Genomic DNA, 288,358 nt, shown 5'->3' with positions numbered 1-288,358 from the left:
CCTCATTGGGACATGCAATCTCTCCGCCATAAGGTAAACTTGGTGTTCAGCACGAATGGGGGTATATTTGCCAATTGCCCATCGGGCCCTGTATATTTTATGATGATCTTTGATTGTTTCGCAAATTGCGTGCCCCCTACACCTAAAACCTTGCAGTCCATGTCCTGCAGTTCCCATTGTGATGGCCATTTGTGCGGTGGAATGACCGTCACATCTGCCCCGGTGTCTATTATCCCTTGAAGTTGGACATTGTGCCCCTCACTTTTAAGGCTGCACCATATGAGGGGCTTCTCCTCTCCTACTACTTCAGTATAATAAACTGAAAGGTCCAGGTCATCCCATAAACACTGTGGCACTGGAATGGCCTGGGCGATGACCTGGCCCTTTGGTAGGAAGAGAGGGGGATGGACACAGCATGCCATGAGAACAAGACACTCCATGATATGTGGTAGAAGTCCCGGTGCAATCTCGATCTCACAGGATGTATGCTTTGTGTCCCCTATGGCAAGGTACGCACATCCCCGCCCATAGCGAGACTAGACCCATTTGCAGAATGTGATTTCCAGCTCTGGGTCCACGTAAAGTACTTTCCAGCTAGAGTCGGTAAACATCACAGATTGGGTAAGGTGTAGCCTAAAAGGCTCAGTCACGTCCTGTGTAAAAAACAAGCCAAAGGGGCTATTAATATGATATGGTGCACAATCATCATCATCATCCTCGCGCCCTGCCCCATTTATTTCATTGCGTGGAGCAGAATCGCGCTCACGCGCTAGGTTTTTTGCTGTCTATTTTCATCATGCTCCCTTCCATACTCCCTTCTTGGTAGAATCAGGGGGGTTCTCCCCAGATAGGGACAGTCCCTTATAAAACGTCCTTTCTGCCTGCAGTGAAAGCAGGGATATAGTTTTGACACCTGTGGTGAGATGGAAGGTAGTTGAATGTTGGTGACTTTTTTGGTGCTTCTACTTGAGGGAGTCTCGCCTTCCTGGTGCATTTTTCTATGATTAAGGCAAGTGATGGTGGTGGTGATGAGGGAAGACTGAGGATGACTCTTTAGCAGTCTTCATGGGCACCTTTGGTTAGGAGGTCTATGATGACGTCATCATAGGCATCTGATCTAGGGATTCCCCTTCCTATCACTTCTCAGACTCTGTCTAAAAAATCTAGAAACGCCTCATCAGGTCTCTGTTTTAAGGAGACCAGACTGGGCAAAGGATCTTTAGTGGGTAGGAGGTTAAAAGCTTTTTCTGCCTCTATTTTAATTATTTCTACAACTGCTTGAGGGATTTTTTTCAGCCTGAGCTGTGGGTTGCTCCCACTCACCCTCCCTCCCACGATGTTCTATATAAAAGGGTTTGTCACCTTCGTCATTTGCTGTTTCTTCATTGTCCCATAAAGTCGGAAGGAGGTTGGTAAGTCAATCCTGCCAGGCTTTCATCCATAGCGTATATTCTGATGGACCACATAGGCTGAATAATATTTCTTTCTGGTCCCCGAGAACTAGGACATTTGCCAAAAGGGTGGTCCTTAGAAAGCCTTTAAAATATTCACTTGACCGACCAACCTCCTTCTGGATTTTAAATAATTCTTTAATGTTGTTGTAGGGAAAAGGTGCCCACTTGGGATGCTTTCCCCTATGTCCTGATTTAGGGCAAATTTGGTAGAGGATCTCCAAAGAAGGGCCCCTCCAGAAAGCAAACCCACACAGCCCCTCCCCCCAACCAGTTCGGGAAGAATTCCTCAGAGAGAAGTGGAAAGAACCTGTTTATTTGACTGGCACAGCACCCCCCAGCACACAAAATGAACAATACCAGATGACACCGCTCTGAAAAAGGTGACAAAATCAGAAAGTCTCTTTCGGGAGTGGTTGCTCTGTTAGTCCCTCCGGCGCTGGGGCAGCTGCTGCAGGCCAAACAGTGCAAACCCTCGGTGTTTCCAGGTCCCAGTCCGGAGCAGGTTCGAGATGGTCGAAGAAAAAGGAGAGGAGAAACAGTCCAGGAAGGAATTTGGACTGTTTAGCTAAACTAGCTAATAAGCAGAAGCAAAAGCAAGCAGAAGCGAGAGCAGAGAGAGCGAGCAAAGCAGAAAGCCAAAAACAAAAAGTGAAAACAGCCCTATGTACTGCCTGTCTCTGTGTCCCTGATAAGAGAAACCCAAACAAAACTTTGACTCTTCAGAGACAGTCTTAAAGGCACAGAACATATGAATGGGGATACAAGCATCATAACGTCATCCCAGGACATTCCACCCCTTATCCCCATATCATCAACATACTACCACACATCATGCATTATTCATACAAAATTTCCATCTGTTCCCCCAAAGTTTACAAGCAATACCCATCATGCCTTCATCACATCCCCACACTGGACCACTGAATCCAGGCCCTATATTACAGAGCTGCAGGATTCCCCCTTTTCACTTTACTCACTTAAAGCTCCATCTATCATTTGCTCAGACCTTCAACACTTACACATTTCCTTCTATCTCATGTCTGTATGGTTTAATGTACAGACAATGGCAGTAACATCCAATGAACAGTGATATTTGCATATCATTCTTACCCCACAATCAGATCTCCCTGAGGTACACATCGCGTCATTCCATCTCTTTGCATTATCCACCATGTGCAACCTGGTCCCTGAGCAAAGACAACCCCACGAATGGGTTTGTCTGTACTCGAGGCAGAATTGATCCACACAGTCTTCCCTAACAAACCTCTGATACGTACCATTGGGACTTTGTCTTCTTCTATTATATTCAGGGACTTAGACTGGGCAGGACCTGTTCGGTTGGTGGAACCTCGGGTGTTAACTAACCAGGTGGCCTTTGCTAAATGCTGCTCCCAATTTTTGAAAGATCCCCCACCCAAAGCTTTCAACTGGGTTTTTAGTAGTCCATTGTACCTCTCCACTTTTCCTGCAGCTGGTGCATGGTAGGGGATATGGTACACCCACTCAATACCATGTTCCCTAGCCCAGGTGTTGATAAGGCTGTTCTTGAAATGAGTCCCGTTGTCTGACTCGATCCTCTCAGGGGTGCCATGTCTCCACAGGACTTGCTTTTCAAGGCCCAGGATGGTGTTCCGGGCCGTAGGATGAGACACAGTGTAGGTCTCCAGCCATCCAGTGGTGGCTTCCACCATGGTCAGCACGTAGTGCTTGCCCTGGCGTGTCTGGGGCAGTGTGATGTAGTCGATCTGCCAGGCCTCCCCATACTTGTACTTGGACCACCGCCCACCGTACCACAGGGGCTTCACTCACTTGGCCTGCTCGATGGCAGCACATGTCTCACAGTCATGGATAACCTGAGAAATACTGTCCATGGTTAGATCCACCTCTCGGTCTTGTGCCCACTTATAGGTGGCAACCCTGCCCTGATGGCCTGAGGCATCATGGGCCCATCGAGCTAGGAATAACTCTCCCTTGTGTTCCCAATCTAGGTCTATTTTGGACACCACTATCTTTGCAGCTTGGTCTACCTGCTCATTGTTTTGGTGCTCCTCATTGGCTCTACTCTTGGGTACATGGGCGGACTTTCACAGGTAGCCTCCCTACCCTGGTAGCAATGTCTTTCCACTCATCAGCAGCCCAAATTGGTTTTCCTCTACGTTGCCAGTTAGCCTTTTTCCACCTCTCCAGCCATCCCCACAGAGCATTGGCTACCATCCATGAATCAGTGCAGAGGTAGAGCTTTGGCCACTTCTCTCTCTCAGCAATGTCCAGGGCCAGTTGAACAGCGTTGAGTTCAGCAAGTTGGCTTGATCCACCTTCTCCTTTGGTAGCTTGTGAAACCTGTCTTGTGGGGCTCCATATGGCTGCTTTCCACTTCCGGTTCATCCCTATGATGCGACAGGAACTGTCAGTGAAAAGAGCGTAGCCTGTTTCCTCTGGTGGCAGTTGGTTATAGGGAGGAGCCTCTTCAGCACGTGTCACTGGTTCTTGTTCCTCTTCATTTGTGACACCAAAATTCTCACCTTCGGGCCAATTTGCAATTGCCTCCAAAATCCCAGGGCGATTCAGTTTACCTATACGGGCGCGCTGAGTGATAAGAGCAATCCACTTGCTCCATGTAGCACTGGTTGTATAGTGAGTGGAAGGAACCTTGCCTTTGAACATCCACCCCAGCAATGGTAGTCGGGGTGCCAGGAGGAGTTGTGCTTCAGTGCCTATTACCTCCGAGGCAGCCTGGACTCCTTCATAGGCAGCCAAGATTTCCTTCTCTGTTGGAGTGTAGTTGGCTTCAGACCCTCTGTAGCTTCGACTCCAAAATCCCAGTGGTCGACCCTGAGTCTCCCCAGGCACCTTCTGCCAAAGGCTCCAGGACAAGCCATGGTTCCCGGCTGCAGAGTAGAGCACATTCTTCACCTCTGGTCCTGTCCTGACTGGGCCAAGGGCTACTGCATGAGCAATCTCCTGCTTGATCTGGACAAAGGCTTGTTGCTGCTCAGGGCCCCACTGGAAATTGTTCTTCTTGCGGGTGACCAGGTAAAGAGGGCTCATGATCTGACTGTACTCAGGAATATGCATCCTCCAAAAACCTATGGCACCTACGAAAGCTTGTGTCTCCTTCTTATTGGTGGGTGGAGACATTGCTGTGATCTTGTTGATGATATCTGTAGGAATCTGACGCCGTCCATCTTGCCACTTCACTCCCAGGAATTGAATCTCACGACCTGGTCCCTTTACTTTCCTCTTTTTAATGGCAAAACCAGCTACCAGGAGGATCTGGATGATTTCCTTCCCTTTCTCAAACACTTCCACAGCTGTGTTCCCTCACACAATGATGTAATCAATATACTGCAGATGTTCTGGAGCCTCACCTCTTTCTAGTGCAGTCTGGATCAGTCCATGGTAGATGGTGGGGCTGTGCTTCCACCCCTGGGGCAGTCGGTTCCAGGTGTACTGCACTCCCCTCCATGTGAAAGCAAACTGAGGCCTGCATTCTGCTGCCAGAGGAATGGAGAAAAATGCATTGGCAATGTCTATAGTGGCATACCACCTTGCTGCCTTGGACTCAAGCTAGTACTGGAGCTCTAATATGTCTGGCACAGCAGCACTCAGTGGTGGAGTCACTTCATTCAATGCACGGTAGTCCACACTCAATCTCCATTCTCCTTCAGATTTTCGCACAGGCCAAATGGGGCTGTTGAAGGGTGAGTGGGTCTTGCTGACCACCCCTTGGCTCTCCAGCTCTCGGATCATCTTATGGATGGGGATCACAGCATCTCGAGTGGTCCTATACTGCCGTCGATGCACTATGGAAGTGGCAATTGGCACTCGTTGCTCTTCTCCCTTCAGGCATCCTACTGCAGATGGATTCTCAGACAACCCAGGCAAGGTGTTCAATTGCTGGATACCCTCTGTCTCTACAGCAGCTATTCCAAATGCCCATCTGAGTCCCTTTGTGTCTTTGAAATACCCACTTCGAAGGTAGTCTATGCCCAAAATACATGGGGCCTCTGGGCCAGTCACAATAGGATGCTTCTTCCACTCATTTCCCGTTAGGCTCACATCAGCTTCCACCAAAGTGAAATCCTGGGATCCCCCTGTCACACCAGCAATAGAAAAGGACTCTGTCTCCACATGTCTTGATGGGATTAATGTGCATTGCGCACCAGTATCAACCAAAGCTTTATACTCTTGTGGTTCTGATGTGCCAGGCCAATGAATCCACACAGACCAGAAAACACGATTTTCCCTAGCCTCTACCTGGCTATAGGCAGGGCCCCTCTAAGCCTGGTTATCCTTCTTTCCCTGGGCATATGTTTTGGACGTTCCTTCAAGGGGATCAGGCATGTCATCATCATGATACCTGGCCGTTCGGCTACGGGCAACTGGAGCTGCTTTCCTTCTGGTGGCTTCCTTCAGTTCATGCGCCCGTTGTGCCAGAACAGCAGTAGGTTTTCTATCCCACCTTCTCATGTTTTCCCCACAATCACGCAGGTAGAACTACAGCTCAGCTCGTGGGGTGTACCTTCTCTCACCATCTGGGAAACTTCTGCCTTGCATACCAGAACCTCTGATCTGTACTGCTGAAATTTGGAGAAGGTCTTCTTTAATCTCCTCTCTAAGCTTCTTATGATTCTCCTCGATCTTATCTTCCAAGTTCTGCAAACGTGTTTCTACCGCTGCGATTCTGGCATGTGTCGGGCCATGTACAGCATCTGCATATGCTCGGAGCTTCCTTGCCATGTCAAGCACAGTCTCACTCCTCTCATCCGTCTTCATGATGGCTAAAGCAGGAGCATATTCATGTGGCCCAAGTCGTACAAGTTTTCGCCGCATCACAGACGTGCATGGTACTAAGTCTGGGTTCCTAGTTGTTACATCATCTGAGAAGATAATCTCTGCCACTGCCATTTCTCTCAGGCGTTGGATCCCCTGCTCTATGGTCTTCCACTGAGTTTGTTGCATATAGAGATCATCTGCACACAGGTATCTTCGTGCAACACTGTCCAAGACCCGTGCCCAGAGGCTGTGTGGATTAGCCCCCCTCATCATTTCTTGGTCGATGACAGGAGCCTGTGACAGGGATCCCAAATGCCTCACTTCAGTGCCATCCAGAATTGTAGCCTCGCCTGCAGCATCCCAGAGACGGACCAGCCAACTAATTATGGATTCATCAGACCTTCGAGTGTATTCCTTCCGTAGGCCACGAAGGTCCTTCAGGGAAAAGGACTCAATATTCGCTTCTGATCTTGCACCTGCTGCTTTGACTCCTGATTTTATGTCAGGAGGCATTGAGGTTCCTTCTCCTTCATCATCATCATCATCATCCACTCGTCGATTGGTCTTGTCCGTGCATTTCCCACTTCTAGTGCTGGTAGCGACAGCCATTGGTTTAGCTGCTGGCTTAGGCTCACTATCTGGTTTGGCTGCTGGCTCTGAGCCTGGGGTGTTGGCTGCAGCCTGAGTCACCGGGATAGTTGCTGAATCACCTCCCTGCCTCCCTGCCTCTGTCTGCTGCCCGACAGTATCTAGCAGTGTGCGATAAGCATATGCCAGGGCCCAGCTCACTGCAATGACCTTCCTCTCCTTAGGCTCATCCTGGTACTTCTCTTTCAGATATTTCCCCACCTCAGCTGGGTTCTGAATTTGTTAATGGGGAAAATCTCAGACTATAGGGTCAGAGAATTCCTTCAGGATTTGGCCCATATCCTCCCATTTCCCACACCATTTAGGATTTTCCACACCGGGGTCTGCTCTTGAGTCAGGGGTCTCATCAGCCCGTCTAGAAATCTCAGCCCTCATTCTAGAGAAGCAGTAGGCTGTATAGAGGAAGGTTACCAGATTGAATACCAGAAAGATGGTTTCTTTAACATTGAGGGGAAACTAAACATCCTTCACTAGTGATGCAACTGATTCATAGGAGAAGAAGGAAAGCAGAGGCTGAAAAACCTCATTCCCTGCTGCTCCTCCTCTAACAAACTGGATGCATAACCATAGCCATGAACCATTCATACCTGGAGCAGACCCCAGCATGTTTATAAACTTCTTGCAAATCATTGCCACCAAGCCCAGCAGAATAGCTATTCTGGTCACTGCCCCTCTGATATAAAAACTGTGTATTAGGGACAATACTAAAGCTATTTCTGGATAAGAAAATAAACCTAGGGACCATAGAGGTATTAAAATCTCAAAAAACCCTAGGGACCAGAAATGCATGCAAACCTTCACCCCAATAGACATTATGAATTCAAAAAGCATGGCTATTAGCTGATTTAACCGAACACAGAGTAATAGCAACGAAAACGCAGTCAAAACAGGGTTTTTCCACTCTCTCGAGCCCCCACGTTGGGAGCCAAGATTTTGTTGTGGTTTAGGGCAAATTTGGTAGAGAATCTCCAAAGGAGGGCCCTTCCAGAAAGCAAACCCACATGGCCCCTGCCCCAACCGGTTCGGGAAGAATTCGTTGGAGAGAAGTGGAAAGAACCTGCTTATATAACAGGCACAGCACCCCCCAGCACACAAAATGAACAATACCAGATGACACCGCTCTGAAAAAGGTGACAAAATCAGAACGTCTCTTTCGGGAGTGGTTGCTCTGTTAGTCCCTCCGGCGCTGGGGCAGCTGCTGCAGGCCAAACAGTGCAAACCCTCGGTGTTTCCAGGTCCCAGTCCGGAGCAGGTTCGAGATGGTCGAAGAAAAAGGAGAGGAGAAACAGTCCAGGAAGGAATTTGGACTGTTTAGCTAAACTAGCTAATAAGCAGAAGCAAAAGCAAGCAGAAGCGAGAGCAGAGAGAGCAAGCAAAGCAGAAAGCCAAAAACAAAAAGCGAAAACAGCCCTATGTACTGCCTGTCTCTGTGTCCCTGATAAGAGAAACCCAAACAAAACTTTGACTCTTCAGAGACAGTCTTAAAAGCACAGAACATATGAATGGGGATACAAGCATCATAACGTCACCCCAGGACACTGTAAGAAACGGGCACTGCAAAGATGACTGCATTGCTGTCGTCTGACATCTGGTCTTCTACTTCATCCTTCCTTTTACCCACAGTACTGTGGGAACTGGAAGGAGGAGCATGGGAAACTGGAGGTGGGAGGGACGGTGCCGAAGGGTGAGGGGCAGAGCTAAGGCAGGGAACGGAAGCACCGAGAAGGGCAGTGGCTTGATCAGGGGGTGGAGCAGAGGCAGATACAGGGGGCAAAGCTAGGGTATTATGAGGATGGGTACCAGAGGAGAAGCTAGAGCACAATTGAGGGTTTTAAAACAGGGTAAGGGGGCAAGGGAGGAAGGGATTACGGGAAGTAGAAGGAGGGCCACAAGATGGGGACAAAGCCATGTGGTGTCCACTGAAATAAACAGGGCCAGGAGACTTCTTCTCCTGTGTAATGCCTTTATTAAAAAGTGATCAGCTCAGGATTGGGCGGCTCGACGGTCTGCAGCGTCCGTCGTCTCTCCCAAGGCGACTCAGAGGAGGAAGATATGCGCAGCTCTGTCCACTAGGGGCAGAGCTGGGGATCAGATCCTCTTGGGAGCCTTCAGGGCTTGATCCCATAAGATGTTACCCCTCTCACTCTGTCAACTTGCTCTCACCGCCGGGGTCACCTGTCATGGTCAGGGCGAGAGGGTCCGAAGGTGTTCCGCGTCTCTGCAGGCTCAGTACTTGGTTCTTCACGTTCAGACATCACTCTAGTCTCTCAACTCTTAGGCGGCTCGTTGTTTTTGGGGTTTCTCCATGAGTTTGGAGATGGGGGTCCCACAAGGCATTCTGGTTTTGCGAGTCACTTTGCATAACCCTCCCCACCTTCTCAGGTGTCTTCCCTATTCTGAGAAAGGTAAAACTTAGCTTCGGGCAAGGTCCCCACCCAGGAGAGGGGCCATTACCTCGCCTCAGCCAGGGCTTTTACTAATACAAAAACAACTATTAACGACAACGACTCGTGATTGCAATAACAAAACACACAGAACTTGGGCAGGGCCAGTGGTCTGGCTGCCTTTTTGAAACTTTTTCTCATAAAAAAAATATTAACCGAGTTTTTGTTCATAACAGTCCCCCCTCTTTTTCTTTGATCGAGCTTAAACTCTAAGCTCGCATCAACTCTTAATTTTTGTTTTGAATCTAATATAAATCTCTTGTGCACTTTGGTAGTCATGGTTACTTAACCTTGTTACTTTCTTTGGTTTCTTCAGGTTGGTCTGCACGGCCAGTACTATTTTACTAAAACAGATAAACAAGCATAGTAAAAAGAGCAATCTTTCAAGTATACACACACTGAGAAAAACTACCTTCTCTCATACATCCTTTTTGAAAATCTTTAGGTTCTCTCACCCACTGGGATCAAGTGTAGGAGTTTGATCTTTATTATTTACACATGCTAACCTTTTTATTTTGTTTGAAATGCTCTTAATAATTGAATTCTTAATTTTTAATACTGCTTGGAGCCGGATAACTTTGTTTAACATAGATATTGGGATCTGAATTTGGCTTTTACAATTTTGGATTTTCTCAATTTCTATTTCACTGTGCTTGTTCTGTTTAATTTTTCTTAAATTATTATATATAGGAACTCCTAAACTTGATCCAGTTTTTTTGGGTAATAAGAAAATTGGTTTTATCACTCTAGCGGTGCAGCTGCTAGACAAGATCAAATCTCGGGGTTTAAGGCTCCCCTGAAATGTGTTCCTAAAGGGGTTTATCTCTTTTCTAGTACACTCATATAAATACTTGTAACAAACAATTTTTCTTACCATTTTCATCATTTCTTTGCTTTTTACTAGATCTGCTGAGCTTGTTTCAGCAGCATCTCATTCAAAGCACAACCAGGCTTCCCCTATAGGGCACTCTCCTAGGAGTGGCTGCTTAAAAGTGGCAGTATTGTATACTATCCAATACACTCTGTTATTTTTTTGATAAAAGACTAATTGGGAGAGGTTAACACAATCAGGGTTAGAAGTGATGTGGACTCTCGACAAGGAGCTCACTTCCTCCTCACAGATGGGTTGGTAGCATTCATTGCACGGCTCAGCTGGGCTCCCCTGAGCACTACTAGCAATCAGAGCTACTATTACTACTCTTCCCAAGAGTCCGGTATGGGTCATCTCACACAGCCTGCCCACCCGGCCTTGCTTCTTGGGGAACTTTACTGAGGAAAAGCTTCCAAGCTCTTTAGAGTCCCTTCTACTTGTTTCTCTGGTTAAACTTCTCTTGGTCTGTTCTTTACTAATTTTGGTTTCCCCTCTCAGGGGAGTGTTCTGTAGAGGATTAACTTGGAGTCTTTAGAAATAAATTGGGGAACTTAACTAGAATTACTTATTTATAGTCTTAAACTTTTTACTAACATAGTTTACACAGAACAGTCTTAAAACATTTTAAGCAATATTAGAACTCTTAACAAACAATTTTTTTCACACAGTTCAGTCTTTTTGACTCTTCTTTCTGAGAGTCAACTTTAAATCTTTTGGTCTTTTTACTACAGTGTACTCAGGTGATTTAGCTTGTGAAGCAGATGAATCTCGTCTAGCGCCGGGGGGTGAGAGTGGTGTAGACTCTGGTCTAATGCCAGAGGGGGAAGCTGATGTTGGATCCAGTCCCATACCTGGGGGTGAGACTGGCCCTTTTATTCTTGTGATATGAGTCCAACCTTTTTCTTTGGCCTGCACAGCTGAATTTGTGATCAGGAGCACCTGGAAGGGGCCTTCAAATTTAGGCATTAATGTTCTCGTAGTCCATGATTTTATCAAAACCCAATCTCTTGGACTAATGTTGTGAACTTTTGTGTTGAGAGGGGAAGTTTGAGGAAGGTATCTTTTCTTTCTAAGTCTTTCTAGAGTTCTTCCAATTATTTCTAAATACTTTCTGGTAGCTTCTTCTCCTTCTAGATAGTCTCCTGTGCTATAAGGTGTTAACAAGAATGGCAGCCCAAACATCATTTCATAAGGTGAAATTCTTATGTCACCTCGAGGTCTTGTTCTGATGCGCAATAGCGCTAGGGGCAAACACTTCAGCCAATTCATCTTTGTTTCTTCAATCAATTTAGTTAATACATTTGAGAGTTTTGTTCATTCGCTCCACCCTCCCAGAACTCTGGGGGTGCCACGGTGTATGCAACCTCCATTTCATTCCTAAAGCCTCAATTATATTTTGTAATGTTTGGGACACAAAATGTGGACTTCGGTCTGAGTCTATGGTGTTCACAATACTATATCTGGGGATAAAATTCTCTAGGATTGCTTTTGCTACGACTTGAGCTGTTTCCCTCCTGGTCGGGAAGGCTTCTACTCAGTGTGTGAGATGATCAACTATAACTAGTAAATATCTGTATCTTTGCACTGGGGGCATTTCAGTGAAATCTATCTGTATGCTTTGGAAGGGTCTCAAGGCTAATTCCCTTCCTCCAGGTGCTACTTTTTTCATAACTTTCTGGTTCACTTTTTGACAAATGATACACTCTCTAGTAACAGCTTTAGCCAGGCTATATACTCCGATGCATAGGTTATTTCTTAGGAAATAATCACATAGTCCTTGGACTCTCTAGTGAGTTAATTTATGTAGTTCTGTTAGCACTGTCCGAGCCAGTGCTTTATTCAAAAACACCTGTCCATCTGAGGTTAACTACTCTCCCTGTTGTCCTTGATGTAACTTTAAATCTTTTATTGCTTCTAATTCTTCTTCACTAAATATAGGTTCCTCCCCTTTTTCAGGTGTCATTTTTGTCTTCAAAATTTTTACTGGATCTCCTGGTTCTAGAGCTGCTTCTTTGGCTATCTGATCAGCCAGTCGGTTTCCTTTAACTTCTAAACTGTCTCTTCTTTGGTGCTCCTTTATATGGACCACTGCTATTTCTATAGGTTTTTGTAGGGCTTCTAGTACTGATCGGACTAGGTTCTCATGGGCTAAGCTCTTTCTCTTTGAACTTAGATACTTACGTTCTTCTCATATTTTCCCAAATGTATGAACTGTCCCATATGCATATTGGGAGTCTGTATAAATGGTTCCTCGGTCCCCTTCCAGTAAGTCCAGTCCCCTTTTTAGGGCATATATTTCACAACTTTGGGCTGACCAGCTTGGGGATAGTTTCCCTTTTTCTGCAATTTGTAATGTTTCTCCATCTATAATGTCATAACTTGAAGCTCTTTTTCTATTTACTACTCTCGAAGAGCCATCTATGAATAAGCTTCTTCTAGTTGCTAGAGGCTGATCTTCTAAATCTTCTCTTACTTTTGTTTGGAGATAAACTAATTCTAGACAATTATGTTCTAAATTCTCTATAGGCTCTCCCATTAGGAATTGTGCTGGATTGAGGGCATTTGATGTGATAAATTCTAAGTCTTCTGTATTCATTAGTATTATCTCATATTTTAATATTCTAGCATCGGTTAACTACTGCGGAGCTCTGTCTCAGTACTGCTTTAGATTATGAGGAGTATGCACTCTAATTCTCTGTAAGGACAATTTTTGAGTCTCTTCTATCAGGATTGCAGTTGCTGCTACTGCCTGTATACAAACTGGCCAGCCTCTAGCCACTGGTTTTAACAATTTGGATATGTAAGCTACGGGTTTCCTGCACCCTCCCCACTCTTGAGTAAATACTCTATAGGCTATACTTCTTTCTGCACTCACAAACAGATCAAAGCTCTTCCTGAGGTCTGGTAAGCTTAGGACCGGGGCAGAAGACAATTTGTTTTTTAAGTTTTCCAATTGTTGATCTTCTTCAGCTGTCCAAATTAGGGGTTCTGGATCTACTAGTTTATTATACAGAAATTTCGCACTCTGTGTGTATTGATCTAACCATAACTTACAATACTCGAACAAGCTCAGGAGTTTTCTCACATCTCTTTTCGTTTTTGGGGCCAGGAGAGCTAAAATACTTGAAATCTTGTCAGGGCTTAGTTTCTTACACCCTCCCCCTATTATGTGCTCTAAGTATGTTACTTCTGATTGCACAAATTGTAGTTTCCCTTGGGAAACTTTTAGTCCTTTCTCCCCCAGAAAATTCAAAAGTTTAATACTAGTTTGTCTGACCTGATCTTTTTCCTTTCCTGATACCATCAGGTCATCAACATACTGCAAGATCTGCACTTCTTGTTCAGGGACAAATTGTTCCAACAAACTCTCTAAAGCTTGTCCAAAGAGATTGGGGGATTCAGTGAACCCCTGTGGTAATCGGGTCCACCTTAGCTGTTGTCTCTTTTTCGTACTCGGGTCCTCCCATTTAAAGGCAAACCAATCCTTACATTCTGTTGCCAGAGGACACGCCCAGAAAGCATCCTTCAAATCTATGACAGTGAACTAAGCATGTTCTCTTGGAATTCTGCTTAGGAGACTATATGGGTTGGGCACAACTGGATGTCTGGCAATGGTTCTTTTGTTGACTTCCCTCAAATCTTGTACCAGTCTATATTTCCCTTCAGCCTTTTTAACTGCCAGTAGAGGGGTATTATGTGGTGACATGCAGGGTTCTAAAATTCCCTCCTGCAACAGTTGCTCGATGACTATAGCAAGCCCCTTCTTTCCTTCTAGGGAAATCGGATACTGTTTAACCCGTATGGGTGAGGTATCATCCTGCATTTTTATTGTTATCGGTGGAATGTCTAATAAACTTCTCTTTCCCCCCTCAGCCCATACCTCAGGGTTTATTTCTGCAACATCTCCCTGAGACAGCTTCATCACTTGTACTACCATCTTCCCTTCCCTTGGAACAATCTCAACCCCCAAATGGACTTGCAGATCTCTTCCTAACAAACTTTTTTCTAAGTTAGGCAGATAAAGAAAATTAGCTTTATATTGCCTTTAGTTTCTAATTATTTTTACTTCTTCAATCACCGATGCTCTAAATGGTCTCTCCTCTGCACCCAATACTTCACAAAATTGTCTCCTAATTTCCATACCTTGTGGTATTTTGTTGAGACAGGACTTATCTGCCCCTGTATCAACCAAAAATTCAAATTCTTCATTTAGGGGTCTCACTTCAAAATTTACTAAGGGCTCTTCTAGATGTTTCATCGGGTCTCCTATAGTAAAAAGCCCTGGACACCCTTAGTCCTCCCCCTTAAGAATCCTTCCTAAATTGTCCTGTTCCTTGGCTATTGCTTCATCGAGACTGAGCTTTTTACAAAACCTCCTGGTGTGTCTTGCCTCCCCACAGTAATAACACTGTCGACCTCTCAAAGGGACTTCTTGAGGTCTCCCAACTCTTCGTGCCCCAGTCAGTACTGGCCTTCTTCTGCCTCCCCCTGATGGTGGGCCCGCCTCTCCTGCACTTTCTCTAGCTACTGCAACCATGATCTTAGCCTTGGCCTTTGCTTTATCTTCTTCTCTCTTTAAATACACCTTCAATGCCTTTTTTAATAACTCATTAATGTCTTTCTCTTGCTAATCTTCCATCTTTTCCAGTTTTCTCCGTATATCAGGCCAAGATTTGGTAACAAATTGGACTTTTAGTAGCATTTGACCTTCCGGGGTGTCTGGGTCTATTCTAGAGTACAACTGGAAATTCCGCCTTAGGCGATTAAGCCAGGCAGCAGGAGCTTCATCTTTCTCTTGTGCACCCTCAAATGCCAATTGGGTATTAGTTCCTTTGGGAACTGACTCTTTAATCCCCCGTATTATCAAAGACCTATATTCCTTCATGGCCTTCCTCCCCTCCTCCTGATTAGGGTTCCAGTTGTGCTCCGTTAGTGGCAATTTCTGTTCACCTGATGGCACCTGGGGTCCTGGACTGTTATCTTTCTCCCAAATTTTTATGCCAGCTGCCCTTATCATCTGGACCTTTTCTGGGGAAAATAATATACTCAGGATGGAATTCATCTCCCCCCAAGTGTAGATATTTGGACTTAGAAATTGATCCACTTGGTTGGCTATGCCCACTGGGTTTTCAACGAAATGCCCCAACTTTTTCTTGAATCCTCTCACCTCAGAAGCAGTTAGGGGAGCATTCACAAAGCCAACACCTCCCGCTACTCCTCTCATAGGGACTTCTCTGAGGGGAAAGAGTCTCTCTGCCTTGGAGGTCTTGGATCTGGTGCTACAGTATGGCCCATCTTCAGATGCTAAACTACTTTGAGGGTTTTCTGGGTTACCCTGAATGTTCTGCCCATCAGCAGGTGTATTTGCTGATAGTTGTCTATCGGGCGAGGAGGCATTTGTGTCCCAGGTAGAAGGAGGTAAAGGGACAGCAATAGGAGGGGGAGAAGAGCCTGAGTAGATATTAGGCGGAGCTGGAGAAGGGGTGTAGAATGCAGCAGGTGGAGTAGGCACTTGTGGTGGTGCAGAAGGAACTGGAGGAGATACTGGGTTTATCATAGCAGAAGCTGAAGAGGTGGAAGGAGGAGTTTGAGCAGGTGGTAATGAGATGGCAGCCGGGGGAGGAACCGGACCTGCCATTTGAGGTGCTTGAAGAAGAGGATTATAAGGTGGAGGGGCAGAAGGAGGCAAATAATCCAGGGGGTCTCATCTTTTACTAGTTCTATCATCCCCTCCTTCATTCCCCTCTTTCTTCCTCTGTACCTTACAAATTCGCACCCCTTCATCCCCAACAGCACTCTTTAACTAGCAAGCCACATACAATAATTGCTCAGGATCAGTATCCCCTCGAGCTGTCAGATAATTATTTAATTGTTGGCACATCCACTTATCCTTTGTCCCACACCAAGGCCATCCTCCTTGCAACTCTAATTCTGGCCACGCTTCTATACAATAATGGATCATTTTCACTTTATCTAATCCTTCCATGGCCTCTATAGAATCCCATTTTACTAACAGTTCTCCGAAGGGACTACTAGGAGGTATATCCCTCAGTCTCTTGCCAGTCTTTTTACTACTACAACATCTTATTTTTCAAGTCTCAATAAAAAAATCCCGAAGGTGCCTCTACTGACCGGGAATTTAAAAAAAAACTTTCCTTGAGGAGCTCCAGCTTCCTCCACTGAACTTCAAATTTACTGCCTGATGCTCAGGACTTTATACTGAAACAACTGCCCGATCTCTTGATTGCCCAACTTCCCAGCGTCAGGTCTTACATCTATCGGGACTTAAACACACGAAGCTACGGCCAAGAATCCGGGTCGTGCCTGACACCCTCAGTCAGGAAAAACAACTGCCTGATTTTTAGTTTGCCTAACCTGCCAATTTTTAGGCTTCACCGTATCAGGACTTAAAAGCAAACCGCAGCCTCCTTCACTGGGGTTTGTGCCTGACTCCTTTGTCAGGACTTACTTTGCCTGCAGGGCTTATGAAACACCCGAATCCTTCTCGGGACTGACAAATCTTACTCGAATCCTTCTCGAGAATTACAAAAGTGCCTGACCTCCCTTTGTCAGGACTTTGGGGTGCGTGCCACTCATACACAGTAATTCACTCCGCACGCCCGGAGTGGGGGGGCCCTTTATTCCCCCTTGGGAGACGACTTCGCTCACGCTAATTCCACTCGCGTCCCCCTGTTCCTGGCCGCTTTTCTCGCGAAAAGACGGAACCGCAGTACTGAGGGGTCCACTCTCGCTTCGAAGGTCCGGCTGCCGGCCCTCGTCTCACTCACACACACATGCGCACGTCTCCCACTCCCGCCACCGAGTTTCTCACCAGTCCGGTGCTCCGGTGCTCCTCTGCGTCGCTGTCCTGAGCTGGTCCCTCTGGTCCTTGTAGCCAGCTGTCCTCTGAAGATCCAAGATGGCCAGTCCTGAGTCCTCTTGCGGGATGGCTATTCCGGACGAGCACCCCCAGCTGAAATAAACAGGGCCAGGAGACTTCTTCTTCTGTGTAATGCCTTTATTAAAAAGTGATCAGCTCAGGATTGGGCGGCTCGACGGTCTGCAGCGTCCGTCGTCTCTCCCAAGGCGACTCAGAGGAGGAGGATAGGCGCAGCTTTGTCCACCAGGGGCAGAGCTGGGGATCAGATCCTCTTGGGAGCCTTCAGGGCTTGATCCCATAAGATGTTACCCCTCCCACTCTGTCAACTTGCTCTCACCGCCGGGGTCACCTCCCATGGTCAGGGCGAGAGGGTCCGAAGGTGTTCCGCGTCCCTGCAGGCTCAGCACTTGGTTCTTCACGTCCAGACATCACTCCAGTCTCTCAACTCTTAGGTGGCTCGTTGTTTTTGGGGTTTCTCCATGAGTTTGGAGATGGGGGTCCCACAAAGCATTCTGGTTTTGCGAGTCACTTTGCATAACCCCCCCCACCTTCTCAGGTGTCTTCCCTATTCTGAGAAAGGTAAAACTTAGCTTCGGGCAAGGTCCCCACCCAGGAGAGGGGCCATTACCTCACCCCAGCCAGGGCTTTTACTAATACAAAAACAACCATTAACGACAACGACCCGTGATTACAATAACAAAACACACAGAACTTGGGCAGGTCCAGTGGTCTGGCTGCCTTTTTGAAACTTTTTCTCATAAAAAAAATTTTAACCGAGTTTTTGTTCATAACATCCACCATTTTATGACTCTTGGTAAGGGGGAAGTGAGCAAGGGAGAAAGGGATTATGGGGAGAAGAACCACAAAATGGAGGCAAAGCTATGTGGCATCCTCTGTTCTGTGACTCTGGGTGAGGTGAGGAATCTGGGGGACGAGCTACAGGTTTTTCTACAGGTAAAAGGGGTGAGGTATTAGGGTCCTGGGAAGGAGCTCTGGCAGGGTAGCTAGTCCTGCTAGAGCCAGAGGGGTACCGGGGAAGATGTGGGGAGCTAGGGAGACCCACAATGTGGGGGCAGCAGTGCACTTGCTGCAGGTGGTTTGCTCCCCCAAGCTCACTTGGTTCGGGATGCTGGGGTTTAGGAACAAGGGCTACTGGAGCAGGGGTTTCAGGAGGAAATGGGGAATATTTATTTATATTTTCTTTCACTTTCTTTTCAATTTCTAATGTGAGAGTTTTCAATTTTATAAAGAGAGGATAAAAATTGAAATAAACAAAAAGGGCCAGGAGACTTCTTCTCCTTTTTAATGCCTTTATTAAAAGTGATCAGCTCAGGATTGGGTAGCTCGGCGGGTCTGCAGCATCCGTCGTCTCTCCCAAGGCGACTCAGAGGAGGAGGATATGCACAGCTCTGTCCACCAGGGGCAGAGCTGGGGATCAGATCCTCTTGGGAGCCTTTAGGGCCTCCTGATCCCATAAGATGGTGCCACTCCCACTCTGTCAGCTTGGTCCCACCGCCGGGGTCAACTCCCTTGGTCAGGGCGAGAGGGTCCGAAGGTGTTCCGCATCTCTGCAGGCTCAGCACTCGGTTCCTCACGTCCAGACATCACTCCAGTCTCTCAGCTCTTAGGTGGCTCGTTGTTTTTGGGGTTTCTCCATGAGTTTGGAGATGGGGGTCCCACAAAGCATTCTGGTCTTGCGAGTCACTTTGCATAACCCCCCCCACCTTCTCAGGTGTCTTCCCTATTCTGAGAAAGGTAAAACTTAGCTTCGGGCAAGGTCCCCACCCAGGAGAAGGGCCATTACCTCGCCCCAGCCAGGGCTTTTACTAATACAAAGACAACCATTAACGACAACCACCCGTGATTACAATAACAAAGGCCGCAGCCCAGCAGTAGTGGTAACTTTTTAAAACAAAAAAATATTAACCAAATTTTTGTTCATAACAGTCCCCCCTCTTTTTCTTTGATCGAGCTTAAATTTTAAGCTCGCATCAACTCCCAATTTTTTGTTTTGAATCTACTATAAATCCCTTGTGCACTTTGGTAATCATGGTTACTTAACCTTGTTACTTTCCTTGGTTTCTTCAGGTTGGTCTGCACTGCCAGTACTATTTTACTAAAACAGATAAACAAACATAGTAAAAAGAGCAATCCTCCAAGTATACACACACTGAGAAAAACTACCTTCTCCCATACATCCTTTTTGAAAATCTTTAGGTTCTCCCACCCACTGGGATCAAGTGTAGGAGTTTGATCATCATTATTTACACATGCTAACCTTTTTATTTTGTATGAAATGTTCCTAATAATTGAACTCTTAATTTTTAATACTGCCTGGAGCCGAATAACTTTTGAAATAAACAAAAAAAAGGGCCAGGAGACTTCTTCTCCTTTTATAATGCCTTTATTAAAAGTGATCAGCTCAGGATTGGGTGGCTCGACGGGTCTGCAGCGTCCGTCGTCTCTCCCAAGGTGACTCAGAGGAGGAGGATATGCACAGCTCTGTCCACCAGGGGCAGAGCTGGGGATCAGATCCTCTTGGGAGCCTTTAGGGTCTCCTGATCCCATAAGATGGTACCGCGGTCCGGGTCTCCCAGACCTCCCAGACCTGTCCCGGGGGATCTCCAGGACAGGGTGAGGAGTGATTAAGGTTTCCCGCATCTCTGCAGGCCTAGTGCTCTGCTCTTCACATCCAGACATCACTCCAGTCTCTCAACTCTTATTTGGCTCGTTGTTTTTGGGGTCTTCTCAGTACAGTGGAGGACCATGCTGCATTGGTCTTAGAGTCACTTTGCATAACCCCCCCCCACCTTCACAGGTGTCTTCACTATGAGAAAGGTACAACTTAGCCTCGGGCAAGGCTCTGCTGATACAAAAGGAGCAATTAGCCTCAACGACCCGTGATTACAATAACAAAACACACAGAACTTGGGCAGGGCCAGTGATCTGGCTGCCTTTTTGAAACTTTTTCTCATAAAAGATATTAGCCGAATTTTTGTTCATAACAACTTTGTTTAACATAGATATTGGGATCCGAATTTGGCTTTTACAATTTTGGATTTTCTCAATTTCTATTTCACTGTGCCTGTTCTGTTTAATTTCTCCCAAATCATTATATATAGGAACTCCCAAACTTGATCCAGTTTCTTTGGGTAATAAGAAAATTGGTTTTATCACTCCAGCGGTGCAGCTGCCAGACGAGATCAAATCTAGGGGTTTAAGGCTCCCCTGAAATGTGTTCCAAAGGGGTTTATCTCTTTTCCAGTACACTCATATAAATACTTGTAACAAACAATTTTTCTTACCATTTTCACCATTTCTTTGCTTTTTACTAGATGTGCTGAGCTTGTTTCAGCAGCATCCCATTCAAAGCACAACCAGGCTTCCCCTATAGGGCACTCTCCTAGGAGTGGCTGCCTAAAAGTGGCAGTATTGTATACTATCCAATATGAAATAAACAAAAAGAGGGCCAGGAGACTTCTTCTCCTGTGTAATGCCTTTATTAAAAAGTGATCAGCTCAGGATTGGGCGGCTCGACGGGTCTGCAGCATCCGTCGTCTCCCAGGGCGACTCAGAGGAGGAGGATATGCGCAGCTTTGTCCACCAGGGGCAGAGCTGGGGATCAGATCCTCTTGGGAGCCTTCAGGGCTTGATTAGGTACCCCTCCCACTCTGTCAACTTGCTCTCACCGCCGGGGTCACCTCCCATGGTCAGGGCGAGAGGGTCCGAAGGTGTTCCGCGTCTCTGCAGGCTCAGCACTTGGTTCCTCACGTCCAGACATCACTCCAGTCTCTCAACTCTTAGGTGGCTCGTTGTTTTTGGGGTTTCTCCATGAGTTTGGAGATGGGGGTCCCACAAAGCATTCTGGTCTTGCGAGTCACTTTGCATAACCCCCCCCACCTTCTCAGGTGTCTTCCCTATTCTGAGAAAGGTAAAACTTAGCTTCGGGCAAGGTCCCCACCCAGGAGAAGGGCCATTACCTCGCCCCAACCAGGGCTTTTACTAATACAAAAACAACCATTAACGACAACGACCCGTGAGTACAATAACAAAGGCCGCAGCCCAGCAGTAGTGGTAACTTTTTAAAACAAAAAAATATTAACCAAATTTTTGTTCGTAACAGTGACCATAACTATACCAAAGGGGAGAGTGCTTAATAGACGAGAGAAGGCTGCTGTTGGGTTTCTGGTTTTGTTTGTTGTTGCTGCTGTTATGTGTTATAAACAAAAATCTGCCATTTTTTTTTGTGAGAAAAAGGTTTCCACTGTTGCTGCTGGGGTGCCGCTTGTGTTATGGTAATTACGGGTCGTTGTCGTTAATAGTTGTTTTTGTATCAGTAAAAGCCCTAGATGGGGCCGAGTTAACGGCTCTTCTCTCGGACAGTGAAGGGTGGGGACCTCCCCAAACAGTGAGGAGAAGAGACTTAGGAGGGGGGGAGACATGCAAAATAACCCCAAGACCAGCATGCCATGAGAAGCTACTGCTTCTAGCTGGCTAAAAAGACCCCCAAAAAAACGAGCCAACATAGAGTTGAGAGATTGGAACGATGTCTGGAAGTTAGGAACGGAGTGCTGAGCCGCTAGAGATGCTGAACACCTTCGTAGTCCCTCTCACCCTGAGCGCAGGGGTTGTCCCGACGCATGGACCGGGAAGGGGGGGCGAGGCTGCGGAGTGAAGACCAGGGGTCACGACGCCCTAAAGGCTCCCATGAGGACTAGACCCCCAGCTCTGCCCCTAGTGGACAAAGCTGCGCATATCCTCCTCCTCCTCGTCGCCCTGGGAGGGACAACAGAGACTGCAGACCTGTTGAGCTGCCCAATCCTGAGCTGATCACTTTTAATAAAGGCATTAAAAGGACAAAAAGTCTCCTACCCTGTTTATTTCATTATGGTTGCTTGTTTGTCTTGTTATGTAGGAAGAGATGGGATGGAGTTGAGCTGTGGGCTGTGCCTGCATGTCCAGGTTTAGAGCAAATTTGGGGAAGAATCCCCCAAAGGAGCTCCAGTGGGAAAAGCAGATCCAATCGGCCCCTCCCCCCAACTGGTCCGAGAGGAAAAAATACCTCCTTGGAGAAAGGTGGAAAAAAACTGTTTATTAAACAATAAGACCAAAACAATATCAAAACAATGAGACCCCTTGCCACTCTAAAAGAGATGACAAACTGAGAAAACCCTGGGTTCAAGCAGCAGCTCACTCAGTCTCTGATCAGTCCCTCTGGTGTTGGAATTGTCGCAGGCCAGGCCTGGCCCAGTGGGCCACAGCTGCAGCTGCTGGTGCTCTCCTGGGTGTTCAGTCCAGAGCAGTTTCTAGAGGTCCAAAGAAAAAGGAAAAAAAAACAGTCCAGGGAACTTCTTTGCCTCAGCTAGCTAACACTAACTAAAAAGCAAAAGAAGAGCTCTCTGCCCCGCTGTCTGTCCGCAGACAACACAGTCAGGAGCAGGAATGTGGAGGGGTGAGTGCAGTGTCTGAAAACAAACCGCGCGCTTCTTCTCTCCCCCCCTTCACTCTCTGTAACACTCTTAAAGGTACAAAACTTATTATTATTCAACATAAACAGAATGAGACGATTGGGGATAAGAGCATCATATAGTCAACCCAGGACACTGCAGAAGCACATCGCAGCACAAAGAAGCTTGTCCCCTCCAGACCCTGGGGGGAGGTGGTGTCACGACAGACCTCTGCTGCAGAGGAAGCTGCTAGAAGCTGACAGACAGGTGAACAGCACATGATCACTGAAATAAACAGGGCAGGAGCCTTTCTCTCCTTTTGATGCCTTTATTAAAAAATGATCAGCTCAGGATTGGGCAGCTCGAACGAGGCCGCAGCTTCCCGTCGTCTCTCCCAGGGCGACAAGGAGGAGGAGGATATGTGCAGCTTTGTCCACTAGAGGCAGAGCTGGGGGTCTGATCCTCGTGGGAGGCTTTAGGGCATCGTGACCCCTTCCAAGGTTACTGTTTGCCGCCTCGCTCTGTCTCCTCACGGTTTCGGGACGACTCCCTGCTCAGGATGAGAGGGACTACGAAGGTGTTCAGCATCTCTGCAGGCTCAGCACTCCGTTCCTGACGTCCAGACATCACTCCAATCTCTCAACTCTTAGGTGGCTCGTTGTTTTTCGGGTCTTTTTTAGTAAGCTAGAAGCAGTAGCTTCTCATGGCATGCTGGTCCTGGAGTTATTTTGCATATCCTTCCCCTCAAGTCTCTTCTCCTCACTGTTCGGGATGTCTCCACCCTTCACTGTCTCAGAGAACGGCCATTAACTCGCCCCAGCTAGGGCTTTTACTGATACAAAAACAACTATTAACGACAACGACCCGTAATTACCATAACACAAGCAGCACCCCAGCAGCAACAGTGGTAACCTTTTTCTCACAGAAAAAAATTGGCAGAATTTTTGTTCATAACAATCACCCCACAGAAGGACATTTAGAACGCGTGTTGCTGACGTGATAATGTGGGATAGGTCATGTAATGAGAATTACCATATAAGGAAATACTGTGCCTTGAAAAATTGTATAAAACCAGCTAGTTTCTTTTCAATAAACGATTCAGATTCCCTGCCAGTCTGGGTCCGTGTCATGGTCACTCACATTGTTATACAGATATATGTACTAGTAAAAAACTGTTGTTTCTTTTCCCATATCTGCCTGAAAGCCGCCACCATGCCATGCCACACCACACCATGCCAAAGAGTATAGAATTCAGTGGATTAATAAACAATTCGGGCCCAGTGGGAACACCCAGGTGCCTCCCTTGCAGGGGCCCAGTTTAACACTATCCCTTGCAACACTGTGGATCTGTTGCATCATGCTGCAGTGCTCTGGTGCAGGGTCTGGGGACCTTTTTGAGTCAAGGCTTTTGATGGGCCATGACACCCCCTTCTGCTGTGGATAAGCTTTTTCCCCAGATGAAGGGGCCCCTCAGCTGGGCTTCTCTGCATAGTGGAGGATGGGTGTTCACTGGGCTTCTTACCAGAGGCCCTTCCAACACACACCCAAAGCCTCTCTCCCCCGATCCTTTGGTGCAAGGATCTGTGCAAACCTGGCAGCTGATAGCCCTGGGGCTGTGGTCTCCTCCCTGAAGGTATTAGGCTTGTGCTTTGTGAATGTCCCCAGCCCTGAGTTGTTATTTTATCTTATCCTAATCAGTGAACAATGTAGGGCCTCTTAGAGCCCCATTCAGGGTGTGGTGGTCTTCTCTGCAACATTGTAATACAGTTTTGAAAGTCTTTCATGAAAATGTTTAAGTCATAAACTATAATATTTCGGTTTCTGACAATCCACCCCCTGACTTAAACATTGGAATGAATTTTCTTCTGATGTTTCTTCAGTTTATGGGTTGCCCACGGCAGGCGATATGTATAGAGAAAAGTGGTTAGTAAGAGAAAAGATAGAAGAAGATATAATAATGTGAGTAATACAATAGTTATTCCAATACCCAAAAATGTAAATTCAATTGCAATCATTAATCCAGTGCTTATTAGTAAGTACTTCCCACACTGAGAACGCAAAGATCAGCTTTCTTTATTGGGTAGTGGGTGTGCAGGATTCCCCAATACTGTATTTCTTGGATGTTGACTTAATATGTTTTGAAGTTTGGTCATAGAGTTACACAGTGTGTTTCAATTTTTAAATTCATGTAGGGGGAGTATCCCCACTATTACCATGTGTCAATCAGCTGAGTTTCAAGGAGACCCTCAGGTCCTGTAATATAATTGCACCCTGGAACAAATGTGAATAGGTTTGTTGAAGATGTGTGCTTACATACTTCAAAAGCTGTAAAATAGGATTTTTTCTTGACTACATTTACATATAGTTGGAAGAATTTAATTGGTAATGTCAGGAAAATTAATCCACAAACATCAGAGGCTTATGTCCAAAAAGGAGACAGAGGAGTCCTTTTACTTTATTTGAATAAAGGGAGAAGCCATGGGGCATTCCCCTGAGGTCTCTCAAATTTTTAGAGGAAGCAGCCTCCTTTTTATCCTAATTTCCTGGCCACATTTCCCTTTTCTCTTTCCCTATTGGCTGAGGTACTTAAGAGGTACAGACTTCCCAGAATGCCTGATACTCAAGATTTCCCTCTAATGTATAATCCTCCTTTTAAAATGTTTAATTCTTATGGAATTTAGGGGTTTTCCCCATTGTTTCTTTCATCTTTCAATATCTAATTTCATTTATCAGCAAACCTACAGTTTGTAAAGGTAAATATCTTTGTCCATTCATCAGTCAGTGGAATCCTTCCCATTGTTTCTTTTATCTCTCAGTGCTAGTTTTATCTACCAGCTGACCCACAGTTCCTTTGTAAAGACAAATCCGTCATTCCTCTCAGTAGTGTTCCTGTTCCACTGGGTAAGTGTGGGAAAGACATTCTGTGCTGTCCTTGTGAGCTAGCAGGGCCTCCTGAAGATAAGGAGAAGCCCTATATCTCTCCTGAAGGAACGCCAAGGTCGTTACCATGGAGACCAGAGGAAGGAGAGAAAGTTGGGAGATCTGGATTCTTGCTGGCTCAAGAGTGACGTGGCTCTCTGGGTGCCTACTGAGAACTTTGTTTCTCTTTTATGGCCAATGGGCACTGTATATGTGTTAGATGGGTGTCAATATTTGGAGGAAGTATAAAAGCTACACTGGTTTAATAAAATCCCTCTTTCACCCTTCTGATGGAGTTGTGTATTATTGTACTGTGTTGCACTCTATAGCGACAGGTAAGTCTATAAAAAATTAACTTTTATTATATCAAATTCACAAAATATAAAAACATTTTCATACAAAATGAGAACAACAGAAGAGAAAAAAAAGAAATTGCACTAAGAACCCTTTTTTTTTCTTTTGAGTTTTAATGAGTAAATTGTCTTTATCACACTCTGCACCCTGAGAAGCATGCTTGGAATAGAGTGTGTTGGGGTTACCATATTGATTAGCAAAATTAAAAGAAGTGAGGTAAAATTAAAATGTTCTTCTAGGACATAGGAAACTCAACAGCACATCAAAGATGTTTAGGTTGATTTGAGAGTTGGTAGGAGTTTTTTGTATTTTATTTATATTCTGTTAGGATTCTTTAGTTCACTAAATAATAACTCTTAAAAAATTTAGCCAAATTGTAATGATTCCAAAATCTTCCAAGGTAAAATTAGGAAAGTCAATGCATATATGTATGATTTCATAAATGTATAAATTCTTGTACCAACTTCCAATGTAAAATCAATTGAAACAAATTATACTTTTTAAAGACTTTTTGCCATACTATTTTCCCTTGTAAAAAGATAAAAACAAGTTTGGCAAAAGAACTCAAACGTAGCCATATTGTCATGGTTTGACACTGGCGCAATGCCAGTGCCCCCATGAAAATACACTCTCCCTGGTGTCTGCTATGAGATGTGACCAGGAATAAGCAAAGCAGGCCCCCACTTAGAAATAAGGAAAGAAAACTTTATTAACTAAACTACAACTATATGTTAAAAGAAACACACAGAAAAATGAAAACCTTCCAAAAACATTTCTCCTCCCCCCACCAAATTTCCAATACATCCATCCCTCAGATCACCAACTCTTGGTCCATCACCACCCCTCAGATAATCAATTCTCAGTTCATAAAGAAGAGAGGAGTCCTTGTGCCATAGGCTTCCCCAGGAAACACAATTGAAACCTCGTGTGTTTCCATGTCACTTGTGGCACCGCCCGGAGATCATTTGCCATCATGACATCTTCCATGCCCAGTGCTCTCACCACTGCACATGGACCAGAGCTGCTTCTGGGGTTTTCCTTTCAAGGGTGCTTAGTCCAGTTCCAAAAAAGAGCACAGTCTCTCACTTTCGGGACACCAGTCCCCCCCAAATTTCAGCCCCTGGGGGTGAGGGGTCTCAGGAACAGAGATCTTCTCTGAAGATGGAGGGCACCAACCACCATCCTCCTCATCCATTGTCTCTGTTCATGCACTCCCATAACATCACTGCACTCTCTTGGCTCCAAGCCATTGACTCCCCCTAAATGCAGTCTCTGTGTCACAGGAAAAAAAAATGGTTCTGCCAATGCCTATACAAGAAAAGTCCAGCCAAAGGCCACTCCATCACCTCCCCCTACCTAAGATTCTTCTCCACTTCTCTCGTGGCCCATTTCCTATTATTTCATCTCTATCTCTCTTCTCATTCAATTCTCCAGGAGGTTCAGCATTTGTAAGGTTTCCATCATCCAAGAAAATGGTTAAAATCTCAGTCTCTGCCTGTCCAGAACTCCCACAGCTGCCCTGCTGGGCACCTTCTCGCTGCACCCCCCCCTTCTCCTTCTCGGCCGGTCTGCTATCAAATTTCAAGGTGGCACAGGCACAGACACTGGCTCTCCCTCTCTCTCTCCTGGAGGGGGGGGGGGGGGTGGCTGCCCGATGCCTCTCAGTGCTCCTCCACCCTTCCATCCTGCAGGGGCCTTCACCTCCCTTCTCTGTCCAAGGCCCAGCCTACCTCACCTGGCTGCATGGCTTTCCCTCCCCTGCCCAGCCCGCAGCTGAGCAGGGGAGGTCTGACCTCTTTCATGGACAGAACCCAAGAGAGCTTCCCCCTGGGCGTTCTCTGCTTTTAACCCCCTGTGTTCTCAGAGGCGTATCCATGTCCTCAGTGGCCACACCAGGTGCTAATATTCAAATCTGAGCACCTATTGTTTTGACCACCAAACTCCCAAAAAACTCACTTCCTTTTCAAACCAGGACACCAGGGCCCAGGGAATATTTCTCTGTCTGCTCTAGGGTGCCCTGACCCCCGGGGAGCACTGACTTTGACCCTCATTCATGGAGAAAGTTTCCTAGACTTCAAGATAGATTAGAATCCACAAAAGTGTGGAATAGATTATAGAGAGTAGTGTAGGTGTATCACTTGGTGAGAAATTAGGGTTTGGGGATTTTTAGTATGTTGTGGATGGAAGAAATATGGAGGGCACAGGGTGTCATCCCAAGTTTTTTCTTCTTCATGGGTTTGGGTGGCATTCTGTAAGGGTCCTGATCAAGCCAATTCAGAACCTGAGATCTTAAAGCTTATGTGTGGAGAATCACATCTGATACCTTGCACCTGGGGGTCTGTGTGTGAGGAAAAACTGAGAAAAGACACTGTGAGACGGGTGGAAACAAGATAGTATAAGGAGAAGAAGATAATGAGAACTAACCAGAGTAAAGAGGTTCCTGAACTATCCCCTTTAGGAGGGGCTCACTAGGAGAAGGCTGCCAGTAGGGGCGGCTCAGAAAATTAAAAGATTTATAATACCCTATTGCAGTTAATGCTGTTTTTAAATGGGAAGGTAAATGGGATAAGGACCCATATGCTGATGTGTTTTTTGCTTTAAGAAATCACCCATAATGGCAGTGTATCTGTGGGTTCAGAGCTCCCTCTGACCTACCGGTGTTAGCTCTTGAAAAAGAAAACAAAGCAAAGAGAAGGCAAATCAAATGTGTTGTTCAGCATGCAGCATAAGATAACAATGTATGAAGTCAGACAAAGTTTATCATGCTGAAAGGCAAACAGATTACAACTCGCAAAGTGAGTACATATGATTTGTTAAAGGCTCCTCCTAAAGTAAGGGAGGAAAAGGAGGATCTCAAAAGGCAAGCGGACTCAGGCTCGAAAGGTATACCCATTTGCACCCATCCCCCTCCTGGCAGTCCAATTTCATTCAGAACTAGGAGGTAACAGACCCCTCTGCAAGAGGCAGTGAGACCAGAAGAAAAGGGTGGAATTTTAGTTGATACAGGGGCTGGCCATATATATTAAGTTTTAAATTAAATTTTAGTACCTGTGGAGGATGATTATGCTGTAGTGTGGGGAACAACTGGCCAGTCTTAGAAGGCATACTTTTGCAAACCTTTAAAGTAACATGTGTACTTAGAAGCTTTTGTATATGCCCAATTTGCTAAACATTCTAAAATGGGGAGGTTACTCTGGAGGCAAATTATATAAAGATGTTAGGCTTAACATTAACAGCCATTGAATTAGAAGGAAATTAGTAAAGAGATAATAGGACAAGTATTTTCGGGGGTATGGGCCTCTGCTGTACCAGGGAGGGTGAAGAATGCCTCCCCCCCCCATAGTAATCAAGCTTAAGGAAGGAACACAACCAGTGAGAATTAAGCAGTACTCCCTGAAAGGAAGATAGTGAAGAAATCAGCCTAATAATTTATAGTACTGAATTGAGGGCTGTCAATAAGATAACAAGGAATTTATACCCTGTGGTAGCAAATCCATATACTTTACTAACTTGTTTAACACCTGAGCTAACCTGGTTCACTGTTTTAGACCTGAAAGATGCCTTCTTTTGCCCCCCTATCCACGAAGCCAGCCAGAAAACTTTTGCATTCGACTGGGAAAGCCCTAAAAGTGGGTGCAAAACCCAGCTCACATGGTCTGTGCTTCCTCAAGGCTTCAAAATTCCCCCACTCTGTTTGGAGAGCAACTTGCAAAAAATCTGGAGTCCTGGGAAGCTCCACAGGAAGAAGGAAGGCTGTTGCAGTACGTGGATGAGCTTCTAGTAACCAGTCAGATGAGGGAAGCATGTGTGGCCTCGATGGTAAGCCTTTTGAATTTCCTAGGACTCCAAGGATACAGAGTATCAAAGAAAAAGGCACAAGTAATGAAACAGAAAGTAATCTACCTGGGGTACGAGGTGAGTGTTGGGCAACAGACTTTAGGGCAGGCTCGCAAAGAAGCCATATGCCAAACCCTGAAACTCCAGACAATAAAGGAACTCTGAACATTCTTAGGCATGGCAGGGTGGTGCTGGCTGTGGGTTTATAATTATGGACTGCTTGTCAGACCCCTCTATGCTCTTATTGCCAATGGAAACAGAGATCTCCAGTGGAAGAAGGAAGCCACACAGGCCTTTCACCAGCTAAAGAGTGCCCTCATGTCAGCTCCAGCTTTGGGACTTCCAGATGTAAGTAAACCATTCTTTCTATTTTCCCATGAAAGACAGGGAATTTCCCTGGGAATACTGGCTCAGGACTTGGGTCCATACTGGAGGGCAGTTGCTTACTTCTCCAAGCAACTAGATGCAACAGCCAAAGGATGGCCAGGTTGCCTCAGAGCTGTAGCAGCAGTCGTGCTGAATATTCAAGAGGCACTCAAGTTTACCCTGGGACAAAAATGACTGTACTAGTGTACCACACAGTGTCCGCAGTACTGGCAGTAAAGGGTGGCCACTGGCTCTCACCACAGAGGTTTCTGAAATACCAGGCCATCATGGTAGAGCAAGATGGTGTAGAGATAGTGGTGACTAATATTGTCAACCCAGCTTCTTTTCTCAGTGGAAATCAAGGAGAAGCAGTACACCATGATTGCCTGGAGACCATGGAAGCTACCTACTCCAGCCGCCCAGACTGAAAGGACACTCCTTTGGATGATGCAGAGACCTGGTTCACTGACGGAAGTAGCTACGTTGCCAGTGGAAAGCGACATGCTGGGTACACAGTGACTACCTGCAGAGAGGTAATAGAGTCTAGACCCTTACCAACAAGTACCTCTGTGCAGAAGGCCGAGATAATTGCACTGACCCATGCCTTAGAAATGGCAAAAGGAAAAGAGAATAAACATCTATACAGACTTGAGGTATGCATTCGGAGTTGTGCATGCGCATGGAGCCATCTGGAGAGAGAGGGGACTGCTGACCTCAAAAGGAAAGAAGAGACAATCCGGCTGCTGGAAGCAGTTCAGCTGCCTGGAAAGGCATATTAAGGCACACCAGAGAGTGAGCTCAGAATTGGAGGAATGAAATGAGCTGGTGAACGGAGAAGCAAAGAAAGCAGCAAAAGGTGAGGCAATTATGGACAGATTTCCCTCGAAGGTAAGCTGGAATATAATAATACTAATCAAAAGGGACATACAACCACAAGGGGTGGGCTACCATTGAAAGGGAGTTGGTAATCCCTTCCCATTTTTGTGGTCACTAGTGAAGGAGGAGCACCAGAAACTACACTGGGGCCTAACTAGTTAAAAACATTTATAAAGTGTGGCTCCTTTCCCAGAATGATCAAGGCTGCCAGTGTTACAGAGTGCATAGAAATGAAGTGTTGACTTTTAAGTAGTAGTTTCCACAGGCTTTCTAGAACACATATCTGGTGGAAAGAATCTTTAATAGTTGCCAGGAATTTATATGCCATTATTACTCAGGTGAACCAACAGTGTGATCCTTGCCTCCAGACTAACCCTAAGAATACCCCCAGACCAAAACTAGGTCAGATTGGGAAGGGTCATGGACCTGTACAGCAGTGGCAAATTGACTTTTCAGAACTCCCATGGAAAGGGGGTTGTCAGTATTTACAAGTATTGACAAATACATTTTCAGGGTGGCCAGAAGCATTCCCCACCAGAACTGTCAAGTCTTGAGAGGTGACCAGAGTAAACAATACTGCTTTCAGAGTTCTAGCCATAATACCTATATGGTGGCTTTAAGCAGACAGCTCAGAGAAAATGGAAAACATGTGACTGGAACTTGGAGCAGGGAGCTAGATGGACCAGTACATAACATACAGCCTGGGGATTATGTATATGTTAAGCCTCTTACAGAAAAGACTTTGGAACCACAGTGGGAGGGACCATTCCAGGTGCTTTTCACCACCTTCACCGTAATCAAGATCAAGGAGCAGAATGCCTGGATCCACCACTCTCAAGTGAAGAAGGCCCCAGAAGCCCCTTGAAGAGTGACACCAGGAGACAATGAACTGAGACTAAAACTTACTCAGGCAACTGAGTATATTGTGGCTGGGGGTAGTTTGTAATTTCATTTACAGAATTGTTTTGTATATAATTATAACTGGAGTCTTAGAATTAGAGAGTACCTCTCTTTAAAGTGATGCTGAATGGCCTTGGTCCCAGGCTTTTAATCAGTATACTGGATCCATGGGAGAACCTTCTGAGATAAAAGATTTAAACCTATCCACTGTAGTGATCCATGGGGATCAGGTATATGAGGAGCAGGAGTGGCAAGAATGGGAACTCTGGACACTTCAAGGGAGTTGCTAATGCAAATTAACATCTCAAAAATCTAACCAGCCTGCTCCTCTTTCCTAAGAACATCCTTTGCGGGCCGGACAACATGGTTACAAAGACAGGCATATCTCAGGAGCAGAATAAGAAAGGATCTAACTGGGATATTAGGGACAGGATTGGGAGTTTTAAATGGAATTGATTCAGAAATACTGATGAATAAGCTGGCCACTGCAGCAGGTGGCCTAGCAAAATCGAAGCAGCCTTTACATTCATCTCTATAGCCATTAGGAAAGCACTAAAGCATGCTTATTGTCATAGGAATTTGCACAAAGTAAAAGAATTTACTTTTTCCTTTTAGGAAAGGGGGAAATAAGGCAGAGTGGAAATTTTCCAGTGCAGAAATCCATTTTGATTTCAGTGGAAAGTACATCTTTGAGTTAAGCGTGTAGCTTGCTGTTTAGTCTGACTGCCTGTTCTCTCGAAGGGCCAAAGGACAAGAGATAAGGGGGGAGGAGGGGGGCAGACAGAGCAGGGCAACCTGACCCAGGAGTTCTTTCTGAAGAATTAGTGGCAAGTGTCAGTCGAAATCAGTGGAATGAATTTGTATGAACCTATTGTGAAATTGCATGCACATGTATTTGAGAGGGGGATAAAAGGGGATCTGGAGTTCCCAGAAGTACGCATGTCATTTTAGGGGAACGATTCCCACATGCGTCCAGTGCTGTAATAAACCTACTGGCTTAACAACTTTCACAAAAGTTGTGGAGTTTTGTTTATCTCCGCAAAACACTCCCTTACTGTCGCCAAAATTTGCCTGATTAATTCTCCATGCACCAGTCCCCATCCTCGAGTGTTGATCAGCCCTCTCTCTTCCCAGATCTTCCTGAATGTGCCGACCACTCCAAAAGAATATTTGGAGTCTGTAAAAATGGTCCCCTTTCTCCCTTTCAGCCTTTTCAAAGCTCTCAAGACTGCGTACAGTTCTCATGCTTGAGCCAACCATCCCGCATTCAGAGGATACGCTTCTATTACTTCTCCTGTCCTGCCATCCATGACTGCATATCCTGATTTCCTTTTTCCTTCTATCACCCTCGCTGATCCATCCACAAACAATTTTTCTCCCTCTTCTAATTCTTCTCCTCCAAATCCAGTCTTATCTTGGTCTTCAGCTCCACCACTTCCGTGCAATTATGTATAAACTTCTCTGACACCTCCTTGAACAAAAATTGGGCCTGGTTTTGTGTGGTCATTGTTCGTAGCTCCAAGTCAGGTGAGTGAATCAAAATGGTTTCATACTTTAGCAACCTAGCATCCGTGAGCCATTTGTCTGCCTTTTGTTGTAGTATACTCTGCACATTATGCGGCGCGTATACTACCAACAGAGCCCCAAAGGTTACCTTCTTAGCTTCTTCCACCAAGAATGCCACAGCCACAATGGCCTGCAAACAAGTGGGCCAACCCCTGCTTACAGGGTCCAGAAGCTTAGATAAGTAACCTACTGGTTTCCTGGCCCCCACCCAGTCCTGCGTCAAGACGTCATGGGCAGTATGACTGCTGACATCCACGAACAACTGGAATGGCCATTTCACGTTGGGAAGGCTCAGCACTGGTGCTGCCATGAGTGCTTCTTTTAATTCCTTAAATCTCTCCTCATCTTTTTCTGTCCATTTTAATTTGTCAGTGGTGAGCTTTTCATATTGTGGGAACTCAGCACATCCCTCTGGATGTCCAGAGTTGCTGAGAATCCTGTCGGGGGGCTCAGAGACCCTGGCATGCTGCCCGGAACACCTGGTGGCTTGACTTTGATCCTTCCAATGAATTGCCAGCTTGGTATGGGGATGAGAAAGCCACACAGGTTTGAATGGTGTAATAATAAAGTACTCACAGGGTGAAAATGTAGATTTTAGGATTTTTGGTATAGGGGTTATGGGGACAAGATGGAGGAATCAGGGCGTGTCTACTCCTTCTTTCTTCTTCTTGTTCTCCATTTTTTGCTGTGATGTTGGCACTTGGGGATTGGTTTAGAGTAGAAATGCACTGTCTAACATAGGTGATAGGTAATGGGAATTAAAAGTAAATATGATATACGTGGTCTGTAGTATAAAAAGACAACACAGCCTCGGGGGTGGTGAGAGTGCTTGTGGCTGCCTTGCTGAGTGGACCTCGGCTGGGCAGAGAGAAAATTTTATAGATAAGAAATAATAAACAACCTGAAGACCAAAAAGTGAAGAGTCCAGACTCGTTCTTCTGAGCGCGGGCTGCTTCAGAACCATCCCACGCATCTTCGGGCAGAGACCAGACAGCTGACCCAAGATCATATAAAAACTTTACCTTCTCACTGTACCCTTCAATCCATTGCCAGCAATATCCCAAAAGCCCCAGTAATTGTCTCACTTCTCTCTTTGTCCGTAGGGGGGGGCAGGGCAATGATCCCTGCCACCCTTTTGGGGTCGAATTTCTTCTTGCCTTTTGTTAACCAATGTCCCAAATACCTGACTTTGGCTAATCCAGCGTGGGTAGCGCCTCAGCCTTGATACACTCGCACAGGCCAAGGCATCGCGTGGGTTTTTCCACCAAAACGCACATACCCTGCAGAAGCAGTTTCAGCTGATGCCAACTGAGGCTCGTGACATTGTTGAGTCATGTGATGACTGCCATGCACTTGCTCTGCCTTTGCCGGCAGGGGTAAACCCCAGAGGCCTTAGGGTCTTGGAGCTTTGGCAGACCGATGTCACCCAGATTGCCGAGTTTGGCCGGCTCAAGTATGTGCATGTCACTGTGGACACGTTCTCTTCTGCGATGTGGGCTTCGGCTCACACTGGGGAGAAGGCCCGTGATGTCCTTGCCCACTGGAGGCAGGCCTTTGCCGTTCTGGGCATACCTTCTGCTGTGAAAACCGACAATGGTCCTGCTTACACATCGTAAAAGGTGCGGCAGTTCCTGCAGTTGTGGGGTGTCTCGCACAAGTTTGGTATACCTCATTCTCCTACTGATCAAGCTATTGTAGAACGCGCTCATGGTACTCTGAAGTGGGTTCTTCAAAAACAAAAATGGGGAATGCAGGGTGAAACCCCGCACAGTCGGTTGGCAAAAGCTTTGTGCACAATCAATCATCTCACTGTGCCGCAGAACTCAAATAACCCTATCATTTTGAATCACCGTCTCTCGTTGCAGGCTGCGGACGAGGCACATCAGCCTCGAGTGAAGGTTCGGGTGCGGAATTTGGTCACCAAACAGTGGGTACGTCCCTATGACCTTATCGCTTTGGGGCGCGGGTATGCTTGCGTATCCACAGATACTGGGGTACGCTGGGTACCTTCAAAGTGTGTTGGCCCTGACCTGCGACCGCAGAGACAGAATCAAGCTGATGAGCAAGATGGAAACCGTGACCAACCTGAAAGGCATCAAGCAGGTGAATCATTGAGTGATGCTTTGGATGTAGATAATGAGAGTGATCACTTCGATGATTCCTCTGCAAGTGGACACTGAACATTGTTCATATTTTCCTTTTCACATTGTTCATTTTATTTTTTCTTTTTCTTTTTTAAATGGAAAAGGGTGAGATGTCACTCTGGTTTTTTAAGATTTTCTAAGCCTTCTGATGTTGACATTCTTGTAGTGAACTTTCTCACACACTTTCTGTAAATAACTCGTTGTTTTGCATTCCTTTGTGGAGGAGGAGAGAGTTGATGGACTGTTGGTTTGACCAGTGTCATTGCAGAGGTGTCACTGTCACCTTCCAATCCGCTGTCACTTTTGTAAAACTATAAATATTGGAGTCAGAGAATAAAACTTCCCTTTTTTCCTTCACCTTGAGAACGGTGGTGTGCTTGTGTTCTTTCGTGTCCTATAGCGACATCTGGTGTCCGCCGAAGTGTATTGCAGCCTAGGCTGAGACACGGACAGCGGATTGCAGTGAGGTTTCTCCCCCTCTTTTTGGTGCTTTGCCTGCTGTTCTTGGGGCAATGGAAACCTCTGTGGTTTTCCAGGATGATTCCCTCATTTTGGATCTCTGGAGGAGGGTCCTGGAATGGAAACAGGTTTCTGTTTCCTGGGATGATTTTGAAAGGCTGATTCTGTGGGCCCGAGAGCAAGTGTTCTTTTCAGTCCCTGGGAAGGTTTTCTCCAGGGAGGAGTGGTCTCTCGTGGGGGTCCACCTCATGGACGCCCTCTTTGATGATTGCACTGTAGACGTGGGACCGCTGCTGGTGCAGTGGAAGAAATGTGAGGAGCTTTGGCGGGGGTCTGGTTCTTGTACCCCTCGGAGTTCCCAGGGAAGCCCTTCTGTCTCGGACGTGGACGAGGGGGAGGGTGAGCTTCTGTGCGATGTGGAGTCCCCTTCCCCGTCCCTGGATGGTGTGCTGGGGAGTGGCCATTGTTTGCCCAGGGTGGATTGGGCTCACAGCCAGCTGGTCCCAGGTCCGGGGGGCTCTCTGGATTCGGCGGGCTGTCCTCGCCCCACCTCGCCCTGCGCGGGTGGCGGGACGGGGGACGGGTTGCCCTCTCTTTGTGCCTTCCCGGCCTTTGAGGGTCAGCCTCCACCTCGACTTGAGGCTGATTCGGTGACGACTTTTTGTCCAAATTGCGGTGTGTCCACCACGTTCTCCCTGAGCGCGGTGGGGGTGGGGTGTCCCGCGTGGGGTGTCCCACCCCCGAGTCGGGTTCCTCAGCGGGGGGGGGCGATTTCGCCTGCCTCTGGGTGTGCGCAGCCTGCTGGGCATGCGTAGTCGGTGGAGGTAGTGGGGGGCAGGACATTGCCCGTCTCTGGGTGTGCGCAGCCTGCTGGGCATGCGCAGCCGGTGAAGGCAGCTGGGGGCGGGGCGTCGGTCGGTGCTCCGCCTGGCCCCGCTCCGGTTGGGGGGCAGCCCGTCCCTCTCCGCTCGGTGGGGGTGGTGCCCGCTGTGGACTCTTGCGGCTTGGGGCGGGCTCTCATAGGGGGCCTGCCCGGCTCCCTTGTGCCGCCCCGCAGCGACGCGGCTCCGCGGGCCGCGCCTCCCTCGGTGTCCTGCCCCGCCCCCGTATCGAGGGATGGGAGCCCCGCGCCGGCCTCATCCGGGGCCGCACCGAATTTGAGGGCCGTGCCGGCACCTGCGCCCGCCGAGGCGGCCCCTGCCGGAGCTGCAGCGCGGCAGGGCGCTGGGGTGTTTACCTTTAGTGCAACTGCTGACACGGCCGGCAGGAGGCCGATGGGTGCCCGGTGGGTGCCCGGGGCCATGGCGCTTTGTCGTCAAGTCATTGGACGCTTTCTGCGTGCCAGGTGACCGTGTGTCCGAAGCACCCCGAACGTTTCTGGCGAGAGGCCAAAACCAAGACCGACGAGATGAATGAGCCTGTCTCCTCACAGCATCTGCAGGGTTGCGGAGCGGGCTCCTCTGGCTCGGCTGGTGCTGCAGGGGGCGCGGGGAGGAGTGGTGTTGCCCCGGCTCCCGGTCAATCACTCCCTCTTGTCTCTGTGGGGCCCAATGATCGGGACACAGCAGGTGCGGTGGCTTTGCCAGGGGGTCCCCAGGCTTTCCCTGTGCTCAGGGGCGTTACTCATAACACCCATGAACCCCTTTCATATAAACTGGAGAAGGAACTCCGCGAAGAGGTTGCTCAGCATGGTTTGGGGTCTGCTGAGGTTATGCACACTCTTCGGAGGCTTGCTGAGGACATGCTGACACCTCACAATGTCCATTGTGTGGCACATTCTCTTTTTGACCCTGTGCAATTTGGTGTTTTTGAGACCAAGTGGGCTCGTGTGGCGGCCCAAGTGGTGAGGCGGAATGCTGCGCTGGCGCCGCAGGACCCCAGGCGTGGAGTTGTTGTTGACATGCTGATGGGGACAGGGCGTTATGAGAATGTTCAGGGGCAGGTTGGATTCGATTCCCTTGTGCTTGATCAGTGCAACACGCTGGGCATGGGAGCGATTGTTCAGACCCCGGAAAAGGCTGCTCCGAAGCAGCCGTTTCCAACCATTGTCCAGGGGGATGATGAGCCTTTTATGTTATTTGCGGCGAGGTTGATTGCGTCCGTGGAGAGGCAGGTGCCTGATCCTCTGGCTAGGGACGTTACGATTGCAAACCTTGTCGAGTGTAATTGTAATGAAGCTTGTAGGAAGGTTATAGCGGCTATGCCTGGTGATCCTAGTATCTGGGAGATGGTGGAGGCCTGTGCGGACATCATTCCCTCGCGTCGGAAGTTGGCTGCTGTGGCTGCCGCTGTGCAGCCAGTCTGGGCAGCACCACAGGGCGGGCGGCCACAGCAGGGGAATGCGCAGGCTGGCAGGAAGCGGGGGAAGAAGGTGCAGAAGGTCAAATTCCCCATGTTCTTGTGCGGTCGGTGTGGTAGGCCGAATCACATGTCTAATATTTGTAAGGTGACTGTTCACGTTAATGGTCAGGCTTTACCGGGCTCGGGAAACATCAAGCGGAGCGTGCAGCAGGAGGGGCGCGCTCAGACACAAGCTTCTCTCCAGACCCAGGTGCCGATGGAGGTCTCCTTTGCCAGCTTGCAGCCAGCCCTCGCGGATCACCAGGTGTGAATGTCTGCACCGCAGCAACAGTTGTCTTAGACTCGTCTGAGATACGCAAGGTTCCCCTGGATGCCTTTGGTCCCTTGGGTGGGGGCATGAGTGCTCTCCTGATGGGGAGGTCTAGTGCCACCCTTCAGGGCATCATTGTGCACCTGGGGCTCATTGATGCAGATTTCACAGGGCAGATTTGTGCCATGGCCTCCACACCCAGTCCCCCTGTCACAATCCCAAAAGGGACACGGCTTGCTCAACTTGTGCCTTTTAAGTCTTCTGTTCGCAGGACAGCTGACCGGTCACGTGGAGCTGGTGGTTTTGGATCCACTGGGCCGCCTCAGGTTCACTGGACTGCTGTCCTGACCAAGGACCATCCCGAGATGCTGTGTACCCTGTCCGTTCCTGGTGCGACACCGTCGGAAATCCACCTCTGCGGGCTTCTCGACAGCGGTGCTGACATCACGGTTCTCTCCCTTGCCGCCTGACCCTTGGAGTGGCCCCTGGATCCAGTGAGGACGTCTGTCGCGGGCCTGGGAGGGATGGCCCAATGCTACGTGAGCCAGCAGCCCGTGCTGGTCACGAACCCGGAGGGACAGATGGCCTGGGTTAGGCCTCATGTTACTTCTACTCCTGCCAACCTCTGGGGGAGGGATGTTCTGTCTGCCTAGGGGGTGCGCATCGGGACGGACTTTTGATGGGGGCCACTGCAGTGAAGGGTGCAGAGTGTCCTACGCCTCCTATACGGTGGCTGGTGGACAAACCCGTTTGGGTGAAGCAGTGGTCCCTCCCTGAAGATAAATTAGTCGCCATTCGGAATTTGGTGCAGGAGCAATTGGACCAGGGTCATCTGGAGCCTTCTACCAGTCCTTGGAACACTCCTGTCTTCTGTATCAAAAAGAAATCTGGGAAATGGAGGTTGTTGCAAGACCTCTGGAAGGTCAATGCCGTGATGGAAAGCATGGGAACATTGCAGGTGGGCATGCCATCGCCTACCATGCTTCCCGCAGACTGGCCGGTCCTCATTGTGGATCTGAAGGATTGTTTCTTTACAATTCCTTTGCATCCTGACGACAGACCAAAGTTTGCCTTCTCCGTGCCAGCGATTAACAAGGCTGAGCCCGCACGGAGATATCAATGGAGGACATTGCCTCAGGGCATGCGCAATTCCCCTGCCATGTGCCAGTGGTATGTGGCCCGTGCCTTGTCTGGAGTTCACGAGCAGTTTCCTGATGCTCGTCTGTATCATTATATGGACAACATTTTGGTGGCTGCGTCCACTGAGGATGAGCTGCTGAGGATTCAGCCTCGGTTGCTCGATGCTTTGCATGCTCATGGACTGCAGGTGGCTCCAGAAAAGGTTCAACAAAAACCACCTTGGAAGTACTTGGGGGTCAAAATTCTGGAACGGACGATCCATCACCAGGAGGTGCAATTTGTGCATTCTGTGAAGACACTGAATGATGCTCAGAAATGGGTAGATGTCATCACTTGGTTACATCCGTACTTGGGACTAACCAACGCACAGCTGTCTCCTCTGCATGATTTGTTGAAAGGAGACTCTGATCTAAAGTCACCTCGCACACTGACCCCTGAGGCGCGTAAGGCATTGGAGGTGGTTCAGCAAGCTGTTTCAACTTGTCAGGTTTATCGCATTGATCCCTCCGTTGATGTCACTGTGTTCATCAGCACTCCAGATTCACATCCTACAGGCATCATTGGCCAATGGAGTGACGAATAGTCTGATTCCTTGCACGTTCTGGAATGGGTTTTCCTGCCCCATCAGCCGCAGAAGACGGCAACGGCATTGTTTGAGCTGATTGCTGGCTTGATAATCAAATGCCGGCAACGGTGTTTGCAATTGATGGGTGCGGATCCTGCAAAGATCATACTCCCGGTGCAACAGGAGGATTTTGACTGGAGCTTTGCTAACAGTTTGTCCCTGCAGAGTGCTCTGGAAAATTTTTCAGGGCAGATCACTTATCATCTGCCCAGCCATAGGCTGTTGCATATGGTGAAATCCACACAAATTTCTTTGCGGCCCAAGAATAGCCAGGAACCCGTGCAAGGACCCACCATCTTCACTGACGGTTCAGGCAGAACAGGAAAGGCTATTGTTACCTGGAGGGACGGATCTGAGTGGCAGGTTCTGGAAGGCCATGAGGATGGGTCAGCCCAATTGGTGGAACTGAGGGCTGATGTCGTGGCATTTGAGAAATTTTCTCAGGAACCTTTCAACTTGGTCACGGATTCTGCCTATGTGGCTGATATCGCACAGTGGTTGGGTCATTTGGTTTTGAAGGAGGTCAGTAATCCTGCCTTGTTTCATTTACTGAAGACCTTGTGGTGTGCTATTCAGGCCTGAGTTCATCCATTTTATGTTCTGCATGTGAGGAGTCACACTGATTTGCCAGGTTTTATAGTAGAAGGTAACATGAGGGCTGACAATTTGGAGCTCTGTGAACTGCAGTTTCAACTTAGACACTTCCAATCCTTTGTCCCCTAAGAAATTCAAGAGCACTATAGTGCTCATCCTTACATCTTCTTCCCTTGGACAAGCAATCAGTAAATTGTCCATATACTGTAATAATTTTGTTCCTTCCATTGGTACAAAGTGACTCAGCACTTGCTTGAGTGCTTGCCCAAACAAATTTGGCGAGTCCACAAACCCCTGCCGCAAAGATGTCCATCTGAATTCCTGGTTTTGGTTTGTTTCTGGGTCTTCCCATTGAAATGCAAAACAGTCTCTGCTGTCCTTAAGGACAGGTCCAAAAGGTATCTTTCAGATCAATCACGCTGTACCATGTGTCCTCAGGAGAGACATTATTCAACAAAGTGTAAGGATTTGAAACCATGGGGAACAGCGTCTTGGTCCTTTGATTCACAGCCCTCAAATCTTGCACTAACCTATAACTACCATCTGTTTTCTGCACTGCCAATATTGGGGTATTATGTCTAGGCATGTACGGCTACAACGTTCCTTTCTTCACTAACTCTTCAATCACTGGTTTCAGCCCCCTCCTCCTTTCCATGGGAATGAGGTACTGCTTTACCCCAATAGGGTCTTCTGGCCTCTCAATTTCAATGTGAATTGGTTCAATGTCCAACCTCCCAGCCTCCCCTTGAGTGTACCAAACCTTCAGATCTATCCTCCCTTCATCCCCGGCAATGAGTTGTTACAACCTCACCTTGAGCTGGGAATTCTGCACTACCAGGCTGATCTCTAGTGCCACCATCAGATCCCTTCCCAGCAGATTGCATTCTGCTTCCTCGACCAGTAACATATTTCCAATGCAACGCTTATTCTCTGATTCTATTTCCACGTTTTTAATAATTGGAACCTTCAAAGGTTCCCCTTTTGTCCCGATTACCATCATAGTATCATCGTTTATAGAGCATCCCAGTGGTAATTGCTGTACAGTTGTCCTCTCATTTCCAGAATCTACCTAAAACATTACCTCTTGCTTGTGGGGTCCCAATCTCAACTTCATCAAGGGCTCCTTGGATGTCCCGGACCCCAAATTAAAAAGCCCCTGATACCTCTAGTCTTCCTGAAACATTTTCTTGTCCTTAACTTTCTTCACATAATTCCTTCGAATGTGGCCCTTTTGTTTGCAGTAAAAGCACTCAATATCCTTCTTCTGATTTTCTGAGTCCTTACCTTGGGAGAGTTCTGCTTCCTCGGGGCCCCTGACTTTGCTGAACCACATACCCGTTCTTGTTTCTGTGCATCCCTTACTGCAGCCACTAGTACTTTTGCCTGGATTTTCTGTTTCTCCTCATCCCTTCTCATGTAGACTTTCCAGGACTCCCGAAGCAAATCCTGCAATTCTCTATCTTGCCATCCCTCTATCTTTTCTAGTTTCTTCCTTATATTTTCCCACGATTTCGCCACAAATTGAGTTTTCAACAAGACTGCCTCAACTGGGGACTCTGGGTCCATTCCCGAATACATTCGGAGGTTCTTTCTCAGCCTTTCCAGCCATTCAGTGGGTGTCTCATCCTTTCCCTGGCACTCTCCAAGTACTTTGCTCATGTTTTGCCCTTTCGTCACCGCCTCCTGTATACCTTGTATTACCATGTTTCTGAGATTTATCATCCTCTGTCTACCTTCCTCCATCTGGGTGCTCCAAGACAGTTTCTGGTCCAGGCATCTCTGGTCCCTTTGTTCCCCTTGTGGGTTCCTATGTTCCCAATCCCTGATCGAGGCTTGCCTGATAATTTCTCTTTCCTCATTGTTAAACAACGACCTTAATATTGCATTAAGGTCATCATAGGTGTAAATGCTGGTTCCTAAGAACTCATCCAGTCTTTCTGCAACCCCCAGCGGATCATCTATCAATTTCCCCATCTCCTTTTTGAAAGCTCTGATGTCCCCGGTATTGATCGGCACATTCATGAAGCCAATAATTCCCGGAGCGGTCAACATTTCCTGTAAAGGGAAGAGGTTAGGCTTTTCTTCCTCGTCCTCACTACCGTCAGTGTTTACCTTCCTAGTTCTTTGTCATGTTCGACGAGCTGGAGGAGAGCTGGTTCCTCCCATGGGCAGGACTTGCTTCTCTTACAATTTGGGTGGTGGCGGGGGCTGGACCCGCTCCTGTGGGAGTGAGGCTTCTGGAGGCGACACAGGCACCGAAAGTACCTGGACTTGCGAAGGTCCTGCGACTGCGGGCACGGGGACTTGAGCTTGCACAGGCTGGGGTTGAGGGACCAGATAGGGAGGCGGGAGGTTATCCAGGGGCTCCCATTCCCTGCTCTGAGTTGCCGCGTGCCTGTGGGCTCGTATCGGGAATAATCCTGAACAAGAATTTTTCCACATTCCAGCATATTCTAATTCTTCCAAGTCTTGTGGATACTGGTTGGCCACATGGTCGTATAAAGTTTTGCATGTCCACGTCTCGAATGTGCTGAAAACAGGCCAGACCACTTACCTCCTAATCTCTTTCCCTCCCCATTGCTCAAGAAAAAATGGATCATTCTCTCCTTGGATTTTCCCTCCCTCCTAGGGTTGTCCTCCCAATGTTCTAATATCCATCCCAACGGACTATCCCTTGGGATTTCAGGTAGGACCTTTTCTGGGGCTTTCGGAGGCTTTTTCTGGGGTTTTCTCTGAGCCTTGCTCTTTCTCTGTCCCATCTTTGAGAAAGACTTCTCCTGACCTTTCTTACCTTGAGTTTGTTTCGGCTGGGATTCTCGAAGAGAATCCCAGGTCTCTACCTGGTACCAGTTTTTGACGTCTGCTGAAAAAAATCTACCAGCTTACTTAGCCTCACGGAGAATTGTTCTGTGGCCTTTTCGGCTGGCAATGAGCTCTCTTACCTGAATTTCTGGACCAGAAGGTTTGCCAGCTCCCAAACCCTTTGGGAACATCCTTTCCCTCCTGGTCCAAACCTGTGATCGAACTCCTGAACTTCCCCTGAATTTCAGGCTTCACATGTGTAATGAGCCAAGGAGTCCGCTTCCCCCACAACCAACCACTTTCCTCGTGGGAGAGTGGAACTGTGATCTTGGGGTCCACACTCGCTTTGTCATAAAATCACGTCTCACACACACGGTCAATCACACCCTGCTCAACCACGCAGTACTAACAGTTCCTTTTCCCGTGTGGATTCTTCGTGCACATAGACTTTTCCGAGTGAAAAGCACCACGGCCCCGGAGATCCCTCTCTGGATCTCTCCAAGTTCCCAGAGAGCTCTGGGCCCATTTTTATCCTCTCTTTGACTGTGGTTCTGGCTTTGGTTCAGAATCTGATTGGTTCTGCCGGTTCCCAATCCTGTCAGGCTGCTGAAATCAGTGGGGTGCCTCCTTACCGGAGAGGGGGTCCCCAGACCCCTAATTCAGATTACATCGGGGTCACCAGAATTGTTATAAATGATCAGCCAGAAATCCAAATTAATAAATGTAAAAGATTTTATTTTCGTGACCAAAATACGGTCCTCAAAAACCACAGTCAAAGAGACCGCGTTGAGCCTGGGATCGGTGCTGGGTGAACCTATATCCGACCTCTATCGCATCAGATATCCCTCTGTTCACAAATGCAGTTTCCAGCGAGGCTGTTTTATACAGTTTTTATGCCTGAGGCAGAGGTGCCCCATTTCTTTTGTAACCCTGCCTATGTATGAAGGTTTCTTTCACTGTGCAGGGCTGGACAATTGCTGTTTCCTGAGTAGTGGTGGTTGCTGATCATGTCAGGGAAAGTCGCGTATTCAGATGTATGTTCCTTGGTGACTTCGGTTATCTTGATTGATGATATCTATCAAGTGATGATCATCCTTGGGTGTTCCCTGATGGCTCCAGAGGAAGCCCATGTCTGCGCAGGCCACATCCTTTATTAGTAAACAAGGCATTGTTCTCCTGCTGCCACCAGGAGTTTCGTAATTCCAATGTAGTAATCTGTCTCCAGGTTGCTCATGGTTAGAGGCTCGTTGGATGTTAGAGTCTTTTTACAATTTTTGTTTTATACATTCACCCCTTAAGCATGTATTACTTTATAACATATATTACAGGGGGTAACCTCTCAAAAACTGAATCGGATGTTCTTAATAATTTAGAGATGTCTATGAAACAGCATTCAATTCGAGTCCCAAGACAGGAACTGGAACTTTTGCTATCCTGGGTGAGGGAAGTGTTTCCAAATATCTCTGTTAATGACTTATTTGACCCAAATCTCAGGGAAAATGTAAATAGTAAGCTTTACCATGCAGCTACGCGTAAAGACAAAAAGGCTGCGAGTTTACTTTCTGTTTGCAGACTTGTGTATGAAGTTATACATGTGACAAAATGCAAAAAGCCCTCTGCAGAAGCTGCTCTGCAAACATCCCAGCAGCTGCAGGGCGTTTCCTCGCAGGCTGGAGACCAAGGATCTGCGGCTCCCACATCTGAGCCTTCACAACCCCCGCCCACAGTCCCGGGAGAGACTGCCCCCCCTGAATTACAAGAGGGAGGTCTTATCCCTATGAATGCAGGCGTGGGATCATCCCCTGGGCCGGGGGAGGTGGGTGGTGGAGTGATGCAGCCCAGGCAGAGCCCAGAAGGGACCCAGGGGGATTTCCAGAGATGAAACCGCTGGTGGGGCCAGCAGAGGAGTAAGAAGCCGACATGGCATTTTTCAAACTCTTTACAACTGCGCACGTCTCTGAAGCTGGGGCGGGGGGATCACCGAGAGCGGGGAAGTCACAGGCAGCAGCGGGGACTGTAAACCAGCCACTGTCCACCCCAACCCCCTCCCAATTGTGGGGGACGTTCCAAGCTGCTCAGCCACCCTCCGGAGCTTGGGTGGCAACACCCCTGTCAACTGGTGGTCCACCCACAGCTCCTGCCCCCGCCCATGCCCCGAAAGTGACGTCGGAAGTGTCTTTCCAGCCCCTCCCGGTCGACAGGGGCGGGCCCGGCCCCATCCGACATCAGCCTTGTTACGGGGCAGTGTCGCGGCGGCCTGATGTCAGCTTTGTTCCATCCCCTCTCGCTTCTGAGACCCAACCCACAATACAGTGCGAGGGACCCAGATCGAGTGGGTTTGACGTCATTCCACGGCCTGGGGTCGCCCCTCCCCTCCAAACTGCACAGCCTCTGTGTCTGCTCACAGCCCCTCCCCTCCAAGCAGCGCAACCCCGAAGTCTACCCAGAGCTCCCCCTCCCAGAATCCAAGCCGCAGCTGCTCCACGCGAGCTGCAGGGAGCCACAACTACAGGTGTACCCCTGGACTCAGCACTGCCCACTGCAGAAGCAGCATTTCCTGCTGCAGGCCGAGCACAGGGCTCAGTGGCACCAGTGACGGTGGCGACTACAGCCACCGCAGTGGAGCCTGAAGCCAGATCGGGTTCCATGCAGCCACACCATCCAGCAACAGCACCACCAAGTGGATCAACACAACCACTGCAGCCACTTCAGCCACGTTATAGGAGTTTTAATGCATCTTTTCCAGTTTCCTTTTTAGATGAACAGAACACAATGAATATATTCCCAAGTCCATAGGGAGTGTCGTAACAAGACACAACTGCAGCACACTTTCCAAAGACTGATCAGGAGAACAGAGATCAAGCCACAGGTGATCAAGGGGCACAACATCCACCAGTTCAAGATTTCAACAGTGAAAATACTATAACCATCATAGCCAGACAAGACATTCTTATGTCATCACAGATCCCACCCTGCTTTTGGACCACAAAGGGCAAAACTCCAGCATCTCACCTGCTTGCCCCAAGAGCTTGGTTTCTAGGGCAACAGTCCAACTCCACGATTTGCCCATGTTTTCCCATTTTCAAAAGACTTTTCACGACAGCTCTTCCTCCAACTCAGGGAATGTGCTCAGGAATTCTGTCCTGGTTTAGGGCAAATTGGGAAAAAACCTCCAAAAGGGGCCCCTCCAGAAAGCAAACCTTCACGGCTCCTCCCCCCAACCGGTTTGGGAAGGATTTCCTTGGAGACAAGTGGAAAGAACCTGTTTATTTCACAGCAAAGCACTCCCCAGCAGAAAAAATGAACAATACTGGATGACAAAAGTAATTTGCTGCTCTGAAAAGATGACAAATTCAGAAAGTCTCTCTGGTGGATGGTCGGTCTGTTATCAGTCCCTCCGGTGCTGGGAAAGGCTGCAGAGTAGGCCCTGGCAGGCTACAAAGTGCAGGCTCTCAGTGTTTCCACAGGTCCCAGTTCAGAGCAGGTTCGAATGGTTCCAAGAAAAGGGAGAGAAAAACAGTCCAGGGAAAACTCAGACTGTCTCTGCTAGCTAAACTAACTAACTAAAAAGCAAAAGGAGCGCAGTGTTCTGCCCCATCTGTTCTCAGACAACAACAGTAGAGTTTTGCATTCCAGCAGACTTTGAGGGAGAGTGCAGCTGATAATGAAACTCTGTGCTCCTTGTTCTCCCCACCTTCACTCTCAGCCAGTCTTGAAGGCACAGAATATAATATCCAGCATAAACAGAACACCCAATACGGGATACAAGCATCATAACATCACCCTAGGACATTCCTACCATGACACAGTGGTCACTTTCCTCAAACCTCCTTTCCAGGGCAAGATGGCAACACCCTTTCTGCATCCTCTGTAAATACACCCTATATGTCTACCTCAATGCCATCACCAGTCCCATCAATGGAGGATTCAGCCATTGCACCCTCATTTCCCCTGTGTGCACAACCACAGATATCCCTCCCCATGCCTCAGACAAGAAGGGGAGGGGCGCATGGGATGCATGCAACCTTCAGGCCAGAAGAAGGTGCATCCTCGCAAACTACAAATCCATCAAATACGGCCATGGATTTGGTTCCATCAAACAGAAATGTCCCAAGAGACACGTTCGGTTCAATGAACTGGGCAGATATCAGGAAGAAAGCCCTGAAAGAAAGAGACTTTGATATAGCAGACACAGCATCACATTGCCAGTGAGATACGGGAGACAAAATGAAAATCCTAGATGGGAACTTATGGATCATGAACTGATCAAAAGTTTGTTGAAAGCAGTGAAAATTAATGGCCTCAGTTCCCCATACTTCAAACAGCTTTTGAGAAGCACATTCAACAATTATGATTTGGTTCCTTTTGACTGTAGGTACATTGCCTCAACAATTTTTACAGATTCACAACTCCTGCTGTGGAATGCAGGATGGTGGGGAGCCTTCACTCAACTGAGAAATGGTTATGAGAAAGGGCTGCATGCAGCTCTCACACTGGCTCAATTAGCAGGAGATGAACCCCATGACAAACCTGAATATCAGTCAGCGGAGTTGCTTCGAGACCTGATTGCAGACATCAAAGAGGCAGCACAAAGGACAATTTTGCAAATTCCACCAGTTGGAACTCCAGAAGGCATTTACATAGAAATAAAGCAAAGTCTTTCTGAGTCCTTCACTTCATTCATTGATCGTCTCATGCAAGCAGTGGATAGACAAGTAAGAGATGAAGCGGCAAAGCCAAATCTGCTTCGAAGTCTCGCTTTTGCAAATGCCAGTGCAGAGTACAAACGTATAATTAGTGCCATGCCTGGTCAACCAACCATGTCTGAAATGATAGAGGCATGCAGTAGGGTGGGCACACCTCAGCACATCACAGCAATCCAAGCAGGCATTTGGGGAGAACAGGTTGGGGAAAGTCCTTCAAGTGCAGGACGAAAAACTTTCAAGAACTCTTGCAGCACTTTATCCAATTTTTCAACAGGGCAACTCCACAGAAAAATGCAGCAGGACCAAGTTGTTGCCTAAGATGCAGAAAAGAGGAATGTCGGGATCTCTAGCTGGTCAGAGTGACCCTGAGAAAAGTTCGAAAGTCTCTTTTCCCAGCCCGATGCTTGAAGAAGGAGTCAGGGCTCTTCATTTCTCGGTCTGAAGGTTGTTTATTTTATCTTATCTATAAAAAATTTTCTCCTGCCCTGCCGAGGTCAGCTCAGCAAGACAGTTCCAGGCACTCTGCCTGCCCCCGGGGTGATGTTATGTCTTTATACTAAAAACTACGTATACAATGTTTACAATTACTTTCCAATACCTATCACCTATGTTAGACAGTGAGCTTCTACTCTAAACCAATCTGTAAGTGCCAACATCACAGCAGAAGATGGAGGCCAAGAAGAAGGAGAAAGGCTGGACAAGTCCAGTTCCCTCCATCTTGCCTCCTGAACCTCCATACCAAAACCCCTAAAATCTACTTTTCCACCCTGTGATAACTTCACTAATATTCTACTTAAACTATTGTGGCTTGCTGATCTTCATACAAGGTTGGTAATTTGCTCCATGGGTCATAATCAAAACCACAGGCATTTTGTGCTCTGTGCCAGGGTCTCTGAGACTCCTGGCAGGGATCTTGGCTGCTCAGGACAGCCAAAGGGATGTCCTGGTTCCTGACAGAGGAACACTATGCAAATCAGTGTTATTCCAAATATGACATAGATGGAAATCTTTTACCATGAAAAATGCTTCCCAGTGAGGGAAACCACTGTATAAAGATACAAGTATTAGTAATGATTCAACTACCCAAAATGTCTCTGAAGACAGAGCATTTGGGAAATGTCAATCAGATCCTATCTGCAGGGTCATCAGCTGATTTATCAATGATTCAGAGTTTTGGGGATTGTTGGTATTGAGTCTGTAACCTTTGTTATTTCTGTTTTTTAGAGGTAATACTGATAAATAGTGATTGTTGTTAATGTTATATGAATGCTTAAAAAGGGGTTGTCTTAACTTCCTCAAACACTTCCTCTTGATAAGTTGATTATATAATGTGAATTCTCTGATTTTTGTAATAAGAATTATTATTAAGGTATTGTAGTATTTACAGCTGGATTTCATGTGTTTTACTATCTCTTTGTGTGACCACCTACAAGACATGAGTCTCTTCAGGATCCTGCTTTTTGTTTCCTAACTACTCATATGTTTTCTTTGTCCAGACTGCTAGTCTCATGGTTTTCTTCAGTTATGATTACAGAAGTACTCCAGCAGAGAGTCCAGCTGTAACATTAACTTCTTTTTTTGGATTTCAGTTTTGTACTAGGTAATCAGTCTCTCATTCATCTGCGCTTCCTCCACCTTCACATTCTCAGTGTCCAGATCCAGGCTCACAATCCTGACTGTGACCACTTTCAGACCTTTGAAGAAGAGGTTTGCTGTGTTTGAAGAATCTCTATCCTGAAGGAAAGTTTGTAGGGATTCAATTACTTGATGGTTTGATTTGTTTTGAATCCTAAGTTTTTTTATTTAATATTAGAATATGAATCCCAATATTACCAGGTAGATTGTGCCTGGGCCAGTCTGACCCTTGCTGCTAGGCCAAAGGCGGCAACTGTGGTGTATCACCCCAGAGACACCTTTAGCTTTCTGGTGGTTGCAGCTGGGCAGCTGAACAAGTCCAGGCTTGTTAGGAACTCCGTTTACCTCAGGAGGGAAGGCTTCAGGCTAATGGTGAGGAAGAAGGAGACGGATTCTGCCGGAGGGTTATATCCAGAGCTTTATTCCATGGTCACAGAAGTCTGAATATTGGCAACAGCTCCAACAGAATCCGAGACCGCATGGCTTGATTCACCTTTTAAGCTCCCGGGGGAGGGGGAGGGAAGGGGCAGGTGAGCCACCAACCAGGTGGGAGGGGCAGGGTCTCAGGGGAGGATGACACCCAGACAGGCCAATGACCTCTGGGCATAGGGGCATCTTTTGAACTTGACCAGCCACACCACGACCTTCCTGGAATGTTAAGCCTGACTGACAGGACTCACTCCGCAAGGGGGCGAGGGGGAAGGGAAAAAGGTACAGGCACACCTGGGAAGGGACCCGGAAGTTTAAAACAGGCTGTTATAACACACTGCAACATCTCCCCCTAGTTTTGTTTAAAAAGAAGAGGACTGGGTTTGTGGTGCAGAATGCTTGCCAAACCATAGTTGGTAAATCGGTTCTTCCTCTGCAGGAGGGTCAGTGTTTTCCACTGAGGCTTCCAGGTCATCCATTGGAGCACTGAGGCACTGAGGGCTTCCAAATGGTAGACCTCAGGAGGGGGAGATGAGCTTGAAATTAACTTGAGGACCATGTGTTTGATTAGTCCAAAAACAATGCCAACAACTACAATAACTATAACTCAAATAAACAGCACTAAAAACACAGTTTTCAGAATAGATCCCAACCAGCCCAAGAGTCCCCAGCCTTTGAACAGTCCATTCAGCCAGTTGTCAGTTTCTCTGTTGATGTCCGAGAACCTTTGTCAAGGTAGTCCATATGTGGTTTGGACTGAGGGACTATGCAGGAGATCACAGGTGGGATGATCACGAGTAGGACGAGAAGCAGGCTCGGTCTCATGGCGTCTTGAGTCTACACATGAACAGTGGGATCTAAACTGGTACAAGGAACTTGAGACAAACATATATTACAAACTATTCCAGATAGGAGGCTTAAATGGAATTTCCTCCAGAGAACACGTGTGACGTTTCCTTCTCCAGGCAGCATGAGCAACCTGGGGTGCTTCTGTAGATTTCTCTGAGACTTTGGGAACATAGGGCTTTACCCATTTGGAAGGAACCCACCTTAAACCAGAGGGGGTGGACACACAGGCATATCCAAGTCCCCAAGTAACCAATTTGTAAGGTCCCACCATATTCCAAGTCTCAGGGTCTTTTACTAAAACTGGAGGTTTTTCTTTCATCGACCTATGACTGCTCCCCCCAAAGTGGCGTAGGATGGGTGGGTTCAGGCTGTCAAAAGAACAATTCAGAACATTGATTGTGAATAGCACCCTGGATAACCGGATGTGGGGAGGTTCCACCTTCAGAACCTGTTGTTGCTGGTCCAGCACTCTTTTAATATCACGGTGAGTTCTTTCTACAATGGCTTGACCTGTAGGGGAGTAGGGGATGCCAGTTTTGTGCTCTACTCCCCATTGCTGCAGGAAGCTCCCGAATTCCTTGGATTTATAAGCAGGCCCATTATCAGTTTTCAGCTCCTTGGGGATGCCCATGAAAGAAAAAGCCTGTAAGAGGTGCTTAATAGCATCAATAGATGATTCTCCTGTGTGGGCAGAAGCATAGACCACTCCAGAAAAGGTATCTACACTAACATGAACATATTTCTGCCGTCCAAATGACTGTATGTGTTTTACATCTGTTTGCCACAGTTCACAACTGTTCAGTCCCCTTGGGTTTTCTCCCATACTCACTGTAGGGAGTGCATGTTGTTGGCAATTGGGGCATGTGGCCACAATCGCTTTGACCTGTTCTCGAGTGATGTTAAACTGACGAACCAGGCCAGGTGCATTTTGGTGGAAAAGCTGGTGGCTGATTTTTGCCTGTTCAAAAACATTTGGGAGAGTGGCCATCACTGCAGGTGCAGCAAGAGCATCTGCCTGTCTGTTGCCTTCAGCGATAAACCCTGGCAAGTCAGTGTGTGACCTGACATGCATCACATAAAATGGTTGCTCTTGGTGAGTGACTAACTTTACCAGTTTTGAGAGCAATTCGAAAAGTGTGATGTTAGACACTTCTTGCAGTATTGCTTGATCTGCCCTGGATACTACTCCTGCCACATATGCAGAGTCTGTAATCAGATTGAATGGTTCTGAGAACCTTTCAAAAGCCCTAACAACCGCAGCCAATTCAGCAACCTGAGGTGAACCTTCCACCTCAGCAACGTCCGTCTCCCACTGCTGGGTTTGAGGATCCTTCCATGTCATAACGGACTTGTGGGACCTCCCGGACGCATCTGTAAAGACAGTCAGAGCCTTTTTTAAAGGTCTCCTACTTAGAGCACTTCTCAATTTTAAAGTAAATTGAACATCTTGTTCAAACAATTTTTGAGCGGGCCACGCTACTGAAATTTGTCCTGAGTAGGAATCCAGAGCAAACTGCAACACTTCATTTTCTTGAAACAATTGTTCCAGTATTTTCATAGTATTTTGACCCGATTTTAACTCAACTGGAATGTGAATACACTTAAAATCACATCCTGCTAACTCCCTGATCCAGATCCTTGCTTTCCGGATCAGTTCTGCTACCAGCTCCTGAGGCTTTGTCAGTCTCTTGGACCTTTTGTGACTGAGGAAAACCCATTCTATGATCAAGAGAGGGTCCCTCTGGTCCTGGTCCTTTTTTGGTGTGTCCTTTGCCTTAGGTGTTTGTTTTTCCTCCCACTGGAAAATAATTCCATGGAGGTGTGGCAACTTACCTAGGATGATAAATTTGAATGGCAGGTCAGGCCGGCATCGGTTGGCCTGTCTTGTGGACATTGCAATCTGAACCTTTTCTAGAGCTTTCCGTGCCTCTGGGGTAATAGACCTAGGAGCACCTGGGTCCTCTCCCCTTTTCAATAAATTGAAAAGAGGGGCAAGGTCTTCGTTAGTCAGACCGAGCCATGGCCTTACCCAATTCAAAGACCCACACAACTTTTGGACATCCGCAAGGGTCTTGATCCTTGGATTGATTTCTAGTTTTTGAGGAACAATGGTCCTATTTCCAATTTCTAACCTCAAATACTTCCAAGGTGGCATCTTTTGAATTTTCTTTTCTTGGAGCTCGAACCCTGCAACAATCAATGCATCGATCGTTAGGTCAAGCGCATGTGTGAGTAAATCATCATTGGGGGCACACACAAGGATATCATCCATGTAATGATAGATGATGGCCTTCTCTGCGGCTGCACGCACTGGGGAAAGCAGGGAAGAGACATACCACTGGCAGATAGCTGGAGATACCTTCAATCCCTGAGGAATAACGGTCCAATGGTACCTTTTCATAGGGGCTTCCATGTTGATGGAAGGGACCGAGAATGCAAAACGCAGTGCATCGTCAGGGTGCGAGGGGATTTGGAAAAAACAATCTTTAATATCAATAACAGCTAATTTCCAATCTTGGGGAAGCATTGTTGGGGATGGCATACCAGGTTGGGGAGAACCCATGTCTTCAATTACATTATTAATTTGTCGGAGGTCGTGAAGAAGTCGCCATCTCTTTTTGTCAGCTTTTTGGATGACAAACACTGGAGAGTTCCATGGGGACATGGTCTCCACAATGTGGCCCTTTTTTAGTTGCTCTTCCACTAGTTCCTCAAGCGCCTTTATTTTTTGTTTACTGAGCGGCCACTGTTTCACGCCAACTGGTTTGTCTGTTTTCCACTTCAGTTTTTGGGTGGGGCGCTGTTGTTCAATGACCGCTGTACAAAAATGCTGTGGAGAGTCTGGAATATCAATTGTGACACCCCACTGGGCCATTAAATCTCTCCCTAACAAAGGTTCCGAATAATCTAACACAAATGGACGGATATTTGCCAATTGTCCGTTTGGTCCCTCGATTTGAATGATGCTTTTGGATTGTCTTGCCAATTGCAGACCTCCTACACCTCAAAGATGACCAGCAACATTTTGCAAAGGCCAACGTGCAGGCCAGTCTTGTACTGGAATCACTGTGCAGTCTGCACCTGTGTCTACAAGCATCTCAATGCGTTTTGACTCCCCACCCCCACTGACATTACACTATAATTTGGGTTTGTCTTTCCCAATAACTTGGACCCGGGCAACTGTGGGCCCTTGTTTATCAGTACTTTCAGGTAAAGATGGCACAGGGATAGCTTGTGCAACAATTTGTCCCTTGGGAAGAAACAGGGGTGGGTGGAAACAGTGCAGCCCAAGAACGAATTGCTCAGGATCTGATGTTGTCATTCCTGGAGCAATTTCGATCTCTTGTGGTGTGTGTTTGGTGTCCCCAATGACGATGTACTTACAGCGAATTCGGTTCCAAGTACCCTTCTGTTCTGGATTGACAGAGACAAAATGCCAGTCAGTGTCCTTCAAGTGGAGTGACTCTGTCAGCTGCAACCTGTAAGGCTCATTGACAGAAGACGTGGTTAACATAGGATCACCTAAATCATAACAAAGGTTATTTTGTTTCACTTTCCACAGTGGACCAGCAGACCTTGTCTTTGAAGCACCTGCTTCACTTACACAAATATTAATATTATTGCGCGCTTGATTTGTTTTGCTACCCTTATTCCCTTGGCCTGCTCTTTTTGTGTCTGCACGCCTGGCAGGCGGGCGCTCCCTTTTCAGTTTTTTTGTTGTTGTTGACCCCCAGGGAGGGCTTGTAGTTCTCCTCCCCTGCCATATCTAAATTCATCAAATTCCCTTTTCAGGGGGCACTGGTTACTCCAGTGCCCTAGGTTGTTACAAAGCAGGCATGGCTTTGTGGGCTCAGCCATTGCTGGTCTCCGCTGCTGCCCAGGGTACTGCTGTGCTGAGGGGAAAGGCGCAGGGCTGGCAACGGCGACACGCTGAGGTGGTCTTGGCAGCAGCCTTGGTCTGGTGTCTTCAGCCACACTCATCAGAGGCACTTTCCTGTTACAGACTAGAAGCATATCTTTTAGTGTGGGGGGAGGTTCTATAGGAAGGCTCAGGATTGCCGCTCGACACTGTTCATTTGCATTTGTAAATGCCATTTCCTCTAAAACCACTTCTTTAGCATTCTCTTTTTTAACTTGTATTTCAATGGCTCTAGTTAACCTTTCTACAAATTTCAAAAAAGGCTCTGATGATAGCTGTTTAATTTTACTATAGGGCTCAAAAGGCGCCTCAGGTTGGAGGGAAAAGAATGCTTTTTCAGCTGCTTCTTTTACTTTCTCGAGAGTTTCTGCAGGAATTGCAGTAGCTTGGATTGAGGGAGAAGACCATTGGCCCTCACCACAGAGGTGTTCAATGGTGATAGGGTTACCACTGTTGTCCTTCGCTGTGTTTGGATCAGCATGCAAGCCTGGGAGAGCATCTTTTAGCAGTTGTTTCCATGCTAATTCCCATAATTTGAATTCCGTGGAGGTCATGAGACAGGAAAAAAGCTGTTTTAAATCATGTGGGATCACCACAGTCCTACTCAGTTCAGAACTTAAAAGGCCACAGAAATGTGGACTGTGTGGACCATATTCTTTATGAGATTTACAGATCTCATTGATTAAGGTAATCAATTGTCGTCCAAAAAAACTCCAATTAGCAGTTGGGGCTGCCCCTCCCTGTGCTGCAGGCTGAAACGTAACAGGAGCCAGTTACAACATGGGACTATGCATTGGGTCTGCTGTTCCCTGCTCTGTATCCCTTGAATCAGAAGCATTGGGATCACAGATACAGGTTTGGGGACAGGCAGTGGGTGTGTCCCCACCGTGGGAACCTGGGGAGAAGGCAGGGATGCAATGGGCACAGGGGGCGGGGACAGGGGGCTGGCAAGGGGCGGGGAAACTGTGGGAACAGGGGGCGGGGTCAGGAGGCGAGCAGGGGGCAGGGAAACTGTGGGAACAAGGGGCGGGGTCAAGGGGCTGACAGGGGATGCCTGGTGACATCACGTCAGCAGACGCCCCCTGGGAGGAGTAGAGGGGCGGAGCTAAGGGTACTGCACGAAGGGAGGGGGAGGGGGGAAGGTATCACGAGGAACAGGAGGAGAGGGGGATGGGGATGGAATTTTGAAATGCTTAAGAGGATTTTGGGAAGAAGAAGACCAGGTTTGGGAAGATGCCATGTGGCATCCACCATCTTGTGGACCCCCTAGGGACTGGGGGCCATTTTGGGCATCACTGCTCTCTGGAAAGCTGACACGTGCTCTGGGTTTCAGAGGAGGGGACACAGGGCATTGGGAAAGGTTCCACGCAGCCTGGCCAGGGCCTTGTGGACAGGGCTTCTCAGGCATTTTAACAAACTCTGGGAGTCGACTTCCCAATGAGTGTGCTCTCTTTAAAATACCAAGTTTTGGGGTAAGAGGTTTAGGGGTTTTAGAGCTAGGAGAGGGAGAAACAGGGAGAGCAGAGGTACATGGCTTTGCATTTGGCTTTTTCTCCAATTCCTTTTGTTTGAGCAAGGCTGTTAGAATTTGTAAACTCCAGAACACAAATTTAGTTGAGGGTGAATTCCCAGATTGTCCTAAGTTTACCAATTCATTCCCAACGTTATCCCAGAATTGAATATTGTGGATTTATTCAGGGGACATTTGTGGGAAGTGTAGAAAAAGCCATCTTATAAACTGTTTCAATTTTCCTTTTGAGAACTTCACATTACCACTGACTAAAATGCTAACAAAATGATAATACACTCTTGTTTGTACAATGCTGAGATTCGAACCCATGTTAGATGTAAAAGGCAAAGTACTAAATCACGCCTGACCAAAAACAAAGCCAAAAGCAACTACCGATTTCTAAAAAAACACCACAGAAAGGAAAGCAATATTGAGCAGACAAAAGCTTTACAATGCAGTTGTATATACTGCTTTTAAAATTCCTGGGCAGCAGCAGGGAGCTGGGACACGCCCTGCCGAGTCGAGACAGACAAAGCCTTCCCCGCAGACCTGAGAGTGAGCTGCCTCCCTGCACGCCATGTGGCAAGCCGATACTGGGGCCGCCGCCCTGTGCCGCGTGTAGAGAGCCCCCCGCCCCGCACCGAGAGAGATCCCCCCAGCCACGTGTAGAGAGCCCCCCTCCCCCGCACCGAGAGCCGAGCACGCTGCGCTGCCGAGCCGGGGGGAAGGGCAGAGAGCAATCCCGCTCCGGCGCGAATTCCAAAAGAGAGCAACACACGCGGCAGAAAGCTAAAGCCTAGAACGCAGTGGATTCCCTCTGTGGGGCTGCGCAGCCGAAATGCAAAGGCAAAAAGGAACAGAACACACGGCAGAGTCTGTTTTTTTGTTTTTTTTTTGAGCTTCTGCTCCACCAAGAGCAGAGATACTCACCCGAAATGGAAGCTGTAGCTGGCTAGGGTCCAGGGAGGCAGGTCTCCTCACCGGAACAGGACCTCTCCTTGGGCAGGAGAGGCTACCCTGTCCTTCCTCTGGAAAATCTGCTCACCAAAATGGAGTTGGGCTTTCCAGAGGCGCCGAACAGTCCACGAAACTTCTTCTGGGATTATTCCCAAAGTCTCTAGCTGAGAGCGTTGCAACCAAGGCTCCTTCAGCTGGGTGCACGGCAGCTGAAAGCCTGCCTGAGGTACTGAGAGTCCGTCTGGGGCTGCAAAGTTGCTTTGCCCACCCAGGGATGCCAAATATTGGAATATGAATCCCAATATTACCAGGTAGATTGTGCCTGGGCCAGTCTGACCCTTGCTGCTAGGCCAAAGGCGGCAACTGTGGTGTATCACCCCAGAGACACCTTTAGCTTTCTGGTGGTTGCAGCTGGGCAGCTGAACAAGTCCAGGCTTGTTAGGAACTCCGTTTACCTCAGGAGGGAAGGCTTCAGGCTAATGGTGAGGAAGAAGGAGACGGATTCTGCCGGAGGGTTATATCCAGAGCTTTATTCCATGGTCACAGAGGTCTGAATATTGGCAACAGCTCCAACAGAATCCGAGACCGCATGGCTTGATTCACCTTTTAAGCTCCCGGGGGAGGGGGAGGGAAGGGGCAGGTGAGCCACCAACCACGTGGGAGGGGCAGGGTCTCAGGGGAGGATGACACCTAGACAGGCCAATGACCTCTGGGCATAGGGGCATCTTTGGACCTTGACCAACCACACGACGACCTTCCTGGAATGTTAAGCCTGATTGACAGGACTCACTCAGCAAGGGGGTGAGGGGGAAGGGAACAAGGTACAGGCACACCTGGGAAGGGACCCGGAAGTTTAAAACAGGCTATTATAAGACACTGCAACAAGTTATAACTGTTATTTTTAAGAGTCTTGTTTTAAAACGTGTTAAGTGACAGCCACCAATTAGAGTTCGGGCTCTGGCCAAGCTCTAGCTCTACTTGGATGGGGTGATTGACAACCAACCCAGATGTTTTTTTGCATCAAAAAGTATTCAAGTCATTTTGGCTTGGCAATTTGACCATATGTGACAGCTGAGCCTACTTTCAAAGGGATTTTGGAGAAACATGAATCTGGACATGATTTCTCTAATTCTCTGCTGTTTTGAGGTTTATCAGCTGCTGCAGATTCTGGGATGACAGTTCAGTGTTGTAGTGCTTGATAATTGTATGATTTCACTTGTGTTATTGATTATGTGTATTATCTGATTGATTCCTAATTGCTGTTAGTTTCTTCTTTACTCCATGCATTGTTTTCCTCTTGATGTTTTCGCATACTCATAACCAAAGAATGTTAGTAATAGCAACTTATGTAGTCATCTTACATTTCTCTATGCAATTTTGCAAAACAGAACTTATCAATGTTTTATTTTTCACATCAGGGCCCATTCTTCACCTCCAGGATTTTGAGAAAATGCTCCAGTCCCTGCGGGGGTGTGGATTTGTTTGTGTTTTAGCAGGTGCAAAGTCCAGGTGGATTTCAGTGAAGAATGTGAAATTCTACCAAATGCAAGAAAATGCTGACTTCTCCAGAAGCAGAGAAGAAGACACACAGATGTGGACTGCACTGACATTCCAAACCTTGTTTTTGCCCACAGAAGATTGTGGACTTTGGGTTTCTTCATGGGTGTGGGAATCAGTGGTGTTGTAGAATTTTTGTTAGATGATAGCTTAAGCAAAACAAGGGGTTCGGTTGAATGTGTTTCTGACAGATGGTTGACAAAGTTGTCAATGCAGTGTTCATGATCCAGACAAGAGGGGCAGTTGCTGGAACACTGGATGCTGAGAATTTTAAACTTTCTGTGCTGAACGGCACAGACTCACAAGAGAACACTGCATTTGACCTGAGGTTGTGGAGAAGGCTTCCGAAATTGATTAATAGCACTGGGATTATGGGTGTGTATTTGGCTAGAAGTGTATAATATCACAGGGTTGAAAACTTAGAGTTTGGGGTTTTAGAATATAGAAATAAATATGAAGCAAAATGGAGGTTTCCGGGCAGAGATAGTTTGTTCTTCTTTACCTTCTTCTTCCTTCTTCTACATGGGTTTGTGTGATGTTTTGTAATTGGACAGAAAAGTCTGCACTGCTGGCTTCGAGGGATCAGTTATTGGGTTAAAAGGGAAAATAATCTAGGTGTCTTTTCTTAATTGGATAGTTTAGTCTTTAAAAGACCTTGTAACAAGAGATAGTTAGCCATTTTGTGCATTGCTAATGAAAGACTGAATAACTCATGGTTGTGAGGCTGTTTCACTGATAAGAAATAATAAACACCTGAGTCTGAACATAAAATACTGTCTCAAGTGCCTTCAATCCGAACCTTGAGAAACCTATAGGTATAATTTCTTAATTGGATAGTTTTTCCTTAAAAGACCTTGTAGAGATAGATACGGGGCCATTTTGTAGCTTGTTAGTGAAATGCTGTAGAACTCACGGCTTGTAAGACTGTAATATAGATAAGAATTAATAAATATCAGAGTCTGAACACGAAATACTATCTCAAGCACATTTAATCCTGACCCTGACCGAGGCAGAAAAAGAAGATAAAACTCAGCAGTACACTATTTTTTCTTTTACAGCTTCAGAAATCTGAGACTTCAGTGGGAGGAAAAACCACAGCGATTAGCAATGCTGATGTTAGTACTGATGTGAGGGAACATGTCTTCATAATGTACTCAGATGTAGAGATTTGTGCAGTGTATGAAATTAAAATGGGCAAAGAGACAGGTCTGAGAAGTACTGAGGTTTAATGGAACAGGAAAATTGGTGGAGCTGAAAAAAATGAGTGACTGCTGCTTAACTACAGCAGTGATATGCAGTCACAAATCACCTTTACCAGCTGTCTGCTAGTTAAAGACGATAAAATTAGTTTTCTTTTTGTTACAGCACTGAAAGAGTTGTTGGAGCACAGGAGCAGGCTTAATGGAAATTGGGCTGAGTGGAGCACGAATCTTGTCAGAACTAAGGCTCAGCATAGTCTTGTTGGAACTAACTTGAGTTCAAGACTGAAGAACTGACAAAATTTGTCCTTCAGTCTAGCACTGGGTCGAAGAGACTGTTACGTGACCACAAGGACAAAGAGTCTTAAATAAATAGTAATAGTAATGAAAAAACATAACCTCTGTGGGAAGAGGTTTACTGTAATATCTACAGGAAATTTGATTCTGAAGAAGACAATTTTGCTTTTTGTTCAATTTTTCAGACAATCCTTGTGAGTGTTCCTGTGAAGATGTTTTGTTTTGGGTTTTTGGGAGGACGGAGGTAATTTTTAGGGACTTAGCAGAGTTTGACTTGATGAAACTCTGCAAGACTTCTTCATCTCCTGATTTTGTTCTAAAAATGCTTAAATCCAAAGTTAGTGGAGTTTTACATGAGAAATTGTGGATGCAACAGTTTAGTCAGAGAGAGAGAAACAGATAGCTTTCCCAGGCATCATCCTGGGGAAAGCAGTGGGAACACTCAGAAAAAGAATTAAAACAATTCTTATCCTAAGTCTCTGCAGCTGGTGTTTGTGAACATGTGGAATGTTTGTACATGATGTTATGGAAATATATGTACAAAGAGGTGTTGTTCCTAATTAACCAGTGGGGTGCCAGGTGTTATTAAAAACAAACCAGGTTCTGGGTGAATGATGTTGCTTATAAAAACAAGAAGTTTTGTAATAAAGAGAACTTTTTGTGCCTTCTGAAAATGCATGCAGTGTGTTGCCTTCATTCCCATTCCTGACTCAATGGTGACAAGAAATAGCAGCCATGTTTGTTAAATGTGGGGAAAACACTATGCTCTTCTGAGGCCCTGACAAAGAATATTAAAGAGGATTTTTTTCCAAAATACTTATTTGCCAATAGCAGGAAGTCCTATTAGAAAGAGGGAGGAAAACCACCTTCAAACTTATCTATTTAAAAAAGAGGGGGAGGCAGGAAAAGAATTAGTGTCCAAGCAACAGTCTAAATATTTCAGTTGTGTTTGGATTGAGAATACTGGGTTGAAAATTGCCTGGATGATGAACTGAAGCCTAGTTGAAGTGAAGCTCAAAGAGGCTCAATTTCAAGTGTAGGACACTTGGTCACAAATGTGTATTATATTTTAGTTGCTGTGTCAACAGACATCGATGTTTTGTGTAGATTTGTTGGGCCTGACAAACAGCATGCCAAAGGTGTTCTGTCTCTAGTGAAGAAGACACTTGAAAACAGGTCAGCCATCAGTTAAATTATTGATTTTGTGTGATATAAGAAATGAACTTGGTGCATCTGGGAATGTAGTTCTGATCTCAGTACCATTCCATGGGCACAAGCTAAAGCTCAGTACTCCCTGTTCTGATTTGCGCCAAAGGTGTTCTGTCTCTAGTGAAGAAGACACTTGAAAACAGGTCAGCCATCAGTTAAATTATTGATTTTGTGTGATATAAGAAATGAACTTGGTGCATCTGGGAATGTAGTTCTGATCTCAGTACCATTCCATGGGCACAAGCTAAAGCTCAGTACTCCCTGTTCTGATTTGCGCCAAAGGTGTTCTGTCTCTAGTGAAGAAGACACTTGAAAACAGGTCAGCCATCAGTTAAATTATTGATTTTGTGTGATATAAGAAATGAACTTGGTGCATCTGGGAATGTAGTTCTGATCTCAGTACCATTCCATGGGCACAAGCTAAAGCTCAGTACTCCCTGTTCTGATTTGCGCATTCACACGTACCCACTCGGACCTTATTTCTGATCATCTGATTGAAATCAAGGGGGACTAATGGGAGGCTTTGCTGCTGTATAATATCACAATTACATTATAATGACCATAATTTTTTCTCTCTGAGCTTTATCTGCTGTGGCTAGTTTACACATGAGCGGACACTTTGGAGTCAAAACCCTTCAGCGTTGTTTTTGTTAGGGAGCCAAAAGGTGACTGTAAAGTTCGTTGAGCTGTTTGTACCCAGTGCTTCTCCCAGGCATGCTCTGAGGGCTGAGACACTTGAATGAGCGCAAAGAATGATTTATTCTGACATTGAGAGGATGAACAGAATTTTAGGAAGTTGAGTCTCTGGCCTAGGATAGGCAAAAATATTTCTCTCCCTGCCTTCCCCCAATCCCCCATTAATGTGGCCTACGCTGGGTTTTGGGGTGTCCTCAGCGGGCTGCAATGGGGTGCAGATAGCAAAGTCCTGCTTGGCACAGGCCTGTCCACCTGTCCAAGTTCCCAAGCAGTTCTTAGCTGCAGGCAACCTTAGCAAGCTTAAGTGATATCAACTCTTTTAGCTATTATCAGCTCATCGTGATTTCAGCTCTTAGCTTGCTAGGGGCCACAGGCAGGCAGATACAGGGAGAGAGAGGAGAAGCGCTGTGTGGGGTTCCACAGGAGTGTCTTTATTGAATCTTCTGTGAAGGTTCCCAGGGACAGCTCTTCTGCTGAGCTGGGCAAAAGTAGCTCTTTATATAGGGTACAGGGGTTTTGGAAACTGTCCAATAGTAAGGGTCAAAGGAAAGTGACCTTTAGTCTTACAGAGAGATAAGCAAGGGTCTGAAGGTGGAAGAGAGGGGCTTCTAAGGTCCAGTCATCATGACTCGGCATTTCCTATCTTAGGCTTCTGGCTGCCAGGGAAGCCTTGCTACACCCCATGTCACAAGATCTCGGTACATTTAAAAGAACTAATATCCTGTTAATTAGCACTGCAAGAGGTAGCACTGGCCAGACTAATTACTATATTTGAGACTGCTGTGTCCAGCTGGCTGGCTAAAACAATAAAGACATATGGCAAGGAATTAACTGACTTTTTTGACAGTGGTTCAGATGCTGACTTGAGGAGCTCCAGTATTCTTGCAGCGGCTGCTAGGAGGCTAAATTTGCTAGGAATCTGTCAAAAGCCAGTTCAATGAGTTAGCTAGATACTTAAATGCATTTGTATTTCTTTAATATTAGACCAAATCATTGAAAGAAATCTAGTTAAGGAAACATGTAGCTGAATTGAAACAATAGAGGAGCAGGGAGGAATTGATGGACTTAGTGTCATCATGCAGTACTTACAGGATAGCCAGGGTATCAGACCTAGCCAGCGTGGGATTAGGAGGGCTAGGTTGTGTTTGACCAACCTGATCTCCTTTTACGACCAGGTGACCTGCCAGGTGGATGCGGGAAAGGCTGTAGATGTTGTCTATTTGGACTTCAACAAGGCCTTTGACACTGTTTCCCACAGTAAACTCCTGAAGAAGCTGGCAGCCCATGGCCTGAACAGGAGCACTCTTTGCTGGGTAAAGAACTGGCTAGATGGCCAGGCCCAGAGACTGGTGGTGAACGGTGCTGCATCCAGCTGGCAGACAGTCACTGGTGTCCCTCAGGGGTCTGTGCTGGGGCCAGTTCTGTTCAATATTTTTATTGATGACATGAATGAGGGTACTGAGTGCATCATTAGTAAATTTGCAGATTACACTAAGCTGGGAGTGTGTGTTGATCTGTTGAAAGGTACGAGGGCTCTGCAGAGAGACCTGGAATGGTTGGATAGATGGGTAGAGTCCAATAAGATGAAGTTTAATAAGTCCAAGTGCCAAATCCTACCTTTTGGCCACAATAACCCCCTGCAATGTTATAGGCTGGGGATGATGTGGCTGGACAATGCCCAGGTGGAAAGGGACCTGGTGGTACTGGTCGACACCCGGCTGAAATGAGCCAGCAGTGTGCCCTGGTGGCCAAGAAGGCCAATGGCATCCTGGCCTGTATCAGAAAGAGTGTGGCCAGCAGGACCAGGGAGGTCATTCTTCCCTTGTACTTGGCACCGATGAGACTGCACCTTGAGTACTGTGTCCAATTCTGGGCCCCTCAGTTTAGGAAGGATGTTGAGACACTTGAGTGCATCCAGAGGAGGGCAACAAGGCTGGTGAGGGGCTTGGAACACAAGCCCTATGAAGAGTGGCTGAGGGAAGAGGAGTTGTTTAGCCTGGAGTAAAGGAGACTCAGAGGTGACCTTATAACTCTCTAAAACTTCCTGAAAGATTGTTGTAGTCAGGTGGGGATTGGTCACTTTTTCCAGGCAGCAACTGACAGAATAAGAGGACACAGTCTTAAGCTGAGCCAAGGGAAATTTAGGTTGGAGGTTAGGAAAAAGTTTTTTACGTAAAGAGTGATAAAGTACTAGAATGGCCTGCCTGGGGAGGTGGTGGAGTCACCATCCCTGGATGTGTTTAAAGAAAGACTGGATGTGGCACTTGGTGCCATGGTCTTGTTGAGATGTTAGGGCATGGGTTAGACTCTATGATCTTTAATGTCTCTTCCAACCAAGTGATTCTGTGTGATTCTGTGATGTCTTCCCATGGCATGGGATGTTTAAGTGGCAGTTCCATTCAACCCAAAATTCATGTATTGGATCCTAATATTGGTGTGTCTGCAGCCATAGAACTTTGGCTATAAGACTTTTCCCTAACCATGACTGAGCTAATTTCAAAACTACTGATTGCGAAGATGTGGCTTTTGAGGTGTACAGGAGCTATTCCTCCTCTTGATATTCTTTAATGTCCTATGCTCCAGCTGGCATTGATGAAATCTGGCCTTTTGCTGAGCAGTGTGGGATCTTTTTTGTATTTTGTGTTCTTTTGATCCATGTGGTCAAAAAAATTTCAAGTCTATGACATGCCAAGTGCCTTAGACCCTCTTTTCCACAAAAAAGAACTAATTAGGTGCTCAAAAAGGGATGAAATGCTAATATTGACTATGATAGAGGCAACATGATAATAATTTCAAAAGTTTAAAAAAAATCTCAGCCTCATTCCCTTAAAAGGTGCTTGCATAGGTTGCTTTATACAGCAGAGGCATCTGATTGTCTCAATGCAGGTATCAAACTTCCACAGCTATGGGAGGGAAAATGACATGTTAAAAGTTTGTGTGGAGGAGTGCCAAGGGAGACAGAGTATGATTAACGGTATATATATGAAGCAAAGTGAAAATTTTCCAGGATAGAAATCCATTTTAATTTAGGTGAAATGTACATTTTTGAGTTGAGTTCTGGTTAGAAACCATAGTTATTTAGCCAGACTGCAAGGCCTAAGCTCAGTAAAGTTACTTCAGCAAAGGACAGAGATAAAGGGGGGGAGACAGAAGATGATAGAGAGAGACAGGGACTGCTGTAAGGGCAAGTCAACCTGACCTCGGAATTTTTTCTGATAAAAAGGAACTAGTGGTAAAAGTCACATGAAACCCATAAAAATGAATATGTATGAACCTATTGTGAAACTGTATGCATATGTATTTGAGAGAGAGATAAAAAGAGACCTGAAGTTCTCAGAGGTACGCATGCCTTTTTTGAGGAGACCAATCTCCGCATGCGTCCAGCGCTGTAATAAACATACCAAGCTTTACAACTTTTACCAAGTTGTGGGGTTTCTTCTTTTCTCCGCAAAACATATATGCAGATGGAAAGCAGATAAGTGCAGTCAGTGGGTAGTATTTTATGCCCCTGTTTTGCTGGAGTCTTCAGGTACTTCTCATGTGTGTCAACCCTAACTACTTTCAAATAAATTTAAACTCCTGGGAAATTTCCTGGCTTCTGTTACCGGAAGACATGTCTGCAGAACCAGAATTAAAACCCACATATTCCTGCCTTTCAGCCTCAGACTGATTTCACTAATCCACAATATGTTCTAGACAGGCAACCACTGATGGCAGACCATAGTTCTGATTCCTGGAAACTTTGAAATTACTTGTATATGGTGACAGAGGCATATTTTGCTTTGTGTCCACCTTCATTTGTCTTGTTGAATTGGTCTGGTTTCAGCACAATGAGACCCATGAGGGTGGCTGTCTTGTCCTTGGTTAAGGAGATAGTGGTGAAGGTGCTGTGACCAGACTGTAATTCAAGATGGGGTTGGCATTCTGATCAGATGAAATGGGAAAGTATCATCTTCAAAGAGGCAAAATAATGAGAAACAGATGTTGATATTTATGAAACTAATTGCACATCAGTTGAACAACTATTTTTGTTCTTAGTAGTCTTGGAATTTGCAGATGTGACCCTACTACAAGATGCCCTTGGTCATTGTAAGGGTAAAGCTACTTTGCATAAGGCCTGAGGACCCCCACTGATCTGGATTCCTTATGTAGGAGAAGATCATTTGACCTTGGACATCAACCCAATGCATGTTTCTGAAGCAACCTGATAAAACAATCTATGCATTTTTCACCGCACAGAAAAGGTGTGTGAGAATGACCAGTGACACATGCTATTTCACTGCTAGCAGGGTTTCTTAAATATGACCTGATGCTTGTAAGAGTGAAGAAGTTGAAAGTAAAAAAGCGAATTAGCACCTTGGCTTTAGTGTTGCATTGAAAATAACTCAATCCTTCAAAAATTGCTATTCCTTAAAAAAGCATAATGGGGGTATCTTTGTTGATTAAAATGTTTCAAGGAACCAAAAATATCAAGAAAGTCTTTGCTGAGCAATGCTAGGTGATAGTCTTCAATCTACACAAGAGAAGCAACCAAATTGCATTAGCTTTGGATTAAAAACGGGAAAAAATTTTCAAAAAGCCAGGCACTTGACAGACTTGAAATGTTACATGGAAAAGTGTTGATTACATAAGACTATTGAATAAAAGCGAAGCAGCCAATTTGGTCCCTTGGTCATCTTTCCAGCCAGGTGACCTCCTTCAGCTGATATCACCTCATGTGTCTCTAGCTATTTAATATTTTCATTTTTTCTGACAAGCCTTCTACTGAATATTACTTTGAATTTTCTTTTTCCATATAGCATGAAAATTATCTGACTATCTCAATGCAGGGATGGCAGTTCTTAAATTCGTTCAGCTGTCATTATATATGGCACAATAACTTATGTTTGCATGTGAGCATTTATCAAAACTGCTGTATGAACTCAGGCCACTTCTAAAGCCCTTCTTACCCTTGTCTCTACCTCAAGTTAGGATTATCTTGTCTTCCAAAAGTTGTCTGTGCTGTTCTGTTATTTAACTCTCCAGTGTCATTATCTCACAACTTGGGGAAACAATCTCTTGATCTGTTTCGTTGAGGGATGTAATTTTCTCTCTCAAGTTGGTTTGTGTATAACCCTAGGCCTTACCAAGCCTAGGAAAGCTAGAATCTGGGAAAAAAAGCCACAAAAACACATTTTGAAGACATCCTACAGTGGTTGCAGGAGTAAGATGGTATGGCTTCTTTGGAATCAGGTATTATTGTGAGTATGGAGTTTATTAGAGCATATTGTGACTTCCTAGCAAGACAACCTTGACTTCTTATGGGCAAGGTTTTCACTCTGCTAAACTTGATTCTGCAGTCCCAGCCAACAACCATGGTAAGATGGGTATGTGAAGACCATTCTTGGGTACATGGTCTTTGTTTTTCACTTGAGATTTCATCTATAAGTTTTGCTTCAGCAATACCCAGCTGGACCTGCACTCTCCTTTCCTGCCAAACTTTCCCACAACCTGGTAACCACTCATGCTGTGGCAGGACTCATTCAGTGATTGGGATCAAAAGCCTAAATTTCCACAGATTAGTGTTAGCAAACACCGTCTTTTCTGAGTGGACTAGCACATACAGGCAATTTTTAGTAGCCTTGGTATAGTCCTGGTAGACACAGAAATTGCACATTGATGCCCTAAAGCTCTGGGCTGCTTTAAAAGGCATTCATGCAAAGCTTTCTGGTGTGTCAACCACAGTTTGCTATATTAAAAAGATTACCTTTTCCTCTGTCAGGCAGTCCTGATTTCCCAGTGGGTTTGGTGTAAAAACAACAGGATTTGTTTGTCTCAGCTCCCCTTCTGCTTGTTCTTGAGCTCTGTAGGAGATGAATTGAGTGGAGTTTTGCTACCCCTCCCCCCAGGTAGATCTATTTCGAAATTATTTAAAAGGCATATGATGTGGGATTAGACCAGTCTAAATACACACAATGAGACCTTAAAGATCTAGAAATAAAACAATACACTTTTGAGACAGTATTAATATAGGAAGTAATATAAAAGCTGGCCTTCAATTAGAGGCCTCCAGGGGCAAGTATGGAAAATGCCCATGTGACATAGGGCAAATACAGTTTTATAAGTTTAGAAAATTAGCAGAATTGACAAGAATCCCCAATTAGAAGCACAATTAATGAGGCAATTCCCCCTTCTGGTTCAACCTCTTTTGGAGCTCCCCTTATGCTAATTGTTTATGGGAAAGTGTCTGGGGAGAGTAGTTTGTCCTTGGTTCCCAGAAGAAGCAAGATAGGATAGGGGCCTTTAGGAATGTATTTTGTCTTTCTGTCTAGCAGTAGGTAAAATGCTAGCTATGAATCTATGTAGCTATCCAATAATAGGTTAAAGAGCTACAAGTATATGTGAAAAATATATAAAAGCAAAAATCAGTTTGGCATCACCAGCATATTTCCCATGTGACCAGAAAACATTGATGCTTCTGTTTTTGAGTAGGCTAGTGCCCAAGGTCTTTCTGAAATATTTCAGGTTGCATGGCTTGAACTCGCCTGGAGTTCATCTTTTGAGCTTCACTATTTCTCTGTGAAGCTCTGAAGAAGACAGGCTCTTTAAAAATCCATTTTGTCCCCATGCCTGGTTGTGGGTTGGGCATCTGCTTTCTTAGCCTGTGGTGTGAGGATGGAGGAAACCTGACTCCTCATGGCTGGTACTGCTTAGGTCTCAAAGAGTGTACCTTTAGTCTACCCTCTAAGCCTGTACCTTTAGTCTACCCTCTAAGCCTGTGTCTAATTTAGCCAAGAGATTGACCTTGCTTCCTTCCCCAAGATTCGCACCTCTAAGGCTCTGTCTTTCACACCAGTCGTGTCAGGAAAGTTCTTCTTTTGAAAGACTCTCTGGTGGGTCATTGGCAACTCTTGCTATAAGGTCATAATTTGGCAATTCCAAACAAAGGCAAGAAGAGTGCATTGAGACTTGGTGTTGTATTGCTGAGGTGCTTCCACCACCAGACTCAGCTGCCAGGTCCTCTTGTTCAAGTTGAAGGAATGGAGGTGCTTCCTTCTCTCATATGGATTATGGGTCACCTTCCAAATCTTCTCCAAGCAGTGTTCCGTCTCTGAAGCCCTGAGGGCAGCTGCACTGTTGAGCTGAGCAGCTTCATGGTTGCATTTTGGAATGGAGGATGGACTCTCTGCCCTTTGAATTAGCAATGTAGGGAAATAGCTGGGATTTAGTGGGGATAAAATCTAGCATGCATGAAAAGCAACTGTACATAGGAAATATGCTGATTAGCCTGTTCCCACCTGCATGAGTGGAGTCTGTTGGAGCTGTATTTCTGTATCTGAGAGGAAAATTAAGATATGTGATGGATCTCCATCCATCCATGCACTGAGTTTTGGGTAACTGCTGCTGTTCCAGGCTCTGTTGAAGTTACTGCATCGTTTCCAGGGCTTCTCCAAGGTTGTTGCAGGGACACACAAAGCTTATGACACAAACCCTCTGCATAAATTCCCTGGAAGTATTCAAGGCCAGACTGGATGGGGATCTGAGCAACCTGGTCTAATGGAAGGTGTCCCTGCTCATGGCAGGGGGGACTGGAACTAGATGAACTTTTAAGGTCTCTTTCAACCCAAAACATTCTATGATTTTATGAGGCAGTTCAGCTAAAGAGTAATGGAAGGGAAAAAAAACAGGAAATAGTTTGTGAAAACACTTTCAAATTACAAAGTACTGAAGGCCACCACACACCCCAGGAATTTATGGAAATGATGCACACCAAAAGCCCTCTAGAAAGTTGATCTGGGTCATGTTTGGTTATTTAATTATGATTACAGCCAACTGTTCTTACTATTCGAACCACATTTTATGGGGAGAACAATTTGTGGTAGCCCAGAGACAAGAAAATTAATATTTTATTTTGTTGAGGTTTTAGACATGAAAATTAATATTTTATTTTGTTGAGGTTTTTTTAATAAAGAACACAGCAAAGCTTGAAGTGAAAAAGCTAATGAAACCCATATCCTGATGAGTACTTGCACTGAAACTTTATAAACATGAAAGAAGATATTAAGTAAGCTAACACTTGAATGAGGACTATCTAGCATTGACTCTGGTAGGGGTTGAACCATGCTATATTTCAGGCAGTCAGGAAGATAATGAGATTTGTATGTCAAATTATATTTTTCATATGTATTACTTAAAGCAATTAATTCCAAACATCAAAAGGCCAGCTTTTTAGTTGTCACATCAGTTTTATAATATGCATTGTTTTTACACTAGATGTAAGGATCCAGTCTCCAAAATTTCTAGGTTTTGGGTTTTTTTTGGAACAGATAAATGTTACTCGTTAGAGTAGGCTCATTAGGAAGGGCTTTCAAGGGAAAGGGTAAATATGTGAAGGGTTTCCAGTAAATTTACTACACTGCAAGATTAAAAAAAAGATGAAACCTTGAAATGCACAGGCATTATTGGTGTAATGTTATAAATGGGAAAAGCCATCAAACATTGGCTAATTGCTAGTTAGGATAAGTGATTTTTAAAATTCTTTTCAGCTGGGGCAAAGTTATGTCTAAGTTCCCTTTGGCCTTGACAAGCCGTAACAGCCCACAGAGAAATGTATGTGTAGCAGAGTGCATCAGAAGTCCCTGGCTCTGATGGCAGGGAAAACATGAGGATATTAAAGTTGGCTGGATAATTAAATTAATTACATCATAGTGAATGCAAAGGAGATCATCTTAAGGGATATTGTATTGTGGGAGCTTGGCTTTGACTGGTAATGCATGTTGAACAACAGACTAATAGACTGCTCCAGGGAACAGAGCAATAAAATCTTGTAATGAATTTATCAAGAATGCAGAGATAGGAAAGAACAGCAATGGCAGTTAGTTGGCCGAGTTATTGCTTTTTTAACCTTGCTTTCTGCTGATAGTCTTTTGTCAATGCCTGAGCACCCTATTTACTTTAGGGGCAGAGGAAAAATAGGAGCTGCCAGAGGATTTTCAGGCCATGAGCTCTTTGTGTACCTGGAAAACAGGAGTCAGTTTCTGTGTCTGGTTCTTTGTCTCCTGTTGCCTTTGTCACACTCTGCTTGTGGCTCAGCAGAAGTGCTGCTGGTGCTTCAAGAAGTGGTTCTGGCTCCTGTACCATGGTTGCCTTGCTTTCATAGAATCACAGAATCATAGAATGGTTGGGTTGGAAGGGATCTTATAGATCATCTCGTTCCAACTCCCCTGCCATGGGCAGGGACACCTTCCACTAGACAGGTTGCTCCAAGCCCTATCCAGTCTGGCCTTGAACATTTCCAGGGATGAGGCAGCCACAGCTTCTCGGGGCAATGGGTGCCAGCTCCTCTTTCCACCAAGATGGGAAGTGCTTGGTGTGACAGTGTTCACAGGGGTTCTTAGAATGAGGGAAAAGATGAGAATGCTGACTCCATGTTTCAGAAGGCTTGATTTATTATCTTATGATATATATTACATTAAAACTATACTAAAAGAATAGAAGAAAAAGTTTCATCAGAAGGCTAGGCTAAGAATAGAAAGAGAAAGAATGAGAACAAAAGCAGCTCTCTCGGACTCTCTCTGAGCCAGCTGGGCTGTGATTGGCCATTAATTATAAACATCCAAGATGGGCCAATCAAAGATCCACCTGTTGCATTCCACAGCAGCAGATAACCATTGCTTATATTTTGATCCTGAGGCCTCTCAGCTTCTCAGGAGGAAAAAGTCCTAAGGAAAGGATTTTTCATAGAAAGATGTCTGCGACCACTTGGCAACCCATAGATGATCAAAATCTACTGGAAAAAATTAAGATGCTTTCTTCAATGTACTCATTTGTTGCTTTGTGCATTTTCTGTCTAACTTGAGACTGTATCCTCTGTTTTTTCAGTTGGCACAATTGTGCCCACAGTGTTGTCAGTCCAGGTTCTTCCCTCCCATGTTTAACAGGATGCTTAGTTTTGTCAGATCCTCTAGGGCCACCTGAAAGAAAATCCACACCACTACCCTGATGCAACATTAGCTTGATATTTCTCCTCTGTTTGGTCCACCATTGGTGAACCGGCATCAACTGGCCAGCTAGGGAGCCAGGGTGCAGCCTGGCAAGAGGAGATGCTATCAGTGGGAAAACTCTCCTTTGGTGACTTCCTCAGCAATGAAAGGGGTTGAAATGCAATGGAAGATCTGGGAATAAAGCACCAGAGGTGGAGACTCAGAGGTATAATAACACATCAGCCCAGGTTATAGGTAACACTTCACATGATACTGTGTCAGTATGAAAAATCTTGGCAGCATCTTGGGTCTCAGCAGGGTCAGGTTGGTTGACTTTTCCATCAAACTACCAAACTACCAAAGTTTTTCTGCACAAGAATGCTATCTGTCCAAATTTCAGTACTGAGATCATACTCTGGGCATTTGTTGTTACTGCTGTGACATGAAAAACAGTGATTTACACCTTTTAAATTAGCTACTGCTTTCCACAGGAAGTGCAAAACAATGTGGAAAAACTGCAAATGCTGCAGATTGAAGCAGTTTTTGGAATTCTACTCTGCTTTGGTGATACCCCACCTGAAGCACAGTATCCAGCTCTGGAATCCTTGGCACAGGAAGGACATCTACCTGTTGGAGTGAGTCCAGAGGAGGCTGTGAAGATGCTCAGAGGACTGGAGCACCTCTGCTATAGATACAGGCTGAGAGAGTTGGGGTTGTTCATTCTGGAGAAGAGGTTCTAGGAAGGCCTTCTTGCAGCCTTTCAGTACTTAAAGGGGGCTTAGAAGAAACACGGGGCCAAACTTTTTACATGGGCACATAGTGATTGGTGAAGGAGTGGCTTTAAACTGAAGGAAGGTCGATTTAGATTAGATATAAGGAAGAAGTTTTTTGCACTGAGGGTGGTGAGGCACTGGCACAGGTTGCCCAGAAAGGTGATGGATGCTCCATCCCTAGAAACTTTCAAGGTCAGGTTGGATGGGGCTATGAGCAACCTGGTCTAGTGGAAGGTGTCCCTGCCCATGGCAGGGGAGTTGGAACTAGATGACCTTTAAAGGTCCCTTCCACCCCAAACAATTTTGTGATTTTGTTCTATGACTCTAAGTCATGTAGCATGTTGTGAAGAAGATGCATTTGTGGCATTATGTGGAGTGGTCCTTGTCTGGGGAAGTTTTTGGCTGCTGTCTGGGAAATTAAGATGTACATTGCTTTTCTCTACCAGAAACTTCACTTCCAGTGCATTCAGCACCAGAAGATCTCCAAAACGCTGTGGTGCCCTGCTCAACATAAACCTTTTCTCTGTGTTGTCTTTGGCATCTATGCTAAAGACTGCTGGCTTCTGAGCAAAGATGTGCAGGAAATCTGGACCTGGGGTCATGCCAAGGTGGATGCTAGTGCTAAATACTTCCACTGCTTAAAACCTTGCCCCTCTTGGGGTGGGATTTCAAGGGAGATGCTGACTACTGGGAGCAATGAATAATGCCAGTCTCCCATGTGGAGTTGAATCCAGAGCACTGACTTGGTGACAAGACCAAGACCCAACAGTGCTGCCTGTTGGGTCTCACCAGCTCTCTGTGGTGTCTAAACTCTGCTTGTTCCTGAGAAGGGGGAAGATATCTAGGATCTTTCCATGTCTTCAGGCTCCCATGGCTTTGCCTGTGTGACCAAAGTAATCAACTGCCCATAGCCAAGATGGTTAAACCTAGGGAAAACACACTAGGATTTTGCAGCTTTAAGCTGAATAAGATCATCCACCTGATGGCAGCAGAGAATGGGGAAGAGGGAAAGCCCAGGCCAGGTGAGCAGTGGCCTGCTGAACATAGACTGGGAATTTCTGACACGTGGAGCGTGATTTGGTGATGGGGCCTCCCCACAGTGAGAGCCGATGACCTGGGGAGAGCTCACCAACAGTATCTCTGTGCCCTTCTGGAGAGGAAAAGTCTGCAAAGGGTTCAGGTATTACTTTTGAGGATGCCACAGTGCAATGAGCAGCATGAAGTGCCCAGTGTGCTTGGAGGGTGGTTTTTGCAAAGCATCAGCATCTCTGAAAACCAGGTGGTGAGGGCTGAGATGGTGAGGATGCAGGCTGGGTGTCCATGGCTGCCCTTGCAAGGGATGCTGGATCTGGCTGTGGTCCCCTCAGCCTAGGGTACTACTTCTGGTGGTGGCTGGAGATATCAGGAGGAGCATGAGAATGGGACATCAATGGATGCATGTTGGGAGAGTAGTTAAGAATTGGAAAAGTACAAGGCTGTGGCTAATTCTAAGTCTTGCACCTGCAAGGACACTGTCCTTGAGCATAGCTGTGTTACCATAACAAAGTGCTGTGGTTGAGAGACTAGAGACATGAGAAAAGAGAGATGTAACTCTTAAGGAATGGGGAAGAGCTAATGTTGTAGTGTGGCCAATAGATAGTTTAAGTTACAGAATATTCATGAGCTTATTACTTGCTGTATAAATGTCTGATGCTCTCTTCAATAAACAGAGCTTGCTGAACACTCATATTGAGGGAATCGAGCCTTCTCTGCACCCGACAAATAGCCAGCTGTGACAGATGCAATGAACATTATTGGAGATAACCATAGGATGCTCAAGTGTGAGAGCTCCTGAGGAAAAAGTGAGGGAGCTGTTTTACAAGGGAGAGTAGTACTCAATAGCAGAAGGGTTGTGTTATAAATACATATTATGTTGTTGGCTTTTTGCAAATATTAGGATGAATGTTATATGTATAATGCTAAAATAACTTTGCTTTTATTAACAAAAACTGAGACAGAGTAGTGGTGGCTGATATAGTTATGAATGAACTGTCTGTTTGGTCAGGTGTCCTGATTTAGGACAAATATGGGAGAAAACCTCCAAAAGGGGCCCCTCCAGAAAGCAAACCCATGCGTCCCTTCCTCTCACCTGGTTCTGCAAAAAATTTCCTCATAGAGAAGTGGAAAGAACCTGTTTATTTCACAGGCAAAGCACTCCCCAGCAAAAAAAAAAAAAAAGAACAATACCGGATGACAAAACTCATTTGCTGCTCTGAAAAGATGACAAATTCAGAAAGTCTCTCTGGTGGGTGGTTGGTCTGTTATCAGTTCCTCCGGTGCTGGGAAAGGCTGCAGAGTAGGCCCCTACAGGCTACAAGGTTCAAGCTCTCGGCGTTTCTCTGGGTCCTTGTCATGGTTGGACCCTGGCACAATGCCAGTGCCCCCATGAGAATACCCTCTCCCTGGTGTCCGCTGTGAGATGTGACCAGGAATAAGCAAAGCAGGCTCCTGCTTAGAAATAAGGAAAACTTTATTAACTAAACTACAAGAAAAGAAGAAAAAAACCCACAAGGAAAATGAAAACCTTACAAAAAGCACTTTCCTCCTCCCCCCCACCAAATTTCCCAATGAAATACATTCCCCCCAAATCACCAACTCCCAGTCCGGCACCACCCTTTAGAATACTCAATCTTCAGTTCATGAAGAGGAGAGGAATCCTTCTTGCACCATAGACTTCCCCTGGAAACACGTTGAAACCTCATGTGCTTCCATGTCACTCAGCATCGCCCGGAAAGTCCTTTTGCCATTGTGACACCTTTCCTTCCATGCCCAGTGCTCTCACCACTGTGCATGGACCAGAGCTGCTTTTAGGGTTGTCTTTTAAGGATGCCTTGTCTCACTCAAAAAAAAAGGCACAGTCTCTCCTTCGGGATATCTGTCCCCCCCCATTTTTTCACCCCCTGGGGCCGAGGGGTACCCACACTGAACCCTCCTGGTTCTGAGGCACTGCCTCCCCCTAAATGCAATCTCTGTGTCACAGGAATAAAACTGGTTCAGTCTATGGCTACACAAGAAAAGTCCAGCGAAAAGGCCACTCCGTCATCTCTCCCCCCACTCAGCCAGTCTTCTCCACTTCCCTCGGGCCTAGTCCTTGTTATCTCATCTCTTATCTCTCTTCTCATTCAGCTCCGGGAGGATCAGCATTTTTGCAAGGTTTCTATCATGCAGGAAAAGGGTTAAAAATTGCAGTCTCTACCTTTCCCAGAGCTCCGGAATTCCCACGCTGCCCTGCCGGGCACCTTCTCGCCACACCCCCTTCTCCTCCTCGGCCGGCCGCTATCAAATTCAGATGCCAGCTCTCCCTCTCTCTCTCCTCTGGGGGGGGGGGGGTGGCTGCCTGATATCTCTTGGTGCTCCTCCACCCTTCCATCCTCAAGGGCCTCTTCACCCCCATCTCTGTCCAGGCCCAGGCCTACCGCAGGGCTGCCCCTCTCCTGCCCAGCAGCAGCAGCTGAACGGGGGAGGGAGATCCGACCTCTTTCCCTCGAAGTCCCAAGAGAGCTTGCCAGGGGGGCAGCTCTGGTTTTTAACCCCTGTGTGTTCTCAGAGGTGTGTCCGAACCTCACTGGTTGCATTAGGTGCCAATATTAAAATCTGAGCACCCATTGGTTTGACTACAGCATCCCAGAATTCCCATTTCCTGGTCAAACCAGCACAGGCCTGGTCTGGAGCAGGTTTGAATGGCTCCAATAAAAGGGAAAGAAAAACAGTCCAGGGAAAGCTTGAACTGCCTCAGCTAGCTAAACTAACTAACTAAAAAGCAAAAGGAGCGTGGTGTTCTGCCCTGTCCATGCCCAGGCAACAACAGTGTTCCAGCAGACTGTGGAGGAGTGAGTCTAGTTCTTGATAACAAAACTCTGTGCTTCTTCTCCCCGCCTTCACTCTCAGCCAGTCTTGAAGGCACAGAATTGTTACCAGGCTTTGCAAGGGTTCCTCAGGGGTGAAGAGATAGACTAGAATCTTGCACTCATGATCAGAAGGCTGGATTTATTAATTTATGATGTATAATACATTATGACTATGCTAATAGGAATAGAGAGAAAAGTTCAGAAGCTGCTAAGCTAAGAATAGAATAGGAGTCAATAAACAAGGGAGCTCTCTGTGAATCTGTCCCAGAGAGCTTGGCCCCTGATTGGCCCTTAATTGTAAACATGGAACATGGGCCAATCACAGGTGCACCTGTTGCATTCCACAGCAGCAGATAACCATTGTTTATATTCTCTTTCTGGGGCCTCAGCTTCCCAGAAGAGGGAAAAATACTAAAGAAAGGATTTTTCACAAAAGATGTCTGTGACACAGAATATAATATCCAGCATAAACAGGACGCCCGATAGGGGATACAAGGATCATAACATCACCCTAGGACGTTGGGATAACATCCAGAGAATGTGTAATGTGGACCCTGCTATTGATATGCCAAATATCAGCATCTGCCATCTGAAGAAAGTATGGACCAAGGCCCAAACTGGAAGTGATAAGGAGAAGGAGCCAAAACCACAGCCAAGAAACATGCATGCTGTAAAAAGGCGGACCCAAGGAGGGGCCATGTAAAATAGTTCCTGGAATATGTAAACTAGTTTATGGATATGTGTTGCAGACATTTCTCCACAGAAATTCTTTCTTTCGGATTTCTGCGTCTTCTGGAGGCCAGAGGCCTCAGAAGACAAGGTAAACAATTATTATCAGCTGCTGGGGAATGCAACAGGGGCACCTATTTTGATTGGTGATTGGTTCATGTTCCCATGTTTATAATTAAGGGCTAATCACAAAATGTAAGCCAAGGACTCAGTCCTTGGCCACAACTTTGTTTTAGATTCTTTCTTTCTATTCTATTCTTGGCCTAGCCTAGCTGCTCTGCAAACCTCTCTCTATATTCTATTAGTATAGTCTTAATGTATTATATATAATATCTTAATAAATCAAGCCTTCTGATTCAAGAAACAAGATTCACCGTCTCTCTCTCACCAGCTGCGACCCACTCAGGCACAGTAATATCTGGTGACCCGACGTGTCAGAGCAGTAATAGATATGCATATGGGTCTATGAATATGCAACAGTCTGATGTAATGGAAAACGTATTTAAGGGGTACCCCCGAAGGTGACAGTGTGGTCTCGGCTGAGTGCCAAGATGCACCCAGACGTAATGTTTGCTTTACTGTCTTTGTCTCTTATTGTCCTTTATTAAACTGTTTAAATTTCCACAGGAGAGTGAACTTGTTTTTCACAATTTGTGGATCTTGCTCAGGATTAACACCTTGCCTCTGAGACCTCAGGGGACACAGAGCGGGGGGCGCGCCCCGCCCAAGTTTGGTGGCCTCACTTGCTTCTTCTGATGTGGATCAGCAGTTGCAGGTTGCCACCCGGTGGACAAAAGGAAACAAATAAAGCAACAAAAAGTGAAAAGGCTCCCTAAACCACGGTAGCTCCACAAATTCTTGTGCATGAAGACCCAAAGAAGAAAAGAGGATTACTAAGTATTCTTTCTGGGGGGCAAATACAGGGGATGAATGTGTGTGATGAGAGGTGGGCTGGTTATGCCAGACCTGCTAAGTGAGTGAGGAATCTCTCACACTGTGGTTCTGTTTTTTCACAAGAAAAATGGCCAGTAAAGAGACAAAGTGAAAGATAAAAGGAGTGAGAGAATCCCTTGGGGTAACTGGAACTGGGTCTCAGGGAAGGGGTAGGACCCCTTGGAGAGAGGGAGCCAAGGGTTTTCCTGGCACAATCCACTGGGAAAGCAGGATAAAAAGTAGAGGAGGTTTCTAAAAAATTCTGCTGGATTGAGGGATAAGATGCCCAAGAGCATCCAGATTTGAATTTATAATACCCATGGGTGGAACAAGTGACTTGAGAACAAACGTACCTTATTTTCATGTTGTCCTGTTGTGAGAGTGAGACAGACATAAGAAGAAAGTGAGAAATAAAAGTGAGTGAGTGTGAATGGAGGAAAGTATATGCAATGAATATTGTTGATTTTAGGTTTAACTTTATTTTCTGGAAGGAGGTGTTCTATATTGTCTTGTTGAGAGAAAGGATTTTCTGTGTTACAGGGAGTAGGTGGTTTTCTGTGTTGTGGGGCGTGGGTGATTTTCTCTGTTGTGGGGAGGGGGTGAAATTTGAGTGGTTGGAAAGTAGGAAACATGGGCCAGGGACAAATAGATAAAATCCTGAAAAATGGGACAAAGAATCAGTAAGTTAGGTTCCGGGAAAGGAGGGAGTAAAAGGGTGCCAGCAGATATACCCCAAGATAGTCCCCTGGGAGTGATAGCTAACTGGGATCTTGATCCTTTTACAAGAAAAAAGGATCAAGTAAAAATGATTCAGTATTGTATGATAGAATGTACAAAAAAGGAAATAACACCCAACTATGTTTATTGGCCTAGATATGGTTCTTTTGAGAGTTGGATTTGCCAAGCCCTTAACCCGTTTGTAAATTCTAAAGAACCATTTAATCCAGAAGAGGGATAATATGCTGTGTGCTGGACAGGAGACATGGAAGCCCCGGGGATAAAAGTTTTTAAAATAGCAGAAACACCAAAAACAGAGCAAGGAGAAAAAAAGGAAGAAAAGGGCTGGGATCTCCTGGAAATGTTGCCTCTCCTGCTCCCACTAGTTTCCCTGCCAGCTCAGGATTTTCTGCCCCTGCTGTGCCAGGGTTCCTGCCCATGCCAGCTCTTGCCGCCTCACTTATGGCAGCTCTGTCTGCCCCAGCCCTGGCTGCCTCAGTCACCCAGACTGCTCTGGTTCCTCCAGCTCCTCTGGCTGTGCCAGGACTCACGCATGTGCCGGCCGTGCTGCTTTTTCCAGCAGCTCAGGTTGACCCAGTTTTCCCAGCCCCCCATCCCTCTGTAGCATTCCTGCCTGCGCCAGCCCTGGCTGCTTTGGCCATCCCAACCCCAGCTGCTCCATCTGCGCTGGCACCAGCCACACTGGGCACCACCGCTCTGGCCACCATGGACTTCGTATAAACTGTCCACTCCCTGATTTGGTTTCTGCTGGAAGGCTCCACCCCTTTGGTAGTTCCGGCGATGGTCTCCACCTCCGCCCCCTCCCTCCCCCCTCCTTTTGGAGGACTCAGCCTGGGTGCTGACCTCTGCCCCCAAGCCCCTTTCTTTGGCATCCCCATCAATCCCTGCCCAGGCAGCTGTTCCCTTGGTAACGATAGCTCCTGATGTTCAAGGGAACTTTCTCCTTAGAGGAGGGCCACCATACTAAAATGGAATGGTGGCTGCAGTCCTCCTGGAGTAACAGATGTGGTTCTGATGGAGCAGTGATCCTGTAGAATGCTGTAGGTTTCCTCTGAAGGTCCGGTGGTGATGTAGATGGGCCTGGTCTTCCTCTGGAAATCCAGTGGAGAAGACAGCTGCTCCTCTGGGAATCCAGTGGAAAAGGCTGGCTGTGGTGTTCCAAATCTCAGATTATATTCAGGAAGGTATGCTTGACTCCTCCCTCTGGGTGAAGCTTCTCACAATGGGATGATGTAATTTTATCAGTCATGCAGTGAGACTCGATGGCCCATTAACAGAAGATTTCTCCCTGAGGGAGGATTGTTTGTGGAAGAGATAAAGAAAACTGCCCAATTAAGAGAAGAAAACTGCTCCACAGATAGGAATAGAATACACACACCCATTTCCAACCTAAGATAGTCAGAAATTTTAAAGAGATTAAGGGATTATTGGAACATCCCATAGGTACAGCTGAACAATTAGATCAATTCTTAGGCCCCAATATTTTTACTTGGGAAGAAATGCAGTCAATAATGAAAATATTATTTTCCCATGAAGAGAGGCAGATGATTAGAGCTGCTGGAATGAGAATTTGGGAAAGGGAGAATCAACAAGGTCTACCAGGGGACCAGAAAATGCCAATAGCATGTCCTATCTGGAACCAAAATGAAGAGGCTGGGCGAGGACATATGAATGATTATCGTAATTTGATAATCAGAGGAATAAAAGAAGCAGCACCCCAAGGTTAAATGGGGTTAAATGTTAAAAGGGCCTTTGAGGGACAACAGGGAAAAGAAGAGACCCCAACTGAGTGGTTAGAGAGGCCCTGAAAGAATATGAAACAATACTCTGAAATAGACCCTGAAACCGTAGCCGGGCAAGCCCCATTGCGAGTTAATTTTTTCATTCATGCCTGGCCAGATATTAGAAAAAAGATGGAAAATATGGAGGACTGGCATGATAAATCCTTAAATGATCTATTAAAAGAAGCACAAAGGGTTTATGTACAGAGAGATGAAGAAAAAGTCAAAGTGGATGCAAAGATTATAATAGCCACAATGTGACAAAGCAATTTCCAGAGGAATCTAAATCCCCCAAGTACCACTCCCAAACATTCAGGTTTTAGATGTGGGAACCCAGGGCACAGGGAATATTTCTCTGTCTGCTCTGAGGGGGTCCTGACCCCCAGAGAAACACTGACTTTGACCCTCATTCATGGAGAAAACTTCCAAGACTTCAAGATAGACTAGAGCCCACAAAAGTGTGAAATAGATTATAGACAGTAGTGTAGTATGTCACTTGGGTGAGACATTTAAGTTTTAGGATTTTTACTATGTTGTAGATGGGAACAAAATGGAGGACACTGAGTGTTGTCCTGAGCTCCTTCTTCTTCCTTCTTCTTCATAGGTTTAGGTGATGTTTTATAATTGGACAGAAAAGTCCACATTGCGGGCTTTGAGGGATCAGTTTTTGGGCTAAAAGGGAAAATATCTAGACGTCATTTCTTAATTACATCATTTAGTCTTAAAAGACCTTGTAACAAGAGATTTTGGGGTGCCATTTTTGCGGTGCTTTTCCAGCGCGCAGAGTCTAATACAGACAGCGTGCAAAACTTTAGATAAGATAACAATAAAGAAGAAACTGAAGACCAAAAATGTCCTGTGAGTCTCCTTTTCCTAACACAAAACCACTACAAGAGAGTTTCCGCTGACAGAGGGAACCCCCAGGGAGAGGCCCCAATCTAAAACTGCCTGCTATTACTGTGGGGAAGAAGGGCACTCTAAGAGGGAATGCCCTCACTTAAAAAAGGATCTGAAAATTTTCCAAGACATACACCCAGAAGAGGAATGGGGAGGTCATGGGCTCTATTTTATGGAGGACCAATACCATCTAGGGCCTTTGATAACTTTAAAAGTAGGCCCCCAAGAGGAGAAATTAGAATTGATAGTTGATACTGGGGCAGAGAGAATTTGTGTGGTAAATATCCCTAAGGGATGTGATGTCAGTAATGACACTTTGAAGGTAACAGGAGCAAAAGGAGTGGGGTTTAAAGTCCCTGTTATTAAAAATGTAGTAATTGAAGAGGAAACCAGAATAGGGATGGGAGATGTCTTATTAGTTCCTGGAGCAGGTAGCGACTTATTGGGGAGAGACAGGTGAAACTAGGAATAGGGGTCATACCAGAAGAGGGAAAGATGACAGTTAAAGTAGTAAAGCTGGGCCAAGAAGATGAGGAAAATATAAACAAAGAGGTTTGGGCTGGGGAAGGAAATGGGGGGAGGGCCTGAATATTGACCCCATAAGGGTCACAACTGAGAGAGAAGAATGTCCCATGCATGTTCGTCAGTACCTGTGGAGAAATGACTACATGACAGAGGTCATGTAGACATTCGCTTGTTAGCCGACCAGGAGCTGGGAAAGTACCGAACACAGCTAGTTTGAGTCTTTGCACCTGCAAGATAGCGTGTCCTTGGGCCTAGCTGGGTATGATAACAAGTGGACAGAGAGACGTGGGAAATAGAGAATGTAGGCCCAAAGGAATGAGGAAGAGTTGATGGTATAGTTTAACCAATAGATCGCTTGGCTTGCAGAATATTCAAAAGCTTATTACTTGCTGTATAAGTGTCTGATGCCCTCTTCAATAAACGGAACTTGTTTATCACTCATATTGAGTGTTCGAGTCTCCCCTCACAGACAAATGGCTCATCCCCGACAAAGGCCTCATTCTGCAACAAATGACGCCCGAACAGCGACCCTACAGACTCTACAGACCCTACAGATCCTACGGACTTTACAGAAGATTTGGGCCTGTGAGCCACGATCGGTGCAGTATTTGGGTGTCAGTCCCGATGCAGCCTGGGAGGCACAAAAAGCGGGCCCTGCCTCAGGCGACCCTATAGAGGAGTCCTGGAAAAAGGCGAAAGGGTGGGCTTCAGTGCCCTGGCGACCTCACAGGAGAGTCCAGCTGACTGAATGCCGTCGATGTCCTGGAAAGGCTGCAGCACGCTGAATGAATGACAGGTTAAAAGGTAATACAGGGAAAAGCGGCATATAATCCTTTTTAAATGCTTTTTAGAAAAGCAGGGACTACAGACTGTCGACTTGGGAAGAGAATTCCCTAGATCGCTGCATATAGACTTGCAAAAACATGCATTGTGGTGCTGGCGCTGCAAGTATAGGCACAGTAGGTCAGCGACCCTGCTGTGATGGCGGCAGCAGCCGTGGCTCGGGTCGCCTCTGGGGCTGTGCCACTCCGAACTTGGCATGGGCGCTGAGCCATGGGGAGCAGCCGTGGCGAGCGGCTCACCTGAGATGCTGCGCTGCGACTTCGGCGCATGCAGTCAGTCAGCCTACGGCGCATCTCCCGAAACAAGAAGCCCAGCGTGAGAAGGGTCGCCCTGCTCCGACACAAGTGGCACAGGACCAGAGCGTTTTTCCAGCGCGAGCATTTCTCCCTCCGCCCCACGGCCGATGGGGGCCTTAGTTTCGACTTAGCAACCTAAACAGACAGTACTTTAACAGACTCCAAGTATAGCTCCGCGGATCAGCCAGCGCCACCATGTACAGTGTCTCTGGTGCACAAAACTCAGTGCGGCCGGCCGACGCTGGGCGAGCAACAATACGAACAGCCACGGAGTCCGAGCGAGGCGGGCAGTGCTGTGCCCGCTGTGCGGTGCAGTGCACACCAGCTAGGCTGGGTGCGCGGAACTCAGCGCCGGGCGGACAGCCGCGGCGGGGCCCGCCATGCCCTGCTAGAAGCCTGAAGCGGCTGCAGCGGCAGTGCAAAGAGGGCGCAGCGCGGTGGGGGGGGACCCCTGCAGCGGGGGCCGCGACTCGTGCCGCCAAAGTTCTGGGCTGTGTCCAGCAGCAACTACGTTAACCCACCACATAACAGCGACACAAGTAGCGGCGGCCCTGATCCCAGGCGCCTTCCCAGCGTGACTACTTTCCCCTCTCCGCCCCGCGGCCGGTGAAAGCTTCAGTTTTAGACCTGATAGCCGTAATAAATGTGACTCTTGTCAACAAAAGAAAAGATCCCTACTGCAATTAAGAGAGTAGTGATGATAAATAAGCAACACCAAAAAGCATTGCTATCAAGATGCTCCTCACCTAAGTTAAAAAGACTTTTTGCTCTTCCTGGCAGAGACTGTGAAAGACAAATCAGCGTAGTGAATGCGTGGGCCAAATTTCGGCCGATTTAGCTTAGCATCCATTATGCTGTCTTAAAATCACCTGTATTAACATAGACTTTAAACATCAGAAGCCCAGATAACTCAGTCGGTGGAACATCAAACTCTGAAATTGTATTTTGAAAGTTTAAAAATGTTAAAGATGTGTTAAAGCGATTGTATAAGTAAGATGTACTAAGTGTGCTTTTTGTATTCTTTGAGCTTTGCTTGGATGTAGTAGATGTAAAAGCAAGCACTGAATTCAAAAGAAGTTTTCCACAAGTATACCTGGAGCAAACTCCTTATGTTTAAGTGCATTCAAGTGTAAAAATGCTGTAGCAAACACATGAAAGAAGTTGTTTTAGCTTAGTATTTTAGAGTCAGGCCTATAAGTAAGTATAGTAAATTCTATATTCTGTTTCTATAGTAAGTTCTATCTGTTGCTAAGTAGTTTAAGTTAAATTATCTATTAAGTGCAATTAAATGTTAAATACTGTTAAAGTTACATTTTGTTAAATTTATGTCCTGTTAAGTGCTGTTCAGTTTAATTTCTGTTAAGTTTAAGTGTTATTAAGTTTAAGTGAAGTTAGATTCTGTTACATTGAAATTATATTAGGTTTAAGTTATGTAGAATTTCAAGTCAGTTAAGTTCTGTTAAGTTCTGTTAAATTTAAGTGATTTTACGTGTAAGCTCTGTTGATTTGAAAATCTTTTAAGTTTAAGTTCTGTTAAAGTTAAGTTTTGTTAAAGTTCAAGTCTGTTAAACTTAAGTTCTACTAAATTAAAGTTCTGTTGAGTTTAATTTCTGTTAAGTTTAAGTAAAGATAAGTTTAAGTGATGTTAAGTTCTGTTAAGTTTAAATATTTTAAGTATTTTAAGTCTAAGTGCTATTAAGTTTAAGTGATGTTAGATAGATATATGCATTTATGCTAGGCGTTTATTTTATGACTTGTGTGCAAGGTGTTGTCGTGAACATCACAGAAACTCTAGTTAAATGAGACAATCAGAAGCATTTGTGAGTAGAGCCATTCCTGTTTGAAGTATATCTGCTGTTTGGGAATGGAAAGCAAACTTACCAGACAATCGACGCAGATGAAACCTGCGCACATGTTGCTCCTTTAGCTTATTTTTGTAGGTTGTATTAGCACACCTGAGTTTTGTTTGAGCCTTATAGCAGCATAGAATCCTTTTTGTATCTGTTGTATGGCATATCCTATAAATAGTGACAGCCTTTTCGGTTTGTCTCCCTGACTTAGATGCCTTGTAAGAGAGAAACCTTGCTAGTTGAGAATACTGCTTGTAATGTAATAGTCGTTAGAATTGCCTATTCTTGTATTGCAAAGGGTATGACGCAGTTAGCCCATCAAACCTTGCTTGTGCAACAAGAAAACAGGGGAATTGTGGAGAAATGGCTACATGACAGAGGTCACATAGACATTCGCTTGTTAGCCAACCAGGAGCTGGGAAAGTACCGAACACAGCTAGTTTGAGTCTTTGCACCTGCAAGATAGAGTGCCCTTGGGCCTAGCTGGGTATGATAACAAGTGAACAGAGAGACGTAAGAAAAAGAGAATGTAAGCCCAAAGGAATGAAGAAGAGTTGATAGTATAGTTCAACCAATAGATCGCTTAGCTTTTTTTTTTCCTTTTTCTTTGGACCTCTTGAAACTGCTCTGGACTGAAAACCCAGGAGAGCACCGGCAGCTGCAGCTGTGGCCCACCGGGCCAGGCCTGGCCTGCGGCAATTCCAGCACTGGAGGGACTGATCAGAGACTGAGTGAGCTGCTGCTTGAACCCGGGGTTTTCTCAGTTTGTCATCTCTTTTAGAGTGGAAAGGGGTCTCATTGTTTTGCTATTGTTTTGATTTTATTATTTATTAAACAATTTTTTTCAACCTTTCTCCAAGGAGGTATTTTTTTTTCCCTCCTGGACAAGTTGGGGGGAGGGGCCGATTGGATCTGCTTTTCCCACCGGAGCTCCTTTGGGGGGTTCTTCCCCAAATTTACTCTAAACCTGGACAAATACATGAATTGGCGCCCAACGTGGGGCTCGAAAAGGTGGAGAAAAGCCCTATTAATTGTGTTTGTTGTTGTTAAAGCAGTTAGTAGCCATGCTGCTTGGACCCCTGATGTCTCTGGTTGTGAAAGCCTCCGTGTGGCTCTGGGCTCTAGACCTTTTTGAGGTTTCAATACCTTTCTGGTCATTCGGATTATTGTCCTTAACAAGTAATTTTTATGGTAGAGGGGTACGGATTGGAATAGCTGTTGTGCTGGCCTTGATGATAATGATTTATAAAGCGTTCACAAAGATACTGGCCTCTTTTTACGACATTTATGGTTTATGGTTTCTTCATCCTACCCTGCATCCCAATTCCAGTAGTACGTTTTGGGAATTTATTAGTAATTACACTCAGTCTGTTAGAGGAGGAGCCGAGAATGAGACTTTCCAGTCTTCCCTTTCCCTCTTCTCCTTTGGATCAGTTATGTCACTTTTTGAGAATTTTCAGTTTCCGCTGAATGCTAAAAAGACCATCTTTCTGGTATTTAATCTGGTAAGCTTCCTCTATATGGTCTGCAGCTTCTCTAGAATGAGGGCTGAGATATCCAGAGGAGCTGGTGAGACCCCTGACCCAGAAGCAGATGCAGGCATGAAAAATCCTGAGTGGGGTGGAGAATGGGAAAATATAGGCCAAACCCTGAAGGAATTTTCTGATCCTGTAGACTGGGATTTTCCACGGGAAAAAATTCAGAACGCAGCAGAGGTGGGGAAATACCTAAAAGAGAAGTGCCATGACGATTCTAAGGAGATAAGGCTAATTGCAATAAGCTGGGCCCTGGCCTATGCTTATCGCACTTTGGTAGATAGTGTAGGGCAGCAGACAGAGGCAGGGGGGCAGGGACATAAATCAGCTATCCCAGTCACTCAAGCTGTAGCCAACAGCCCAGGCTCGAAGCCAGCAGCCAGACCAGATAGTGAGCCTAAGCCAGCATCTAAACCCATGGCTGTTGCTACCAGTACTAGAAGTGGGAAATGAACGGAAAAAACTGATCGACCAGTGGATGATGATGATGATGGTGATACAGGAGAAGGAACCTCAGTGCCTGCTGGCATAAAATCAGGAGTCAAAGCAGCAGGTGCAAGATCAGACGCAAATATTGAGTCTTATTCCCTGAAGGACCTTCGTGGCCTAAGGAAGGATTACACCCAACGACCTGATGAATCCATAATTAGTTGGCTGGTCCGTCTCTGGGATGCTGCAGGCGAGGCTACAATTCTGGATGGGACTGAAGTCAGGAATTTGGGATCCCTGTCACAGGATCCTGCCATAGACCAAGGAATAATGAGGGGGGCTAACCTCACAGCCTCTGGGAACGGGTCCTAAGAAGTGTTGCACGAAGATACCTGTGCGCAGACGATCTCTATATGCAGCAAACCCAGTGGAAAACCATAGAACAAGGGATTCGACGCTTGAGGGAAATGGCAGTAGCTGAGATTGTCTTCTCAGATGATGGAAACACTGTAAATCCAGACTTGGTACCATGCACATCTGTGATGTGGAGAAAACTTGTACGACTTGGGCCACGAGAATACGCTTCTGCTTTAGCAATGATGAAGCGGGATGATGGTGAGGAGACTGTGCTGGATATGGCAAAGAAGCTCCGAGCATATGCAGACACTGTGAATGGCCCAACACATGGCAGAATCGCAGCGGTGGAAACACGTCTGCAAAAATTAGAGGACAAGATAGAGGAGGGTGACAAGAAACTGAGGGAGGAGATTAAAGAGAGCTTTCTCCAAATCTTGGCAGTACAGATCAGGGGTTCTGGTACCCAAAGCAGACCTTCCCCAGATGGCGAGAGAAGGTACATCCCACGAGCTGAGCTGTGGTTCTACCTGCGTGATTGTGGAGAAGACATGGGGAGATGGCATAGAAAACCTACCACTGCTCTGGCACAACGGGTGAGACAACTGAAGACTCAGAGAGGAAGTTCCAAAAGGGAAGCAGCTCCAGTGGCCAGTAACCGAACTGTCACATATGATGATAATGACAATATTTTTGATCCCTTGAAGGAAACTCCAAGACATATGCCCAGGGAAAGAAGGATAACCAGGCTTAGAGGGGCCCTGCCTCTAGCCAGGTAGAGGCTGGGGAAAACCGTGTTTTTTGGACTGTGTGGATTCGTTGGCCTGGCACATTTGAACCACAAGAATACAAAGTTTTGGTTGACACTGGTGCACAATGTACATTAATCCCATCGACACATGTGGGGACAGAGTCTGTTTCTATTGCTGGTGTGACAGGGGAATCACAGGATTTTACTTTGGTGGAAGCTGAGGCGAGCCTGACTGGAAATGAGTCGAAGAAACACTCTATTGTGACTGGCCCAGAGGCCCCATGTATTTTGGGCATAGACTACCTTCGAAGTGGGTATTTCAAAGACCCAAAGGGACTCAAATGGGCATTTGGAATAGCTGCTGTAGAGACAGAGGGTGTCAAGCAGTTGAACAGCTAGCCTGGACTGTCAGAAAGCCCATCTGCAGTAGGTCTCCTGAAGGTGGAAGAGCAACGAGTACCAATTACCATGTCAACAGTGCACCGCTGACAATACTGAACGAATCGAGATGCTGTGATTCCCATCCACAAAATGATCCGTGAGCTGGAGAGCCAAGGGGTGGTCAGCAAGACCCACTCACCCTTCAACAGCCCCATTTGGCCTGTGTGTAAATCTGAAGGAGAATGGAGATTGACAGTGGACTATCGTGCATTGAATGAAGTGACTCCACCCCTGAGCGCTGCTGTGCCGGACATGCTGGAACTCCAGTATGAGCTGGAGTCCAAGGCAGCAAGGTGGTATGCCACTATAGACATTGCCAATGCATTTTTCTCCATTCCTCTGGCAGCAGAATGCAGGCCTCAGTTTGCTTTCCCCTGGAGAGGCGTGCAGTACACCTGGAACCGACTGCCCCAGGGGTGGAAGCACAGCCCAACCATCTGCCATGGACTGATCAAGGCTGCACTGGAAAAGGGTGAGGCTCCAGAACACCTGCAATATATTGATGACATCATTGTGTGGGGGAAGACAGCAGCAGAGGTGTTTGAGAAAGGGGAGAAAATTATCCAGATTCTCCTAAAAGCTGGCTTCGCCATCAATAAGAACAAAGTCAAGGGACCTGCTCAAGAGATCCAGTTTCTGGGAGTGAAGTGGCAAGACGGACGGCGTCAGATTCCCACCAATGTCGTCAACAAGATCACAGCAATGTCTCCACCCACCAATAAGAAGGAGACACAAGTTTTCTTAGGCGCCATAGGTTTTTGGAGGATGCATCTTCCCGAATACAGTCAGATCGTGAGCCCTCTCTACCTGGTCACCCATAAGAAGAACACTTTCCACTGGGGCCCAGAGCAGCAACAAGCCTTTGCACAGATCAAGCAGGAAATTGCTCATGCAGTAGCCCTTGGCCCAGTCAGGACAGGACCAGAGGTGAAGAATGTGCTCTACTCTGCAGCCGGGAACCATGGCTTGTCCTGGAGCCTTTGGCAGAAGGTTCCTGGGGAGACTCGAGGCTGACCACTAGGATTTTGGAGTCGTAGCTACAGAGACTCTGAAGCCAACTATACTCCAACAGAGAAAGAAATCTTGGCTGCCTATGAAGGAGTCCAGGCTGCCTCAGAGGTAATAGGCACAGAAGCACAACTCCTCCTGGCACCCCAACTACCAGTATTGGGGTGGATGTTCAAAGCAAAGGTTCCCTCTACGTACCATGCCACCAGTGATACATGGAGCAAATGGATTACTGTTATCACACAGCACGCCCATATTGGAAAACTGAATCGCCCTGGGATTCTGGAAATAATTACAAACTGGCCGGAAGGTGAAAACTTTGGTCTCGCTGATGAAGGGGAACAAGAAGTGACACAGGCTGAAGAAGCTCAACCATACAACCAACTGCCAGCAGAAGATACACGATACGCTCTCTTTACTGATGGTTCTTGCCGCATTATGGGAATGAACTGGAAGTGGAAAGCAGCCGTATGGAGCTCCACACGAGAGGTGGCAGAAGCTACCGAAGGAGAAGGTGGATCAAGCCAACTTGCTGAACTCAAAGCTGTTCAACTGGCCCTGGACATTGCTGAGAGAGAGAAGTGGCCAAAGCTCTACCTCTACACTGATTCATGGATGGTAGCCAATGCTCTGTGGGGATGGCTGGAGAGGTGGGAAGAGGCTAACTGGCAGCATAGAGGAAAACCAATTTGGTCTGCTGAAGATTGGAAAGACATTGCTAACAGGGTAGGGAAACTGCCTGTGAAGGTCCGCCATGTAGAAGCCCATGTACCCAAGAGTAGGGCCAATGTGGAGCACCAAAACAATGAGCAGGTAGACCAAGCTGCAAAGATAGGGGTGTCCAAAATAGACCTAGATTGGGAACATAAGGGAGAGTCATTCCTAGCTCGATGGGCCCATGATGCCTCAGGCCATCAGGGCAGGGTTGCCACCTATAAGTGGGCACGAGACCGAGGGGTGGATTTAACCATGGACAGTATTTCTCAGGTTATCCATGACTGTGAAAAGTGTGCTGCCATCAAGCAGGCCAGGCCAAATGAGTGAAGCCCCTCTGGTATGGTGGGTGGTGGTCCAAGAACAAGTATGGGGAGGCCTGGCAGATTGACTACATCACACTGCCCCAGACACGCCAGGGCAAGCACTACGTGCTGACCATGGTTGAGGCCACCACTGGATGGTTGGAAACCTACCCTGTGTCTCATGCTACAGCCCGGAACACCATCCTGGGCCTTGAAAAGCAAGTTCTGTGGAGACATGGTACCCCTGAGAGGACTGAGTCAGACAATGGGACTCATTTCAAGAACCACCTTATCAACACCTGGGCGAGGGAACACGGCATTGAGTGGGTGTACCATATCCCCTACCATGCACCAGCTGCAAGCAAAGTGGAGAGGTACAACGGACTGTTAAAAACCACATTGAAAGCATTAGGTGGGGGATCTTTCAAGAACTGGGAGCAGCATCTGGCAAAAGCCACCTGGTTAGTTAACACCTGAGACTCTACTAACCGAGTGGGCCCTGCCCAATCTGAGCCTTTGCAGAGAGTAGATGGCGACAAAGTCCCAGTGGTACATGTCAGAGGTTTATTAGGGAAGACAGTTTGGATTAATCCTGCCTTGAGTACAGACAAACCCACTCGTGAGGTTGTTTTTGCTCAGGTACCAGGTTGCACATGGTGGGTACTGCAAAAAGATGGAAGAACACGCTGTGTACCTCAGGGAGATCTGATTGTTGGATAAAACCTGTGTAAATATCACTGTTTGCTGAATGTTATTACCATTGTCTTTGTATAGCTGTATAATGGATGTATCATGTATGTACTTGTAGAGTTAGAATTTATATTAGTTTTAGTAGTAAGCAGACGATATGGGGATAAGGGTAGGAATGTCATGGGTTGACTATATGATGCTTTTATCCCCAATCGTCTCATTCTGTTTATGTTGAATAATAAGTTTTGTACCTTTAAGAGTGTTCCAGAGAGTGAAGGGGGGGAGAGAAGAAGCATGCAGTTTGTTTTCAGACACTGCACTCCTCCTCCACATTCCTGCTCCTGGACTGTGTGGTCTGCGGATGGGCAGACAGCAGGACAGAGCTCTTCCTTTGCTTTTTAGTTAGTTCTAGCTAGCTGAGGCAGAGAAGTTCCCTGGACTGTTTTTTTTTCCTTTTTCTTTGGACTTCTTGAAACTGCTCTGGACTGAACACCCAGAAGAGCACCAGCAGCTGCAGCTGTGGCCCACTGGGCCAGGCCTGGCCTGTGACAATTCCAGCACCGGAGGGACTGATCAGAGACTGAGTGAGCTGAGCTTCAGCCCGGGGTTTTCTCAGTTTGTCATCTCTTTTAGAGTGGCAAGGGGTCTCATTGTTTGATATTGTGTTGGGTTTATTGTTTAATAAACAGTTTTTTTCCACCTTTCTCCAAGGAGGTATTTTTTCCCTCCCGGACCAGTTGGGGGGAGGGGCCGATTGGATCTGCTTTTCCCACCGGAGCTCCTTTGGGGGATTTTTCCCCAAATTTGCTCTAAACCTGGACAGAGTTATAGATTAGTACAAGACCTAAGAGATGTTAACAACAGAAATCGGACCCATTACCCAGTGGTAGCCAATCCCTATGCTCTTTTAAATAAAATCCCACCCCAGTATCAGTGGTTTAGTGTGGTGGATCTTAAAGACGCTTTTTGGACTTAGCCATTAGCCGGGGAAAGTCGAAATATTTTTGCCTTTGAATGGGAGGATCCAAATACTGGGAGAAAACAGCAACTAAGATGTACAGAGTTACTACAGGGATTCACAGACTCTCCAAACTTATTTGGACAAGTTTTAAAAGAAATATTGCAAACTTTCTTCACTCCTCCTGGAATACAAGTTACCCAATATGTGGATGATCTTTTACTATCAGGAGAAGTTGAAGTAAGGGAGGCTACTATAAAACTTCTGAATTTTTTGGGAGAAAAACGATTAAGAGTATGAAAAGGGAAGCTACAATTCGTGGAATCAGAAGTAAAATATCTAAGCCCCTTAATAGCAAGGGTAGCCGAAAGCTAAATCCTTAGAGGATTGCAGGGATTTTATCTCTTCCCCCCTCCCTCTACAAAGAAGGAAGTTAGAAGGCTGCTCGGATGATTGGGATATTGTAGATTATGGATAGAAGGGTATACACAGGCAGTAAAATTTTTATATGAAAAATTGACAAAGGGAGATGATATAAATTGGACTAAGGAAGATGACAATAAATTAAAAGAATTGCAGTTGAAACTGGCTTCGGTACTAGCTTTGAGTTTACCTTCATTAGAAAAGCCTTTTCTTCTGTATGTGAATGTGGAAGGTGGAGTAGCTCATGGAGTTTTAGTCCAAGAATGGTGAGGAATAAAAAGACCAATAGCCTATTTATCAAAATTGTTGGATCCAGTGAGCCATGGCTGGCCAGTTTGTATTCAGGCTATAGCAGCTACTGCTATTATGGTGCAGGAAAGTCGTAAACTTACTTTTGGAAGTAAACTAATTGTGTATACACCTCTTGCAGTCCAAAATGTGTTAAATCAAAATAATGAAAAATGGTTAACAGATTCTAGTAATCCCGACTCCCTGCTGGGCTAATTTGCCCCCGAGCAGGCAGTACGGGCCGGATAGCTCAGTCCTTCAAGGGGACAGTGTCCGAGTACCCAGGCAGCTCTCAGCCGATGGCTAAACTTAGCAAGCTTAGTGGATATCAGCTCTTTAGTGATTATCAGCTCTCTTAGGATTCCAACTTTTTGCTTGCTAAGGCGCCTTGCAGGCTAGTAGGGAAGCAGACGCGAGAGAGGAGAAGAAAAACGTCCTGTCATTCCACAGTGATGGTTTTATTGAGGGGTCTGTGAAGGGTTCCAGCAACGGCTCTTCCAGCCAGAATGGGCTAAAACAGCTCCTTTTTATGGGGTATGAGGGGATCCAAACTAGTCCAATACTAGGGGTTAAGGGAAAGCGACCTATGGGGTTACAGAGATAAGCTGGGGTCCGAAAGGCAGAAGACAGGAGCTTCTTTTGCTATTTCATCATGACTTAGCAATTCCTATCGTTAAGCTTCGGCCCTCCATGGGGCCCTAGCCAGCTCGGAGCCTGCTACATTCTAGGATATTAAAATATGAAGCTATTTTGATAGGCAGTGATTACTTAACACTAGAAGTAAACAAAAGTTTGAATCCAGCACAGTTTTTATATGGGGAACCAAAAAGTAATTTAACACATAATTGTTTAGAAATTATACAATACCGAACTAAAGTTTGGGATGGTCTAGCAGAGCAAGCCCACCCAGAAGGGGAAAGAATATATGTTGATGGTTTATCCAGATGCATACAAGGAAAAAGAATGTCAGGATATGCCTTGGTTGATGGGCAAAAGATGCAGACCATCAAAGAAGGAAAATTACCTTCACATTGGTCTGCTCAATCTTGTGAAATATATGCTCTAAGAAAAGCACTGGAATATTTGGCACACAAGAAAGGAACTATACATACTGACTCAAAGTATACTTTTGGGGTGTTATAGGTTAGTTGCGGTGGGGAATGAATCACCGACTAATAAGTCCAAATAAAATGAAATTTGTTAATTGATCGAGCAAGCAATAATAGGCAAAGTCAGCGCCCCGGGCGCACTGGGCAACAGGAGAGTCTCCCCTCTAACACTGCCGCACTCTTCTGATTTTCCGTGGAGTTCTTATACAGTCCTGTTTCCGGGTTGATGTGTAGTACTCTGTGTATTCTTCTTTTGTGTCTAGGTGGTTATAGTCCACCCCCCGGAGGTCTGAAGATGAAGATTGGTATTTTCCTTTGTCTGGTTCCTGGAATTTTAGGCTCAATATGCTGAGTTCCTGGAATCTTAGGTTTACTGAGCGGATAAGCTGATACTGTGCTATCAATCATAGCAAACCCCCCACCCATATTCACAGTTTACTAAACAGATAAGCAAATGTTTGTGAAACCTATTGTCCTTTTGGTTTCACCTTCCTTATCCTTTTAAGTCTGGAAATTTACTTAAACAAACTAGAAGTGGTGCAACAGTCTTACTGGAATAAATTTGTCAGCTTTTGATGAACAAACTTAAAGTTTTAACCCATTACATGGGGTAGTACACACCTTTGGAAAATTTTGGGATGAAAGGGGGTTACTAAATACAAAAGGAAAGGGACTGATACATGAGGGACTCATTTTGGAAGTTTTAGAGGCATTAAAATTGCCAGAAGAAATAGCTGTAGTACATGTTAAAAGACATCAAATGGGAATGACTTCAGAAAAGTAGTTGTATGAGGCTGTCTTGGTTTGAAAAGACAGGTGTGTGCTAAGGAAGGCAGGAGCTGTCAGGATCTCTAGCTGGTCAGAGTGACCCCGAGAAATGTTAGAAAGTCTCTTTTCCCAGCCTGGCGCTTGAAGAAGGAGTCAGAGCTCTTAATTTCTTGGTCTCAAGGTTGTTTATTGTATCTTATCTATAAAATTCTTTCTCCTGCCCTGCTGAGGTCAGCTCAGCAAGACAGTTCCAGGCACTCTGCCTGCCCCTGGGGCAGTGTTATGTCTTTATACTAAAAACTACGTATACAATGTTTACAATTACTTTCCAACACCTATCACCTATGTTAGACAGTGAGCTTCTACTCTAAACCAATCTGTAAGTGCCAACATCACAGCAGAAGATGGAGGCCAAGAAGAAGGCGAAAGGCTGGACAAGTCCAGTTCCCTCCATCTTGCCTCCTGAACCCCCATACCAAAAACCCAAAAATCTACTTTTCCACCCCATGATAACTTCGCTAATATTCTACCTAAACTGTTGTGGCTTGCTGATCTTCATATAAGGTTGGTAATTTGCTCCACAGGTCATAATCAAAACTACGGGTGTTTGGGGCTCTGTGCCAGGGCTTCTGAGCCCCCTGGCAGAGGTCGTGGCCATCCTGGACAGTCAGAGGAATGTTCTGGGTTCCCACAAGGAGCCTCCCTTAAAATGGAAAATGTAAATCCCCTCCCTCTGAATTCTTATAAATTTGAAATTAAGAGGAGGTCTCAGGCAAAGATATGGGAGTAGGAATAACAGGTCTTCATTAGGGAAGAAAATAAAAAGATAAAATAAACAATGCAGTTAAACAAACAAAACAACACTGACAGAGTCAGAATATGACCTGACACCTTGTGGGTCAGGGTGTTGGTAGCAGTCCAATTGGAATGGTGGCTGCAGTCCTCCTGGAGTGGCAAATGTGGTTCTGTTGAAGCAGTGATCCTGTAGAAGGGTGTAGTCTTCCTCTGTGAATCCAGTGGAAGAGGCATCTGCTCCTCTGGGAATCCAGTGGAAAGGCTGTGCTGGTGTCCCAAAAATCTCAGATTATATCCAGTTAGGACTGCTTGGCTTCTCCCTCTGGGCAGAGCATCTTACAATGGGATGGTGTAATTTTTATCAGTCATGCAGTGACATTCAATAGCCCATTAACAGCAGATGGCTCCCTGAAAGGAGGATTGGTTTGTGGAAGAGATAAAGAGAACTGCCCAATTAACAGACGAGAACTGCCACACCTCTAACAGATGGCAAATAGAATACACATTGCCTTGCAATCTAGGACACAGGCTTTGGGGTTGGAGTTTATATCCTTGTTCCCTCGTAATACACAACAGATAGCCTTTATGCAGTTTTTGGATTTTGTTGTGCTTTGTCCCATTACAAGAAATGCTTCCTGACCGTTCGCAAAGGTTGACCTGTTCTATAGCCAGCGATGAAAGGAGCTCCTTGGTGATCAGCTGAACATACCCATGGTTGATTCAGTCAGGGTACGCCACCAGACTGGATCACATCAGTAGTAATGAAGTCCCTGTTAATCGGGAGCCATTTGTGGTATATGAATGCAAGAGACACAAGCTGAGAGCAAATGAATCTGTTTATTGCAAAGTTAAGATAGTACTTATACACTTAGTGTGAGAAATTGTGTTCAGCAGTTCGCTTGAAACTGGTTGCAGGCCTGTAATAAATCCGTCAGCTTGACAGTTTGTTATTTTTCTCTCAAGGTTTTACATGTTTGACAAAACAGGACGCCTTTCCTGGTCATGTGTAATCAGCATTTTTTCTGTTTCTCAGCATTCTTGCTGTTACAGCCTTCCAACAGTGGTGGCTTCCTGTAACTCCACAGATCCAGCTACACTAATTAGATGGAACACAAAACTGTCCTCCTTCTCATGCAGACCTGAACTGCCAGCACTTGTGGTGCCTCACAGCTCCAAATGCTGCTAGGATCAGGGGAGGTCCCTATGGTCCTCCTGATGGCCTTAGATCCTCCCTGTGCACCATTTCACCATGGGATGGTCTCTGCCCACCTTATACCTTCTGGTTCACCTAGTACATATAGCAAACTTAAAGGATAAAATAAACTCAACTGCCCAACTGAATTAGTAAAAATTAACTAAATTAATTGTGGGCTGAAATGATTGGCTTGCAAGGCACCATCTTCCTGATTGCATCTCACTGCTAATATTGCTGAAATCTGCTTTTGAAGAGTAGCAAATCCCATCTCTTCCATTGCATTGGGATTTCTTTCATTGTGCCTCTTGCCTGCAAAGACCCTATTTGGGTAAACCTGTTGCTCCCCATTCCCAAGGTCCTGGTGCAACTCCAGTTTTCTGGAAGGGCATTTGTTGGCTCCTTCCCACCCCATGGCCATCCCAGGGCTGAGGACAACTGAGAATCAGGCTATTTGGTACAGAGGCCAGGGCCCCATCTTCCATTCTTGGCCAAGCACATGGTCATCAAGGGATGTGCTTCAATGTACACACCTGGAGAGACAGTGTCCGTGATGAGGAAGATGAGGGCAGTTCATGGGATATGCTTCACTGCCTGGACCCTGTCCACAGCACCAAAACTAGAAGTATTTGCAGGATTTGGCTCCAGTTGAATAAATCCTACCAGGTAGGAATACCCTCTTGAGTACGATCAGGTTGAAATTAATTTGCGTTCCTATAGAAAGTTCTTTTTAAAAATAAACAAAAATAAAAAAAAAACCTTTCTGAATGTCATCAAAAATTTGTTTTCAAATACACAAAACCAGAAAGGGTTATGTTAATATTGTTAAAAGCCCTTTCCCACACCCCCAAAAGCCCCACATCCCTACTCCAAGCAAGCTCTGCACTGCAGTCCTCTTCCTTGTGGTTAGCATCACGGAACGCTGGAGAAACTGTAATTGTTCATAAACAAAGTAGCACTTCCCAAAGTAGGATATTTGTCCAATAGATGATTAAATCAATATAAATAACACTGAAGCATGCATGGAAACAATGAAGATTTAAATGTAATTACACAGGGAAACATGGAGTATGACTGCTTTCTGAGGCTGCAGTGCAGCATAACTAGCATCATTGAAGTGAGGGGATTAAACTGAGCTTAAGAGGGGTTTGATTCTCCAAGGCACTGCTTTAGGTTTCTGCATTTCTTTCCTGCTTAAAAAGAAAATTTGGGGACAGACTGACATTTTTACTTTGTTACTGGAATAATTTCCTCACTAATGGTTCCATCAAGAGCAATGTGCTGGTTTGACACAGAAGAAATGGGAATTCTGGGATGCTGTGGTCAAACCAATGGGTGCTCAGATTTTGATATTGGCACCTGATGTGGCCAGTGGGGTTTGGACACACCTCTGAGAACACACAGGGGTTAAAAACCAGACCTGCAGCCCTCAGAGGCTCTCTTTGGGACTTCCATCAGGAACGGCTTTGGATCTCTCCCCCGTCCCAGCTGCTGGCTAGGCGGGGGGAGGGGAAAAGCCACGCGGCCATGAGGTAGGCCCAGCCCAAGGATAGAAGGGTGGAAGAGCCCCAAGAGACATCGGGCAGCCACCCCCCCTCCTTCCCCCCGGCGAAGAGAGAGAGAGGGAGAGCCGGTGTCGGAATTCGATAGCGGCGGCCCAGGAGGAGAAGGGGGGGAGTGCGAGGGCAGCGTGGGAGTGCTGGGGCTCTGGGACAGGCAGAGACTGAAATTTTTAACCCTTTTCTTACGTGATTGAGACCTTGCAAAAATGCTGATCCTCCCGGAGCTGAATGAGAAGAGAGATAAGAGATGAGATAACAAGGACTAGGCCCGAGGGAAGTGGAGAAGACTGGCTGAGTGGGGGGAGAGATGACGGAGTGGCCTTTTCGCTGGACTTTTCTTGTGTAGCCATAGACTGAACCAGTTTTATTCCTGTGACACAGAGATTGCATTTAGGGGGAGGCAGTGCCTCAGAACCAGGAGGGTTCAGTGTGGGTACCCCTCGGCCCCAGGGGGTGAAAAAATGGGGGGGGACAGATATCCCGAAGGAGAGACTGTGCCTTTTTTTTTGAGTGAGACAAGGCATCCTTAAAAGACAACCCTAAAAGCAGCTCTGGTCCATGCACAGTGGTGAGAGCACTGGGCATGGAAGGAAAGGTGTCACAATGGCAAAAGGACTTTCCGGGCGATGCTGAGTGACATGGAAGCACATGAGGTTTCAACGTGTTTCCAGGGGAAGTCTATGGTGCAAGAAGGATTCCTCTCCTCTTCATGAACTGAAGATTGAGTATTCTAAAGGGTGGTGCCGGACTGGGAGTTGGTGATTTGGGGGGAATGTATTTCATTGGGAAATTTGGTGGGGGGGAGGAGGAAAGTGCTTTTTGTAAGGTTTTCAATTTTTCTCTTATAGTTTTTTTTCTTCTTTTCTTGTAGTTTAGTTAATAAAGTTTTCTTTATTTCTAAGCTGGAGCCTGCTTTGCTTATTCCTGGTCACATCTCACAGCAGACACCAGGGAGAGGGTATTCTCATGGGGGCACTGGCATTGTGCCAGGCCTAAACCATGACAAGCAATGAAATTTAATTAGGAAAATTAAAAAACTCCACCACCTTTCTATAGCCATGGGAATTGCTGGAAGTGAAGTGAATTAAGATATCACAACACTTAGGGCCAGTTTTGGAGAACATTTTTGAGTTGTCCTTGTGTGTCTGACATCTGTAGATTCAAGCTCCAAAGGAGAACTTAGTGACTGTTTCAGCTGACCTGCCAAGGTCTTTGTCATACCATCGTTGCCTTCAGCCTGGAAAACCCCAATCCTGAGGATATTCATCTTCCTTCTCTTTATTTATCAATGACTTTGCATTATAGAATTATAGAACAGTTTGTGTTGGAAGGGTTCTTTGAAGGTCATCTAGTCCAACCCCCCTGCCATGAGCAGGGACATCTTTCACTAAATCAGGTTGCTCAAAGCCCCATTCAACCTGACCTTGAATGTTTCCAGGGATGGTGCATCCACCACCTCTCTGAGAAATCTCTTCCAGCATGCAGAGCCAATGCAGATTTATTTGGGAAAGATGCTCAAACCATAAAATATCATCATGTTTAAGAAACTCATCAAGCAAGCTCTGGGGCCTTATAAGGTGAATGAAAGCTGGAGGAGGGAGAAGAGAAATCATTCCCATTTCAAAAGTGGACTTGGAGGTTAACTACACCATTTGTAAAATAACATCAGATTAAACACATTTTGTATATAAAAAAAGTACCTCAAAATTTAGAGGTAAAGCACCATTATAAATTAGTATAAACAGAATAAATAGTATTTTGAAACTACCTAAAATTAATTTGAAAATGTGAAGCCCTTGCCTCCACTGCTGTCTTGGAAAATAATGAATTTAAGTAAAACAATTAAGGTTAAAATAAACATTCCTTTAATCTAGAATAAATGTTTTTAATTTTATGAGAAAAATTTCTAAAAAAACCTTTGCTTATGGCTTGAACAAGCTGTTTTTCTTTCAAATTTTGTAGAGGATAGAAAATAAGGGAGAACTTTTCAACTCAATCTATGGGAAAGCAGATGGTTGGTGGGAAGGATGTTGGGTGCTCTGGGAATGATGGGCACTGGGATGGCTCTGCTCTGCACCAGCATCTGTGGAAAAGGTGTTTTACTGCCCTGTTGTTCTCTGTCTTGGTTTAAATATGGATTTTTCTGGTGTACAACTGGGTTACATCATACTTGGACCATTCATCCAGGTTTGGCATTTAAAAAATAGGTAGCTGAGGTTCCCTGAAACAATGAGATTTTTTATTTAAAACTGGAGTGGTTTTGACAGTGGAAAGCTAGTTGTCAATTTTCTCTCTCTTCTCAATGTTATTTAGATCTTTTCAGAGTTTTGTTTTGGATAGGGGAAAACACAAACTTCATTTGCGGATGAGTTTGTCATTCTGTGAAAAGACAGTCATTGCCATTTTTAATAAAGATTTGTTTTAATGATTTGCATTCAATTGGGTGAATAACAATTTGAAAAGTAATTTTGGGCACTTTGTCATGCAAATGGTTTCAGCTTTTCCACTGCTGTTGCATATATGAGGACTGGGGTCTACTTGGCCCAAGGGAGTCACCTGTGTGACAGCCTGCAGTGCTGCCCACCCTGCTTTGCCCCTGGCAGCTTGTAGAGCCATCCACAGATTCAAGGCTTTGAATTTAGTGTTTTCCCCATTGATTTTTATTTCACTGAAGCCCTTTATCTCATCCTACAAGAAAAACAGAGAGGGGCTTTTTACACAGGAATAAAGTGATAGGACAAGGGGGAATGGCTTCAAACTGACAGAGGGAAGGTTTGGATTAGATACTGGGAAGAAATTATTTAATTTGGAAGTAGTGAGGCACTGGTACAGGTTGTCTAGAGAAGCTCTAGATACGCCATCCCTGGAAGTGTTCAAGGCCAAGTTGGATGGGGCTTTGAGCAACCTGGTCTAGTGGAAAGTGTCCCTGCCCATGGAAGAGGGGTTGGAATCAGATCATCTTGAAGGTTCCTTCCAATCCAAACCATCTTAGGATTCTCTGATTTTATCTTGCTGCAAGTCCAAAGAGGGTTCTGTGGGGAGAAAAGGGGACAGGAAAATTACGTTCAGCCCAAAAAAATCAAGAACCCTGCAGCTCCATTTCATCCTTTAAAAAGTGTGTATTATTTATTAAAGGAAAATAAATATTTGGAATCAACTAGATTTTGCATATCTAACAAAAATTTCTCAAAGTTACAAATTCAAAGAAAGGCTTCTGGTTTAGACTGAAGCCTAAAAAACAAAACACCTGCCTTAGTCTGCACCCTGTATTCCCAGAGAGCTTCTCTCTTTCCTAAGCACTAGGGTGAGCAGACGCTGCCATTTGGCTGTTCCTTGGTGCCATGTGGCAGCCAGCATCGCTGAATTGCAAAGTGTAGCAGTGCACTCTGTGAAGATGCATCATATGTAGGGGTCTCCAAAAAGCCAGTTTTTAGAGTAAATTCCTGGGGATAAGTGGAATTGAAAAATAAACAGGCTAATCCATGTACACACATAGTGAGCAAAGCTGGTCTCCTAAAGGTTTACTTAGTGCAAGGCAGCCAAGGGTGAATTTTGATTGTTGCAGTTGAATTGCAGAAAAGGAAACAAACTCCAAAACTTTTGTGAAAATTGTAAAGCTGGTATGTTTATTACAGAGCTGGACGCATGTGAGGATCGCTCCCTTTAAAAGGACATGCGTACCTCTGGGAACTCCCGATCTCTTTTAATCTTCCTTACTAATCCATATGCATGGAATTTCACAACAGGTTCATATATATTCATTCACTGATTTCGTGCATGCTTGCAGCTAGTTACCCTTGCAGCTAATTTTTTATCAGAAAGTACAGAAAGAACTCCTGGGTTGCCATGGCGGTGTCAATGGCAGGACTGCTGCAACCTCCCTGGAGAAGCGGCTTTATAAGGACGTCCCAGATGCACAGGCACAATCCTGGCAGCAGAGTGATTCTCAGCTCTCGGCTCAGCAGCAGTGCCAGCGACATGGAGAAAAGAGATTTGAGTACTGTGTGGCAGGTTCCACAGAGTGGAGGCCTTTATTAGAGCAGGGCCCTCTGTGAAGGGAGCTGTCGCCCTGATTATTTAAGATTTTCTAAGCCTTCTGATGTTGACATTCTTGTAGTAAACTTTCTCACACACTTTCTGTAAATAACTCTTTGTTTTGCATTCTTTTATGGAGGAGGAGAAATTTGATGGACTGTTGGTTTGTCCAGTGTCATTGGAGAGGTGGCACTGTCACCCCCCAATCCACTGTCACTTTTGGAAAACTATAAATGCTGGAGTCAGAAAATAAACTTCCATTTTCTTCTTCACCTTGAGAGCAGCAGTGTGCGTTTGTGTTCTTTCGTGACCTATAGTGACAGGGAGCCAGGGACAGCAGCTCGTGTTTCACAGGGAAAAACAGGGGTTTATATAGGGAACTGGAAGGGTGGGGAGAAACAAGTAACAAATGGGATACATGTAACTTGGAAGATTGACAAGGGAAAAACCAATGGGGTACAACATATTAACATATAACTGCAAAGGATCATGGGTGGGAGGGTCTCCTCACCCAAAGTGAAGTGTGCCTTGTTCAAGGGTTGGCTCTCCAGGGGAGAGCAACCACTCCTTTGCTGGCCAATTCCTCGGCCCCCACACCAGGTCACCCTGCCCTGCCTCCTGCAGCCTCTCTGTCTGTCTCCCCTTATCTCTGTCCTTCGGCTGAAGCACTTTCTTTGAACATAGGGGTTTTTAGGCAGTCAGACTAAACAGCCATGTTCACAAGCTACAGGCTTAATTCAAAGATGTACCTTTTAGCTAAATCAGAATGGATTTCTACTGTGGCTAATTTCCACTCTGTCTCATTCCCCCCTTTCTTAAAAGGAATAAGTAGATTCTTTTATTAATGCAAATCCCTACGACAATAAGCGTGCTTTAATGCTTTACTCTGTACATTTGATAAGGACGTTTCTCAAGCATACACAACGTTTACCAGTATATACAAGCACAGTTTTCTGATTAGTGCCTGGATGAATCTCGAAGTGGCAAATATTTTGTTCAGTGTCAAGACACACATTGCTTCCTAGTTGTTTCCTAGTAACACAGGATTCTAAGTTTACTGTTTGCCACTTTTCATTTACTTTTTGTGCCACACCCTATGTTCTGAAGGGTAGAGGACCATTTGGCAGTACTTTTGAAATCTGCCACTGGCTAGTTCCTAATGCCAATAGAGATGACTGAAAAGGCTGTTTCAATTTTGCTCGACCACCTACTGCAGTGGCCAGCTCTCTCATAGATCCAGTATACTGATTAAAAGCCTGGGACCAAGGCAATTCAGAATTGTTTTGGATAGAGGTAGTCCAGGACTTAAATTACAATTATACACAAAACAATTCTATAAATAAAATTACAAACTACCCCCTCCCCCCCGCCACAATACACTCATTTTGCCCAAAGAAGTTTTAGACTCAGTTCATTGTCTCTTGGTGTCAATTTCCAAGGGGCTTCTGGGGCCTGCTTCATTCGAGTGTGGTGGATCCAGGCATTCTGCTCCTTGATCTTGATTACGGTGAAGGTGGTGAGAAGCACCTGGAATGATCCCTCCCACTGTGGTTCCAAAGTCTTTTCTGTAAGAGACGTAACGTATATATAATTCCCCAGGCTGTATGTTATGTACTGGTTCCCTTAGCTCCCTGCTCTGAGTTCCAGCCACATGTTTTTCATTTTCTCTGAGCTGTCTACTCAAAGCCACCATATGGGTATTATGACTGGAACTCTGAAAGCAGTATTGTTTACTCTGGTCACCTCTCAAGCCTTGACAGTTCTGGTGGGGAATGCTTCTGGCCACCCTGAAAATGTATTTGTCAATACTCATACATACTGACACCTCCCTTTCCATGGGAGTTCTGAAAAGTTAATTTACCACTGCTGTCCAGGTCCATGACCCTTCCCAATCTGACCTAGTTTTGGTCTGGGGGTATTCTTGGGGTTAGTCTGGAGGCAAGGATCACACTGTCGGTTCACCTGAGTAATAGTGGCATATAAATTCCTGGCAACGATTCTTTCCACCAGATATATGTTCTAGAAAGCCTGCGGAAACTAATACTTAAAAGTCAACACTTCATTTCTATGCACTCTGCAACACTGGCAGCCTTGGTCATTCTGGGAAAGGAGCCACACTTTATAAAAGTTTTTAAGTAGTTAGGCCCCAGTGTTTCCTGATGCTCCTCCCTTAGTAGTGACCACACAAATGGGTAGGGATTACCAGCTCCCTTTCAATGGTACACCACCCCTTGTGGTTTTATGTCCTGATGCCGAATTTTGCCCCAAAAGGAGAGAATAACTGCTTAAGAGACTCAGCTTAAGTCAGGTAAGCAGGAGGTATTTTATTGCGACACGTCGGAGAAATCACAAAATGGATTTCTGAGTTTCCCGTAACAAAGGCAGGCCTTTTATACAGTTTTTGGATATAAAATTACATCAGATCATATACATAATCATATCTTTGCATGAATATTCATATGGGGCGTGGCGTAGGCGGAGCGTGGGCGGGGACACCTCTTTTGAGGATCATCTTGGTGGTCGTTCCGGTTGCCTTCATCATGGGCTGGGGTCTCCTGATGAGTCTTCCTCCTTAAACTTTTGAACTTCTTTCCTAATTTGGTCAATTCCCGGTGTACTTGGCTTGGTCTCTACGGCTTGGCAAAGTTCTTAGGGTCAGTTTGACATTGTTGGCTCTGATCATGCTTAGCCCATCAGTTCCCCTATCCCTATCTCTCTTTCCTGTCATTGTGTTTCATGCTTTAGCTGATTTATTGCTTTATGTGTTTCCTAATGCTATGCTTTCTTCAAATGCCTCACATTCTATGTTTTAACTCATTATTTCTTGAAGGCTATCTGTTTTGGGGCTTCAGTCCCTTTTGATTAGTATTATTATTGTATTCTGGCTTACATTCAAGGGAAATCTGTCCATAATCACCTCACATTTTGCTGCTTTCTTTGCCTCTCCATCTGCCAGCTCATTTCCTTCCTCCAATTCTGAGCTCACTCTCTGGTGTGCCTTAATATGCATAATTGCTACTTTTTGAGGCAGCTGAACTGCTTCCAGCAGCTGGATTATCTCTTGCGCATGTTTGATGTTCTTTCCTTGTGAGGTCAGCAGTCCCCTCTCTCTCCAGATGGCTCCATGTGCACGCACAACTCCAAATGCATACCTCAAGTCTGTATAGATGTTTATTCTCTTTCCTTTTGCCATTTCCAAGGTACGGGCCAGTGCATTTATCTCAGCCTTCTGCGCAGAGGTGCCTGTTGGTAAGGCTCCAGATTCTATTACCTCTCTGCATGTAGTCACTGTGTACCCAGCATGTCACTTTCCACTGGCAACAGAGCAACTCCCATCAGTGAACCAGGTGTCTGCATCGTCCAAAGGAGTGTCCTTTCAGTCTGGGCGGCTGGAGTAGGTAGCTTCCATGGTCTCCAAGCAATCATGGTGTACTGCTTCTCCTTGATTTCCACTGAGAAAAGAAGCTGGGTTGACAATATTAGTCTCTACTGTCTCTGCATCATCTTGCTCTACCATGATGGCCTGGTATTTCAGGAACCTCTGTGGTGAAAGCCAGTGGCCACCCTTTACTTCCAGTACTGCAGATACTGTGTAGGACACTAGCACAGTCATTTTTTGTCCCAGGGTAAACTTGCGTGCCTCTTGAATATTCAGCACCTCTGCTGCTACAGCTCTGAGGCAACCTGGCCATCCTTTGGCTGTTGCATCTAGTTGCTTGGAGAAGTAAGCAACTGCCCTCCAGTATGGACCCAAGTCCTGAGCCAGTATTCCTAGGGCAATTCCCTGTCTTTCATGGGACGATAGAAAGAATGGTTTACTTACATCTGGAAGTCCAAAAGCTGGAGCTGACATGAGGGCACTCTTTAGCTGGTGAAAGGCCCATGTGGCTTTCTTTGTCCACTGGAGATCTCTATCTGACAAACAGTCCGTAATTATAAACTCACAGCCAGCACCACCCTGCCATGCCTAAGAAGGTTCAGAGTTCCTTGTCCGGTCAGTTATCTGTCTCTGCCAGACACGTGTAGGATGGTTCTGGGGCAGCCTGTGCTTCAAAAGATGAGACTGGACTCTTCAGTGATTCGGTCTTCAGACTTGTTTATTATTTCTTATCTACAGAGTTTTTCTCTCTGCCTAGCTGGGATCTGACTGGCAAGGCAGCCAAAGGCACTCTGCCCACCCACGGGGCGGTCATGTCTTTTTATAGTAAAAACTATGTACAGCATATTTACCTTTTATCCCCAATACCTTGCACCCTTGTTAGTAAGTGCACCTTCACCATGAACCAATCCACAAGTGCCAATGTCACCACAGAAGATGGATGACAAGAAGAAGAAAGAAGAACCACGAGACAGGCCCTGATTCTGCCATCTTGTCTCCATTACCCCCCTGTACCAAAACCCTAAAATCTACATTTCACCCTGTAAATATGTCATCCCTGCACCATTCAAACCCGAGTTGTGGAGAGCCTGGTTCAAGCATGGCTTAAAGAAAGAGGCCATGAAGGTATACAGCTGATGGGAAAGTAAAAGGCAGCTGTAAAGCAGCAGTTCCCAGGCTTGATTTTGTAAATAACTAGGTTCTCAGGCACCTTTTCTATAAACAGCAGGATTCTCAGACAGTCTTCTCATAACAGTCCTTGGCTGCTCTGGGAACAGATATGAAGGTTTTGAGAACTTTTCATATCACAGTGAGAACACTAATTTTGGTTTCAATAAACAACCACGGGTATTGTAAACAAAAGGAGGGGTTAGAGTTTTCTCTGTAATCTATCGTGAGCTCGGATTTTGCAATATGCATGAAGTTAATTAACACGATTATAAAAGATGACTGATTTGATCAATAAATCGGAGTTGATGCTGATCAACAACAAGATGGGTCGTCTCCCTTCGCTTTCAACACTGAGTGATTCCCATGTCCCCACACACAGGTGGCACATCCCTAGAAGGGTCAAAGTCAAGCCACCGGGAGCTTTTGGCAACATTCCAGGACCTCCAAGCCCCCCAAGGGTTCTCTTGGTAACTCTGAACATCCAAAGTGATGTGCTGAGTACTCACAGTTCCTATATATTGTTTCCTTGCGAGCCTGCCCTAAAGTCCGTTGCCCAGCAGAAACCTTGTATCCCAGGTAGATTACCTTCTGTTTCACTACCGGTGCCTTTTTCTTTAATACTCTGTGTCCTTGGAGTCCTAGGAAATTTGAAAGGCTTCTTTCTTTTTCCTGTGGAGTTTCTCAGGACTCTGGGTCTTTGCAAGTTGTTCCCCAAACAGAGTGGGAGAATTTTGAAGCCTTGAGGAAGCACAGACAATGTGAGCTGGGTTTCGTGGTTGCCTTTAGGGCTTTCCCATTTGAATGCAAAAATTTTCCGGCTGGCTTTGTGGATAGGGAGGCAAAGGAAAGCATCTTTCAGATCTAAAACAGTAAACCAGGTTAGTTCAGGTGTTATACAAGTTAGTAAAGTATATGGATTTGCTAATGTGGTGGTTCGACCAGGAAGAAGTGGGAATTCTGGGATGCTGTGGTCAAACCAATGGGTGCTCGGATTTTGATATTGGCACCTGATGTGGCCAGTGGGGTTTGGACACACCTCCGAGAACACACAGGGGTTAAAACCAGAGCTTCGGCCCTGGGAGACTCTTCTTGGGACTTCGAGGGAAGGAGGTCGGATATCCCTTCCCCCGTCCAGCTGCTGCTGCTGGGCGGGGGAGGGGCAGCCATGTGGTAGGCCTGGGCCTGGACAGAGATGGGGGGTGAGGAGGCCCTTGAGGATAGAAGGGTGGAGGACCCCCAAGAGACAGCCATCGGACAGCCATCCCCCCCCCAGGAGAGAGAGAGAGGAGAGCCGGCGTCTGAATTTGATAGCGGCAGGCCCAGGAGGAAAAGGGGGGGGAATGCAGTGAGGAGGTGCTGGCCGGAGCAGCAGTGAGTGTGGGAGTGCCGGAGCTCTGGGACAGGATGAGACTGAATTTTTAACCCTTTCTTTCATGATTGGGACCTCACAAAAATGCTGATCCTCCTCGGAGCTGAATAAGAAGAAAGATAGGAAATGAGATAACCAAGAACTAGGCCCGAAGGACGTGGAGAAGACTGGCTGAGTGGAGAGAGAGATGATTGGAGTGGCCTTTTGGCTGGACTTTTCTTGTGTGGCCATAGACTGAACCAGTTTTATTCCTGTGACACAGAGACTGCATTTAGGGGGAGGCAGTGCCTCAGAACCAGGAGGGTTCAGTGTGGGGACCCCTCGGCCCCAGGGGGTTGGAAAAAAATGGGGGGGACAGATGTCCCAAAGCAGGGACTGTGCCTTTTTGGAGTGAGACAAGGCATCCTTAAAAGACAACCCTAGAAGCAGCTCTGGTCCATGCACAGTGGTGAGAGCACTGGGCATGGAAGGAAGATGTCACAAGCTGCAAAAGGACTTTCCGGGCGGTGCTGAGTGACATGGAAGCACACGAGGTTTCAGCGTGTTTCCAGGGGAAGCCTATGGTGCAAGAAGGATTCCTCTCCTCTTCGTGGACTGAAGTTTGAGTGTTCTAAAGGGTGGTGCCAGACTGGGCAGTTGGTGATGTGGGGGAATGTATCAGACTGGGAAATTTTTGGTGGTGGGGAGGAGGAAAGTGCCTTTTTGTAAGGTTTTCAATTTTTTTTTCCCTTATAGGTTTTTCCTTCTTTTCTTGTAGTTTAGGTAATAAAGTTTTCTTTATGTTTAAGCTGGAGCCTGCTTTGCTTGTTCCTGGTCACATCTCACAGCAGACATCAGGGAGAGGGTATTCTCATGGGGGCACTGGCTCTGTGCCAGGCCTGAACCATGACAGCTACCAAAGGATATAAATTCTTTGTTATCTTATTGACAGCCCTCAATTCAGTACTATCAATTATTGGACTGTTTTCTTCCCTATCTTCTTTTTCAGGGGCTACTGCTTAATTCTCACTGGTTGTGTTCCTTCCTTAAGCTTGATTACCATGGGGGGGCATTCTTTGCCCTCCCTGGTACACCAGAGGCCCATGCCCCCGAAAATACTTCTTTACTTATTCTAATATCTCTTTACTAATGTCCTTCCTAATTTCAATGGCTGTTAATGTTAAGCCTAACACCTTTATATCGTTTGCCTCCAGAGTAACTTCCCCATTTTAGAATGTTAAGCGAATTGGGCATATACAAAAATTTTAAATACCCCATCGTTACTTTAAAGGTTTGCAAAAGTATGCCTTCTCAGACTGGCCAGTTGTTCCCCACACTACAACATAAACATTCTCCACAGGTACTAAAGCTTTATTTAAAACTGAATATATGGCTCCTGTTTCAACCAAAATTCCACCCTTTTCCTTTCTTCTGATCTCACTGTCTTTCGCAGAGGGGTCTGTTACCTCCTAGTTCTGGATGAAATTGGACTGCCAGGAGAGGGATGGGTTTGAGTGGGTATACCTTTGGAGCCTGAGTCCTCTTCCCTTTTGGGGAGGTCTTCCTCATCCTCTCTTACCTTAGGAGAAGCCTTTAACAAATCATATGTACTTTGTTTTGCATTTCAGCATGATAAACTTTGTCTGATTTCATACATTTCTGTCTTACACTGTATGCTGAACAACATGTTTGATTTGCTTTCTCTTTTCTTTGTTTTCTTTTTTAAGAGCTAACACCAGTGGGTAAGAGGGAGCTCTGAACCCACATTTTCTCTGCCATGCTGGGTGATTCTTTAAGGTGAAAAACATATTAGCATATGAGACCTCATCTTATTTGCTTTCCCATTTTAAAACAGCATTAACTGCAATAAGGTATTATAAATCTTTTTATTTTCCGAGTCGCCCCTACTGGCAGCTTTCTCTCAGTAAGCCCCTCCCAAAGGGGCTAGTTTGGGAATATCTTTGCTCTGGTTAGTTCTCATTATCTTCTTCTCCTTACACTATCTTGTTTCCACCCAAGCCTCACAGTGTCTTTTCTCAGTTTTTCTCACACACAGACCTCCAGGTGGCAGGTATCAGATGCTATCCTCCACACATAAGCTTTAAGATCTCAGGTTCTGAATTGGCTTGATCAGGAATATTTAATTTACACTTGGGGCATAGAACAGCAATACCAGCGCCTCTCACAAACTCTGCATTGCATGCAAGGTGCCAGCCTCTCAATGCACCAAAAACTCACGGGAATTGCCTGCAGGCTATTCTGTTTATCACTTAACCTCTATGGTTGGTTGTTTTCAGTCCAGACTTAATATATTACCTGGCTGAAGTCTGATAAAGCCCCATTATATAAACCCATTCACCTCTTCTATCTAAACTCTGTTTTACAAAATATCAGTCTTTCAGTCTTTTCCAGTTTTCTTCCTGCACAATCTAATTAAAGCATTGTTTCTACTGATACTCACGTTACTGCCTTGAAAAAGGCTGTGCCTGTTACAGCAAAAACTCTGATATGCCCACAGACACCTCCCCCCCCATCTCAAATTCATGAGAATCAGGGCTTGAATTGCTGTGGGAGGGGAATTCCTGGAATTCCTTTAATTTATTTTACCACAGTTAAACATAAAACACCATACTGCAGTTCTTCTGCGTAAAATGCTACACTTGTTGCAAACAAAATCCTAAAATCTCCACAAACACAGCCCTACAATCCTGAGAATCAAATTACTACAATGCACGGGAGGAATCACACAAACTCACCGGGAAACGGGGTATCTCTCAAAGTGCCCACTTTTCTCAAAACAACACAGCATACAATACTTCAGCATTTACCCACATCAGCTTTCTCAGATCCTCACACACTCAGAACACAATCAAAACAACAGCACACAGTAAAATTCCAGGGATCAAGTCCAAACTACTAGGGCAGAGTGTCCTGGTTTAGGGCAAATTTGGGAGAAAACCTCCAAAAGGGGGCCCTCCCAGAAAGCAAACCCACACAGCCCCTCCTCCCAACCAGTTCTGGAAGGATTCCTCAGATAGAAGTGGAAAAAACCTGTTTATTTAACAGGCAAAGCACCCCCCAGCACACAAAATGAACAACACTGGATGACACCACTCTTTCACTGCCCTGAAAAAGATGACGAATTCAGAAAGTCTCTCCTGGGGGTGGTCTCTCTGTTAGCAGTCCCTCCGGTGCTGGGGTAGCTGCTACAGGCCACAGGGTGCAAACTCTTGGTGTTTCCAGGTCCCAGTCTGGAGCAGGTTTGAGTAGGTCCAAAAAATGGAAAGGAGAAACAGTCCAGGAAAAATTTGGACTGCTTAGCTAAACTAACAACTAACTAATGAACAGAAGCAAAAAGCAAAGCAAAAAGTAAAAGCAGCACTATGTACTGCCCTGTCTCTGTGTCCCGCCAGCCATGGGGGAGTGACTGATTACAAAACCAAAAGAAAACATTTGCTCTTCAGAGCCAGTCTTGAAGGCACAGAACATAATATCCAGCATAAACAGAACACACAAATGGGGATACAAGCATCATAACGTCACCCTAGGACACAGAAGAACCTTCTGACTTTCTCTAGCCACAGTTAAAATGTGCACAATCTACACAAATCACCAACTTTAAACACTATAAATGTCCTCACCCATGTTTCTCCACTTGTTCCACTTCTCCGCAAGGTACTCTCTGACCTCACAGCCTGCCCCAGCTAGCGCCTCCGGCCTTACCCGGCCGCTTCAGACGTGGGTAGAACTCCCCTCCGGGCTGTGGGTACACTCACTCACTTGTTCGCTCTCTCTTTCATACACCACGCACTCACATGATTACAAACACATGTCTGGACACCATTAACACACACTAGTTCACTCGACTCACCCCCAGAGTCGCTAGCGGCCACTCTATCGATCAATGAACCCATCTCTAGTCCAGCTGCCCTACCGGTCGGGCTGCCTGCAGGAACAGGAACCGAGGCTGTGCACTCAGACGTCTCTGGGTGACTTACCCAGCAGTCCTATCTCTCTCTGTCCCCCAGGGCCCTTCGATACATACCATTTATCTGTACACCAGCAGGTCCTTGTCTGTCTTCCCAGGAGGCAAGCCGACATGAGCAGAGACCCTCCAGGGAACATCCCCGGGGCACGCCAAGGGGTCCGTTCTCCTCTCTGTCCCTGTGAGGACAGAAAGTCTCCTGGCTGGCTGGCCATAATGAATTGTGGAAAAGGAAACAAACTCCACAACTTTTGTGAAAGTTGTAAACTGGTATGTTTATTACAGCTCTGAACGCATGTGAGAATGGCTCCCCTTAAAAGGACATGCATACCTCTGGGAAGTCCAGATGTCTTTTTATCTTCCACACTAATCCGTATGCATGGAATTTCACAGCAAGTTCATACATATTCATTCATTGATTTCGCCTTACGCTTGCAGCTAGTTACACTTGCAGCTAGTTACCCTTGAAGTTAGTTTTTTATCAGAAAGTACAGAAAGAACTCCCAGGTCACCCTGCCCTGCCTCCCGCAGTCTCTCAAAGCAGGCAGTCAGACTAAACAGCTATGTTCACAAGCTACAGGCTTAATTCAAAGATGTACTTTTTACCTAAATCAGAATGGATTTCTACTCTGGATAATTTCCGCTCTGTCTCACAGTTCAAGTGATGCTCTGGCATCATGACCTAGCTGCTGTTGTGGCTCAGTGCTCTCAGGAAGATCAGGTCCATGGTGCTTTTTGTAGCCAAACAGGCACCAAGGAGGGCTTTCCTACTGGGCTGGTGGGATAAATGAGCCCAGCAAGGTGGTGCTGGGACAGTGCTGGTGTGAGAGGGGACACCTAATCAGGACTGTGCCTCACCCAGAGGTAACCTGTGGTTTTACCTATGTGACCATGGAGAGGACACGATGAAGTGGAATGGAAAACCCACCTCTGCCCTAGCAGCACAGGTACATGAGTTGTAAAGAAGGACAACCACCACAGAAAATTCTTCAAGGATAAATGCCACTCCAGTTTCCAGTGGGCAAGTCCTCAGACAGAACAGTAGGGCTGATGTTGCTTCCAATTCTCTGGAAGGGACATCCAGGTCATATGTACAAAAAATGAGCAACAAGTACTATGACCAGGACTAAAGACCTCTGGCCAGGTGGAGGAAATGGACAACCATATCTATTGGACTCTGTGGATCCAACGGCCTGGCACATCAGATCCACAAGAGTGAAAGGCTTTAGTTGACACCGGTGCACAATGTACCCTGATGCCATGGAGATATGTAGGGACTGAATCTATTTCTGGGATGACAGGGCGATCCTAACAGCTGACTGTACTGGAAGCTGAAGTGAGTCTGACTGGGAACAAGTGGCAAAAACACCCCATTGTGACTTGCCCATAGACCCTGTGCATCCTTGGCATAGATTACCTCAGGAGAGGGTATGTCAAGGACCCGAAAAGGCATTACTGGCCTTTTTGGATAGCTGTTTTGGAGACAGAGGAAATTAGACAGCTAAATACCTTTCTCGGTTTTTCAAAGGACCCTTCTGCTGTGGGACTGCTGAGGATCAAAGAAACACAGGTACTGATTTTACCACTGATGCTGTTTTAGTGTTTACCTTTTTTCTTTTAGATATTCTCTGTATTCTTTATACATATTTGTAGCTTTGTAGCTTATTATTGTAGCTTAGCTTCAGTATTTTCCTAGGCAGAAAGACAAAACAAATTCCAGGACCCCTCTGCTATCTTGGTTCTCCTTAGAAACCAAGGTTGAAACCAGCTTTTTGAGATATTTTTGCAAACAGGGCCTGGTCTCCCCTGAGGGGGAGGAGAATTTAGAAGGTACTAGAACTGGGGTGATTACTTCACTGGGCATGCTGCTAACTGGAGGGCTCTTTTCAGATATGCTAATTTGAAGAATCTATAAAAATTGTGCATGCGTCATGCAGTGTGTGCATCTTTGGCGTTTTCCACCTAACAAACAGCACCTGAGGATCTCTGTATAAAGGTACTCCTTTTTATCACCCTAACTGTGTCTGGCTCATATTTTTATGACCAGAGAAAAAGGCATCACCACAATGTAGCAGGGTATCTCCCCCACCACAGGAGAGCTTATCTGCTGCTTGTTAGCTGGAGAAATAATTCAGAGCATCTCACCCTTCACAAGAGCTTGCTACTTGGTGAAATAACTCAGTAACGACTGCTTGTCTCATAGTGAGTTACTCAGGCACCATGGAAGTGACACTTCTAGCTGACAATAAACATTTTGCTGTGAAAGTGAGATGTGGAAAGATAGGCTGGAATTTCTCAATGACAGACACTCCACTTTACAAACTGTAAAAGCTACACAAAAATTTCATATATCAGAAATCTTCTGCACATTCCCTGGAAACATGTGGAGCTTTCTCCCCAGTGTTTTGGGATGCCAGACTTTGTGATTACTCTCTTGAGGCTTGAGTGAAAGGACTCTGTGTACACTACCGTCAATTCAGTGGCAAGCTACAGTGACTCCTAATCTATACTATTTCTTTTCTAGCTTTATATAGGTATATTAATATCATGCACTGTTTTTATGTTATCTACTAGTATTTCTTTCTGGTTTATACTGTGTGGTAAGTAACTCTGTTTAAGGCGTTTTATCTGTTACCTTCTGTTTCCTCAATAAACAACTAATTTCATAATAGACCTGATCTGCCATTCTTAGAACTTGCAAGCCAAAGCAGTTTAGGTGCAGGCCAGCTAATTCAAGCTGTTGCCAGAAATCTTAGCCTAAGGCAGGGCTTGTCTGAAGCTCCCACTCTATCCTTAAGATTATTGTCATAGTCGAAAAGCAGGATGGCAGACCAAAGGCTTAGCCAATTGCCTATGGAGGCCCAGTGTTCATACAGAAATCAACGACCCTTGGCCAGTAGCTAACTGGTTTGAGAGAGGAGAAATAAAAGAGAAAATAAACGAAAATAGGGGATCTCCAAAAGATAAAAAAGGAAAAGGTATTAATTGTCATGTACTTACATTATGTTTAAAATCTGGTTGGCAATGGAGGGAAGAAATGATTAAAGAAAATGATAATTTGAGAAATGAAATAAAGGAGAAAACTTGAAGAATTTTCTCTACAGTATTAAAATGACAAATTGAAATGAGATAAAAGAATCCAGGGAAAAAACAAAAAACTTGAAAGAAAAATTAGAATTGGCATTATTAAAAAAACCCCAAATATTTGGATGTTAGAAAAATTAAAAAATTAACAACTTCACCCAAGGATTGGGATGGTGATATTTGGAAAAGCTCTGATTAAATTGGTGATGAAAGTGTTGAATGGGATGTGATGAAAGCTCCAAACTTCCACCTTTTAAAGGAGAAGAAATTCCAGAATTTAAAATTAAACCCATAATGAAGACTAAACTTTCAAAAGGACCCCAAGGAGGTCACAGGAGGAATACAGTCGAAGCTACTCCTTGGGATCCCCTGTAATTGGCAAACCTTCAAGAAAAATATGGACGAGAAGCAGGGGACAGAGACTGAATGTCTGTGCAGTAATTGTCTCACTGGGGGAGATTGAATATTATTGGATGGGATGCACAGTTTTGAGTTCTGGGGTACAGGTGTTCTTTTACACCTTGGACCAGACCCTCCAGATGAACCCCATTCAATAACCGTCAGAATTGCATATTGGGTAGGAGGAATAAATATTATGGAAAGAGGGCAACCAGCCTCAATCCCTATGCAGTCAGTTAATGACATCTCTGCTCCTGTTACAAAAGCTGCCTGTCTGCAGGCAGTGCACAGATGTGCAGACAGACATATTTCAATCTCTGCAGAGGTGGATCCTGATAAACTAAGACCTCTGATAAGAGTAGCTCTAATACACAGAAAGTCTCTAAAATGCAAAGTGAGTTATAAAGTAGGTATGCATTTTTTTTGGCCGGACGCATGCGGGATACCTCTGCAAAGGCATGCACATCTACTTGCTCTCAGCATTCTTTTTTATCCTCTAAAATGTTACATATACATTAGGTTTTGCAATACATTTATGTATATTCATTTCCTGGCTCCACCTTGTCCCACTTTGTATGCTAATTAGCTTATCAGTTCCTAGCACCTGCATACTTGTCTCTGGTGGTCATCTTGGGGGTTGCATGGGATGAAGCAAATGGTCTTCATCAAAGTTGACCTTCTCACCCCATCTTCTTGCGCATGTTTACTTATCCTTTGGTCACAGTCCAGACCATGAGGCTAGTATAATCTGGTTGGGGGTCTGAAGAGCCTTGTTATCTTGGTAGCCTTGAAACTTTGTCCTGTTTTGATGAACATCATCTTTCCCTTATCACAAATCTTTGCATTCTTTAATATTGCTCTTGCATGTACACCCTGTCTCCCATGTACACCCTGTCTTCCCTTTACAGGTAGTTAGCACAGTAAAATGCAGCAAATATTTATATTTATATATATATATATATATATATATATATATATATATATATGTAAAATCTAAATATCTATTTCTAATCAATACCCCTCTAATTCCTAACCCTGTGTCTCAGTTCCAACTATACTAAAAGGTTATTTGGTGGGGAGATGACACTAAATCAAAAGAGAGGGTGCGACAGTGTTCACAGGGGTTTTCAGGATGAGGGAAGAGACGAAAATGTTGACTCCGTGTTCAGAAGGCTTGATTTATTATTTTATGATATATATATATTATATTATAACTATAGTAAAAAGAATAGAAGTAAAAGTTTAATCTCAGAAGGCTAGCTAAGCTAAGAATAGAGTAGAAAAGAATGAAAACAAAGGCAGCTGGCTCGGACAGAGAGAGAGAGTCAGCTCTGCCGCGACTGGTCACTAATTCCAAACATCTACCCGAGACCAATCACGGATCCACCTGCTGCATTCCACAGCAGCAGGTAACCATTGTTTACATTTGTTGCTGAAACTTCTCAGCTTCAGCAGGAAAAAATCCTAAGAAAGGATTTTTCATAAAAAGATGTCTGCGACATGCCACCTTTTTTTTATTTAGTTAAATTAAAAAGAAAAGTGTTTGTAGTTTTCTCTGCTGGGCTCATGCAGAGGAAAGAACAAACACTTGACAGGTTATCTGTTGCCAATCAAAACCTCAATCAAGTGCTCATGTGGAATGAACAGGGAATTTCTTCACCTGTAGAACATAAAATTCTATCATATCACTAAAACAATCTTACAATATAAGAAAATGCAAAAACAATGCAAAGAAAATTCAAGTCCAAACAGCTGAGTTTCAGGAAAAGTCCGTGAACTGAAGATGTTCCCCTTTGACATCTCTGAAAGTCCCTTTTGGTCCTGAAACAGGCTTGCAGAATCCTGAAACAACAAATTGCTAAAGAAAAATCCATCAATAGTTATAAAAAATCCATTGACAGTCATCAAACAATTTCAAATAATTTGAGAAAATTTCTGGAACGACTTGGCCACAGCCCTTTATTGAACAACTCGGGCTGAAGCAAATTTTTGGCTCTTCAATGCTTTTGAGCTGCTGCCAGCTCTTTCAACCCTTTTTATTCAATTTAATTTTTTTTTTTTTTCCGGAAAGAGCAGCAGCAGCAGCCAGCCGGAGAGGCCCTGGGATGCCCGGGCCATCTTGGAAGGATCAGGAACCCCAGACCTGGCCCACAAAACAGTGTCCCCGGACCTGATGGGGGAAACAAAATGCCCAAACCCAACAGCTGGCCGGGCAGTGGCCCTGGCCCAAGGAACCAAGACAAACAGCCCAGACCCAGCCCGCCAGGCGGGCTCTGTATTGTCACAGACCAGCACCTTGCTGCCAGTGCAGTGGCAGCACGAGTGATCAAACGCTTCCTCCCCCCAAAACCACCGACACATTCCGGCAGTGGGGGAATAGAAGCTGTCCTGAGAATCTCCATCTCGGGTCTGGGAATGCTTTTTGCCCACAGCAAGCGAGCCATGATCGCTTCCTGCTGTGCCCTTTGCCTCTGCAATGCAAATGCAAAAGGTGTTCCTCCCATCTGCCTCCCGGTACCACCCCCACCCCCTCTGGGCTGGGGACCAAAGGCAGAACCCCCAGGAGCCACCTCCCCCTTGCTGCTGGAGCACGAGAGGTAAGGCAGGGATTGCAACCTCCAAGGAGGAACCACCGACCAAACACCCTCCAACCCGCCACAAACGCTGAGTTTAAAAGCAGGCAGCCGGGCTGCGCCCGCACTCAGCTGCCTAGTCACGTCTCCTCCATGGAAGGAGAGGCCAGACTCTGGAGCTGCTGCCGCAGGGGCAACTGGCTCGGGACGGTCCGAGCTCGGACATGTCGCCGGTTCCAAGGCAGCCTCTGATGCAGACACAGAGGACGGAGTCTCCGAAGGCGGCAGAATTTACGGGGTGGGCAGCGAGGGCAGCAGGGGTGCTCGGGAAAGCACTGCTGTTGTGTCACTCGGCTCTGGGAGTGGCAGCACAGGCGTGAGCTCTGGCCCTGCAGGAGGGGCTGGCGGGGACGGCATGGGGTAGGCAGCAGCTTCTGCCTCTGTCTCTGAGATCGGCCGCGGAGGCGCAATCGCGGGAGGTGGCGGGGGGGCTGGGGGAAGGGGAGGGGGCAGAGTCAGGTTGCTGTTGTCACTCAGTGCGTTGGCTAGCAACACAGGCGCAGCCGCGGGAAGCGGTGTTTCGGAGGTCGGCCCCTCAGGCGCAGAAACCGGTGGAGCCGCGGGTGGGGCTGTCCGGAGAGGCGGCTGCAGGGAGGGTTGGGGTGGCTCCACGGGCCCGGGAGGCGGCCCCGCGGGCCCGGAAGGCAGGACCTCAGGGACCAGTACTGCCTGCAGCTCTGGGCGGGGTCCAGGAGGCCAGCCAAGGCGGTGCCTGCAGGGCTGCCAGGGGTGGCAGAGCCCACTCAGACCCCCCTGAGAGCAACGAGGGGGGGCAAAAAGCGTCTCTGTCTGAGCATGTCCCAAAGATGCAAGAAAAAAAACTTCTTTGGCTGCGGGCAAAATCTTGCCCCCCCGCTGTGAGTCAGGGGGGCTGGGAAGCAGTAGATCGTCTCCCTCCAAAGGATCTTCTCCTGTGGGAATTGGGGGAACGGGGCTTGCCTCCTAAAATCAGCAATCCACTGAAAGGATGCTGCCTTCCGTTTCAAGACCGGGAAGAGCGTCCTGAATGATGGATGAATGCGGCGGTACCCCAGCCCACAGTCCAAGACGGCTTCGAAAATGGATTCTATGCATTCCTATATGAACATATCAAGGGCATAGAGTACATTCATAAAAAACCCATAGAACTTTGCCCATCGAAAAAACTCATAGAAATGTCTCTTCACCATAAGAACATTGTCCTCTTCACCCCATTTTTGCCAGAGGGCAATAAGTTTCTCCTCTGAGGGGGAGAAAGGAACCTCCGCCTCTGTGGGAACCCTCTCCCACATTTGCAGCCACAATCTGCAAAGGGCAGCATCGTCAGGAAGGGAAAAGCTAACGGTACCTTGTGACAGTGTCCAGCACGCTCTGGCCATTTGCTTGGTGCTGCTAGGCTTTCCGAACATCTTCTCTGGAGGCTTTTTAAAAGGTGCTCTTTGTGGTCAGAATCTGAATAATAGAAATGCTGATACAGCAGCAAAGAAGCTTCCTGACTCCAGGGACATCTGCCCTATAACCTATCCCTATATCCATGTAAGGCAATATCTTGTTAACCCTACTATTGGTCAGTTATGGTCCTTCTAACCTTTGCCATTGGTCAAGATTGGAACTGGGCCAAGGCTATAAAAGTAGCATACTGTACCCCTACTAACTTGGAAGAAGAAGAGCTGAGACCCTTCACAGACCCCTCCAATAAAGCCATACTCGTGGAACATCTGACGTCTTCTCCTTCTCCTCTCTCTACCGTCTGCTGGAGCCTCAAGCCAAGGGAAAGCTACCTAGCAAGCAAAGCTGAAATCATAAGAGCTGGCTAATCACTATAAGAGCTGAATATCCCACTGCTTGCTAGGGGCTGACCCGTGGCCTTGGTCTGGGCGAGCTGGCCTCTGGCACTCAGTCCCCTTGGGGGCTGAGCTCTGGAGCTGTCATAGCTTGCCTTAGGATAAGACCAATTAAGGCTCATTACCCTGAGAGATGTGTGAGAACTTTTAAACATAACCCATCTGAGAGAAAAGAAGAACTTAGCCAACTTAACCCTCTCTGAGAGCAGAGTGAGACATGGGGGTTAGAAATTAATTTAGGGTAGAAATTAATTTCAGAGTTAGGATAGCTGTTTTAGATGATGCATGTTGTTTAACCTGCTTAGCTTGTAACCTGCTTTGCTTGCAAAGGCCTGCAAAGATGGACAAAGAAATGCAGGGCTCATGATAAGAGGAGCTTATTACTCCAAACAAGGTGGAAGGAATGTGAGGCCTGTCAGACTGTTGGAGATAAGAGAGGCTCCTCAGACCCTGAAGCTAGCTAAAACCAGCACTATCGTTTAACTGCAGTCAAGAGACTAAAGCGCATGTGCAGGGATCAAAAGGTGAAATGTTTTTCTTGATGAAGACCTTAGAAAGCTCATTTACTTCCTCCCATGTGACCACCGAATGACCACCAGAGAGCACTGTGCAAGTGTAGAAGGACTGATGAAGTGGGGCTGGGAGGGGCTAGGAAATGAATATGCATGGATCTATTGCAAAATTTGATGCATGTGTAACATTTTAGAGGACAAAAAGAGGTTTTTCAGGAGGCACGCATGCCTTTGTGGAAAGATCCCGCATGTACCCAGCTCTGAATAAATACATACCTACTTTACAACTTTTATGAGTTGTGGAGTCTTTTGGCGAATCAAGAGAAATGAATTATGGAGAACTGCTTTGGCTTTGGGAATGCCCAAAGCTGCCCTAAGAAAAAACCTAACACGGTAATAGTACAGTTAATCCAAGCTATGGAGAGTAGGAGGGGAAAAGTGATGAATTTAAACCCAAGCATCACACAGGGAAAAAGGATAGCTCCCAATCCTTTTGCAACACAGCAGGAAAAAAACCCTTAAGCTCTGACCGACCTTTGGGCCAGCTCCCTCAGAGCATTTCTGCATGTCAAATGAATTTCTGATAACGATGGTCCATATGTTTATTTGGCTGTAGGAACAAGGAGACAACCTTTGAAATTTTTAATTGAAACTGGAGCCCAAATCTCTTAAATTACTCCCACAGAAGCCAATAAACTGAATTTAAATTTTAAAAGTAAAAAGGTTTGTTTAACCAGCTTTAATGGAAAAAGTATTGTCAGTTACGCTGCCAAAGTCTGTTTATGGTTACCTGTGGAAAGGTGAATGACTTCACATACATTTGCAATTGCAGTTCATGAAGAAAACATTTTAGTATATGACATCCTTCAAGGGAAAATTTGGCAATTACTAAATGGGGATATTTGGTCCTTTGGACCCATAAAAAAGCCCCCACAGTAATCTTTTGGGAAGGATAAGTAAAACAATCTCTTAAAAATGTCTCTGTTACCACCTGCTTCTATTGTAATTTATATCAAACAACACCTTATACCCTGTCTTGGGGTGATTTTATGATGGTACTTTATTCCCTGATCATCTGTTTTATGTCCAGAAATGTCTGTGATATCTTTAAGATGAACCAGGGGTGGGGCCAGAGCCTGGGAGCCCCAGTCGCAGGCTCTGTTCAATCGCTCTCTCTTTGGTGTGGTCAGTGGCTACATGGATTGCATCTTCATTGCCTTTTGCTGGATTATCACCAACTTAGACAAGAAGCTTCTAGATTTTTTTTTTCCCCTCCCCTTGGCCTAGATGCTTTTCACTGGCTAATACTTTTCAGCAGATTTTAGGGTTTTTTTCTCTCCAGCTTGGGGAGAAGGAACATCAAAATCCACCAGTTTCCCCTGTAGTGAGGAGGAAAGCCAGTGCCAGAAGATCAACAGGTTTCCCATCTGCTTTGCTCCGGGCTGCTCTTCCCCTTCCTGGAGACAAAAGGGACCAGCTGACATTTTGTTTTCCAGGCCATGCCGCCAGCCTGTATATTTTTTTTTTTCCCTGGGCATTTTTTGAGTTTCTTTTTGTTCTGCTCTGGGTAGGTGTGTGGGGGTGTGTGTCTGGGTGGAGGGTAAGTTTCTGGGAGTTCATATCTAGCATTTATTCAACCCCTTTCTGTGAAAAATGCGTATTTTATGATTGGGTTTTTGCAAATATTTAAATGAATATTACATGTGTTATGTTAGAAAGTTATGCGGTATTAATTTTCTTAAGTAGTGTATTAAATATAGTTTTAGGTTATAACATAATGGTAAAATATAAACTATGCTATGTAAGATACTTTTTTAAAAGAAAGGACTCACACCGAGATAGCAGCCACAGGACACCTAAATCTTTCAGAGAAAAAGAATTTATGGCTCCATTATCAGAAGAAACTAACTTCTTCCCTCCTTGCTCAGCCCTGAAGATGCCATCGGGATTAAGAGGAAGAAGTTGACACTGACCAGACAGACTCCTTTGTTTGAATGGAATTTATGCATCATGTATGAGGTGTATGAATATGCAACAGGCTATTGTTTTTAAGGGTTAATCCTCTGTTAATGTGTGTCCTTTTTTTGGGCTTATTTTGCCCAGAAAGAGCTACCCGGACTGTCCGTAACTCTTTGTTTTTATTGTCTCGTATTGTCCTAAATCCTAATTGTCCAAATTTTAATTACTCTAATTATATTTCTATTTTTATAACCATTTTATTACTATTAAACTTTTAAAATTTTAAAAACAAGTGATTGGTGTTCTTCACAATTATGGTAGCAGAGGATGGTTACTAACACCTCGCTGCCAGTGCTTTAGGAGAGTCAGAGTGAGGAAGGTGCCCCCTGCCCTATTTGACAGCCCTGCTCTGTTTCCCCTATTGTGACCGACAGACACAGGTTACAATCAATGGACAAAAGGAGGCAATAAAACAAAGAAAAGGGAAAAAGGCTCCCTACAACCGCAGTAATTGGCCCCCTAAGACTAGTAGTGCGCACGAAGAACCGGGAAAGGAAAAAAGGATTGATAAGTACTTTTGGGGGGGGGCAGGTACGGGGGGATGAATATATGTGTGAATGAGAGGTGGGCTGGTTATCCCACACCTTCTACGTGTTTGAGGAGTCTCCTGTGATGTGTTTCCGTCTTTTCATGAGAAAAACAGCCAGTAAAGAGACTAAGCGAGAGATAAAAGGAGTGAGATAGTCCCCCGGGGTAACTGGGACTGGGTCTCAGGGAAGGGGTTGGACCCCTCGGAGGAAAGGAGCAGAGGAGTTTCCTAGAACAATCCACTAGGAAACGGGACAAAAGGAAGGGGCCCTTAAAAATTCTGCTGGATTGAGGGATAAGAGTGCCCAAGAGCATCCAGAATTAAAACCTTCTGGGTTGAGAGATTAACACTCCAAGAGCATCCAGGGTTGAGCAAAATTCTGCCAGACTGAGGATATGCCCAAGAGCATCCGGGGTTGGACAACACAGCTGGGTTGAGGGATATCCAAGAGCACCGGGACTGGCCGGTAACACCTAAAATTGTAATAGGTGATTTGAAAGTAAAAGGTACCTTATTGTTGTCTTGTTGTGTGTGTGAGAGTGAGTCAAACACAAAATCAGCCTCAACTTCCCTGGCATGTAGGAAGGGGGGAGCTGTGGAAAGAGGTGTATGTGACCTGCAAACAGGCCATTGTTCTCCCGAGCATGTAGAGTTGGCCGTGGATAAAGAGTGTGAGTGACACGCAGAGAGCCTCACAGGTGAGCTGGCACCAGAGGCGACCAGAGTCAGGGCCCTTCCAGGAGGCCCGGTGATACTGAAACCCGGAGGCCAACCCCAAGGTGGGGAGGGGGCCAAAGGGACCCGCGATTCTCTGGCGACAGGGATCCACTTTGGGTCCTGAGGGTGTGAAAGAATGTATGGAAGTGAATGAGAAATAAAAGTGAATAAATATAAATGAATGAAAGCTTATGTAATGTAGATTGTATATTTTAAGCTTCACTATATGTCCTTGGAGAGAAGTGTATTGTATTGAAAAGTAGTGAGAGAAAAAGGTTTTTATTATTTTTCTGTGTCTAGTTGAAAGAAAAGTAGTATTTAAGTTGTTAGTGAAAGTGAAAAACAAAAGCAAGTGATAAATAGAAATGATCTTGAAAAATGGAACAGAAAACCAATAAGTGCCACAGTTTGACGCTGGCACAATGCCAGTGCCCCTATGAAAATATATTCTCCCTGGTGTCTACTGTGAGATGTGATCAGAAATAGAGCAAAGCAGGATTCAGCTTAGGAATAAAGGGAAAAAAAACCTTTATTAACTTACACTATATAAAAGAAACACACAGAACTCAGAATGAAAACCTTCCAAAACATTCCTCCTCCCCACAACAAATTTCCAATACATCACAGGAAGACAAAACCTTGGATTCTCAATCCAGTTACCATCCCTCAGATCACCAACTCTCAGTCCATCACCACCTTTCAGATAATCAGTTCTCAGTTCATCAAGAAGAGAGGAGTCCCTCTTGTACCATAGGCTTCTCCAGGAAACACAGTTGAAACCTTTTGTGTTTCCATGTCACACACGGCACTGCCTGGAGAACACTTGCCATCACGACATCTTCCTTCCATGTCCAGTGCTCTCACCACTGCGCATGGACCAGAGCAGCTTCTAGGGGTCCCCTTTTAAGGATGCTTTGCCCAGTTCCAAAAAAAGCAACAGTCTCTCACTTTCGGGACACCAGTCCCCCCCACATTCACCCCCTAGGATTGAGGGGTCTTGAGAACAGCCATCTTCTTCTTCACTGAAGATCGAGGGCACCACCACCCTCCTCACCTGTCGTCTCTGTTCATGCCACTCCTTCACATAACATCACTGCACTCTCTTGGCTCCAAGTCATTGACTCCCCCTAAATGCAGTCTCTGTGTCACAGGAAAAAATGGTTCTGTCCATGGCTATACAAGAAAAGTCCAGCCAAAGGCCACTCCATCATCTCCTCCCACCTAGGATTCTTCTCAACACTTGACATCTTTCACTTGCACGGACTTTCATCACACTTGCCCATTTCCTGCTATTCCATCTCTCTCTTCTCATTCAGATCCAGGAGGATCAATATTTGTAAGGTTTCCATCATCCAAGAAAAGGGTTAAAATCTCAGGCGCTGCCTGCCCAGAACTCCCACTCCCACAATGGCCCTGCCGGGCACCTTCTCCTCGCCGCCCTCGCTGTACCCCAGGCTGCACCCCAGGCTGCACAGCTTGGCCAGGCCGTGCTATCAAATTTCAACATTTCAAGGTGGCACAAGCACAGGCACAGGCTCTCTCTCCCTCTCTCTCTCCGGGGGGGGGTGGGCTGCCCGATGCTTCTTAGTGTTCTTCCACCCTTGCATCCTGCAGGGGCCTTCACCTCCCTTCTCTGTCGAAGGCCCAGCCTACCTCACCTGGCTGCATGGCTTTCCCTCCCCTGCCCAGCCTGCAGCTGGGCAGGGGAGCAGGGGAGGTCTGACCTCGTTCATGGACAGAATCCAAGAGAGCTTCCCCCTGGGAGTTCTCTGCTTTTAACCCCCTGTGTTCTCAGAGGCGTATCCATGTCCTCAGTGGCCACACCAGGTGCCAATATTCAAATTCAAAATTCACCACCAGACTCCCAAAAACTCACTCCCTTTTTAAACCAGCACAGTTAGAAACAAGAAAAAAAAAAAAAGAAGAACAAAAACATACTAGCAGAGATACCCCAAAATAGCCCTTTGGGAGTTATGTTGGATAACAAAGATACAACTCCTTGCAAAAGGAGAAAATACCAAGTATGCAATAGTTAATGAACAAAACATGCAAACTATAGAAAAAAATTAACCTTACACTAGTAAACTCAAACTTATAAATTATACATACTTTAAAAAGAGCACAAAAATATTTAACACAAAATAAAAAATCTATATATACTAATTCAAAGTATACCTTTAAAGTAGAAGTAGTACATACCTTTAAAAATTTGGAAAGGAAGAAGATGACTTAATTCAAGAAGAAAAGAATTAGTACATAAAAAACTTATTTTAAAAGTTTTAGAGACATTAAAATTACCTAAAAGAAATAGCTACAGTACATATTAAGAAACACCAAAAAAGAAAGACTCCAGAAAGAAGAAGAAATAATTTTGCAAATCAAGAAGCTAAAAGTGCAGCAAAAAATTGATCTGAAAGAGTTATGTTAATGTTAGCTCCAAATGAGGAAAAATTGGAAATTCCAAAGTTTAGGGAAGCAAAGAAAAAAGAAGTAAATAAGATAGGAGGTGAACAAGATGAATCAGGGTAATAGGGAAATAGAAACTTCCTGATGGAAGACAATTACATAAAATGCTTACTAGGAAAATATTAGAAGACATGCATCAGAAAACCCACTGGGGTACTCAGGCTTTGTGTGATCATTTTCTTAAGGAATTATGGATGCATTGGGATTTTTGGAATAGCAAAGCAAGTAACTGAAAGATGTATAATTTGCCAAAAGATAAATTAAAAGGTGATGAGAAGAACAACGTTAGGACATTGTGAGTTAGCTTATCGACTATTTCAAAGTATTCAAGTGGAAGTTTAGATTTGTCAGGCTCTGGATTTATTTATAAATTCAAAATACCCATTTAATCCAGAAGAAATGCCGCATGCTAAGGGGGAGATCGTAAGAAAATCACATCTTTAAAATATCAAAAATCCCAAGACAAAGCAATAAAAGAAAAAAGGGGTGAAAGAAAAGGGAGGGGAACAAGAAAATAAAACACAAAAAGAGTGGGATCCTTTGCAGGTCTTGCCCCCTCTTTTTGCGGCTGAGGCGCCTGTCTCGGGTCCCGGCTCGCTGCCTGCCTCAGCTCCACCTGCCCGGGTTCCTGTCCCAAGTGCGGGCTCGCTGCCCCCGGCAGCTCCATCGGTCCTCGCCCACACCCCAGCCCCGGCCCCGCCGGTGAATTTGACTGCCCTGGTCCCGGCCGCCAGGTCTGCGGCAGCCCTAATGGACATGCCTGGGGTCTCTCCTCCTGCATGGTCTATGACCACCGCCCCGACCACGCCAGGGGTCCCGTCGGTCCCAGCCATCCCATCCCCGACCGCTTCCCCCACTGCCCAATCCCTGGCTGCCCTGCCCGTGCTGGCGGCGCTGGGCGCCACCGCTGCTGCTGGGGTCTCCCACCTGCTTTGTCTCTGCCGGAAGCTGCTGGCTCAGCCACCAGAAGCCATGTGGGGGCTACCCTCGCTCCGGCTTAGTCTCCACCGGGAGATCCCCCTCTGGCGGTTCCGGGAGCGTACCCCGCCTGATCCTTGGAGGGCCAAGACTCGATGCGGATCCTTCCCCTCACCTCCCATCCTCCGACACTAAGGGAAAACCAGCAGGCAGCAGGTCCACCCAGAGATTAGAAAATGCCAATGGCACCTACTGATTGGGGTCAAAATAATGAGGAGGGGAGAAAACACATGAATAATCATCGTAATTTCATAATCAAGGGAATAAATAAGGCAGCATATCAAAGACGAAATGCAAAAAAAAAAAAAAAAAAAAAAGAGTTTTTAGGGGACAGCTTTTAAGAAAGAAAGAAGAAACTCCAACTGAATAATTAGACAGACTTGGGACATTATAAAAGAAATTGCACTAATCAGATAAAAGATTTTAAAATCTTCCGAGAGATGGGCACAGGAAGGAAATAGAGGAGTTATAAGCTGTATTTTTTAGGAACAAATACTATTTGGAGCCTGTAATAACTTTAGAGTCCCAAGAAAAAAAATTAGAATTTGTGGTAGACAAGGACAGAAACAACATGCCTGTTAAATATTCCAAAAGGTTATAGCGTAAGCAAAGGCACTGTAAAAGTAACAAAAGCAAAAGGAAAGAGTTTCACAGTTCCTGACATTAAAGATGTAGCAATTGAAGGAAAAGCTAAAATTTAGATGGAGGATGTCTTATCAGTGCCTGGGGCAGATTATAACTTATTAAGAAAAGACTTAGAAGAAAAAAATAGAAGTTATACCACAAGAAGGAAAAATGACAACTAGAGTTTTAAAACTTAGCCAAGAAAATAAAGAATTAAAAAGGAAGTTTAGGCTGGGAAAGAAATAGAGGAAGATTAAATATTGACCCCATAAGTGTCACAATTGAAAAATAATTGTCCCATACGTGTACGCCAGTACCTCATATTTTTAAAAGGACAGGAAGGTTTAAAGCCAGTAATAGAAGAACTTAAAAAGGATAGAACATTAGAACCTTGTATGTCTCCTCATAATTCCCCTATTCTCCCAGTAAAGAAGCCCAATAGAAACTATCTTTTATTATCTGGAGAAACTGAAGTTAAGGTTAAAAAAGGCTACTATATAACTTTTAAATTTTCTCAGCAAAAGAAAAAGGATTAAAGGTATCAAAGAAGGAAATTAGAGAACTACTCAGATTATTGGGATATTGCAAATTATAGATTGACAGGTACACACAAGCAATAAAAATTTTATATAGAAAATTAACAAAGGAAAATGATGTTAAATTAGAAGAATTGGAGTTAAAACTAGCCTAAGTACCAGCTTTAAGCTTACTCTCATTAGAAAAATCCTTTTCATTTGTACATAAATGTAGAAAATGGAGTAGCTCATAAAATTTTAATTCAGGAGTAGGGAACAGTAAAGAGACTAGTAGCTTATTTATCAAAGATGTTAGACCCAGTAAGCCACAGCTGGCCAGTATGTATTCAAGCTATAACAGCTACTGCAATCCTAGTAATAAAAAAGTTGTAAGCTTACTTTAGAAAGTAAACTAGTTATGTGTACACCTCATACAGTCTGGGGTGTGTTGAATCAAAGAAAAGAGAAAAAGATAAGGAAAAGAAAAGAAAGTAGGAAGAGAAGAAAGAGAGAAGTTGAAGGGGGAGTGTGGTGGTGTCTGCAGGGGTCCCAGGACAAGAGAAGAGACGAGAATATGACTCCATGTTTCTGAAGGCTGATTTATTATTTTATGATATGTATTACATTAAAAGATATATTAAAACTATACTAAAAGAATAGAAGAAAGGATTTCATCTGAAGGCTAGCAAGCAAAGGAAAAGAAAAGGAATGATAACAAAATCTTGTGACTGACCAGCGAGTCCGAAACAGCCGTACTGTGATTGGCCATTAATTAGAAAAAAACACATGAGACCAATCAAAGATGCACCCGTTGCATTCCACAGCAGCAGATAATTATTGTTTACATTTTGTTCCTGAGGCCTCACAACTTCTCAGGAGAAAAAATCCTAAGGAAAGGATTTTTCATAAAATGTGTCTGTGACAGGGGAGGAGGGGTGGTTAGCAGACTTTGGGATGTTGGAATGTGGAGTCATGATGTCTTGATGCTAGAAGAAAACAAAAGTGTAAATGCAGTTTCTGCATGAAGAGCAGAGAAGTGTCTGAACACATGGTTAAGAGGTTATTCAATGCCGAACTGGGGCTCGGAAAAGGTTTAGCAGAACAGGCCCTCCTTACAGGGAAAAGGGATATGTTAAATAAGAAAAAGAAAAAAACGTCAGGAGCACCTGGGGGCACCAAGTTTTGGGTTCTCAAGTTTGGGAGGTAGTTGACTGCTCCCGTATGAGTGGTGGTGTCTCAGGGGCTGCAGCAAGGATCAATTCATAGAGGTGACCCAGCAGCAGTGCTGGGAGCAGATGACACTTGTTTGCTGGCCAGGAGCAGGCTGACTCAGTGGCAGAACTGCCAGGGTGGCTCTCAGACTATTGGGGTCCCGAGTCCAGGACAGCAGCGTCAGCCCTGGCAAGTGGCTCACGAGAGAGAGAGAGAGAGAGAGAGAGAGAGAGAGAGAGAGAAAGAGAGAGAGAGGGAGGGGGCGAAAGGGACTCAAGGCATGTCCCCAGGGTCCCCATGCCCATGGCTGTCTGCAAGTTCTCCCCTGCTCCCGCTAGGGCAGGATCTGCCCTAGCCGGGGCCCTGCTGTAAAGTGGCAACAACAGAGAAAGGGCGAGGAACAACATTGAAAGAAATGCAGTGACAAAATGAAAGAGGAGGCTTTTGTTCTGCAGAATGGGTCTGTAAGGCTAAAACAGTTAAATGTTGCCCCAAAAGTAAAAAGCAATAGATGTGGTTCATCTAATGTTAAAATTGGCCTAGCCTTTCTTGTTTAACTAATTGTAGCTCACAGAAAGAAAAATTTGCCTCTGCATCTGTTAGCACACCTGGATACAAGAAGAAGAGGCAGCTCTAGAGAAAGCTTTTAGTTAAATCCAGTAAGTTTTGAAGAAAGCTAATAGTAAAAGTTAATGCGGTATTTTCTTTGTTTTATCACTATGGTAGCAAGAAGTCCTTTCCAGGTACTACTGAAACAGCAATCCGAACCACGGAAAGAGTGAATTCATGCCAGCAAAATCCAAGGACTTGTGAAAGAACCTGAGGAATGGACTATCACATCTAAACCGGGTGATACCAAATTGACTTTCAAACAGGGACTGGGTGGTAATGGTTTGGGAAAATCCCAATGTTCCAAGAAATGTACAAAGAATGATACCTAATTAAGAAATAAGGCAAAGGTTACATCACTGGTTTCAAGCACTGCCTGAATAAAACATCTCCTTGGCAAGGAATACTTCAGACAGAAGAATCAAGGCTGTTTTGGTCAAAGAGTTCTTATATTCTGACATTAGCCTGTGAATTGTACAGGGAAGAAGAGGAATTACCATTTCTATCAGTACCATAAAGTAAACTTTATTTGATTCATCCTAATACTGGACATGCTATCTGGTTTATAAGTAAATGCTTGAATTGTGGGAATAATTAGTATTGTAGTTCACAAAATTTATGCTCTTGTTGCAAGAAGTGTTAAAGTAATAACTTTGTTTTGTGGATGGGAATTATTAGTGCCTGTTGAATGAGAGATACCTGAAGAACGGTAGGAAACCACAGTTAATGGGTGTTAAAAAAACCCCAAAACCTATTAACCTAGAAATTAGCTAAGAGAAAGTGACAAGGAAGTAGAGGGCAAGACCAGATTGGCCTCTTTATTCGCCACCAAGAAGATCAAATAAACCTGCTGTGAATTGCAAGATCACAGGCATGGGAGGTGGGAGTATAAGCCATACTGGACCTCTGTTATTTCTGTTCCTGTCACTCATTTGTTGTCTTTTCCCTTTCAGGATACCAGCAAGATCGTGTCACAAATGCTACAGAAAGCATCACATGGAAAGAAACCAAAGTTCCTCTTTTATTTCACACACCCATGTCAACAGCCACTGTTATAACCCCTCCAAATTAAGAACCTGTAGGCAAAACAGAAAATTATTGGATTGCAAGACACTTAGGAAAAAGTGGTAAAAGATGGGGAATTGAATGTCCAAAAGGAGAGAGATGGATTTGTTTTACATTTAATCTTAAAGATATAGTTCAGGATTCAGTAAAAAAAACAACTAGTAAACAAAAAGGTAAAACCAGAACAGTAATCTAACTCTGTATTGACACCAAATTGTATGCTGAATCATAGTATAAGACTCCAAGCGGTTATAGAAATGATAACAAATAAAGCTGCTCAGTCATTAGAATTGATATTAAGTCAGCAAAGTCAAACAAAAACTGGACTGTATCAGAATAGGTTACCTTTGGACTATTTATTGGCTAAAGAAAGAGGTGTTTGTGAAAAGTTTAATATATCAGATTGTAGAAAATTTATGACCATGGAGAAGTCATTCTAGAAAAAGCAAAAAGTATCAGAGAAAAAAAAATATAATAACCCAGGTACCAGTCCAAAAATTAAAAAGTAATGTTAAAACCTAGCTGGTGGGGTAATTTATTAGAGATAAGATGATAGAAGAAATTAAGATTTTTCCATTTATGTGTTACAACTGTTTTGATATTTCATCCCTGTGTAATCCCCCTGTTTTATTTTGCCAGCATAGACCAGAAGATGCAAGTAAACAAGAAATATTGCTCAAGCCAAATGATTTACAAAGAATAAGAGGGGGATTGTCAAAAATGTGAATTTTATGATTGGCTTTTCGCAAACATTAAAATTAATATTATATGTGTTATGTTAGAAAGTTATGCTGCAATAATTTCCTTAAGTAGTGTGTTAAATATAGTTTTAGGTTATAACATAATGTTAAAATATAAACTATGCTATGTAAGATACTTTTTTTAAAGAAAGGACTCACACTGAGTTAGCAGCCACAGGACACCTAAATCTTTCAGAGAAAAAGAATTTATGGCTCCCTTATCAGAAGAAAGAACTTCTTCCTGCCTTGCTCAGCCCTGAAGACACCGTCAAGATTAAGAGGAAGAAGTTGTCACTGACCAGACAGACTCCTTTGTTTGAATGGAATTTATGCATCATGTGTGAGATGTATGAATATGCAACAGGCTATTGCTTTTAAGGGTTAATCTTCTGTTAATGTGTGTCCTTTTTTGGGCTTATTTTGCCCAGAAAAGGGTACCTGGACTGTCCATAATTATTTGGTTTTATTGTCTCGTATTGTCCTTAATCCTAATTGTCCAAATTTTATTTACTCTCATTATATTACTATTTTAATAACCATTTTATTGCTATTAAACTTTTAAAAACAAGTGATTGGCTTTTTTCACATTTTCTGTGCCTTGCAGGCCTCCCCTCCCCCTTTTTTTTTGTTAATAAACCATTCTCTTTTTTTCACTTTCACATGCTAATATCAATTTCTCTCATTGGTAAGAGAAAAATGAGTTTTTGAAGCCTTTTAGAAAAAATGTTCATTCCAAAATATTTTCTCCTGAAATTTGTCTCCAAAACCCAAACAACCTCCTGCACTCACGATAGCACATAATGCTTTATCTGAACTCTTTCAGCAAATAAAAATCCAAGAAAGAGTACAGATTTATCAATACACTGATGATGTGTGGTAAGATGTGAGGAGGAAACTGCAGTAAGAACAACAGTAAGAGCCATATGGAATAGATAAAATGAAGAGGGGATAGAAGTGCCTTCAGCTCAGTGCCAAGGTTCCTCTAAGGAAGTGACACACGGAGAGAGACTGTAAAACTAAAAGACAAAATGAGTTTTTAAGTAGTTATGTTTTTATTCAGCTGGACGCATGGGAATATCTCCACAAAGACGTGTACCCCCTGAACACTCAGGTTTTCTTTTATCCCCTAGAATGTTACATATGCATGAAGTTTCACAATAGATCATTTCTTGGCTCCCCTCCTCTTCATATGCTAATCATCCTATCAGTCCTTTTGTGCCTGCGCAGTTGTCTCTGGTGGTCATCTCCGGGGTCTCGGGGGTCCTAGGGGATGAAGTAAAGTTGTCTTCCTCAGGGTTGACTTTTTGACCCTGCTGCCTCGGCATGCTTACTGATCTTTTGGCCACTGTCCAAGCCAGGAGTCCAGATTCATCTGGTTTCAGGGGCCCAAGGACACTCATTATCTCAGTATCCTTGCATACTGTATCCTGTTCTCGATAAACATCCTTCCCCTTATCAAGCACCCTTGCATTCTTTCTTGCTGTGTTGCACATAGTCCTTTCCTTTCTCATGGACCAAGGATGCAGCAAATATTAAGCAATGTCCATCATTTATGTGTCTATTCTTAATCAATACCTTCTATTTTCTGTGATTAATATAAATATCCTCTAGTTTCTGACCACATGTTTCAGAGGTAAAATTCCTGGGAACATGGTGGGTAGCAGGCCAAGCACAATTTCCAGATGAAACCATTACCTAGTGGATGCAGGGAAGGCTGTAGATGTTGTTTACTTGGATTTCAGCAAGGCCTTTGACACTGTCTCCCACAGCATTCTCCTAGACAAACTGGCAGGCCGTGGCTTGGACAGGAGCACTCTTTGCTGGGTTCAGAACTGGCTGCATGGCCGGGCCCAGAGAGTGGTGGTGAATGGTGCTGCATCCAGCTGGCGACCAGTCACCAGTGGTGTCCCTCAGGGGTCTGTGCTGGGGCCAGTTCTGTTTAATATTTTTATTGATGACATGGATGAGGGTTTAGAGTCCTTTATTAGCAAATTTGCAGATGACACTAAGCTGGGAACGTGTTGATCTGTTAGAGGGACAGAGGGCTTTGCAGAGGGACTTGGAACGGTTGGATGGATGGGCAGATTCTAATGGGATGAAGTTCAATAAGTCCAAGTGCCGAGTCCTGCACTTTGGCCACAATAACCCCCTGCAACGATATAAGCTGGGGACGGTGTGGCTGGACAGTGTTCAGGTGGAAAGGGACCTGGGGGTGCTGGTTGACAGTCGGCTGAACATGAGCCAGCAGTGTGCCCAGGTGGCCAAGAAGGCCAATGGCACCCTGGCCAGTATCAGGAATGGTGTGGCCAGCAGGAACAGGGAGGCCATTCTTCCCCTGTACTCGGCACTGGTGAGGCCACACCTTGAGTATTGCGTCCAGTTCTGGGCCCCTCAGTTTAGGAGGGACGTTGAGATGCTTGAGCGTGTCCAAAGGAGAGCAACGAGGCTGGTGAGGGGCTTGGAGCACAAGCCATATGGGGAACGACTGAGGGAGCTGGGGTTGTTCAGCCTGGAGAAAAGGAGACTCAGGGGTGACCTTATCACCCTCTTCAACTTCCTGAAGGGTGGCTGTGGTGAGCTGGGGGTCGGTCTCTTTCTCCGGGCAACAACAGACAGAACAAGAGGACACAGTCTCAAGCTGCGCCAAGGGAGATACAGGCTAGAATTAAGGAGGAAGTATTTTACAGAAAGAGTGGTCAAATACTGGAATCATCTACCCAGGGAGGTGGTAGAGTCACCATCCCTCGAAGAGTTTAAACAAAGACTGGATGTGGCACTTGGTGCCATGATCTAGTTGAGGTGTTAGAACATGGGTTGGACTCGATGATCTTAAAGGTCTCTTCCAACCTAGAATTTCTGTGATTCTGTGATTCTGTGATTACAAAATTAGATGCTATATCTACCCCCACTCTAAAAAGGAACTTGTCAGAGACTGAAATAGTTCATTCCTCAAACACTGGTATGAAGTTTTGCTCATTATAACAAAAGCTGTATGAAGAAGGTACAACCAAAGAAGCCTCCCTGAAGATACCTGATTGGGAGTTTGGACTGTAAATTAAACCACTATGATTAGATAAATGGAAAATCCATTCTTTTATCATCTCAGGCCTAGGAAAAACAAACAAGGCTGAAGGAGAGGAATGTATCCACAAGAAAGCCAAACGCAGCAGAGATTGTTCCCTGGCTGAGTTTGGGGTGGGAGAGACCACAGCCCACAGAAGACAAGTTTACACAGACTCCCCTCCAGTGGAAATGAGGCAGGGGGGAGGAGGTTTCAGGTGTAACCTCTGGTTAGAGGCAGTGAACACCCATCCTCCCTTACACAAACTGAACATGCTGTGTGTCCTGGGGTGACTGTATGGTCCTGTATCCCCTATCATCTGCTCTATGCCCAGACATGAGTTCTGTACCTTTAAGTTCAAAGGGGTGAAGCAGTGAAATTCTTTCAATGTTTCAATGGTTGTGTTCAAAAACGCAGATAACTTGCTCTTTTTTTTTTTTTTTTTTTTTTTTTTAGCTCTTGGCTCTTTTCTCTGGAGAGAGAGAAAGAGTTTTTCTTTGCTTTTTAGGTTTTTTTTTAGTTAGCTGAGGGAAGAAGTTTTGCCTGGGACTGTGGCTTCTTCTTCTTCTTCTGGAGCTGTTCAGATTTTCTCTTATCCAAAACACCAGAACATTGCCAGGCCCTCCTCCACATTGAGGCCTGGAGGCCAGCTCCAGATTTCAGAGGAAGCCAAGCCACACCTACATAAAGGACTGAACTGACCAGCTCTTCTCCGCAGTGAGAGGTTTTATTATTTAACATTATTCTTTTTTTTTTTTTCATCCCTATGAGCACCCTGCTTGTTAAATAAAGTCTTTTTCCATTTTCCTCCAAGGAAAATTCCTTTTGAACATGTTGGGGAGGGGTTGCTGAAACCTGCCTCCTATTAGAGGACATGTTAATTTCATGATGTTTCCTCCCAATTTGTCTCAAACCAAGACACTGTGGAACCCCCAACTCCATAGGCCACATCCACGGAACATTCACATGAGAGGCAGCTGAGGGGGTGTCACAATCTATCAAAGACCCCCTGAAGTGCCTTTCCCTCATTAGTCATTCCTGAAGCCTTGCACCACAAGACTGCATGTGACCTGGAGTCTGTTGTAAGAGACAATGGCAAACTCTCCCCGCCTCCCCTCCCAGAGATGTGTCTGGGTTTTCCTACCTAGTCTGAGCATATATTAACCCATTGGATTCTATGCTTTTCAGGGAACCTTCACCACCAAGAAGACCAGCTGGAGAAGATAAACAGAACATTGTTGGGATGCACAGAGTGGTGATATTTTCCTTATTCAGTCCCTGTCACTCTCTTTCTGTCCCTCCCACCTATTTTCTATTTCTTTCTTTCTCGCGCTCTCATATTCACTATCAAATAAAACCCATACTATTATCACTGGCATACCATTTCATTTGCACCTTAATTTGGGCAGAGGCATTTCTAAGAACTTTAATAACTGGATCATGGCAGAACTTCAAAAGATCGTGGGTACTTTGTCATACTGGAGAAGTCATGTTCCCAGATTTTCTATAACAGCAAGACCCTTGTACACACTAATGAGAAAAAAAACCCCAAAATTTGGAATGGCTTGACAGTCACAAATGGGCTTTGCAAATGCTGATAGAAGAACTGAAAACATATTAATCACTTGGGCCAGTTCACCCCAGTGATCTTACAATAGCTGAATGGGGTTTTGTTGAACACGGAACTTATTGTAATATGTTTCAGAAAGGGCCACATGGACAAAAACAACCATTAAAATTCAGTTCCACAGCATTAAAACATACTGAAAAGAGATACACTGATTGGGAAAAGGGATTATATCTGGCCCCAGCTCTTAAACAAGTAGAAAAACTCCAACAGCAGCAGCCTGTAAAAATCCAAGGACCTTTCAATCTCCTAGCCAGCATTATGAAAGGCAGTGCTCTGCCAGAGGGAATTGCACAAAGACCAAGAGTGCACAAATGGTATGCATATATCTCAGGGGTCACAGATCCAATGAATGTTGCTGAAGGACCAACAAAATCTACAAAGCTACAGATAACACTGAATCCAGACATGTTAGCTCTACAACAGCCATTTAAACCTAATCCTATACCGGATGGTCCTTTATTCACTTCGGACTCTGAAGTTAGAGATGTCTGGTTATCTTGATTTGAAAAGACAGGTGTCTGCTAAGGAAGGCAGAAGCCTCCCCTGAAATGGAAAAGGTAAATCCCCTCCCTCTGAATTATTATAATTTTGAAATTAAAAGGCTCTCAGGCAAAGATATGGGAATAGGAATAGCAGTTCTTCACTAGGAAAACTAAAAATACAAATGTAATAGTACAAACATAAAACCCCCCAAACAACTGACAGAGTCAGAATGTGACCTGACACCCTGTGGGTCAGGATGTTGGTAGCAGTCTGACTGAATGGTGGCTGCAGTCCTCCTGGAGTGATAGATGTGGTTCTGATGGAGCAGTGATCCTGTAGAAGGGTGTAGTTTTCCTATGAAGGTCTGGTAGTGGTGTAGATGGGCCTCGTCTTCCTCTGAGAATCCAGTGGAAAAGACAGCTCCTTCTCTGGGAATCCAGTGGGAAAAGGCTGCTCTGGTATTCCAAAATCTCAGATTATATCCAGGAAGGAATGCTTAGCTCCTCCCCCTGGGTGGAGCATCTCTCAATGGAATGATGTAATTTTATCAGTCATGCAGTGACACTCAATGGCCCATTAACAGGAGGTATCTCCCTGGAGGGAGGATTGTTTTGTGGAAGAGGTAAAGAAAACTGCTCAATTAACAAAAGATAACTGCCCTACCTATGACAGATGGCAAATAGAATACACACGTTATTTTTCAATCCAGGACACTGGTTCACTGATGCCTCAGCTAAACACATTGATGGCAAATGGAAGTACAGAGCAGTTGGTGTCAACATTGAAGCAGAAGTGGAAGTAGCAGTGATGCCTTAAGTTTTAGCTCTCATATTTTCCAGATTCTGTACTGTATTAGTATCACACAGAATCACTAATTTGGAAGAGACATTCAAGAATATTGAATCCAAGCCAGTCCTAACACTTCAACTTAACCATGGCACCAAATGCCACATCTAGTCTTTCTTTAAACACATCCAGGGATGCTGACTCCACCACCTCTCTGGGCAGACCATTCCAGAACTTTATCACCCGTTCTGTAAAAAACTTTTTCCTAATATCCAACCTATATTTCCTTTGACCCAGCTTGGGACTGTGTCCTCTTGTTCTGTCTGTTGCTGCCTGGAAAAAGTGATCAACCCTCACCTGACTACAACCATCTTTCAGGTAATTGTAGAGAGTGATAAGGTCACCTCTGAGTCTCCTTTTCTCCAGGTTCAACAACCCCTCCTCCCTCAGTCGTTCTTCATAGGGCATGTGTTCCAAGCCCCTCATCAGCCTTGTTGTCCTCTGGATGCACTCAAGTGTCTCAACATCCTTCCTAAACTGAGGGGCCCAGAACTAGACACAGTACTCAAGGTGCAGCCTCATCAGTGCCAAGTCCAGGAGAAGAATGACCTCCCTGGTCCTGTTGGCCACCCTATTCCTGATACAGGCCAGGATTCCAATGGCCTTCTTGGCCACCAGGGCACACTACTGGCTCATGTTCAACCATCTGTTGACCAGTATCCCCATGTTGGATGGCCGATCGGGGATCTGATGGCTCGACCTGGATGCTTCAACCTTCCCAGAGAGAGGTCCTGCAAAAGACAACTTTCTAGGGATCTCAGGCAGTCCTTCAGGCGCCGGGTAACCTCAGCAAGGGGCAGACAGCTCAGCTCTTAACAGTGATTTCAGCTCTGCCTTGCGAGGTATGCCCAGATTGACACAGGGACAAAGCGACAAGAGAGCTGTATAGCTATTCCACAGAGGCAGCCTTTATTCCAGCACCCTGCAAAGGACGCCAGGGACGATAGCTCCCTGCTGAACAGGGCAGAAACTGGGTTTTTTATGGGGAAAAGCAGGGGTGGAATAAAGGGGGAAAAAACAATCCATCACAACGAATCTACATGGGAGTCCAAAGCATGCTGGGAACTCACCATGACCAAGGAGGGTTTCTCAATCCAGGAGGTTTTGGGAATGTCTTATCCTAGCCCATTCAAGGGACACCTCTCCAAGGGAGAGGGTTGGCATGCCTATCTGTCTCCACACCCCCAGATCCCTTTCTGCCTGGACACTGTCCAGCCATACCATTCCCAGTCTATAGTGCTGCAGGGGGTGATTATAGCCAAAATGTAGAACTCGTCACTTGGACTTATTAAACGTTATCTTATTGGATTCTGCCCATCCATCCAACATGTGAGAAACAATGCTCACTTTAAAATTTTTTTAAGTTTTATTACACCTTAACAAAAATATAACAAAAGGACTAAATAAGGAAAAAGTTACAGCTCTGGGAACTGCCTTCATAGCTGTGCCTACCACATGGCCAGTTCGTCTTCAGGATGTATGCTCAGTCTTTTATACTCTTGGGGGTTGCATCAGCCAACCCTGGCCCCTCCCAAAGTCTGTCAGTCAGCTCTTCTTTGTCGTTTATTGGTGGAGACTACTTTCTTGTAACTTGATTGGAGGGTCAGGTGTTGCCATGCTGCGCCCCCCTTAGCAATAAGTTTTTCCATTCCCAAGTGCCCCATGTAAGGGGCACATGTGCATGCCTTCTTTCTACCTATCCTAGACAACCCAGGCTGTCTGATGGCAACAATACAGAGGGGGGTGGAAAAGGGAACTATGGGGAGAACAGAGGACATTTAAACTACAATAATATAACTATACATCACTAAAGTGTCTCTTAATATTGTCCTAGGTTACAATATAAAGATGTATTCACCCGCCAAATGAACGAGTCCGTCCTGACCTGGCTGCTCCCATCTGGGATGCTGCAGCCAATGACACCATTCTGGATGGAAGTGGGGCCAGACAACTGGGATCGCTGTCCCAGGATGTGGTCATTGACCAGGGGATGGGGAGAACCCAAGAAACTCTCAGCCTCTGGCAGCAACTGCTGACAAGTGTGAGGGACAGATACCTTTGTAAAGAAAACCTCCAGGTGCACCAAGGAAAATGGAGCACAGTGGAACAAGGTATCAGATGCCAGAGGGAATTTGCTGTGCTGGAGATAATTTTCTCAGAAAACCAGAGATTTCCTAAAAGTCCAGATTGTCTCCAGTGCACATTGCAAATGTGGTTGAGATTTGCACTGCTTGGACGAGGCATGTACTCTAGTTACCTGGCAACACTACAATGGAGGGAAGGCAAGGACAGGGTGGGTGTCTTGGTCAATAAACTAAGAATTTATGAGGACCCTGTCACTGCCCCATTTTGTACCCATGTCTTGTCTGTGGAAACAAGGCTGGCTGAGCAAGTCCGGAGCTTGATTGAAGAGGGCCATCAGAAACTAAAAAAGGAACTTAAGGAAGAAGTCTACCACATCTCACCAGAACCAACAAGAGTCTCTGCCATTGGGAGCTGGTGTCCCCCAGCCAAGGAGAGAGGATACACTCCACAAGGTAACCTCTGTTTTTTTCTTCAGGAGCATGGAGAAGACATGAGGAAGTGGGATGGAAAACCCACCTCCTCCTTAGCAGCCAGGGTACATGAACTGAAAAGAAGATCACCTAATACAAGGAGCTCATCTAGAGTCAATGCTGCTCTAGTCTCTCACACATAGAATTCCAGACAATCTAGGAATGATGATATGACTGATCCTCTTGAAGGAACATCAGGAACCTATTTACAGGAAGAGAGCAACGTGTGCCATGAACAGGAATAGAGGGGGCTTGCCTCTAGCCCGGCAGAGGACAAAGACAATTGGATCTATTGGACTGTGTGGATCCAATGGCCTGGCACATCTGACCCACAAAAATATATGGCTTTGATTGACACTGGTGCCCAATGTACCCTGATGCCATCAAGGTGATAGCATAGGGATAAAATGTTTTTAAAATCATAGAAAATTCGGGGAGTTAGAAAGAACGTTAGGCTTAGTAGGCCCTGGGAAATGTTTGGCCTTGTATTTGCTAGATCATGTGAAACTGCACCTGTGTAACCAGTATATGATAAATGATATAATTGTTAGATGTGATGATTGCTTAGTAATTAGATATAATTATTGTTCAATCATAAGATATAATTATTGTTTAATTGTAAGAAGAATCATGAGAAACCATGTTCAAGGGTTTGAGGGGAATCACGAGAAATCCATGCTTGGATGAAATCAATGTATACAATAGAACAATGTAAGTTTAATAACTAATATGTAAGTTATATAATGATAGAATGTAAAAACATGTTCAGCTCAAAATCATGTTGGAGTCAGATCTGGGTTTGTACCCCTGACACCCAGAGCTCTTCAATAAAAGCACCTGCATATAATCATTCTGTGATTATGTGTTCTTGAACGCTAACAAAGGTACATAGGAGCATAATCCATTTCTATTTCTGGGGTAACAGGAGGATCCCAGCAGCTGACTGTATTGGAGACTGAAGGGAGTTTAACCGGGAATGGGTGGCAGAAACACCCCATCGTGACTGGCCCAGAGGCCCTATGCATCCTTGGCATAGACTATCTCAGAAATGGATATTTCAAAGACCCAAAAGGACATTTTTCGGCTTTCAGTATAGCTGCTGTAGAGACAGAAGACATCAGAAGACTGAATCCTTTGCCTGGTCTCTCAGACAACCCCTCTGCTGTGGGACAGCTGAGAGTTGAAGAACAACAGGTACCAATCCCCACAGCAAGGGTACATCGTCGGCAATATCATACCAAAAGAGACTCTGTGATTCCCATCCATGAGATGATTTGCAAACTGGAGAGACAAAGGGTGCTCAGAAAGACTCATTCACCTTTCAACAGCCCTATATGGCCAGTGCGTAATTCCAGTGGAGAATGGAGACTGACAGTGGATTACCGTGGCCTGAATGAGGTCACACCACCACTGAGCACTGCCGTGCCAGACGTTGGAACTTCAGAACAAGCTGGAGTCCAAGGCAGCAGAGTGGTACGTGACCAACAATATTGCCAACATCTTCTTTTCCATTCCTTTGGCAGCAGAATTTAGGCCTCAGTTTGCCTTCACCTGGAGGGGAGTGCAGTACATTTGTAACTGACTGCCCCAGGGGTGAAATCACAGTCCTACCATCTGCCATGGACTGATCCAGATCACACTGGAAAAGGGCGAGGTTCCTGAACATCTACAGTATATCGATGACATCATTGTATGGGGGAGCACAGTAGGGGAAGTCTTTGAAAAAGGAGAGAAGATTATCCAAATTTTGCTGAAAGCTGGTTTTGCCATTAAGCAAATTAAGGTTAAAGGATCTGCTCAAGAAATTCAGTTCCTAGGAGTCAAGTGGCAAGATAGACGTATTCAGATCCCAACAGAGGTAATCAACAAGATCACAGCAATGTCTCCAATAAGAAGGAGACACAAGCTTTCCTAGGTGCCATAGGCTTTTGGAGAATGCACATTCCCGAGTACAGCCAAATTGTGAGCCCTCTTTACCTGGTCACCCACAAGAAGAATGATTTCCACTGGAGCCCTGAACAGCAACAAGCCTACACTCAGATCAAGAAGGAAATTGCTCATGCGGTAGCCCTTGGCCCAGTCAGGACAGGACCAGAGGTGAAGAATGTGCTCTACTCTGCAGCCAGGAACCATAGTCTGTCCTAGAGCCTTTTGCAGATGGTATCTGGGGAGACTCAGGGTCAACCACTGGGATTCTGGAGCCAGAGCTACAAAGGCTCTGAAGCAAACTACACTTCCACAGAGAAGGAAATCTTGGCCGCCTATGAAGGAGTTCAAGCTGCCTCAGAAGTAATTTGCACCAAAACGCAGCTGCCTCTGGCACCCCAGCTACCAGTGCTGGGGTGGATGTTTAAAGGAAAGATTCTTTCCACGTATCACACCACCAACACCACATGGGGCAAATGGATTTCCCTCATCCCCAGCGTGCCTGTATTGGAAATCAAAATCGCCCGGGGATTCTAGAAATTATAACAAACTGGCCTGAAGGGGAAACTTTTGGATTATCTTCTGAAGAAGAAGAGGAGCAAGTGGCACGTGTCGAGGAAGCCCCACCATAAAATGAGCTACCAGAGACTGAAAGACGATATGCCCTCTTCACTGATGGTTCCTTGCAGCGACGTGTATATTAGCCTTCTAGAGCAGAGAAGGTCAGAGTCCGGCTAGCTGAGGTTAAGGCTGACACCTCGCTGCATGGTCTGCCAGCACCCTTCGGCATCGTGAGGCCTCGAGTTGTGCTGGTTGTGGACTGGATCGCTGCTAAACGACGAGAAGGAAGGAGCTGGACACTTGCCAGGGGGGCTAAACTTGGTTTATTGGAAAGCCCACGATGTAACAGCAAATGACCAAGAACAAAGGGTGCTTACGGGTTTTAAAGGGAAGGAGTGGACCCGGGAGGGGTTTACAGAAGACCAATGGGGGGAGAAGAGGGGATGAACTTAATACAAATGACATAGTGGAGAGCCCAATAGGTACCAGGTATGGGAGGGGTCCCGGGACCACAGCCAACCACAACCCCCAAAGAGGAGAAGCTTCTGGAATACTAGGTGGAGTGGGGGGTGATTGACTTGGCCCAGGGAGGAGAAAAAGCATACATATAAGGGAAAAAGGGGAGGAGGAATTATATAACCTAACAGATTGACAATAGAACTGGCAGGGCTGTGGTGGGAAAACTGAGGAGGGCAGAACCATTTTACACAAAATGGGGGGGAGCAGATACATAAAATGGGGGAGGAATTAAATGAACTTAACGAACACACTACAACATCTCCCCGTTTTTTACCAAATAAAAATAAAAGAACGGAAAAGTCCATGTAAAACTGAAAAGTCGAAGTGAAATAACTTAAAAGTCTGTGACTTGCGGCTGGTCATGACAAGTGGCTTTGTCTTCTGAACATAGTCCATCGGCCCATGAGTAGCTGGATGTTGGAGCGGTAGCCCCCTCCTCCTCTGCGGTTTGCCTCCAAAGAGAGGTTGAAGGAGAGGGGTCGCTCCTTTCCATGGGCTCGTTGCAAGGGACAGTGGCACCCGGCGCTGTCAGTTTTCTCCGGACTAGCTCACGAATCAGGGGGGTGAAAATCAAAAGTGAGTTGGGGAAATGTACTAAAAGGAAAAAAGGGAACAGTTAGACACAAAATACTTAAACAGATGGTTCTTCCCCAAATAATAAATCAAGTTCGGAAAAAGGAGAGGAAATGGGGGAGGAAGGTCGGGATTCATAAACCAGAGGTAGTTCAGTGAGGAGAGGGGTAGGTGGAGGAGTCTCAGCATTGGGGAGGAACTGAATATCTGAGGAAACTGATGGTGTTTGGGAGGGTTTTCTCCGCCGCCGCCAGCACGCCACCTGAACCTGTGACACAGCCTCCTTCTGCGTCCTCTGCTTCGGGATGAAGGGCCTGACCCATTTGGATGGTATCCAGCGGGGGCCTGAGGGTGTGGACACGCAAGCATATCCCCTTCCCCAGGTCACCAGGTCAAAGGGCCCCTCCGTCCGCCAGGTCTCTGGATCCTTGATGAGGACCGGCGTCTTGGCTTTAGGCTGCAGCTGCGGGTGACTGCTGAAGTGTCGGACCGCTGGAGAGTTAGGGTTGTCGAAAGAGCAATTAAGGAAGTTGAGAGCGTAAAGTGCTCTCGACAACCGGATGTGGGGGGTCTCCACCTTCACAGCAGCTTGCTGCCGAGCTAAGATCTTCTTCAGGCTCTGGTGGGCCCTCTCCACCATGGCTTGGCCTGTCGGGGAATAGGGGATGCCTGTCTTATGCACTATTCCCCATTGCTGCAGGAAGCTCCGCAGTTCCTTGGACGTGTACGCTGGGCTGTTGTCAGTTTTGATGGTCATAGGGATGCCCAAGACAGCGAATGCCAGAAGCAGGTGCTTCTGGATATCCGCAGCCTTCTCACCTGTGTGGGCAGAGGCATAGATAGCACCAGAGAAGGTATCCACTGAGACATGGACGTAACACAATCGACCAAAAGAAGGGATGTGTGTTACATCCATTTGCCATACCTCGCAGCTCACCAAGCCCCTGGGATTAGCCCTCGAGGCAATGGTGGGCATCTGGTGACACTGGCATTGGGGACATGTGGCTACGATTGCCTTGGCCTGGTCCTGGGTCAGATGGAATTGCCGGACCAGGCCAGGCGCGTTCTGGTGGAAGAGCTGGTGGCTGATCTTAGCCTGGCCGAACACATCTGGGAGCGGGCCCACTGTGACAGCAGCCGCGGTCAGGGAATCGGCACGGCGGTTGCCCTCAGCAATGAACCCAGGCAGCTCTGTGTGCGATCTCACATGCATTACGAAAAATGGATGCTCGCGGTGGGACACCAAATCGACAAGCCTAGTAAGTAATTAAAATAATTTTTGGTTAGAGACCTCCTGCAGAACTGCTGATTGAGCTCTGGACACTACACCGGCAATGTATGTAGAATCTGTTACCAAATTGAAAGGTCCCGGGAACCTCTGGAATGCCCTGACTACTGCGTCTAACTCAGCAATTTGTGGAGAACCTTCCACAACAGCAACATCTGTCTCCCACTGCTGAGTCTGAGGATCCTTCCAAGTCATCACTGACTTGCGGGATGCTCCAGACGCGTCTATAAAAACTGTCACTGCATCCAGAGGCTCCTTGCTTTGGACCTTCTTTAGTGATAATTTAAATTCCGAATTAAATAATTTGTGGCCCGGCTGATTTACTGCAATCCGCCCAGTGTAGCTATCCAACGCAAACTGAAGGTTCTCATTAGTTTGCAGCAGTTAATTGAACATCTTCATTTTTAATTGGCCCGACTCCAATCCAATTGGTATATAAATGCATTCAAAATCGCATCCTGCCAACTCCCTGATCCTCGATCTTGCTTTGAGGATCAGTTCAGCTACCAGCTCCTGTGGCCTTGTCATTCCTTTGGACCGATGGTGGCTGAGGAAGACCCACTCTATGATTAAGAGCTTATCTCCCCAGCCTTGGTCCTTCAGAGTCTCGTCCCACTGGTGGATTATGCCATGGAGGTGTGGTAATTTTCCCAGTACTATGAATTTAAATGGCAGGCCCGGATGGTAACGGTGGGCCTGCCTGGCTGAAATAGCCTTTTGGATCCTTTCCAGCGCCCCCTGAGCCTCTGGGGTGAGAGTCCTAGGGGAACTAAGCCCCTCTCCCCCTTTCAATAAATCGAAAAAGGGGGCCAGGTCCTCGGTAGAAATACCCAGCCAGGGTCTCACCCAATTTAAAGACCCACACAGTTGATGGACCTCCGCAAGGGTCCGGACATTAGTCCTTATAGCCAATTTTTGCGGCACAATGGTCCGCTTTGTAATTTCAAGTCCCAGGTACCTCCAAGGTGGCATCCGTTGAATCTTGTCCTGCTGGAGCTCGAACCCTGCAGCAACCAACACCTTGGTTGTCAGGTCAAGCGCATGGGCAAGCAAACTGTAGTCGGCTGCACACATGAGGATGTCGTCCAAATAATGATGTAAAATGACAGCATCCCTGAGGGCTGTATGTACTGGGGACAGCAGAGAAGCGACGTACCACTGGCAAATCACAGGGGAGTTCTTCATTCCTTGCGGAAGGCATCGCCAGTGGTAGTGCTTGTCCGGGGACTCATGGTTGATGGAAGGAACCATGAAGGCAAAACACGGGGCATCATCTGGGTGTAAAGGAATTTGGAAGAAGCAGTCCTTTATGTCAATCACGGCCAATTTCGGGGGAGCATTGCAGGGGATGGCATCCCTGGTTGGAGAGACCCCATATCTACGATTCTCTCATTAATTTGGCGGAGATCGGTCAGGAGCCGCCACTTGTCCTTATTGGGCTTTTTGATGACAAATATAGGAGAATTCCACAGAGACATGGTCTCCTCGATATTGCCCTTTAGTAGCTGCTCCTGAACGAGCTCATGGAGCGCCTTCAATTTTTGTTTGTTAAGTGGCCACTGTTTGACCTGTACTGGTTCATCAGACAGCCAATCCAGCTTCCAGGTCCGGCACTCTTTGGTGGCCACTGTCCGAAAAACCTGGGGAGCCTTTGGAAGGTCAATTTTGGCTCCCCACTGGGCTAAAAGGTCTCTCCCCCAGAGAGGCTCAGTGTAATCCAAAACAAATGGGCGCACCGAAGCCAATTGCCCATCTGGCCCCGTAATTTGTACAATGCCCCTTGATTGCTTAGCCAATTTGAGCCCTCCTACACCTTGAATCGCGCCAGCTGCGTTTTGCAAGCCCCAATGTGATGGCCACTCCCGAGAGGGAATGATCATCACATCTGCCCCTGTGTCCAAAAGACCCCTGATGATTTTTTGGTCCCCGCCCAACGAGAGTTGACATGTTAGGCGGGGCTTCTCCCTCCCCACTACTTGCGCCCAGGCCACCGTCGGACGTGAGGAGTCTCCCCATGTCTTCTTCCAATGGTCCTTGTCAGGAAATGGAATGGCCTGGGCGATGATTTGTCCCTTGGGGAGGAAGAGTGGGGGTCGGACACAGTACAGCCCTACTGCGAAACGGTCCCGGTCCGTGGTGACCAGCCCTGGGACGATGTAAAGGTCTCGCGGCGTGTGCTTAGTATCTCCGACGACAGTCCACCCGCAACGTCCTAAACTCCTCCATTGACCCAGATGTTGGAGGTCGACAGACACAAGCTGTAAATCACTACTGGGGAGGTGTATGCCCCTAGTGAGCTGCAGCCTGTATGGGGAAGCAGAGGACAAGGTGTTAAGCGCAGGTTGAGGCTGTAAACCACGGTTGTTAAATGTCACATCAGGTATAGATAAGAAATAAGACAAGTCCGGTAACGTGAATGACGGGTTTCCCTTTTCTCCTCCTTCCCCGCTAGATGTTACATCACCCGCCACATTTCTATCTTGGCGCAGGGAGGGGCTGCGCTCTTGAGCTAGTTTTTTTGCTCTTTTTCCTTCTCCTCTTTCCTCTTCCTATATTGTAAGTAATCTTGCCTCATAGGGCACTGGGGCATCCAGTGGCCCACTTTGCCACAGAGGTGGCAGGGGTGAGTCGCCGCCGTCCTTCTCCCGGACCCCGGTGTCATTGGTCCGGTGGCGGTGGCAGTTTCGGCGTCTATGTCCTCCGGCGTTGGGTATTCTGTGAAGGCTACAGAGGCTCTTTTGGGGTGCGCTTTCAGGTCTTGTAAAGGAACCACCCTGGCACACACTTCGATCATCATTTCTACTGTAGGTCGGGGGTTTTGAGGGAGAGATCTGATAGCCCGCCTGCACGCTGTGTTAGCATTGTAGTAGGCCATCTGCCTAAGCATCTCCTCTCTCTCCCTCTCCCCCTGAACCTGCGATTCCACAAATCGGTAAAGCCTTTCCATAAATGCCAGGTAAGGTTCCTGCGCGCCCTGCCTTATTTCTTCTTCCTCTAGCTGTGAGGTGGTAATAGCTAGTTTATAAAAAGCATGCTCTGCAGCCTTCCCTGTTTCCACAAGTTGTTCTGTGAACAACGCCTTTGCCTGAGCTGCCCCGCTCACCCACTGCCCGGTACCCACAAGATGGTCCTCAGAAATTACCAAGCCCTCGGTGTCATGAGATGTGGAGGGGTTCCCCCAAAGTGTTGGGAGAACCTCCACAATCTCCCTCCTCCATTCTCCCGCCCAGACCCTGAATTCCATGGGCCCTAAAAGGCTGGAGAAGAGAGCTCTCAGGTCCCCGGGCATCAGATCTCCCTGTGCAAGGACCGGGCGAAGGAGCCCCTGGAAATACTCAGATTCCCGGGAGTACTCCCTCTGGGCCTTGCACAGTTCCTTAATCTGGGCCTGGGCTATAGGCATCCATTGGGCCTGAGCACTCCCCTCCCCACTAAGGTGGTATGTAACCGGGGCGGCTTCCAATAAAGGCACCTGTCCCGGCTTCCGGTCACCCACCCCCCCCACCCCGGAACACGAAGCGTGGGAACCGGAAGGGGGAGCGTGGGAACCGGAATTGGAGAAGGTAGAGGCGGGGCTTGGTCTCTGGGCAGGGCAACAGCAGGGGCGTGGCGACTCTGTTTTCTCCGCCTCCAAGGTGGAGTTAGGAGGCGGAGCGGAATAAGGAGGAGGAACTTGGAAGGGGCCCATAGAGGGTGGAGCTGTGGGCGGAGCGAGGGGAGGAGCTGAGGGAGGAACCGAAGGTGGAACCAGGGGCGGAGAAACAGAGGAGCAGGAGGGGTTAAGGGAGAGGAAAGGGTTGGAATTGGAAAGAAAGGGATTCTGGGGAGAAGAAGGGGTAAGGGCGGGAAAAACCATGTGGCAGCCTCCATTCTGGGCTCCATGGCAGCCATCTTGGGAATTTTCAATAAACTGGACAACTTTGGGGACCGAAACTGGGGACTTGGGGACAGGGATAAAGGGATCGGGAAGAGAACTCCGGAGAGCTTGGCCAGGGCTCTTCGGAGGGGGGGGGCGAGCCGGTCGAGAGGGAGCAGGGGCAAGGTGACCCCCCTGCTTGCTGTTGGCCTTTAGAACCCCTCTCAAGGGCTCGTGCCGGTGGGAAGAGGAATGAGGGGTAGGAGCACAAGAACCAGGCGAACTGGGGAGCAAACTTGAATGAGAAGGGCTTTTTCTCAATTCCCCAGACGGGCGCAGCAAGGTTAGCACCTTGCCCGCCCAATAAGCCACGTTAGTTCACTGAGTTTCCCCAGAATTAACTTCTTTATCTAATTTGGCCACAACGGCTGCCCAAAAACGTGGGTCCTTAACAATTTCGGGGGAAACTTCAGGGAAATGGGAGAAAATTCATCTAATCAACACTATAAACTCTTTCTTGGGGGCAGTAAACCCTCCCCCAAGTAACAAACCCTTAACCACAATAAAAACTCTTTTTTGGGTTTTGCTCAGACCCGCACCCATGATCCTACTCCTAAAGCACCCTAGACAAGGCGACTTCAGGAGGAGCAAGCACCCACGATGGAACACTCCACCCGCCCGAGAAAAATGCAAACTAAAATAATCAAGCACACGCTGTCGGCCCCTGCTCCCCCCACTGTCCTCAAGTCTGAGGGTTCACTGAGGGGAAAGAAAGGAATTTAGGTGGTAGGACCTGGCCCCAAGTGTGGGGAAGCAGACCCCACAGGAAAGGGAAAACAAAAAACGATAGGGGTGAGGACTGTCCCCAGAAGAACACCCCACGCCAGGAGCCCCCCCCCCCCCCCCCCGGACAGAGAGAAGGCAGAGCTTCCCCGCGCCCGCTAGCACGAATTCCAAAAGACAGCAAAACACGCCGCAGAGAGAGACAATGCAGCTGTGTATACTGCTTTTAAAATTCCCGGGTAGCAGCAGCAGGGGGCTGGGACACGCCCTGCCGAGCCGAGGAAGACACAAAGGATCTCCCGCCGTGGAATGTAGCCCCCCCGCAGAGCCGAGAGCCGCGCCACGTGGCAGGCACCGGGGCCCCCCCGCGCCATGCGGCAAAAAGGCGCGCGAAAAGCGGCGGAGGGGGGGAGCGGCCCCACCGCGGCGAACCGCGTGGAAAAACCGCTCCGCGCTGAAAAAACCCGCGGCAGCCGTTCTGCGCCGTGCCGAGAGCTCCGAACTGGCCCTGGCACAGCCGAGCAGGCACACCGGGCGCGTGAAAAGCGGCAGAGGGCTCGGACGCACGGCACGGATTGTAGGCACTAACAGGAAATGGAAAGCTATAGTGTGGAGCCCCACAAAACGAGTTGCACCAGCGACCGAGGGACAAGGTGGATCGAGTCAGGTTGCAGAGCTTAAAGCCATCCAGCTGGCTTTGGATATTGCCAAACAAAAGAAGTGGTGGAGGCTCTGTCTCTATACCGACTCATGGATGGTAGCTAATGCTCTATGGGGATGGCTGCATCACTGGAAAAAGGCCAACTGGCAGTGCAGAGGAAAACCCATCTGGGCCCCCAAGATTTGGCAGGACATTGCCATCTGAGTAAAGAAGCTGACCGTGAAGATTCGACACATGGATGTGCACGTACCCAGGAGTTGGGCTAATGAAGAGCATCGCAACAACAAGCAGGTGGGCAGAGCTTCCAAGGTGAAAGTATCACAGGTGGATCTAGACTGGCAGGACAAGGGACAATCATTCCTAGCTCCTTGGGCCCATGATGCCTCTGGTCATCAGGGGAGAGATGCAACATACCGATGGTGTGGACCTTACTGTGGACAACATCTCACGGGTCATCCTCAACTGCCAGACCCATGCTGCAATCAAACAGGCCAAGCGGGTGAAGCCTCTGTGGTACGGTGGGCGATGGTTGAAGTACAGGTATGGGAAAGCCTGGAAAATTGACTACATCACACTGCCCCAAACCCACCAAGGCAAGCACTAGGTGCTGACCATGGTGGAAGCAACTACAGGATGGTTGGAAACCTACCCCATGCCTCATGTTACTGCCTGGAATACCATCTTGGGCCTATAAAAGCAAGTCCTGTGGAGACATGGTACCCCTGAGAGAACTGAGTCAGACAATGGGACCCATTTCAAGAATGGTCTCATCAACACCTGGGCCAGAGAACATGGTATTGAATGGATATATCATATCCCCTATCATGCACCAGCTGCTGGGAAAGTTGAACAGTGCAACAGACTACTTAAGACTACCCTAAAGGCACTTGGCGGGGGAACCTTCAGAAATTTGGAATTGAACTTAGCAAAAGCCACCTGGATGGTCAACACCCAAGGGTCCATAAATCGAGCTGGTCCTGCCCAGTCTGAACCCTTGCACACAGTGGATGGAGACAAAGTTCCTGTGATACACATGAAAGGTATTTTAGGAAAGACTGTTTGGATTAATCCCACCTCAGGCAATGACATTGGCATTGTTTTTGCTCAAGGACCTTGTTACACTTGGTGGATAATGCAGAAGCACAGGGAAAACTGTTGCGTACCACAAGGAGACCTAATTTTAAGTGAGAACTGTGTGTAAAGTTTAATTCTGTATTTTATATATATATCTGAAAGAGGGTATTGGTTTGGGTATGATGTAGATGGTAATAGAATAAGGGGTAGATTATGTCCTAGGTTACAATATAAAGATGTATTCTATCCCCATCTTCAAGAGCTGTTGAAACCAGGAGGGGCATTGTTTTTCCTTACCTCCTGTTAATGGACCCATCAATGCCTTGCCATGACGAAGAGATAACTCCCTCTGGGAGCCATTTCTGTTTTATGGGCAATCAAGGACCCACCACAGGACTCATAGAAGGATAGCAGCCCATTGTGAGATGCTCCGCCCAGGGGGGAGGAGCTAAGCATCCCCATGTGGATATAATCTGGGATTTGGGACAGAGTAAGGTGCCCTTACCCACTGATTTCCGGAGGACAAGAGCTACCAGAACTTTTTTAGGGTATCATCACTTCAACAAGACCATTTCATCTGTACTGCTACCACCACCCTAACTAGCAGGGTGTCAGGTTGTATTCTGACTTTGTCAGTGGTTTTTCTTTTGTATTATTGCATGTATTTTTTTCCCCTTTTCCTAATAAATTGTATTTCTGACTTGGATTCTCTCTCTGGTTTTGCTTTCAAACCAGAACATAATTTTCACACAATATTCATCCCTTAATTGCGAGAGCCCATCATCTCATTATCTATCTATAACGAACCGTTCTAGGTCTCTTTGCAGAGCCTTCCTACCTTCCAACTTATCGACACAGGCTCTCAGCTTAGTGTCGTCTGCAGATGTACTAGTGGAAGACTCAGTACCTTCATCCATGTAGTCAATAAAAATATTGAAAAGAACTGGCCCCATCACAGACCCCTGAGGGACACCACTGGTGACTGGTCACCAGCTGGATGCAGCACTGTATGCCACCACTCTCTGGGCCCAGCCATCCAGACACTTAACCCAACAAAGAGTGCTCCTGTCCAAGCCATGGGCTGCCAGCTTTTCCAGGAGTATGCTGTGGGAGACAGTGTCAAAGGCGTTGCTGAAGTCCAAATAGACAATATCCACAGCCTTTCCTGCATCCACCAGGCGGGTCACCTGGTCAAAAAAGGAGACCAGGTTGTTCAAACATGACCTACCCCTCCTAAACCCATGCTGGCTGAGTTTGATACCCTGGCCATCTGGTAAGTGCTGCGTGATAACACTCAATATAAACTGCTCCATAACCTTACCAAGTACTGAGGTCAGGCTAACTGGCCTATAATTACCAGGATCCTCCTTCCCACACTTTTTGTGAATGAGTGTCACATTGGCCAGCTTCCATTCATCTGGAACCTCACCAGTGAGCCAGGACTGTTGGTAAATGATGCAGAGCAGCTATGCAAGCTCATCTGCCAGCTCCCTCATCACCCTGGGATGGATCCCACCTGGTCGCATAGATTTATGAACATTCAAGTGGCTCAACGGTTCTCTGACTGCCTCCTTCTGAATAACGGGGGGGACCATTCTGCCCCCTGACACTATCTACCAACCCAGGAGGACAGTTGTTCTGAGGATAAGCCATCTTCCCCCTAAAGACTGAGGCAAAGGAGGCATTGAGCACTTCTGCCTTCTCATCTGCAGTTACTAAGTTCCCTCCCATATCCAATAGAGAACAAAGGTTGGTCTTACCCTTCCTTTTACCATTAATATATCTGTAAAAACACTTCTTATTATCCTTTACAAAAGTTGCCAAATAAAGTTTGAACTGAGCTCTGGCCTCCCAATTTTTCTTCCTACATGCCCTAACAACCTCCTTAATACTTCCTGAGGAACCTGACCCTCCTTCCAAAGGTGATACATCCTCTTTTTATTCCTAAGTTCTTCCAAAACCTCCTTGCCCATTCAGGTTGGATGTTTGCCTCATTGACTCATCTTTCAGTACACAGGGACAGTCTGTTCCTGTGCCCTCAAGATCTCTGTTTTGAAGCACGCCCACCTTTCCTGCACTCCTTTTTTTTAAGGACTGCTTCCCAAGGAACTCTCTGAATAAGTGTCCTAAATAGGCCAAAGTCTGCCCTCCAGAAGTCTAATGTAAAAGTCTTACAAAATCAAGTTCCTCTTGATTTCACCAAATATTCCGAACTCTATAATTTCATGATCACTGTGCCCCAAGTGACCTCCAACCACTACATCTCCCACCAGCCCAACTCTACTTGCAAACAACAGATCTAACATAGTCCCTCCCCTGGTGGGCTCACTCATCAGCTGCGACAAAAAATTGTCCTCCACACACTAAAAATTTCTTGGACTGCCTCTTTTCTGCTGTATTAAGTTCCCAGCAAATGTCTGGTAGGTTAAAGTCACTTACAAGAACCAGGACTGGTGAACCTGAAACATTCTCCAGCTGCTTATAGAATAAGTTGTCTATGGGAGATAAGACAGGGAGTACAATGGAACTGATAAAGCAGCCTGATATCTTAGGCCTGATCGAGCAGAAACCATGGGAGACACACACACACACAGATAACTGATCTCTGGGGTAGAAGTGACCAAGAAACATGTGAAATTTTGTAATGATTACCAAGTAACTGATGTAATGAAGAATGTATAACCAATGGGAAATTGTTACCAAAAATAGAATCCTATAGATAAGAATCATACAAGTATACCCTAGTATATCCTATATAAACCCTTTGTATTCTCAATAAAATTTGGCTTCTGATCCAGCCCAGTTGTCCCTATCTTTCCATCGCCGATAATTGTTACCTCGTGTGAGGAGCAAGGAACAGCCTATCTGGCTGCAATTGGCAACGCCCCCTGGAACTGGAAGTGCTGGTGCAAGAACCAGGAGTGGGCCTGAAATAATCTCTCCACGAGAAGGAGGTAAGCTGGGGGAACATGGGGTAAAATATGTCTAGAGAAGAGAGAGGCATTTGTGAACTAATGCTTTCTTTGCTTGCAAAACGCGTCAAAACCTTGCCAAAGCTGGATATGAAGCTCATTTTAAAATGAGTGACTGTTAAAGGTCCCGACGCCACTGCCTCCTCTATTTTTACAACTGCTGTTTGGGATGATGTGGTGGTTAAGCTCTATGATTTAGCTACTACGGGACATGAGTGGGTAATGCATATGCTCCCGTCCTGAAGAATAATTTTTGAGATATTGAAAAAGCAAGAGCAGTCTTAGGCTGTATCGTCTGCAGATACCACCGGGCCCCCATCCTGCTCTGCCTCTCCCTGCCCACCTGAAACTGGCGCCTCTGATACTGAAGAGCAACCACAGCCATCAACCTCACCCCTGCCCAGAGAAAGGAGGAGAAGGCATCCTGTCTCACAGTCATTGGCAGCTTATATCGCTGACTGCAGCTCTAGCAGTGAGGAGGAGGAGAACCCCTTTGATCCAGGACCGATAGATTCAGATCATGAGACTGGTCTATTCCCTCCTGACCCTCATGATAACTGGATGCGATTAAAGAAAAAGGCCCTCAGGGGAGGGGATTTTGATATCACAGCGAAAATAGTTGTGCCAGTCAGGCTTCACAGCACCAGGGGAAACAACCCACAGTGGGAACCCCTCGGTTATTTGGAAATTAAGGAACTACGCTTCACGGCTACAGAATATGGGCTAGGGTCTCTTTATTTTGCTAATCTTTTATGGTCTATGTTGTCAACTCATCCTATGACCCCTCATGATTTAAAGGGGCTGGCGAACTTATTATTAACCCCAACTCAGTATGCCATTTTTGATGCTCAGTGGAAAAAGGGGTTAGAAGCGTGGCTTGTAAGATTTGTAGGGCATGCAAACCAGAATATTGCAGCCCTCATGACTGGCCACCTAGTTGGAGAAGGTGTCCACTCAGATCCTATTGGGCAAGCCTGCATTCCTAGAGAGGCCCTTGAGGGCATTACTGAAGCTGCCCATTCTGCATTTTTAAACAACCCCCCAAAAAGTATTTACTAATGTACAACAAGGACCATCTGAAACTTATATGCAATTTATTGACTGCTTAAAACAAGGTCTTAAAAGACAAATTGAGAATGACATTGACAGAGAGGTGTTGCTTTTAAAATTAGCTGTTGAAAATGCTAATGAGGACTGTAAAAAAACTGCTTAAGTCTTTGCCGAAGGAGGAATCTATCTTGCTGGAAATGACTGAGGCATCTAATTGCCTCAGTACGCTTCAGCATATGGCAACAGTAACTTATGAGGCTATGGGGGCTGATATAGCTAATGCCTTTGCAGCTTTGGAGATTACACCAGGGGTCCCCCGAATGTGCTTCGGGCGCAGGAAATCTGGGCATTTATAAAAGGACTGTTTGGGAAAGGGGGAGGCCAGATCCAAAGCTCCTGGTATTTGCCTTCAGTGTCGTAAGGGAAGGAATTATGCTAATCAATGTTGGTCCAAGTATGATTTTGAAGGGTGTCTGATATCAGAAAACCAGAGCCAGAGTGTGGCACGGTACTGCGCACAGACACAAATACCCCAGCCGATGTCTCAGAGCAGAACACAACAGGCTGCAGCCCAGCCGCTGCAAGCAGCCTTTGCCAGACCATCGCTGATTTACAACCTGCCACACCAGGAAGCACTGGACTGGACCTGGCAACTTCCATCACAGTAACATTACTTGATTCATTTCTTCATTTGCTTCCCATAGGAGTTTTCGGACCACCAGGGCAGCATATGCATGCATTGATTTTAGGTTGGTCATCCACCTCTTGGATGGGGCTGTTTGTTCTCCCTGGGGTTATAGACTCTGACTCTGACAATGAAATTATGATAATGGCCTGGACACCTCAACCACCTTGCCCTGTTCCCCAAGGAACTTGAATAGGTCAATTGATTTTACTTCCCCAACCAAGAGCGTATCTTTCACAGATGTAACGCGGAAAGGGGAATTTGGGTCTACTGGAACATCCCAAGTATGCTGGGTACAACCTATATTAGAACAATGCCCAACATGCCAATGTACCCTGACAGTAAAAGGAAAAAAGATAACACTTGTCGGTCTTATAGACACAGGGGCTGATGTTACAGTTATCTCTCAAGCTAAATGGCCCCCACCATGGTCCCTTGCTTAAGTGCCTCAGGCACCTTCAGGCATTGGAGGGAGCAGCTGCAGCTATCAAAGCTGCCATTTTATACAGATCAAAGGCCCTGAGGGACACCTCACCTCCATCAAACTGTTTGTATTACCAGTGCCAATGGTACTATGGGGGAGGGATGTTCTCTCCCAATGGGGCTTTAGAATTCAATCAGATTTTTAATGAGGGCCACTGAAGCACACAGCACTTTAAAACTAACCTGAAAATAGAAAATCCAGTTTGGGTGGGTCACTGGCCCCTACCATTGCAAAAACTGTGCACATTAATCGAGTTAGTCCAACAACTACACCAGAAAAGGCATATTGTCCCTTTTACCAGTCCTTGAAATTCTCCTGTGGTTTGTTATAAAAAAAAAAAAAAAACTGGCAAGTGGTGTTTACTCCATGATCTTCAAAAAATTAACACAGCTATGGAAGACATGGGACCCTTACAACTTGATCTTCCATCTCCTACCACGATCTCCCAAAATTGGCACTTGACTGTTATTGATTTAAGAGATAGGTTTTTTTATATTTCCTTGCATCCTGATGATGCTCCTAAATTTACCTTTTCAGTTCCAATCACAAACATGCAGGTGCCCTTACAGCGATATCACTGGCTTGTTTTACCTCAATGCATGAAAAATTCCCCTACTGTTTGCCAGTGGTATGTTCCCTGTACAGCAATCTGTTCTACCTAATAAGATAGAACAGGCTACATTGAGCCATTCTTTTTTTCACCAAAATGCTGCCACTTTGATTTGACACTTTGGCATTACTAAAGCCCAAGCTTCAGGAATTATTGCTGTTTGTCCTGATTGCCGAAGGTGTTCTTTTACCTCTGTTGCAGGAAGTGTTAATCCTGGAGGGCTTCAGAGCCTCCAAGTCTGGCAGTCAGACATCGCCCATTTTTCTGAATTTGGCCATTTAAAATACATTCATTTATCTATTGATATCTTTTTTGGTGCTCTTTTTGCATCAACCCGTTCAGGGGAAACAGCTAAAGATGTCTGTAGACACTTCACTGCTGCTTTTGTAACTCTTGGTATACCATCTGAAGTAAAGACAGACAATGGCCCAGCTTATACTTCCTGTTTAGTTGCTACCTTTTTTGCCTTATGGGGAATTACACACAAAACTGGTATTTCTCATTCCCCAACAAGACAATCAATCATTGAACGGGCTCATGGCTCCCTCGTGCGTCTCTTAGTTCAACAGAAAGGGAGAGCCAGACATGGCACTCCTTCTGAGAGACGGCAGAAAGGCCTTTATGTTTTCAACTTTTTGAACTGTTCTTTCATGGATCCCAATCCACCGATTGTTCAACATTTCAATTGCAATTCACAATTGCAACGAAAGGAAAAAAACCCTGTTTTAGTGAAGGATCCAGAATCCGGTAAGATATTGGGGCCTTATCCTTTGGTCACCTGGGGTAGAGGTTTTGCTTGTGTCTCCACAGAGAATGGTCCCAAGTGGATTCCAGCAAAAAATGTGATGCCATTTTGAGAACCTTTGACTTCATCACCTGAAGATTCACCTTTAACATCAACATTGGAGAAGAACCCTTGTGAACAGGACCTCCCCACCACATCAACACCTGTTTGAATGCAAATTTGTTGAATGTGGGATACTGTGGTACTGTACATCTCATAAAAGACAAGTTGCTTGCTGTCAATATGATCCAACGAGACGCAGCAGAAATAATGCACAAATGCAAAAATTAGTGTGTGGGTATAAGTTTGGTCTATCTGAACAGTTGAAAATTACTCCAGAGCAGTGGCTTGATGCTACTGAGAATAAAGATAAATGATGACTTCCTGAATACTATGGTATTTACTGGGAATTGTTTCTAGTGCTCAGACATGGCCTTTTAACCAACCAAAACCAAATGCTTGGGTAACCTTAGCGAATGTTACAAGACAGGATACGTTGTGTTTGGCCACTGCATCCCCTGATAATCCTTTTTCAATGTTCCTTATTGTTTTGCCTTTAGACAATTGGCCTTGCCTGACTCAGGCAAATACAATGTTACAAAACAGCAATCATGCACGTTGTTGCCGAGATGGTCATAAAAAATGGGAGAACACACTGTATTTAAGAAGGCGTCTCTCTATTTATTTTACACCATGCTGTCTTTTTATACTCTTTCACAAAGTTTATACTTATACATTGGTCAGAATAAATCAACACAGTATTCATTGGAGCAAGGCAGCCTGCCCCTCATTTATCTCTCTCTTTCTCCTTCATTTCTATACTGACAACCTTGGTAAAGCTCCTTTCAGGAGCAAAGGTGACTCTTATCAGCTCCTTCTCTTTCACTAATCCTTTCTGACTCACAGACCAGCTGTGAGTCCCTTCCACAGTGCTGACACCTGGGATCAATGGACCCCTTATCTTTCCCTGCTGTTCCTTGAGCCTCAGGAGTTAGAACTACTGGGCTTGTTGAAAATGGATCTCTGTGTAAAGTTTAATTATTCTGGGAAAAATCAGTCTAAGACTCGGGATGTTTCCCCTCAGCATCCTGTGTATAAAAATTGTAGAAAGCGAAGGGAGACGACCCATCCTTTGATCAGCATCCAACTCCAATGTATTGATCTATCAGGCAATTTTTATAACAGTGTTAATTAAGCTCATACATATTGCAAAACCCGAGCTCATCATAGGCTACAGCTAAAACATTAATCTCCCCTTTGTTTTCAATACCTGTGGTTTGTTATTGAAACCAAGATTTGTGTTCTCACCCTGATATGAATGGTTCTCAAAGCCTCCATGTTTGTCACTTTTGCTTTCCCAAAACTTATCCAAGGACAAGATATTTACTTGTTATTAAAAACAACCTGAGAACTTCTGCTGTTTACATAAACGTGCCTGAGAACTTCTGTTGTTTACAGAAACAAGCTTGGGAACTGCTGCTTACAGCTGCCTTTTACTTTTCCATCAGCTGTATATTATTATGGCATGTCTGAACAAAACTCTATAAGCCATTTCTGAGCAAAATTCTCCAACAAAAAATGTGAGCCCCTGGTGTAATTATACATCCGTGATTACTTCTTGCTCAACCAATGCTCCATTACATTTACCTCCGTAGGTATTTTTATTTTGTGGTGATAGGGCTTGGCCTGTCATCCTGACACACAGAGAAAGACTCTAAAACTCAAAGACAAAATGACTTCTAAAGTAGGTATGTTTTTATTTGGCCGGATGCAAGGGGATATCTCCACAAAGACATGTGTACCCCTGTGAGATTCTGTCTGAAATATCCCTCATCTGCCTCACGATCGTCATTGGGGAGGCCACTGAAAAACAGACCACTCATGTCTGAGGTTTCTGGTCCTGTAGGGGAAAGTCATATGCCTGAGACCTGAGAGCATTGCTAAGTTATTGTTTTCACAGGTGCATTTGCTATATGCTACACTGAGCTCAAAGGGCATTTTGCCCTTTTGCACAATAGCTCTGGAATTCTCCCCACCTCTCGGCCTGGCTGAACTTCTCCTAGGCTTTAGGGTGGTCCCCCCCAAAGAAGACCCCGTAACCACCGTGACAGACAATTGAGATGCAAGAAGCCTCTTCATCAAGAGACAGAGACATGAAATCCCTATGTGAGAAGGCCCCCTCTCACCTTCTTCTAGGGACTGGGACTGAAATCCCCAACCTGGGGGAGGTGTGTGGGGGGGGGGAAGGAAAGCTGACCAAAGCAAGATGGGTGTTGCAGATGCAGGTAGTGGACCACGAAAACAATGGCTCTCGTCCACTGCTGAAAATGGACTGTGTGTACCCCTTTTCCAAACACCATTCTTTCCCCCCGAAGATACAATAAACTACCTTTGATTTGGTTGCAAAATACATTCCCCCCCTTCCCCCATAAAAAAAGAGTATAATTGAAGTCCAGATGAACTGCACCTCTGAGATCTCCCTGGACGTGACCTGGTGAACTCCATTGGCTGGATACTGAAGGACTCTGCCGTTCTACATTTGGTAGCTATATACCCATTAATTTTCCTCCCTCTTTTCCCTTATTTTCTCCCCGTTTCCGCGATTTCTCCCCAACACATTTTTGCTGTAGTTATTTCAATAAAGGTGCATTTGTTTTGATTATCACTGCAAATCCCCTTGTACCGTGTCAGTTCTTTTGCACCCTGAGATCAATCCACGAACCATCACAAAACCCGTTCGTATGGATGGATCGTGACAACCCCCTGTACACTCAGGTTTTCTTTTAACCCCTAGAATGTTACATATGAATCAAGTTTAACAATAGATCATTTCCTGGCTCCCATCTCTCTCCGCTTCTTATGCTAATGTTCCAGATTGCAAGGCAAGATGTATTCTATTACCATCTGTGTGGCAGTTGTCTTTTGTCAAGTGGGCAGTTTTCCTTATCTCGTCCACAATCACTCCTCCCATGGGAGGGGACATCTGCTGATAACAGGCTATTGAATGTCACTGCATGACTGATAAGAACTATAGCAGCCCACTGTGAGATGCTCTGCCCAGAAGGAGGAGCTAAACATTGCTAGCCAGATATAATCTGGATATTCTGGAATACCAGCACAGCTTCTCCACTGGATTTCCCAGAGGAACAGCAGCTGCCTCTTCTTCCACTGGATCTTCAGAGCAAGACTACATCCTTTTTCTACAGCATCACTGCTTCAGCAGAACTACACCTGACACTTCAGGAGGACTGCAGCCACTTTTCCAATTTGACTGCTACCAACACCCTGACCAACAGGGTGTCAGGTTGAGTTCTGATTCCGTCAGTGTTGTTCTAGTGTACTGCATTGTTTATTTTTATCCTTTTATTTTCTTCCTTATTAAAGAACTGTTATTTCCTGCTCCCATATTTTTTGCCTGAGAGCCCCTTAATTTAAAATTTATAGTAATTGGGAGGGGTGGGGAGGATTTACATTCTCTATTTCAGGGGAGGCTCCTGCCTTCCTAATTAGACTCCTGTCTTTCCAAACCAAGACAGCTAATCATCTTATCAGTCCTTTGTGCCTGCGCAGTTGTCTCTGGTGGTCATCTCCGGGGTCTCGGGGGTCCTAGGGGATGAAGTAGTCTTCTTCAGGGTTGACTTTCTGACCCTGCTGCCTTGCGCATGCTTACTGATCTTTTGGCCACTGTCCAAGCCCGGTGTCCAGATTCATCTGGTTTCAGGGGCCCAACGACCCTCGTAATCTCAGTATCCTTGCATACTGTATCCTGTTCTCGATAAACATCCTTCCCCTTATCAAGCATCCTTACATTTTTTTCTTGCTGTTTTGCACGTAGTCCTTTCCTTTCTCACGCAACTAAGGACCCAGCAAATATTAAGCAATGTCCATCATTTATGTGTCTATTCTTAATCAATACCTTCTATTTTCTGTGATTAATATATATATCCTGTAGTTTCTGACCCCATGTTTCAATTCAATCGCATATTGATGAAGGACCATGTAACCTTAGGCGATTATCCCTTTTAACCCCAAACATGTCCATGATTTTTCGACAGAAATATGCCTCTAGATTTTAATGAACCTTACATGCTTTTGACAAAGATTGTGATGACCAGTTTGATTTTTGGTATAAAGTACAGCGATGGGCAGCATTGCTTTTTACCCCTGGTGTAGCAGCAGGAAAAGCTTTAGGATTACTTAACAGATTAGGTTGTTGGCTACCTAAACAAACTAATGCTACATCCCCAGGATTAACAAGACTTTTAACTGATGTTGATTCTATTAGACACACTACTTTGCAAAATAGGGCAGCAATAGATTTCTTACTTTTAGCACAAGGATGTGGATGTGAATAATTTGATGGAATGCGTTGTATGAACCTGTCTGACTACCCCAAATCAATCCATGCAAGCATTCAAGCCCTGAAAGAAGGTGTAAACAAACTGCAAGTAGATGATGAATTTGATTGGCTAGGTCAACTTCTGGGGGAGTGAGGACTTAGTGGATGGATAATGTGAAAAATGTCAATCACTTGTTTGTAAAAGTTTTAAAAGTTTAATAGTAATAAAATGGTTATACAAATAGTAATATAATTAGAGTAATAAAAATTTGGACAATTAGGATTAGGACAATACGAGACAATAAAAACAAAGAGTTACGGAAGGTCCAGGTACATCTTTCTGGGCAAAATAAGCCCTAAAAAGGACAAACATTAACAGAGGATTAGCCCCTAAAAGCAATAGTCTGTTGCATATTCATATATCTCATACATGACGCATAAATTCCATTCAAACACAGGATTCTGTCTGATCAGTATCAGCTTCTTCCTCTTGATCCTGATGGCGTCTTCAGGGCTGAGCGAGGAGGGAAGAAGTTAGTTTCTTCTGATAATGGAGGGTGGTGCTTTGTCATTGACAGGAAACAGGTTTTCTGGGAGTTTGTAGTCAAACCCAAATGGGTGCTCAGATTTTGGTATTGGCACTTGGATTGACCACTGAGATTTGGATACACCTCTGAGAACACACAGGGGTTAAAAGCAGAGCTGCTCCTCTGGGAGGCTCTCTTTGGATTTTCGGCAGGAGAGAGTTCAATCTCTCCCCTGGCCCAGCTGCTGGCTGGGCGGGGGGGAGGGGAAAGCCACGTTGCCTGGGAGAGGTGGGCCTGACCCTGAGGGGCCCAAGGGTGGAAACATCGAAGAACTACTGAGAGGTATTCCCCCCCCCACCTTCTAAGAGAGAGAGAGAGACAGAGCCGTGCCTGGGAGTTACCTTGAAACTTGATAAACATGTGCGGCAGCAGGCAGCACGGCTGAGAAGGAGGAAAGGAGGGGAGGGAAGGAGGCAGCGATGTGTCCAGCCGCTTGTGGGAGCTTTTAACTCCTTTGTGGACAATGAAAACTTTACACAACATTAACCCTTCCTAGAAGAGAGATAAGAGTAGAGGATGAAGAAGGAAATGGGCAAGTGATGAAGGTCTGGGCCAGAGAGAGAGAGATGTTGGAGGAATGGAGAAGATGGAGTGGCATTTTTGCTGGACTCTTTTTTTGTATAGCTATGGACAGAGCCACGTTTCCTTGTGATACAGAGACTGCGTCCAGGGGGGGCAATGCCCCAGAGCCAGGAGGGTTCAGTGTGGGTACCCCTCGGCCCCAGGGGGTGCAAAAATATGGGGGGGACAGATGTCCCAAATATGAAACTGTGCCTTTTTTAGAGTGGGACAAGGCATCCTTAAAAGAGGAAAACCTGGAAGCAGCCCTGGTCCATGCACAGTGGTGAGAGCACTGGGCATGGAAGGAAGAGGTCACAATGGCAAATGATCTCCGGGCGGTGCCACGTGTGACAGGAAGCCCATGGCACAAAGAAGGACTCCTTCTCCTCTTGATGAACTGAGGACTGAGTATTCTAAAGGGTGGTGCCGGACCAAGAGTTGGTGATTTGGGAGATGTATTGTATTGGAATTTGGGGGGGGGGAGGAGGAAAATGCTTTTGTAAGGTTTTCATCTTCCTTGTGTTTCTTTTTTTCTTTCCTTGTAGTTTAGTTATTTTCTTGTTGTTTAGTTAATAAAGTTTTCATTATTTCTAAGTAGGAGCCTGCTTTGCTCATTCCTGGTCACATCTCACAGCAGACCACCAGGGAGAGGGTATTCTCATGGGGGCACTGGCATTGTGCCAGTGTCAAACCATGACATGGAGCCATAAATTCTTTTTCTCTGAAAGATTTAGGTATCCTGTGGCTGCTATCTTGGTGTGAGTACCTCATTCCTCTCTTTAAAAAAGTATCTTACATAGCATAGTTTCTATTTTAACATTATGTTATAACCTAAAACTATATCTAACACATTACTTAAGAAAATTAATACAGCATAACTTTCTAACACATATAATATTCATTTTAATATTTGCAAAAAGCCAATAATAAAAGACACATTTATCACAGATTAGAAATTTAATTAAAAAAGGCTTATATGTATTAGGCATTTTACTACATATTGTTATAGTTATTCCTTGTATTTTACAATGTGTGCAAAAATTAATAGCCAAGTCACTTAAGAGTGTATTTTTGGTGGGACAGAAAAGGGGGAGGTATGGGCAATAAAACAGAGTACAATGGAACTGATAAAGGAGCCTAATATCTTAGGTCTGATCCAGCAGAAACCTTGGGAGAGACAAACAAAGATAAACTCTCCCTGGGCAAGAAGTGACCAAGAGACATGTTGTGAAACTTTTGTGGTAAGGTGATTGTAGGAGCTGCGGGGGAAGTCGCACGGTTGGGACGGATGGAGACGAGACCTCTTTGAAGTCAAGTCGTATAACTTGCAGTTTAATGCAAAGGGTGTTTTGTGGAGAAAAGAAGAAACCTCACAACTTTATAAAAGTTGTAAAGCCTGGCATGTTTATTTACGGTGCTGGACGCATACGGAGAAAATTCTCCTCAAAAGGCATGCGTGCCCCTGAAGATCTCAGGTCTCCTTTTATCCCCCCTTCCAAATGCATATGCATACAGTTTCACAATAGGTTCATACATATTCATTCCGCCCGACATTTATCACCAGTTCTCCTTTATCAAAGGAATTCCTAGGTCGGGGGCAAATTGACCTCGTGGTCTTTTCTGTTTTTCTTTCTCTGTCGTCTTGCTGTCTCCGGCATCTGACTTTTCCTTCAGCTTTGGCCTCACAGACTTTTCACCTCTCCTAGACACTTCACCTAATTCAGAATGGATCTCTACTCTGCCTCATTCCTCCCTTTCCTAGGAAATAAGTAAATTATTTTACTTAATGAAAACTCTCATGACAATAAGTGTCTTTTAATGCTCCACCATGTACATTTGACAAAGATGTTAATACAGCTATTCGTTGGTGTATTCTCCAGTCCCAGATTAACAATATAATAGATAATCCTAAGCTTATCCCAACTAATATTAGTAAAACTACAATGGGGTGGCACAACTTATTAAAGATTCCATTTGCAGTTGGTGACCACCCAAAGATCACATCCCACCAGTGATGATCCATATTTTGTTTTATTCTTTGTAGAACTCTGGTTATCTCCTTTGTATCATGTTGGACAGTAATTAAGGTTTTCTTTCTACTTTCTTGGATTTCCTTTAAGATCTCCAATAGGCTTTGGTGCTTAATTAATTGTTTTACTAATGTAGGGTTCATCCCAATAGGAGTAGGTGGTAGTCTGTGATATATCATGTAGTTAGCTTTAATCAGCTGGTGGGATGTCACTGGGGCCAAGTACGAAAAATCACACCCGATAATCTTAACAAAATTACAAATACAGAAATTAGAATGATTTCTACTAGACAGAATAAAACCATTGCTATCAATTTATTTACAGCAGCACAGGCGCACAGGCAGCTCTCATACATATACACCCTTTTCCAGTATATATGAGCACAGTTTTCTGGTCAGTGACTGGATGAATTTCAAAGTGACAAATATTCTGTTCAGTATCCAAACACATATCCTGAGCATTAATAGTATTGCTTTCACAAATGAGTCCCATCTGTTCTCTAGTAATGCAGGATTCTAAGTTTACTGTCTGCCACTTTTCATTCATCTTTCATGCCCACGCTCTATGTTCTGAAGGATATTGTTTTTTCATGGTTTAATCCTAGGGCAACAATGGGATGGATAACATAAACAGTGGCATTATGTATGGTAAGAACAAAGGCAGTGGCCACATTAGAAACAGGATCATAGGTGAAATTCACCATAGTCCACCAGGATTGAAACTTCCTTTCAAAATCAATTGCATTATCCCACACAATTTTCTGAATTTCAGCTGGAAAATTACCTTCACCCCCTTCCCGTATGATCAGAGCTGCTATTGCCTGCATCCATAACTGTGCTTGTATACAACTGAAAGCTAAAGACACATTATCTTGAACTGTACTAAGTGCTTCTACTATTAACTTGTGGCCTTGGTCCCCGGCCTTTTCATACTTCCTTACTTTGGCAGTACTTTTGAAATTTGTCATTAGCTAGTTCCTAATGCCAATAGAGATTACTATAAAGGCTGCTTCAATTTTGTTCGGCTACCTGCTGCAGTGGCCAGTTTATTCACCAGTATTTCTGAATCGATTCCATTTAAAACTCCTAATCTTGTCCCTAATATGCCAGTTAGATGTTTGTTATGGGGAACAGGAACTGCTTTCTGTCCATGACCATCCCTCCCTGCCAGAGGGATGTGCTGGGCTCACACTGCAAATTCAGACACACTTCACAAGTGTATCTGACAGAGGTTTAGGTCATACTTGAGGCAGATGTTTGTTCTGAAATGTAGAGACCTCAGGGAATCTAACCTCTCCTTCCCCCTCCAAAGCACCTGATTTCCCAGATGTGTGGCAAGCAGGAATGTCTCTCCTGGTCTACAAAACATCACCCACCTTGCCCCTAGCTAAGATCAAGCTGTGGACTGTGTTCAGGGCAGAAGATAACAGTATTTGTCAAACAGATGAGAATAAAACTGGCTAGAACATATGGGATTTGGGTAGAAAGATTTCAGGTCCAAGCCTCAAGTAAATAATGAAGGGGAAATCTGAGAGAAGAGCCTAAATCCATTCCAGTGCCTCAGAAGAAACTGGGATCAGGTTTCTGCTACTTGAAACACTCAGCACAAAAGTGATGCTCAAAATCCTACAGCCTGCTGCTGAGCTCTGAGGGGGGGGGTCTCTACCTCTTTTAAGCAGAATCCAGCTGCCTCAGACTGGGACAATGACTGATCCAAATCTCAGTAGGAAAAGGGATAGCTATAAATAAAGAAAATCACCTTCCTTGCTTGGGTTAATTCACCACCTGCAGTTCAGCACCCTTGACCAGCCATTGCCTGGGTGTTCAGCCAACCAGCTTGGAAAATGACCTAAGGAAACTGATTAGGTTATCACAGACTTCCTGGTGTTCATATACCCCAGGGGAGGTTCAGACACTAATTACATCTGGTCTCTCATAAGCTGTCCTATTCATGACCTGGCACCCTACTTTGATTTCTTCTCCTCTGATTCCTTGAAGTGTCCACAGTTCCTGTTCCTGCCATTCTTGCTCCTCACATACCTGATTCTCGTGGATTACTACAGTAGATATGTTTAAATCTTTTATCTCAGAAAGTTTTCCCATGGATCCAGTATACTGATTAAATGCCAGGGACCAAGGCCATTCAGCATTGCTTTGGGTAGAGGTACTCTCTAGTCCTAAAACTTCAGTTATAATTCCATACAAAACAATCCTGTAAACTAAAGTATGAACTACTCCCGACCGCAATATACTCATTTTGCCCGAGTAAGTTTTAGTCTCAGTTCATTGTCTCCTGGTGTCACTCCTGAAGGGGCCTCTGGGCCTTCTTCACCCGAGAGTGATGGATCCAGGCATTCTGCTCCTTGATTTTGATTGCAGTGAAGGTGGTGAGAAGTACTTGCAGTGGTCTCTCCCACTGTGGTTCCGAAGTCTTCTCTGTAAGAGACTTAACATATACATCATCCCCAGGCTATCTAACTCCCTGCTCCAGATGGCTACTAATCTGTTGCACTATTTTGGAAATGAAATGTCATTCTTTATCTGAGGATATTGTGGCTGGAACTCTGAAGCGTGGTATTATTTCTTGTAAAAATAATCTGGTCACCTCTTGAGCTTCAACAGTTCTGGTGGGGAATGTTTCTGGCCACCCTGAAAATGTATCTATTAATACCAGTAAATACTGATACCCCCCTTTCCTTGGGAGTTCTGAAAAGTTGATTTGCCACTGCTGTACAGGCCCATGGCCTCTCCCAGTCTGACCGAGTTTTGGCCCGGGGGGTATTTTGAGGTTAGTCTGGAGGCACGGATCACATTATCAGCTCACCTGAGTGATAGTGGCATATAAATTCCTAACAATGATATAACGATTCTTTCAAACAGATGTGTGTTCTAGAAAGGCTGTGGAAATTACTACTTCAAAGTCAACACTTCATTTCAATGCACTCTGTATCACTGGCAGCCTTGGTCATTTCGAGAAAGGAGCCACACTCTATAAAAGGCTTTTAAGTAGTTAGGTCCTAGTGTGTTTTCTAGTGCCCTTCCTTCACTAGTAACCAGGAAAATGGGAAGGGATTACTAGCTCTCTTTCAATGGTAGCTCACCCCTTGCAGTTGTACGTCTCTTTTGATTAGTATTATTGTATTATGGCTTACCTTCGAGGAAAATCTGTACCTCACCCTTTACTGCTTTCTTTGCCTCTCCATCCGCCAGCTCATTTCTTCCCTCCAATTTTAAGCTCACTCTCTGGTGTGCCTTAATATGCTTTTCCAGGTAGCTGAACTGCTTCCAACAGCTAGATTGTCTCTTCTTTGCCTGTGAGGTCAGCAGTCCCCTCTCCTTCCAGATGGCTCCATGTGCATGTATGACTCCAAATGCGTACCTCGAGTCTGTGTAGATGGTTATTCTCCTCCCTTTTGCCCTTTCCAGAGCATGAGTCAGGGCAATTATCTCAGCCTTCTGCGCAGAGGTCCCTGTTGGTAAGGGTCCAGACTCGATTACCTCTCTGTAGGTGGTCACAGCATACCTAGCACGTCGCTTCCCATTGGCAACGTAGCGGCTCCCATCAGTGAACCAGGTCTCTGCATCGTCCAGAGGAGTGTCCTTTAAGTCTGGGCTGCTGGAGTAGGTAGCTTCAATGGTCTCCAGGCAATCGTGGTGTACGGCTTTTCCTTGATTTCCGCTGAGAAAGGAAGATGGGTTGACAATATTAGTTACCACTATTTCTACATCCTCTTGCTCTACCATGATGGCCTGGTATTTCAGAAACCTTTGCGGTGAGAGCCAGTGGCCACCCTTTACTTCCAGTACTGTGGACACTGTAGGGGACACTAGCACAGTCATTTTTTTTTCCCAGGGTAAACTTGCGTGCCTCTTGAATATTCAGCACAACTGCTGCTACAGCTCTGAGGCAACCTGGCCAGCCCTTGGCTGTTGCATCTAGTTGCTTAGAGAAGTAAGCAACTACCCTTTCAGTATGGACCCAAGTCCTGAGCCAATATTCCCAGGGCAATTCCTTGCGTGGAAACATAGAAAGAATGGTTTACTTACATCTGGAAGTTTCAGAGCTGGAGCCAACATGAGGGCACTCTCTAGCGGGCGAAAGGCCCGTGTGGCGTCTTTTGTCCACTGGAGATCTCTGGTTCCATTGGCAATAAGAGCATAGAGGGGTCTGATCAGCAGTCCATAATTATAAACCCACAGCTGGCACCACCCTGCCATGCCTAAGAATGTTCGGAGTTCTTTCGTTGTCTGGGGTTTCAGGGTTTGGCATAGGGCTTCCCTTCCTTAAAGTCTGCTGCTCAGCACTCACTTCTTACCCCAGGTAGATTACCTTCTGTTTCACTACCTGTGCCTTTTTCTTTGAGCATCTGCATCCTTGGAGTCCTAGGAAATTCAAAAGGCTTACCGTCCAGGCTTCTCTTGCTTCCCTCGTCCGAGTGGCTACTAGAAGATCGTCCACGTACTGCAACAGCCTCCTTTCCTCTTGTGGAGCTTCCCGGGACTCTGGGTCTTTGCAAGCTGTTCTCCAATCGGAGTGGGGAATCTTGAAGCCTTCAGGCACACGGACTATGTGAGCTTGTGTTTGGATGCAAAAATTTTCTGGTTGGCTTCGTGGATAGGGAGGCAAAAGAAGGCATCTCTTAGGCCTAAAACAGTGAACCAGGTTAGCTCAGGTGTTAAACAAGTAAGTAAAGTATATGGATTTGCTACCACAGGGTATAAATTCTGTGTTATTGACAGCCCTTAATCCAGTACTATCAGTTATTGGGCTGATTCCTTCCTTATCTTCCTTTTGAGAGTACTACTCAGTTCTCACTAGTTGTGTTCTTTCCTTAAGCTTGATGCTCATGGGGGAGCATCTTTCACTCTCCCTGGTACAGCAGAGGCCCATACCCTTGAAAACACTTATTTACTTATTCTAATATCTCCTTACTAATGTCTTTCTTAATTTCAGTGTCTGTTAATGTTAAGCCTAACATCTTTATATTATTTGCCTCCAGAGTAACCTTTCTCATTTGAGAATGTTTAGCAAATTGAGCGAATTTTACAAAAGCTTTTAGGTACACATAGTACACATGTTACATCTTTATATTATTTGCCTCCAGAGTAACCTTTCTCATTTGAGAATGTTTAGCAAATTGAGCGAATTTTACAAAAGCTTTTAGGTACACATAGTACACATGTTACTTTAAAGGTTTGCACAAGTATGCCTTCTCAGACTGGCCAGTTGTTCATTCCCCACACTACAACATAAACATTCTCCACAGGTACTAAAGTTTTATTTAAAACTGTATATATGACCCTTGTGTCGACAAAAATTCCTCCCTTTTGGGGAGGTCATCTTTACCCTTCCTCCCTTACCTTGGGAGGAGCCTTTAGCAAATCATATGTACTCATTTTGCGAACTGTGATTGCTTTGCATTTCAGCATGATAATCCTTGCCTGATTTCATACGTTGCTATCTTATGCTGCATGCTGAAGAACATGTTTGATTTGCTTTCTCTTTGCCTTGTTTTCCTTTTCAAGTGCCAAGACCAGAGGGCGGTCTGATCTTACAGTCTCTTTGCCATTTTGGGTGATTTCTTAAAACAAAAAGACATTTCAGCATACAAAATCTCTATCCCATTTATCTTCCTATTATAAAACAGTATTAACAGCAATGAAGTATTATAAATCTTTTTATTTTCTGAGCTGCTCCTACTGGCAGCCTTCTCCCAGTGAGCCCCTCCAAAAAGGGGCTAATTTAGGAGCCTCTTTGCTCTGGTCAGTTCTCGTTATCTCTTTCTCCCTGCCCTATCTCGCTTCCACTCAAACCTCTTTTCACAGACCTTCACAGTAGTTTCTCAGTTTTCCTCCTACACACACAAAGCTCCAGGTGGCAGGTATCAGATGTGATTCCCACACACAAGCTCTAAGACCTTAGGTTCTGGATCCGCTTGATCAGAAACCTCTAATTTGCACTCGGGGCATGTGCCCTGACGCTTATTAGAACTAGCGTTTCTCACAAACACTGCGCTGCAATAATACCTGCACATCCAGCTTTTGCCCACAGGTCATTCCCGTGTTCCCTGGGGAGACAGGGCAGCCAGAGCTGTCCCTGTGCTCAGGGGACAGCCACTGTCGCCTCATGCATCGTGCCAGCCTCTTGATGCACCAAAGGCTCCCCGAAATTGCCCACAAAGGCAGCCTATTCTGTTTGTTACAGAGAACTTTAAATCCCTACAGATTGTTTCCAGTCCAGACTTACTGCAGTTCCAGCTGAAGTCTCATAAATCTCATAAGTCTCATTAACTAATTCATCTCATTCATCTCTTCTATATAAACTCTGTTTTACAAAATATCAGTCTTTACTAGTTCTCTTCTTGCACAATCTAATTAAGCACTGTGTCTACTTACACTTGTTTTACTGCCTTGCAAAAAGGCTGTGCTTGTCACAGCTGAAACTCTGATATGCCCACAGACACAGACACACATGCACCCCCCCCTCCTTTATCTCAAATTCACTAGAGTCAAGGCTTGAATTGCTGTGAGGGGGAGAATTCTTGAAATTCCTTTAACTTGCTTTATCGTAGTTAAACATAAATCACCGTACTATAGTTCTCCTATGTAAAATGCTGCTCTTGTTGCAACAAAATCTTAAAATCTCCACAAACACTGCTATACAATCTGAGAATCAAATTACCACAATGCAGTGGAAGAAAATCACCACACAAAATCACTGGGAAAGGGCATATTTCTCAAAGTGCTCACTTTTCTCAACACAACACAGCATACCATAATTCGGCATTTACTCACATCAATTTTTCCTGGACACAATCAAAATAACAGCACACAGTCTAGAGATCAAGTCCAAACATCCAAGGCAAAGGAACTCTCTGAGCTCATGCTCACAGTTAAAATGTACCAAATCTACACAAATCACTACATTTAAACACGATAAATACCATCACTGACATTCCTCCACTCTCTTCTCCGCAGGGCACTTCTCTCCCTGCCCCCGCAGCCTGCTGCAGCTGGCGCCTCAGGCCTCACTCGGCTGCTTCAAACATGGGTAGTACTGAACCCCCCACACTGCCACACTCTAGATTTACTCTCTTTTATACACCATACACTTATCACTTGCACGATTACAAACACAGTGCACTGACCACACAATGCACACATTAACCATACAGCAACACAGTGTCCGGACATCACACACACACACAAAACACACACGGGCTCAGCAGTTCTGCTCTATCAGGACAATGAACCCCCAACACACACATACACGGGTTCACCCAGCTCACCCCCAGAGCCACTAGCAGTTCCGCTCTATCAGAACGATGAACCCCCAACACACACATACACGGGTTCACCCGGCTCACCCCAGAGCCTCTAGCGGTTCCGCTCTATCAGAACGATGAACCCTGTCTCTAATACAGCTGCTCCATCAGCTGAACCCAGACGTCTCTGGGTGGTTTACTCCCTTGCTCTCCTTTCCCTCCCCTGGGGGCCCCTCAGTACATACCGTATCTTCCTCCGCAGGCCAGCAGGTCGTTGTCTGTCTCCGCAGGTGGCAAGCGAGACGAGCGGAGCCCCACCAGGAAAAAAAAATCCTAGGGCGCGCCTTGGAGGTCTGTCTATCCCCCCTGCCCCTGCGGGGACAGAGAACTCCTGCCTGGCTCGCCATAATGTTTTGCGGAGAAAAGAAGAAACCTCACAACTTTATAAAAGTTGTAAAGCCCGGTGTGTTTATTTACGGCGCCGGACGCATACGGAGAAAATTCTCCTCAAAAGGCATGCGTGCCCCTGAAGATCTCATGTCTCCTTTTATCCCCCCTTCCAAATGCATATGCATACAGTTTCACAATAGGTTCATACATATTCATTCCGCGTGACATTTATCACCAGTTCTCCTTTATCAAAGGAATTCTTAGGTCGGAGGCAAATTGACCTTGTGGTCATTTCTGTTTTTCTTTCTCTGTCGTCTTGCTGTCTCCGGCATCTGACTTTTCCTTCAGCTTTGGCCTCACAGATTTTTCACCTCTCTTAGACACTTCATCTAATTCAGAATGGATCTCTACTCTGTCTCAAGGGCATGGGTGAAGGGCCCTGCTGCGAGCTGCCAGCCGAAGCTCGGAGCAGGCCCTAGAGAAGAGAGGCTTAAAGTGTAAGAGAGTTAAAGACAAAGGTTTAAGAGCGGAGAGCATGTAGAAAGGAGGGGGTGAAGAAGTGCAGAGGAGAAGACAAAAAGACAAAGAGAGAAATGGGCGCGACGAAGAGCGTGAAAAGAGAGCGAGACAAAGAGAGAGAGAGCGAGAAGAGAGGAGAAGAGAGCGAAGTTCCCAGTACAATACAATAAATCATCTTCTGTGTTGAATATTCAGATTCTCATTAACCAATCTACTACAGCATGCATATCCTATAACATTTCCATACAACCTATAAGAATCACTACATTACCATGCTATGTTTATATTTTAAACCCTAAATCTTACTCTTTGGGCCACATCTGCCAAGCTGCAGGGTCTGCTCTGACTCTTAGGCCTGCCTGCTTGCAGAGGGAATTGTTTCCTCCAGGGGGGATTACATTCAGCTGGTCACATCATTGTTTTCCCGTTTTTCTGCAACTAAGGGATCTCAGAGCTTGCTTTAATTTCAATCTCACTTATAGTTTCTATATTCTCAATATCTTTTGCCAGGCAGTCATAAGGCTTTCTTGTTTCATCCTCCCCAACATCACCCCCGTTTCGATGAACAACTAAAATATTAGACACTCTCTTACTCATAATTCTTTGCACACACTAAAGTATACAGGGTACTGCTAGTAAAACTACAATTATTACTACTAGAACAATCAAGCCTATTTTACAGAGTTCCTTTAGGCGAGGTGCAAAGCTCCAACCCTCAAACAAACTGTCCAGCCAAGATGGGTCATCTACTGTAATTTGATTAGCCAGATCCTTCAGGTTTTGTAACTGTTTATGAATGGAAACAGAGTGATCAGATAAGTTCATACAACATAATCCTTCAAAATCTTCACAACCATGCCCATGTGCTAGTAAAAAAAAATCAATGGCAGCTATGTTTTTTAAAGTGGTATGTCTAACCGCTTCTTCATCTGTCAGCAAATCACTGATTGCAGTAGAGGTGGCATTTACCTCTTTGCTGAGCCAACACCCTAACTTGTTTAATTGTGTCAATGCAGTTGAGGAACCCCACTGAGGTAGAAAAATGCTTGCAACAATTGATTTTCCAGAGTTGCAAGGGTGAAAATCACTATCACAGTTGCTTTCATATTGATGTCCCCAGGAGGACCTAATCTTTCTGTTTTTCTTTCTGACTACCTCTTTGACACTGGGAGCAATTACTGTAAGTTGTCCCAAGGCATAAGGGCCACCATCTATTTTTGAGGGTATAACTTGCCAGACCCTGTCTCCACAGATGAGCCAGATTCCTCTAGGGAATCAAATAGGAAGTTTGTTAAGATGATCTGCATAAGGTTCATCATACATAAGAAGCTTGGTTTGATTACACCAAGAAGTCATATTGCTATAAGCTGGGTGATACCGGGTAACATTTAAATGAGGGCCATCTTCTCCTAGGAAATGAAAGAAGTAACAGGTATCCATAGTTAATGAGCCTAGGATTTCTAGCTCTTGAAGGTCAGATTTATCAACTTTAGAATTATCAATATAAGTTTGGTGTTTCTGGTTGGGAGGTGGAGATACATGATGATTATCATATGGCCAATATTTCTCAAATGTAACATTATCAAAACCTTCTGGGAAAGGTACTCCAACTAGACAGGTTGAGAAAGGTTTGTCAGGGCTTGTGTCAGATAGACAGATGGTATCGGAGCCTGCAGACTTGGCTAAAGCAACCCAGACAATTGTCTTTGGTTGATTTACAGGTAAAGCTTCACTACAAAAACTAAAACAAAAGAATAAATGCAACATGCATTTGCACAAATGATAAAACTCCATTCTTTTCTTGAGCTGTTTCTGGCAGATCATTTTGATGATGACTGATGACTCTGCGCAGTTCAGGTCTGGGTGCTTGCTTCCTAATATGGCCAGGCTGTTTACAGAGGTAGCAAGGTCCTGAAGTTATAGCAGCTTGCATAACAGCCATAGTGTTGCCTTTTTGCTTGGAGTTGAGATGCAAGGCAGCTACGATTTCAGTAAGTTTTTGGTCTCGTGCTTCTGCTTGTGCTGTTTGAGCTGTAAGAGCCCTTTCAATTTTTTCTCCTAGAGTTTTTCCAAGTTCATTTGCCTGGATAGTTGCCACTTGCTGTGGACTCCCAATTTTGTTACAGGCATCAATCATTTCAGGCACTGTGGGTTTTTCTTTTCCTAGGGCTCTGATGACTCTTTTACATTCTGCATTGGCATTATTTTCAACAACGTCCCTTATCATTACTGGACGAGCTATATTGTCACCACATTGTCTTTCTGCTGCTTGTACTACCCGGTCCACAAATGTGGTAAATGGTTCAGACGGCTCTTGGCTAATCAGATTATAGGCTTTTTCAAAACTTCCTGCAGGCTGAATTTGCAAAAAGGCTCCCCGAGCCATCTTTTTAATGTCATCTAACGCTGTTTGGGTAAATTCACTTGATTATCATTCTGATCATCAGGAGGGTCACCAGTCAACTTAGACATGACAAGGGTACGAAGGTCTGCATCAGTACTTTGTCTATAAGTGGCTAGTACCCCTGTAAGCAATCTTTTCCATTTGAGTTCCCATAGCATATATTGTGAGTCTGTGAAAATTATACTAGCAAGATTTTTACAGTCATTTGGTGTGAGTGTATGCCCTTCCAGGGTACTTTTCAGCAGTTGCTTAAAATATGGGGAGCAGATACCACTATCCCTTATTGCTTTTCGCAATTCTTTAATCTCATGAGGTGGTATAGCCACCCATGTTCTGGGACCACCGGCTTGCTGGCTGAATAGCACAGGCATTGCTAAAGGGTTTAAGCTTTCTTCTTTGCAAATCTGGCGTCTGACTTCATGCCAGTCTGTCAATTAAAAATTATCAAAATAATTTTGTGAGTTTTCTAATTTTTGGATTAATGCTGGCGAATTTTCAGGGTTTAGTGCCTCATTTTGGGTTGAGAAATCAGTCCCAAACACTGGGGGGACTTTGGAGCTATTTGGGAACAGTTCTTTTTCGAAATTCTTTTGGGTTGGAATCAGAGGGTTGACATTTGCAGGGGCAAAGTACTTCTCTGGCTGTCCTGGATTTATTAAAGGAGCTGTCATATTCCACCCTCCCCCTCCTCGTTGCACGGGTTGTGTGCAGGGATTTGGCTGTGCGGGCAAATCGTGATACAAAGTAGTCCCATTCGGTGCTGGGAGAGTGGAGGGCGAAAACGCGGTGTGGTGTTTGAGGAGATGCGGACGTGATCTGGTGTTGCTTGGGTCGGCTGCGGGATGCGGTGGCAGAGGCAGGGAAGCAGGGGGCAGAGGTGCAGGATGTGGCAGCGGAGGCATATTCGGCATCGGTTGTGTAGGGTTGCGCGCTGCGGAGGGATCTCTCAGTGATGCGGCTGTGCCTGCGTCCTCAGGGTCCGGCAGAAGGAAAGACGCGGAAGGATACACCCAAGGGGTTCAGAATCACGCTGATGTAGTGCCGTGGGTAGATCTGGTGGCGGCGCGGAGTGATATCGCTGGTGCGGGGGTTGTAGCAACTGCGCATGCGTGGTCTGCGCCGCTAGGTCAGCATGGGAAATCGTAATGGCGTTCGGCATGTCGGGCGGGTTGGGGACTGCGGGGGGTTGGGGGACCGCAGAAACGGGAGCCGGGGCCACGGCTGCACTCGCGGAAGGGAGCGACGGAACGTCCGCGGTCGCAGGAGGCGGCGGAGCCGCGCCATCCAGCAGCTCGGGAACGGGAGGGTGCCGCGGCGGGGGCACAGCTCGGCCCGGGGCCACGGCCGTGAGCGGCGGTGGCAGGGGAGCGACCACGGGTGGCGGCGGGGCAGCCTCAGCAGCAGGGGATGATTCCGGGGTGGCGAGAGACAAGGGAAACTGCGCAGAGGCGGCGGGAGCCCGCTGCGGGGGGGCCAGTGGCTCCCCCGCGGCGTGCAGCTGCTGGGGGCTCGTAAGCTGGGCTGGAGTGGCCGCTGCCCCGGCGGGCAGGGGCCGGAAAGGCTGCGGCCACCTGTCCTGGCGGCGCGGCGCCGGCACGGGGTGGCCTGGGGGGCTGGAACGCCCCGGTCCCAGCGTAAGCGGTCCCATGCCGGGACCGGGGGATTGCGCCGAAACGCCGGCAGGGGCGGGTTCTCCCGCGAGCACCTGCCGAGCCGCGGGGCCCGTGGGCAGGTGGGGGTATGCTGCACGCCGCAGACGGGGCACTGGGGACGGCAGCGTGGCAGCGACGGAAGCGGACGGGGCTTGGGGCGGCGCCGGGACAGTGGGGGTGGGAGGGATGGGGGGAGCGGCTGCACTCGCGGGCACCGCGGGCGAGGCGGCTCCCGCGCGGGCAGGGGGGTATGGGGCCGCAGCGACGCTGGCAGAGGCTGGATTGGGGGGCGGGGCCGTGAGGAGGGTGAAACCAGGGGCGGGGACAGCGGCAGCAGGAACTAACGGGATAGCAAGGGTGGGGACGGCAGGAGGGGCCGCGGAAGGGGCTGCGGGGTCCGGTGGCGGGGCTGGGGTCGGGGGCAATGAATGTCGGCGGCAATGAATGTCGGCATCACGAGGGACGGGGTAGGGGCGGGAGTGGCGAGCAGCACCGCGGGCATGGGGGTCGCGGATTCCAACGCGGGGGCTGAGGGGACGGATGTCGGGACCATCAGGGAGGGGGGAGGGGTGGCAGGGGCGAGCGGCGCCGCGGGCACAGGGGTCGCGGATTCCAACGGGGGGAGGGGGGTCGTGTCCTGTACTGGACCCGCGGCAGCAAGGGGCGGACTCGGAGCAGGGACAGAGCTCGGCGGGGCAGCTGCTGCCTGCATCTCCCTTGCAGCAAACAGCTCAACCAGCGCTCTCCAAGCTGGGACTAACTGCGGCAGTCATATCCCGCTGAGATATACTATTAAAAAGTTTAACTCCAACTGTGTCCCAAAAGTCTCTGGTAAAGGCGGCTGAACGGTCAGCATTTGGGAAATTAATTAAAGTCCATTCTAAGAGATTTTTTAACTCCTGTTTCGGTAATTGACTTGGCATAAAACTTAATAAATGCCTTAGTTGCTTATAGAGATCTCTGTCGTGGGCAGAATGAGTTTGTCCCATTTTTAGACCAGTGGGTTACCAACCTCAATGTCGTAGAAGCAGTGTCCTCTCTCAGAGCTCCGTCTTGGGGGCTGGCCAGGCTCTCCGGTTGGTGCTCAGGACCGCTGCACTCAGGTCCCTCCTCGGAGCTCCGGTTTTGGGTGGTGCTTGGCAACGGCTTTCTGTGCTCGGGACCTCGCAGATACCTTCCCGATCTGCACTCACAGCTCCGGTGCGAGCGGTGCTTTGCAGCGCTCGCTTGAGCTCACGGCTCGTGGCAGGTTCCCTCCTCAGAGCTCCGGTCAGTGCTGCTCAGCAGCGTGTCCAGTGCCGCGGCCACGGTCCTCCGAGAGCTCCAGGCAGCCACGGCACGGCAGTGGCCAGCCGTGCCGAGGACCTCCAGGCAATTCCCTCCGAGAGCTCCAGGAAGTCGTAACGACTCCCCGTGCTCGGGGTTTGCCTCGGCACAATTTTAAGAACTCCGGCTTTCTTGCTGCTCTGCAACGGTATGTCGTGCTCACAACACCTTTAGGGCGGCTATAACTGGTCTTTAGTTACCGTGCATGAAGTCTCCCACAGGTAGAAAAGCTGAGCTGGCCCTTTAACCACGTCGGAGCGCCAAACTGTAGGAGCTGCAGGGGTGTCGCACGGTTGGGATGGACGGAGACAAGATCTCTTTGAAGCCAAGTCGTATAACTTGCCGTTTATTGCAAAGGGCATGGGTGAAGGGCCCTGCTGCGAGCTGCCAGCCGAAGCTCGGAGCAGGCCCGAGAGAAGAGAGGCTTAAAGTGTAAGAGAGTTAAAGACAAAGGTTTAAGAGCGGAGAGCATGTAGAAAGGAGGGGGTGAAGAAGTGCAGAGGAGAAGACAGAGACAGAGAGAAAAGGGCGCGACGAAGAGCGCGAAAAGAGAGCGAGACAAAGAGAGAGAGAGCGAGAAGAGAGGAGAAGAGAGCGAAGTTCCCAGTACAATACAATAAATCATCTTCTGTGTTGAATATTCAGATTCTCATTAACCAATCTACTACAGCATGCATATCCTATAACATTTCCATACAACCTATAAGAATCACTACATTACCATGCTATGTTTATATTTTAAACCCTAAATCTTACTCTTTGGGCCACATCTGCCAAGCTGCAGGGTCTGCTCTGACTCTTAGGCCTGCCTGCTTGCAGAGGGAATTGTTTCCTCCAGGGGGGATTACATTCAGCTGGTCACATCATTGTTTTCCCTTTGTTCAGCAACTAAGGGATCTCAGAGCTTGCTTTAATTTCAATCTCGCTTATAGTTTCTATATTCTCAATATCTTTTGCCAGGCAGTCATATTTATAAGGCTTTCTTGTTTCATCCTCCCCAACAGGTGATATTACCAGGTGACGTGATGTCATGAAGTGTACGCGACGAGGGTCACGCACGGTAGGGATGGACGGAGATGAGATCTCTTTGAAGCTAAGTCATGAAACTATTGGTTTATTACAAAGGGCGTGGGTGAAGGGCCCTGTTGCGAGCTGCCAGCCGCAGCTCGGAGCAGGGCCGAGAGAAAAGAGGCTTAAAGTGTAAGAGAGTTAAAGACAAAAGTTTAAGAGCAGAGAGCATGTAAAAGGAGGGGGTGAAGGAGTGCAGAGGGAAGACAGAGACAAAGAAAGAAAAGGGCGTGAAGAGGAGCACGAGAGGGGGCAAAGAGATAAGGGAGAAGAGAGATAAGAGAGCGCGAAAAGTGAGCAAAAGGAGGGCAAAAGGAGAGCAAAAAGAGAGTGAAGCTCCCGTTACAACACAATAAATCGTCTTCAGTGTTGAATATGCAGATTCTCATTAACCAATCTACTACAGCATGCATATCTTATAACATTTCCACACAACCTATAAGAATCACTACATTACCATACTATGTTTACGTGTTAAACCCTAAATCTTATTCTTTAGGCCTTATCTGCTAAGCTGCAAGGCCTGCTCTGAATCTTAGGTCTGCTTGCTTGCAGAGAGAATTGTTCCCTCCAGGGAAGATTACATTCAACTGGTCACAACTAAAGTATCTCAAAGATTGCTTTCATTTCAATCTCGCATATAGTTTCTATATTCTCAAAATCTTTTGCTAAGCAGTCATATTTAAAAGGCTTTCTTGTTTCATCCTGCCCAACAATGAAGAATGTATAACCAATGGGAAATTGTTACCAAAAATAGAAACCTATATAAGTGCCATAGCAGTAAAATCATATATAAACGCCTTGTATTCTCAATAAAATTGGCTTCTGATCCAAGCTCGGATGTCCCCGTCTTACCATCACTGATATGAGTCTATCTCATGAGCAACAGCTCTCTGCACACTGCTTCAACATGAGTCCATCAATCCATCCCACGGGCAGCAGTACCCATCCAGCTGTTGCAGTGTGGGTCACTCTTCCACAGGTTGCAGTCCTTCAAGGACAGACTGCTCCAGCATGGGAACAAGGCCCCTCTCTTCATGGATCTCCCCCAGACTCGCAGCCTATTCTAGGCATCCACCTGCTCTGGCATGGGACTCCTACATGGGCTTCAGTTGGATCTCTGCACCCCTTGTGGATCTCCTTGGGCTGCAGGTGGACAGCCTTCTGAAAAACAGCCACTCAATTTTCATAAATTTAGAAAGATTTATTAAACCTTATCAAAAATACAACAGAAGACTGAATAGAGAAAATGTTACAGCACCAGAAGCAAAGGATTTTCCCCACCATGTGCTCACCCACACAATGGAGATTTTGCCTTTTAGCCCTTTAGCCCTCCCAAAATTATGTCTATTGACTCCTTCACTGTACAGTGGTGGAGTTTACTTCCTCAAATCTTGTTTGGAGGTCAGATGTCACATAGTGACAAGCCAACCGTCCCAAATATCCCAACCCCAGCTGTCCCTTGATAACAACACGGGGGTAAAACATAACTATAAATCTATAAAACTTTTCTTAACCTATATACATTATATTTGTCTGTTAATTGTGAGAGTCAATCATCACATTACTCATCTATCACAGCCTGCTTCACCATGGTCTTCACCATGGGCTGCAGAGGAATCTCGTCTCCTGTGCCTGGAGCAGCTCCTCCCCCTCCTTCCCTGACCTTGGTATCTTGCATAGTTGTTCTTCGCACATGCTCTCACCCCCGTCTTCTCTGTCTGCAATTACAGCTGCTCAACTTTTTTTTCTTTCTTCTTAAATCAGTTATCACAGAGGTGTTACTACCATTTCTAATTGGCCCAGCCTTGGCCAGTGACACATCCATCTTAGTAGCCACCAGGGATTGGCTCTGCTGGATGTGAAAAAAGCTTCCAGCAGCTTCTCACAGAAGCCATCCCTGTAGCCTCCCTGCTATCAAAAACCAGGCCATGCAAACCCAGTACAGGCATCCATCACCTCTCTGGGCAACCTGTGCCAGGGTTTTACCATGCTCATTGTAAAAATCTTATTCCTTTTATCTAATCCAAATCATTCCTCCTTCCATTTAAAACCATTACCCCATGTCCTATCCCTGTGCAACAGCTTCCTCCTTGGTGGCATCCAGGATTGAACTCAAACCCCAGTCAAGATCTGTTTTTTTGGCAGGACCTCCAAAGTGGACATGAAGACCACCCTTTGGCACAAGGAGAGGAAGCAGCATGGCTGACAGGGTAGGCCCTATGTGCAGTCTGAACCAAAGTTGACCACTGTGTGAACTTTCAAACATATGTATCTTTTCAAAACAACATATGCAATTTTAGGAAAACAGGGGCTACATGTTCAGACATACCCAAGCGCCCGGCCAGCAGACAGGGGTGCCAGACCACAAAGTTCCAAAAGAAACATCCAGTCATGTGCCCCTATAAAAGTAACAATATAAAAGTGAGACCAAATTACAGCAAGGTCGTGGACCTCACCTATGAGCTGACATGCTGTATAGAATTTTCCAGTTACCAACAGGGTTTCTCCAGGCCTTCTCTGCAACGGGGCTCCCCAGACGAAGCACAGGCCCAGGATGACAGCATGTTAGAGGTTAGGATTTTTCCTTTTTTTTTTTTTTTTTTTTTTTTTTTTCTTAGGGAGTTTTGTCCCATTTGTTGTTAAGAGACAATAAGGAGCGGTACTTAAGAGAAAAGAAGTGGCCAAATCAGAGAAGGGGGGGGGGTACAGGTATGAGGGCCTGGGCTCAGCTCCTCTCTCTTTCCCTCTTGGGATTGGAAGGGAATGGTCGAGCTGCTACTACTAGAGGAGAATTTGCTGTCACCACGGAGTCCAGCCCAGCACTGCTTCTTCTTTACCATGGATGAGCCTCTGCTCATAAGAGCTTCCAGTGAACTGGTGATGCCTTTTTCCTGGTCCTAGAATTAAGAGCCAGACTGAGTTAAGTGATAAAAGGGTTTTTACCTAGTTATTATTAATAAGGATCCTTACGGTGCAACAATTCATCAAGGTGGAATACACTGAAATGCACATACTCAGGATGACATTGCATACAATTTTATAGATCTTGTAAATAAGCATATCTGAAAAAGATGCCCTAATGAGAAGCTTAAAACAATTGTGTGACATCTCCCTATTCCAAAGTATTCCCCCCAGATGGGGCTTGAACTTAGTTTACAAAATATGTTCCAGAGAGAGCCTTGGTTTCTCAAGATAGCCTTGATTTCTCAAGATAGCAAACTGTGAGGCCTTTAGGATGTTTGGTCTTCTTGCCTAGCAGAATACTGTGACTAAGCTAAGCTATCAGGCTAAAAAATTTTGTTTATGTATGCTAGGAATACATAAAAGGTATATAAAAAGGCAAAAAAATCATCATGGCATCACTGGGACCTTAGTAACACCCGATTTGACTGGGAAGGACCCTTGCCATCGACTTAGGTGCCTCAGGGGAAAAACCTGTGACCCCAAACCCCTCTCCCTTCCCAGAGGGTGCATCTCCCCAGCTGCATGTGGCAACTGCTGTGGAGAAGCTCGGCTGCTACTGCCCAGCCTGGTTGTTTTCTGCTGCTTCCTCAGGTTTTTTGCTACACTATAACTCAACACCCCGTGTCTGCCCAAACCCTGTGGCTCCTGATATGTCTGCAGAGTTTTCTGTGACATTTTGTTTGTCACCCTGGGGTGTGTCCACCTCTGCTGTTCCAGCTGCTGCTCCAAGGTTTCTTGCTACAGTCCATTCAGTTTTTTAAATGTCACTGAAATCAGGTACTTCCCACACATTTCCAAAGCAAAGTCTCCCACTGGTGCACCCATCAGTACCGTGTGGAGAGGGGTGGCTGAGCTCATGCCACAGTGCCCCCTGCAGCTGCGGGGGAAATATTGCACCTGCCCTACCTGGCCAGGAGCCAACAGTGCCCCTGCTGGCTGTCACCATAACTACACCAAAGGGGAAGGTGCTTGACAGCTGAAAGAAGGTTGTTGTTGGGTTTCTGGTTTTGTTTGTTGTTGCTGCCATCATTGTTGCTTGTTTGCCATGTTATGCATATATATACTAATAAAGAAGTGTTATTCCTTTTCCCATATCTTTGTCTGAAACCCCTTTAATTTCAAAGTTATAATAATTTGGAGGGAAGGGAGTCACATTTTTCATTCCAAGGGAGGTTTCTGCCTTCCTTGGCGGACACCTGTCTTTCAAACCAAGACACAGTAACATATTAGGGTAATTGGAGATTAATCTTTTCTTAATCACTAGCTGCAATCTGTAATTGTCATGGTTTAGGCCTGGCACAGAGCCAGTGCCCCCATGAGAATACCCTCTCCCCGGTGTCTGCTGTGAGATATGACCAGGAATAAGCAAAGCAGGCTCCTACTTAGAAATAAAGAAAACTTTATTAACTAAATTACAAGAAAAGAAGAAAGAAAGGAAAAAAACCATAAGGGAAAAAATGAAAAAAAAAATCTTACAAAAACACTTTACTCCTCCCCCCCACCAAATTTCCCAATGCAATACATTCCCCCGAAATCACCAACTCTCAGTCCGGCACCACCCTTTAGAATACTCAATCCTCAGTTCATGAAGAGGAGTCCTTCTTGCACCATAGGCTTCCCCTGGAAACACATTGAAACCTCGTGTGCTTCCATGCCACTCAGCACTGCCCAGAAAGTCCTTTTGCCATTGTGACACCTTTCCTTCCATGCCCAGTGCTCTCACCACTGTGCATGGACTAGAGCTGCTTCTAGGATTGTCTTTCAAGGATGCCTTGTCTCCTTCCAAAAAGGCACAGTCTCTCCTTCGGGACATCTGTCCCCCCCAATTTTCACCCCCTGGGGCCGAGGGTACCCACACTGAACCCTCCTGGTTCTGAGGCACTGCCTCCCCCTAAATGCAGTCTCTGTGTCACAGGAAAAAAAAACTGGTTCAGTCCATGGCCACACAAGAAAAGTCCAGCCAGAAGGCCACTCCATCATCTCTCCCCCCACTCAGCCAGCCTTCTCCACTTCCCTCGGGCCTAGTCCTTGTTATCTCATCTCTTATCTCTCTTCTTTTTCAGCTCCAGGAGGATCAGCATTTGCAAGGTCTCAATCATGCAGGAAAAGGGTTAAAATTTTCAGTCTCTGCCTGTCCCAGAGCTCCGGAACTCCCACGCTGCCCTCGAACTTTCCCCCTTCTCCTCCTGGGCCAGCGCCGCTATCGAATTCAGACGCTGGCTCTCTCTCTCTCTATTCCCTGGGGGGGCTGCCTGATGTCTCTTGGTCTCTTCCACCCTTCTATCCTTGGGCTGGGCCTACCTCATAGCCGCGTGGCTTTTCCCCTGCCCCTGCCCAGCCGGCAGCTGGGACAGGGGGAGAGATACAAAGCCTTTCCCGAAGGAAGTGCCAAGAGGCTCCGGGCGAGCGCAGCTCTGGGTTTTAACCCCTGTGTTTTTCTCAGAAGCGGTCCTACAATCTGAGCATCCATTGGCCTGATGGTAGTGACCACAGCATCCCAGAAATCCCATTTCCGGTCCAACCACCTTAGTAATAATGATTTGATGCATTGCCTTTCTATGCTTATTTCTATTATCTACTTATTATCCATGTACATTATGTCTGTTATTTGCATATCATCCATGTAATAAATAAGCTTATCTCTAAATAAATAATTGTTTTTTTCCGATCCCTTAGCTAATCACATTAGTAAGCAAAACAATGTCAAGCAGGAGCACACATGTGCATGGGGATGGGGCAGGGTGGTGCTTGGGTTGCATTGAGCTCAGCACACTTCCCTGGGCATGAAGAGGAAAAAACATATCAAAGTTATGGAGTTATGGTCAACCTGACCTGAAAACACTGCTGTGATTAAAATGCACATTTACTGAAACTAGGATTTGCTTTGGAGTTTGGCGCAGAGGTTCACATTTGTGTCCTGTCCAAAATCTGTGGTATCTGTGCAGTGAGTTCTGGTTTTAATCATGTAAAAACTGTGGTTTTTTGATTTCTACTGAAATCTAAGAACTTTAAGCTTTTAGGGGCAGAATCCCAAGGTAAGTCAAACCCCAACTTCTGCTGTGTGCAGTAGGCATTGGATGGACACTACGTTTAGGATTTAGCCTGAGAAAGAAGGGGTATGAAAGCCATGTGTCTATTGCAAAGCTCAAGTAAAGACCCACCATGAAAACTGGCAAACCAAGAGACAAGACAGCAGTCAGGAGCTTGTGGGATGTGTGAGAAACAACTGCTCACTTTTAAAATGTTAAAGGTTTATTAAACCTTAACAAAAATTACAACAAAGTACCTAACAATTAAAAAAGTTTTCAGTGCTGGGAGTCTCCATGACTACCAGCCATGTGCTCATCTACAAAATGGATGCTCTGCCTTTTATATCCTTAGCCCCTCCCAAAGTTTTGTCAGTCAAGTCTTTCTCTGCCGTCTATTGGTAGAGATTATTTTCTTACATCTTTATTGGAGGTCAGGTGTTGTTATGCTGCGCTTCCTGGTAACAAGCCAGCCTCCTCTAAATGTCTAGACTACTAAGGCTATTACAGGGAGGGAGGGGAAAGAGGACTATGGAATGACATAATACAATAACATTACTATACATCTACATAATATCTATCTCTTAATTCTATTAAATTACTCATCTATAACAGGATGGACACTGCATATTGCTTCAGGCACACACATAGTCCTGCCCTACCCAAGTGCCACACTGTAGTAATTGCATATCCTCTGAATAGACAGAGACATGGTTCTCCCAGGAATATCCTTAGAAGCTGTTTAGAAGCTGTGGGAAACTTAGAGGAAAGAATTCAAACAATTATTACCTCTCTTTCTGGAACCATTGTTTATAGATGTGGTTCTCCAGTGTGCTATACATAGTTCACCAATAGTGTGAGAGAAGATTCCTAAAGGCCAATCAGGTCTTAGGTCCACCATTGTTGCTATAAGAACTGTAGATTTCTAATAATTAAATGCCTTTTCATGCCTTCTGATGATGGAGTCTCTGTATCACATTTGGCTGTCCCCCATATCCCTTCAGTGATACCACATGGAGGGGAGATCTAGTCCCTCTCCACTTGTCAACTGTTGTCGCAGACATCTTTTGTGAAAAATCCTTTCATTAGGATTTTTCCTGCTGAAGCTGAGAAGTTTCAGCAACAAAGTGTAAACAATGGTTATCTGCTGCTGTAGAATGGAACAGGTCCATCCATGATTGGTCTCCTGTGGATGTTTGGATTTATTGACCACTCACGGCAGAGCTGGCTCTCGCTCTCTGCTGAGACACAGATCTTAGTTATCATTCTTTTCTAGTCTATTCTTAGCTAGCCTTCTGAGAACTTTTCCTTCTATTTCTTTTTAGTATAGTTATAATGATGTTATATATATATATATATATATATATATATATATATATATAATAAAATAATAAATCAAGCCTTCTGATCATGGAGTCAACATTCTCGTCTCTTGCTTCACCTGCAAACCTCTGTGATCACGGTTACAAACTGTCACAGCACAGCTGGTCTGTAGCTGCCAGATAAATTTGGCCATATTAGACACCCAAACTTGACCAGCTTAGAAGTAAAACAAGTCCCCAGATAAGGCAAGGATAGATTGGATTCAAACCCAAACAGAGATCTTAGCCAACCCTGTTAAACACTCGATACAGACACATCAATGGCCAGAGATCTGGGAGGTGCAGATATCCCAGTCAAACAGCTGTTCAAGCCCAGGAGATTTGAACCCCCTATAAAAGGAGGCAGCCATATTAAATCTTTGCTGTTTGTTGATTACCCTCGGTGAGTCTATCTCGTCTCTGTCTTCAACCAAAGACCCACGTAATAGCCAACTGCTCCTGGACTAGTGAAGATTTTGACTTGTAGGATCAAGGATAAACATAAGCATTAGTCAAAATTTCTCCAAAGCCTGCAAAGTCTTTGTTCTGGGCTTTTAACTTGCAGGTCTCTTCAGCAATATGTCTCCAGTGGCTGGGAAATTCCCCTATAGGAGAATTCCTTGAAAAGTCTTTTGAAATACTTTTATAACAATTAATAATTAATTTATTATCACCCTTTTGTACTCTTACCAATCTCATAAAATCTCCTTCATCAATTTATAACAGTTTTGAGGGATAAGGCCATTCCTTGGAAGACCTGAAGAACAGAATTTTATTCTGAATCTCTTCCAGTTATAGGAGCTGGAAATAAAAGATCTTTATGTTGTTTAGTATTGGCATATTAAATATCTGCTTAGATCACCAAGCAAAATGAATATGAAGTCTATACCTGTCTGTCATGTGGATATGCAACCCTCTGTAAAAAGTTAACTAGGCAGAAATTAATGAATCCCTGAACAAATTCAAAGTTTCAGTTTTGAATTAAAAATTGAGATAATAAACCCCTTGCAAAAGTGAAAAAAATAAAATACACTAATGTCCTAAAGAGGCAGCAGTTTGCTAAAAATGAGGTTGATACTGATGCCTTAAAGAACCTAGAATTGAAACAACACACTCTCAAGATAGTATTAATATAGGAGGTAATATAAAGGCTGGTCTTTATTTGAGACCTCCATAGGGCAAATATGGAAAATACCCAAAATGCCTTCCCCCACATGCGGTGAATACAGTTTCATAAATTTAGCAAATTAGCATATTTGACAAAAAACCCCAATTAGGAGCACAAGTGATGAAGCAATATCCCTCCAGTTCAACCCTCTCTGAATTCTGCCCCCCCCCCTTCCCCTTTACATAGGGACTAAACATTGTTTATAAAAATGTGTCCTGAAGATCTGTTTTCAACCTTGGTTTGTAGGAAGAACCAAGATAGGATAGGAGGTTTGTACCCTCTGGGACTTGGAACTCTGAAATGTGTTTTGTCTTTCTGCCTGGGGAGAAGGTAGGGAAAAGTACTGGGACTAGCTTATGAATATAATAATAAGCTACAGACCTACAAATATGTGTAAAGAATATAGAGATTATATAAAGGCAAAAATCATTCTGTCAACAATATAAGGCATTGGTTTCCAGTTCAAACACAGAAAAGTGGAGTTCAATTACACATGGAGTCCACTTACCCATGATTTTGAGCCTGATCCCACACTCCATCAGCCTCTAAGTATTTCAGTCAGTGGAGAAAGGAACAGAGTATTTTAGGAATTTAAAAAGATGAGTTAGATCATGCATGGAAATAATCTGCAAGGGTATTATTTATTTTTCACAACACTTTCTTTAAAACTCCTTTATTTCCATTCTTTATATCCTGTTACGAAGGGGGGAAAAGTATTTATCATGCAGAGGGGCTGTTTCAAAGCTTTCTACAGATATCTATCTTAAGGCTAGTTATAAATTATAACTTCTAGTTTTATAAAGTGGATTATGAAATTATTTATTCCTGTGAGAAACAAGGCTTAGTCTTTAAAATTTTTAAAAGTTTAATAAGTGATAAAAGGCACTTTTACAGTGCTGGGTGCACAGCCATAGCTAGAGGCATGGCAGTTACCTTGAAACAATTTTCTTATATACTTTTCTATTACATTGGTCAAATGCATATTCATGAAGATTACACATATTCAAACATTCCTTTGAGTTTACATTTTCCAGGAATTCTGTTGCTTGGTTTGACCATTGGCCCCTGTTCTTAAAGTACACGCCATACTGCAGATGAAATTTATATATTTTCTTTCCCCACAAGGCCCCCTGTTCTGTGTTTTGACAGTTCTTGATAACTGAAGGGTCAGTAGTAAATTCCTCCTTGCATTCTTTCTTTCGATGTTTATTTACCTGCTCCTTTTCAATGTTATCCTATCATACAGATAAGATACCCCACAAGTACATTAAATCAACATGAGCCATTAAAAAAATCTGAGGTATTATCAATATTATCAGTTAGTTACACAAATAAAGGCATTAGCTACTTTTGCAAAAGTTAACATTACAATGCACAACACACAGTGTTTATTTTAATCTTTTGCAAAAGCCTAAACTATAATGTATGTTTATCACACTAATTATAAGCTAAATGTTGTGGGTTGACTATATGATGCTTTTATCCCAAATCGTCTCATTCTGTTTATGTTGAATAATAAGTTTTGTACCTTTAAGAGTGTCCCAGAGAGTGAAGGGGGGGAGAGAAGAAGTGCGCAGTTTGTTTTCAGACACTGCACTCACTCCTCCACATTCCTGCTCCTGGACTGTGGTTGTCTGTGGATGAACAGACAGCAAGACAGAGCTCTTCTTTTGCTTTTTAGTTAGTTAGCTAGCTGAGGCAAAGAAGTTCCCTGGACTGTTTTTTTTCCTTTTTCTTTGGACCTCTTGAAACTGCTCTGGACTGAACATCCAGGACAGCACCGGCAGCTGCATCTCTGGCCCACCGGGCTGGGCTTGGCCTGCGACAATTCCAGCACCGGAGGGACTGATCAGAGACTGAGTGAGCTGAGCTTCAACCCAGGGTTTTCTCAGTTTGTCATCTCTTTTAGAGTGGCAAGGGATCTCATTGTTTGATATTGTTTAGGTTTTATTGTTTAATAAACAGTTTTTTTCCACCTTTCTCCAAGGAGGTATTTTTTCCCTCCCGGACCAGTTGGGGGGAGGGGCCGATTGGATCTGCTTTTCCCACCGGAGCTCCTTTGGGGGATTCTTCCCCAAATTTGCTCTAAACCTGGACACTACACAGGGCCAGGGCACTGGCCACAAAAGCTGAAAAATTATACTATATTAAAGCAGTTAAAAGTGATTACAAACTGTCCTGGTTTGGGGCAATTTTGGGAGAAAAACCTCTAAAGGGATTTCTTCTAGAAAGCAAATTCAAGCCACCCCTCCCCCAACTGGTTCAGGAAAAAGATTTCCTTGGAGAAAAGTGGAAAAAAACTGCTTATTTCACAGGTAAAGCATTCACCAGCACAAAAAAATGAACAATATTAAACAATAAAACCTCTTGCTGCTCCAAAAGAGATTACAAACTCAGAAAGTCTCCTTCCTGGGCTGTAGCTCAGCTCACTCAGTCTCTTATCAGTCCCTCCTGCGCTTGAAATACTGTGGCCCAGGCCTGACCCAGTGGGCCACAGGTGCAAGCTTCCTGTGCTCTTCTGGGTTTTCAGTCCAGAGCAGGTTTGAACAGGTCCAAAGAGGAAGAAAAAACACAGTCCAGGTAACTTCTCTGCCTCAGCTAGCTAGAAACTAACTAAAAGCAAAGGCGAGCTCTCTCCTGCAGCCTGTCCATCCACAGACAACACAGGAGCAGGAACGTGTAGGACTGAGTGCAGTTTCTGAAACAAATTGCACGCTTCTTCTTCTCCCCCTTTCACTCTCAAAACCAGTCTTAAAGGTGCAAAACTTATTTATGGGCTAAACAGACGAATGGGGAAAAGTCACCCCGGGACAAAAGTGTATTAAATCAAAATAGCTGTGATTAAAAATAATTTTTGAAAGCAAACAAATACATAGTTATTTATAACATTCCTATGCCCTGTCCCTCATTTGCAGATTGAAATATTGGATGCTAACGACAAAGGTAAGCATATTTTTTTTTCAAACAAACAGAAAGAGTAGAATTTCTACACCTGGTACCAAAACCAAGCTAATTGAGATTTTGGAGATCCCAAAATAGATGGAGATTAGCACCTCAGTTTCAGAGGAACTGCATGGAGTGGGGCATATTCCATATGAAATCCTGTGCATTTAATTTGCCTTTTTTTCTACCTCCCATAATTTTAAAGGGTCTAGACTGCCTTCACTTTAGATGTACTTTGCATCATTTACATAGTGATAGTGTTATAGATGAGCAATGAAATGGTTGGCTCTCATAATTATAGGATTAATATTATGTGTATGTTAATAAAAGTTTTATTGATCTAAAGTTATGTTATTGTGGCATGTTCTTCCCATAGTCCTCTTTCCCCTCCCTCTCGTATTGTTGTCACTGGACGGCCTTGATAGCAGGGGCGTTTGGGAGAGGGCAGGCTCATTACTATGGCAACACTTGACACCCAATCAAAATGTAAGAAGGTGATCTCCACTAACGGACAGAAAAGAAGGAGTTGACTGACAAGACTTTGGGAGGGGATAGGGATATAAAAGGCAGAGCATCCATTTTGTAGTCGCGGGGACTCCCAGCCCTGCGCTTTCTCCTTATTCAGCTCTTTGTTGTATTTTGTTAAGGTTTTTAATAAGCCTTTGAAATTTTTAAAAGTGAGCGTCATTTCCTACAAATGGGGTCTCTGTCCGGGATAAAAACCTGGTCTCCCTGGCCCTAGGAGATTTTGAAAGGGAGGTGCGCGCTGCCGTGGGTTCGGTGGCTCAATTCACTTCCCTGGGGCAATTGGTGATTGCAAGTCAAACCCTGGGGAAAGCGGAAGACTGAGTCAGGAAAAAGAACGGGGTTGTCATGGTTTGATGCTGGCACAATGCCACTGCCCCATGAAAATATATTCTCCTTAATGTCTGCTGTGAGATGTGATCAGAAATAGAGCAAAGCAGGCTCCAGCTTAGGAATAAAGGAAAGAACTTTCTTAAATTACAATATGTAAAAAGGAACACACACAGAACTCAGAATGAAAACCTTCCAAAAGCATTCCTCATCCTCTCCCCAATTTCCAACACAACACAATGCGAAAAAACCTTGTATTCTTAATCCAGTTACCACCCCACAGATAATCAACTCTCAGTTCATCACCACTCTTCAGATAATCAACTCTCAGTTCATCAAGAAGAGAGGAGTCCCTCTTGTATCATAGGCTTCCCCAGGAAACACAGTTGAAACCTCTTGTGTTTCCATGTCACACGTGGCACCGCCCGAAGAACATTTGCCATCGTGACCTCTTCCTTCCATGTCCAGTGCTCTCACCACTGCACATGGACCAGAGCTGCTCTAGGGTTCCCCTTTTAAGGATGCTTTGCCCAGTTCCAAAAAAGCAACAGTCTTTCACTTTCGGGACACCAGTCCCCCCCAAATTTCACCCCCTGGGGCCAAGGGGTCTCAAGAACAGCGATCTTCTTCTTCACTGAAGACAGGGGACACCACCCTCCTCACCCGTCGTCTCTGTTCACACCACTCCTTCACATAATATCACTGCACTCTCTTGGCTCCAAGTCATTGACTCCCCCTAAATGCAGTCTCTGTGTCACAGGAAAAAAAATTGTTTCTGTCCATGGCTATACAAGAAAAGTCCAGCCAAAGGCCACTCCATCATCTCCTCCCACCTAGGATTCTTCTCAACTTCTTCTAACATCTTTCATTTGCATGGACTTTCATCACATTTGCCCATTTCCTCCTATTTCATCTCTCTCTCTTCTCATTCAGATCCAGGAGGATCAATATTTGTAAGGTTTCCATCATCCAAGAAAAGGGTTAAAATCTCGGGCTCTGCCTGCCCAGAACTCCCACGGCTGCCCTGCTGGGCACCTTCTCTCTGCATCCCCCCCTTCTCCTTCTCCTTTGGGCATGTTGCCAGCACATGGTATCAAATATCAAGGTGGCACAAGCACAGGGTCTCTCTGTCTCTCTCTCTCTCTCTCTCTCTCTCTCTCCTGGGGGATGGGACGATGGGGGTGGCTGCCCGATGCCTCTCAGTGCTCCTCCACCCTTCCATCCTGCAGGGCCCTTCACTGCCCTTCTCTGTCCAAGGCTCCGGCCTACCTCACCCCGGCCACATGGCTTCCCCTCCCCCATACAGCCTGTGGCTGGGCAGGATAAATCTGACCTCTTTCATCCACCGGAACCAAGAGAGAGTTCCCCTGGGAGTTCTCTGCTTTTAATCCCCCGTGTTCTCAGAGGCATATCCATGTCCTCAGTGGCCACATAAGGTGCCAGTATTCAAATCTGAGCACCCATTGGTTTGACCACAGCCTCCCAAAAAACTCACTTTCTTTTCAAACCAGGATAAGGGGAAAGAGAAAAAGCTCCCTAGGGGAAAATCTGCAGACGATCTGGAAGACTGTGAGTATTTGCATGTGTATGGTAAGAGTCCAAGTGTGCTTGGAGTGTGTGAGATTTGAAAGAGTTGCCAGATTAAAGGCAACTCAAGAGCACCTGGGAATGCCAGGTTGAGAGTTACTGGTTTTAGGGGGACTTTAGAACAACTGGGGATTTCAGGTTGAGAGTTACAGGATTTAGGGGGACTCAAGAGCACGTGGGGACACCAGGTTGAGAGTTACCAGATTTAGAGGTGTCACTCATGTGCTGGGGTCAGGGCAGGAACAGGCGAGAGGCAGGATCGTAGAAAAGGCAAAGAAAGCTTTATTCAAAAGAACCGCATGGTTTTTATAGAGTGATATGATAGATTCTATTTTATTGGCTAACTAACAGAAACATCTTTCTCACGCACTGTCCTTGAGAGGAACAGAAAAATCAAGTAGAAAAACAGCACCTGCAAATTGTTTATAGTCAACAGGTTATCATATCTTTTCAGCTCCCAAAAACTTCGCACAAGACACTGTAAGAAACGCTTGCTGTTTCTCTCTCTCTGTCCCATGGCATCCACAGGTCCCCCTTTTTTGTTTTTTTTAAAAAAAATGGAGGCAATGTTTGTAGTCCTCTGTGGGGCCCCTTGCAGAAAGGAGAACAAACCCGGCTCAAGAGGTCCCTTCATCAGATGCCAATTAAAATGGCCAGAGATTGGGTCTTGTGATCGTCTCTTATAAAACACACCATCAGTCCAAAAACAGTCCTCAGAACAGTCCTTTTCAAAAAGCAGGATGGAATTCAGTCCCTGCTCGTGGAAGGGCCACCTGATGGATGGTCATCATCTTGGCTACCATCTCGGTCATCATATTGTTTGCCATCTTGGTTGTCATCTTGGTCATCATTCAAAGGTTGCCTGTTGGCCACATTTCAGTTCTGATGCCCCAAGTCAGGGCAGACACACTTCTCAGGTACCCATCGCACTCCAGTATCTGTGGAGACACGTGCATACCCACGACCCCAAGTGATAAGGTCATATGGGCCCTCCCACCTATTGATGGGAAGATCCCATATCTGGACCTTCGCTCGAGGCAAGTGCGCCTCATCCAATGACCGCACTGAAAGAAAGTGATACACAATAACGAGATTTTCTGAATTCTGAGGCACTGTCAAATGGTTGATTGTGTACAATGCCTTTTCCAACCTACTGTGTGGTGTTTCTCTAAGGCATTCCCCTCTTCTTCCTGCCCAGTACACGCTTCAAGGTACCATGAGCACGTTTGACAATGGCCTGGCCCGTTGGGGAGTGTGCAATACCAAACTTATGTGACACTCCCCACTGGCGTAAGAATTGCCTCGTCTTCTATGAGACATAGGCAGGGCCATTGTCTGTTTTCACGGAGGAAGGTATCCCCAAGACTGCAAAAGCCATCCTCCAATGGGCAATCACGTCATGACTCTTTTCCCCAGTGTGAGCAGAGGCCCACATGGCAGAGGAAAATGTGTCAATAGACATGTGCACATACTTAAGTCGGCCAAATTCAGCAATGTGAGTGACATCTGTCTGCCAAAGCTGCAAAGCCTTCAAGCCCCTGGGGTTCACCCCCACCAGCAAAGGTGCAGCAAAGCCATGGCAGTCAGCACAAGAGCTGACGATGTCACGAGCTTCAGTTGGTGTCAGATGAAACTGTTTTTGCAGCGTATGCGCACCTCGGTGGAAAAAGTCATGTGATGTTCTGGCTTGTGCAATCACATCAGGCTGAGGCGCTACCCACGCAGGATTAGCCAACCTGTCAGCCCTGGCATTACCCTCCGCTATGAAATCTGGCAAGCTGGTGTGACTCTGAATGTGCAAGACATAATAGGGATGGACCCAGGCCTGAATTGCACTCCACAAGGCTTTCAACAACCGAAACAAAGCTGTGTTGTTGACTTCCTTTAGGAGCGAAGAGTCCAAACGCCACGCCATGTCTGCCATGTAGGCGGAATCAGTCACCACATTCAGAGGCACCTGGGAAAATTCCTGGAATGCCATGGCAACAGCTTTCAACTTGACCAGTTGAGCCGAACCCGACACATGGGCCTCCAGTGTCTGCAACCCAGACCCGTCCTTCCAGGTAACAATGGCCTTGCCTGTTTTCCCTGAACTGTCCGTGAAGACAGTGGGCCCTTCAACTGGCACTTGGCTGCTCTTTGGCTGCAACGACAAACTCATTTTCTTTGCCAGCTGCAGCAATTTATGTCTGGGCATATGATAAGCGATCTGCCCAAAGAAGTTCTCCAGCGCGCTTTGCAAAGGAGCGCTAACAGCAAGACTCCATTCAAAATCCTCCCGTTCCACAGGAAGAGCGATCGTTGCTGGATCGGCAGCCATCAATTGCAAACACCGCTGACGGCATTTGATTATCAAATAATCAAGCAGCTTGTACAATGAAGGTGCTGTCTTCTTTGGCTGGTGGGGCAAAAGGACCCGTTTCAGAACATGCAGGGGATCAGACCACCTATCCACCTACTCCACTGGCCAATGATGCCCATAGGATGAAGATCAGGATTGGTGACTGTCATGGTTTGATTTTGGCACAATGCTAGTGCTCTTATGAGAATACTTTGTCTCTGGTGTCTGCTGTGAGATGTGACCAGGAATAAGCAAAGTAGGCTCCTACTTAGAAATAAAGAAAACTTCATTAACTAAACTACAAGAAAAGGAGAAAAAAAAACTAAGGAAAATGAAAACCTTACAAAAGCATTTTCTTCTTCTTCTTCACCAAATTTCTTAATGCAATATATTCTTCTAAACCACTAACTCTCAGTCCGGCACTACTGTCCAAGTTTAGAGCAAATTTGGGGAAGAATCCCCCAAAGGAGCTCCGGTGGGAAAAGCAGATCCAATCAGCCCCTCCCCCCAACTGGTCCGGGAGGAAAAAATACCTCCTTGGAGAAAGGTGGGGAAAAACTGTTTATTAAACAATAAAACCAAAACAATATCAAACAATGAAACCCCTTGCCACTCTAAAAGAGACGACAAACTGAGAAAACCCCGTCCCCGGGTTGCAGCTCACTCAGTCTCTGATCAGTCCCTCCGGTGCTGGAATTGTTGCAGGCCAGGCCCGGCCCGGTGGGCCAGAGATGTGAGCTGCCGGTGCTGTCCTGGATGTTCAGTTCAGAGCAGGTTTCAAGAGGTCCAAAGAAAATAAAAAAACACAGTCCAGGGAACTTCTTTGCCTCAGCTAGCTAACACTAACTAAAAAGCAAAAGAAGAGCTCTGTCTCACTGTCTGTCCGCAGACAACAACAGTCCAGGAGGAGGAATGTGGAGGAGTGAGAGAAGTGTTTGGAGAAAAAAAAACTGCACTTCTCTCCCCCCTTCTCTCTCTGCAATAAATCTTAAAGGTACAAAACTTACTATTCAGCATAAACAGAACAAGACGATTGGGGATAAAAGCATCATACAGCCAACCCAGGACAACTACTCTTTAGAATACTCAATCTTCAGTTCATCAAGGAGAAGAGTCTTTTTTGTACTATAGGCTTCTGCTGGAAACACTGTTGAAATCTCGTGTGTTTTCATGTCACTTAGCGCTGCTCGGAAAATCTTTTGCTATTGTGACATCTTCTTTTTATGCTTAGTGTTCTCACTACTGTGCATGGACTAGAGCTGCTTCTAGGGTTGTCTTTCAAGGATGCTTTGTCTCACTCTAAAAAAGGCACAGTCTGTTCTTTGGGACATCTGTCTCCTTTAAATTTTTTGCATTTTCTGGGGCCGAGGGGTACTCACACTGAACTCTCTTGGTTCTGAGGCACTGCTTCTTCCTAAATGCAGTCTCTGTGTCACAGGAAAAAAAAAATTGGTTCTGTCTATGGCTACACAAGAAAAGTCTAGCTAAAAGGCTACTCTCTCATCTTTCCCCCTACTCAAGAGTCTTCTGCACTTCTTTCATGGCTTATTCTCTCTTATCTCTTATCTGTCTTCTCATTCAGCTCTAGGAGGATCAGCCTTTGTAAGGTTTTTATCATGCAAGAAAAGGGTTAAAAATTTCAGTCTTTGCTTCTCTGGAGCTTTGGAACTTTCACGCTGCTCTGCTGGGCACTTTCTTGCTGCACTGTCCCCTTCTCTTCTCGGGCCGACTGCTATCAAATTCAGATGCTGGCTCTCCCTCTCTCTCCCCTGGTGGGGGGGTGGCTGCCCGATGTCTCTTGGTGCTCTTTTACCTTTCTGTCTTCAAGGGCTTCTTCACTTCTTATCTCTGTCCAGGCTCAGGCTTACTGCATGGCTTCCCCTCCCCTGCCCAGCAGCAGAAGCTGAACGGGGGAGGGAGATCTGACCACTTTCCCACTGAAGTCCTAAGAGGGCTTCCCGGGGAGCAGCTCTGGTTTTTAACCCCTGTGTGTTCTCAGAGGTGCGTCCGAACTTCAGTGGCTACATCAGGTGCCAATATAAAAATCTGAACACCTATTTGTGGCCAAAGCATATCCAAAAAAAAAAACTTACTTCCTGTCAATGTCTCAAAACACAACAGTGACAAAAACAGTGATATCAATTGAAGGATCTATTAGGTGAACCTGACGAGCAGAAACAGTTCTCTGGACCTCCTCCAGCGCCTGTCACGCTGCAGATATCAACTCTTGAGGTGATCTCATGTCAGGATCCCCTATCAGAGTATCATACAATGGGGAACACTGTTCTCTGGTCAGTCCTAAGTAAGGACGCAACCAGTTGATGACACACATCAACTTCTGGGCATCATTCGAAGTCCGAATAGAATCCGAAAACTGCACCTCCTGATGCTGAATGGTACGGTCAAGAATCTTGACCTCCAAGTATTTCCAAGGAGGGTGCTGTTGGACCTTCTCCAGGGCCACGTGCAGCCCGTAAGCATGCAGGGCAGCAAACAGTCGAGGCCATATCCTCAGCAACTTATCCTGGTTGGGTGCCGCCACCAGGATGTCATCCATATAATGGTAACAACACGTGTCAGGAAACTGATCGCGCACGTCGGACAAGGCCTGAGCCACATACCATTGGCAAATAAATGGGCTGTTGCGACAGCCCTGTGGCAAAACCTTCCATTGATACCCCTGAGCAGGCTCGGCATTATTGACTGAAGGCACTGTGAAAGCAAACTTTGGCTTGTCATCTGGATGCAAAGGGATGGTAAAGAAACAATCTTTCAAATCAATGACCAAGATCTCCCACCCCGCAGGGATCATGATGGGTGAGGGCATACCAGGCTGCAGCGCCCCCGTGCCTTCCATCATCTCATTGACTCTCCAGAGGTCTTGTAACAGCCTCCACTTCACAGACTTCTTTTTTATCATGAAGACGGGAGTATTCCAGGAACTCATTGAAGGCTCAGTGTGTCCCTGCTGCAGTTGTTCTTGTACCAGTTGAGAAAGGATGAACAACTTCTCCTCTGCCAGGGGCCACTGATGAACCCAAATGGGTTTGTCCACTAGCCACCTGTGGTGGTTTGACCGGAAATGGGATTTCTGGGATTTCTGGGATGCTGTAGTCCAACCAATGGGTGCTCAGATTTTAATATTGGCACCTGATGTGGACATTGGGACATTTGGATCTGCCTCTGAGAACACAGGGTTAAAAGCAGGGCTCCCCCTGGAAGGTTCTCTTTGGATTTCCGGCGGGAGAGAGTTCGATTCCTCCCCCGGCCCAGCTGATGGCTGGGTGGCATTGAGGGGAAAGCCATGCGGCCTGGGAGAGGTGAGCCTGACCCTGAGGGGCCCAAGGGTGGAAGCATCGAAGAACTACTGAGAGGTATTTCCCCCCCCACACTTATGAGAGACAGAGCCGTGCCTGGGAGTTACTTTGATACTTGATAAACATGTGCAGCAGCAGGCAGCAGGCAGCACGGCTGAGAAGGAGGAAAAAGGGGGGAGGAGGCAGCGATGTGTCCAGCCGCTTGTGGGAGCTTTTAACCCCTTTGTGGACAATGAAAACTTTACACAACATTAACCCTTCCTAGAAGAGTGATGAAGGTCTGGGAAGAGAGAGAGATGTTGGAAGAATGGAGAAGATGGAATGGCATTTTTTGTTTGGCTCTTTTTATTTGTATAGCCATTAACTGTTTCCTTGTGATACAGAGACTGCTTCCAGTGGGGACAATGCCTCAAAACCAGGAGGGTTCAGTGTGGGTACCCCTCAGCCCCAGGGGGTGCAAAAAACATGGGGGGGGGGACAGATGTCCCAAATATGAGACTGTGCCTTTTTGGAAGGAGACAAGGCGTCCTTAAAAGTAACCCTAGAAGCAGCCCTGGTCCATGCGCAGTGGTGAGAGCACTGGGCATGGAAGGAAGATGTCACAATGGCAAATGCTGTCTGGGCGGGGCCACATGTGACAAGAAGCCAATGGCACAAAGAAGGACTCCTTCTCCTCTTGATGAACTGAGGATTGAGTATTCTAAAGGGTGGTGCCGGACTGAGAGTTGGTGATTTGGGAGATGTATTGTATTGGAAATCTGGTGGGGGGAAGAGGAAAATGTTTTTGTGAAGTTTTCATTTTCCTTGTGTGTTTATTTTTTTTCCCTTTCCCTTGTAGTTTAGTTAATAAAGTTTTCTTTATTTCTAAGTAGGAGCCTGCTTTGCTTCTTCCTGGTCACATCTCACAGCAGACACCAGGGAGAGAGTATTTTCATGGCGGCACTGGCATTGTGCCAGTGTCAAACCATGACACCACCATAAAGGCAGCACCAGGTACCTGTCGCCGTCCAACACAGTGGTGAAGCAAAGTGAAAATTTTGCAGGATAGAAATCCATTTTAATTTAGGTGAAATGTACATTTTTGAGTTGAGTCTGTGGTTAGAAATCGTAGTTATTTAGGCAGACTGCAAGGCCTAAGCTCAGTGAAGTTACTTCAGCGAAGGACAGAGATAAAGGGGAGGAGACAGAAGATGATAGCGACAGGGACTGCTGTAAGGGCAAGTCAGCCTGACCTCGGAATTCTTTCTGATAAAAAGGAACTAGTGGTAAAAGTCACACGAAACCCATAAAAATGAATATGTATGAACCTATTGTGAAACTGTATGCATATGTATTTGAGAGGGGGATAAAAGGAGATCTGAAGTTCTCAGAGGTACGCATGCCTTTTAAGGAGAGCATTCTCCGCATGTGTTTGGCGCCGTAATAAACATACCAAGCTTTACAACTTTTATAAAGTTGTGAGGTTTCTTCTTTTCTCCGCAAAACAATATGGCAAGCCAGGCAGGAGTTCTCTGTCCCCACTGGGGCAGGGGGGATAGACAGACCTCCAAGGCGCGCCCTAGGATTTTTTTTCCTGGAGGAGGCTCCACTCGTCTTGACTTGCCTCCTGCGAGGACAGACAAGGACCTGCTGGCTGCGGAGGAAGATACGGTATGTACTGAGGGGCCCCCGGGGGGGGAAAAAGAGAACTAGGGAGTAAATCACTCAGAGACATCTGGGTGTAGCTGAAGGAGCAGCTGTATTAGAGACGGGGTTCATTGTTCTGATAGGGCAGACCGCTAGCAACTCTAGGGGTGGGTCAGGTGAACCCATGTGTGTGTGTATTGGGGATTCATTGTTCTGATGGGGCAGAATCGCTGAACCCGTGTGTGTTTTGTTTGTGTGTGTGTGTGGTGTCCAGACACTGTGCCGCTGTATGGATAATGCATTGTGTGGTCAGTGCACTGTGTTTGTAATCGCGCAAGTGTATAAGTGTATGGTGAATAAAAGAGAGTACATCTACAGTGCTCTACAGTGCGGGGGGGGTGAGTACCACCCGTGTTTGAAACAGCCGAGTGAGGCCTGAGGAGCCGGCTGCAGCAGGCTGTGGGGGCAGGGAGAGAAGTGCCCCGTGGAGAAGCGAGTGGAGGAACGTCAGTGATGGTATTTATTGTGTTTAAATGTAGTGATTTGTGTAGATTTGGTACATTTAAACCGTGAGTATGAGCTCAGAGAGTTCCTTTGCCCTGGATGTTTGGACTTGATCTCTAGACTGTGTGCTGTTATTTTGATTGTGTCCAGGAAAAATTGATGTAAATGCTGATTTATGATATGCTGTGTTGTGTTGAGAAAAGTGAGCACTTTGAGAAATATGCTCCTTTCCCAGTGATTTTGTGTGGTGATTTTCTTCCACTGCATTGTGGTAATTTGATTCTCAGATTGTATAATAGTGTTTGTGGAGATTTTAAGATTTTGTTTGCAACAAGAGTAGCATTTTACATAGGAGAACTATAGTATGGTGATTTATGCTTAACTACGATAAAGCGAGTTAAAGGAATTTCAAGAATTCTCCCCCTCACAGCAATTCAAGCCTTGGCTCTAGTGAATTTGAGATAAAGGGGGGGGGGGGGGCTGCATGTGTGTCTGTGTCTGTGGGCATATCAGAGTTTCAGCTGTGACAAGCACAGCCTTTTTGCAAGGCAGTAAAACAAGTGTAAGTAGATACAGTGCTTAATTAGATTGTGCAAGAAGAGAACTAGAAAAGACTGATATTTTGTAAAACAGAGTTTAGATAGAAGAGATGAATGAGACTTATGAGATTTATGAGACTTCAGCTGGTACTGTATTAAGTCTGGACTGGGAACGGCCTGCTGTAGGGATTTAGAGTTCTCTGTAACAAACAGAATAGCCTGCCTTTGCGGGCAATTTCGGGGAGCCTTTGGTACATCAAGAGGCTGGCATGCTGCGTGAGGTGACAGTGGCTGTCCCCTGAGCACAGGGACAGCTTTGGCCGCCCCATCTCTCCAGGGAACACGAGAATGACCTGTGGGCAAAACCTGGATGTGCAGGTATTATTGCAGAGCGGTGTTTGTGAGAAAACGCTGGTATTGCTGTTCTAATAAGCGTCAGGGCACATGCCCCGGGTGTAAATTAAAGGTTTCTGATCAAGCTGATTCAGAACCTAAGATCTTAAGACTTGTGTGTGGGAATCACATCTGATACCTGCCACCTGGATCTGTGTGTGGAGGAGGAAAACTGAGAAACTACTCTGAAGCTTTGTAAAGAGAAGTTTGGGTGGAAGCGAGAAAGGGCAAGGAGAAAGAGATAACGAGAACTGACCAGAGTTAAGAGGCTCCTAAATTAGCCCCTTTTTGGAGGGGCTCACTGGGAGAAGGCTGCCAGTAGGAGCAGCTCAGAAAATAAAAAGATTTATAATACTTCATTGCTGTTAATACTGTTTTATAATAGGAAGATAAATGGGATAGAGATTTTGTATGCTGAAATGTCTTTTTGTTTTAAGAAATCACCCAGAATGGCAAAGAGACTGTGAGATCAGACCGCCCTCTGGTCTTGGCCCTTGAAAAGGAAAACAAGGCAAAGAGAAAGTAAATCAAACGTTTTTTCAGCATACAGCATAAGATAGCAAAATATGAAATCAAGCAAAGATTATCATGCTGAAATGCAAAGCAATCACAGTTCGCAAAATGAGTACATATGATATGTTAAAGGCTCCTCCCAAGGTAAGGGAAGAAGGATAAAGATGACCTCCCCAAAAGGGAAGAATTTTAGTCGACACAAGGGCCATATATTCAGTTTTAAATAAAGCTTTAGTACCTGTGGAGAATGTTTATGTTGTAGTGTGGGGAACAACTGAACAACTGGCCAGTCTGAGAAGACATACTTGTGCAAACTTTAAAGTAACACGTGTACTATGTGTACTTAGAAGCTTTTGTACAATTCGCTCAATTTGCTAAACATTCTCAAATGAGAAAGGTTACTCTGGAGGCAAATGATATAAAGAGGTTAGGCTTAAGATTTACAGACACTGAAATTACAGACATTAGTAAGGAGATATTAGAATAAGTAAATAAGTGTTTTCAAGGGTATGGGCCTCTGCTGTACCAGGGAGAATGAAAGATGCCCCCCATGGTAATCAAGCTTAAGGAAAGAACATAACCAGTGAGAGTTGAGTAGCACCCTCAAAAGTAAGATAAGGAAGGAATCAGCCCAATAACTGATAGTACTGGATTAAGGACTGTTAATAAGATAACACAGAATTTGTACCCTGTGGTAGCAAATCCATATACTTTACTAACTTGTTTAACACCTGAGCTAACCTGGTTCACTGTTTTAGGCCTAAGAGATGCCTTCTTTTGCCTCCCTATCCACGAAGCCAGCCAGAAAATTTTTGCATCCAAACACAAGCTCACATATTCCATGTGCCTGAAGGCTTCAAAATTCCCCACTCCGATTGGAGAACAGCTTGCAAAGACCCAGAGTCCCGGGAAGCTCCACAAGAGGAAAGGAGGCTGTTGCAGTACGTGGACGATCTTCTAGTAGCCACTCGGACGAGGGAAGCAAGAGAAGCCTGGACGGTAAGCCTTTTGAATTTCCTAGGACTCCAAGGACGCAGAGTCTCAAAGAAAAAGACACAGGTAGTGAAACAGAAGGTAATCTACCTGGGGTAAGAAGTGAGTGCTGAGCAGCAGACTTTAAGGAAGGGAAGCCCTATGCCAAACCCTGAAACCCCAGACAACGAAAGAACTCCGAACATTCTTAGGCATGGCAGGGTAGTGCCAGCTGTGGGTTTATAATTATGGACTGCTCGTCAGACCCCTCTATGCTCTTATTGCCAATGGAAACAGAGATCTCCAGTGGACAAAAGACACCACACGGGCCTTTCGCCAGCTAGAGAGTGCCCTCATGTCGGCTCCAGCTCTGAAACTTCCAGATGGAAGTAAAGCATTCTTTCTATTTTTCCACGCAAGGAATTGCCCTGGGAATATTGGCTCAAGACTTGGGTCCATACCAGAGGGTAGTTGCTTACTTCACTAAGCAACTAGATGCAACAGCCAAAGGATGGCCAGGTTGCCTCAGAGCTGTAGCAGCAGTTGTGCTGAATATTCAAGAGGCATGCAAGTTTACCCTGGGACAAAAATGACTGTGCTGGTGTCCCACACAGTGTCCACAGTACTGGAAGTAAAGGGTGGCCACTGGTTTTCACCACAGATGTTTCTGAAATACCAGGCCATCATGGTAGAGCAAGATGATGTAGAGATCATGGTGACTAATATTGTCAACCCAGCTTCTTTTCTCAGCGGAAATCAAGGAGAAGCAGTACATAATTATTGCCTAGAGACCATTGAAGTTACCTACTCCAGCCGCCCAGACCTAAAGGACACTCCTTTAGACGATGCGGAGACCTGGTTCACTGATGGGGGCAGCTACGTTGCCAATGGGAAGCGACATGCTAAGTACACAGTGACGACCTGCAGAGAGGTAATACAGTCTAGACACTTACCAACAGGTACCTCTGCACAGAAAGCTGAGATAAATGCATTGACCCATGCCTTAGAAACAGCAAAAGGCATTCAGAGTTGTGCATGCACATGGAGCCATCTGGAAGGAGAGGGGACTGCTGACCTCACAGGCAAAGAAGAGACAATCCAGCTGCTGGAAGCAGTTCAGCTACCTGAAAAAGCATATTAAGGCACACCAGTAAGTGAGCTTAAAAGTGGAGGAATGAAATGAGCTGGCGGATGGAGAGGCAAAGAAAGCAGCAAAGGGTGAGGTACAGATTTTCCTCGAAGGTAAGCCATAATACAATAATACTAATCAAAAGAGACGTACAACTGCAAGGGGTGGGCTACCATTGAAAGAGAGCTAGTAATCTCTTCCCATTTTCGTGGTTACTAATGAAGGAAGGGCCCCAGAAAACACACTAGGGCCTAACTACTTAAAAGCCTTTTATAGAGTGTGGCTCCTTTCTCGAAATGACCAAGGCTGCCAGTGATACAGAGTGCATTGAAATGAAGTGTTGACTTTGAAGCAGTAATTTCCACAGGCTTTCTAGAACACACATCTGATTGAAACAATCGTTGTATCGTTGTCAGGAATTTATATGCCACTATCACTCAGGTAAGCCGACAATGTGATCCTTGCCTCCAGACTAACCCCAAAAATATCTCCCGGCCGAAACTTGGTCAGACTGGGAGAGGCCATGGGCCTGTACAGCAGTGGCAAATCAACTTTTCAGAACTCCCAAGGAAAGGGGGGTATCAGTATTTACTGGTATTAATAGATACATTTTCAGGGTGGCCAGAAACATTCCCCACCAGAAATGTCAAAGCTCAAGAGGTGACCAGATTATTTTTACAAGAAATAATACCACGCTTCAGAGTTCCAGCCACAATATCCTCAGATAAAGAATGACATTTCATTTCCAAAATAGTGCAACAGATTAGTAGCCATCTGGAGCAGGGAGTTAGATAGCCTGGGGATGATGTATATGTTAAGTCTCTTACAAAGAGGACTTCGGAACGACAGTGGGAGAGACCACTGCAAGTACTTCTCACCACCTTCACTGCAATCAAAATCAAGGAGCAGAATGCCTGGATCCATCACTCTCGGGTGAAGAAGGCCCAGAAGCCCCTTGAGGAGTGACACCAGGAGACAATGAACTGAGACTAAAACTTAGGCAAAATGAGTATATTGCGGTCTGGAGTAGCTCATACTTTAGTGTACAGAATTGTTTTGCATGTAATTATAACTGAAGTTTTAGAACTAGAGAGTACCTCTATCCAACGCAATGCTGAATGGCCTTGGTCCCTGGCATTTAATCGGTATACTGGATCCATGGGAAAACCTTGTGAGATAAAAGATTGAAACATATCTACTGTAGTAATCCACGAGAATCAGGTATATGAGGAGCAAGAATGGCAGGAACAGGAACTGTGGACACTTCAAGGAATCAGAGGAGAAGAAATCAAAATAGGGTGCCAGGTCATGAATAGGACAGCTTATGAGAGAGCAGATGTAATTAGTGTCTGAACCTCCCCTGGTGTATATGAACACCAGGAAGTCTGTGATAGCCTAAGTGAATCAGACTGTTGGTGTAATTTCACCTTGATACAGCCTGTAGAAGTGACCGGCCTTTGAGCTCGAGTTGCTATCAGACATTCATTTAAATTCAAAGCAGACACTGCACCTTTTGCCACAGGAGGGCCTTATACAACCCATACTAGTTCAGACTCTACCGAAACTTGAACCCAAAGTGTATGAAATAGGCCCCTACGTAGTAAAGAATGCGAGTTAACAACAGCTATTATTCAACCCAGAATGGTCTCTCAAACGTGTAGAGTTGATAATGCAAATTAACATCTCAAAAATCCAACCAGCCTGCCCAGCCTTCCGAAAAACTTCTTTTGAGGGCTGGACAACATGGTTACAGAAACAGGCATATCTCAGGAGCAGAACAAGAAAGGAAGGAGCCAGCTCTCCTGGTGCCTAAAACCAGGAATACCAAGAAATCAGTTTCCTTAAGTAATTTTCAAAGCTGGTTGGCTAAACACCCAGGCAATGGCTGGTAAATGGTGCTGAACTGCAGGTGGTGAATTAACCCAAGCAAGGAAGGTGATTTTCTTTATTTATAGCTATCCCTTTTCCTACTGAGATTTGGATCAGTGATTGTCCCAGTCTGAGGCAGTTGGATTCTGCTTAAAAGAGGTAGAGAGAGACCCCCCCTCAGAGCTCAGCAGCAGGCTGTAGGATTTTGAGCATCACTTTTGTGCTGAGTGTTTCAAGTAGCAGAAACCTTATCCCAGTTTCTTCTGAGGCACTGCAATGAATTTAGGCTCTTCTTTCAGATTTCCCCTTCATTATTTATTTGAGGCTTGGACCTGCCCTTAACACAGTCCACAGCTTGATCTTAGCTAGGGGCAAGGTGGGTGATGTTTTGTAGACCAGGAGAGACATTCCTGCTTGCCACACATCTGGGAAATCAGGTGCTTTGGAGGGGGAAGGAGAGGTTAGATTCCCTGAGGTCTCTACATTTCAGAACAAACATCTGCCTCAAGTATGACCTAAACCTCTGTCAGATACACTTGTGAAGTGTGTCTGAATTTGCAGTGTGAGCCCAGCACATCCCTCTGGCAGGGATGGTCATGGACAGAAAGCAGTTCCTGTTCCCCATAACAAATATCTGACTGGCATATTAGGGACAGAATTAGGAGTTTTAAATGGGATTGATTCAGAAATACTGATGAATAGACTGGCCACTGCAGCAGGTAGCCTAAAAAAATTGAAGCAGCCTTTATAGTAATCTCTATTGGCATTAGGAACTAGCTAATGACAAATTTCAAAAGTACTGCCAAAGTAAGGAAGTATGAAAAGGCCAGGGACCAAGGCCACAAGTTAATAGTAGAAGCACTTAGTACAGTTCAAGATAATGTGTCTTTAGCTTTCAGTTGTATACAAGCACAGTTATAGATGCAAGCAACAGCAGCTCTGATCATACAGGAAGGGGGTGAAGGTAATTTTCCAGCTGAAATTCAGAAAATTGTGTGGGATAATGCAATTGATTTTGAAAGGAAGTTTCAATCCTGGTGGACTATGGTGAATTTCACCTATGATCCTGTTTCTAATGTGGCCACTGCCTTTGTGCTTACCATACATAATGCCACTGTTTATGTTATCCATCCCATTGTTGCCCTAGGATTAAACCATGAAAAAACAATACTCTATCCTTCAGAACATAGAGTGTGGGCATGAAAGATGAATGAAAAGTGGCAGACAGTAAACTTAGAATCCTGCATTACTAGAGAACAGATGGGACTCATTTGTGAAAGCAATACTATTAATGCTCAGGATGTGTGTTTGGACACTGAACAGAGTATTTGTCACTTTGAAATTCATCCAGTCACTGACCAGAAAACTGTGCTCATATATACTGGAAAAGGGTGTGTATGTCTGAGAGCTGCCTGTGCTGCTGTAAAAATTGATAGCAATGGTTTTATTCTGTCTAGTAGAAATCATTCTAATTTCTGTATTTGTAATTTTGTTAAGATTATCGGGTGTGATTTTTCGTACTTGGCCCCAGTGACATCCCACCAGCTGATTAAAGCTAACTACACGATGTATCACAGACTACCACCTACTCCTATTGGGATGAACCCTACATTAGTAAAACAATTAATTAATCACCAAAGCCTATTGGAGTTCTTAAAGGAAATCCAAGAAAGTGGAAAGAAAACCTTAATTACTGTCCAACATGATACAAAGGAGATAACCAGAGTTCTACAAAGAATAAAACAAAATATGGATCATCACTGGTGGGATGTGATCTTTGGGTGGTCACCAACTGCAAATGGAATCTTTAATAAGTTGTGCCACCCCATTGTAGTTTTACTAATATTAGTTGGGATAAGCTTAGTAGTATCTATTATATTGTTAATCTGGGACTGGAGAATACACCAACGAATAGCTGTATTAACATCTTTATCAAACGTACATGGTGGAGCATTAAAAGACACTTATTGTCATGAGGGTTTTCATTAAGTAAAATAATTTACTTATTTCCTAGGAAAGGGGGGAATGAGACAGAGTAGAGATCCATTCTGAATTAGGTGAAGTGTCTAGGTGAGGTGAAAAGTCTGTGAGGCCAAAGCTGAAGGAAAAACTTGCATGCCAAGACAGCAAGGAGACAGAGAAAGAAAAACAGAAAAGACCACGAGGTCAATTTGCCCCCGACCTAGGAATTCCTTTGATAAAGAAGAACTGGTGCTAAATGTCACGCGGAACGAATATGTATGAACCTATTGTGAAACTGTATGCATATGCATTTGGAAGGGGGATAAAAGGAGACCTGAGATCTTCAGGGGCACGCGTGCCTTTTGAGGAGAATTTTCTCTGCATGCGTCCGGTGCGGTAAATAAACATACCGAGCTTTATAACTTATATAAAGTTGTGAGATTTCTTCTTTTCTCCGCAAAACAGTACAAGGCCGTGACTAATTCTGAGTCCCGCACCTGCAAGATAGCGTGTCCTTGGGCCTAGCTGTAGTATGATAACAAATAATGAAAGAGACATGAGAAAAGAGAGATGTAACCCCTGAGGTGTGGAGAGCTTGGTTCAAACATGGGTTAAAGAAAGAGGCCATGAAAATATACAGATGATGGAAAAGTAAAAAGCAGCCATAAAGCAGCAGTTCCCAAGTCTTTTTCTGTAAATATTTAGGTTCTCAGGCACATTTTTTATAAACAGCAGGATTCTCAGACAGTCTTCTCATAACAGGTAAACATTCTGTCCTTGGCTGCTCTGGGAACAGATATGAAGGTTTTGAGAACTTTTCATATCATGGTGAGAACACAAATCTTGGTTTCAATAAACAAACCACAGGTATTGTAAACAAAAGGAGGGGTTAGAGTTTTCTCTGTAGCCTATCGTGAGCTTGGAATTTGCAATATGCATGAACTTAATTAACACTGTTATAAAAAGTGACTGATTGGATCAATAAATAGGAGTTGATGCTCATCAATCGGATGGTCGTCTCCCTTCACTTCAATAAATGGTGACCTCTCCGATGTGATACTGCGACACCATGGGAAGTGAAGAAACGTGTCGAGTTCCAAAGTAGCAGCCGGGACAGCAGAAGTGCGAAGAAAAAAAAAAAAAGCAGAGAAAAAGACGCCGAGAAGCGCCGTGCTCTGGGTGATCGTAAAGACGAGCCTGGCCGAAACGTGCGGCCGCGACCTTGAGGAGCTGCAAAAAGCGCGCTTTCGATTTATAGGTATGGAAAAGCAAGCCGCATATCATCTTTTTATTGCTTTCTTGCAGAAGAGGCAGATTAAGGGGATAGATTTACAGAAAGAATTACCGGCACTTTTAGCTTATGGTTATGAAAAAGGAATTTTCCTTAACCCCCACACGGTTCTTCAGTTATCGGAGTGGCGTAAATTCAGTGATATATTATGGCAGGCTACTTTAGAAGATGATAAAACTGCCAAGAAGTTGGGTAAATTATGGCGTGTCATTAGCCACGAATTATTGCAGTTTCAGGCTGAAAAAAAGGCTGATCAACAGGCTACTGCCGCTCATGATCGTAATAAAGATTACGACCAAGATAGGGAATTCAATAAGGAGTCGGGAACTCCTCTGGGCCCCGCAATGAGGACGGTTTTATTACCTGCCTCACCGCCCCCCTCAACAAGCCAAGCTGCAAGCCAGGCTACAAGCCAGGCTACACAGAGCGGTTTATTACCCACTTCGCCGCCCCCCTTAACAAGCCAAGCTGCGCAGAGTGCTTTATTACCCGCTTCGCCACAGGCTACACAGAGCGCTTCTGAGCCTCCCGTATCTGCTGTATCACAGCAGTCATGGCCAAAACCGCATAGTCAGTTCCCAAAAAGCAATCAGTTGATCCCTGGGGCGGAAAACGACCTAGTGACGACTATTGCGAGGGAAAGACGAGACGCGTGGGCTGCCTTGGCAAGAGATGCAATGGAAAAGGGAGATCAGGAGCTTATAAGTGTTGCTAGTGAGCTGGCTTGTCCGGTTATCTTCAGTCCGCAGGACGGGGGCGGCATCCAGGCAACTATTACTGCTATTGATTGGAAATTGTTGTCTCAACTACAAGCTACTGTTAGTCAGTTTGGAGTTAAAAGCGAGCCAGCCAAACAAATGCTAGATTATATTTTTGATACTAGCCTCCTTCTCATTAATGATTGTCGTGGATTAGCTAAATTGATTTTTACCCAACATCAGCAATTGTTGTTTAATGCTCATTGGCAAGCACTTGTTAATGAGTGTGTGGCAGTTCAGAGGCAGCCGGGTGACCCTCTCCATGGCATCACTGTTAACGAGCTTATGGGCCTGGGACCTTTTCTTCGTACTGAGGCACAAGCTCTACTGGGCCAGGAGAAGTGCCGGGAGGCTATGAGGTTAGTTAGACTCGCTATAGAAAGGGTGAAAGAACCAGGAGGGGTACCTGTATATATGGGAATTAAACAAGGCAGAGAAGAATCGTTTGGCTCTTTTATTGATAAAGCTGCTTCTGCAATTGAAAGAGCTGGGGTACCCGAATATATGCGTGGGGCCCTACTCAAAGAGTGCGCTCCTCAAAATTGTAATTCTGCTACTAGGAGCGTACTTAATACCCTAGGTGCCAATTGGACTATAGAAGAGGCATTAGAGAGGATGGCCCTCATACCTACCGGACAGCAGGCTTTTGTGGTAGATGCAATCAAACAGTTAGGAATAGGCTTGCAAGAACAGGCAAAGTCCTCTCAGAGTCAGGTGTTAGCTGCTCTTGCACCTCTCCAAGCGTCAGCTGCATTGGCACCAGCAAATAGAGGAGGCCGCATGAAATGCTACTGATGCGGAGGCATGGGCCCCATGCGCTGGAAATGCCAGGCTGTAGGACTCTGGTGCCAGAAATGCCGTTTGGACACTCATAATATGGGCGCTTGTAGATGGAAGTCGGGAAACTTCCCCAGGAGCGCGATTCGCAGCAGTGGCCGCGCCCAGACACAAGTCGCTGCTGCAGCAGCAACAGCACCCCCTCCTGCCTCCAACCCTCCACAGCAGGGAGCCTCGGCATGGACCTGGCAGCCGCAGTAGATGTTACACCGATGACTCCGCACCCGCAAAAAATTCCGACAGGGATCCAAGGACCTATTATCATACAGGATAAATCGGTGGGTGCTCTGCTCTTTGGAAGATCATCTGCATCTATGTTGGGATTATTTGTTTTGCCTGGCGTTATTGAAGCGGACTATATGGGAGAGATTATGGTGATGGCATACACCCCCTTTCCCCCTCTTCAAATTAATAAGGGACAAAGGATTGCTCAGTTGGTACCACTTGAACAAATGACTAAGGGAATACAACCGATAAAAGTTCAAGAGAGGGGAGAAAGTGCTTTTGGCTTTACGGGAGGCCTTACTTTGTTGACTCTAAACCTTTCTGAAAGACCCAAGAAAAGGGTAGAAGTAGAGTTCAAAGGACAAAAAAGGTCATTCTCAGGCCTACTGGATACTGGAGCAGATTCCAGCATCATTAGTCCTAACTGCTGGCCTCAACACTGGCCTTTGCAGCCAGTAGCCACTGCAGTATCCGGGGTCGGAGGATTTACCCTGGCTAGCCGTTCGCCTCCCCTCCAAGTTCATATAGACGGAAAACAGCTCACAGCAATTTTTTCAGTGGTCCAGCTACCACCCACCATTCAATGCCTTATAGGGCGAGACATTATGGCCCAGCTAGGGGTGGTCTTGACTAATGAACACCCTTTGGAGTAAAAGCCATTGCTTGGACTTTCCCAATTCCCATTACCTGGATTGTTGACACCCCGGTATGGGTTAAGCAATGGCCTTTGAAAGGGGAAAGTCTTCAACACGCACATCAGCTCGTCTCAGAACAATTTCAACAGGGACACTTGTGCTTATCTACCAGCCCCTGGAATACTCCAATTTTTGTAATAAAGAAGAAGTCTGGAAAATACAGGTTTCTCCACGATTTGCGTGCTGTTAATGATCAGATGGAACCTATGGGCTCATTACAACCTGGATTACCTAACCCTGCCATGATTCCAATGGATTGGCCTCTGCTAATCATTGACCTAAAGGATTGCTTTTTTACTATTGCCCTCCATCCACAGGATATGCGACGGTTTGCTTTCACATTACCTGCGATCAATAAGGAAGCACCTGATCAGAGATTTGAGTGGACCGTGCTTCCGCAGAGGATGTGCAACAGCCCCACCTTGTGTCAGCTTTATGTTAATGCAGCATTGCAGCCACTTAGGAAACAATGGCCTAATACAGTGATATATCATTATATGGATGATGTATTATTTGCTCAGCCTGTGCCTTTTACACAACAACAAATCCAGAAAATAAGGACCACACTGGCACAATATTCTTTAGTAATAGCTCCTGAGAAGATCCAAACAACTGCTCCATGGAAATACCTGGGATGGTCCATGACAGAACAAACCGTCAAACCTCAGAAATTACAATTAAAAACAAAGATGAGCACTTTAAATGATACTCAAAAACTTTTGGGTGATTTGCAGTGGTTAAAACCAATAGTGGCGATACCCAATGAACTACTAAATGAGTTGCGCCCACTGTTAAAAGGAACTGACCCTACTTATCCGGTGTGTATTACTGACAAACAACAGTGGGTCATTCAGCAAATTGTGGACTGTGTTACACATGGGCATGTTTATCGAAGGGATACAGACTTACCCATAGATTTGACCATTTGGAATGGCCCACAATATCTTTTGGGAGCACTTATGAAATGTAAACAAGAAACGGGGGAAACACGGATATTAGAATGGATCTCTCCTCCGCTACAGCAAACTAAGACTCTTTTTCAAAAAATTGAAATGTTAGCAGATCTAATAAAGAAGGGCAGAGAAAGGATGTTGCAGGCGGCTGGGGCAGAACCAGCTGCCATCAGGATACCAATGAAAAAGGATACCTTGGACTGGTATTTGAGTAATTCAGAAGAACTGCAGGAAGCTCTCTTAGGTGCATGTTGCCCCATTGAAACAGATCAGCTTTGACCAGCTTTGATTCAGTGGATAGGGGACTGGGACTGGATAACTCGTCCAAAGTGAGAAAATTCCCCTATATCAGGTGCCATTACTGCATTTATAGATGCTGGCAGGAAGTCAAGAACTGCTGCAATAACCTGGCAGGAAAAGGGAGTATGGAAACATCACATTCTGCAAGCGGAAGCAGTGGACAGCTTACAAACCATGGAGCTGTTATCAGTGGTATGGGCAATGGCACAGCTTAAGGAACCCTTGAATGTTGTTACAGACTCTTTGTATGTTGCAGGAGTTGTAGCAAGAATTGAAGACGCTTCCATAAAAGAGGTGCAAAATCAAAGACTATATGAACTATTAATGCAGTTGAAGAGAGCTACAAAATCCAGGGAGCATGCTTATGCCATAATTCATATTTGAAGTCACAAATGGGATGTTGGTTTAGGAGAAGGGAATGATAGGGCAGATAGATTGGTCACCATTACCCAAAGCACACCTCTGTCAAGTCACCAATTTGCACGAGAAGCCCACTCAATGTTTCACCAAAATGCAAAAGGCTTAAGTAGAGAATTTAAGATAACACTTGCAGAAGCAAAAGCCATTGTGGGGGCTTGCCCGACTTGTTGTCACCATAATGGGGGAAGTGGTTTAGGCCTAGGAGTAAACCCACGAGGCCTGCAAACAAACTAATTATGGCAAATGGACATTACACACGTCCCTAGTTTTGGCAGGCTGAAATACGTACATGTGTCTATCAATACTTATAGCAAATATATTTGGGCAACAGCTGAGACAGGAGAAAGAGCTATACACGTGGAAAGGCATTTGTACAGTTGCTTTGCAGTGATGGGTACACCAAAAAGAATTAAAACGGATAATGGTTCTGTCTATATCAGTCAAAGGATAGGGAGATTCTTAAGAAGTTGGGGAATTGAACATGTTACAGGTATCCCAAATTCCCCAACAGGGTAAGCTATCATCGAAAGGGCACATGGTACCTTGAAAAAGTATTTATCCAAGCATGAGGAAGTAACTGACCCCCAGGCAAGATTATTAAAAAGTCTATTTGTGATTAATCACTTGTGTGTATTCAGAGATGTAGGGCAACCCCCGGCAGAACTGCACTATAAGCCACAAGAGATTGTTGAGCAGAAAAAGGAAATATGGGTAAAATACCGAGGTCCCAAGACAGGGTTATGGAAGGATCCTGCTAAGGTCCTGTTCGGGGGAAGGGGATATCTTTGTATTTCCACCCCTACAGGAGCACTGTGGGTACCTGCCAAGTGGACTAAACCTGTTCTTGATGCAGCGATTGGTGGACCAACTCACGGAAGAGGACAAGGACCGTCTAGAGAAGAAACTGCCCCTGATCCTGTGACCACTACTGCTACAGCTGAAGGGACACTCGAAAGCGATCGACAGGGCCGTAACACGCCGTTGCCGGACGGCCAGGGAACTGATTGACATTGTCGAATCATTATCATCTTTCCACATAAGAGGACCGGCAAGAGAGTACTGCCTTGAATGCCACAGCCCGAATTGTGCTGCTTGGGTTGCACTGTGTTGTGGGGGTTGTGATAGGACCTTGTGGGTGGAACAGTCGTCGCTTTTGCATTTGTGGTGTAGCCCCTGTAACTATAAACATACATGGGAACATAATTGGGAGTGGGCACTATGGAGTCAGACAGGGCTAAACACTGCCTCAGCTTTAGATCTTTATGAATCTCACAAGCAGAAAATCTTGGCCTACTATCGGTGGGAGGTACAGTGTATTTTGAAAAGAGTTAAAGCTCAAAGTGCATCATATATAGCCTCTGCAAGGTGTAGAAAACTGGTACCCTTAACACAACATTCCGTTGTAGGGCCTATAAGAGGAGATCCCAATAAGGCATTAGATCACTGCATTAGGAGATTACAAAGGTGTGGACTTCAGGTATCGGGAACAGTAAGGTAAAAACTGATAAGAAAAAGAAGGTAAAAGTAAGAACAGAAAAATGAGGTTTGTTTTTGTTATATTACTTGGTGTAGTGGTGGCTGAAGAATTAGGGGTAACACACTTTAATCAACCTAGAGAAAATGTATGGATAACACTTGCTAGACAGATTAACCAGTCATCGCTTTGTCTCAGCCTTGGAGGAGTTACTAACCCATTTTGAACGTATTTGGTAGGACTTCCAGTATGGTCTCCTCAAGAATTTTGCAGTCTTATTAATAACTGCACTTTATGAATGCACAATATGACGAATATTAAATTGCCCTCACAAAGAGGATATACTGCCAGTCAGAGTGACGGCTACCGCCAATGCTTACTAATTCAATCACTTAATACTCCTTTGCACTCCCCTCCTGAGGAGTTAGATCTTTTTGGAAGTGCAAACACTAGTATGACCAGCACTTCAAATGGCAGATGGTTCGGCTTTAATTCCTTAAGTCTGCAAAAAGTGAATCAGCATAGACGGACATGGGCTACTCTAGATTCATCCCTAAGTCTGGACATGGTGTCCAAGCAACTTTATAACCAATGTAAAGGCTCTAGTATCATGACATCTAAGAAATTACCCACAGCGATATTTCTAATTTGCGGAGATAGAGCCTGGAATGGCATACCAGCCCAGCCGCAGGGTGGACCTTGTTACTTAGGCAAGTTATCATTATTCTACCCCAATATATCTGTATTAATGCAACTAAGTCGTAATACAAGCAGGCAGAGGCATTGCTTGCATAACTTAGACTGTAGTCAAATAGGAGATCCATGGTTCTGGAGTAAGCTGAAACAAGTGGTGGTTTCAACTATCCTGCCAGGAGGTGCTGCAAACAAAGCGATGAACTTAGCAAAACAAATAGGGTGCTGGGCTAAGGGTGAATTAAATAAAAAGTCACAGATATTAGATATTTTAACTGGAGATGTACAAAGTGTTAATCACGCTGTTTTACAAAATAGAGCTGCTATAGACTTTCTGCTTCTAGCACAAGGCCATGGGTGTGAAGAGTTTGAAGGGATGTGTTGCATGAATTTATCTGATAATTCTGTATCTATTCATGCTAAGATAAAAGAGCTACAGCAAGGGCTTCACAATCTCAAGGAAGAAGAAGGATTGGGAATTGATGAGTGGCTTAAAAGTTTAGGATTGGGACCATGGTTAAGAAACCTTGTGATGTATGCTATTGGGATATTAGGTGTGCTTCTAGTGCTTTTACTTATTTTACCTTGTCTTTGTAGTTGTATCCAAAATATGGTTGGTAGGATGATAGAGAAAAATTGGCAAACTAACCTCCTTGCTCAAAAAGAAAGAAATGGGGGAAGTGTGGAGAGCTTGGTTCAAACATGGCTTAAAGAAAGAGGCCATGAAAATATACAGATGATGGAAAAGTAAAAAGCAGCCATAAAGCAGCAGTTCCCAAGTCTTTTTCTGTAAATAATTAGGTTCTCAGGCACATTTTTTATAAACAGCAGGATTCTCAGACAGTCTTCTCATAACAGGTAAACATTCTGTCCTTGGCTGCTCTGGGAACAGATATGAAGGTTTTGAGAACTTTTCATATCATGGTGAGAACACAAATCTTGGTTTCAATAAACAAACCACAGGTATTGTAAACAAAAGGAGGGGTTAGAGTTTTCGCTGTAGCCTATCGTGAGCTCGGATTTTGCAATATGCATGAACTTAATTAACACTGTTATAAAAAGTGACTGATTGGATCAATAAATCGGAGTCGATGCTCATCAATCGGATGGTCGTCTCCCTTCAATAGTGAGGAATGGAGAAGAGCTGGTGTTGTGGTGTGGCCAATGGACGGTGTAAATTACAGAATATTCATGAGCTTATTACTTTCTGTATAAGTGTCAGATGCTCTCTTCAATAAACAGAACTTGCTGATGACTCATATTGAGCCCCGAGTTTTCCCTGCACGCGACAAATGGCTCATTTCTGCAACAAATGGCCACCCGAACAGGAGACGATGCCCTACGGCTGATTTTAGCTTCCGAGCCACGGTCCGGTGCAGTATTTTGGTGTCAGTCCCAACGCAGCCCTGGAGACACAAAAAGCGGGCCCTGCCTCAGGCGACTCTATATAGGAGACCTGGAGAAAGGCGAAAGGGCGAGATTTGGTGCCCTGGCGACCTCATAGGAGAGTCCAGCTGACTGAATGCCGCCGACGTCCTGGAAAGGCTGCAGCGGGCTGAATATCAGGTTAAAAGGTAATACAGAGACAAGCGGCATATAATCCTTTTAAATGCTTTTTAGAAAAGCGGGGACTATAGATTGTCAACTTGGGAAGAGAATTCCCGAGATTGCTGCATATAGACTTGCAAAACTGTGCGTTGTGGTGCTGGCGCTGCAAGTACACGCACAATAAATCAGCGACCCTGCTGTGATGGCGGCAGCAGCCGCGGCTCGGGGCGCCTGCGGGGCTGTGCCACTCTGAACTCAGCATGGGGGCTGCGCCATGGTGAGCAGCCGCAGCGAGCGGCTCGCTTGAGGTGGCAGCGGCGGCTCCAAGCCGTGGCAGGCACGGGTGGCTCGCCTGAGGCAGCAGTGGTGGGGGGAGCAGAGCTCCACCACGGGGGGAGTGACCCGGCCGCCGTGTCTCCCGAAACAGGAAGCCCAGCGCGGGGGGGGACGCCCCACTCCGACCCAAGCGGAGCACGGACTGGAGCGCTTTTCCAGCGCGAGCGCTTCTCCCTCCGCCCCGCGCCGGCAAGGGCCTTAGTTTCGACTTAGCAACCTAAATAGACTGTACCTTAACAGACTGCAAGTATAGCTGCACGGCCCAGCTGGCGCCTCCACGGACAGTGTCTCCAGTGCTCAAGGCCCGGTGCGGCTGGCCGGCGCTCAGGGGCAGAGACAACACGCGAGCCTAGCTTTTCCAGTGCACAAAGCAGTGAAGAGACCAGTGATGATAAATAAGTAACACCAAGGAGCATTACTATCAAGACGCTCCTCCACCTAAGTTAAAAAGACTTTTTGTTCTTCCTGGCAGAGACTGTGAAAGAGAAATCAGCGTGGTCAATGTGTTGAGCCAAATTTCGGCCAATTTGGCTTAGCATCCATTATGCTGCCTTAAAATCACCTGTATTAACATAGACTTTAAACATCAGAAGCCCAGATAACTCAGTCGGTGGAACATCAAACTCTGAAATTGTATTTTGAAAAATTTGAAAATGTTGAAGATGTGTTAAAGCGATTGTATAAGTAAGATGTAATAAGTGTGCTTTTTGTATTCTTTGGGCCTTGCTTAGATGTAGTAGATGTAAAAAAGCAAGCACTGAATTCAAAAGAATTTTTCTACAGGTATACCTTGAACAAACTCCTTATGTTTAGGTGCATTCAAGTGTAAAAATGCTGAAGCAAATATAACACATATAATATTCATTTTAATATTTGCAAAAAGGCAATCATAAATTATGCATTTTTCACAACTTTGGACCTTATTAGCTGTCATGGTTTGACGCTGGCGCAATGCCAGTGTAAGAGATTTGATAAACAAAATGCCTTGGCAAAAGCAAACAGAAGTTTGAGAATTAAATCAAGATTGCAAGAAGATTAAATCAGACAGGTTTACCAGAAAAAGAAAATGTCATTAAACTCTGCAAGCAGGAGATGTTGCAATATGCCTAAGTTTGTGTATGTGATTTTAACCTAATCATTGTAATAAACATTACTAGTCTTCCTTGTCGCGGACATTTTTTCACAGAAATCCTTTCTTTCAGATTTCTGTGTCTTCTGGAAGGCTGAGGCCTCAGAAGAGAACACAAACAATTATTATCAGCTGCTGGGGAATGCAACAGGGGCACCTATTTTGATTGGTGATAGGTTCATGTTCCCATGTTTATAATTAGGGGCCAATCACAAAGTGTAAGCTAGGGACTGAGTCCTTGGCCACAACTTTGTTATAGATTCTTTCTATCTATTCCTAGCTAGCCTAGCTGCTCTGCAAAGCTCTCTCTATATTCTATTTAGCATAGTTATAATGTATTCTATATAATATCTTAATAAATCAAGCCTTCTGACTCAAGAAACAAGATTCACCGTCTCTCTCTCACCAGCTGCGACCCACTCAGGTGCAGTAATAGTCTTCCTAAAACAGTATATAAGCATTTGTAGTCCACAATAAATTCCGATTCTGATCACCTATCAGTCTTCCCCATCTCTCTTCATCGCTGACAGTGGGGGATGCAGAAAAGTTTCAGTGGTGAAAGGTCCTGTCACAGTTGGTTAAAGGGAAATGGATATTTGGCACATCACAGTATTGTGCTTGCATTCTCCAATACGGTGCCATCTTAATTATACCATTCTGTAGTCGCCAAGATGCTACTCTATTGACTGTACTATTACACCAAAAATCTCAATTCCAGAAACCAGAAGGATAACCCAAAAAATTACACATATCCCTGATTAACACCTGTATCCCTTCCAGCAATCAGGTTCCAGGAGGATCCCTAGGACACATATTCCAGTCAATTATCTTATTACAACATAAGAGATTCGAATGCCCAGGATAAGGGAAAATGTCAGTGTGCTTTAGAGGTTTCAGTTGCAGGCTTTGTCTAGACCACAGCCACATAAAATTGTTAAGATCCTTTGACCCAACTCCTGTACCATTTGGGAGTGTTATACACCATGGGAGACTGACATTCAGTGAAAACTTTGTTTCATAATAGTCGGGTTGCCTCAGGAGGTTAAACATATAGTCAAAAGGAAAATCCTCACAAGGAATGCTACAGCCCCCTGCAGCTGGAACTCAAAAATTCCCTGATAAGGAGGTCCTGTTCTCTATAACAAAAGCTTGATCCATTCCAACCTCCTCTGTAGGCAAGGTGAAGTCCATTTCAGGGTAAAAAGCACTGCAGACTCTGGCCCTAAAAGTCCTTGACTGAATCATAATATGCAAAATAAGTGTCATTTATTTCTAAGGACATATTAATTTCAGGGTGTTCAATTTCTCTACCACATGCCTCTATAAACAAGTGTTGGGCTTTCCATTTCAAAACTGTCTAATCTCAGAATCCCTAAATGGTAGGGAGAAAAACATATGGCTGTCTCTAGTCTCCTACAGTCACCAACAGTAATGGGAATTTTTAAAAAGATATTGCATCCTGTGATTGTTATTTTAAACTAACCTTTCTGCTTTTCATGTTTGAAATTAGGTTGTATGTTAAGGCATGTAAAATTATAGTGAGATTATCTGCAAAGTTTAGAGATAGCTTATAGAATGCATTTGTCTCTCTCCCTCTCTTTCTCTTATTTTCCCTTTTCAATGGATCACCAAGCCCATATGAATGTTTGAGAGACAGGGTGGTGTAGAATCCCAGAAGATAAGGGCTAATGTGTATGTCACAAACACCAATAGCTGAATGGCTGTGGAGCCAATCAAAGATTGCTAGTAATAACATGCTGAGAGAAAGAACAAGATGTGGCTGGAGAAAGGGGCCATATCGTAGTAGGGCAGCACTTCTCAAGGACAAACATGCTTGTTGTAGTTCCTGGAGATAAGCACAACTGTCCTAGGTGACCTAGGTGTGAAAAATGACTGTTCACTTTTAAAATTTCAAAGGTCTATTAAACCTTAAAAAAATTTACAACAAAAGACTGAATAAGGAAAAGGTTTTTCAGCGCTGGGATTCCCCGTGACTATCAGCCACATGCTCATCTACAAAATGGATGCTCTGCCTTTTATATCCTTAGCCCCTCCTAAAGTTTTGTCAGTCAATTCTTTCTCTGCCGTCCATTGGTGGAGATTACTTTCTTACATCTTGATTGGAGGTCAGATGTTATGCTGCGCCTCCTGGTAACAAGCCAGCCTCCTCTAAATGTCTTGACTACTAAGGCTATTACAAGGGGGGGTAGGAGGACTATGGGAAGATATATTACAATAACATTACTATACATCTACATAATATCTATTTCTTAATTGTGAGACCCAAATATTACATTACTTATCTATAACAAACCCCCCTTTTCCTTTTTTAGGAGTCATTTGGTTTGAGCAATTAACTCTTATTTTTGATTTGGATAATTTACTCTTATTTCTCAAAAAAGAAATAAAAATAATTTTTACTAGCATCTGCTGATGTGGGCGAGGACAGGGGGAACAGGAAAAAATTTTATTTGGAAATGGACAAAATGGGATTACAGAGGCTAATTTGGTCTTGCCCTTTGGTCTCTGTTGTGTTAAGAGACAACTGAGGAATGATAGAGGTCTGGTATGGCTCTCTTGTTCCCACCTTACCATGCCTACAGGGTTGCCACCCACAGCAGGGGTATAATCTTCTCGGTGCAAACACATGGGCCAACACGGTCTTGCTCTCTATTTTTTTACATTATTTGTTGGTTCTTAAGGAAACTGTCTCAATACTTCTTACGGTTCCTTGTGTACCTTCCCTCAATAGATGCTTGTAATTCTTATCTATTAAAAAAGGATGATTACATCAATAAATTATACAGTTCAAACTCCTTGCCTAAAGTGTTAGTTGAAACAATCTTTAAGCTGGCTGGTGAAAGCTCGATTCTACTTTTTGGACATCATGTGGTGGTTTAAACAGAAATGAGATTTCTGAGATGCTGTGGTCACTACCACCAAACCACCAATGGATGCTCAGATTTTAAGATTGGCACTTGGTTTGACTACTGAAGATTAGATCCGCCTCTGAGAAAACACAGGGGTTAAAAACCAGAGCTGCGCCCCCAGGAACCTCTCCTCGGACTTCATTGGGAAAGAGGTCGGATCTCCCTCCCCCGTCCAGCTGCTGCTGCTGGGCAGGGGGAGGGGCAGCCTGCGGTAGGGCTGGGCCTGGACAGAGATGGGAGGTGAGGAGGCCCTTGAGGATGGAAGGGTGGAGGAGCACCAAGAGACATCGGGAAGCCATCCCCCCCCCTCCCCCAGGAGAGAGAGAGGGAGAGCCGGCATCTGAATTTGATAGCGGCTGGCCCAGGAGGAGAAGGGGGGGGGAGTGCGGCGAGAAGGTGCCTGGCAGGGCAGCGTGGGAGTTCCAGAGCTCTGGGACAGACAGAGACTGAAATTTTTAACCCTTTTCTTGCATGATTGAGACCTTGTAAATGCTGCTCCTCCTGGAGCTGAATGAGGAGAGAGATAAGAGATGAGATAAGAAGGGATAGGCCACGAGGGAAGTGGAGAAGACTCTTGAGTGGGGGGAGAGACGAAGGAGTGGCCATTTGGCTGGACTTTTCTCGTGTGGCCATAGACTGAACCAGTTTTTTTTCCTGTGACACAGGGACTGCATTTGGGGGGAGGCAGTGCCTCAGAACCAGGAGGGTTCAGTGTGGGTACCCCTCAGCCCCAGGGGGTGAAAAAATTTGGGGTGGACAGATGTCCCGAAGGAGAGACTGCCTTTTTTGGAGTGAGACAAGGCATCCTTGAAAGACAACCCTAGAAGCAGCTCTGGTCCATACACAATGGTGAGAGCACTGGGCATGGAAGGAAGGTGTCACGATGGCAAAGGACTTTCTGGGCAGTTCTGAGTGACATGGAAACACACGAGGTTTCAACGTGTTTCCAGGGGAAGCCTATGGTGCAAGAAGGACTCCTCTTCATGAACTGAGGATTGAGTATTCTAAAGGGTGGTGCCGGACTGAGAGTTGGTGATGTGGGGGAATGTATTGCATTGGGAAATTTGGTGGGGGGGGGGGGAGGAGGAAAATGCTTCTGTAAGGTTTTAACTTTTCCCTTATGGTTTTTTTTCTTCTTTTCTTGTAGTTTAGTTAATAAAGTTTTCTTTATTTCTAAGCAGGACCCTGCTTTGCTTATTCCTGGTCACATCTCACAGCAGACACCAGGGAGAGGGTATTCTCATGGGGGCACTGGCATTGTGCCAGGCCCAAACCATGACACTAGTGAAAGCTCGATTCTACTTTTTGGACATCTTCAAGCTTCTTCAGTTATTTCTCACTCGGTCTGGATGTTATCATGGTCCATTCTTTGGGTTCTTTCAGTGGGCTTTGAATTCTGTTTACATGAGTCTACTCCTGCTCTGTGGTTCACACAGCCAATTCACAGGTTAGCAGTATTTGAAAGGGACTTCCCCACTGAGGGGTTTCCCCACTGAGTGGTTAAACTAACGACAATGTACATAGCACTGCTTCATTTGTTTCATTATTTGAACTTACTACTGCTGACACAAGGGAACTGCACGGCTTAGGAAGCATTACAATCACAGAGAGGTTTAGCACTTGGCCTAGTGTGGAGAGCTTTGTTCAAACATGGCTTATAGAAAGAGGCCATGAACATATGCAGCTGGTTAAAAAATAAAAGGCAGCTGTAAGCAGCAAGTTCTCAGGCTTTTCCCTTAACAACAGTAAACACCACGTCCTTGAGGAAGTGGTGAGAAAGGCATGGTGGAAAACATGGAGGCCTTGAGAATGATAAATAACAAGTCAATAACAGGATGAGAAAAACAAGTGTTAGCTCAACAAGAAAACCACAGGTATCGGCAACAAAGGAGGGGTTAGTGTGTAATCTGCAACCAATGATGAGCTCGGGTTTTGTAATATGTATAAGCTTAATTAACACTACTATAAAAGTGTATAAGTTGGATCAATAAATCGGAGTTCGATGCTCATCAATTGGATGGTCGTCTCCCTTCACTTCGTCAGCCTAGTATCTTGTTTTGACGGAAGCAGTTCCTAGGGAATGTGGGTTAGAACAGCAGTGAATTACAGCAATTACAGATATTTCTGCTTTTAGGGATTTAATGGTAACTTAAACATTCTTAAATTTAATGGAAATCACTATACACAACCTTACATAAATTTTTTTGCAAACTTAAACATATAGGCAAATTTTTCTCTTTACAAGAACAGAGTGTACACAGAGAGCCAGGGGCTACTTCAGCTAGCAGAGCAAGGTAGTGACACACACACAAATACATATTTATACACCCATCTGCTTTTCTAGGTGTGACAGCAGTCAGATACATGGAGCTGTGTATCTAGAGCTATGTCTCTCTCTGGGCATGCCCAGCTCCTGTATGTACCGGGGAACATGTGCAGAGTTAGTATACATACACACACATACTTGCTCACTTGTACAGGGTTCTTGTGCACTATGGTATTACAGCCTGAACAGCTGCTAGTAAAGTGCAGGGTAAGGAAGTAAAAAGGGTGTTGTGCTGTGAGGGTCCCCAGGATGAGGTGAGAGATAAGAATTTGACTCCAAGTTCTCAGAAGGCTGATTTATTATTTTATGATATTATATGATATTTAAAATGCTATACTAAAACTATACTAAAGAAAGAGAAAGGATACAGACAGAAGGCTAGAAAAGAATGATAATAAAAACCTGTGACAGACTCAGAGAGTCCGACACAGCTGGCTGTGATTGGTCATTAATTAAAAACAATTCACATGCTGGGTAAACAATTCTCCAAATCGCATTTCAAAGCAGCAAAACAGGGAGAAGCTGAAGCTTCGCAGCTTCCCAGGAGAAGAAATCCTGGTGAAGGGATTTTTCATAAAATATCATGGTGACAAAAGGCCTTTTCATAATATCCACAGATGTTCAATTTAGCTGCTCAGTAAGATGTTAAGGGTCCCAAGCACACTCATGGGGACACTCTGGATTTCTCTCTGTCAAGGGACCCAGGGGTGAACCTGGTCTCGGGGCAGTACAAAGAAAAGGGCTAATCAGGGAATAGGGAGGGAGTGGCTCAGGGACATAGGAACAGGGGAAGGAGCCAATGGGGTCTTAACAGCTTTTTGAGGGAAACTTCTTGTGTCTCCCTAGCCTAGGGGATGCCCCCCAGGGTCTCCACACTACCATACTTGTTAGCAGCACACATTTGTGTACACTTAACTTGCTACACCAGCACACATGTGCTACACAGACACTCAAGTACAGTCTCTACTGATACACACGTGTCTACATGCATAGGACTTGTTTGCATGTAGAGTTTTGAGCACACCAATGTGTGCAGTGTTATACATATTAATATACGCATGTATCACACAGAGCTATGCTCACACTAGAAGAACTTGTGCCTACTCACAAGCATAGAGTTGTGTACAGACCCACTCACACTTGAGAGTGTGTGATTTAACACGCGTGTAAACAGCAGTGTACACATCACGTGTACACTTCAGTGTATCTATGTGAATAGTGCTGTGCACACTAGTATACGCGCACACTGCGTAAAGCAGGATGTGTACACTCACATCTGGGCACACTAGAAAAACACATGTTCACACAGAGCTGTTCACAATAGTACACACATGTACAGCACTCTGTCAGAGCTCTCCTGGCTTTGACACCCCTTTGGGTCTCTCATGTGATAGCAAGGATGGGGATAGAAGAGGAGAGTGTAGGTGTGACACTGTGGTTCAGTTTAAAGAGCACCTTCTGTGCCTTTGGGGTGGGAGCAGACAGGCCTGTCATCTCAGACTGAAGGAGAGAAAGGTATCTGTGTCTAAGCTTTTGACACTTAAGCTCTTCTCTTTGGCAACTACGAGATGAAAAGTTTGAAGACTAAGGAAAAAGAAAAGCCTAGAGGTTTAGTAACCCAGAGGAGGGCAAGACAAGAGAGGAGAGGATCCTCCTTTTCCCCTTGGGGACTCTTTAATAGCAAACTACAGGTCATTTCAGTAAGGCTCACCTTCTTGATTAGCTCGAAGGAGAAAGAACAAAAACAAGTGGAGAAAGAATGAAAGCAATTGAAGAAAGGAAGAACTCAGAGGTTGGCTGTACTCAGCTCTGCTCCTCTACCCTCCCTACAGCAGGGTCAGGGCATTGCTCAGAGACACTCAGGTGTGTCTGTGCTCTCTGGTTATGCTGAAAAGTGAGGAAGATAAGGTGGAGCAGTAGGGCAGAGTTTGGGGGTTCTAGCCAGCTCCCTGACTGCCCAGGAGGGACTAGCTGTTGCTTGTTAATCTCAGGTGCTAAAGAGGAAGTAGCAGCTAAATATTGTAATGATAATGTTAGGACTAAAAACAGGGCTAGGATTTATCAGCTTCAGTCAGCGTTTAGAATTGGAGTCAATATTTCTATGAGCTGCAAATATTCTGGTAGCTAAGCCTGTGTGCTCCTGTATGGCCTTTAGCTGTCGGCCCACAACAGGACCAGTTCTCTTAGTACAGATGGGGTCCGGTCAGAGCTCAGGAGCATGTGTGCTGCACTGAGGCAGATCATTGTGGCAGCCCTCAGGGGAGGGTCCCCCCAGGCAAACAGAGACCTCTAGAAAAACACTGAGCAGATGTTGCCCAGGGAGGTTTTAGCTCCTTCATCCCTGGAATTATTAAAGGTCAGGTAGGTCAGGGCTTGGAGCACCCTGAGATAGAGGAAGGCATCCCTGCCCATGGCAGAGTGCCCATGGCAGGAGGTGGAACAAGATAAGCTTCAAGGCCCCTTCTAACCCATACCATTCTGTGGTTCTGTGTGAAGGCATTAGCACAGAGGGGAGAGACTTCCCAGCACTATCATAGACAGATATGATTGGGCAGGGTTCCTTTGTGCCTTGGAGAGCAAGAACTGGATGCAGCAAAATCTTGGGATTTGGAAAGGAGCCATTCACTAGCTCTGTATTAGCTACAACTGCAAATTGCAGATGTCCTGCTTGGAAAGACATCCCCTCCCTCTAAGGATAGTCAGGGCTCAGGCTTTATTTTGAGCTGTGGTTTTCTCAAGCAGGTACATGACTGAATCACAAACAGGACAACAGCTATAAAACATCTCTGGGGGTTGTTAAGGAACATAAAAGCTGGTTCAACAGGACTGCAGGAAGCTGAGCTATGCTGGCTCCGTGCAGGCAGGCAGAGCTGCCTTCCCTCTGTACTGGAATAGCGAATCACAGGCAACTTTTCCCAAAGCCCTGTCTTATCCCACTTCTGACACAGACAGCACATGGCTGTGACAAAGACACTAGAGGACAGGGCTGGCCCAGCCTGGCTGTCCAGAGACTCTTCTCACAGTCCCCTCAGGAACCTGTGTTCCTAGCACTCTTGGGACTGCAAGATGGATGGCTCTTTTGTCCCAGGACACAGGGTAGGGAGGTAGGGAGGGCATGCACTGGCATGCACACACGGAGAGCGGGCAGAGATCTGCTCTTTTTGCTGCTATGTTTCGACTGTCTGGTGCTTCTCAGTTTGGAGCAACTGTTGAAGGCCACCCACATGGGCTCCTGAGACCCCCGCATAACGGAGACAACTCCTGACCCCCCTCCAGTCCGCTACTGCCCATACGGGCCCGTGCGGCACCTGGCCTGGACGCCCCAAGCAACTGGGCCCACCCTGCCAGGCGCCCTGCACTCAGCGAAAGCCATCCTAGTGGCAGCTGGCGGCCCTCCGCCCCCTCCAAGAGCCCCTGATTTTTTTGGCAGCACCGCACAAACTGCACCTGGCACCGCTGCCACCCCTGCTGGGGCAGTGAGCACTGGGCTTTCCCACTTGGCTTGTCCAAGTTGCTGCGGGCAGGCGAGCCTGCAGTGTTGGAGCTCTATTGCACCACTGGACACTGTCTACATTAATTTGTCTCTGCCCGTGGCCCCTGCCACCAGCAACCCTGCCTATCACCGTTGAGTCAAAAATGACATGGATAAAGAGTGACGCACTCCATGCATTTTCAGAAGGCTAATAATAATTTTATTAGGAACCCATTCCTTTTTATACTCTAGTTTGCTACAGGTAGACCTGATTGGTCATTTAATCAACACATTTCACATGATTGGCTAATTAAGAAGACACCCATCTGTAAACAACCTTATGAGGAAAACAGCTTATTAAAAAATACCACCTGCAGATTGTTTCCATTTGATTATCATTATTTCTCTCCAGCTCCCTAAAGCTTCCCAGATCAACCAATTCATGGGAAAGCTTATCTAGTTTTCTCTCTCTCTGATCAGACTTTCACATCCACACCCGCCTGTGGCTCCCTGTTCACGGCATCCTTGCCTGGGAAATCACGCGCAACTGGGCTTGCTTCACCAGGCGCTCCCCACACCCGGCAAAAACTGCCCCACTCGCCGCTGACAGCTCCCCTGCCGCCGACAGCTCCCCCACTGCTCTCAGGATTGGCTGCGCCACCATGCTGGGCCTCAACCGCCCCTGCCCACCCCCGCTGGCTTGACACACACTGGGAACCTGCCATGCCAAGCCCGACTGCAAGCAGCACTCCATGCAGACTTGCCTCCTTGTCTTCCCCTGTGCTGGTGGGTTGGGGGAACTACGGTGGCAGGTTGGGAAACCCCTCCTGCCTTCTGCCCCACAGACCCCTCTCAGAAAACCCCACCCATGTCGCAGCATATGCCACAGCACATGTCGCAGTTGAGATGGCCACGATACATGGAGTATCATCATACAATTTTAGAAAGCTTTTATTTTCCATTATGTCACCTGCAGCTCACCTGTACCCCAGGTGTCAAAGGCAGCTTCACCCACTGCTCTCAATGCTTCGCTGGGCTCTGTCTCTGACTGTACCTCACCCTACAGCCCAATCCCCAATCACATCAGGATCACCATATGTTGCAGCATATGTCACAGTACATGCCGCAGTCAAGATGGTCACAATACACAGAGTATCACCATACAATATCATAAGACTTCAATCCATACAGAGTAACACCATACCACATCAGAAGGCTTCAGGCATCTGCTCTTCTTGTTCTTTAGCCCAGCCTTTTATACCCCTCATTTTTCATGCATTGCGCCTGTGTGCCTTCTATTCCCCTTCGTGATTGGTCAGTACACCTTGGCACTCCATGTCTCATTGTTTTCAATACTGTTCACCTGCTTTTCACAGTTGTAGCCCATTAGGGATAAGGCTAGGCCACAGCCCCAATCCCAATTACCACGAACTGTGTACCTACATGTGTATTTGGTTTGTTCTGAGCAGCAGTCCTGCCTGTGCCGGCTTCCCCCCGCCCTTGGGCACTCTGCCACTGGGTCATCCTGCTGGGCTCCATTGCTCGGCATTACCAAGTCACCGCAGGCAGGCCCGCATGCGCAGCCTCTCACTAGCGCTCAGTGCTTCCCAGTCACCGCCATTAGTGGCAGCATCCCCTCTCAAGCCTCGGCTGGCAAGCTCTGGAAGGCATCACGCTGACTGTGCCCTAGATGCTCACCGCGCTGAGTGCACCGCTGCTCCATGCGGGAGCAGCCACATGACAGGCACACGGCCTCCCCCCCCACACTGCTTATGGGTTGGGAAGGTTGTTGTGACTACTCATCTAGACACGAGCGCCGTCTCCACTGAACAGCGAGTGACTTTTGCCATCAGTCTAACACTGTGGCTCTCAACCTGGTGAACCCCAGGTGCTCTCAAGCCCCTACAGATCCTTCAATCTCGCGTGTCCCTCTGGACACAGGGTTCCCGCTTTCCTCTTCTACATGTCCCACCTGTCACTCTCTCTTCCACATGCATCCCACCGGCCACAGGGTCCCTGCTTTCTTTTCCCCCCACGCATCCCACCGTCCTTCTTCTTCCAACTCTCCAATATCTTAAAGCTTCAACAGACCAGGACGGGTCACATGTACTGTCTGAAGCTGACATTTATACATCAGGATTATGGAAATTACAATCTGGTCAAAAATAGTTCTGAGGATCTTCTAAGTCTCATACCCACCCCCAAGCACACTACTTTACTCACACTTCAAGCATAGTGTCAGCTCTTGTTCCTACTGGTACTCACAGTCCTCTAGATCTGCAGTTTTCAGGGGCTTTTTCTCTGCTTCCCCCTCCTCTTTTTCATTATCCAGTCTTTGTTGTCTCCGGGGTGTCAACCTGCAATCACGGATGGTCACAGGAGAGGTCGTTTGATCTGGCAAAATTGGCAGGGGCACCATTCATCCGAAATCTCCTGGGCCACAGAGAAGAGGTTTTATCTCCTGGACAAGCCCCCATTTGTGAAAAACGACTGTTCACTTTTAAAAATTCAGAGGTTTATTAAACCTTAAAAAAATTACAACAAAAGACTGAATAAGGAAAAAGGTTTTCAGCACTGGGATTCCCCATGACTACCAGCCATGTGCTCGTCTACAAAATGGATGCTCTGCCTTTTCTATCCTTAGCCCTTCCTAAAGTTTTGTCAGTCAACTCTTTCTCTGCCATCCATTGGTGGAGATTACTTTCTTACATCTTGATTGGAGGTCAGATGTTGTTATGCTGCGCCTCCTGGTAACAAGCCAGCCTCCTCTAAATGTCTTGACTACTAAGGCTATTACAAGGGGGGGTAGGAGGACTATGGGAAGATATATTACAATAACATTACTATGCATCTACATAATATCTATTTCTTAATTGTGAGACCCAAATATTACATTACTCATCTATAACATAGATGACCCAAAAAACATGTATTGTATTCCATATTTCCTCTACATCAATACACAGTCTGTGTTACTGTCACTTTAAGACTTAGCAACCCAGGAAAATGGAATTTATGTGTTTTACCCCAGGTTCATGGAAAGGAGGGGCACTGGGTCCTTTTAAAAAGAGGGAACTCACATGCTCAAGGGCTCTTTTCTTTTTCTCTGTTATAAATATTGTATTAGCTCTTGCATTTATGTAATAGCTTTAGCATATTATTATTAATCACAAAGATTTTGATATGGTACAATTGATATTTCCTTTTAACTGCTTTTTGGTATAGTATAAGCTGTCAGTTACTGTATGCACCATATATCTTATACAAATAGTAGTGTGATAAATATATATCTTAGACCATAGCATAATATTAAAATAGAGACTGTGATGCTAAAATGCTTTTATTCATGTAACTAACTCAGAAAATGGTAAAAGTAATTAGGTGATTGCTCACATTTGTGGATTATCCTATCTGAATGATAACACTGACAGAAGCCAGAACCCTAAGAGAAGAATTTATTGACTCTGTTATCAGGGAGTGTAAAAAGAACAGGATGGAATCATAAGAAGAAACAAAATATGTTGATTTAATTCACAGGATGGCATGAAGACAAGTCAAAGGTTAAAACCATGCAAAAGAATTCCTGGAACATCTAAACTCGGGAATGTCTGAATAATGTATCGCTCTCATGAAGATGCATATAACCCACAGGTCCAAAGCTACCCCAAACAATGCCAGTACCCCCCATCTGCCACCAGAACTGCTTCATAAGCTCCTACCTTCCTGGGTTTCTTTTTGTTCTGGGGGATGGTTGAGCTGATCAGGGCTTCTCTGCCATATTGTCTGTCTTCTGGTGCATGAGGTCTACTATGGTGGCCAAAATCTTGCGGGGGGGGGGGGGGGGGGGCTTCTTCACCATCTTGTGTACTTTCTTCCCAGGGAGCCCACAGGATTCAGCACCTTTGTATCTAGTGGTTATTGCTGTTGTCTTGGTTGTTGCTGTCTTGCTTTTTAGGAAACTGGGGTTTTTTTTCACTTATTTCTTCTTGTATTCGTCTCTCCTTATTGGTGAAAAGGGAGTGGATAAAATTAAAGGGAAGGTAACTAATTTTGGAGTCTCTGCCTCATAAAATTGTCTTAAAATAAGAAAATAACACAGAATGGTGCAAGTGCAGGAATGAGGCCAAGAAGTGGGCATGGACTGTAGGGGGAGATCAAGACCACCTGAGATCCCTGAAGCCGTCTGACCCATTTCCAGAAAGGTCTGAAAGAATGGACTGCAAATGATAATTAATTTGCATAAAAAGTGAGAAACCTGTCTTCAGGACAGGGAAACATATATTTAAAAAGGTACCCCCAACAAGCCCAGGAGGTGCCCCCAGCACCCTGGACATCCCATCATCTGGAACCGGGACTGGTGATCTCTGTTTCTTTCTATTTTCCTCTCTTTCTCCTTCCTCATCTTTGATTCATGTCTTCATTTCTCTCTTCCCTTTCACCCTACCCCTTTATCCAAAACCCCCTACTGTGTGTTTATATCGTAGGTCAGGGAATAACATACCAATTTCCATCTCAAGTGTGTAATCTACTAATAAAATTTTGTACTTTTTTGTGGACTCTCACTTTTGTTGTTCTTTTGACCACGAGCATCTATGAATCTTGGGTGCTCCCTTCCCCTTAAAGGTGGAATGTCACAGGGTGATGAGGTACTGGAATATAACGGCTTAGAGGTTTTCGGGGTCTGTCCAACCCCGGCTGCCATAGGTGTCCCGGATAGTGAAGTCCTGCTAAGCACAACCTGTGCAGGTGCCCCAGACAGGCTCCCAGCCACAGGCAATCTTAGCAAGCAGCTAAGCTCTGAAGTGAGATCAGCTCTTAGGTGAATTTAACTCTTTAGTAATTTCAGCTCTTTGCTTGCTAAGTGCCTTGGCAGATGCAGAGATGAGAGAGGAGAAGAGTTGTATGAAGTTCCACAGAGGTGTCTTTATTGGCAGCTTCTGCGAAGGGTGACAGTTGTCGCAGACATTTTTTCACAGAAATCCTTTCTTTCAGATTTCTGCATCTTCTGGAAGGCAGAGGCCTCAGAAGAGAATGTAAACAATTGCTATCAGCTGCTGTGGAATGCAATAGGATGCACCTATTTGGATTGGTGATTGGTTCATTTTCCCATGTTTATAATTAAGGGCCAATCACAAGTGCAAGCTAGGGACAGAGTCCCTGGACACAACTTTGTTATAGATTCATTCTTTCTTTCTATTCTTAGCTTAGCAGCCTCTGCAACTTCTCTCTTTATTCTATTTAGTATAGTTATAATGTATTATATATCATATATCAATAAATCCAGCTTTCTGATGAAGAAACAAGATTCTCATCTCTCTCTCACCTCCAGCGACCCACTCAGGATGCTGTAATAGACAGTGACAGCTCTTCTGCTGAACTGAGCAGAAGTAGGGGTTTATACAGGGTATAGGGGTTTTGGGAAACAGTCCAATAGTAAGGGTCGAAGTAAATATGACCTATGGTCTTACAGAAAGATAACGAAGGTCCGAAGGTGGAAGAGGAGCTTCTTTTGGTCCAGTCATCATGACTAGGCATTTCTTATCTTAGGCAACTAACCGCCAGGGAGGCCTTGAAGGCTCTGTGGCTGCTACACTGGAACAGGTTGCCCAGATTTGTGGCTGCCTGTGTTGGTTTTGCATAGCCTGGTTTTTGGTAGCAGGAGCCCACAAAGAAGGTTTCTGTGAGAAGCTGCTAGAAGCTTTCATCATGTCCAAAAGAGTCAATTCCTGATGGCTCTGAAGATGGACATGCTGCTCGCCAAAGCTGGGCCAATTAGAGATGATGGTAACACCTCTGTGATAACATGTTGTGGTGTGCTGTATTGTCCCATTTTGGCCTTCCAGGTCACTTTCCCAGGTGTGCCTATACTCTCTCCCTTCCCCCTTACCCCCATGCTGAGTGAGTCCTGTCACTCAGACTTAACATTCCAGCAAGGCGTTGTGTGGTTGGTCAAGTTCAAAGGATGCCACTCAGGCCCAGGGGTCATTGGCCTGTCTGGGTGTCATCTTCCCCTGAGACCCTGCCCCTCTCACCTGGTTGGTGGCTCACCTGTACCTCCCCTCCCCCTGTCCCTGAGCTTAAAAAGGTCATGAGACCATGCCGTCTTGGTTCTGTTGGAGCAGGTCCTCACGTTCAGACCTCTGTAACCATGGAATAAACCTCTGGACATTAAACCCTCCAGCAGAATCCATCTCCTTTTTCTCTTCACCATCGCCTGAAGCTATTCCTCTTGAGGTAAACGGGGTTCCAACAAGCCTGGACTTGTTCAGTGCCCAGCTGCAACCACCAGCAAGCCAAGGTATCTCTGGGGTGATACACCGCAGTTGCTGCCTTTGGCCCAGCAGCGAGGGTCAGACTGGCCCAGGCACAATCTAACTGGTAATATTGAGAGCCTTTTTTTCCAATAATAACATATTTAAGAAAAAATCAAAACAAAAGTTGGACGCAATGGGAGTTCTACTAAGGGTTCATTTGTCATATTTGCATTGAAAAGGTAGAAAGGTCAGAATGAGGAAGACTTCATTTACTTCCTCATTTTGGGACCTCTCCTCATGAAAGGAACCATCGACCCATTTCAAGGAACAAACTACGCATGCTTAATAGCTTTTGAACTAATTGCCATTCGAAGTGGGGAATGGGATGTACCAAAGTTATGAATATGCATTTGTGTTTTGGGTATTCAATACTTGTATAGATAAAAGGACTCTGTAATCACCTGTAAATTGCGGTGTGTATTTGGGAGCTATCTCGCACGCTGTCCAGCATCACAATAAACATGCACTTTCTAACTTTAAACTGTTAGAGACTCTTTGTCCGTCACAGTTGGATATCGGTACTAGATCAATATCCATATTTTTAATAAATCATTAGGAAGTGTATTCTGGATTGGCATGGCTAACAAATCAGCCATGGCATTGCCTTCTGATAAGAAACCTGGAAGAGAAGAATGTGAATGAATGTGCATTACGAAGTAAGGTTCCTGTTGAATGGAAAGAAGGAATATTAATTTTTTGAGTAAACCGTATAGCTGATCATTAGAAACCTCTTTTAGCAGAGATCCTTCTGCTCTCTCCACTACACTTGCAACATAAATTGAATCCGTTACTAAATTAAAAGGAAATGTGAATTTTGAAAAGACCCATACAACTTCTGTTAACTCCATGATTTGTGCAGAACCAACTACTTCCTCAATATCTGATTCCCATTGTTTGGTCTATGGATTTTTCCAAGCAATCACAGATTTTTTTTTTATTTACTAGAACTGTCTGTAAAAAATGTGATTGCATCTAAGGGTGCATGACTTCTTAAGGGCTTATGAATTCATTTTAAAGATGAACTTAATAGCTCATGTTTGGGACAACTGACTGAAATTTTTCCTGTAAAATTTTCTAAGGCAAATTGCATGACCTCTGAATTTTGAACTAACCATTCCAAATAGATGGATGTGACAGGCAGAAAGATGTCTGCAAAATCCTTTCCTGCAAGGGAAAATATTCGGGATCTAGCCTTTATAATCAATTGTGATAGAATTTCAGGGCAAGTTGTTATAGTTTTACCCAGCTGACGAGATAGGAAAACCCACTCTAAGATTATCAGGTGGTCCTTCTTCTCTAGATCCCACTGGAATATTAGACTGTGAAGCTGTGGACTCTCTCCTAAAACTGCAAACAAAAAAGACAAGTTAGGGTTCTACCAATGAGCCTGGCCTGACTGGATGGCTCACATCACTTTATCTAAAGCATTTTGGGTTTCTTTGTTGAATTCTTCTGGTGAGTTTAAAGCTGTGTCTCCCTTCAACAGATCTGTCAGAGGCGCTAAATCTTGATTTGAAATGCCTAGCAGTGGGCAAAGCCAGTTCAGAGTCCCTACCAGCTGCTGCACTTCATTCAGTGTCTTTGGATTTATCCTTAGTTGTAGTGGTTGTGGAGTTAAAGTTTGTTCTGTGATCCTGTATCCGAAATATTTCCAGGGAGGAAGTGTCTGTATTTTTTCCTTCACTACTGTGAGTCCTGCTTTCTCTACTGCTGAGATGACCTGATCTGTTGTCTCCTGCATTGATGCTTGGTCTTTTGCTGTTACTAAAACATCGTCCATATAATGCAAGATGAGGGAATTTAGGTATTGTGCATGAACTGAGGAAAGTATTTTGCTACATACTACCAGCATATACTGGGAAAATTCTGCATGCCTTGTGGAAGAGAAAGCCAATGATATCTTTTTAAAGGTGTCTGCTGATTTATTGATGGGATGGAAAAGGCAAATCTTGGTGTGTCATCTGGATGCAAAGAAATATTGAAAAAACAGTCTTTTAAATCAATAATAGTTAACTTCCAATCCTTTGGAATCATAACAGGAAAAGGTAAACCTGGTTGTAAAGAACTCATTTCTTGAATCACTTCGTTAACTTTTCTGAGATCCTGCAATAAGCTCCACTTCCCACTGTTTGGCTTTTCTAATTACAAAAACTGGAGTGTTCCAGGGGCTGGTAGTTGGAGTTAGGTGACCTTTGTTTAACTGTTCCTGTACCAACTGCTCTAATGCAGCAAGTTTCTCTTCTGGTAAGGGCCATTAGCTGACTGCTGAAGATTGCAATGCAATATGTTTTCAATTACCATCTGTAAGGCAGATTATCTTTTTGTCAAGTGGGCAGTTTGCCTTATCTCTCTCTTTGAGTGACCACAATCACAGATGTCCAGAGGGGACATCTGCTGATAACAGACTATTGAATGTCACTGCATGACTGATAAGAACTATAACATCCCATTGTGAGATGCTCCGCCCAGAGGGAGGAGCCAAGCATTGCTACCCAGATATAATCCAGAGGTTTTTGAGACACCAGCACGGCTTTTTCACTGGATTCCCCAGAGAAACAGCAGCTGCCTCTTCTTCCACTGGATCTTCGGAGGAAGAATACATCCTTCTCTACAGGACTCCCTTGCTCCAACAGAACCACACCTGACACTTCAAGAGGACTGCAGCCACATTTCCAATTGGACTGCTACCAACACCCCAAAGGTTGTCAAGTTGGATTCTGACTGTGTCAGTGTTGTTCTAGTGTACTGCATTGTTTATTTTATCCTTTTATTTTTTTCCTTCCCTATTAAAGAACTGCTATTTCCTGCTCCCATTTTTTTTGCCCGAGATCCCCTTAATTTAAAATTTATAGCAATTCGGAGGGGTGAGGAGGGTTTACATTCTCCATTTCAGGGGAGGCTCCTGCCTTCCTTAGACTCCTGTCTTTCCAAACCAAGACACTGACCCAGACAGGTGTATTAGATGTCCATGTGAGTTTTAGTGTGCTATGTCCATCAACAGCCTTTGTTAAAAATTGGTTTCTAGTTTCAGACCCCATTGTGAGAGAATGTCTTTTCCCCAAAGAACTATATCAGCTCCTACAATAAATGGTCTTGTGGTGGCAACACAACCTTTGGGTCCCTCAAATGTGACTGAATGCAAGCTATGGAAGTTTTCACAGTGACCACCAATACCTGCCAGTTGATGCAGCGTAGGCACGATGGTCCAGTCCTGTGGCCATTTCGATTTCCATATCAGAGTGAAGTCTGCTTCAGTATCTATCAGGTCAACGAGGGTGATGACTTTCCCAAGGTGCTTCAGGACACAGGTGAGTTGAGGCCACCCGTGGCTGATGTGCCTGGTCCAAGCGATGACAGATGTATTGCTCTGTGACTCTGGTAGGAGAAAAGCTTGAGCTATGGTTAGTCTTTTGGGTAAAAAGCATGGAGGGTCTGGACATAAAGCTAATACAGTGATTTCCTGTGAACAAGTGACAGATAACACAGTTGGAATGATATAGAAACCTTCTGCATGAGATCTGTTCACTCCCACTATTAAGAACTGATGTGGTTGTGGTTCAGGTCCCAGCTGTCCTATGGATACTGTGTGAGCACTGGCATTTGTTAGCATCACTGGCTGGGCTGTAGACAGCTCCAATCTGGTACCTGGAGACATTGTGCTGGGTAGTCCTGCAACGATTTGCTGCAGTTCTGAACTTGGTGGCCTGTGGTGGTCTCTGGCCTCTGGTACAGTGGTTCTTGTGTCATGGCACATCACTGAGTTGCGCTCGGCTGCACGTTTCCTGGCAGATGGCATAGACAACCCTGTACTGGGCGAAAACTGTTAGCATTTTGACAGAGACCTCTGTATCCACTGTTTCTTGGAGGTGGCCTCCTTCGCATTCTTGGACATTCCCTTTTAAAATGCCCTCTTTGACCAGAGGAATAGCACATGTCCTTTGGATTCTGTTGGTTTTCAATTGCCCCTTTAAATGCTGTTAGGGCCTCTGCTATAGTTTGTGTCTGCATTTCTATGGCTTTTTCCTGCTGCTTTAGGGTGTTTTCCTGAGCTGTTGTGATGGCATTAGCTAGTATCTCTGCCTGCATGTCTGCTGCATGTTCAGGAGTACCCAGGCAATTGCAAGCTTACACTAGCTGTGTTAGGGTGAGCTCAGGGTCTTGTGGCCATGCACATAATATTTTTTTGCAGGTTGGATTTGCATTAGATATTGCAAGCGATTTTAATAACTCTTGTCTGGCTTGGTCTATTGCAATTTGCTTATCCAATGCCATTTTTAAAAGGTCCAAAAACTTAATGTATGGCTCATCCATCCCTTGTTTTATTTCTGTGAAATCTAGTTCTGGTTTATTCCCATCAGGCACCTGGAACAGAGCAGTCTTTGCAGCTTCTTTGACATCCTGGAGGATTTGTCTATTGAGTACCCTGTGGGTCTGTGTGGAGTCCTTCTCCTGAGAGCTGATCTAGAGTTATATTTGCAGTGGCTGGAGTTCCTGCATTGTTGGTGATGGAGAGAGATGGGGAGACTGACTTGGTGGTCAGAATCCGATTTTATTTTGGGATACAAGTGCTTATATACTATTTTAGGGAGACTAGTAATGTGTAGTACAATAATTAGGTTGAAATCACATACACAAACATGCATATAATAACATCTCTTGCTTGCATTGTTTAATAGGATTTTCTTTTTCTGGTAAACCTGTTTAATTAAATCTTCTTGCTATCTAGATCTAATTTTCAAAGTTCCTTTTGCTTTTGCCAAGGCATTTTATCTATCAATTCTCTTATGCTAATAAGGTCCAAAGTACTCTCTGTCTCGTGCACCCCAATACTGCATAACCTCTTAAAAGGTCATTTAGTAAATGTTTCCATGCCAGTTCCCACAGAGAATACTCTGTTGGAGACAGCAAAGATGTACACAGCTGTTTTAAATCATGAGGAGTGAATACATTTGCTGCAAAGGTGGCTTGTAACAGATCTCTGAAATATGCAGATTCTGTCCCATATAAAAGAGAGGCTTTGTATATCTCTTTTATTCTGCAAAGTTTATCTGTTGCCACTGTGGTCGGGGTACAGCCCCTGCAGTATATCTTACTGGAAACACTTTCAGCTTCGATGCAATTTCCCACTCTCCTTCCTGGATTGCATCCTTTCTTATCCTCTGCCAGGTATCTGTCTCCTGGTGTATGAAACTCTACCTCAGATTTTGGGGGGCTACACTGGGGGGTGTAGGAATAACTTTTGTTTTGATCCGGCTTTCCTCCCAATTTGGGTGCCACCATTTTGGATGGGGTCTCTTTCCAGACTTCACATCCGGTTCCCACGCTTGGCAGGGTGTGGACGTGTCGTCCCGGGGAGTGAGTGGGAAGCAGGGGCAGGGACATCGATTGGGCTTGGCCCAGCAACGAGGTGTGTCCCTCATCTGATGGGCAGGAGCTTAATGACGAATCGGAAAGGGAATCCTGGAAGCCCGAGGAGGATGCCCATGAAGGGGAAAGCTGCCCCTCTGGGCATAACAGCGTTGGGCACATGCTCCCCCCTTCTCACAGAGCATAGAGCCTGCTTGGCTTTTTTCAATTTTACTGACAAAATTCACCTATTTTGTGCGTCGGAGGCTACTTTTAAGACGAAATCAAGGGGAAATCTTTCGGGTAGGTGATTTAGGAAAAGTAGCTTTCACACTCGTCTGGCAGGGACTTGTCTGCCCTGTTTTTGAAGGTGGTGGAGGGGGAGTGGGGCGGGAAGGGGCTGGCCTGGCCGCCTCCCTCCTGCTCCCCCGGGGTTTGTGCCTTTCAGATCTGTTCGGGAAAAGGTTCGGGATCCCCCCTCCTTCTGCTGTAGCCTGCAGTCTGCTCTCTGTCTGCTCTGTGGTGTTCTGTGGCTGTTTCTCACTTGCTTTTCACTTTCCAAGGTTACGAATTTTAACACCGTCCTGAATATTGGACGCAGCTTAAAGCTGGGCTTTTTATTCTTTTCCATATTATATAACTTCAGTTCCACCATGTCCCAGAACTCTAGAGTAAGAATCTCAGACATATACAGGGTTGGGAATTCTGTGAAAACCCATCTGATGAGGTTTTTAAGCTGTTTCTTCTCAAACTTTATATCTTGAATTTCTAGCTAATAGTTTAAATAAAAATAAAGATCCTGCTCAGCTACAGACAACCAGTTTCCCATTTCTTACTCACCAAAGGGTGGTTTTCAGATGAGTTGTCCTCCTTGGTCTTTTCTCCCTGGGTCTGGAAATGCAGTGATGTCTTGGCTCAGCCAAATAGCATCTTCCTTCTAGGATTTTGCAGTGTGTTCTCCAGTACTGTCCCCAGTTCCAGCCTCCTTTCACCAGCTGTGAGGCTTTGATCTGACCCCCTCTAAGTCTCAGATCCTCCATTTATGGGTTTTTCTTTCAGGCGCCAAAAACTCAGCTGCCGGCCTGCTCTCCAAAAATGCAAGACCAAGGAAAAAAATGTCCTAATTTTGATTGAGGGCAATCAAAATATTCCCAGACTGTGTCTCTCTGATAGTAAAAGGTTTTAAAATCATAAAATTTGGGGAATTAGAAAGAAGTTAGACTTAGTGGGGCCCTGGAAAAATGTTAAAAATAGACTCTGAAAATGTTAGGCTTTGTGTTTGCCAGATCATGTGAAATTGCACCTGTGTAAGCAGTATATGATAAATGATATAATTGTTAGATGTGATAAGTGAGCCTTAATTGGTCTTATCCTAGGCAAGCTATTACAGCTCCAGAGCTCAGCCCCCAAGAGGACTGAGTGCCAGAGGCCAGCTCGCTCAGACCAAGGCCATGGGTCAGCCCCTAGCAAGCAGGGAATATTCAGCTCTTAGTGATTAGCCAGCTCTTATGGTTTCAGCTTTGCTTGCTAGGTAGCTTTCCCTTGGCTTGAGGCTCCAGCAGACAGTAGAGAGAGGAGAAGATGCCGGCTGTTCCACGAGTAAGGCTTTATTGGAGGGGTTCGTGAAGGGTCTCGGCTCTTCTTCTTCCGAATTAGTAGGGGTACAGTATGCTACTTTTATATCTTTGGCCCAGTTCCAATCCTGACCAGTGGCAAAAGGTTAGAAGGCCCATAAGTGACCAATAGTAGGGTTAACAAGATATTGCCTTACATGGTTATAGGGATAGGTTATAGGGTGGATGTCCCTGGAGCCAGGAAGCTTCTTTGTTGCTGTGTCAGCATTCAGATTCTCCACGGGGCCCTGGCTAAAGTTGTGGGTTTCACGACAATGTGATGATTGTTTAGTAATTAAATATAATTATTGTTTAATTGTAAGAAGAATCATGAGAACCTATGTTAGAAGTTTGAGGGGGACCACGAGGAGCCCATGCTTGGATGTGTTATATGTAATAGAGATAATTCATGCTATAGAAATAGGTATATGTATGTATAAAATATTAGTAAAGCTTAAACCCATGCTTGTGAAACCACCCTGTCCAGGAACAGAGTCCTATTCACATTATAACTGATTCCTGGACAGAGTTGAGATAAAATCAAACCCTGTTATCGTATGAACACATTAACCCTGAGCCAGAATGTCTGCAATTGTCCTGGTTGGGACTAAAGGTATTCACATGGTAACCAGTTCCCAGAAAAGCTCTGGGACTATATCAGACCCATTATCAGATGTAGAAGACAGGCTGGAGCCATCAGAGAGGATTTCCTCTGACACCAGCATCTGGAAGATATCATCTGGAATTTCCTGGGTGATGATCAATGGTACATCTCAGGAAGCCCATGAGATCATGCACCTGGATTTGATGGAATCTCTGCTACTCAAGAGATGGCATCATCTACTACATGTGAATGGCTTTTCCTCTTGGGCACTCAGACATTCATCTAGGCTTTGGACATTCTCTTCGTCTGTTTCTACACATGTATGGATCCAACTTTACATGCAAAGAGAGACAAAGAATTATGTGGTCATCTCTGCCTCAGGCGGAATAAACTGTATATAAGCAGGCTGCTGGAAGCACTCGGGGTGTACCTTTGGGGAAACCTGTCTCTCTGTCAGCAGGTCCCAAGGGCACCCAGCGGCTGTACCCGGGGCTGGTGCTGTCTTGGCTGTGGTGGGATTTCAAATTTTCTATTTTTCATTAATTGACTTAATAAATCCTAGTCAAATTTTTATAAATTTGGCTACAGATTTGATCATTTATAACAGATTAAATCTATGTATACAATAGAACAATATAAGTTTAATAATTAACATGAAAGTTATATAATGATAGAATATAAAAACATGTTCATCCCGAACCCATGTGGGAGTCAGATTTGGGGTTGTACCCCTGACACCCAGAGCTCTTCAATAAAAGCACCTACATATAATCATTCTCGTGATTACGTGTTTCTGAACGCTAACATCTCAATAGGAGAAATCACCTGTCCAGGCATCATGTGAAATGGGAGCCTCCTCGAGCCAGGTCTCATAAACTCTTGGAGCTCTATTTCTCACCCAAGATAGCTCAGCTACCTTTGGAGGCATAAAATCAGCAGGATGGCTTCTGTTGCAGTGTTGGAAACAAAAAGGTTGTAATAAAAGGCAAAATAACAAACTCTTTACAGAGAAAACTGATCCAGGTGCAAGAGGCCCTCCTGCCCCTGGTAAAACACCTCACAAAAGCGATTAGTTTCTTTGTTCTCTTCTTTTTCTAGTAAATTGCTCAGGCTGGACTTTTTGGCTGCTTTCCAATTAGCTATTCTTAAGTTTAAGGTGAAGTTCCCCAGGCCTATGAGATGCCTTTTTCACCTAATTGAGGAGAGAAGCTTCTGGGCTTCTTTCCTTTTCAAGGGGACAAAGGATAGTTTTGTCACTCCGTCAACAGGGGGCACATTCCTACAGAGATGTAAGAAAGCTATCAGGTCTAATGGGCTATTCTAAATTATGGATCGATCAGTATACTCAAACTGTAAAATTTTTGTATGAAAAATTAATAAGCACAGAACCTGTAGCCTGGACTCCAGAGGATACCAAACAGTTCCAAGACTTAAAGTCTTGATTGACAAAAGCCCCAGTTTTGAGTCTGCCTAATTTAGGAAAACCATTTGATCTGTTTGTTAATGTTAATGAAGGGATAGCATATGGTGTAATAACCCAAGATTGGAGAGGAAGCAGGAAACTGGTGGCTTATGACAAAATTATTGGATCTGCTTGCAAGAGGGTGGCCAGCCTGTATTCAAGCTGTGGCAGCCACAGCTACCTTATTAGAAGACACTCTAAAGCTTACATTAAATGGGAGGATTCAAGTACACACACCCCACAACTTGAGGACAGTGTTAAGCCAAAAAGCTCCTCAGTGGCTAACAGACAGCCAAATCCTGAGGTATGAAATAACTGTGATGAATATTGAGAATCTAGAGATTGTCACCTCATAATGTTTAAATCCTGATCAATTCTTAACCAGGGAACCAATGGAAAATTCAGAGCATAATTGTATAGAGCTACTTGAGATACTAACAAAAGTAAGAGAAGACCTAGAAGAAGACCCTTACTATATGAAAGGCTTCTAAATATAGATGGATCCTCTTGAATGGTAATGGGAAAAAGGGTGTCAGGATATGCCATTATTGAAGCAGGGGAAATCAAAGAAAAAGAGAAATTACCCTTGAATTGGTCTGCACAAAGTTGGGCAATATATGCCCTAAAGAGAGGTTTAGATTTATTAGTAGACGAAATAGGGACAATCTACATGGATTCTCGATATGCCTTTGGCATAGCTCATACCTTTGGAAAAATCTGGCAAGAGAGGGGATACCTTAACTCAAAAGGGAAAAATCTGGCACATCAAAGTCTGATCAGGGAAGTACTCGAATCCCTCAGAGGACCAAAAGAAATTGCCATAGTCCATATTAAAGGCCACCAAAAAGGGGATACCCCTGAAATCCAAGGAAACAAATTAGCAGACCTGGCAGCCAAAGAAGCAGCCTTAGAAATGGGGGACCCAGTCATAGTCCTAAGGGTAAAAGAAGACCAGGGAAAAATAAGGGAAGAGGGGGGTACCAATTTTCAATGACAAGGAACTAAAAGAAATAGAGAAAATGGGAGGGGTAAAAAGAGAGGATGAAAAGTGGTGAACAAATAATCAGCTGAATAATAACCAGGAAAGTGATGGAAGAGATACACCAATTAATTCACTGGGGAACACAAGGAATATGTGGTCATTTCCTGAAATATTACATGGAGATGGGAATATATTAAATAGTCAGATCCATCACAGGAGAAAGTTTGACCTGTCAAAAAGTCATCAAAAAGGTGATGCAAAAGACCAATCTGGGAGGGGGGAAATTAGCCATAAGACCTTTCCAGAGTATTCAGGTTGATTTTACTGAATTAACTCCAGCCCAAGGGTATAAACACCTATTGATCATAGTTTACCATCTAACACACTGGGTTGAAGCATTCCCCATGAGAAGGGAGACAGCCCAAACTATCATGAAAGTTCTCTTGGAAGAAATTATTCCAAGATACGGGCTAGTAAATATTACTGATTTGGACCGTGGCCCCCACTTTACATCCAGTGTTCTGCAACAGTCATCAGGGCCCTGGAAATAAAGTGAAAGTTACACACCCCTTGGCACCCTTAGAGTTCTGGGAGAGTCGAGAGGGTGAATCAAACCGTAAAGAATATCTTAAATTAAATTGGTCTTAGAAACCCAACGGAATTGGGTCAAATGTTTACCACTAGCCCTATTACAAATAAGAATGAGACCCGGAACAAACCTAGGGGTCTCTCCTTATGAAATGTTGTTTGGGCTGCCTTTCTTGCTAAGCCCGCACAGTATTAGGGAACATCTAGAGGGAGGCACGACAATGCAAAAATATATAGAAACAGTGACAACAACCCTAGAAGAACTAAGGAAAAAGGGCTACCTTCCCCAAACTTCCCCACTGGACTGTGAAATACATGGTAATAACCCAGGAGACTGGGTATTCATTAAATCATGGAAAAATCCTCCACTAACTGCTTGCTTTGAAGACCCCTTCCAGGTGCTGCTTACAACAAACACCGCAGTAAGAACAAAGGAGCGGGAGTGGACTCATGCAAGTTGAGTGAAGGGTCCAGTACAACCCCTAGCTGAGGCAAGCAAATGGACTATAGCCAACAAAAACAATAAAGACTTGAAATTGGTCCTGAGGAAAGCACCAAAAGAAGTGCAACCCTGAACACAACTCCCCACGAGAAGCATCTACATTGTTATCCTTATATCCTTAAAGTTTGTTAATGTTTGTTATAGTTAAGTTTAGGTTTAGTTCAGCTAAGAATTGACAATCAAAATAACATCTCAGTTTCCGGTTCTGTTCCATAAAGCACTCTCCTTGCAACCCTAATTGGGAGCAAATTGAGGGAAGGGAGTCGGTACAATAAGGGTCAACTTCAATGCTTCTAATTTAACATCATCTTCCTTGGTCCACCTTATATCATCTCCCTCGGTCAATTTTCCATACAAAACTTTTACTGCCTGTGTGTACCTGTCAATCCATAATCTACAATATTCCAATAATCTGAGTAGTTTTCTGATTTCCCTCTTTGAAGAGGGAGGGGGAAGAGATCAAATTCCTGCAATTCTCTCGAGGTTGAGCTTCCAGCTACCCTTACTTATTAAGTGTCCAAGATATTTTACCTCTGGTTCTACAAATTGCAGTTTCCCTTTTGATACTCCTAATCTTTTTTCACAGAGAAAATTCAGAGAAAATTCAAAAGTTTTATAGTAGCCTCTCTTACCTCAACTTCAGCTTTCTCAGATAATAGATCATCCACATATTGGATAATTTGTATTCCAGGTGGGGTGGGGAAAGTTTGTAGTATTGTTTCTAAAGCTTGCCCAAATAAGTTTGGAGATTCCGTGAACCCCTGTGGTAATTTTGTCCATCTTAGTTGCTGCTTTCTCACAGTTTTTGGATCCTCCCATTCGAAGGCAAAGATATTTCAGCTTTCCTAGGGTAGTGAACAAGCCCAAAAAGCATCCTTAGGATCCACTACACTAAACCACTGATGCTGGGGTGGGACCTTACTTAGAAGAGTATAAGGATAGTGGGTCCAAGTTCTTTTATTAACCCCCTATAAATCTTGTACCAATCTATAGTTCCCATCGGGCTTCTTTACTGGGAGAATAGGGCTATTATGAGGAGACATACAAGGTTTTAATGTCCCTTCTTTTATTACTCCTTCTATTACTGGCTTCAAACCTTCCCGTCCTTCTAAGGATAAAGGTTACTGATGTACATGTATGGGACAATCTCTCAATCGTGACCCTTATGGGGTCAATATCTAATCCTCCCCTATTTCCTTGCTCAGCCCAAACTTCCTTGTTAATTTTATCCTCATTGTCTTGGCCAAGTTTTAAAACTCTAGCTGTCATTTTCCCTTCTGGTATAACCCCTATTCCTAGTTTCACCTTTAAGTCTATTCCTCATAAGTTGCTACCTGCCCGAGGGACCAATAAGACATTCTGTCGGGAGTTTAGTTCAGGCATGGCTTAAAGAAAAAGGCCATGAAGCCATGCAATTGAGAGAAAAGTAAAAGGTAGTTGCAAAGCAGTTCCAAAGCAGTTCCCAGCCTGACTTCTATAAACAATTAGACTCTTTCAGGCATCATTGTATAAACAATAAAGTTCTCAGGCAGTCTTCTCATAACAAGTGTAACACTCTCTCTGGGAAAAGATGGCACCCTGAGAACAGATGTGGAAGTTTTGGGAACCGTTCATATCACAGTGAGAACACTGGTTTTGTTTTGTGTAAACAATCAACGGTGTAGTAAAACAAAAGGTGTGGTTAGAGTTTTCTCTGTTAGCCTATCATAAACCTGTATTTCAGAATATGCATGAAGTTCGTTAACACTATTATTTAAGCTGACTGATCGATCAATAAATCGAGTTCGATGCATCACAGGATGGTCGTTCTCCCCTCACTTCAACAACATTCCCCCATCCAAATTCTAGTTTCTCCCTCAATTACCACATCTTTAATGACAGGAACTGTAAAACTCTCTCTTTTTGCCCCTGTTACCTTTACATTGTCTTTACTTACACTATAACCTTTTGGAATATTCAATAGGCAGGTTCTTTCTGCCCCTGTGTCTACCACAGATTCTAATTGTTCTTCTTGGGGACCCACTTTTAAAGTTATCACAGGCTCCAGATGGTATTTGTCCCCCAGAAAATAGAGCCTATGACTTCCCTATTCCTCCTCTGGGCCCATCTCTTGGAAGATTTTCACATCTTTTATCCGATCAGGGCAATTTCTTCTATAATGTCCTTTGACCCCACAGTAAAAACAGATATTTCTTGAATGCTCCTGAGATTTGGGTTGTACTAGGGTTCTGTTCTTTTCCTTTCCCCTGTCTCTCCAACCTTCATGTCTAGGAGTTGTGCCTGGGGGTTTTAGATTCCTCTGGAAATTACATTCTCTCATTCTAGTTACCATAATTTTTGCTTTCACTTTAGCTTTTCCTTCATCTCTCTGGACATAAATCTTTTGAGCCTCCTTTAATAAATAATCTAGTGATCTACTGTGCCAGTCTTCCATTTTTTTCTAGTTTTTTCCTAATATCTGGCCAGGCATTAGTGACATAATTAATTCTTAACAGAGTTTGTCCCACAATAGTCTTGGGGTCTATTCCAGAATATTGTTTCATATTTCTCCTAAGTCTGTCTAACCATTCAGTTGGAGTTTTTTCTTTCCCCTGCTGTCCCTCAAAAGCCTTTTTAGCATTTTGCCGACTCTTTTATTCCCTTGATTATAAAATTATGAGAATCATTCATGTGTTTCCTCCCCTCCTCATCATTTTGACTCCAATTAGGAGGTGCTATTGGCATTTTCTCATCTCCTGGGGGGCTCTGCTGGTTTTCCCTTTCCCAAATTTTTATTCCAGCAGCCCTGATCATTTGCCTCTCCTCCTGATAAAAAACTGTTTTCATTATAGATTGTATCTCTTCCAAAATAAAACTGTTCGGACCTAAGAATTGGTCTAATTGCTCAGTTGTGCCTATGCGATCTTCTAGTAATCCTTTAATTTCCTTTTTAAAATTTCTCACTTCAGAAGAAGTCAAAGGGGCATTTACAAACCCCACTCCCCCCCGCCACTGGAATTTCTCATAGTGGGAATAAACTAATCTCTTTACCCCACTCTTTTTGTTCTTTATCCTTTATAACCTTTCTCCCTTGTTTTGAGGAAAGATCAGGGGAGGGCTGTTTTTAACTGAGCTTCTTGTGTTTCAGTAAGATGCTTCTTCTTCAGGGAGAAAGTTTTCTTGAACAGCAGGAGCTGTCATTACCAAGGGAACGGGACCCAGGGCAGGGACAGATGGAAGTGTAGAAGAAAAGGGGGGTGATGGGAGGGATCCGCACCGAGGGTGGTCCTCCAAGAGAAGGGTGTAGGCCAGATCTGCTGCCGGAACTGCCAAAGGAGGGGAGTCTTGCGGTGGAAACCAAACTGGAGCGTGGATGGCCCACATATGGTTCATGGCAGTTTGGTCGGCAGCTCCCAGCGCAGCCAGCGTAGACAAAGTAGGTGGGGCAGGGGCAGCAGTAGTGGTGGCGCCCAGTGCAGTCGGCATGGGCAGAGCCGGCGGGGGTGGGGCAGTGAGGATGGCTGCAGGAGGAGCAATTGGGGATGGAGCGGCCAGAACAAATGGGACGCCCAGCATGGCCTGCGCAGCGACCACCACAGACCACGCGGCAGGCGAGACCTCTGGCACGACTGGCGGAGTGGCCGTGGGCCGGGCAGCTGGGACTGGGGCAGACAGATTCACTGTCGGGGCCAGAGCTTGCACAGGGGCTGGATTGAGTGGTACAACAGCAAGCGGCGGGGCTGGGGTCAGGATGGGGGCTGGGGCGAGTGATGCAGCTGCAGGCGGTGGGGGCGGGGCAGGGCCGGGGGCGGGGGCTAGTGGTGAGGCCACGAACAGTGGGGGAACAAGCAGGAACGGGGGAGTCAATACTTGTAAAGGATCCCAGTCTTTTTCTTTCTTTTCTTCTTCTTGTTCCCAGCCTTCTTCTTTCCCCTTTTTCTTTTCTTGCTTTGTTTAAGGGGTTTCTGATATTTTAAAGATTTCTATTATCCTACAATCTCCCGTCCAGCATGCGACATATTCTCTTTCTTCTGGATTAAACGGTTCTTTTGAATTTACAAATAAATTCGAGCCTGACAAATCCAAACTTCAAAAGAGCCGTATCTGGGCCACTAAATGTGGTCAGATCTTATTTCCTTCTTTGCCCATTCTATCATACAAAATTGGATAATCTTTACCTTGTCCTTTCTCCTTGTACAAGGATTTGTATCCCTGTTAGCTAACATAACTCCCAGAGGGCTATCTTGGGGTATCTCTGCTGGGACCCTTTTACTCCCTTTTTTCTTTCCTGTACCAAACTTACTGGTTTTGTCTCATTTTTAAGGATCTTATCTATTCATCCCCTGCCTCTGTTTCCCACTTTCTCTAACAACCTAAATACCACCTTCTTCCCACAACACAAAAACCCCTTTCTCTCACAATACAATTCAGTACAATACACCTCCCTCCAAAGAGATAAAGTGAAGCTTAAAATAAACAATCTACATTACATAGACTTTCATTCATCTACATTTGCTCACTTTTATTTCTCACTCACTCCCACACACAAGACAACAATAAGGTACCTTTTACTTTCAAATCACTTGTTAAAATCTCAGATGATATTGGCCATTTCAAGGTGCTCTTGGATCCCACACCCCTGAGTCTCTAGTATGTCTACTCTTAGCCTAGCAGCTTTTAAGCCTACATGCTCCTGAGTTTGGCACTTCCCAGTCTCTTGTGTGGTTTAGACCCTCAACCTGGCAAAATTTCTAGGGGCCCCTTGCTTTTGTCCTGTTTCCTAGTAGATTGTGCTAGGAAACTCCTCTGATCCCTTCTTCCGAGGAGTCCAACTCCTCCCTGGGACCCTGTCCCAGTCACCCCGGGGGTCTCTCTCACTCCTTTTTCACTCACTTTGTTTCCTCACTGGCCGCATTTCTCACAAAATAAAGGAACCACAGCACTCAGAAACTCCACAAACACTTCACAGGTCCAGAGTAGCTGGCCCATGTCTCATTCACACATCTCACAACCCACCCCATATCTGCCTTCCCGAAAAGTACTTACAATCCTTTTTCCTTTCCGGATCTTCGTGTACACAAGTCTTAGGGGACCAATTACTGTGGTTTTAGGGAACCTTTCCCCTTTTCTTTGTTTTATTGTCTCTTTTAGTGCACCATGTAGGAACCTGCGTCTGCCAATCACACCAGAAGAAACAGAGCAAGGCTGCCAAAATTGACAGGGGGCGCCTCCCTCACTCGGAATCCTCTGAGGTTTCAGAAGTGAGGTGTTAGATCTTGTTGAAACCTCCAACTGTGAAAAATGCCATTTACTTTTGTTATAATTTTAGAAGTTTAATAGTAATGAAAGTAGTAATGGAAATAGTAATAAAAATTAGGACAATAAAAAGCAAAGAATTACGGACATCCGCCGAAAAGCACACCTTGCTAACAAAGGATTATGTTGTAGTATGTTCGGTTATTTTATTTAATTGCTCCCCCATTCGAGGTATTGCTCCCCTTATTTTGTGTAAAATGGTTCTGCCCTCCCCAGTTTTCCCGCCACAGCCCTGCCAGTTATGTTGTTCCCTTAGCAACCTTTGCTACGTGTATTGTCAATCTTTTAGGTTATATAATTCCGCCTCCCCCTTTTTCCCTTATATGTATACTTTTTCTCCTCCCTGGGTCCAGTCAATCACCCCCCCACTCCACCTAGTGTTCCAGAAGCTTCTCCTCTTTGAGGGTTGTGGTTGGCTGTGGTCCCGGGGGCCCTCCCATACCTTGTATCTATTGGGTTCTCTACTATGTCATTTGTGTTAAGTTCATCCCCTCTCCTCCCTCTATTGGTCTTTTGTAAACCCCTCCCTTATCCGCCCCTTCCCTTGATAACCCTACTCCTGACTCCATTTCAGGGTCACTCCCTGGTTGGCATCGTGGGCTTTCCAATAAACCTGTTTCGCCCCCAGCAAGTGTCCAACTCCTTCCTTCTCATCGTTTAGCAGCGATCCAGTCCACAACCAGCACAGCCCAAGGCCTTACGACGCTGAGGGGTGCTGGAAGGATATGCAGCTGGGTGTCAGCCTTAACCTCAGCTAGCCGGACACTGACCTTGAAGGCCAGATACACCTCGCCACAGATTACCCCTTAAAAGCAATAGCCTATTGCATATTCATATATCTCATACACGATTCAAACATTCCTTTCACGCAAGGGTTTTTCTGCTTAATTTTAGCTCCCCCTCTCATCTTGTAAATCAACCTTCTTGGTTCCTCGAAGTCTGAGCTTTCTTGATAAGGAGGCAATAATTCTTCTCTTGGGATCTTGGTGTCTGTTGCTGTTATCTCTATCCAGATAGGATAATGTGAAAAATTTCTTGATTATCTTATCCATTCCTTGAGGTAGTTACAAAAAGTATCTTACATCACATAGAGCACCGGCAGCTCCACCTGTGGCCCACCGGGCCAGGCCTGGGCCACAGCATTTCCAGCACTGGAGGGACTGATAAGAGACTGAGTGAGTTGAACTGCAACCTGGGGAGGGCACTTTCCGAGTTTGTCATCTCTTTTGGAGCCGCAAGAGGTTTTATTGTTTAATATTGTTTAGGTTTTATTGTTTAATAAAGTTTTTTTCCACTTTTCTCCAAGGAGGTATTTTCTCCCGGACTGGTTGGGGGGAGCGGCCAGTTGAATCTGCTTTCCAAGAGGAGCCCCTTTGGGAGTTCTTGTTGCCGGGCTTGTAAGGGTTTCAGGGTGAAGAGAGAGATGAGAATCTTGACTCCATGATCAGAAGGCTGGATTTATTAATTTATGATATATATGTTACATTATGACTATGCTAATAGGAATAGAGAGAAAAGTCTCAGAAGCTGCTAAGCTAAGAATAGAAAAGGAATGAATAAACAAAGGAGCTCTCTCTGATTCTGTCCCCGAGAGAGCTCGGCCTGTGATTGGCCCTTAATTGTACACAAGCAACATGGGCCAATCACAGGTGCACCTGTTGCATTCCACAGCAGCAGATAACCACTGTTTACATTCTTTTTCTGGGGCCTCAGCCTCCCAGAAGGAAAAATCCTAAAGAAAGGATTTTTCACAAAAGATGTCTGTGACAGGTTGTCTCCCAAATTTGCCCTGAACCAAGGCAACTACTTAAAAGACATTAATACAGCATAAATTTCCAACATAACACATATAGTATTCATGTTAATATTTGTGAAGAGCCAATCATATAATATGCATTTTTCACACCAGCTGTCTGGGGGGGATGATGGGATGTCCTGCCACAGGGGTCAGAACATGGCACAGGGCACAAAGAAACTGAGACAAGTGATTTCTCTAGTCCAAAGAAATTTTTTAAATTGCATCCAGAAAACATCTCTACAAGCTCCTACTTGTGTCTGCAGCAAGCCAATGTCTATATAAATGGATTTCTCAAAAGTGATATCTTCCCTAGAGAATTTCAGCTACCCCTGGGGCCCAGAAAATTCTGACTGCATCAGAGATAAAGCCTAGAGTTCTTCATCTCCCCTTGAAACTTCAGTGGTGACTCTTTCTGAGTAAAATCAACATTCCAGCTGCTCATGCAGCTTCCCTATGCTGCACTTAATCATGACTTCCCTAGTCGTGGAACTAAAGGACATGGTTTAGTGGTGGACTTGGCAGTGCTGGATTAAAGGTATGTTGGAGGTTAGGGTTTTTCCTTTTGTTTGTCTTTTCTCTTAGGGAATTTCCCCCTATTTTAGTGCTAAGAAACAATAACATAAAAACTGGGGTACTTAAGAGAGACAAAAGAAGTTGCCAAGCTCAGAGGAGGAGGGCATCTGGCTGCAGTTGTCTTATCTATGGGTTTCTCTATGTGCAGAGATACCGGCAGAATAGGGCTAGGGAAAAGAGGGGCTGGGGCAGCTGCTAGCTCTCTTGCTCTCTCGGCATTCGGAGGATGGTCAGAGCTGGTGCTTGGGTGGAGCCCAGCCTGCTCCTGCTTCTTCTGCTGTGGGGTGAGCCTCTGATCATGAGAGCAGCCACTGAACTAGGACCTTATTAACACCCTACCTCACTAAAAAGAGGACTTTCACCATATGCTCCGGTGCCTCATGGGAAAACCATGGGATCCCAAGCCCTTTTGTGCTCCCAGGGAGCCTTTTCCTTGCCCTGCTCTGGAGCTGGTCTGCTGCTGCCTTGCCCCCACTGTTTTTTTTTATCACTGCTCTGAGTTTCTACTTCACTGTAGCTCTGCACTCCCTGTCCTGCCACGATGCCCTGCAGTTCCAGATACAGCTGCGGAGTTTCTGATACATCTCATCTACTCCTCTGGGACTTTGCTCATCCCTGCCTTCCCAGCTTGCTACTCTGAGGTTTCCCTGCTACAGCTCCTTTTGCTATCCAGAGGGTGGAACTGGGATCAGCTATGCCTGTGAGTTCATACAGGAAGCCTTTTCATCCATTTCTGCTGCCTGCATCTGCAATTACTGCATGGAAGGAGACTGCTGAAACTTGTCCCACAGTGCCCCCTGCAGCCATGGGGGAATCCTTGCACCCTCCCTGCCCAGCTGGGAGCCACCAGCGCCCCTGCCAGCCGAGATCATCACGACACCAAAAGGGAAAGTGCCTGCAGTCGAGAAGGCTGCTACTGGGTTTCTGGTTTTGTTTGTTGTTGCTGCCACTGTTGTTATTTTTTTTGCCTTGTATCTTGGTTTGAAAGACAGGTGTCTGCTAAGGAAGGCAGGAGCCTCCCTTGGAATAGAAAATGTAAACCTCTTCCCTCCGAATTATTATAATCTTGAAATTAAGGGCCTCTGAGGCAAAGATATGACAATAGGAATAACAGTTCTTGTGAGAGTCTGTCCGAAATATCCCTCATCTGGCTCACGATCGTCATTGGGGGACCACTGAAGAAAAGACCTCCCCTGTATAAAGTCTCTGTCTCTGTAGGAGAAAGTTACACGCCAAGGGCCTTGAGACCTGAGAGCATTGCTAAGCTATTGTGCACAGGTGTGTTTGCTGTATGCTACACTGAGCCCAATGAGAAGAAGAAGGGGCACTGTGCCCTTTTTGCAACAATAGCCTTGGAAGCTGTCCCACCTCTCGGCCTGGCTGGACTTCTCCTGAGTTCTGGGTGATCCCCTGCAGAAGACCCCTCTCATTCATTTGCAACCACCGTGACAGACAATCTGAGATGTAAGAGGCCTCTCCATCAAGGACTGAGACATGAAACCCCTGTGTGAAAAGGCCCCTCTCCTCCTTCCAGGGACTGGGACTGAAACTCCTAACCCAGGGGAGGTGTGTGGGGGAGGCAAGCTAACCAAACTGAGATGTTTGCCTTCAGGTTGTGACCACTGGACCAAGAAGACAACGGCTCTCGCTTACTGCTGAGAACATGGACTACCTGTTACGTCTATTCCTTATTGTATCTGTTTCCCCTCCCCCCCCTCGCAATTTTCAATAGAGTTATCATAATTAAAATCTCTGAGTTAGCTAGAGATTTTGAGATCTCCCCAACATAACAGGCGGATCCTTGGCTGGACTGGACCAAATGACTTCATCTCTGTGTTTGGCAGCTATATCCCCCTCTCTCTCTCTCTTCCTCTCTCTTTTCTCTCTCTTTCTCTATCTTTTTCTCTCCCTTAATCCCTCTATCGCATTTTGCTGCGGTCATTCAATAAAGGTGCATTTGTTTTGATTATTACTGTAAATCCCCTGTGCCGTGTCGGGTTTTTTTTGCACCCTGAGATCAATCCATGAATCATCATTAAACCCGTTGGTAAAGATGGATCGTGACAGTTCTTTACTACTATGTATAATGAGGCAAACAAACAACAAATATGGCATTTACAACAAACATAATCAGAAAGCCAGTAACAGCCTTCTCGGATGCAGGCACTTTCCCCTTTGGTGTAGTGATGCTAACAGATGGCAGGGGTGCTGGTGGGCAGGGCAGGTGTGATGATTCCCCCATGGCTGCAGGGGGCGCTCCAGTGTGAGCTTGGGGAGCATGTGGTAATGGTGAACTTGACTGAGACGGGAAGGGATGGAAGAGAGGCTTTCTTCACAAACCCCCTGGGGCAGTCAATCCCAGTGCCCCAGCAGGACTCTTGGAAGCAGCAAGCTGGGATTGCAGGAAAGAGCAAAAATCATGGGGTGGTGGACGAGATGTATGAAATTCCGGAGCTGTAGCTAGAACTGCAGGGAATCACGGCAGGCAGGCAGGGGATGCGGGGCTACAGTGTAGCGAAAGCTCAGGGCAATGCCAAAGAAGCAGTGGGGGTGGGGCAGCAGCCTGCCTCCAAGCAGGACAGGGAGAGGCAGGCTCAGGATCCCAAGCACCCGAGCAGATGGTGAAAAGTCTCTCTTTTAGTGAGGAAGGTGTTAATAAGGTCCCAGTTCAGTGGTTGCTCTCATGAGCAGAGGCTAACCCCACTGCAGAAGAAACAGGACTGGGCTGGACTACAGCAGTGGCAGCAAATTCCCTTCCCCAAGCAACAGCACCAACTGTCCTCCGAATGCCAAGAGAGAGCTAGGGACTGCACTCAACTCAGTTTTCTCAGTCTCAAATCTCATGGTATCTCTGCCCTACACAGGAAACCTCAGGTAAAGAGAGAATAGCTAGCTGCACCCCTGCCCTGCACTGACAACTTCTGTTGTCTCTGTTAAGTATCCAGTCGTTATTGTCTCCTAGCAACACGTATGGGGGAAAATTCCTTTAGAGGAAAAAAAACCACAAGGAGAACTCCTAAAACCCCAACACTTTGTTATACATATACATTCTAGTAAGGAACTGTTATTCCTTACCCCATATCTTTTCCTGAAAGCCCTTTAATTTGAAAGTTATAATAATTCAGAGCAAGGGGAGTAATATTCTCCATTCCAAGGGAGGTTCCAGCCTTCCTTGGCAGACACCTGTCTTTCAAACCAAGACAAGGTTGGACTCGATGGCCTTAAGGTCTTTTCAAACCTAAACAAGTCTATTATTCTATTTTGCACAGTAAGAAGCAAGGACTATTTCCCACTACTGGCTGCAAAACCCTAGTAGCTTTGAGATAATTTTCAATATAAATGTGACCTCATCACTGTAGAGGACAAGGAATAAGCATGTTTTGTCACAAACATTCTGATTGTTAGGACAATAGCATAGAATGTTGACCTTGTTCTGGCCAGGATAGATTTAACTTTCGCAGTAGCCAGGAGGGGGCATGGCCAGGACTCTGAGGTTATTCTATACCACACCACATAATTTTCTGGGGATGGGGAAAAGGGTGTTTTCCAGATCATGTTGTGTGGCCGTGTGGTTGGGTACTGCCAGGCTCTGTGTGGTGAACAATTATGTGTGAATTGTTCACTTCCCTTGTACACCTGGTTATTAATATTTATTTATTTATATGTAATATATAAATTTGTCCTGGTTTAGGGCAAATTTGGGAGAAAACCTCCAAAGGGGGCCCTTCCAGAAAGCAAACCTACATGGCCCCTCCCCATAACCAGTTCAGGCAGGATTCCTCCGAGACAAGTGGAAAGAACCTGTTTATTTAACAGGCAAAACACCTGCCAGAACACAAAATGAACAATACCAGTTGACAACACTCTTTCACCGCTCTGAAGAAAGATGACAAATTCAGAAAGTCTCTCCTGGGAGTGGCTGCTTTGTTATCAGTCCCTCTGGCACTGGGAATAGCTGCTGAAGGCCACAAAGTGCAACCTCTTGGTGTTTCCCAGGTCCCAGTCCAAGCAGGTTTGAGTAGTTCCAAAAAAAGGGAAAGAAAAAACAGTCCAGGGAAAATTTGGACTACTTAGCTAAACTAACTAATGAGCAGAAGCAAATGCAAGAGCAAAGCAGGAGCAAAGCAGAAGCAAGAGCAAGAGCAAAGCAAAAAGCAAAGCAAAAAGCAAAAGCCTCACTATGTACTGCCCCGTCTGTGTGTCCCGCCAGCTGTGGGGGAGCAGGCTGATAACAAAACAAAGCATTCTCTCTTCAGAGCCAGTCTTGAATGCACAGAACATAATATCCAGCATAAATAGAACACACGAATAAGGATACAAGCATCATAATGTCACCCTAGGACACTGCTGTTTCTGTTAATTTTCTTATTTTGTTGCTGTTTCCAGTAACATATCTCATTCTGTGATCTTTACCTTTTTGTGCCTCCAGTTATCGTCTCCAGCTGGCCTCACGGGAAAGGAGAATGGGAGGGGGCAGGGTTTCAGTGGGAAGACAAAATTCAGAAATATCATTCCTAAACCACTTCTAGTGGGTTGATGCTGGCCGGATGCCAGGCACCCACCAAAGCCACTCTACCACTCCACTCTGCAGCTGGACAAAGGAGAGAAAATATAGTGAAGGGTTCATGAGCTAAGGACTAGGAGAGATCACTCACTGCATACCATCATTGGCAAAAACAGGCTCTAATTAGAGATAGTAATTGAATTTATTACCAATCAAATCACAGCAGATAAATGATAAGTAAAATAAGACCTTAAGAAACACCTTCCCCTCACCCCTCCCTCCTTCCCAGCTCTACCTCCTCCCCCAGCATTGCAGGGAGACTGGGAATGGGGGCTAAGATCAGTTCATCAAACGTAAGGTTGTTGCCTTTTCAGCCCCTAAAATCAAGAGTCAGACGAGATTAGGTGATAAAATGGAGTTAACATTTAATGAAAGTCCCTGCATGTGCAGAACAAGCTGAAATGCACTGATGATGCATGCATCATGTAGGGGAAGTGCAATTTTATTAGTTTAGCAAATTAGCATAATTGACAGGAATTCCACATAGAAACACAGGTGATAAAGTAATTACCCGTCTCGATTCAACCCCCTTCCTTGCTACTAGCCCTACTTTGTTTATGTCTGTAATGTAATGGTTGGGTCTCACAATTAAGGGGTGAATATTATGTGTATGTTAAGATGCATAGTGATGTTATTGTAATATGTCCTCCCATAGTGCTCTTTTCCCTCCTCCTGGTAATAGCCTTAGTAGTCAGGACATTTAGAGAGGGCCAGCTTGTTACCAGGAGGTGTGGTGTAAAAACACCTGATTTCCAATCAAGATGTAAGAAAGCAATCTCCACCAATGGATGGCAGAAAAAGAGTTGACTAACAAAACTTTGGGAAGGGCTAAGGATATAAAAGGCAGAGCATCCATTTTGTAGATGAGCACATGGCTGATAATCACGGACACTCCCAGCACTGCAATTTTTCCTTATTCAGTCCTTTGTTGTATTTTTTTTATAAGGTTTAATAAACCTTTTAAAATTTTAAAATAGAGGGTTGTTTCACACAAATGGAGGACTTGTTTGGGATATAAAACCTCTTCTCTGTGGCCCTAGGAGATTTCGGATGAATGGTGCACCCCAGCTAAATTTGGCAGATTGAACAACCATCGGTGATTGCAGGTCGACACTCCAGAGACAACAAAGACTGGATAATTAAAGAAAGGAGGGGAAGAAGAGAAAAAGCCCCTGAAAACTGCAGATCTAGAGGTTTGTTGGTATTAGAGCAGAGACTATGCTTGAAGTGTGAGTGGCGTAGTTTCGGGAGTGTGCTTGGGGTAGGTATGAAACTTAGAACATCCTCATAATTGTTCTGGACAAATTGTTTGTCTGTAATCCAGGTGTACAAACTTCAGCTCCAGGCAAGTCGCACAGGGAATCCGTTCTGGGAGTCCGTTGGAGCCTAAGGACCAGTGGGCTGTTAGGCATTTAAGGTGGGACATGTAGAAGAAGAAAGCAGGGACCCCTTAGAAGGTGGAGACCCTGTGGCTGGTGGGGCCCATGTGATAGATATTAGATTTAAGGAGACCCAAGAGCATCTGTAAATGTCCGATTGAGGGTCACCAGATTTAAAGGGTGTTAGAGTGATGGCGAAAGTTGCCATTCAGTGAAGACCACACTCGTGTTGGGGTGAGGCATCGCAGCAGCTTTCCCAGCCCACCAGTGCGGAGGGGGCACTGCAAAGACGCTCCATGTGGAGTGGCAGCACACACAGCAATCAGCGTGGTGGGCTTCTGGTGGGCAGTCAGAGCGATAACTTCCAGAGCTTGCCAGCTGAGGCTTGGGAGGGGGTGCTGCCGCTGGTAGCGGCAACTGAAAAATGCCAATCACAGGGGTGTCTGGTGGTAGCCTAGTGGTGCTGGGTTTCCTGGGCAGGGGGCCAAGAACAAAGGGATGCACGGGGTCTCCCAGGTGAGGGGTGTAGAGAAAAGGGAGGCAGGAGACCCGTAGCTGGTGAGATGCAAACAAGAGAAGGGTAAAAAAAAAGCCACGAGTGGGGTCGCTGGCAGTGGGAGCTACAAGCAGGGTTTCCCCAAACAGAGCTGTGGTGATTTCTCCTACCTGCTGGCACAAAGGAAGCTAGGGTGTGGGGAAATGTGGAGTGGCATGCACAGCTGCTCTCAACGAGGGTGGGGGGAGGCAGCGAAGGCCCAGTGCACTGATTGTGAGGGCACATGGCAGTGATGGCAGTAGGGGACTGGCCGAGAGGTATGAGTGTCCCCAGACCAGGGTGCAGAAATGCAGTGGCACCCCTATAAAACCCGTCAGCATAAAGCTGTGAGACCGGGTGATAGTGGTCTGGCGGTGCCCGGCAAGGTGACTTTGAGAGGTGCTGACCCGACTGAGGGTGACTATGGCAGTCAGAAGCACTGGAGACCAGAGCTGCTGGTCTTCCAGTGCAGGACTGCTGGCGGCGAGGGCTGGAGGAGTTTGGAGGTGTGGGGCCGCTAGCAGTGGGAGCCGCAGATGACAGGGGCCACGGGCAGCAAGGAGCTGCCACTGGGTGCCATAATTTGGGGCTTGTGGGGCGCTGCCGGGGTCGAGAGCTGTCTCTGTTATGCAGGGGTCTCAGGAGCCCTTGTGAGTGGCTTTCGACAGTTGCTCCAAACCAAGAGGCACCAAAGAGTCAAAACATGGCAGTGAAAAGAGCCGACCCTGTAGTATGGGAGTTCCAGAATAGCAAGTGGATTATTTTTGTTTTTGCTTTTCAGGAAGAAACTAAAGGATTTTTTTTCTCCTTTCCTTTCTTCCTCTTTTTTTCTTTCTTCACTTGTTTACTTTCTTTCTCCTTCTAGCTTATTATGAAGGTGAGCCTTGGTGAAAAGACCTGTGATTGGCTAATTAAGATAAACCTAAAGCAAGTAAGAAGGATCCTCTCCCCTCTTCCCTTGCCTATTACAGTGGAATCTGCATATGTCTGAGACGTAACACAGGACAGAAATCCCATGGTCATCAGCAAACAGCCTCATTTATTTTGTCTCACATCCTTTATAGCTGTCTTGGTTTCAAAAGACAGGTGTCTGCTAAGGAAGGCAGGAGCCTCCCCTGAAATGGAAAATGTAAACCCCCTCCCTCCTCCAAATCGCAGTAAATTTTAAATTAAGGGGCTCTCAGGCCAAAAATATGGGAGCAGGAAATAAAAGTTCTTTAATAGAGAAGAAAATAAAAAAAATATAAAATAAACAATGCAGTAAACCAATACAACACTGACAGAGTCAGAACACAACCTGACAGCCTGTTGGTCAGGGTGCTGGTAAGCAGTCCAATTGGAATTGTGGCTGCAGTTCTCCTGGAGTGTCAGGTGTGGTTCTGTTGGAGCAGGGATTCTGTAGAAAGGGTGTAGTCTTCCTCTGAAGATCCAGTGGAAGAGGCAGCTGTTCCTCTGGGAAATCCAGTGGAGAAGCTGTGCTGGTGTTCCAGAATTTCAAGATTATATCCAGGTAAGAATGCTTGGCTCCTCCCTCTGGGTGGAACATCTCACAATGGGATGCTATAGTTCTTATCAGTCATGCAGTGACATTCAATAGGCTATTATGAGAAGACATCTCCCCAGAGGGAGGAGTGGTTGTGGAAGAGATAAGGAAAACTGCCCACTAAACAGAAGACAACTGCCACAGAGATGGAAAATAGAATACAATTTGCTTGGCAATCCAGGACAATAGCCCATCCAAAACCCCTGGGTTGAGACAGCTCATTGGTCTATCTCTATGCCCCTAGACTCTGAACCAATACAGTGCATCCTAGGAGAGCTCCCATTGGTTGTGAGCTTCTGTCAGTCAGCCCAGAGGCTGCTCCATGGAGTTGAGCTGAGCTGCTTATTATAACTTGATTATACTACTGCATCATCTCACCATTTTGTCTTCACTAAAAATCGTGGTTTGTTCGCTGTCATCTATTTGCAGGAATCCCTAGCAAACACTAACAGTAAAACAGCATGGTTTTAATTTGCATGACATATGTAGTGAAGGTGCAGTATATTGGTTTAGGTCTGTAGGCAAGAATTTCTTAGTGTTTAGGTTACAAGTGACAACTTATCTCTAAAAAGAGTAAACCATGTAAGTCTTAAAACTGTTGAAGAAAATTCTATCTACTAGAAAAAACACTCTGTAAACAAAAAAAACAGCTTGTAAACAGGAAAAATAAATTGTAAAAAAGTTGCAAGTTAAATCTTTAAGTTGAATTTATAACTTTGAAATATTCAACTTTGGTACTGTAATAAAAAAACTAAGCTTAACTGTCACCCTGTTTTTTTAAGATTTTCTAAGCCTTCTGATGTTGACATTCTTGTAGTGAACTTTCTCACACACTTTCTGTAAATAACTCATTGTTTTGCATTCCTTTATGGAGGAGGAGAGAGTTGATGGACTGTTGGTTTGACCAGTGTCATTGCAGAGGTGTCACTGTCACCTTCCAATCCGTTGTCACTTTTGTAAAACTATAAATATTGGAGTCAGAGAATAAAACTTCCCTTTTTTCCTTCATCTTGAGAGCAGTGGTGTGCTTGTGTTCTTTCGTGTCCTTCAGCGACATCTGGTGACTGCCGAAGTGTATTGCAGCCTAGGCTGAGACAAGGACAGCGGATTGCGGTGAGGTTTTCTCCCCCTCTTTTTGGTGCTTTGCCTGCTGTTCTTGGGGCAATGGAAACCTCTGTGCTTTTCCAGGATGATTTCCTCATTTTGGATCTCTAGAGGGGGGTCCTGGAGTGGAAACAGGCATCTGTTTCCTGGGATGATTTGGAGAGATTAATTCTGTGGGCCTGAGAGCAAGGTTTTTTTCGGACCCTGCAAAGGCGTTCTCTAAGGAGGAGTGGTCTCTCCTGGGGGTCCACCTCATGGACACCCTCTTTGATGATTGCACTGTAGATGTGGGACTGCTGCTGGTGCAGTGGAAGAAATGTGAGGAGCTTTGGCAGGGGTCTAGTTCTTGTACCCCTCGGAGTTCCCAGGGAAGCCCTTCTATCTCGGATGTGGATGAGGAGGAGATTGAGCTCCTATGCGATGTGGAGGTCCCTGCCCCATCCCAGAACGGTGTGCTGGGGAGTGGCCATTGTTTGCGCGGGGTGGATTGGGCTCACAGCCAGCTGGTCCCGGGGTCTCTCTGGATTCGGCGGGCCGTCCTCGCCCCGCCTCGCCCTGCACGGGTGGCGGGGCGGGAGACGGGTTGCCCTCTCTTTGTGCCTTCCCGGCCTTTGAGGGTCAGCCTCCGCCTCGACTTGAGGCTGCTTCAGTCATGACCTTTTGTCCGAATTGCGGTGTGTCCATCACGTTCCCCCTGAGCGCGGTGGGGGTGGGCTCTCCCACCCCTGAGTCGGGTTCCTCAGCGGGGGGGGGCGATTTCGCCCGCCTCTGGGTCTGTGCAGCCTGCTGAGCATGCGCAGTCGGTGGAGGCAGTCGGGGGCGGGACGTTGCCCGCTTCTGGGTCTGCGCAGCCTGCTGGGCATGCGCAGCCGGTGAAGGCAGCTGGGGGCGGGGCGTTGGTCGGTGCTCTGCCCAGCCCCATTCTGGTGGGCGGGCATCCCACCCTTCTCCGCTCGGTGAGGGCGGTGCCCGCTGCGGGACCTTGCGGCTTGGGGCGGGCTCTCATAGGGGACCTGCTCGGCTCCCTTGTGCTGTCCCGCAGTGATGCGGCTCCACGGGCCGCACCTCACTCGGCATCCCACCCTGCCCCCGTATCGGGGGATGGAGGCCCCGCACCGGTCTCGTCCGTGGCCGCACCGGTCTCGTCCGGGGCCGTGCCAGATTTGCGGGCCGTGCTGGCACCTGCGGCCGCCGAAGCGGCCCCTGCCGGAGCTGCAGTGCGACAGGGGACTGGGGTGTTTACCTTTAGTGCAACTGCTGACACGGCCAGCGGGAGGCCGGTGGGTGCCCAGGGCCATGGCGCTTTCTCGTCAAGTCATTGGACGCTTCCTGTGTGCCAGGTGACCGTGCATCCAAAGTACCCTGAACGTTTCTGGCGAGAGGCAAAAACCAAGACCGATGAGATGAATGAACCTGTCTCCTCACAGCATCTGCAGGGTCACGGGGCGGATTCCTTTGGCTCTGCCGGTGCTGCAGGGGGCGCAGGGACGAGTGGTGTTGCCCCGGCTCCCAGTCAATCACTCCCTCTTGTCTCTGGGGGGCCCAAGGATCGGGACACAGCAGGTGCGGTGGCTTTGCCAGGGGGTCCCCAGGCTTTCCCTGTGCTCGGGGGCATCACTCATAACACCTATGAACCCCTCGCATATAAGCTGGAGAAGGAACTCTGTGAAGCGGTTGCTCAGCATGGTTTGGGGTCTGCTGAGGTTATGCACATTCTTCGAAGGCTTGATCAGGACGTGCTGACACCTCACGATGTCCGTTGTGTGGCACATTCTCTTTTTGACCCTGTGCAATTTGGTGTTTTTGAGACCAAGTGGGCTCATCTGGCGGCCCAAGCGGTGAGGCGGAATGCTGCGCTGGTGCCACAGGACCCCAGGCGTGGAGTTGTTGTTGACATGCTGATGGGGACAGGGCGTTATGAGAATGTTCAGGGACGGGTTAGATACGATCCCCTTGTGCTTGAGCAATGCAACATGCTGGGCATGGGAGCAATTGTGCAGACCCTGGAAATGGCTGCTCCGAAGCAGCCGTTTTCAACCATTGTCCAGGGGGATGACGAGCCTTTTATGGTATTTGTGGCGAGGTTGATTACGTCCGTGGAGAGGCAGGTGCCTGATCCTCTGGCGAGGAACGATAAGATTGCAAACCTTGTCAAGTGCAATTGTAATGAAGCTTGTAGTAAGGTTATAGCAAGTATGTCTGGTGATCCTAGTATCTGGGAGATGACGGAAGCCTGTGCGAACATCATTCCCTCACGTCGGAAGTTGGCCACTGTGGCTGCCGCTGTGCAGCCAGTCTGGGCATCACCACAGGGCGAGCGGCCACGGCAGGGGAATGTGCAGGCTAGCAGGAAGCAGGGGAAGAAGGTGCAGAAGGTCAAATTCCCCATGTTCTTGTGCGGTCGGTGCGGTAGGCTGAATCACGTCTAACGTTTGTAAGGCAACTGTTCATGCTAATGGCCAGGCGTTACCGGGTTCGGGAAACGTGAAGCGGAGCACGCAGCAGGAGGGGCGCGCTCAGACACAAGCTTCCCTCCAGACCCAGGTGCCGATGGCGGTCTCCTTTGCCGGCTTGCAGCCAGCACCAACAGATAAGCAGGCGTGGATGTCTACACCGCAGCAACAGTTGTCTTAGACTCGTCTGAGATACGCAAGGATCCCCTGGGTGCCTTTGGTCCCTTGGGTGGGGGCATGAGTGCTCTCCTTATGGGGAGGTCTAGTGCCACCCTTCAGGGCATCATTGTGCACCTGGGGCTCATTGATGCAGATTTTACGGGGCAGATTTGTGCCATGGTCTCCACACCCACTCCCCCTGTCACAATCCCAAAAGGGACACGGCTTGCTCAACTTGTGCCTTTAAGTCTTCTGTTCACAGGACAGCTGACCGATCGCGTGGAGCTGGTGGTTTTGGATCCACTGGGCCGCCTCAGGTTCACTGGACTGCTGTCCTGACCAAGGACCGTCCTGAGATGCTGTGTACCCTGTCCGTTCCTGGTGCGACACCGTCGGAAATCCACATCTGCGGGCTTCTTGACAGCGGTGCTGACATCACGGTTCTCTCCCTTGCCGCCTGGCCCTCGGAGTGGCCCCTGGATCCGGTGGGGACGTCTGTCGTGGGCCTGGGAGGGACAGCGCAATGCTATGTGGCCCAGCAGCCTGTGCTGGTCATGAACCCGGAGGGACAGATGGCCTGGGTTAGGCCTCATGTTACATCTACTCCTGCCAATCTCTGGGGGAGGGATGTTCTGTCTGCCTGGGGGGTGCGTATCGGGACAGATTTTTGATGGGGGCCACTGCAGTGAAGGGCGCAGAGTGTCCTACGCCTCCTATACGGTGGCTGGTGGACGAACTCGTTTGGGAGAAGCAGTGGTCCCTCCCTGATGATAAATTAGTAGCCCTTCGGAATTTGGTGCAGGAGCAGTTGGACCAGGGTCATCTGGAGCCTTCTACCAGTCCTTGGAACACTCCTGTCTCTGTATCAAAAAGAAATCTGGGAAATGGAGGTTGTTGCAAGACCTCCGGAAGGTCAATGCCGTGATGGAAAGCATGGGACCATTGCAGGCGGGCATGCCATCACCTACCATGCTTCCCGCAGACTGGCCGGTCCTCATTGTGGATCTGAAGGATTGTTTCTTTTCGATTCCTTTGCATCCTGATGACAGACCGAAGTTTGCCTTCTCGGTGCCAGCGATTAATGAGGCTGAGGCCGCACAGAGATATCAGTGGAGGACATTGCCTCAGGGCATGCGCAATTCCCCTGCCATATGCCAGTGGTATGTGGCCCGTGCCTTGTCTGGAGTTCGCAAGCAGTTTCCTGATGCGCGTCTGTATCATTATATGGACGACATTTTGGTGGCTGCGTCCACTGAGGATGAGCTGCTGAGGATTCAGCCTCGTTTGCTCGATGCTTTGCATGCTCATGGACTGCAGGTGGCTCCAGAAAAGGTTCAACAAAAGCCACCTTGGAAATACTTGGGGGTCAAAATTCTGGAACGGACGATCCATCACCAGGAGGTGCAATTTGTGCATTCTGTGAAGACACTGAATGATGCTCAGAAATTGGTAGATGTCATCACTTGGTTACGTCCATACTTGGGACTAACCAATGCACAGCTGTCTCCTCTGTGTGATTTGTTGAAAGGAGACTCTGATCTAAAGTCACCTCGCACACTGACCCCTGAGGCGCGTACGGCATTGGAGGTGGTCCAGCAAACTGTTTCGGTTTGTCAGGTTTATCTCATTGATCCCTCCGTTGATGTCACTGTGTTCATCACCACTCCAGATTCGCATCCCACAGGTATCATTGGTCAATGGAGTGACTAATGGTCTGATTCCTTGCACGTTCTGGAATGGGTTTTCCTGCCCCATCAGCCACAGAAGACGGCAACGGCATTGTTTGAGCTGATTGCTGGCTTGATAATCAAATGCCGACAACGGTGTTTGCAATTGATGGGTGCGGATCCTGCAAAGATCATACTCCCGGTGCAATGGGAGGATTTTGACTGGAGCTTTGAAAACAGTGTGTCCCTGCAGAGTGCTCTGGAAAATTTTTCAGGGCAGATCACTTATCATCTGCTCAGCCATCGGCTGTTGCATATGGCGAAATCCACACAAATTTCTTTGCGGCCCAAGAATAGTCAGGAACCCGTGCAAGGACCCACCGTCTTTACTGACGGTTCAGGGAGAATAGGAAAGGCTATTGTTACCTGGAGGGACGGATCTGAGGGGCAGGTTCTGGAAGGCCATGAGGATGGGTCAGCCCAATTGGTTGAACTGAGGGCTGCTGTCATGGCATTTGAGAAATTTTCCCAGGAGCCTTTCAACTTGGTCACAGATTCTGCCTATGTGGCTGATATCGCACAGCGGTTGGGTCATTCGGTTTTGAAGGAGGTCAGTAATCCTGCCTTGTTTTATTTACTGAAGACCTTGTGATATGCCATTCAGGCCCGAGTTCATCCATTTTATGTTCTGCATGTGAGGAGTCACACCGATTTGCCAGGCTTTATAGTGGAAGGTAACGCGAAGGCTGACAACTTGGCTAACTCAGCGTGGATAGCGCCTCAGCCTGATACACTCGCGCAGGCCAAGGCATCGCATGGGTTTTTCCACCAAAACGCACATACCCTGCAGAAGCAGTTTCAGCTGAAGCCAACTGAGGCTCGTGACATTGTTGAGTCATGTGATGACTGCCATGCACTTGCTCTGCCTCTGCCGGCAGGGGTAAATCCCAGAGGCCTTACGGCCTTGGAGCTTTGGCAGACCGATGTCACCCAGATTGCTGAGTTTGGCCGGGTCAAGTATGTGCATGTCACTGTGGACACGTTCTCCTCTGCGATGTGGTCTTCAGCTCACACTGGGGAGAAGGCCCGTGATGTCCTTGCCCACTGGAGGCAGGCCTTTGCCGTTCTGGGCATACCTTCTGCTGTGAAAACCGACAATGGTCCTGCTTGCACATCGTAAAAGGTGCGGCAGTTCCTGCAGTTGTGGGGTGTCTCGCACAAGTTTGGTATCCCTCATTCTCCTACTGATCAAGCTATTGTAGAACGCGCTCATGGTACTCTGAAGTGGGTTCTTCAAAAACAAAAATGGGGAATGCAGGGTGAAACCCCGCACAGTCGGTTGGCAAAAGCTTTGTGCACAATCAATCATCTCACTGTGCCGCAGAACTCAAATAACCCTATCATTTTGAATCACCATCTCTCGTTGCAGGCTGCGGACGAGGCACATCAGCCTCGAGTGAAGGTTCGGGTGCGGAATTTGGTCACCAAACAGTGGGTACGTCCCTATGACCTTATCGCTTCGGGGCACGGGTATGCTTGCGTATCCACAGATACTGGGGTACGCTGCGTACCTTCAAAGTGTGTTCGCCCTGACCTGTGACCGCAGAGACAGAATCAAGCTGATGAGCAAGATGGAAACCGTGACCAACCTGAAAGGCATCAAGCAGGTGAATCATTGAGTGATGCTTTGGATGCAGATAATGAGAGTGATCACTTCGATGATTCCTCTGCAAGTGGACACTGAACATTGTTCATATTTTCCTTTTCACATTGTTCATTTTCTTTTTTCTTTTTCTTTTTTAAACGGAAAAGGGTGAGATGTCACCCTGGTTTTTTAAGATTTTCTAAGCCTTCTGATGTTGACATTCTTGTAGTGAACTTTCTCACACACTTTCTGTAAATAACTCATTGTTTTGCATTCCTTTATGGAGGAGGAGAGAGTTGATGGACTGTTGGTTTGACCAGTGTCATTGCAGAGGTGTCATTGTCACCTTCCAATCCATTGTCACTTTTGTAAAACTATAAATATTGGAGTCAGAGAATAAAACTTCCCTTTTTTCCTTCACCTTGAGAGTGGTGGTGTGCTTGTGTTCTTTTGTGTCCTTCAGTGACACCAAAGGCATATTTTGACTCAGTGTAGATTGTTCCTCTTTCGTGGCCTAGCAGCTTTAAAACCTGGACTAAAGCATGCAACTCACAAGCCTGGGCTGACCAATTTGAGGGCAATTTCCCTTTTTCAGCTTCTATCATCTTTTGTCCATTTATGATGGCATTCTCGGATTTCCATCGCCCTTGTATGCACCTCAAGGAGCCGTCTATATATAGTCTTCCCTCCTTGGAGAGGTTGGTCAGTTAAATCCTCCCTCACTTTGGTTTGGTAATCAATTATGTCTAGGCAGTTACATTCTAATTCTTCAACTGGCTCCCCATATAAGTAGTGAGCTGGGTTTAAATGTTTGTCTGTGACCAATTCCAGATCATTCCGGTCTATTAAGATAGACTCATACTTGAGTATCTGAGGGTCTGTGGGCCATTTTTCAGCTTTTTGATTTAAAATACTTCTTACTGAGTGAGGAGTATATACTTTTAACTTTCCCCCAAAGGTTAATTTCCTACTCTCCTTCACTAACAGTGATGTAGCAGCTACGGCTTGCATGCACATGGGCCATCCCCTATTAACAGGATCTAACAATTTAGATAAGTACGCCACAGGATTTTAGATCCTCCCCAATCTTGGGTTAGGATCCCATGGGCCAGCCCATTGTCCTCATTTGCAAATAGGTAAAACGGTTTTTCTAGAGTGGAGAGGTTGAGGGTGGGGGCAGTTATAAATTTTTATTTCAATTTCCCACATCTGCTTTCATCTTCCTTTGTCCAGATTATCTCTTCTTCAGTTAATTTTTCATACAAAAACTTTAAAGGTTGGGTGTATCCCTCGATCTACAACTGGCAATATCCTAATAATCCTAAAATTTTTCTGATTTCTTTCTTTGTCTTTGGTTTAGTTATCGAGACAATTCCTGTAAGTCTTTCTGTGTGTAAGCGTTGGCTGCCTCTACTAATTATGTGACCAAAATATTGGAGTTTCTGTCCTACAAACTGGATTTTTTTTTTGGTACTCTCAATCCCTGGGATCCTAGAAAATTTAGGAGGTCTATTGTGGCTTTCTTAACTTCTCTTTCTTCTGTCCCAAAGTAACAAATCATCTACATATTGTATGAGTTTTATTTTGGGACTTAGTGTAAAAGATTGTAAGGTCTCCTCCAAAGCCTGCTCAAACAAATTTGGGGATTCCATGAACCCTTGGGGTAATCTCATCCACCTAAGATATTGTTTTCTTCCCATATTAGGATCCTCCCACTCAAAGGCAAAGATGTCTTGACTCTCCTCAGCTAAGGCACAAGCCCAAAAGGCATCCTTAAGATCTATTATGCTGAACCATTGATGTGCAGGTGGTATCTTACTTAAAAAGGTGTATGGATTAGGAACTATGGAATATCGGTCAGTAGTCTTTTTATTTACTTCTCTCAAATCCTGTACCAATCTATAAGTACCATCTGATTTCTTAACGGGTAAAATAGGAATGTTATCACAGAATCACAGAATGACTAGGTTGGAAGAGACCTTCAAGATCATCAAGTCCAACCCATGCCCTAAACACCTCAACTTAATCATGGCACCAAGTGCCATAACCAGTCTTTTTTTGAACACATCCAGGGATGGTGACTCCACCACCTCCCCAGGCAGGTCATTCCAATATTTTATCACTCTTTTTGTGAAAAACGTCTTCCTAATATCCAACCCATATTTCCCCTGTCACAGCTTGAGACTGTGTCCTCTCATTCTGACAGTTGTTGCCTGGAGAAAGAGACCAACCCCCACCTAACCACAACCACCTTTCAGGAAGTTGTAGAGAGCGATAAGGTCACCTTTGAGTCTCCTTTTCTCCAGGCTAAAAAACCCCAGCTCCCTCAGTCGTTCCTCATAGGGCTTGTGTTCCAAGCTCCTCACCAGCCTTGTCATTTTTCTCTGGATGCGCTCAAGGGTCTCAACATCCTTCCTAAAGTGAGGGGCCCAGAACTGGACACAGCACTCAAGGTGTGGCCTCGTATGTGCCAGGTACGGGGGAAGAATGACCTCCCTGCTCCTATGTGGGAACTCAGCACCTCAGGACGGAGGTGCAGAGTGGCCGAGAACACCCTTGGGGGGCTCGGGAGTCCTGGAATGTTGCCAGAAGTGTCTGGTGGCAGGACTTTGATCCTACACAGGAGACGACACCTGTATGAGGATGGGAGGATTTCACTGGGGTGAATGGTGAAGGGATAAGTTAATTAGAGTGTAAAACACAGGGTTTAGGATTTCTGTACAGGGGGGTCTAAAGAAGTAAGATGGAGGAATTGGGGCGTGTCCTGTTCTTCTTCTTCTTCTTCTTGGCCTCCATCTTCTGTGGTGATGGTGGCACTTTGGGATTGGTTATTACTAGAAGTGCACCGGTTAATAAGGGTAGAAGGTATTGGGGAAAAATTATAAATATTGTATACGTAACTTCGGGTATAAAGATAAGTGACCGCCCCGGGGGCTCGCAGTGTGCTCATGGCTGACATGCTGGGCAGACCTCTGTTGGGCCAAGAGAAAATCTTTTAGATAAACAATTAATAAACACCGAGACTGAGGAAAGATCAGAAGTCTCTTCTCGTCTTTTGAAGCACGGGCTGTCCAAGGCCACCTCGGGCCTTTCCAGGTCACTCAAACAGCCGAGAAACCAACAAGTGGCGTTCGCTGCGTGGGCTACTCCCCACCAACCCTTTCGGGGGGGGATCAGCCCTGAAGAGCTGAAGAGCTGAAGAGCCGAGAGGGCAGCTCCGATCTAGGACAAGTTCCCAGGAGAGCACTGATAGCTCCTGAGGAGAGAAGCTTGAAGAAAAAATGAAAAAAAAAAACGACCAGAAGAGTCTGCAAAAAACAGCAGTCACTGAGAATTACATCTCTCAGCTTCTGCCGAAGAAAGTTCGTAGCAGAGCAGCCCGGACTGGAACCGGAAGGCGCCTCTGGATCCTTCTCCCGTGACCTGCTGGACAGAGACCGGGAGCCTTTGGACAGCTCTGACGACAGATTCGGTGAGAAGGTCAAAAAATAAGAACATGGGGGGCACACTCTCCCAGGAACAACGGGAAATTTTGTCCGCCTTACAAGGCGTGGCTCAAGCATACACGGAAGGGATCCCAAAGAAAGAATTAAAACAGTTATTGTTGTGGGCAAGGCTTAACTACCCACTTGCCGAAACATGCCTGCTATTCGAAGTGGGGTTTTGGCAAGAAATTAATGGACATTTATATCTCTTAGCAACAAAAAAAGATGAGACAGCGTTAAAGCTGCTCTCGCCGGCAAGATTGATGCTGGAAGGTATCTCGATGCAGTCGAAAAGACTGGAAGAGCAACGAAAAGTTGCGGCACCCTCATAAGGAGGGGGGGAGCAAAGCTCCGGGAAAAAATTAGCTCTGGCCTCAAGAAGCCAGGGGGAAAGGGCTCTCGAGAAAAGAGAGCAGGAAATAATATTAAAGCCCCCGGTCCCAAAACCCAGAAACCCCAGGAAACTCCTAAAGCGTCCTGAAACCCCAGAGAGTACAGGGGAGTCAGGATCAGAAGGGGGGAAGCAGGGGGGAGAGAAGGGATTGGGGGGGGGGGCGCTTTCTTGCGGCGCGGCAGCGGTGGAGCCGGCGGGGAGCGCGGGTGAAGAGATAATGGGAGACACGAGTTCCGGTGCAGCTTTTGTCAGCGCAGCGCTGGGGGTGGCGGCCGTCCCGGCTGGCAGAATAGCGGAGACGCGCGCAGCGGGCAAAACTCGCAAGAACCGGGGGGGGAAGGTGTCACATACCAGCGCGGAGGCGGTAAACACAGGCGGCAAAATGGGGGAAATTGTGCAGCCCCAAAGGGCCACCATAGTGAGACGCGGGAGGCGCGCTGTTGTGACGTCAGACCTGGTGCGGAGGTCCGCTCGGATCGCGGAACGGGCTCGGGTGCCGGCGGGGGGCGGGCTGTACACGCCGGTGGGAGGAATGGACACAGCGTCAGAGGAGGAGGAGACAGAGTCAGGGCCAGACCGAGGGGAGGAGACTTCGGAGGTGGAACAAGGGGGAGAGAGTGACATCAGCTCGGGAGAGACAGGGAGCGGCTCGGAGAGCACCCATGCGCAGAGAGTAGAGCGCGGGCGGGGGCAGGCCCGATCCCCTGTGACGTCTCGGGCGAGGAGGGGCCGTGCTCGGGATTCTATGTCCCGGAGCTCCACACCCTCTTCAGACTTGGTACCTCTAGTTGAAACCCTCAGGGTCCAAGACTCATCCCTTCAAGGGAGACATTCTGGTGTTCGAACTCCATTTTCAGCGCCACCTAGTGGGGGGCAAGGCTTTCGCTTGTGTTTCCACAGATCGAGGTTTGAAGTGGGTGTCGGCACGACACGTGAAACCATTTCGAACATGAAAACGCGGATCCGAGAAACAAAGATCCAAGAAACAAAGAGACGAGTACTCAGACAGAAGTCGAGACTCAGATTGCACAAGACGACTCGGAAGAGAAATAAAAAGAAACTAAGGACTTTGGGGAATTTTCTGTTAAGGTCCTGAATGAAAAGCAAAACAATGATTTCACACAGAAGCGAAGCCATGAGTTTCATGATGCTTATGTGCATCGTTCTTTCATTCATTGCAATAAGCAATGGGGGTAATTTACCTATTAGTCAGCCAAAGCAAAATGTATGGTAGAATTCTTTGACATCTCTCCCATTTGGAGAGGAATTTTAAAGGTAGAATTCTTTGACATCTCTCCCATTTGGAGAGGAATTTTAAAGGTAGAGTTCTTTGACATCTCTCCCATTTGGAGAGGAATTTTAAGAGTAGGGTTCTATGTTTTAATAGTTCTCCTAGTCCTCATACTTGTCATCCCATGCATATTTGCATGTTTAAAACACGCTATGAATCGGATAGCAAAAGAGGTTTTCTTGGTGCAAACAGAAGGGGGAGATGTGGGAACTCAGCACCTCAGGACGGAGGTGCAGAGTGGCCGAGAACACCCTTGGGGGGCTCGGGAGTCCTGGAATGTTGCCAGAAGTGTCTGGTGGCAGGACTTTGATCCTACACAGGAGACGACACCTGTATGAGGATGGGAGGATTTCACTGGGGTGAATGGTGAAGGGATAAGTTAATTAGAGTGTAAAACACAGGGTTTAGGATTTCTGTACAGGGGGGTCTAAAGAAGTAAGATGGAGGAATTGGGGCGTGTCCTGTTCTTCTTCTTCTTCTTCTTGGCCTCCATCTTCTGTGGTGATGGTGGCACTTTGGGATTGGTTATTACTAGAAGTGCACCGGTTAATAAGGGTAGAAGGTATTGGGGAAAAATTATAAATATTGTATACGTAACTTCGGGTATAAAGATAAGTGACCGCCCCAGGGGCTCGCAGTGTGCTCATGGCTGACATGCTGGGCAGACCTCTGTTGGGCCAAGAGAAAATCTTTTAGATAAACAATTAATAAACACCGAGACCGAGAAAAGATCAGAAGTCTCTTCTCGTCCTTTGAAGCGCGGGCTGTCCAAGGCCACCTCGGGCCTTTCCAGGTCACTCAAACAGCCGAGAAACCAACACTCCTGCTAGCCACCACTGTTCCTAATACAGGCCAGAATGCCATTGGCCTTCTTGGCCACCAGGGCACACTGTTGGCTCATGTTCAGTCTGTTGCTGACCAGTACCTCCAGGTCCTTTTCTACCTGGGCACTGTCCAGCCACACTGTCCCCAGCCTAAAACATTGCAGGGGGTTATTGTGGCCAAAATGCAGGACTTGGCATTTGGACTTATTAAACTCCATCCCATTGGACTCTGCCCATCCATCCAACTGTTCTAGGTCTCTCTGCAGAGATTTCTCCCTTCCAACAGAACAACACATGCCCCCTGTTGTAGTGTGTGTTTATGTTTTATAATGGTTTTGTCTTTGTATCCCCTTATTTTCCCCAAATGGTTTACCCCAGATTGTATCCCCTCCCTCTACCTGTGTAATCCCTCTCCTTTGCTGAGATCATCCCCAAATCCCCACCCTGGCTCTCTGTCAGCCACTCGGCATCCCATCCTCTCCATCTAGAACTTTTGGTCTAGGACATTGAGTCATTAGCCAGAGGCTAGGGGTCAGCCTCCCAAGTGTTACCCCATATGCTGTCCTAAACGTCAATTCCCCCAGTATCCATACCTTGAAGTTTTCTTATTGGTTAGTAAAATGTTATCTACTTTTGGTTTCTACCTCCCTTTAAATGTAACCTTGGCACCTCTCCCAGGGCTTTCAGCAGGAGGCCCCCTGAGGTTGTAAGGGCTCCCAGGAGCTCCTGAAATAAACCTTGGATTAACCTCTGCTAAAAGTTGGCCTCTTCATCTTTTGCCGTTGTTCCAGCGTGTCCTCTGCTGTAGGTGATCAGCCTAGCTGCCTTCCGTACTCACAGGGCACAGGAGAGTGCCGCCCCCCCTCCCCCCCCCCCCTCACTGTCCGCCATGTCGGGGCTGGTTGGGATTCCCTCAGTGGTACTCAGACTTGGACAGCTCCCAACTTGGTGTCATTGGCAAACTTACTAATGAAGGACTCAATACCCTCATCCATGGCATCAATGAAGTTATTGAACAAAACAGGCCCCAGCACAGACCCCTGAGGGACACCACTGGTTACTGGTCACCAGCTGGATGCAGCACTGTATGCCACCACTTTTTGGGCCTGGCCATCCAGACACTTCTTAACCCAGCAAAGAGTACTCCTGTCCAAGCCGCGGATTGTCGGCTTTTCCAGGAGTATGCTGTGGGAGACGGTGTCAAAGGCCTTGCTGAAGTCCAAATAGACAATATCCACAGCCTTTCCTGCATCCAACAGGTGGGTCACTTGGTCATAAAAAGAGACCAAGTTGGTCAAACATGACCTACCCCTCCTAAACCCATGCTGGCTGGGTCTGATACCCTGGCCATCCTCTAAGTGCTGCGTGATGGCACTTAATATAAATTGCTCCACTGTCTTACCTGGTCTGTAATTACTACTATCCTCCTTTCTACCGTTTTGTGAATGGGTGTCGCATTGGCCAGCTTCCAGTCATCTGGAACCTCACCAGTGAGCCAGGACTGTTGGTAAATGATGGAGAGCGGCTACGCAGGCTCATCTGCCAGCTCCCTCATCACCCTGGGATGAATCCCATCTGATCCCATAGATTTATGAACATTCAAGTGGCTCAACAGTTCTCTGACTGCCTCCTCCTGAATAACGGGTGGACCACTCTGCTCCTTGATACCATCGACCAACCCAAAAGGGCAGTTTTCCTGAAGGCAAGTCATCTTCTCACTAAAAACTGAGGGAGAAAAGGCATTAAGCACCTCTGCCTTCTCCTCATCTGCAGTTACTAAGTTCCCTCCTGCATCTATTAAAGAACAAAGACTGATCTTACCCTTCCTTTTGTGGTTAATATATTTCTAAAAACATTTTTTATTATCCTTAACCAAAGTCACCATTCTAAGTTCAAACTGAGCTTTGGCTTCCCTAATTTATCTTCTACATGCTCTAGTAGCTCCCTTAAATATTTCCTGTGAGACTTGACCCTCCTTCCAAAGATGATACATCCTCTTTTTATTCTTAAGTTCCTCCAAAACCTCCTTGCCCATCCAGGGTGGACGTTTGCCTCATCGCCTCATCTTTTGGCACATAGGGACAGTCTGTTCCTGTGCCCTCAAGATCTCTGTTTTGAAGCACATCCACTTTTTCTGAACTCCTTTGCTTTTAAGGACTGCTTCCCAAGAAACTCTTTGAATAAGCCTCCTAAATAGGCCAAAGTCTGCCTTCCGAAAGTCCAGTGTAAAAGTCTCATTAATGTTCCTCCTGACTTCACCAAATATCGAGAATTCTATAATTTCATGATCACTATGCCCCAAGTGACCTCCAACCACCACATCTCCCACCAGTCCATCTCTATTTGCAAACAACAGATCTAACATAGTCCCTCCCTTGGTGGGCTCACCCACCAGCTGCAACAAAAAATTGTCCTCCACACACTCTAAAAATTTCCTGGACTGCCTTTTTTTCTGCTGTATTATGTTCTCAGCAGATGTCCATCAGGTTGAAATTGCCAACAAGAACAAGGACTGATGATCCTGAAACATTCTCTAACAGCTTATAAAATAAGTTGTCTACCTCTTCTTCGTGGTTGGGTGGATGATAACAGACTCCCAGTAGGATATCAGCCTTGTTGGCCTGCCCCTTAAGTCTTACCCATTGACATGCAATTTCATCATCATTAGTTTCAAAACTCATAGCATCAAAACCCTCCCTAATATAAAGAGCCACCCCTCCACCTTGTCTCCCTTCCCTAACTCTTCTGAAGAGTTTGTAGCCATCTAATGCAGTGCTATGTGAGTCAGCCCACCATATTTCTGTGATGGTGACTACATCATAGCTCTGCTGTTGCACCATGGCTTCCAGGTCTTCCTGTTTATTACCCATGCTGTGTGCATTAGTATGCATGCACCTCAGCTGGGCTACTGATTTCACCCCTAACTCAGGCTTACCACCCTTGGGCCTGCTTTCAGACAACCCAGCTACATCTCCCTCCCCCTTCAGACCTAGTTTAAAGCTCTCTCTACAAGTTCTGCCAGTTCATTAACTAAAATTCTTCTGCCCTTAACAGAAAGATGGAGCCTGTCTGGTCCAAGCAGGCCAGGTGCTGTTAAAGTTGCCCCATGATTAAAGAATCTGAAATTCTGCCGGTAACACGAACCCTTAAGCCACTTGTTAATAATTTGAGCTCTCCTATTCCTTTCACTGTTTTTCTTAGCCACCAAAGGAACTGAGAAAAGGACTACCTGTGCCCCTGTCCTATTAACCACCTGACCCAATGCCCTAAAGTCCATTTTAATTGCCCTGATACTCCTCTTTTCAATCCCATCACTGCCATCCTGGAGTATCAGAGCGCTGAATCAGCCCAGGCATCTCTCAGTAATATCCTGTACCCAGGCCCCAGGGAGGCAGCAGATCTCTCTGTGGGTTGGGTCCAGTCTACATATGGGGCCCTCTGTTGAAGTGAGGGGAGAACGACCATCCTGTGATGCATCGAACTCAATTTATTGATCGATCAGTCAGCTTAAATAATAGTGTTAACGAACTTCATGCATATTCTGAAATACAGGTTTATGATAGGCTAACAGAGAAAACTCTAACCACACCTTTTGTTTTACTACACCGTTGATTGTTTACACAAAACAAAACCAGTGTTCTCACTGTGTTATGAACGGTTCCCTAAACTTCCACATCTGTTCTCAGGGTGCCATCTTTTCCCAGAGAGAGTGTTACACTTGTTATGAGAAGACTGCCTGAGAACTTTATTGTTTATACAGTGATGCCTGAAAGAGTCTAATTGTTTATAGAAGTCAGGCTGGGAACTGCTTGGGAACTGCTTTGCAACTACCTTTTACTTTTCTCTCAATTGCATGGCTTCATGGCCTTTTTCTTTAAGCCATGCCTGAACTAAACTCCCGACAGCCCTCTGTCCCCCTCAGAAAGGAGTTACCCACTATGACTGCTCTTGTTTTCTTTTTGATCTTAGAAGTGGTGATCTGTCTAACAGATGAATCATAATTGGGAGGCAGATAATTTTCTTCTAAATCTTCCTGACTCTCTAGATCCAGGAGCTCATGCCTGTTCTGAAGTGGCACCTGATTAGGGGATGGGGGTCAGGAGGAGTTTTTATTATTACCTCCCTGAGAAGGGACCCATTTCCACTCCCCTTCATCTACCAAGCATTCTTCTATTGCCTGACAGTGGGAGGTATAAGAGTCCTCTGTCTCTTGGAGAGCCTCCCTCAAAAACGGAAGGGCTGAGCTCCACCAATCTATTTCCTTTTCACTTTCCCTGATACTCATTAGTCTTTCAACTTCCTCTCTAAATTCAGCCACTAGTGTGAGGAGATCATTCACTTGTTCACACCAAAGGCAAGTTCCCTCTGCAACACCCCCTGAAACCACTGATAAGCTGCAACACTCCACACAAGAATGAGTCTGTACAGACACATCCTTTTTGGAGGGTTCCATTTGGTTACACAGATTTCCACTAACTAGGGTTTTTGATTGTGTGACGATAACAGAAACCCTAAAACCAATCAACAAAAACACCAAAGACAACACACAGCAAATCTTTCAAACAGGGCAAACTGCAACCCTGCCTGCTTGCCCTGCCTGCGTGAACTGCTATGCAAACTGCCATGCCATGTTGTTGTCATATATATTAGGAGTTCTGTTGTCTTATATATCACGAGTTCTTTTGTCATTATGGTACAAGGGTTCTATAGCCTCAGAGCTTCACACCTCCTCAATGTTTCTTGTAGGCAACTCCTCTGAGCATTGACGGCTCCTGGTCCTTGCAGCAGCCATCTGACTTCTCTAACTCCTCTGACTTCTCTTTTGTACCACTAGTTCTTATTGGGTACAGGTGTGGCCTGTTAACATTAGGCCTGCTCCTAATCGTTAGTAATAGGGTCCAGCTGCAACTCGTTGGGGGATAAGATTACATTCTACATTACCCTCATTTACCCATACTGTGTCCCCCTACACCACGTCACAGCTTAGTTAGACAAAACAATCCTTTTCCAGCCTGAGAACCAAGGACAACCATTACAGCCTCAGGCCCAAAAAGCATAAACAACAGCGAATTGAAGAGAGCAAAACAGGAGGATGGGACTTCATAATCTGAAGCTGTAATTGGACAATTAACCCAAATATGTAAATGGACCAAAACTTATAAAAGTGTGAAAACTCATGACCGGTTGTCCATCTTGCATCCATCTTGGGTCCATCTTAGGCAGAGCCCCAGCCGGGCTCTTGTACTGCCCAAGGTGTATCCTTTGAAGGCTTTTTAATAAATACTTACTTTATTCCTTTAACTCTGTCTAGTCTCTGTTCTAGGTCAGCCTCTCTAGGCATCAGTTCTGGCACCCTGTGAAGGGACAGCGAGGCATCTGGAAAACCCCCTGGGCCAGAGGAACACACAGCTCCTGCCCCCTCCTCTTGTTGGCACTCTGAAGGGGACCCCAGTTGTGGTCCAGAAGTGATATAAAATTTTGATAGCCAACAGAATTTATTTTTACATCTTTTATTTTAATAAAAGCAAGCAAGCAGCACTGGGTGGCCGGGGAGTCACTGCTCCACTAACAGCGCACACCACTTAAAAGTTCACCAGAGTATATATACTGTTTTTAAGCCGACAAAGCATTTTCCAGTGTGCTTTTGTTAGTCTGAATCAGCAAATATCAATAATCTGGGATCAGCAATTTCATCATCTTTCCAGGTGGTTGTTGGTTTCCTGTCCTGCTCGTGGTTGTCTAGAGGGAGGCCCTTCACCAGTTTCTGCTAAATAATTTTAGTCTCATACAAGTGCATCAAGCTTTTTGTTATACATAAGCATGTAGTCACTTTGTTGCAATATCCCTTAGCTTTACAACAGCTTCCTCTATTTTATTCCAAGCATCGGTAGTTTTTGCCACCTCATCTCTTTACTATACTTCTTCTATTTTCTTGTTCAATGCTTTATTTGGCTATTTGATCAAAAAGTTTCAAAACTTTGTAGTTATCCCAGGGAATGCATGCACTTTTGACACAGCAGATACAAGCATTTGCTGATTCCATTGCCAATTGACACAAATCACAAAAACATTTCTCACGGAAGTTATCAGCTGAATGATCCTTGGACCTGGCACAGAGGCATGTGAGTAACTGAATAAAGGTGGTATCCTGTTTGTTTTAGCAGTTTTAGCAGCTGAGTTAGATGTTAAGAAACCACTTATAGTTTTGTTTAGTGTGGATGGACGCTAGGGGGTCCAGGCTGAGACATGGAGACATGGGGTTAGGAATTTACTTGGGGTAGAAATCCATTTCGGATTTAGATGAAGTCTGCTGTTTTGAATTGTTTAGTCTGTAGCTGGCTCGTAAAAGTAAAGTGTGTTGTTTTAACTTGTTTAGTCTGTTAATTTGCTGTGCTCGCAAAAAGCCTGTAGCTCGCAAAACTGCCTCAAACAAGGTGAAAGGAATGGGAACTTCCAAGCTAGAGGGAAAGAAGTGGGGCCCCTTGAACCTTGAAACAAGAAGCAAACCAAAACTGAGGCTGCCAAGATACCGGGGAGACAGATGGGCAACCCTCTGCACAGGGACCGATAAGAAGTAATTGTAATGCGAAACGGGGCTAATAAGTGAATATGCATGGACCTATTGCGACACTTAACACATATGCAACAGGTTATGGGACAAAGGTGGGGTCTGGACTCTCAGTGGGCGAGCATGTTCTTTGAGGAGCTATCCTGCATGCGCCTGGCGCTGAATAAAGATACATACCTTCTTCACCACGAGTTGTGGAGTTTTTTTCTGCAAATCAAGGTGAAGTTGCTTTACATTGACTCTCCATCTTGTCTGCTAGGAGGGGACACCCTCTGAAAAAGCAGAACTTAAACATTGCAGTGGAGAGTGTTCTTCTGAGGCCAGCAGTGGCAAAGTGGGTTAGGTCCCGTGCTGTAGCTCCGAAGGTCATGAGTTCTAATTCTGTTTCTTACTTGTTCTTGCTAGCTCTCTCACTCTCTCTCCCCAGTCCTTTTGATTTCTACGGGCTTTCTTACTCATAAGTGTTAAGATAGGGTGTGTATTTTCCTGTGAGTGTAAAAGCAAAATCCTGAGAGATAGTCCCCTAGGGTTAGTGACGCTGTGCCCCGATCATGGGAGGAGGGGGTGGTGCCCGTCACTGGCGTGCTCCGATCTCCTTTCCCTCAGCGCGCATCAGGAGTGGCCGCTCCCTGCCTCAGCCACCAGCAGGCAGGAGGTAGCGGTTCGGCCACTGGCTGGGGTCCCAAACCGACAGAAGTGGCTGATAAATGTGGACCCATGTCAAAGGATCAGGGTAAAGGAAAGAAGGAAGGACCCCTTGCTTGCATCTCTGAACTGTTTTTATTCCTCCCCCTCCCCGTGCAGGGAGCAGCGCAGGTGCTACAGCATTGTGGCTTGAAGAGGGGGCAGACGCAAAAGGGCGCAAAACAAAGAAAAACTGCAGCTTTTAAGGGGGGAGCTGTCTCCCGGAAGGAGACTGCCTAACAATGAACCAAGGGCAAGATAGGAGGGGTATGGGGGGATATATGTAAACATAAACCAGTAGAGAAGAGGAAGAGAAGGATGCATACCAATAAGTGAAGGGAAATATGATAAGTGACAACAAAGCTTCTAGATAAATGGGTGTAGAAAATTATGACAGACAAGCTTCAGGGGCAGGGTTTTGGAGGATGGACAGGGAAGGACCTGGAAATATCATAACTTACATGGAGAAAGGTGGGAAGACAGGTGGGAAACAACTTTAGGGAGAGACTATTAGGAAAGCTGAACAGGGTTGAATAGGAACAAACAATTACAACATTTTAAAGAAATTCTTAAACAAATAAACTTCAAAACCCCACTGCCACAGGTTAATATTGAAAAACTGGGGGGACCTGATGGGTGGAGAGTCATTGTTTTTTAAATCCAAAATTATCAGGCTTTCAGGAAAAATGTAGCCAACATATGATCTTGATAACAACAAGACATGGGCTAAATTCAGTCGCTTTGATAAGAGGCTAATATAAAGCTTGATATCCTGCATACACAAGGGCAAATATTTTGACGAATTAGAATATGCTAGATTTTTTATGGTTTTAGCATGTCAGCAAAGCCCATCAGCAAACAAAAGGAACAGCACATATTGGTTTTAAAGACAAAAGAGGGGAAAAGCAAAAAAGAAGATCCGATATTGAATAGCAAATGGTAAAACCAGGAGGAGGCGGAGTTAGATCTAGTCACTGCCGCTTTGACCGCAGGGCCAGTGGTGCTCACGCCCGGCTCCTCAACACACACCGGTCGGGCCGCCGCCCCCGCTGCCACCTCCGCTGTCATCACAGCAAGGAATGAAGGTGGGGGGAAGGGAACAGCCAGTGTGTGCAGCCCCCAGCACTGCCCCTAGAGGAGGAGCCGGGGGGCAGAGCCTTCTGCCGAGAGGGCGGAGAGGGGCCCACACATGGAGGGAGTGGTGCCTATTCTGCTCTCAGGCCTGTGAGTTTCCATAGAAACGCCGAGCACTGGGGAGCTGCCTCAGGAGATGACGTCATAAAAGTGCAAAGGCACCCAGCCCAGGTCAAGCAGCATTGTAAGTCATGCTTGAGGATTCCTAGAATAGAGACTAATCAAAGTAGATGTACTACAGCAGACTCAACAAAGTCAGACAGGTCTTGCTCAAGTAGCTCTGAGGAGGAGGATGCGATGGTTGCTGCCCTAAACAGGTGAAGGAGGGGAAAGATAGCGAGAAAAGCCATCAAAGAATTCAGCCCAATTGCCAAACGTACTGGGTCAAAAAGGAAAAAGGAAAAGAACTGGTTTTGCAAGCCCTGTTATGACAAGCAGTTGGCAACCAGGGGCCAATATATGTTAAGGTTCCATACTCCCTTACTGAGCTGGAACAGTGGAAAACTACTGTGGGGAAATATAAAGAGAATCCAGATAAGGTGGCAAAATTAGTAGAAAGGGCAATTAATTCACAAAACCCTGACTGGGCTGATTTGAACTCTATGTTAGACACATTACTTGATCCCACTGAGAGACGAATGGTTAATAAAGCCATCATGTCAGTAGAGGCTAGCATAGCAAATGGGTTGACTAAAGGCATAGTTACACAGATATTTCCCCTTGAAAACCCGGGGTGGGATCCAAATGTACCAGAACATATGGCAAGGTTAAAACTATATCAAAGCCTTGTGGTACATGAGTTAAAACATGGTGTCCTTAAAGCTGTTTTTTTTTACATAGTTTAAGAGAAACTGCCATCAAATATACAGATCTAGATCCTGAATCATCTGTTGGTGAACCACATCTGGTTCTCTTGTTTATGGATCAAGCTACAAACTATATAAGAAGAAAGCTGCAAAAGATAAGAGGAGGTTCGAGACAAAGATAAGATGCTAGAAGTTGCCTGCAAGGTTTTGCAAGACAGGGACCCAACTGAAAGAGTTAAATCCCAACCTAGTAAGAAGGCTGCTAAGGAAAAGTCACCCAAAAAAACTTCCCCTACTGAGAAAGATCAATGTGCATATTGTAAAAAGTGGGGACATTGGAAGAATGACTGTCCCCTGTTGAAAGAATAATCCCCGGTTCCCCAACTCACAGTAGTACAAAGATCAAGCAGCTCAAGCTCCAAGTGGTGGGGACTGAACACTACCCCGCACAGCGGAACCTTCAGTTGTAGCTAAGCTGGGGAAAGATGACATCAAAATTTTGGCAGATACTGGAGTGGCATTTCCTGTGTTAAATACCTTAGAAGGGAAACTGAATCACAATACTGTACATGTTGTTGGGGTGACCGGAGTAAATGAAGCACGGCCTTTCTTCCAACCTTTAAAATTTACACTAGGGAAGCACTGGATAACTCATCAATTCCTCTATATGCCGAATTCCCACAAACCATTGCTGGGTAGGGATTTGCTAGAAAAATTGGAAGCAGAAATTAAATGTAAAAATAGAAAAAGGGTGTATGTTGCGGTGTGTTGTAATGTCCTGTTTTAGACTTCCAGGTCACCTCCCAGGTGTGGCAATACGTTTCTTCCCCTTCCCCCCTCGCCCCCTGCTGGGCTGTCAATCAGTTTTAACATTCCAGCAAGGCGTCGTGTGGTTCGTCACTTTCAAAGTATGCCCATCAGGCCTGGGGGTCATTGGCCTGTCTGGGTGTCCCTCGTCCCTTGAGACCCTGCCCCTCCCACCTGGTTGGTGGCTCACCTGTCCCTCCCCTTCCCCTGTCCCTGAGCTTAAAAGCCGAATCAAGCCATGCGGTTGGGATTCTGTTGGAGCTGTTGCCAAGATTCAGACCTCTGTGACCATGGAATAAAGCTCTGGATATAACCCTCCAGCAGAATCCGTCTCCTTCTTCCTCACCATTAGCCTGAAGCCTTCTCTCCTAAGGTAAACGGAGTTCCTACCAAGCCTGGACTTGTTCAGCTGCCCAGCTGCAACCACCAGAGAGCTAAAGGTGTCTCTGGGGTGGTACGCCACAGTTTCGGCCTTTGGCCCAGCAGCAAGGGTCAGACCGGCCCAGGCACAATCTACCTGGTAATATAGGGATTCATATTCCAATATATTGGCGTCCGAACATGGGCAAAGCGACTCTGCAGCCCCAGAAAGACTCTCAGTACCTCGGGCAGGTTTCGGCTGCCGTGCATCCAGCTGAAAGAGCCTTGGTTGCAACGCTCTCAGTTAGAGACTTTGGGATTTATCCCAGAAGAAGTTTCGTGGACTGTTCGGCGCCTCTGGAAAGCCCAGCTCCTTTCTGGTGAGCAGATTTTCCAGAGGAAGGACAGGGTAGCCTCTCCTGCCCATAGAGGGGTCCTGTTCCAGTGAGGAGACCTGCCTGAACCTTGCCAGCTACAGCTTCCATTTCGGTTGAGTATCTCTGCTCTCGGTGGAGCAGAAGCTCAAAAAACAGACTCTGCTGCGAGTTCTGTTCCTTTTTTGCCTTTGCATTTTGGCTGCACAGCCCCGCAGAGGGAATCCATTGCGTTCTAGGCTTTAGCTTTCTGCCGCGTGTGTTGCTCTCTTTTGGAATTTGCACTGGAGTGGGATTGCTCTCTGCTCTTCCCCCCAGCTCGGCAGCGCAGCGTGCTCGGCTCTCGGTGCAGGGGAGGGGGGCTCTCTACACGTGGCCGGGGGGATCTCTCTCGGTGCAGGGCGGGGGGGCTCTCTACACGCGGCACAGGGTGGCCCCGATATTGGCTTGCCACATGGCGTGCAGGGAGGCAGCTCGCTCTCAGGTCTGAGGGGGAGGCTTTGTCTGTCTCGACTGGGCAGGGCGTGTCCCAGCTCCCTGCTGCTGCCCAGGAATTTTAAAAGCAGTATATACAGCTGCATTGTAAAGCTTTTGTCTGCTCAATATTGCTTTCCTTTCTGTGGTGTTTTTTTTTAGAAATCGGTAGCTGATTTTGGCTTTGTTTTCAGTCAGGCGGGATTTTGTACTTTGCCTTTTACATCTAACATGGGTTCAAATCTTAGCATTGTACAAAAAGGAGTGTATTATCATATTGTTAGCATTTTAGTCAGTGATAATGTGAAATTCTCAAAAGGAAAATTGAAACAGTTTATAAGATGGCTTTTTCTGCACTTCCCACAAATGTCCCCTGAATAAATCCACAATATTCAATTCTGGGATAACGTAGGGAATGAATTGATAAACTTAGGACAGTCTGGCAATACACCCTCAGCTAAATTTGTGTTCTGGAGTTTACAAATTCGAACAGCCTTGCTCAAACAAAAGGAATTGGAGAAAAAGCCAAATGTAAAACCATGTACCTCTGCTCTCCCTGTTTCTTCCTCTCCTAGCTCTAAACCCCCTAAACCTCTTTCCCCAAAACTTGGTATTTTAAAGAGAGCACACTCATTGGGAAGTCGACTGAGAAGCCTGAGAAGCCCTGTCCACAAGGCCCTGGCCAGGCTGCGTGGAACCTTTCCCAATGCCCTGTGTCCCCTCCCCTGAAACCCAGAGCACGTGTCAGCTTTCCAGAGAGCAGTGATGCCCAAAATGGCCCCCAGTCCCTAGGGGGTCCACAAGATGGTGGATGCCACGTGGCATCTTTCCAAACCTGGTCTTCTTCTTCCCAAAATCCTCTTAAGCATTCAAAAATTCCATCCCCATCCCCCTCTCCTCCTGTTCCTCGTGACACCTTCCCCCCTCCCTTTCCTGCAGTACCCTCAGCTCCACCACTCTACTCCTCCCGGGGGGCG

Source organism: Melospiza melodia, chromosome W, assembly GCF_035770615.1.
Source record: "Melospiza melodia melodia isolate bMelMel2 chromosome W, bMelMel2.pri, whole genome shotgun sequence".
NCBI lineage: Eukaryota > Metazoa > Chordata > Aves > Passeriformes > Passerellidae > Melospiza > Melospiza melodia.
The sequence above is the reverse complement of the archived record's forward strand: the minus strand, read 5'-3'. Positions refer to the sequence as shown.